This window comes from Symphalangus syndactylus, chromosome X (assembly GCF_028878055.3).
Source record: "Symphalangus syndactylus isolate Jambi chromosome X, NHGRI_mSymSyn1-v2.1_pri, whole genome shotgun sequence".
In the NCBI taxonomy this organism is placed as follows: domain Eukaryota; kingdom Metazoa; phylum Chordata; class Mammalia; order Primates; family Hylobatidae; genus Symphalangus; species Symphalangus syndactylus.
The window spans coordinates 105,044,299-105,259,028 of record NC_072447.2 but is presented as its reverse complement, the minus strand read 5'-3'; the positions used below and the strand labels follow the sequence as shown (position 1 = coordinate 105,259,028).

General features: G+C 40.9%; 4 protein-coding genes across 6 annotated transcripts; 2 read left to right on the top strand and 2 right to left on the bottom strand.

Annotated features, from left to right (window-relative positions):
* Nucleotides 1–43,232: 43,232 nt before the first annotated feature.
* On the top strand, nucleotides 43,233–107,173 carry SYTL4 (synaptotagmin like 4). Its single transcript, XM_063635082.1, has 21 exons — nucleotides 43,233–43,356; nucleotides 43,857–43,944; nucleotides 45,057–45,142; nucleotides 68,675–68,752; nucleotides 70,667–70,759; nucleotides 71,740–71,919; nucleotides 72,174–72,389; nucleotides 72,518–72,627; nucleotides 72,848–72,950; nucleotides 89,877–89,978; nucleotides 90,447–90,522; nucleotides 90,904–90,994; nucleotides 91,107–91,210; nucleotides 92,854–92,949; nucleotides 94,153–94,331; nucleotides 94,617–94,719; nucleotides 95,246–95,407; nucleotides 100,371–100,479; nucleotides 102,291–102,390; nucleotides 103,107–103,315; nucleotides 105,522–107,173. Exons 6-21 carry the CDS (start codon nucleotides 71,810–71,812, stop codon nucleotides 105,668–105,670), a joined length of 2,019 nt encoding a protein of 672 aa, XP_063491152.1. The 5' UTR covers nucleotides 43,233–43,356; nucleotides 43,857–43,944; nucleotides 45,057–45,142; nucleotides 68,675–68,752; nucleotides 70,667–70,759; nucleotides 71,740–71,809; the 3' UTR covers nucleotides 105,671–107,173.
* Nucleotides 107,174–107,223: 50 nt separating this feature from the next.
* Nucleotides 107,224–138,185, bottom strand: SRPX2 (sushi repeat containing protein X-linked 2). Its single transcript, XM_055268312.2, has 11 exons — nucleotides 137,869–138,185; nucleotides 135,979–136,190; nucleotides 131,227–131,307; nucleotides 119,550–119,741; nucleotides 116,969–117,145; nucleotides 116,552–116,678; nucleotides 116,264–116,385; nucleotides 114,687–114,866; nucleotides 114,230–114,363; nucleotides 112,281–112,402; nucleotides 107,224–110,842 (listed from the first exon to the last, which is right to left on the bottom strand). Exons 2-11 carry the CDS (start codon nucleotides 136,058–136,060, stop codon nucleotides 110,662–110,664), a joined length of 1,398 nt encoding a protein of 465 aa, XP_055124287.1. The 5' UTR covers nucleotides 136,061–136,190; nucleotides 137,869–138,185; the 3' UTR covers nucleotides 107,224–110,661.
* A 4,052-nt stretch (nucleotides 138,186–142,237) lies between these two features.
* On the top strand, nucleotides 142,238–153,230 carry TSPAN6 (tetraspanin 6). Of its 3 annotated transcripts, none has more exons than XM_055268313.2 (9): nucleotides 142,238–142,302; nucleotides 145,140–145,452; nucleotides 146,496–146,684; nucleotides 146,988–147,062; nucleotides 148,221–148,319; nucleotides 148,710–148,844; nucleotides 149,668–149,751; nucleotides 151,395–151,502; nucleotides 152,269–153,230. In XM_055268313.2, the coding sequence occupies exons 3-8, from the start codon at nucleotides 146,673–146,675 to the stop codon at nucleotides 151,461–151,463; spliced, it is 474 nt and encodes a 157-aa protein (XP_055124288.1). In that variant the 5' UTR covers nucleotides 142,238–142,302; nucleotides 145,140–145,452; nucleotides 146,496–146,672; the 3' UTR covers nucleotides 151,464–151,502; nucleotides 152,269–153,230. The 3 variants fall into 3 exon arrangements, with proteins under 3 accessions (XP_055124288.1, XP_055124290.1, XP_063491165.1); XM_055268315.2 differs by having other exon boundaries at nucleotides 145,140–145,637; XM_063635095.1 differs by lacking the exon at nucleotides 151,395–151,502 and having other exon boundaries at nucleotides 145,140–145,637.
* Nucleotides 153,231–182,134: 28,904 nt separating this feature from the next.
* Nucleotides 182,135–197,143, bottom strand: TNMD (tenomodulin). Its single transcript, XM_055268277.1, has 7 exons — nucleotides 197,013–197,143; nucleotides 196,717–196,848; nucleotides 188,076–188,216; nucleotides 187,749–187,850; nucleotides 184,377–184,530; nucleotides 182,839–183,005; nucleotides 182,135–182,512 (listed from the first exon to the last, which is right to left on the bottom strand). The coding sequence occupies exons 1-7, from the start codon at nucleotides 197,058–197,060 to the stop codon at nucleotides 182,303–182,305; spliced, it is 954 nt and encodes a 317-aa protein (XP_055124252.1). The 5' UTR covers nucleotides 197,061–197,143; the 3' UTR covers nucleotides 182,135–182,302.
* Between the last annotated feature and the right edge of the window lie 17,587 nt (nucleotides 197,144–214,730).

Sequence of the window (214,730 nt, the reverse complement as noted above, 5' to 3'; positions counted from 1 at the left end):
GCTCAAATGATCCTCCCACTTCAGCCTTTCAAGTAGCTGGGACCACAGGTGTGTGCCATCATGCCCAGCTAATTTTTATTTTATTTATTTATTTTTAACTTTAAAAATTTTATATTTTTCATTTCCATAGGCTTTTGGGGAACAGGTGCTATTTGGTTACATGAGTAAGTTCTTTAGTGGTGATTTGTGAGATTTTGGTGTACCCATTTTACCTGAGCAGTATACACTGAACCCAATTGTAGCCTTTTATCCCTCACCCCCTTCTCACCCTTTTCCCCTGAGTCCCCAAAGTCCACTGTATCATTCTTCTGGCTTTGCATCCTCACAGCTTAGCTCCCACTTATGAGTGAGAACATACAATGTTTGGTTTTCCATTGTTGAGTTGCTTCACTTAGAATAATAGTCTGCAATCCCATCCAGGTTGCTGTGAATGCTATTAGTTCATTCCTTTTTATGGCTGAGTAGTATTCCATCATATATATGTATATATGTGTGTATATATATATAGTGTGTGTATATATATATATATATATATATACACACACACACACCACAATTTCTTTATCCACTTGTTGATCGATGGGCATTTGACGGCCAGCTAATTAAAAAAAATGCTTTTAGAGATGGGATCTTACTGTGTTGCCCAGGCTGGAGTGCAGTGGCTATTCAGAGGCATGATCGTAGTGTACTATAGCCTTGAACTCCTGGGGTCAAGTGATCCTCCTGTCTCAGCCTCCCAAGTAGCTAGAATTATAGGCGTGCACCACTGTGCCTGGCTGTATAAGATGTTTTATGTAAACCTCAGGGTAACCACAAAGCAAAATCCTACAATAGAAATACAAAAGAGAAAAAGAAAAGGCCCAAGGTATACCACTACAGAAAGCCATCGAACAACTAAGAAAGAAAGCAAAAGAAAAGGAAGGGAGCAAAAGATCTGTAAAACAACTAGAAATATCCAGAATCTATAGGGAATTTAAATCAACAAGCAAAAAGCAAATAACGTCATTGAAAAGTGGGAAGAGGACGTGAACAGACACTTCTCAAAAGAAGACATACAAGTGACCCACAAACAAGAAAAATGCTCATCATCTCTAATCATCAGAGAAATGCAAGTCAAAACCACAAGGAAATACCATCTCACACCAGTAAGAATGGCTTTTGTTAAAAAGTAAACAACAAAAACAGATATTGGTGAGGCTGCAGCAAAAAGGGGACACCTGTATATGGCTGGTGGAAATGTAAAAATTAGTCCAGGCACTGTGGAGAACAGTTTGGAGATTTCTCAAAGAACTGAGAGTTGAACTACCATTCGACCCAGCAATCCCATTACTGAGTATACACCCAAACGAAAATAAATTGTTCTACCAAGATGACACATGCATCCATATGTTCATCACAGTGCTATTCATAGTAGCAAAAACATGGAATCAACCCAGGTACCCATCAACAGTGGACTGGATAAAGAAAATGTGGTATGCATACACCATGGAATACTATGCAGCCATAAGGAAAAATGAAATCATGTCCTTTGCAGCAACGTGGATGCAGCTGGAGGCCATTATCCTAAGGGAACTAATGCAGAAACAGAAAACCATACACTGCATGTTCTCACTTATAAGTGGGAGGTAAACATCAGGTACTCATGGTCATAAAGATGGCAACAAAACTAGTGACTACTAGCAGGTGGAGGAGGGGAAAGGGCTGAAAAACTACCTATTGGGTACTATGCTCACTACCTGGGTGATAGGTTCAGTCATACCCCAAACCTCAGCATCATGCAATATACCTTTGTAACAAATATGTCCATGTACCCCTGACTCTAAAAAGTTGAAAAAAAAAACCTCTAGAAAACAATGAACAAAATGGCAAGAGTAAGTTCATACCTATCAATAATAATCTTGAATGCATATGAATTAAATTCTTCAATTAAAAGACATACAATGACTGGATGATAAAAAACAAGACCCATATATATGTGGCCAATAAGAGGCTCACCTCATATGTAAGGACACACATAGACTGAAAGTGAAGGGATGAAAAGAGGATACTTCCTGCAAATGTAAATTAAAAGAGAGCAGGAGTAGCTATATTTATATCAGATAAAACAGACTTTAAGTCAAAAACAGCAAAAAGAGACAAAGTCATCATATGACGATAAATAGGTCAATTCAGCAAGAGTATATAACAATTGTAAATATATATGGACCTAACACCTGAACACCCAAGTATGTGTAGCAAATATTGATGGATCTAAAGGTAGAGATAGACTACAATATAATAATACTAGGGGACTTTTAACAGACCACTTTCAGCAATGGACAGATTGTCCAGACAGAAACATCAGCAAAAAAATCAGAGCTAAACTACACTCTAGACCAGGTGGACCTAACTGACATTTACAGAGCATTTCATCAAACAACTTCAGAATACACATTCTTGTCATCAGCACATAGAATATTCTTCAGGTTGGACCATATGGGCTAGGTCACAAAACAACTCTCAAAAAATTTTAAACATTGAAATCATATCAATTATCCTTTCTGACCATAGTAGAATAAAACTAGGAATCAATAAGAAGAGGAACTTTGGAAACTGTACAAATACATGGAAATTACGCATGCCTTTGGACAACCAATGGCTAAAGGGAGAAATTAAGAAGAAAAGTTTAAAATTTCTTGAAAGAAATGAAAATGGAAACCCACCATACCAAACCTATGGGATACAGAAAAAGCAGTACTAAGAAGGAAGTTTGTAGCAATATATGCCTATGTCAAAAAAGTAGATTTCAAATAAACAACCTAATGATGCACTTCAAGGAACTAGAAAAACAAGAACAAACCAAACCCCAAATTAGTAGAAGGAAATGAATAAGAAATGTCAGAGCAGAAATAAACAAAATAGAGACTAGAAAAACAATACAGAAGATCAAGAAAACAAAAGGTTGGTTTTATGAAAAGATAAAATTTAAAAAAAACTAATAGTTAAACTAAGAAAGAAAAAGAGAGGACCCAAATAAATAAAATCAGAAACAAAAAAGAAGACATTACAAGTGATAAAACGGAAATATGAATTATCATTAGAGAATATTATGAACAACAATACACTAACAAATTGGAAAACCTAGAGAAAATGGATTAATTCCTGGTCACATATAACCCACCAAGGTTGAAAAAATAGAAAACATGAACAGGCTGATAACAAGTAATTAGATTGAATCAGTAATACAAAGTCTCCTAATAAAGAAAAGTCTAGGACTGGATGGCTTCACTGCTGAGTTATACCAAAGTTTTAAAGAAGAACCAACATCATTTATCCTCAAACTATTCCAAACAATGGAAGAGGAAGGAATTCTTTCTACTCATTCTACAGAGCCAGCATTACTCTGATACCAAAACCAGACAAGGACACAACAACAAAAAAAGAAAACTACACGCAAATAGCCCTGATGAACATAGATGAGAAATCCTCAACAAAATGCTAGTAAACCACATTCCACAGCACATCAAAAAGATTATACAACACGATCAAGCAGAATTTATCCCAGGAATGGAAGGCTGGTTGAACATATGCAAATCAATAAATGTGATATATCAACAGAGTGAAGGACAAAAACCATGTAATCATCTCAACACATGCAGAAAAACATTTAATAAAATTCAACATCTCTTCATGGTAAAAACTATCAAATTAGATATAGAAAGAAACATACCTCAAAACAATAAAGTCCATATATGATGAACCCACAGCTAACATCAAACTGAATAAGGAAAATTTGAAAGCCTTTTTTTTCTAAGATCTGGGAAAAGACAAGGAAGCCTACTTTCACCACTTTTATTCAACGTAGTGCTGGAAGTCTTAGCCAGAGCAATTAGGCAGAAGAAAGAAATAAAGGGCATCCAAATTGGAAAGGAGGAAGTCAAATTGTCCCTGTCTGCAGATGACACGATCTTATATTTTGAAAACCCCAGACTCCTCCAAAACACTCTTAGAACCGATAAACGAATTCAGTAGGATTCAAAATATCTCAAATAATATATAAAATATCTCAAAATAGTAAGAGCTATTTATGACAAACCCACAGCCAATATCATACTGAATGGGCAACAGCTGGAAGCATTCCCTTTGATAACTGGCAGAAGACAAGGATGCCCTCTCTCACCACTCCTATTTAACGTAGTATTTGAAGTTCTGACCAGGGCAATCAGGCAAGAGAGAGAAATAAAGGATATTCAAATAGGAAGAGAGGAAGTCAAATTGTCTCTGTTTGCAGATGACATGATTGTGTACTTAGAAAACCCCATCATCTCAGCCCCAAAACTCCTTAAGCTAATAAGCAACTTCAGCAAATTCTCAAGATACAAGATTGATGTCAAAGATCACAAGCATTCCTGTACACCAATAATAGACAAGCAGAGAGCCAAATCATGAGTGAATTCCCATTCACGATTGCTACAAAGAGAATAAAATACCTAGGAATACAACTTACAGGGAACATGAAGGACCTCTTCAAGGAGAACTACAAACCGTTGCTCAAGGAAATAAGAGAGGACACAAACAAATGGAAAAACATTCCATGGTCATGGGTAGGAAGAATAAATATCGTAAAAATGGCCACACTGCCCAAAGTAATTTATAGATTCAATGCTATTCTCATCAAGCTACCATTGACTTTCTTCACAGAATTAGAAAAAATTACTTTAAATTTCATATGGAACCAAAAAAGAGCCCGTATCGCAAAGACAAGCAAAAAGAACAAAGCTGGAGGCATCACGCTACCTGACTTCAAACTATAATACAAGGGTACAGTAACCACAACAGCATGGTAGTGGTACCAAAATAGATATATAGCCCAATGGAACAGAACAGAGGCCTCAGAAATAACACCACACAGGCCAGGTGCGGTGGCTCACACCTGTAATCCCAGCACTTTGGGAGGCCAAGGCGGGCAGATCACGAGGTCAGGAGATCGAGACCATGGTGAAACCCCGTCTCTACTAAAAATACAAAAAATTAGCTGGGCGTAGTGGCGGGCGCCTGTAGTCCCAGCTACTCGGAAGGCTGAGGCAGGAGAATGGCGTGAACCCGGGAGGTGGAGCTTGTAGTGAGCCGAGATTGCGCCACTGCACTCCAGCCTGGGCGACAGAGCAAGACTCTGTCTCAAAAAAAAAAAAGAAAAAAGAAAGAAATAACACCACACATCTACAACCATCTGATCTTTGACAAACCTGACAAAAACAAGCAATGGGGAAAGGATTCCCTATTTAATAAATGGTGCTGGGAAAACTGGCTAGTCATGTGCTGAAAACAAACTGGACCCCTTCCTTACACCTTATACAAAAATTAACTCAAGGTGGATTAAAGACTTAAATGTAAAACCCAAAACCATAAAAACCCTAGAAAAAAACGTAGGCAATACCATTCAGGACATAGGCATGGGCAAAAACTTCATGACTAAAACACCAAAAGCAATGGCAACAAAAGCCAAAATTGACAAATGGAATCTAACTAACGAGCTTCTGCACAGCAAAAGAAACTATCATCAGAGTGAACGGGCAACCTACAGAATGGGAGAAAATATTTGCAATCTTTCCATCTGACAAAGGTCTAATATCCAGAATCTACAAGGAACTTAAACAAATTTACAAGAAAAAAAAACCAAACAACCCCATCAAAAAGTGGGCAAAGGATATGAACAGACACTTCTCAAAAGAAGACATTTATGTGACCAACAAACATATAAAAAATGCTCGTCATCGCTGGTTATTAGAGAAATGCAAATGAAAACCACAGTGAGATACCATCTCATGCCAGTTAGAATGGCAATTATTAAAAAGTCAGGAAACAACAGATGCTAGAGAGGATGTGGAGAAATAACGCTTTTACACGATTGGTAGGAGTGTAAATTAGTTCAACAATTGTGGAAGAAAGTGTGGTGATTCCTCAAGGATCTAGAACCAGAAATACCATTTGACCCAGCAGTCCCATTACTGGGTGTATACCCAAAGGATTAGAAATCATTCTACTATAAAGACACATGCACACGTATGTTTATTGCAGCACTATTTACAATAGCAAAGACTTGGAACCAACCCAAATGCCCATCAATGATAGACTGGATAAAGAAAATGTGGCACATATACACCATAGAATACTATGCAGCCATAAAAAAAGAATGAGTTCATGTCCTTTGCAGGGACTTGGATGAAGCTGGAAACCATCATTGTCAGCAAACTAACACAGGAACAGAAAACCAAACACCGCATGCTCTCACTCATAAGTGGGAGTTGAACAACGAGAACACATGGACACAGGGAGGGGAACATCACACACTGGGGCCTGTCGGGGGGTGGGGGTCAAGGGGAGGGATAGCATTAGGACAAATACTTAATGCATGTCGGACTTAAAACCTAGATGACTGTTGATGGGTGCAGCAAGCCACTATGGCACATGTATAGCTATGTAACCTGCACGTTCTGCACATGTATCTCAGAACTTAAAATAATAAATAAGTAAATAAATAAGTTTCTGCATCACAGGCTAGTGTGAAGCCAACGAAATTGAAGTGTGGTAACAAAGAAAACATGACATTCACTTGCCAGAGTCCTTTCTTCCAAAATAGCGGGCGCGATTGGGAAAGAACTCCCAACTCCCTGAGTTGGGAAAGTCTCCCTGAGTAAGGAAAGAAGAATGGAAAATATATCCAACATTCTAACTTTTCTGGAGTGGGGGCGGTGGCTTCCCATGGGACTAGTTTCTGTCTTGCTAAAGCTAAAGAGGTGCCAGGTTGGGGGCTGCTGAGAAAAAGAGTTAAATGTGCACCAGAGTGCATTATCACAGATAGACACTAGGCGGCGCTCCAGTGCTATGTCTTATTAAACCACCAGAGAGGCTGCAGTACTACAGATAGACACCAGGTGGGGCTCCTGAGTAGAAGCCAGTAAAGTTCAATTGGGAGCTTAACATACAAAAGCCCAGACAGGAAGGATCCTTAGAAAGCTTTACATGTCTCCAGAACTCTAGTTGATCTAATTGGAGAAAGTCCTCCCTGTATGAAACCAGACTCCAAAGACTGCAAGAGGTGGCTGTTTCGTGAATGCTGAAGTCCCAACAGATGGTACAAAGAAACAAGGAAACATGACCCAACAAAAGAACAAGTTAATATTCAGAAACTGTCCCTAAAGAAGTAGAGATAAGTGAATTACCAGAGGAAGAATTTAAAAATAACCACCATAAGGATGCTCAATGTGAATTAAAAGAGAGTACAGACAAGCAACTAAATAAAATCAGGAAAATGAACAAAATGAGAATATCAACAGATATAAAAACCATGAAGAAGAACCAAACAGAAATTCTGAAACTGAAGAATACAATAACTGAATTGAAAACCTCACTATAGAAGCCCAACAGCAGATTTGACCAGATAGAACAAATCAGTGAACTTGAAGACAGGAAATTGAAATTATCTAGGCAGAGGAGCCAAAAGAAAAAAAGAATGAATAATACTGAACAGAGCCTAAAGGACTTATGGGACACTCTCTAGTGTAACAATATATGCATTATGGGAGTCCTTGAGGGGGAAAAAAAAAAGAGGAAGGAGCAGGGAATTTGAAGAACTATTTGAAGAACTAATGGCTAAAAACTTCCCATATCAGAGGAGAGAAAGACATACATATTCAAGAAGCTCCAAGAAATTCAACTAGGATAAATATAAAGAGACCTATACTGAGGCACATTATAATCAAACTATAAAAAGTCACAGACAAAGAGAGAATCTTGTAAGCAGCAAAAGAAAAACAACTTGTCATTTAAAAGTGTGCTTCTAATAGATCGTCAACAGATTTTTCAGCAGAAACCTTGCAGGATAGAACCGACGTATTCAAAATTCTGAAATAAAAAACTGCTACTCAATAATATTATATCTGGCAAAACTGTCCTTCAAAAATGGAGGCAAAATGGAGAGTTTCTGAGATAAACAAAAGCTGAGGGAGTTAATCACACTAGACCTGTCCTATAAGAAATGCTGAAGAAAGTCTGTCAAGTTGAAGAAAAAAGACAATAAACAGCAATGTGAAACCATATGAAAATATAAAATTCCTTGGTAAAGGTTAATGTATAGATAAATGTAGAATCCTGTAGATAGTATTTTAATATAGGTACATAAATCACTTTAAAAATCTTATCTAGCATTTAAAAACAAGAGCAGAAACAGTAATTTTAAATCTATGTTAATGGTATGCAATATTAAAGAGATATTTTGTGTCATGAAATTAAGTTGTTATAAGTTCAAAATAGATTGTTATAACTTTAAGCTGTTTTATGTAATTACAATGGCAACCACAAAGAAAATACCGATAGAGATCAGAGGAGGGAGGTGGAGCAAAATGGAAGAATACAAGGCTCCACCAATCATCCCCCCTGCAAGTACACCAGTTTAACAACTATCTACACAAAAAAAGCACCTTCATAAGAACCAAATATCAGATGTGCACTCACAGTACCTGGTTTTAACTTCATTTGCTGAAAGAGGCACTGAAGAGATAGGAGAAACAGTCTTGAATTGACAATGCCACTCCTCCGCCAAGCCCTGGCAGCAGCTGTGTGGTGCAGAGAGCATCTCTGGGTGCTGGGGGAGGAAGAACACAGCAATTGTGAGGCTTTGAACTCAGTGCTGTCCTTTTGGAGCAGAAAGGAAAACCAGACCAAACTCAGCTTGATGTGTGCCCACAGAGGGAGCATTTAAACCAGCCCTAGCCAGAGGGTAATTTCTGATCCCAGCAGTTGGAACTTTAGTCTCCACAAGCCTCACCACTGTGGGCTAAAGTGCTCTGGGTCTCTAAATAATCTTGAAAGGCAGTCTAGGCGTCAAGGACTATAACTCCTAGGAAAGCCCTAGTGCTTAACTGGGGCCAGAGACAGTGGACTGCAGGGGAGCATGCAACCTGCTGAGACACCAGTCAGGGTGGCTGAAGGAGTACTGGTATCACTCCTCTCCTAACCTGAGGCTGGTCAGCTTGTGGCTCCAAAAGAGACCCCTTCCTTCCACTTGAGGAGAGGAAAGGGAAGAGTAGGGAAGACTTTGTCTTGCATCTTGGGTACCAGCTCAGCCACAGCAGGATATGGCATGACTCAGAGCCATGAGGCCCTCTTTTCAGATTCTAGCTCCTGGATAACATTTCTAGACATATGCTGGGCCAGAAGGGAACTCACTGCCTTAAAGGGAAGGACCCACTCCTGGCAGGCTTCATCACCTGCTAACTGAAGAGCTCTTGGGCCCTGAATGACCAGCAACAATACCCAGGTACTACATTGAGGGCCTTTGGTGAGACTCTGAGACCTGCTGGCTTCAGGTGAGACTCAGCACATTCCCAGCTGTGATGGCTATGGGATGGAGACTGCTCTTTGAGACTCCTTCTTGAGAAAAGCAGAGGAAAAGTAAAGGGGACTTTGTCTCACACCTTAGGTACCAGCTCAGCCACAGGGGAATAGAGCACCAAGTGGACTCTTAGGGTCCCTGATCCCAGGACTTGGCTCTTGGATGGGATTTCTGGACCTGCCCTGGGCCACAGGGGAGCCCACTGCCCTGAAGGGTGAGTCCAAGGCCAAGCAGCATTCACCACAAGCTGACTGAAGAGCCCTTTGGCCTTAAGTGAACATCAGTGGTAGTCTGGCAATACTCCCCATGGTGGCCATGGGGTAGGAATCTCTGCCTTTGGAAAGGGGAGGGAAGAGTAGAAAGGATTGCATCTTGTGGTTTGAGTGCCAGCGTAGCCCAGTATGGTAGAACACCAAATAGATGTCTATGGTTTTTCATTCTAGTCCCTGACTCCCAGACAGTACCTCTGGATGTGCCCGGGGCCTGGGGGAACTCATGGCCCTGAAAAGAAGGACACAGGCCTGGCTGGCTTTGCCACCTGCTGATTGTAGAGCCATAGGGCCTTGAGCAAACATAGGTGGTAACCAGAGAGTGGATATAGCAGGCCTTGGGTGAGACCCAGTGCTGTGCTGGCTTCAGGTCTGACCCAATGCAGTCATAGTAGTAGTGGCCACAGGAGTGCTTGTGTCACTCAACCTCCAGCTTCAGGTGGCTCAGGACAGAGAGAGAGAGAGATTGTTTGTTTGGGAGAAAGTAAGGGAAGAGAACAAGAGTCTCTGCCTGGTAATCCAGAGAATTCTCCCAGATCTTGTCCAAGACCATCAAGGTAGTACCTTTAAGAGTCTGCAAGAACTACAGTGTTATTGAGCTTGGGGTGCCCCCTAAAGTAGATAAAGCTTAGATCGCAACACCCAAGTCCTTTTGAATATCTGAAAATCTGTCCAAGAAGGATGGGTACAAACAAGCCTAAACTGTGAAGACTATAATAAATACCTAACTCTTTAATGCCCAAACCTAAAAGTACAAAATTCACTGATAACAGTAAGTACACAGAAAAACAGTAGAATATTACAACCCTGTAACTGTGATGTGTAAACCACTCTTGTTTTTTTTTTTTTTTTTTTGAGACGGAGTCTTGCTCTTTCGCCCAGGCCAGAGTGCAGTGGTGCAATCTCGGCTCACTGCAAGCTCCGCCCCCCAGGTTCACGCCATTCTCCTGCCTCAGCCTCCCAAGTAGCTGGGACTACAGGCGCCTGCCACCATGCCCGGCTAATTTTTTGTATTTTTTTTTAGTAGAGACAGGGTTTCACCATGTTAACCAGGATGGTCTCGATCTCCTGACCTCGTGATCCGCCTGCCTCGGCTTCCCAAGGTGCTGGGATTACAGGTGTGAGCCACCGTGCCCGGCCTTAAACTAGTCTTATCTTTTTTATTTTTATTTTTGAGATGGAGTCTTGCTCTGTCGCTCAAGCTGGAATGCAGTGGCATAATCTCGGCTCACTGCAACCTCCGCTGCAACGCGCAAGCCCAAGCTGGCAGTTCTTGTTGCCTCTGACCTTAGTGGTGTGGAGATCCTGCAGAAGCCAGGCCCTTCACCTCAGAGTTAAACACATACCTGGCTCAGGAGTCGAAGGAGTTGAAGGAGGACCTAGGGGAAGGTGGAGCAGTTGTAGGCCCAGATGTGCTCCACACAAAAAAGGTGAGCCAGCAGATAAGCAGCAAATGTGTGAGCTGCAAAACGGCTATTGCTTCACTTCCATCCTCCAAATCTCTCACAGGAATCTTTTGTGGCCCACCCTAACAAGAAGCATAGAGAAAAGGGAATTCTGGAAAATGCAGTTCAGCCTAACTTGTTGGCAAATATTAAAGCCACCAGAGATACATAACATGAATCTAATCATGAAGAAATATTAGAATAATCTAAATTCAGGGACAGTCTCCAAAATAACTGTAATCTTCACAAGTTCCAAGATTATAAAAGTTAAGGAAAGACTGAGGAAACATTCCAGACTAAAGGGGACTAAAGATACATTACAACTTAATGCAACCTATAATTCTGTCTTGAATCCTTTTACTCTGATGGGCAATTGTCACAACTTGAATGGGGTCTGAGGATTAGATGGTAATAATGTAGCAGTGTTAATTTCCTGATACTGATGGTTGACTTGTGATTATATGGGAGAATGTCCTTGTTTGTCAGAAATACACACTTAAATATCTGAGGAAATACACACTTAAGTATTTAGGGGCAAATGAACAGCAGGTTGGCAATTTATTCTAAAAAGATTCCAGAAAAAAATGTCATTTGTATTTACCACTTTTCCATAAGTTTTCTGTATACTTGTAATTGCTTCAAAATAAAAAAAATTAATAAAAATATGCATTGGTAAGTGGAGCAACTGCATCCTTGATAAGCTCAATGGTGGCTATATTCTAAAGGCCAGAAATGGCCGGGCGCGGTGGCTCATGCTTGTAATCCCAGCACTTTGGGAGGCCGAGGCGGGTGGATCACGAGGTCAGGAGATCGAGACCACGGTGAAACCCCGTCTCTACTAAAAATACAAAAAAATTAGCCGGGCGTGGTGGCGGGCGCCTGTAGTCCCAGCTACTCGGAGAGGCTGAGGCAGGAGAATGGCGTGAACCCGGGAGGCGGACCTTGCAGTGAGCCTAGATCGCGCCACTGCACTCCAGCCTGGGAGACAGAGCGAGACTCCATCTCAAAAAAAAAAAAAAAAAAATAAAGGCCAGAAATAATGGTGAGGGATACTGCAATACAATTAGGTCCCCTGACCTCAAATAGAAACAATGGGATCCCAAAGTGTTAAAGGTCAGGTGGACAAGATAGGGACCATTATCACAGTAGCACACAGGAACAGAATGGTAATCTGAATGTTTTGACCCACAAGAATCTGTGGCAATGGCTAATTGATCACCAGGTAACTAGAAATAGAATAGATAATCAGCTTACTAAAGTGCTGTTTGACATATGGTGATGGTTAATTTTAGGTGTCAACTTGACTGGATTAAAGGATACCCAGATAGCTGGTAGAGCATTATTTCTGGATTTGTCTGTGAGGATGTTTCACTAAGAGATTGACATTTGAATCAGTGGACTGAATAAAGAAGATCTGTCCTTACCCAATATGGGGAGGTATCATCCAATCATCTGAGGACCCAGATAGAACAACAACAACAACAAACAGAGAAAATGTGAACTTGCTCTCTCTCTCTCTTCCGGAGCTGGGACGCCCATCTTCTTTTGCCCTTGAACATCAGAAATCCAGATTCTCTGGTCTTAGGACTCTTGCATTTGTACCACTGGTTACCTGTGTTCTCGGACTTTTGGCCTCAGACTGAGAGTTACATTGGCTCCCCTGGTCCTCAAACCTTCAGACTTGGACTAAGCCAAACTGCCAGCTTCCCTGGTTCTCCAGCTTACAGGCAGCATATTGTGGGACTTCTCAGTCTCCGTAATAATATGAGCCAATTCTCCTATTAAATCTCCTCTCCTCTTTATCTATCTATCTATCTATCATCTATCTATCTATCTATCTCTCTCTCTATCTATCTATCTATCGTCTATCTATCTATATCTAATCTATCCATCCGTTCTATTGGTTTGGTTTCTTTGGAGAATCTGACTAATACAGATTTTGATACCAAGAGTGGTTCTAGAGGAAGAGAATTTTAAGGATGAGTCTCCTGAATTGGTTTTGGGAATTGGCTCTTTAATCCGATTAGACTTAAAAATGCTAAAAACTCTATTTCCAATAGTACAGAAAGCACTGATAGCCCATGGCATGAACTGTTTATAGAGATAAGCGAAATGTCTGCATTGGATACACCTAATTAACCACTTATAAAAGGGCAAATAACTTAGTGACTCTGTATATGATACTTTCAAACATTTGTGGAAAACTAAGGAATATAATGATACTGGTTGGTTGCTCCTAATGTCACTGGACAAAGTGATGAAAGAAAAGGATGAGCTCAGAGATTCAAATTCTAGGCTCAAGCATTGCATACATGACCTTAGAGTTTCTAGGTATATCCTGAGGGAGAATCTTATGTCCTGTAGCCACAGGGATAAAATTGCTAGAAACCAAACACAAATTTTCATTATATAATTGGCTGAATTACAATAAAAGTTGAGCTCCCAGTCTTGCAGAGTATTTACTGTTAAAGTCAGAGCATTGATTGGGAAAGAATGGGATCCTGTAAGTTTGGATGTGGATGTGTGGAAAGACTCTGATGAAGTTGGAGACATTGAACTCCTAAATTTGGATAAGTCTTTTATGCCAGTGGAAGTTGCTTCTTCACCGCTAGCAGCAGTGGCATCCCAACCCCGACCCACAGCAGCATCTGCCTTTCCACCTCTGTCTGAGGGGATTAACTTTGCATTGCCTGAGAAAATGGTAATGGCATTCCCTAAGGCAGTTGTCAAGCAAGACAATTCAGATTTTTCTCAGGACCTATCCACCACCCCTCTTTGCTTCTAGACTTATAACTAGACTGAAGCCCCAGCAGGCCCCTAAAGGTGAGGTACAAAGTGTGACCCATGAGGAGGTGCACTGCATTCCAAAAGAACCACTTGACAATCTTCCAATTTATACAAGAAGAAATCTGGGGACATGCGTTGGAATAGATATTGAAGGTTTGGTATAGTATCGGAAGGAACATACAGTTGGATCAGGCTGTATTTGTTGATATTAACTTACTAAGCAGAGAGCCTTCATTTAATGTTGCAACTCAGGGAGTTAGGGCTCTAACAGTTTGGGTGTTTAGCTGAAAGATGGATCAAAAGATGACTCATGGTGGGTAAGTTGGAGATGCCTATTATCTCTTGATTTAACATACAGGAAGAACTTGAGAGGCTTAAGGAGATTGGAATGTAATTAGGGAAGATTTGCCATTTAAGACCTACTCACCCACTTTGGGAGAGTTCAGAAGACATAACCTTCGCCAATACTTTAAGAAATAGATTTCCAAGTGGAGCCCCAACATTCTTGAAAAGCTCCATGATTGCTCTTCTCTGTAGGCCAGACCTTGCTGTAGGAACCACAGTCACTCAACTGGTAAAATTAAATGCTGTGGGAGTAACTGGATCCCAGGGTAGCATGGGTCAAGTGGCAGCACTCAACTGCCAAAGGCATGGTGAGCATAGTTATGATGAACAGCAGAGTCAGAGCAACCATCAGAATACTCTGACTTGTATAGACTACAGCATTGGCCAATTAATCATGGTGTTCTTAGAAGTGAAATAGATGGGAAGCCTACTACATTCTTTTTTAAAATTATTTTTATTATTATTACTATTTCAATAGTTTTTGGAGAACAGGTGGTGTTTGGTTACATGGATAAGTTCTTTAGGTGAGATTTCTGAGATTTTGGTGCACCCATCACCTGAGCAGTGTACACTGCCCCCAATGTGTAGTCTTGTATCCCTTACCTCCCACTTTCTCCCCCAAGTTTCCAGAGTCCATTATATCATTTTATTTATTTATTTATTTTTGAGACAGAGTCTCGCTCTGTCACCCAGGCTGGATTGCAGTGGTACAGTCTTGGCTCACTGCAACCTCCACCTCCCGGGTTCAAGCAATTCTCCTGCCTCAGCCTCCCAAGCAGCTGGGATTACAGGCACGTGCCACCACTCCTGGCTAATTTTTCTATTTTTAGTAGACATGGTGTTTCACCATGTTGGCCAGGCTGATCTTGAACTCCTGACCTCAAGTCATCTGCCTGCTTCACCCTCCCAAAGTGGTGGGATTACAGTTGTGAGCCACCATGCCTGGCCCATTATATCATTCTTATGCCTTTGCATTCCCACAGCTTAGCTCCCACTTGTGAGAACATATGATCTTTGATTTTGCATTCCTGAGTTACTTGACTTAGAATAATCGTCTCCAACTCCAACCAGGTTGCTGCAAATGCCATTATTTCATTCCTTTTTATGGCTGAGTAGTATTCCATGGTATATATATCACATTTTCTTTATTCACTGGTTGGTTGATGGGCATTTGGGCTGGTGCCATATTTTTGCAATTGTGAATTGTTCTGCTGTAAACATGCATGTGCAAGTGTTGTTTTTTTTTTTCATATAATGAATTCTTTTCCTCTACCCAGAGGAAAAGTGAGATTGCTGGATTGAATGGTAGTTCTACTTTTAGTTCTTTAAGTAATCTCCATAGTGTTTTCCATAGTGGTTGTACTAGTTTACATTCCCACCAGCAGTGTAAAAGTTTTCCCTTTTTACCATATCTACATCAACATCTTTTTTTTTTTTTTTTTAAATTATGGCCATTCTTGCAGGAGTAAAGTGGTATTGAATTGTGGTTTTGATTTGAATTTATCTGATAATTAGTGATATTGAGCATTTTTTCACATATTTGTTGGCCATTTGTATATCCTCTTTTGAGAATTGTCTATTCATGTCCTTAGCCCAGTTTTTGATGGGATTATTTGTTTTTTTCTTGCTGATTTGTTTGAGTCCCTTGTAGATTCTGGACATTAATCCTTTGTCTAATGGATGCATAGTTTGTGAATATTTTCTCCCACTCTGTGGGATATCTGTTTACTTTGCTGATTATTTCTTTTGCTGTGAAGTAGCCTTTTTTAGTTTAACTAAGTCCCATCTATTTATCTTTGCTTTTGTTGTGTTTGCTTTGGGGTTCTTGGTCATGAAGTATTTGCCTAAGCCAATGTCTAGAAAGATTTTTTTTGATGTTATTTTCTAGAATTTGTATGGTTTCAGGTCTTAGATTTAAGTCTTTGATCCATCTTGAGTTGAGTTTTGTATACGGTGATAGATGAGAATCCATTTTTATTCTTCTACATGTGGCTTGCCCATTATCTCAGAACCATTTGTTGAATGTGGGGTGTCCTTTCCTCACTTTATGTTTTTGTTTGCTTCGTCAAAGATCAGTTGGCTGTTAAGTATTTGGCTTTATTTCTGGGTTCTCTATTCTGTTCCATTGGTCTAAGTGCCTGTTTTTATACCAGTAACATGCTGTTTTGGTAACTATAGCCTTATAGTATAGTTTTAAGTTGGGTAATGTGATCCCTCCAGATTTATTCTTTTTGTTTACTCTTGCTTTGGCTATGCGGGCTCTTTTTTGTTCCATATGAATTTTATGATATTTTTTCTGGTTCTGTGAAGAATGATGATGGTATTTTGATGGGAATTCCAATGAATTTATAAATTGCTTTTGGCAGTAAGGTCATTTTCACAATATTGATTCTACCCATCCATAAGCATGTGTTTCCATTCATTTGTGTCACCTGTGATCTCTTTCAGCAGTGTTTTCTTTTCTTTTTTCTTTTTTTTTCTTTTCTTTTTTTTTTTTTTTTTTTTTTGAGACAGAGTCTCACTCTGTCACCCAGGCTGGAGTGCAGTGGCGCAATCTCGGCTCACTGCAAGCTGCACCTCCCGGGTTCACGCCATTTTCCTGCCTCAGCCTCCTGAGTAGCTGGGACTACAGGTGCCCACCACCATGCCTGGCTAATTTTTTGTATTTTTAGTAGAGAGGGGGTTTCACCGTGTTAGCTAGGATAGTCTCAATCTCCTGACCACGTGATCCATCTGCCTCGGCCTCCCAAAGTGCTGGGATTACAGGTGTAAGCCACCACGCCTGGCCTAGTATTTTCTAGTTTTCCTTGTAAAGATCTTTAACCCCTTTGGTTAGGTATATTACTACGTTTTGTTTTGTTTTGTTTTGTTTTCATAGCTGTTGTAAAATGGGTTGAGTTCTTGATTTGATTCTCAGCTTGGTTGCTGTTGGTGTGTAGCAGTGCTACTGATTTGTGTACATTGATTTTATATCCTGAAACTTTACTGAATTTATTTATCAGATCTAGGAATTTTTGGATGAGTCTTTAGGGTTTTCAAGATATACAATCAGCATCAACAAACAGTGACAGTTTGACTTCCTCTTTACCAGTTTGAATGCCCTTTATTTCTTTCTCATGTCTTATTGATCTGGCTAGGGCTTCCAGTAATATGTTGAATAGAAGTGGTGAAAGTGGCCATCCTTGTCTTGTTCCAGTTGTCAGGGAGAATGCTTTTAACTTTTCCCCGTTCAGTATAATGTTGGCTGTTGGTTTGTCATAGATGGTTTTTATTACCTTAAGGTATGTCCCTTCTATGCCAATTTTGCTGAGGGTTTTAGTCACAAAGGGATACTGGATTTTGTCAAAGGTTTTTTCTGCATCTATTGAGATGATCATATGATTTTTGTTTTTACTTCTGTTTATGTGGTGTATCACATTTATTGACTTGTGTATGTTAAACCAACCCTTGTATGAAACCCACTTGATCATGGTGTATTATCTTTTTGATATATTGTCGAATTCAGTTAGCTAATATTTTGTTGAGGATTTTTGCATTTATGTTCATCAAGGATATTGGTATGGAATTTTCTTTTTTTATTATGTCTTTTCCTGGTTTTGGTATTAGGGTAATACTGGGGTAGCCTACTAAATTTTTACTTAATCTGTGTGAGCAGAAAACTTCCAGGTCAAATCAATAAAAGTCTAACCCAAATCATAAAAACAGAGAATCATGGTCCCTCAATCAATTCTCAGACTTGAGCCAGTTTACAAACCCAGAATCCCTTGAATGAAGGGGAGGCTGGGTCTCCTCAAGGAAAAACCCTGGTACACTACTGAAAATATATATGGTTAATCTTTGTCCCAGCCTTCTCCAAGGGGATCTGTGGCCTTTTACTGGGGTAGCTGTGCATTGAGGGGAAAAATCAGATATTTCAGGGAGTACTTGTTCTAAACTGACATTGATTCCAGGAGACCCAAAACATCACTATGGCCCTACACTCAGAGTAGGGGCTTATGGAGGTCAGGTTACCAATGGAATTTTAGCTTAAGTCCAACTGACAGTGGTTCAATGGGACCCCAAATGCATCCTGCAGTTATTTCCCCAGTTCCAAGGTGCATAATTGGAATTGACATACTTAGCAGCTGGCAGAATTCCCACAATGGTTCCCTTACTATGGAGAGTGGGCTATTACGGTGGGAAAGGCGAAATGGAAGCCATTAGAGCCATTCTACTCAGGAGAATAGTAAATCAAAAGCAATACTTCATTTCTGGAGGGATTGCAGAAATTAGTGCCACCATCAAGTACTTGAAAGATGCAAAGGTGGTGATTCCTACCACATCCCTATTCAATTCTCCTATTTGGCCTGTGTAGAAGACAGATAGATCTTGGAGAATGAAGTGGATTATTGTAAGCTTAATCAAGTGGTGACTCCAATTGCAGCTGCTGTACCAGATGTGGTTTCATTGCTTGAGCAAATTAACACAGCTCTTGGTACCTGATATGCAGCTATTGATCTGGCAAATGCCTTTTTCTGCATCCCTATCCATAAGGCCCATCAGAAATAGTTTGCTTTCAGCTGAAAAGGCCAGTAATACACCTTCACTGTTCTGCCTGTGAAGGCTTATATCAGCCCTGTAGCCCTATGTCATAACTTAGTTTGTAGATATCTTGGTCAGTTGACAGAGGAAGAGAAGACTTGGGCCTGGTTTAGATAGTTCTTCATGATATGAAGGCACCACCAGAAAGTGGACAGCTACAGCACTACAGCCCCTTTCTGGGACATCCCTAAAGAACGATCGTGAAGGGAAATCCTCCTCGTGGACAGAACACCAAGTAGTACACCTGGCTTTTCAGTTTGCTTGAAAGGAGAAAGAAGCAGACATGTAATTATAGACCAATTCATGGAATGTGGCCAGTGGATTGGCTACATGGTCAGGGACTTGGAAGGAACATGATTCGGAAATTGATGACAAAGAAATATGGGGAAGAGGTATGTGGATGGACATCTGAACTAGCAAAAACTGTGAAGATATTTGTGCCTCCAGCTGCATCCATGTTGCTGCAAACCATACAATTTTGTTCTTTTTGATGGCTATGTAGTATGGAATGGCCTTTTGAAGACACAGTTACAGTAGCAAGTAGATGACAGTACTTTGCAGGGCTGGGCAAGGTTCTTTGGAAGGCTGTTTCTGCTCTTAATCAGCGTCTAATATATGGTACTGTATCTCCCATAGTTATGATGCACAGGTCCAGGAATCAAGAGGTGGACATAGGAATGACACCACTTACCATTACCTGTAGTGACCCACAAACAAGCAACATTTTTGCTTCTTGTTCCTGTGACTTTATGCTCTGCTGTCCTGGAGGTCTTAGTTCCAGAGGGAGAAATGCTTCCACCAGGAGATATAACAATGATTCCACTGAATTGGAAGTTAAAACTGCCACCTGGCCACTTTGGGCTCCTCATAACTCTGAGTCAACAGGCTAAGAAGAGAGTTATGGTGTTAGCTGGGGTGACTGATCCTGACTACCAAGGGGAAATTGGATTAGTTCTCTACAAAGGAGGTAAGAAAGAGTATGTTTAGAATACAAGGGATCCCTTAAGGCATCTCTTAGTATTAACATGCCTTCTGGCTAAGGTTAATGGGAAACTGCAACAACCCAACTCAGGCAGGAGTACAAATGACCCACACCCTTCAGAAATAAATGTTTGGGTCACCATGCCAATTAAAGAACCACAACCAGCTAAGGTGCTTTTTGAAGGCAAAGGGAATATAGAATGGGAGTAGAACATAGTTATAAATACCAGCTACGACCACAAGACCAGTTACAGCAACACGGATTATGATTGTCATGAGTATTTCCTCCCTATTTTGTTAAGAATACATTTGCGGCTATATATACACATGCAGATGGTCCCCAACTTATGATGTTTGACAGTGATGTGAAAGCAATATGCAGTTAGTAGAAACTGTACTTCAAATTTTGAATTTTAATCTTTTTCCAGGCTAGCGATATGCAGTATAGTACTCTTCTGCGATGCTGGACTATGGCAGCTCCCAGTCAGCCATGAGATCACGAGGGTAAGCAACCAATATTTTGCAGTGGACTGTGCTGACAACATTACTTGGATATTGTGTTTTGTGTTTTCACATCTTATTGTGTCTATAAAATGCCCAATTGTGTACAATATTCAACACTTTATTATAAAGTAGGCTTTGTGTTACATGATTTTGCCCAACTATAGGCTAGTGTAAGTGTTCTGAGCACATTTAAAGTAGGCTAGGCTAAGCTATGATTTTGCTAAATTCAGTGTATTAAATGTATTTTTGGCCCATGATATTTTCAATGTACAATGGGTTTATCGGGGTGTAAACCCATGGTAAGTCAAGCAGTATCTGTACCAGTATGGACTCATAGTTCCTTATTTTATTCAATAACTTGTTACTATCATTAATCTGATCCTCAAATTGTCACTAATTTGGCCAATGGGAGTCACTTTAAGCTGATTTATATGTTCTTTTGACATGCCTTCAGTCATTCTTGAGTACTTCCTTGCTTTCTAGCTCAAAAGGGTGTTCCAGGCTCATCTTATCAATTTCTGTCCCAGCTCTGTAATCAGTCATTTCTCCAAGGACCTCTGGCTTCTTTTAGCCAAGAATGGTATTTAGAAACTGAGATCTGGGTGCTAAGTGTGATTGTTGCTACTGGGATGTCATTAATCCCAGGCCATCTCAGCAGATAGAGCTAGGACATATATATATATATACACATATATATATACGTATATATATATGTATATATACATATATATATGCGTATATATATATGTGTATATATATATGTGTATATATATGTATATATATACGTGTATATATGTGTATATATATGTATATATATACGTGTATATATATGTATATATATACGTGTATATATGTGTGTATATATGTGTATATATATGTATATATGTGTGTGTATATATGTATATATGTGTGTATATATGTATATATGTGTATATATGTGTATATATGTATATATGTGTATATATGTGTGTATATATGTGTATATATGTGTGTATATATGTGTATATATGTGTATATGTGTATATATGTGTGTATATATGTGTATATATGTATATATGTGTATATATGTGTATATATATGTATATATGTGTATATATGTATATATGTGTATATATGTGTGTATACATATGTATATGTGTGTATATGTGTGTATATGTGTATATATGTGTGTATATACACATATACACACATATACACACATATACATATGTATACACACATATATACACATATATATGTGTGTGTGTGTATCCAGCTGTCTATCTAAATATGTATATATACATACAAACATTTACATCTATCTATCTATCTATCTATATTTTTATTTTTTTGAGACAAAGTCTGGCTCTGTCACCCAGGCTGGAGTGCAGTGGCGCCATCTCGGCTCACTGCAAGCTCCACCTCCCTGGTTCACTCCATTCTCCTGCCTCAGCCTCCTGAGTAATTGGGACTACAGGTGCTTGCCACCACGCCCAGCTAATTTTTTGTATTTTTAGTAGAGATGGGGTTTCACCGTGTTGGCCAGGATGGTCTCGATCTCCTGACCTCATAATCTGCCTGCCTCAGCCTCCCAAAGTGCTGGGATTACAGGCGTGAGCCACCACGCCTGGTCTACATCTATATTTTTATATTTAAAATGACAAATTCTAATTGGACCTCCAATTCCAATCGGATACCATAAGGTTTATTTTATTTTTTTCCCTTACCATATTGGTAACTCCCTTCTCTGACAGTGAGAAACATGACTTCAGTTATCCTTAATGATTTTATTAGGCCCCTCCCCTTATGTAGTTAATCTATGTCTTTACCACCCCTTCACCTATGAAGATATCTCCTAACCCCACTTTGGCTTTGACACCTGATTGCCAGGCCACTCCTCAGCATGGATGCCTTCCTCACCCTTCTTGGCTACTGATGTGCCATACCAGGATACTGTTTTTGGTGAGGATTCTCATTCTGTCCCACTCAGTCTGTGATGTTATACACTGCCCATCCCCACCCCACCTCACCTCCACTGTGTGGATATCCTCGACTGCACTGTGGATTTTGATACCCCACGCCAGGCATCTTTCTCCAGGGATGCCCTCCTCACCCTGCTCTTCTCAGGCTCTGACCCTTCGATGCCAGGCTGCCCCTCTTCCCACATGGATGTTTTTCTTACACTGTTTGGGCTCTTGATGCCCCACACCAGAGAGCCTCTTCCTGGAGACATTCTCCTCACTCTGCTTGGATAAAACTCCCCAGTCTAGACTGGTCCTTCACCTGCATGGAAGCCTTCCTCTCATCCCACCTGGGCTCTTAGACCCTGCACCAGGAAGTCTCTCCCCTTCATGGATACCCTTCTCACTCTCCTTGGACTCTGTCACCCCATCCCAGGTCTTACCCTTGCATGTATGCTTTCCTCACCCTGCTCAGGTTCTGACACCCTGCTTTAGGCTGCCACCTCATTTCACTGAGGTACTCTTCACCTGGCACAGGATCTGTTGCCCTGTATGAGTCTGCCTGCCTTCATAGACACCCTTCTCATTCCACTTGGGCTCTGATACTGCATGCCAGGTTGCATCTCTGTGTGAATGCCTTCCTCACTCTGCTCAGCGCTGACTTTGCATGCTGGGTTGTGCTCCAGTATGGACACTCTTTTAACCTCACTTAGGCTTTGAAATACCCTGTTCCAGGCAGGGAACATCATACCCTGGGGACTGTTGGGGGGTGGGTGGCAGGGGGAGGGATAGCATTAGGATAAATACCTAATGTAAATGGCGAGTTAATGGGTGCAGCAAACCAACATGGCACATGTATACCTATGTAACAAACCTGCATGTTGTTTACATGTACCCTAGAACTTAAAGTATAATAAATAAAGAGAGAGAGAAAAAAAGAAATACCCTGTTCCATTCTTGAAGGATGACTTCCTCACTCTGCTTGGGCTTTGATTCCCCACACCAGGCATTCCCCTTTAATCCATGTGGATGCTTTCCTCACCATCTTCAGACTCTAAAGCCACCTCTTCTTAGGGATGTCCTTCTCCCTCTGCTCTGGCTGTGACTCCTCATGCTGGACTGTCCAGTAGTGTGGACACTCTCCTAATCCTTCTTGACTGCTATACCCCCAAGCCAGGCGACCCCTCTTCACGAAGTTCCTCTTTTCCCTGTTTGGGCTTCGCCACTCCATTCAGGCTGTTCCTATGTGTGATGCCCTCCATACGTGCATGGGTGTCCTCATACTCTGCTTAAGCTCCATCTCCATAACCCTATACCACAACTTTCTACTCTACTCAGACTTAACATTCTGCCTTCAGATGCCTCCATTGCTCTGCCTCCACCAAATGGCTTTCAGACTAAATTTCCCAGGAATGAGAGGAAAGAGGAAAGACATTGATGCCTTTTTCTAAATGCCTTGGTGAAGGAAGTGTCCTCTGTGTGTTTCCAGGAGGGATGCCTAGGGGGGTAGCTAAACAGTTTGTACATAGATCCGTTTCATTATATCCATTACCCTGAATCTTTGGACTCCGTATTCCATAGGACATCAGAGAAGTTCAGTCATTTTAACTTCAATAACTGTAGGCCATCACTGGGTCCAGGTTTTAATTAGCCAATTTAACATACCATTACAACATACCCTAGTGCTTGAACTTTAAATTTTGAGTTCTGGATGAATACACCTGTGCTGAAGAATTCACCTCTATCAAGTCTTATATTTCTTCCTCCTTGGTCTCACTCATTCCCCTAGAACTCACTTCTGAACATGCTTCCTGTGCTCCAGTCAATACAGACTGGTGAGGTCTTAGGACTCTTTTGGGATAAAAGCTCTCTCTCTTGGGCCAGGCCTTATTCTTTTGTAATTCATGCCATTGTTGGGTCTAACTCTCCATATGGACTTGAAGCAGATAGAGTGTGGATCCAGAAAAGGCTCAACACTAGCTTGCCTGGTAACTGCCCTAGGGGTGTTTATTTAAGATTTTATGCTGAGGAGGGCTGATTCCCTGTGTGTAGGGGGAGGGAGATGAGGGAATTCATTCCCCATTTCAGCAATTGGGTACTGTAACAGCTATGCATATTTTATGTTAATCAACTATTTCTTTTTCTCACTCCCCTCTTCTTGCTTCCTTGATGAACAGTCTGATGGTGGCTAATATTATAATTTAGGTTCCAGATAGGAATGTAATTAAATCAACACCACCTCATGATGATACAGTAGCTCATAGAATTTTGTGTCTCCTCTGTATTATAGATGAGAGTTCTTCCTTTGAACAAAGGACAAGAATGGCTCCTGAGTGACAAAAGGGGTACACAGTCTGTATAATAAAGTGTTGGGAAAATAGGATACCCTCATGCAAAAGAATGAAAATGGACCCTTATCTTACACTATGCACAAAAATCAACTCAAAATGGATTAAAGAATTAAACATAAAACCCGAAACTGTACAACTCCTAAAAGAAAATACAGAGAAAAAGGTTTTTTGACGTTCATCTTGGCAATGATTTCTTGACAAGACACCAAGGACACAGACAACAAAAGCAAAAATAAACAAGTGGGACTACATCAAACTAAAAAGCTTCTGCACAGCAAAGGAAACAAGCAGGAGTGAAAAGGCAACCTACAAAAAGGAGGAAAATATTTGCCAACCATACATCTGATAAAGGGTTAATATCTAAAATATATAAGGGACTCATACAACTCAATAGCAAAAACCACCTGATTAAAAAATGGGTAAAGGAACTAAATAGACGTTTATTAAAGAAAGACATACAAATGGCCAACTGATATAATGAAAAGGTGCTCAATATCACCAATCATCAGAGAAATGCAAATCAAAACCACAATGAGCTATCACCTCACACCTGTTAGGATGGCTATTATAAAAAAAAAAGATAATGTATTGCTGGGTGCAGTGGCTCACACCTGTAATCCCAGCACTTTGGGAGGCTGAGCCAGACGAATCACTTGAGGTCAGGAGTTCAAGAACAGCCTGGCCAACATGGTGAAACCCCATCTCTACAAAAATACAAAAATTAGCTGGTCGTGGTGACACATGCCTGTAGTCCCAGCTACTCGTGAGGCTGAGGTGGGAGAATCTCTTGAACCTGGGAGGCAGAGGTTGCAGTGAGCCGAGATTGTGCCACTGCACTCCAGCCTGGGCAAGAGAGGGAGACTCTATCTCAAAACAAAACAAAACAAAACAAAAACAAACAAAACAAAAACGAGTGTTGGTGAGGATGTAGAGAAAAGGGAACCCTTGAACACTGTTAATGGAAATGTAAATTGGTACAGATACTATAGAAAATAGTATGAAATTTCCTTAAAAATTAAAAACAACTACCAGATGATCCAGAAATCCCACTTCTGGGTATATAGCCAAAAGAACTGAAATCAGGATCTGGAAGGGATCTGCACTCCCATGTTCATTGCATTGCAGCATTATTCACAATAGACAAGACACGGAAGCAACCTAAATGTCTGTGGATGGACAAATGAATAAAGAAAACGTGGTATAGTGGTCTCTCCCTCATCTTCAGGAGATAACTTTACAAGACCCCCGGTGGATCCCTGAAACTGTAGATAGTACCAAACCCTATATATGCTATGTTTTTTCCTATACATACATACCCATGATAAAGTTTAACTTATAAATTAGGCACAATAAGAGATTAACAACAATAACTAATAATAAATAAAAAATTATAATAATATACTGTAATAAAAGTCATGTGACTGTGGTCTCTCTCGAAAAATATCTTATTGTACTGTACTCATGTGGCAGCAGTTTCTTCATTGGCAGACACAGCCTCTCCAGTAATTTCTATATTTTCAGTCCAAACCTATTCCTGAATCTGTATAACTATCCCTTACTTACAGTAAATGGCTTGCTCATTTCAGGGGATTTCTTGCTAAGTCTTTGTATAGACTCAATGCTTTCTGGAGCAATACATTGCTGCCAGTCAGAATATGTTTCCTTTTTCTTTTCTTTTTTTCTTTTTTTTTTTTTTTTTTTGAGGCAGAGTCTCCCTTTGTCTCCCAGGCTGGAGTGCAGTGGCGTGATCTTGGCTCACTGCAACCTCTGCCTCCTGGTTCAAGCGATTCTTCTGCCTCAGCCTCCTGAGTAACTGGGATTACAGACGCCCGCCACTATGCCCAGCTAATTTTTGTATTTTTAGTAGAGTTTGGGTTTCACCATGTTGCCCAGGCTGGTATCGAACTCCTGAGCTCAGGTGATCCGCCCGCCTAGGCCTCCCAAAGTGCTGGGATTACAGGCGTGAGCCACTGTGCCTGGCCAGAACATGTTTCTATTGATGTCTTCCACCCACAAATTTGATGCCTTTTCCACCTTAGCTAAGCACTTAACATGCACTGTGGCCATCACTTTTACAGTCTGAGGTGCAACAGCAAAACTAGCACGAATTTCTTTTTCCTTCTTCACAGTTTTGTGGATAGAAGTTTCATTCTTACTATAGATGTTAGCAACCTTAGCATATGATTTTTTTTCTTTATTAAGTCAGGAACTTTCACCTTTTCACTTAAAGCAAATACTTTACAACTTCTCTTTGGCATATCTGAATTGCCAGCACCCCTATTCTTGTGCTTTGGGGCCATTATTAAGCAAAACAAGGGTTCCTTTAACACAAGCACTGTGATACTGCCACTGTTGATCTAATAACCTAGATGGCTCCTAAGTGACTCATGGGCAGGGAGCATATACAGCGTGGATACACTGGACAAAGAGATGATTCATATCCAGGGTGGGACTGAGTGGGACAGTGTGAGATCTTATCATACTACTATGAATGACACAAAACGTGAAACTTATGAATTGTTTATTTCTGAAAATTTCCATTTAATATTCGAGGACCACAGTTGACCAGGGATAACTGAAACTGTGGAAAGTAAAACCACAGATAAGGGGGGACTACTGCATATACATAAAATGGAATATTATTCAGCCTTTAAAAAGAGTGGGATTCTACCACTTGTAACACATGGATGAACCTGGAGGACATTATACTAAGTAAAATAGTCTAGATACAGAAGGACAAATACCACATGATACCACTAATGTGGAATCTAAAATAGTCAAACTCATAGAGGCAGAGAGTAGAATAGTGGTTGTCGGAGGCTAGGGAGAGGAGGAAATGGGAAGGTATTAGGAAATGGAAAGGCTTTAGTTATGCAAGATGAATAAGTCCGAGACATTTCCTGTGCAGCATGGTGCCTACAGTTAAAAATACTGTATTATATACTTAAAAATTTGCTAAGAGAGTAGATTTTATGTTGTGTTCTTATAAAAAATAATAAATGAAGAGAGCAGGAGGGAACTTTTGGAGATGATGGATGTGTTTATGACATAGATTGTGGTTATTTTTTCAGGTGTGTATACTTTTCTCCAAACTCTTCAAGTTGTAGACATTAAATATGTATAATTTTTTATGTCAATTATTCCTCAATAAAGTGGTTTTTCAAATAAAAAGAGTAGACTGCTAGATGGTCTTCATCTCCTACCTTCATCCATTTTTCACTCTTCCTAGTCCCTCTTTATGTCTTAGGAGGTTTACTCCTATGGACTGCATCTTCTTGGTTCCTTTGCCTTGGCTTGCATTGGATTTGGTAAAGGGGTAAAAATAATAGAAGATCAGAGAGTGAAGGAGAGAGGCGACAGGGATATTTCTTCCCTACTGTCTCTGCTGTGCACTGCATCCCTGGAAGTAGCTTCGTTCTTAAACAACTAGAGCACCCACTGGCCAACTCCTCCTCCATAGACTCAGCACTTACTGGGCTCTGGTAACTTTGTTTCTTCGCTTATCCCTTGGCTGTAGGGGTGGTAACAGATTCCCACTCAAACCTCACTATCCCTTGTTTCTTCTGTAACAAGGTCTATAACCCTGACCACTTCCTATAGTTTTTCACAAATTCTCTTCATTTGAGCCATTTGGAGTGAATTATTTTTCTGCTGAGGCCCCGCTGATAACATATGTTCATATCTTCATCCTTTGCCTTATCTCCATGATTTTAAAGAAAAATAATGCTGGAAGTGAAACTCCCCACTTGGGTGTTTTTCTGTACACTTTCAGGGCTGTTCTACAGTGCTTGGAGATAGAGCACTAGGGAAATACAAATGATTCATCTGCGAAGCTTGCCTTTTTAAAAGAAGAAAATTGAAAAACCTACACAAATAATACATGATCAAAACAGAAAATTTAGGAAACCACAAAGAGGAAAACAAAAATTTTCAGTAATCCCACTCCACAGAAATAATCACTGTTAACATTTTGACGGATATCTTTTTTAAACTATGCATATTGAACTTGTATGCTTCTTTTAAAAACACACAGTTCCTGAGGCAGTGCCAGCTTGAATTCTTGGGCTTTTGGAATTACCATAACTGCCCCATCTGTGGTAGTGTGGACAAAGCAGGAGCAATTGAAGAAAAGAGAAACACCGTGGAGGAGGAAACAGACCTGGGGAGGTTTCACAGATCAGTCCCTTTCTGGACTGTCATAATTGATGCACTGGATGGACCTCACCCACACAAAGTCCTGCTACACTGGGTTGGGCTTGTGTGCTCTCTAGGAGGGGCGCCTTCTCCAGTTCTCACACTCAGAGGAATCTATGCCAGAAGCATGAGTAAATAAGTCACAGTTGCACAGCTGGCTGCCCTGCACAAATCTCCTTTGGAATACATGGAAACCTCTAGAGCCTGAGGCAGTTCAGAGAGAGAAGTAAAGAACCAATTAATTCTCCACCAGCCCTGAAAAGGTTAATCCCAAATTGACTGTGGAATACAAATGTGTCCCCACAGGGCAGAATCTAATCTTATTTTGGGTAATAACTTCAATCCTCTGAATTCGAGCTCGTTTGCTAGATGCCAAGGTCATTTTGTTTTCCTTCAGAATCCGAAGAGCCAAAAATCCCTGTTATTTGATTCCTGTGTCTCCTCAAAAGAAATGACACTATTATGTACGTGTAGAACATCTTGTCCTCTGTATTTGCTTTTCCACTGCCCAGTGTTATGCTGACCCCAAATAACCAACTCTTTTGTCATGATGTTTATAAATTAGGCTGGGAAAATAGCCTCCAGAGAGAAGGAATTTGTACAGGCAGAGACATACAGAGTGGAGGCTACTCTATGCTGGCTGATTTGGTGTCAATGCATAGTCTTTCTTCCTAGAGGCCTCCCGTATTATTATTTACTTCACTACCTCACAGCAACTGAAGCATCAACTGTCTACCAGTTCCCCTTTCTGGACAGTTAGCAGTAGCAACAGAAGGATGGGATTTGGACACTATTCTTCTTGCTCGTTCTTTCTATTATTTTTCAAGCCCATGGTTTTCACTTTTAAAACATCCTGTTTGTGAGTCTGCTTTTTTGAAGATCTAACAAAAGAGATAACAATGTGAAAAATTTGTCAAAGAACAATCATAGGACTTGGAGCACAGAGGAACCCAATCTTCTTATTTTTTTAAAGAAAATACTAATTTTCACTTTAACTCTGCTTGTCAAATACTTTTCTTTTGGAAATCTTGTTGTACCTTTTCAGTTCATGCTGAGGTGAGGTAGTTGTACATTTACTGAGCTTCAAATAGAAAGGTATCTGGGCAGGGTGAACTCTCAATAAACTTGTTTGTTTGCTTAAAATGAGTGCCAGGACTTGACAAATTTGCAGAAGCTCCCTAGTAACTGCCTTCACATCTGATTGCAGTTTATTTGTGTCAAGCCTCATTCTTACATACCTTTGGATACACAGTAAGAACAATTTTAAGATTGTCAAGTAAGAATGCAAGAAGAATTATAAAGAAAATTTTAGGAAAAGGAAGCAGGGATTAAACCCAGATGAAGCGATTTGCAGATAGCTCCTCCTTGTAAGTCTGAAGAGAGAAATTTTGAGCTGCATTATGAAAAATGGAACGGTAACAGCAAGGTAATGGAGATGTGACTTCAAGATCCTTAAAGACGAAGCTTGTGATATTAGAGTAGATATAAGCATAGTGGGTGGAAAGGCTATTAATGCACATTATAGCATGCAATGTTCTGCTTATATGCTGCATCAGCCCAAACGGCCCTTTGCATTGAGGCAGCTGTTGACAATTGAGTAATTGAGGCATTATAAGACATGTACACTCCTATTACAATGACCACCATTCCTGTGAAGCATTGTGAACGGTGCTAGAGCAGTGTTTGATGGTATTCCTAATAACAACAGAAAAGTTGCACAGCCCATGTTTTTCTCTGAATCTGGCTAATGCAATAGTTACTCCTTGTAAGGGAAAAATAGTTTAGTAGTGCTGTAACTGGTTAAAGTAGAAGAATTCCTGTGATTGTCTTCTGGAGCATTGAGACCATGTCCCACTTCACAGAATGGGGGAAAAGGATTATTGAGAAGCAACCCAAAAGGATAGAGGGTGTGGCAGTACTTTGGGAAAGAGAAAAGAAGACTGAATCCTAGGGGCCTTTGGCTAGGGAGTCTTGGCCTGAAAAGGGACCCTGAAGTTGCATATTAGAAAGGCCTATATGTGGCCGGGTGTGGTGGTTCACACCTGTAATCCCAGCACTTTGGGAGGCTGAGGCGGGTGGATCACGAGGTCAGGAATTCGAGACCAGCCTGGCCAACATGGTGAAACCCCGTCTCTATGAAAAATACAAAAATGAGCCAGGCTTGGTGGCTGGCGCCTGTAATCTCAGCTATTCCGGAGGCTGAGGCAGATGAATTGCTTGAACCCGGGAGGAGGAGTTTGCAGTGAGCCGAGATCGTGCCACTGCACTCTAGCTTGGGCGACAGAGTGAGACTCCATCTCAAAAAAAAAAAGGCCTATATGTTGGATATATCATATTTATCATAGTATATTATTATCATAATAAAATATAATTTTGCAAATGAGAAACCAAGGAATAGTGAGATAATTGCCACAGTTATTTTTTCAAAAAAAAAATGAACAAGTTCACATCTTCTGATTCTCAGCCCAGGCAAGATCCTATTGAACTACAGTGCCCCTAGATGGAAATATACCAAAGGGAGATGCGTCCTACTCAAGTGAGGAGACTCAGACGAAGGGTTAACTGGACTTGGAGTGAATGCCAAACTGCTTTTTTTTTTTTTTTTTTTAAGTTTGACAGCACAAACAAAATGTTGCAAGCATTAGAAAACATTTTAATTTTTTTATGCGTTGAACACTGAATCATCCTGACGTGGTATAATAGAAAGACACTGGATTTAAGCCCCTGTTTCTTCATTTAACATTAATGTGTTACCTAACTTATCTGAGCCAGTTTTCTTATCTGTAAAGTGGAGATAATAATACTGCCTAATTTATAGTGCTAGTGTGATGATTAAAAGAGATGATGCATTATAGAAACAGCTCAACAAATAATTATTTTCCTCTTTTTCCACTTGTATAGGAGTTTGTCTAGTGTGCTTAGCTTGAGTCAAAAAAGTGGCTTTCAAGTGTTCTCTGAATTTAAAGTCCCATCTTACAAATGACCCATCTCTCTGTAAGTGAATGAAGTGAATGTTTTCCCAAATATGGGTTTTAGCATATGTGCAAATGTGTTTTGCTCATCAGCAAGACCAAATGAAACCCCAGGCCACAAGAATTTTATCTTTATGACTCCTTTTTCCTCTTGTCATTATCTTGGACTCCAGAATGCAGGACTGAATTTCACAGGAAATGCTGTAATTCAGCACAAGAGAAACAAGACTGAAAAGTACACCACAGCTAAGGGGCAAGGTTTCTTAGCCTCAGAACTACTGAGCTTGGGGCTGGACACTTCTTTGTTGTGGGAAGCTGTCCTGTGCATTATAAGATGTTTAATAGCATCCTGGGCCTCCACCCACTAGATGCCAGTAGCACTTCTCTTTTTGGTTGTGACAACCAAAAATGTCCCCTGGGCAGGGGGAAGCAATATTGTTTTTGGTTGAGAATAAACCCTAGGAGAAATAAATCAGCTAGTTGTTTGGCATACAAACACCCTATAGGGGTAGATAAATTGAATCTTTAGGAGTGACTAGGAATTCAAAGTGCAAGGGGGAGTGAAGGAAAGAAGAGTCTGGGCAGAAGAACAGTTTGGATTTTAAAAGAGAACCTATTCATATGCAGGCCTTATGAATACAGAGGTTAATAAGACATAGATCTTGATCTCGAAGAGCTCACATTTTAGTGGTAAAGGCAACCACTTGAAAAGACAATGCAAATACTGTGTAGTGAGTACTATGTCAGAAATATATAAAGAGTGTTATGGAACAATGGGAGCATAGGGGAGGGACACCCACACTAGCGGGGTACAGGAGAGGCTTTCCAGAAGAGATCATATCTGAGTCAAAGGATAAGTAAGGCTTAGCCTGGAGAAGATAAAAGGAGGATGGAAGAGCCATGAGAGAACTTGGTGTTTGGAGGAAAATGAAAATCATTTAGGTTGCCTAGAAACAGAATGGTCAAGACAAAGAGTGGTAGAATAGAAGCTTGTAAGGCAGACAGGGAGCGGATCATGAAAGTCTTTCAAAGCCATGTGTAAGAGTCAGTTTTGAGAACCACCGAGAGCCATTGAGTTTCTCCATGATCCTATTTATTTGGATTTGGGGAAGACTACTTTGGCAGTGGTGTGGAAAATAGACTGGAATTAGGGTAACCAGTCAGGAGGCTGTTTGTGTAGTTCAGGTGAGAGATGATTATGGCCTGAGTTAAAGCAGTGACAGTAGGAAAGAATTTAAAATCTACTTAGGTGATGAGAACAACAGGATCTAGGGACTAGTTAGGTGTAGGGACGGTTTCTGTTTTGTGCTACTAGGTAGATGGTAGTGCTATTCACTGGGATAGAAAACACTGGGGACAGAAAAGATTTGTAAGGAAGATGAAGTTTAAGTTTGGAAAAGTTGAATTTGAGGTGGTTGTGATCATTAAGGTGAGGATGGCTGGTAGCCATTAAACATACGAGTCTGAAGATCAGGAGAAAATGTAGGGTAGAGATACAAGATTGAGAGTCAGCAGGGGGAAATTGAAGTCATTGGGATAGTTACCCTACTTCCAATCTATTTTCCATACCACTGCCAAAGTAGTCTTCCCCAAATCCAAATCGGATCACGGAGAAACTCAATGGCTCTCGGTGGTTCTCAAAATTGAGTCTTATACATACATGACTTAGAAAGACTTTCATGATCTGCTCCCTGTCTATCTTACAAGCTTCTATTCTAAGATCATCCAAGGAGAATGAGTATACTGAAGAGAGATGAGGACCAAAGACATTCCCATTGCTTGCTTCTGTACTTTGTTAGTGTCACCTCTTTTGAGAGGCTTTGCTTGACTAACATATATAAAATATTACTCTATTCCTTTACTCCGATTTTTTGGGTAACGTTTCACTATCCCATATTATGTTATGTATTTAACCCACTTGCTTTTTGGTTACTCTCAGATATTTACAATAGTTTAATTTATAGACACTTAAAAGTTCAGTCAAATCAAAGCTTCCATCTCACATCCAGTTTAAAACTTCTCCTCCAGTCCCCAACCTCCAGTGCAGCTTGACTGGCAATCCCACAGATCTCTAGTGAGAAAAGAGACTTGGTCTGTTCTTTCATTCTTGTTACTCTACCTCCTCCCCTACTCCTTCTACTACTTCTGTCTCCTCCAGGGCTTAGGGGTGGGGTGGGTAGGGAGAGGGGAGTCTTAAAGGGACAGTGAGAAGCTGAATTGACTGGTGCTGGTGTAATCTGGCTATGAATATCCTTTGTGATGTAGATGCCCAAATATTGCCTTTTCTTGTAGTGTGCTTTCATAGTTTATTCAGGGACCTTCTACCTCCTCTTCCTGCTAGCAGGGATCTCTTCCCTACACTATTACCTGATAGGAACAATGTACCATCTAACCGTCTTCCCCCTTGGCTGTTGCCCCCACAACTTTCTATTCATGGGATCCTCATTTTTATGCAGGAGTTGCCAGCTATGCTCAAAAGAAACTACCTGGTCCACAGCAAACATGGTCCCTTGGAAGTCTAGATCTCTTTCTTTGCTCTGCCATTATGAGCAATTTAAACCAGGCTTCTGCCTTCGGATTTTAGGTAAAAGTCAAGTATAAGTTTCCATCTTTTCATAGCACTAGAGGACATATGCGAGGTTCTCTCATGAACTCATCCTGTTTCAGTAGCAACAAAGGCTAAAATTTCTGTAGTGCAGCAAGCCTCCAGCCTGGGGGTGAGATGCCAGTCTCTCTTCAAAAGGTTTAATTAGGATCTTTTTTTGCTTGGCTCGAGCAGGGGAACCATAGTGCTTTCCACTCCAATGAGTTCCCTTCAAAAAATCCTCTTTGTTGCTTCAATTAATCTCTAGAATTATCTGATAATAATTCTGGAGTTGAGTGGTGGGGATTAGTAATTGAAATACCAGTTTGGTTACCTCTTAGCAAGTCCTGTGGGAATCTGTCTAACACCCCTCTTTAGAATGTATGACTACCCCTAGTATGTATGTCTTTAACTTTGAAGCCTCAGTCAAAACTTTGGGAAACAACAGAAGAAGTCCCATTTAACATCCTTTTCCAAATATATGTAGCAATACACACATAACCCCATATACTTACAAATATATGTCTTGTGTGTATATGTATTATATACACATACACATGAATATGATATATTTATTTATTTATTGCTGAGAGACAACACAGAGTACTAGTTAAGACTATGGAATCTGAAGCCATACTGTCTGGCTTCAAATACTGAGTTAACCATTTGACCTCTCTGTGACTTAATTTCCTTATCTGTAAAATGGGTGTAATAATAGTATCTGCATCATAGGATTTTTGTGAGGACTAAATGTGTGTGTGTGTGTGTGTGTGTGCATGTGTGCATGTGCGTGCATGTGTTCGTGTATCTTAGATTAGTACCTTAGGATAGTAGTAAGTGCTATATGCATTTGCTATTAGTGCTATTATTTTTCTCTGACTTAGAATATAAGTTCTGTGTGTGCAAGACTTTACTGCTATACTTCTAACTCCTAAAAAACAGTGCATATAACAGGCACTAGTAAATGTTAGTGACCTCAGATTTTTCCTGAATAAATTAGTATGACATTTAAGCCTTGCAGTGTTAAGATATTGGCAGAAAAAGTGGAGTCCAAAAATATTAGGAAAGACAGTCAGAGAGACAGGAGAACAAGGAGGTCATGATGTCCAGAAACCACAGGAGAGGAGATTGTAATAAGGCAGGCATGGGCAATGGTGTCAAATATTGCTAGAGGATGAAAGGAAAATAAAACTAAAAAATTGTCATTGCATTGTCTAACAAGCAGCCCCAATTTTTGCTTTCATATCCTGGTAAATATTGGCTTTCTTTCCCTGAAAGATGCTTTTATTAAAATGAATTACGGACCAGAATAAATCTTTGAAAATAGGCCTTAAAAGTTTTCAGCCCTGAATTACCAACCTCCAAAGAACAAACCAGTCCCGCACGTACTTGGCCTTAACCATAAAGGACACATCCTCAATACAACTTAGTACATTTCCCCCTGACTTGGACTCTCCTCTTGAATCAAACCATAAAACCTGCTGTTTATGTCTACATACAACTCCATGAGACTTCCCCTCCTAAGAATGTCCTTCTCCTTTCCTCCTACTCACCTCTCTTTTCAAAAGTATAAATAAGCTGTATAAAGAACTCCTATAACACAACAACAAAAAGACAACCTAATTAAAAATGGACAAGGGTTCTGAATAGACATTTCTTCAAAGAAGGTATACTACTAATGGTTAACAAGTACATGAAAAGATGCTCAAAAGTATTAGTTATTAGGAAAATGCTAATCAAAACCACAATGGGATACCAATTTCCACCCACAGGGATGTCTGTAATCAAAAAGACTGATAATAACAAGTGCTATTGAGAATGTGGAGACATTGGAACCCTCACGTATTGCTGATGGGAATGTAAAATGGTGCAGTCACTTTGGAAAGCAGTCTGGTGATCCCTCAAAAGGTTAAACACAGAGTTACTATGTGATCTGCAATTCCAATCCTAGGTAGATACACAAGCATTTTGAAAACACATGATTACAAAAACCTCATGCATGAATGTTTATGGTAGCATTATCTGTAGTAGCCAAAACATGGAAAAATCTCAATTGTCCATCAACTTTTGAGTGGATGAACAAAATGTGGTATATCCACATAGTGGAATATTATTTAGTCACAAAAGGATGAAAAATTATTTGAGTGATGTCACCAAAATGATGGAGTAGGAAATCTCAGGGCTCCTCAAATGGCTACTATTAGCTACTGGATAAAGTTCAAATTCTTTAACATGACTCACAAGGCCTCCGTTGTTCTAGTACCTACCTACCTGTTATGGGTTGAATTGTGTACCCCCAAATTCATCTGCTGAACTTCTAATCCCCAGTACCTAATAATGTATGCTAATTTGGAAATAAGGTCATAGCATATGTAATTAGTTAAGATGAGGTCATTAAGATGGACCCTAATCCGACATGATTGGTATCCTCATAAGAAGGGGAAATTTGGACACAGAGACACATATACAAGAAGAATACCATGTGAAGATCAGGGCAGAGATTGGGATGATGCTTCTACAAGCCAAGAAATACCAGAGATTTCCAGCACAGCACCAGTAGCTAGGAGAGAGGCATGAAACAGATTTTCCTCACATCCCTTAGAAGCAACCAACCCTGCAGATAGCTTGATCTCAGATTTCTAGCCTCCAGAACTGTGAGAAAACAAGTTTCTGTTATTTAACCCACTCAGTTTTTGGTACTTTCTTATAAACAACTTCCTTTCAGCCTCATCTATCATCACTTTTTCCTTTAACCTTATGCTCCAGCAACTTCTTTGCACTCCCTTTGCACATATCCAGTATTTCTAGCCTTTCTGTTTTTGCTTATGCTCTTCTTCTACCTGGAATGCCTTTCTACCTTTTTGGTCTAGCTAATTCCTACTCATCCTTTAAGATTCAGAGAAGCAATTTCTTCTTCCAGGAACCCTTCACTGACCACTCCCCAATCAGGCTGATGTAAATGGCCTTCTGAGGCATTCTCCCATATCCTGAGCATCTCCCCAGCTTTGCACTTTCCACACTGTATTGTAAATTTATGTTTTTAGTTTGCCTGCCTTCCCCTACCCCATTCTGTGAACTCCCAGAGGAAACAGTCACCAAAACCCCAGTGCCTAAGTAGCACAGTATATTTATATTTCAATGAATGGCCTTTTTTCCCCAGTGTTTGTTCATCTATTTTCTCATAGTACCTATTAAAGTGCTTCACATGTAGTGGGTACTCAGTACATCTTGACCAGTGGTTCTCAACTGGGGACATTGGTCAATATCTGGAGACATTGTTGGTTGTCGCAAATTGGAAAGTGATCTAGTGGACAGAGGCATTTAGTGGATGGAGGTCAGACACATTGCTAAACATCTTGCAGTGCACAGGATAGCACCATCCTCCCACCCCAATAAATATCCATTCCAAAATATCAATAGTGTAGAGATTGAGAAACCTCGATCTTGACTGAATGAGAGATTTGAATTTACTTTTTACACTTTATACTTACTGTAGACGACTGGTGTACTACATTTGCTGTGTTAGGAAGCCTGTTTTTTTTTTTTTAATTTTGATTTTTACAAAAGTAAACTCAACATGAAATGAAAAGGGAGTGTCCTGGCAACCAGAATTAAAACTTTGGCAATTAAAGGGTACCTGATCAATGGCAAAACAGATATATAAATTGCAATCTTGTTATGCCCTGGAATGCTCTATAGCAGTGAAAATAAATTTATCCCTATCAACAGGGATAAATCTCGTAAGAATAATATTGAGTGAGGAAAGCAAATTGCAGAAGTTACATACAGAAAGATAATATTTCTGTAAAGTACTACATATTGTTTAGAGATAAACACATATTTAGTAAATGTGTGTAGACATACAAGGAATTTCATGGTATCCTGTCACCTGGGGCTGAGGAAAATCTCCATCTTTTTAGGTTTGCACTGGTCAGAACTTGCTCAGTGTGGCAAAATCAGATTTCATGGAAATAATCAAGACCAAATCTGAGATTGTGAAAGCCTTAGGATGGAGGAAGACACAGAGAGTTTCGATTGTTTTGGTAATGCCTTACTTCATAAGCTGGGTAGTGCGCATGTCCTTGTTATATTATTCTCTATATGTTTATATATTTTTGAAATACTTGAAACTGTTTCAAAAGAGTAATTGCTCAATACTGAGGTATCCTGTCACCTGGGGCTGAGGAAAATCTTCATCTTTCAAAGTTTGCACTGGTCCAAACTCTCTCAATGTGGAGAAATTGACTCACTGAATTCAATCATTCACAATGGGTCAGGAGATCATATACTATACATGAGGTGGTAATCCATACATTCCTGTTTACATTTTTGCCAGGATAGTGCCTGGGTTTGCTCTCATTAGACCTCTCTCAATGTTTAGTATAAGAATTTGAACTTGTGGCAGACGAGGAGGATAAAACAGAAATGGGCAACAGTTTGCAAAGCACAGAATATATGTAAACAGGCCACTGACTAACTTTGCTTGGGTTCATTATTTATGTTTGTCTCTCTGTGCATTTGAAGCTGGTCAGTGAGACTGCCTTAGAAAAGAGGGGTCAAATCCTCACATCCTCTTTAGTGAGGGGTACCTTGGACAGTGAGAAAGTGCACACATATAAAGAAGTAAAGCTTAAAATTTTGCTGAGGAAAAAGGGAGTTGGACAAAATGTTTCCAAAGTTACTTCTGGCTGAAAGTGTTTCCAGCTCCCGCCAAGCACCATCTGCAAAGAAGGAGCAGAGAAGTGCCTGGTCTGAGTTCCCACAGGCCAGATTTGGGGGGCAGAACACATTCAAACTCCAAGGCTGAGTAGAGGGCTCTGGAGGGAGAGCTGAATTAGCACAGCTAGACAGAACAAAAGGATTTCCAGTTTTTTTGTTTGTTTGTTTAATTTTGCTTTAAGTTCTGGGATACATGTGCAGAACGTGCAGGTTTACATGTGCCATGGTGTTTTGCTGCACCTATCAATCCATCATCTAGGCTAAGGATTTCCTTTTCAAAGTGGCCTCACACTTCAGGGTGGGGCGGTGTATTGAAGGGCTAAAGCATAAAAAAAAACAAAAAACAAAAAAAACTCTGGGTGGAGCCTGGGAGATGGATTTTTACTGTTTTGTCTGCTAGAATTAAATTTTTTTTTTAGCTTTTGAAGATTTTTCAAGAAGATTTAAAAAATATTATCAAAGCCATACATGCTCATTAAAAGAAAGTTGAAAAAGACAGAAAGGTAGGAGCAAAACTAAAAATTTGTTTAGTTCCATCACCTAGAGACACCCACTATCTATCTATCTATCTATCTATCTATCTATCTATCTATCTATCTATCTATCTATCTTTTTTTTTTTTTCAGACAGAGTCTTGCTCTGTCACCCAGGCTGGAGTGCAGTGGCGCAATCTTGGCTCACTGCAAGCTCTGCCTCCCAGGTTCACGCCATCCTCCTGCCTCAGCCTCCCGAATAGCTGGGACTACAGGCGTCCACCACCACGCCCGGCTAATTTTTTGTATTTTTAGTAGAGACAGGGTTTCACCGTGTTAGCCCGGATGGTCTCGATCTCCTGACCTCGTGATCCGCCCGCCTCAGCCTCCCAAAGTGCTGGGATTACAGGCATGAGCCACCACCCACTATCAATATTTTAATAAAAATTCTTGCATACAGGTATACCTTGGAGATATTGTGGGTTTGGTTCTAGACCACCACAATAAAGCAAGTTGCATACATTTTTCAGTTTCCCAGTAATATAAAAGTTATGTTTATACTATACCACAGTCTATTAAGTGTGAAATAGCATTATGTCTAAAAAACCAATGACCTTAATTGAAAAATACTTTAGGCCAGGCACAGTGGCTCATGCCTGTAATCCCAGCACTTTTGGGAGGCCAAGGCAAGAGGATCACTTAAGCTCAGGAGTTAGAAACCAGCCTGGGCAACATAGTGAGGCCTGTCTCTAATAAAATACTTTTAAAAATATATAGCTGGACATGGTGGTGTGTGCCTATAGTCTCAGCAACTCGGAGGCTGAGGTGGGAGTATCGCTCGAGCCCAGGAGATAGAGTCTACAGTGTGCTACAATTGTGCCACCGCCCTCCAGCGTGGTGACAGAGCGAGACCTTGTCTCAAAAAAAGAAAAACTTTATTGTTAAAAAATGCAAATGATCCTGTGAGCCTTCAGTGAGTTGTAATCTTTTTGCTGGTGGGAGGTCTCGCCTTGATGTTGATGGCTGCTGACTGATCAGGGTGATGGTTCCTGAAGGTTGGGGTGGCTGTAGCAATTTCTTAAAATAAGACAACAATGAAGATTGCTGTATTGATTGACTCTTCCTTTCACAAAAGATTTCTCTGTAGCATGCGATGCTGTTTGATTCCATTTTACACACAGTAGAACTTCTTCCAAAATTAGAGTCAATCCTCTCAAACCCTGCTGCTGCTTTATCAACTAAGTTTATGTGACATTCTAAATCCTTTTATTTATTTTATTTTTTTTCTTGCGACGGAGTCTCACTCTGTCACCCAGGCTGGAGTGCAGTGGCGCCATCTCGGCTCACTGCAAGTTCCGCCTCCTTGGTTCACTCCATTCTCCTGCCTCAGCCTCCAGAGTAGCTGGGACTACAGGCACCGGCCACCATGTCTGCTAATGTTTTGCATTTTTAGTAGAGACGGGGTTTCACCGTATTAGCCAGGATGGTCTCAATCTCCTGACCTCGTGATCTGCCCGCCTCGGCCTCCCAAATTGCTGGGATTACAGGCGTGAGCCACCGCGCCTGGCCTCTAAATCCTTTGCTGTTGTTTCAACAGCGTTCACATCATCTTCACCAGGAGTAGATTCCATCTCAAGAAATCACTTTCTTTGTTCACACAGGAATCAACTCCTTGGTCAGTCAAGTTTTATCATGAGATTGCAGCAATTCAGTTACATCTCTGGGTTCCACTTTTTTTTTTTTTTTTTTTTTTTTTTTGAGACGGGGTCTCACTCTGTAGCCCAGGCTGGAGTGCTGTGGCACGATCTCGGCTCACTGCAAGCTCCACCTCCCGGGTTCATGCCATTCTCCTGCCTCAGCCTCCTGAGTAGCTGGGACCACAGGCTCCCGCCACCATGCCTGGCTAATTTTTTTTATATTTTTAGTAGAGACGGGGTTTCACCATGTTAGCCAGGATGGTCTTGATCTCCTGACCTCGTGATCCGCCCACCTCGGCCTCCCAAAGTGCTAGGATTACAGGCGTGAGCCACTGTGCTTGGCCTCTGGGTTCAACTTCTAATTCTAGTTCTCCTGCTATTTCTACCACATGTGTAGTGACTTCCTCCACTGAAGTCTTGAACCCTTCAAAGTCATCCATGAGGGTTGGAATCAACTTCTTCCAAACTCCTGCTAATGTTGATATTTGGCCCTTCTCCGTTGAATCATGAATGTTCTTAATGGCATCTAGAATGGTGAATCCATTGCCTTGAGTGGCATGTTGTCATTTACTGATATAGGAAATCCTGGAGGAGGAACAAATTTAAGAGAAAAGATGGTAGGTTTAACTTTGGATGTGTTGAATTTGAGGTGTCTGCAGGACATTCAAGTGGAGATGTCAAGAAAACAGAACTCAATAAAGCAGTCTGGGTAGAGTTATAGAATTAGAGTTGTGACCATATATATGGTAATTAAAGCCAAGTGAGTGAAAAAGATTATTTGGGGAGGGAGTATATGTATCCTAGCCCTGAGAATGTCTGACTTTCAGAGGTCAGATAGCAGAAGAGTGGCCTACAAAGGTCACTGAGGAGAGGGCAAAGGAGTAGGAGGAAAAGCAAAAGAGTAAAATGTCATAGATGCCATAGAAAGTTTCAAGGACGAGGAAATGGTTAACGGTGTTAAATGTAGGGGAGAAGTCAAGCAAAATAAGGACCAAAAATACCTTACTTATTTATGGATTTATTGACACTGAGGGTCATTGTTTGTGTATCTCATTGAGAAGTTTCAGTGGGGGAAGGAAGCCAGACTGCTGAGAGCTAAGAAATGAATGAGAAGTAAGGGAATAAAAATTGCAATTTCACCTGTAAAGTACATTTTCAATACATTTGCCCATAAAGAGGACCTGAAGAGGGACCTACTGTGTAGGGAGGATCTTTTTTTAAGATGGTAGATACTTGAGCATGTTTAATTGCTGATGTGAAATGAGGGGTAGAGGGATGGGAGAGGGAGGGAGAGGAATCTGCAATTACTGGGTAGGTATAAACATTTTAAAGTCTATTGATACATATTGCTACATGCTTTCTAAAAGGGTTTTTAACCAACATATGCTCCTATCAGCAATTAAGAGAGCTTGTTTGGTGGCTACTTTGTCATCATTAAGTGTTATTAAAAAAATAAAAAAACAAAACTCTTTGCCAAAGAATCTCATTATTGTTCTAATTTGGTTTTCTTTGATTACTAGTGAGTTGGATATTTTAACCAGTTGTGTCCTTGAGTGTGTATGTGTGAATTTAGTCTACGCTTTTGCCCAAAACATTTCTATTTTAGACAGACATTTATTTGCCATAAAAGGCCACAAGTCAAAGGATCAGAATGGTATCATATTTTATTTACTCAAATTAGATAGTTCATACTCCTTTATCTTCTTAGAAGTGTGAGACAATTTGACAACTTTTGACTCAGCTGAACGAAAGAGGCAGGTGATTTCACCATCTAAGAGAGTGACCAACAGATGGAAGTAAGGGGGTGGGGAGGCACGTCTAGTGTTAGACCCCTATCCTCAGTCCCCAGGCTCCCATTCCTAACCTGGAAGGACATTCCTCTTGTGTCTCAAGGCTTTGGGTCCCAGAGCTCCCTTTCGGGCTGAGTGGCCCCCTACTAAGGAGCCCAGGGCGCTGTGCGGCCCCTTTAAGAGTCCAGCTCCTCCCCGCTCCAGGGAAAGTTGCAGCTTTTTCCGCCTCCCGGGAGGGTGAGAAGGGCTGGCTGCCGGAGCTGGGTTGGGATCTTCCCGGAGCCGGAGACCTTCCCTCGAAACCGGCACTGGGACGTCTCGCTCTCTGGAGGCACCTGTTGCAGGTGACAGGTAGGTCAGCAGCCAGCGGCCGCCCCCTCGCCCTCGGTCCGGGGCTCCTTCTGGACCCCCAGCTCCTTTTCGCTGCTGAAGCGCCCCCCACCCCCACCTCGGGGTCGTGCGTCTTCCCTACCCGCTCTCTGCTCCCCCAGTTTTTCCTTCTCCCTAGCTGACCACGTCTCCCCTCTCCCCGTCCGCCTATCCCGACCGCACCCCCCCAGGCTTGGACTCCCGTCTGCTTGGGCGGTCCTTCCCGGCCACTTTTCCTCCTCCAGGGCTTCTTCTGGCCCCTTCCCTGACCCACCCAGCACTAATGCGGGCTGTGCCCCTCTGGGAGCCGCCTCCCCTCTCCTCTCCGGCTCCCCTCGCGGGGAGTGCCCGGGCTTTTCCCGCCAGCCCGAGCTGGTGCCCCTCCCGAGAGCTGGCCCTGGGGGCGGGGGCGGGGCCGAGCTCCTAGCGGGAACTGCGCCTTCCAAGGCGTCCAGTCACCTTTTCGTGGGTTCCTCTCTCAGCGCTCGGCCGTCGAGCGGGGTCGCTAACCCGCACTCTCTTCGGACCTCCGACGTCGCGGCTTCTCTGGCGTTGGCCACTCAGTCACAGGTAAAGGCTGGAGGCTGGTTGGCTGGAGTCCTGCCTCAGTGGGCTCCCTCTGCGCTTGGGGCTGGGGACCTGGCTGTGTGCTGTGGAGCTGCTTTATATTGCCGCTCTTCAGGCAGGCTGTGAGAGATCTGGTACTGGAGGAGGGTCCCAGAGATCTCAGAAGGGGCACTGAATGCTTTTGTCTCCTGTGTTGGTTTGTAATGGGGCAGAAAAAGGTGTTCCTGCAACCCTTAACATTGAATGAGGTGGGATTTGGGGTGGTGAAATCATTTGGTTAGAATTCTGGTGGCTTGAAAAGTGGTGAGTTTCTAATCAAGCTTTTCTTCCCCCAGTACCCTGCTTCTTCAGGATTAGAGGACGTAAAATTCCAGAGTACTGTGCTTGGCAGGGTTGACCCTAGACCTTGTATATTTGTGGCAAAAATGAATCTTCTGTACATCCTGGACCTCCTATATTTAACTGGCTTATTTTCTGCTCTTTAAGTTCCCCACCCCCACCTCTCATAAATCTATTAATATTGAGGTATTAATGACTTAAGACTTTTGTCGCTGTGGGAACAATGTTTAACGCAGAGACGTGGCCTTGATGAAGTTTTCTGCGTTTTTGGTTGTTTGGTTTTTAGCACCCTAGTAGAAGAGCACCATCAACTTGGCTTGTGAGGCTCTTTTTGGGCAGGGGATGAACATTTCTGGTAACAATTTCAGGTGTCTCACTCTTGGTCAGAGCAGTGAAATGGAGCTGGAGGCCTGTTCTGGGGTAACTGATCTGTGAGTATATGTAGCATTCCGGCTCTCTGAGCTTGTTAGGTTCTGGTTGTTAGGCTCCATTGAACCAGACACTGTGATAAGTTCTTTACATAAAAATGCAATCCTCACAATAACTCTATACAGTAGGTGCTACAGTTAATAACCATATTATGATGAAAAAGAGACTGAGAAGTTAAGTACCTTGCCCTCAAAATCTCGGAGGCAGAGCTTGTGTTCCTATCCTGTCACACCACCTCTATTGTCTTAGATGTTGGGAACACTGAATAGCTCATGGATGAGGACTAAGTGATTAAAAAATTTCCTTCCAAGCCCAAGTATATGTTTTGCTCCTTGATTCCACCTTAGATGCACTGCCGAGACTATGGACTCCTTACCTTACTGATGTCTTACCCACTTCATTTCCGACATGGGCCAGTTGCCATGTTACCACTGTAAGTACACATCCCTGAGTGTACTTAGATGAATGAAATCTCCCGGGTTCTCAGCTCTGTGGTAATTGTCCTGAAATTAGGGGAGGGTAACCCTGCTTCTAGGGATGTGTGCCTGACTCAACTTCTTCCTCTCCTGCTGGCTAGGGGAGAAATGAGGGAGTGGTAAGTGATATGGATTTCCTGACGGCCATACTAGAGAGCCTGAGGGTGATCGTGTGCTAGTTTTGTCATGGGATGGATGGAGTACCATAGACAAGGATAGGAAGAAAATGTCCTCCCTATTCCCATCTCTGGGACTTTGCTCAAACTGTTCCTTTTTTTCTTCCTAAAAAGCTAACTTTCCTCCCCCATTCCCCCTCCCCTGACATTAATTCCTATCCATCCCTCAAGATTGAGTTCTGAAGTCACCTCCTTTGGAACGGACTTACTGAACACATACTTCTTCCCCCAAGCAGAATTGCCAGTTATCCTGTGTCCTAAAGCACTTTGTTTACACCTCAGTAAAGCCCTTAACACTGCTTAGTTGTTTTTCCACCTGGAAGGCTGTAAGTTCTCTAAGGGCAAGGTCTGGATCTCGGAGCTCTCTTTGTCTTAAATATAAGATATTGGCAAATATTTGTGCCAGTAACCGGACGTACCATGCCATTCCTTCAAGGGGCTGAGGTGTAGTGATAGTGGGGTTGAGGTACAGAAGACACCTTCCTGAGGTACTTGAAATACCACAGCTAGGAGTTTGCCTTGACCACCCTATTTAAACGTGTAATCCCTTCCCTGAACATTCCATATGCCCTTTCCCTACCTTATTACATTGTTCTTGCTTATTGTCTGCCCTCCCACTCCCTCACCCACCATAACATAAACACCCTGTGGGCAGGGATTGCTGTCTGTTGTATTCACCGGTAGACTCTTGGACCCAGAACAGTCCTTGGTACATCATAGGTGCATAGTAATATTTGTTAACGAATGAATGGCATTGCCATTCTAGGAATTTGGCGCTCTTGGAGTTAGGCACCCCTGGACCTGAAACTAAGCCTACCCAGTTTGTCGCCCTACAGGTGTAAGTTTGCCCCAGGCCCAAAACTCAGCTTTACTTCTGCTGATTTTTGCTTTGAGATTGCTTTGCATTCCTGATGCCAACTTTGACCTAGGTGGAAGTACTTCTTCTCTCTTACTTTTTTTTTTTTTTTTTTTTTTTGAGACAGAGACTTGCTCTGTCGCCCAGGCTGGAGTACTGTGGCGCGATCTCGGCTCACGGCAAGCTCTGCCTCCCGGGTTCATGCCATTCTCCTGCCTCAGCCTCCTGAGTAGCTGGGACTACAGGCACCCGCTACCATGCCTGGCTAATTTTTTGTGTTTTTAGTAGAGACGGGGTTTCACCGTGTTAGCCAGGATGGTCTCGATCTGCTGACCTCATGATCTGTTCTCCTCGGCCTCCCAAAGTGCTGGGATTACAGGCGTGAGCCACCGCTCCTGGTCTCTCTCTCTTATTTTTTAAAAGTATGCGTCTCTGGGTGGAAATCTCTAAAGTTTAAAAGTGGAAATTTAAAAATGTTGTGCTTCTTGTTGGTAGGAAGGGGAGCTGCACTGGGAGGAAGGGGTGTGGATTGTCAGATGTCTTGAGGCCTTTCAGACTTTTCGCAAGATCAGTAAGAGGCTGGAGAAAGTTACTGTGCAATGGGGAAGTGAACAGCTCAAAAGAATAACGGATGGCACAAATTAGGCTTCTGGTTTCAAGTTACCCATAGCCTTTTAGATATGAGGTGGTTATTGGATTATGGAACTTTATGGAAAAGCCGTAGCTGAGTGCTATTTGTGTTGTACTTAACTAGTTTTCTACCAGGATGACTGTGCAGTCTGAAGAAACCACCGTGTAACATAAAAGAAAAAAGTGCTATTCTGTTTAAAAGTGTTTTGAAATGTTCAGAAAGGAAGAGGCCAGAATCTCTTAGAAGACAGACTTGGAAGGAGTTGGGCCCTTCATAAGGTGGTAAATATGTGATTCTCATCATTTAACATGTGTTAACTTATTTGAGACTCAAATTTGTACAAAAAACTGACCAGCTTCTTTTTCTACTAAATTTGTCTCCCCAGCCTTTGAACATTGCAGTGACCCAGGGCTCAGTCCCTGGACTTTTCTCCACCTAAAATCTTCACAGAGGCTCTCATCCAGCCGCATGGCTTTGAAGAACATCTGTCTAGACAGTCGTCACTCCCAAATTTATGTTTGTGACCCAGGCCTTTCTTCTAAGCTGCAGCCTCATATATCCAATGACCTATTTGACATCTCTGCTTGCCTATCAGATAGACCTCTCCAATGTAACGTGGCCAAAACGGCACTCCCGATTGCCCTTGTATTCCCACCCTCTTCCCTCAGCACTCCCTGTCTCAGTAAAATGTCACCATCATCCATTCAGTTGCTCAAACCAAGAACCTAATATCAACCTTGATTCTTCTTTTTCTCTCACTGCTCTCCACCCAATTTAATTCATGAGGGAATCCTGCTGACCTGATCTTCAGACTGTATCATGTATTCTGCCACACGTCTCCATCTCCTCTGCCTGTCACCCTAGTCCAAGCCACCACATGTCTGCCATAAACATTCTTGCATAATGCTCGAGGATATATATACACAAGTATTTTTGTGGGATAGCTTTCTAATAGGAGAATTGTTAGGTCAAAGGATATATACATTAAACAATTTAAATAGGCATCACCAGAGTGACATTCGAGAGGGTTTACCCTTTCACCATGGCGAGTGGTTTTCCTCCTGCCCTTGCTGAGGATGGATGATGCTTTTAATTTTTTCCAATCTGATAGGTGAAAAATAGTATCTAACTGATTTAACTTGGCATTTCTCTGATCACTAGCGTGGCTGAGCATCTTTTCGTTTGTGCTACTATTTGTATTTTTCCGAGACTTGCTCCTTTATATCCTTTGCACATTTATCTTTTGGGTTATATATTTGATTTGTTTGTAAGAACAATGTATTTATTAGTTATATTTACCCATTGCCTATTATATAGTGCAAGTTTTTTTTCTCGCTAGTCTGTCATATGTCATAACTTTGTTCATGATGCGTACCCCTCTCGTAATCAGATAAAACCCACTATAAAACATTTAAAAAACACGTTCATTAGATTTGGCAATTAGGAGGCCAAAGACAACATCAGTGCAGCAGGAGGAGAGAAGGCAGATCGTAGAGGGTTGGGCAGTGAGGACTGAGAAGGACTGATAAAAAATATGGTAGATACACGTGGACATGGAGAGTGGGATGATAGACAATGGAGACTCAAAAGGGTGAGGGGTGGGAGAAGGGTAGATGATGAGAAATTTCTTAATGGGTACAATGTATGTTATTCAGGTTATAGATACCCTAAAGTCTCTGACTTAACCACTGCATATGTAACAAAATTGCATGTGTACCCCATAAATTTATATAATTAAAAAATGTAGTATATACATTGAAGAAGCTTGGCTATGATGGGAAGGAGAGAATGTTCCTTATAGACAGTAAGGCACAGGGGATAAAAAAGATGTTTTATTTAATCTTGTTTTACTTTAAATATAAGAGATAGATGAGCCCATTTATGTGCAGATGGCATACAGCTTGATGATGCAAGGTCGCTGAGAAAGTCAGAGGGTGGGAGTGCCAGAGTGAAAGGGGGGAAAAGACTAGCCTTAGAGAAAAAGTGGTGGCTCTTCCATTGAAACAAGAGGACACACCAATCCTCTTGGTAAAAACTATGGAGAAGGAAGGAGCTGTGGAGGGACAGGATTTTGAGAGACCCCCTCCGCCCCCAACAAGAGAGTGAAAGGTTGACCAAAGAGTAAAGAGGGGAAGAACGGTAAAGTGTTGGAATAGCATTTGAGAGAGACGAAAAGAGGAGTTCTTTAGGGGCATATCATCCAGGTTATGTATGTGTATTTCAAAATATGCTGTACACCATAAATATGTACAATTTTTGTCAAGTATACCTCCATAAAACTGGAAAAAATTTTTAAAATGGCTTCGGTAACTTGAGTTTGTCTCTGCCTCAAGTCGCAGAACCCTGTATCCATTCTGTCCGGCAGCACTCATCAGACCAGGAACAGAGTGTGGACAATCTAGTATGGGGGATTTTTTCCGGGTGGCCGTGACAGAAATAGGGAGAGGCCTGGAGATTGGATGGCCCTGGCAGAAGAATAGTTGAAATGATGGACCACTGTGGCTTTCATATTCATATCTGTGACTATCTAAACCGAACTTGACCTTGAGTAATTTTTAAGAAGTAGAAAATTTCCATGGCATCTACACTGCTTCTTGTTTGTAGCTCTATCAATTCAGGCATCAGAATACCATTAGTATCAGTGTCTTTAAACTCATCAGAAAGCATGATTTGATTTACTGAGGGCCTACGTTGTGCCATGCTCTGTGTTGATTTACTGAGGATTTACATTGCACCAACTGAGAGCCTACAGTCAGGATCCTACAATGTAGATTTGTCCATCTATCCATCCATCAACCCAGCTAGATGCTTGAGGTATGGCTGAGAAGAAGGTAGACAATGGCCATTTTTCTCCTGGAACTTATTTCGGCAGGGGAAGTGTATATTAAATATTGTATCACGTAATTTTTAAATTACAATTGTGATAAGTTCTGTGAAGTTCAGTTTTCTTAGAAATCAGATTGTCACATTGCTTTTTAACAGGTCTTACTAATTTACATTTGCCCACAAAATATGAGAATATCTCTTAAATCCTTTTTAAAAATTGAAAATTGTCTTTCTGAAATTTTGCTGAATTAATAAGCAAACAAAAAAATCTTTATTGCCAGTAAGAGTGAAACTTTTTCTTTTTGATGTCTATTGGCCATGTGATTTTTCCACTTTAAGAATTATCTGTTCACGCTGTCTGTCTATTGGATACTTCTTCTTGTTTTTAATAGATCTCTCATTCCATGTTCAAAACCATTAGCTACACTTCTCTCCTTTCTCTCTTAGCCCTGGTGACCTTAAAATATTTTCCCCTAGTCTCTATGGCCATTCCCTTTTGATCTCCTGTGAAATTTTTTTCTTACCTAGAAGTGTTGCTGTGCTTAGGGATGGGACTACATTTTTATTACTTGACCCAATAAAAGGTAACATATAAATCTTCTGTTCCTGCTTATCCCACTCTCTAGAGGTAACAATGTTAAGATTGTATTTCTTTCTAGACATTTTTCCGTTCATCCATGATCCAATCTGTCTAAAATGTAAATGAATACAAATGGAATCATAATATATATGATTTGCAATTTTTTTTACTTAATATGCTTTCAGTGTCAGTATATATAGAACTATAGTACCCTCTTCTTTTTAACAAAGGCACAATATTCCCTAATATGTGTGTACCATAACTAGTCAGTTTCCTATTGATGGATGTTTATGTTCTTTTTTGTTTTGCTCTTTCAAATATTGAGCATCCTCAGAATATATATTTGTGAATTTACTTGAATATCAGCAGAATAAGTTTCTCAAGATGAAATGGCTATGTTAAAAATATGGTCAGTGGTACTAAAGATCCAGAGAAATCTAGGAAGACCAAGAACTGTCTATTGGATTTAGGAAGTTCTTGGTGACCTTAGAGCAATTTCAGAGAACTGTGAGGCAGAAAGCTAAACTATGGTGGGTTGAGAAATGATTGGGGAGATGAGGAAGTGGAGGCAGTGATTATGTACAATTCCTTAGAGAAATCTGTCTGGCTTTGAAGAGCAGAGAAAGGGTAGTAGCAAGGAAGGAGTTGAGATTGAGGACCTGTTATTTATTTATTTATTTATTTATTTATTTATTTATTTATTTATTTATTTAGGAATGACTTGAGTTTCTTTAAAGGCTGGTGGGAAGGAGGGACTAATTAATAGAGCAAAATCCTTGGAGGGCAAAGTCCTTATGCCAGATGGGAGGGGATCCAGATTGAGGTAGAGGATTATCCTCAATAGGCATAGATGAAAGTAGATTCATAGATTTGGCAGCAGGAACTTGTCTGATGGTATTTCTATTTCTCTATGATGTAGTAGTTAAGGCCAACCTCTTAGAGCAGGGGTTAAGATGGGACAAGGTTTGAGTTAGATATTCGTGGTGTTTGAAGAAGGTTTGAAATAGTTATTGTGGAGAACAGGAGAGCAGCCTGGGGAAGCATAGTTGCAGTGCCAGGCAGGGTTAAGATGAGCTTGGTGACCAAGAATTCATATGGATAATAATCTACCAGAGTGTGATTTTTTTTTTCTCCAGTAGATCTCAGGAGTCCTTGTGCATGCATAAAGTATAACAGTTGGACTTAGAAGAGCTATGGTTTTTTAAATCAGATATTTGCAGTGAAATTATGCATTATTGAGGACATTGACAAGGGTGCAGTTGAAACAATAGAATTGGCTGGGTGCAGTGGCTCACACCAGTAATCCTAGCACTTTGGGAGGCTGAGGCGGGTGGATCACCTGAGGTCAGGAGATAGAGACCAGCATGGCCAACATAGTGAAACCCCATCTCTACTAAAAATACAAAAATTAGCCGGGCGTGGTGGCGCACACCTGTAATCCCAGCTACTCGGGAGGCTGAGGCAGGAGAATCGCTTGAACCCAGGAGGCAATGGTTGCATTGAGCCAAGATGACGCCACTGCACTCCAGCCAGAGTGACAGAGAAAAAGTCTCAGAAAAAAAAAGAGAAAGAAACAATAAAATTTAAATGTTATTGGGAAGGAAGTAAAGATGGGAAGGAGCTGAGGAGGTGAAAGCAGAAGGGTCTATGGAACACTGTCCCCACCCAAGAAATCTGAGAATAGGAATGGGGCTAGTTGGGGGGCTCATTGGCTGAATAGGCTAGAAGCACAGCAGGTTGTGGTCAGAGAGGGGGTGTTGAATCAGTGATATCAAAGGTGGAGAAGTCCTAGATGATAAGCTCTTGGGTGTGGCCGAATATGATATATGGTATTCTTGATGCCAGCTCATTCGTTCAACAAATATTTATTTTGTGCATATTATGATCCAGGCAGTGCTCTAGGCACCAAAGGTACAGAAATGAACAAAACAAAGTCCCTTCTCTCATACAGCTTACAATCTAGTGGGGGAGAATATTTTTATAAACTAAAAGAACATCCTTATTGATGTGCTGATACCTGTATGTGTAGCTTTATTTATAACTAATGATAATACTAGGATCAAATATTTACATATATGGGGGCTAAGAAGGTCCATCTAGGCATTTTGAGTATCTTGCTTTACCTCAAGTTATACTAACTGAATTATGAAAACTCATACCTCTTTTCTTTCCCCTTAGAACTTTTTAAGGTATTTTTACTTACTGTGTCAATATTGAAAATAAACAAATATATACAAATCTAATTTGAACATTTTATTGGTTTTAATTTTTTATACTTTATTTTTTTAAAACATTAGGATATTGCTTCAAGCTGTAGACCAGATGTTGATAATGCACGTACTAATCTTGCTCTAGGGATTTGATGTAATGTGTAAAGTAATTATGGTTAAGCAGTTTAGGAGGGAAAGAAGGCTTGTAATAAGTTAATATTTTACATTTATTTTTATATTATTCTCCAATTTATTATTTATACCTACCTTTTAATGTACGTATGCTCATGTATATATTTATTAATATATTTGAAAGAAATTAGCATTTATTTGGCATCTTATAGGCCTCAAGTAAAACTTTAAAATTACGTGCCATGTATGCAATTCAATTTAAATTAAACTACAGGTTATTTTTTATTGTTTTAAGGTTTCTGTGGCCATAGCCAGATCACAGCATCCCTAAAATTAAAAAGAAACCAAATGCATGAAATCACAGTTATGTGTGAGCATGGGCTGGATTAGTCATGAACCATGATGATTTCACATTTAAGGGGACTGTGTGGGTGATTTTTAGGTGACATGGTCTGCAAGAAATAATCAGATGCCAGCTAGAGTTCAGTTTAGAAATCCCCACCATCTGCGATCCTGGCAGGAGAAGAGGGTCTTCCCTGCGGGGGTGCTGCATTATCAAAGCTTGTTGACTAAGGAAAGATAATAGTGTTCTGCGTGGGAGGTGATGAGGCTTATTGAAAAATAACAATGTGTCAGCTCTCACTGGACTTAAAAATGTTTTATACATATAAATGACCTAGATTTTAAAACAGTCCACTCTTTTAGTTGGGGATTTTAGATTTTTTAAAAATCTAAAAAATGGGCTGTCAAGGAAGGGGCTTTTGGCAGAGAAGAGGGTAAACTGGCCATCCTACACCCATCAGCCTTATGAGGCTCTTGTGTCTGGCTCATGTTAGAGGAAGCTTCAAATGTAGATTTTGAAAGCTGGAAAGCTAAATGGGATTTGTCTTAATATATGTATTTTCCCTGTTGCCAAGTAGGGTGTTTGGACACATGGTCTTGTTTTTATAATATTTTAGAGTTACTTCTATGTACCACATTTATGGAAATCTGCCTTCTAGGATTGGTGGTGGGTTTAAGGCACCTTCTAGAGTTGCTGAGGAGCAGGGGAAAAATGTGTGGAATCATGAAAGACCACATTTCCACATATCCAAAACCATTCTGCAGGAGAAATGAATATATAGTATTAAGATATCTGACTTCCTTCTGGGACTTGTTTTAGAGTAGTATATATTAAGTGGGAGTTTACACAAACCATTTATGAACAGAATTTGTTGGGATTGAAAGGTAGCTATGTGGATTCCATCTGGAGGAAATTGTCCCCGCATATGATTCTAAGAGCTAACAAAAGAGGCATTTTAGTTACTACCACTGCCTTCTTCCACCCTGCTGCCCACCCCCACCCCCTGCCCCACCATTATGCACCTGACATCTTTTAGGATGGATGTCCTGGATGAGGGGAATGAGTTATTTTCTTGCGTATAATGTTGCTTTGAGCTAGAGTTGCTCTGGCCTGTTACACATATTGCAGGAGGAGGTCAGGGGTCTGGGAAAGTAAGCCAGACCGAGGGCCTCTCAAACATTGTTTGTTATTAGCTGAAGACTTTTAGAAACCCCACCTCAAGTTCCTGAGGTTGATGTCCCCTTTTCCAAAAATCACCATATAGAGCAATATTGCCAGAATATGAAGAGACAATATAATATAATGTAACGGTTAAGAGCTTGGACTCTGGAACCAGACGGCCTGGGTCCAAAAACCAGACTGTCATAGGGCATGTGACCTTGAGCAAGTTATTTGCTCAATCTGTGCCTCACTTTCCTCATTTGTAAAGTGGACATAATAATTTAGTACCTACCTCACAGTGATTGTGAGGACTAAATAAAGTGCTTAGAAAAGTGCACGGCACATAATAAACATTATAGAAGTGTTAACTATCATTATCATCATCTTCATCAGTTGGTGGATATCTTAAAAGGAGTGAAAACCGGCCAGGTGAGATGGCTAACGCCTATAATCCCAGCATGTTGGGAGGCCGAGATGGGCAGATCACGAGGTCAGGCATTTAAGACCAGCCTGGCCAACATGGTGAAACCCTGTCTCTACTAAAAATACAAAAATTAGCCAGGTGTGAAGGCACACACCTGTAATCCCAGCTACTGGGAGGCTGAGGCAGGAGAATCCCTTGAACCCAGGAGGCGGAGGTTGAGGTGAGCTGAGATGGCGCTGCCTAACTCCAGCCTGGGCAACAGAGTGAGACTCCATCTCACAAAAAAAAAAAAAAAAAAAGGAGTGAAAAGCACAAAATGCCTCAGCACATGCAAACTCTACTTTTGTAGAATCTATTTTGAAAAGGATCGTAGGGAGCCAAAACCTTACTGCAAAATCAGAATTTTGTAAAATTAAGAGCTAGTTGTAAATTTCTCATTGTTAGGGAAAAATACAGCTTTGCTCCCATACAACTTTTGAGAATGGACTCGTGAAGGCAGGCCCTAGGGGATTTTATGTGAGGCATAGATGTGCTCCATGGATGGACAGGTAGGGGTCTAGACCCCAGCTGACTCCTAGGAAGCCTCAGTTGCCCTTTGGTTTTGGAGCCTTGATACTGACTCTACCAGTTTGTCTCCACTCCTATTTTTCTTCTTTTTGATCCTATTTTTAAAATTTATGATATTTTTTGATGTTTTATGAATCTTTGTAAGTCACTTTAAATCCTGTCTGGAACAGTGTATAAATAAATATCCTTTAAACTGATCATATCTAATTACTAACATTTGCTTCATATTTATGCTTGTCAGCCTCCCTCCATGCAGAGAGGTACGGTGACCTTCCATCTAGGCAAGAATACTGATTAGATTTCTCAAATTTCATAGAAAGATGTCAAAACTGCCATATGCTCATATATTTTCCAAAGCATATGGTTAATAATAATTAAAACTAAACAGCTACCAATATTGGGTGCTTACTCTAGGCCAGGCACTATGCTATGCCTTTTACTCATGATGCATGCTTGAATCCTCACAGCCATAGGCAGGAGCTTTTATTATTAATCCTCATTTTTACAAATGGGGAAACAGACTCAAGGAGGTTAAATAACTTGCCCAAAGTTAATTCAGGGAAAAGGCAAAGCTGCGATTTTAACCCAGGCAGCTCAGATCCAGTGCTTTTAAGCATAATTCTATGCTATACTGTCCTTAATTAGAAATCTAGCACATCAGAACTCCAAGTCCCAGTAGAAGAGGCCGTACTTGTGTTACAGAACATTCACAGGTCCTGCAGATTTTCTCTCTGTGTTATGTCTTTAATATGCCCCTTTCTATCTCTAGTGCCACTGCCCTCTACTCTTGGCTCTTGTTATCTTTCCTCTGGATTTATGCCACAGCCTCCTCAAATCCATAGTCTGCAAAATTGTCAGTGTGCCCTAACAAGTCCTTGCTTTACCTAAAACTCTTCAGTGATTTCTGTTGTCGAAGGCTAATTAGCCGTGTTTTTGAGCATAGCATATGGAGCACCCGCCAGCCACACATGATGTGATTCCCCACCTGCCTCTTCTGCATTCTCCCTTACAATTTAAACCAACCAGCATCATTGTACTACTTGCTCATACCACGTTGCTTTATGCCTCCATGCTTTTGTAAATGCTACGCACTTTGCCTGGAAAGCCCTCGTTCTCCTGCTTATCCAGCTGAAACACATTAATTTACAATCAGTTCATGTGCTACTGCTGGATATTGTCTTTCTAATTCCCTTTCCCCAAGCTGAATTATGTGCCCTCCCTTGGTATTCTTATAATATCTCATGCATTTATTTCTTTGGTTACCATGTTTTGTTTTGTTTTTTAAGGATTATTTAAGTGTCTCTGTTACTAAACTGTGAACTCTGTGGGCATGGACTAGCTCTGTTCTTTTCTTCTTAGCCAGCTAGTGTACCGCTTAGCACATAGTTGGCCCTCCTAACTAGTGAACATTCTGTAACAGTGCAGAATACAGAGCTCTAGGACAGGGAAAGAAGTAGGATTTGGAAGGCCTGAAACTGTGCACACATTCAAAGATAATTACCAGGACAGCAGAAGGAGCTCTTGCAGAAAAATCTTTGGGGCCAGGTAATTTACATTATTTAACCCAAGAGCCAGAAAGGATGTGGGGAGATGGGAGCTGGGGTCTGAATCCAAAGGGAGCTTTGAAACTTCTAAGAAGCCAGACTTAGCAGCTTTATAAATTGAAACTTCCTTGAATTTGTCTGAGTAGCCTGGAATAGGTATCTAAGACAGATACATTTTAATAAGAATATTTATAGTTTTCTAGGAGAGACATCACCCTAAAATTGAAAGGGGCAGTTGATACAATAATGAACACAATGTCCCAAAGCAAATATTTTATTGACTGTAAGCAATGTTGTATGCTCATGCAAATGTTACCAGTAAGATGTTATCCATTGGTATTTTTGTGCATAGGTGGCTGGATCCAGACAAGGGGATTTTAGGAAGCCCTGCATTCCTGGAAGCTTTCTTTTCTACTTGAGTTTTTTTCTTTTTTCTTTTTTTTTTTAAGTTTTGCAGACCACCATATACTCTGGATTTGGTCTCATTTTTCCGTGCTCTAAAATCAACTTTTTTTTTTTTTGAGTTGGAGTTTTGCTCTTGTTGCTCAGGCTGGAGTGCAGTGGTGTGATCTCAGCTCACCGCAACCTCTGCCTCTCATGTTCAAGCGATTCTTCTGCCTCAGCCTTCCCGATTAGCTGGGATTACAGGCATGCACCACCATGCCGGGGTAATTTTGTATTTTTAGTAGAGACGGAGTTTCTCCATGTTGGTCAGGCTGGTCTTGAACTCCCAACCTCAGGTGATCAGCCCGCCTCGGCCTCCCAAAGTGCTGGGATTACAGACGTGAGCCACCGCTCCTGGCCAAATCAACTCTTTTACCTTTAGATTATCAAATAACTAGTCCCCCACCCATGGGTACTAGATTTTGCTACCTTTTAGGGCTATGCTTCACCCATGTTCTGGAAACCCACACAAATAATAGGTATTAGTTTTGACAGTACTTTAGCTTGATCTGCTTTAGATGCTGTCATTGCTTTTGTCACAATTAGTTAATAGAGTTCACTTTTTTTTTTTTTTTTTTTTTGAGAGAGAAAGAGAAAGGGTCTTACTCTGTCACCCAGGCTGGAGTACAGTGGACCAATCTTGGCTCATTGCAGCCTTGACCTCCCGGGCTCAGGTGATCCTCCCACCTCAGCCTTCCAAGTAGCTGGGATTACAGGTGCACACCACCACACCTGGCTAATTTGTGTGTGTGTGTGTGTGTGTCTGTGTGTGTGTGTGTGTAAAGATGGGGTTTCACTGTATAGTCCAGGCTGGTCTCAAACTCCTGGGCTCAAGAGATCCTCCCACCTCGGCTTCACAAATTGCTAGGATTACAGGCATGAGCCACCTCGCCTAGCCTAGAGTCCACTTTTGAATGTGTCTTATGACAGCAAAAATTCTTATTCATTATGCTGTACTACTTGCATAAGAGCAACTGCATACAATCATCAGAGTGATTTATTCTTTCCTAATTAACATACGTCATATCTCTATGCAAGCAGAATCATGAAAATATATGGCAATTTGTAGAATAGTTTCCCTTAACCAGCCTTTAAAGGACTTCCTAGCTTTTTTGATTACTCACCTTTATCACCCCAAATTTTTATCACTCCTAAAATAAGTATTTGTAAACTACATTATTAACCACTGTATTGGTCATATATTATAAAGCATGCACAGGCCAGGTGTGGTGTCTCACGCCTGTAATCCCAGCCCTTTGGGAGGCCGAGGCAGGAGGATCACTTGAGTCTAAGAGTTCGAGACCAGCCTGGGCAACATGGTGAAACCCCATCTCTACAAAAAATAAAAACAAAGTAGCCAGGTGTGGTGGCTTGTGCCTGCAATCCCAGCTACTGGGGAGGCTGAGGTGGGAGAATTATTTGAGTCCAGGAGGTCAGGGCTACACTGAGCTACGATTGTGCCGCTGCACTCCAGCTTGGGTGACAGAGTGAGACTCTGTCTCAAAGAAAAAGCACAAAAATAGAAATAAAGAAGGATGAGAGATTAAATGAACTTCTAAAAATTAATTCTAATAATTATTAATGGTACAATAACCTTTGCTGTCGTTTTGATGATACCAGTGACATTAAATGTGCTTCATTTAAACAAAATTTTGGTTTATGATACAGCTACTTGAACATCTGATTCTAACTTCTGTTTATTTTTATACTTGATTTTAATGACTGATGCCTCACAAAGTATATACATTTTAAAATAAAAGAAGTATATTGTTTGGATGCACTTACTGAATAATCATATTCATATTCATATTACAGTTCCAGGCACCAGTTATGCAAACATTTTATTGCTGTTCCTGAACCTGCTGTCTTTTACGTTTTTAACAAATTGAAAAGTTAAAAGGTGGAACATCTTTTAGATAACAAAACTGTATAGTAAGGGAAATATTTCAAACCTACTCTGTATTGTTTATTCTCTATTAAAAAAAACCTTGGCCGGGCACGGTGGCTCACGCCTGTAATCCCCGTACTTTGGGAGGCCGAGATGGGCAGATCACGAGATCAGGAGATTGAGACCATCTTGGCTAACACGGTGAAACCCTGTCTCTACTAGAAATACAAAAAATTAGCTGGGTGTGGTGGTGGGCGCCTGTAGTCCCAGCTACTGGGGAGGCTGAGGCAGGAGAATGGCGTGAACCCGGGAGGTGGAGCTTGCAGTGAGCCGAGATCGTGCCAGTGCACTCCAGCCTGAGCAACAGCAAGACTCCATCTCAAAAAAAAAACCTTGACATAAAATATTTTAGTGTTTCAATTAATTTAAAGGCTCCTAGTGTCTTGTAGGTATTCTGGGATTGGAAAACATGATTACAAGAAGAGAGTTTAGTTACATTTAATATTAAAATGTTTAAAAACATTTTATTGAACTACAATAGACAAATTATATATAAAGTATACAATTTGACAAATTTTGACATCTGTATATATCCATGAAACTATCACCAGAATCAAGATATTGAACATCTATCACCTCCAAAAGTTTCCTTGTGTCATGTTGTAATCCTTCCTTCTTGTCCCTGTGTGCTATTACCCTCCTCACCCCCTGTCAACTCCTGAAACCACTGATTCTGTTTTCTGACACTATGTATTTTCTAGAGTTTTATATAAATGAAATCATACAGTGTAATTTTTTTTGCCTGACTTATTTCAGTCAGCATAATTATTTTGAGATTCATTCATGTTGCTATGTGTATCAGTAGTTCATTCTTCTCTGTTGCTAAGTAGTATTCCACTGCATGGGTATACTACAATTTGTTTATCCATTTACCTCTTAGTGGGCATTTGGGCCGTTTCCAGATTTGGGCTATTACCAATAATGCTGTTAACATTTCCATGCAAATCTGTGTGGGCATATGCTTTTTTTTTTTCCCTTTTGAGGCAAAGTCTCGCTCTGTTGCCCAGGCTAGAGTGCAGTGGCGCAATCTTGGCTCACTGCAACCTCCACCTCCCAGGTTCAAGCGATTCTCCCGCCTCAGCCTCCCAAGTAACTGGGATTACAGGCATGCACCACCATACCCAGCTAATTTTTGTTTTTGTTTTCTTTTGAGACGGAGTTTCGCTCTTGTTGCCCAGGCTGGAGTGTAGTGGCATGATCTCGGCTCACTGCAACCACCACCTCCCTGGTTCAAGCTATTCTCCTGCCTCAGCCTCCCAAGTAGCTGGTATTACAGGTGCCTGCTGCCACACCCGGGTAATTTTTTGTATTTTTAGTAGACATGGGGTTTCACCATGTTGATCGTCTGGCTTCAAATTCCTGACCTCAAGCGATCCGCCCACCTTGGCCTCCCAAAGTGCTGGGATTATGGGTGTGAGCCACCACGTCCAGCCTACATATGCTTTTGCTTTTCTTGGATAAATACCAAAAGTGGAAAGCCTGAGTCATATGGGAGATATATGTTTAACTTTTTAAGAAACTACTAAGCTGTTTTCCAATATGGCTATACCATTTCACATTCCCACTGTAGTGTATGAGAGTTCCAGTTGCTTCAAATGCCGGCCAACATTTGGTGCATTTTAAATTTTGGTCATTCTAATAAGTGTGTAGTGATATCTCATTGTGGTTTTAGTTTGCATTTCCCTAATGATTAATGATGTTGATCATGTTTTCATGTGTTTATTTGCTATTTGTATATCTTCTTTGGTGATATGTTTATTCATATCTTTTGTCTATTTTTTAAATTTGTGTTTTTAAAAAATTGTAGAGTTCTGAGAGTTCTTTATATATGCTGTATATAAGTCCTTATCAGATACACTAGTTGCAAATATTTTCTTCCAGTATACTGCTTATCTTTTTATTTTCTAATAAAGCTCTTACAAAGCAGAGGTTTTAAATTTTGACGAAGCCTAATTTATCAAGTTCTGGATCACATTTTACGTGTCATGTCAGAAATGCCTGCTTTTTTTTTTTCATATGGGTATCTAGTTTTTCCAGCACTACTTGTTGAAAAGACTGCCATTTCTCCACTAAACTTCCCTTAACCTTTATTTAAAAAATCAAGTGACTGTAAACATGAGGGCTTATTTCCATACTCTCTATTCTGTTCGTTTGTCTATCTTCCTGCCCAGTACCACATTGACTTGATTACTGTGGATTTATAGTGTCTCTTGAAATCAGGTTAAGTTCCAGCTTTGTCCTACCATATGTTTTGAACCTCACAATATATCGTTTTTCCTTTAAACAGTCAATTATATTTTAAAAGAGATTTAAATAATAAGAAAAAAGTATTTTTACCTACATTGTTACCATTGCATGTGCTCTGTATTCCTTTTTATAGACCTTTATTTCTGTGCAGTACCATTTCCTTTCTGCTTCAAGGACTTCCTTTAACACTTTTTATTGTGCAGGTCTGCTGGTGATTAATTCTTTCAACTTTTGCATGTCTGAAAAAGTCTTTATTTCACTTCTGTTTTTGAATGATATCTTGCTGGGTGTAGAATTCTATCTAGGTTGATGTTTTTTTTTTTCTTTCAGTATTTTAGAGAGGTTGTTCTGTCTTTACACTTGCATTGATTCCAATGATAAATTTGCTTTTAACATTATCTTTGTTCATCTATATATACATATAATGTGTCCTTCCCCAAGACCCCAACCCCACCCCACCCCACCACTCTAGCTTCTTTTAAGATTTTCCCATTATTTCTGGTTTTAAGCAATTTATGGTGTGCCACGTGGTATATTTTTCTTTATGTTTCTGGTGCTTAATGTTCATAGAGCTTCTTGGATCTGTGAGTTTATAGTGTTCACCAAATTTGGGCCATTATTTTTGGTGACATCAATGACTTGTATAGAAGGTAGCTTGATGTTGTCCCACAGCTCATTAATTCCTTTTTCTTTTTTTCAATTTTTTTCTTTCTGTGTTCCATTTTGAATAATTTCTATTGCTATGCCTTCAAGTTCTTAACTCTTTTCTACTGTAATACCCAATTTGCTGTTAATTCCAACGAGTGTGGTTTTCATCTCAGACATTGTACCTTTTATCCGTAGGTTTGATTTGAGTCTTTTTACATCTTCCATGTCCCCTACCTAACTTTTTGAACATATAGAATGCAGTTATAATAATTGCTTTAATGACTTTGTTTACTAATTCTAACATTTGTGTCAGTTCTTGGTCTTTTTGATTGATTTTTCTCATTATTATGGATCATATTTTCTTGCTTTTTTGCATGCCTGTTAGTTTTTTACTGGGTACCAAATATTATGAATTTGACCTTGTTGAGTACTGCATATTTTTGTATTACTATAAATATACTTGAGCTCTGTTCTGGGATGCCCTTAGATTATTTGGATACAGAGTGACCCTTTCAGGTTTTGCTGTTTAGATTTGTTAGGCAGGACCAGAGCAGTGCATAATCTGGGCTATTTCCCACTACTGAGGCAAGACCCTTCTGAGTCCTTCAGCTAGTGTCCTGTGAATCATGAGGTTTTCCAATTTGGCTGGCAGAAACAGGCATTATTCTTAGCCCTGTGTGAGTGACAGGCATTGTTATTTTGAATCCTTTCAGGTAGTTCTTTCCCTGGCCTAGAGTAATTTCCTCACAGGCATACCATAGGCTAATCAGTCCTTTGCTAAATACTTGAGTGAAACCTTCTGCAGGCCTCTGAAGATCTCTCTCTCTTTCTGTGGAGCTCTCTCAGGTCCTCTGTCCTATGAACTCCAGCTACCTGTTTTTTTCCCAGACTCTCAGTTCTGTCTCCAGAACTCAGGGAGTTCACTAGGCTCTACCTGGGTTCTTCCTTTCTGTACCATTATCTGGAAATTCTCTTAAGACAGTAAGCTGGGAAAATCAAAGGGCTCACCTTATTTGTTTCCCATCTAAGAAATCATAGTCCTCATGTATTTGGTACATTTGTTGTTGTTGTTATTGTTTCAGGCAGGGTGGAAATTCATTCCACCTTGACATTTTATAATCCCCAATTATGACCAATTAAAATTTGTAGCCCAATTTAAATTCTCATCTTTCAAAAAAAGTGTAGACACCATCACATTTCTTGACATAGCTAAATCAGTTCTGAATACCCATGTTCAAAAGTATACAGAATCTGGCATGCAGCAGTATAAATCTCACATCAGTATAAAACTCATTAATCAGTTTCTGTGTAAAACATAGTATCATTTTAACAAGAGCAGTTTAATTCAGGCTTCTTGGTTAAACGAATGTATTTTGAAAGACTCTGGTTTACTTTTTCATGTTCAGTGAGGTATAAAATTGTCCATTGTCCTTAGCCTAAACAGCAAAATACTTTCATTATATCACTTTGGCAGGATATGATAATCCATTAGAATGTATTTGCAAAACTATCATATAATTACTACTTATAACTTTAGAGAATAATTTAATACCAGTTCAGCCTTTTGGCCCTTGGGCATGGGTCAATTTTTAAGAAAATCTTCTGTCATCTATAAGGCTGTCAGCATGGTTCCTCACTTCAAAAACAGTGGCCTGTGATTAGTGCATTAAAATTAATCACTATAAATTCATCAATGTACCCAAAAACTACTTGTACCCCAAAAGCTATTGAAATAAAAAAATTTAAATAACAATAACAATAGCCTGAAACTTTAACTGACCTCTAGACAGTTTAACTCACAATTCATCTGCATTCTTTAGAAGAAAATAAATGTCATTTTCTAAGACCCAGTTAAGTTTGAAAGCAGAAATGAACATATATAAACTGACACAAATAGGTAACACTTAGCATTCTTTGTGTTCTCATTACTTTAAGCACTTAACATATTTTAAAAACTCATTTAATCTTTATAAAAACAAGCCCCAAAGGATAGGTACAATTTTTATCTTCATTTTACGAGTGAGGAAATTGAGGTACTGAGAGGTTTAGTAACTTACCCAAGGTCACACAGCTAGTAAATGTGGAAGTTGGGATTCAAGTTCAGGCAGTCTGGCTCAATTCCAAGCTTTTTGTTTGTTTGTTTTATTGACACAGAGTCTCACTCTGTTGCCCAGGCTGGAGTGCAGTTGCACCATCTTGGCTCACTGCAACTTCCGCCTCCCAGGTTCAAGCCATTCTCTGCCTCAGTGTCCTGAGTATCTGAGACTACAGGTACAAGCCACCATGCCTGGCTAATTTTTTTTTTTTTGTATTTTTTGTAGAGACAGGGTTTCACCATATTGGCCAGGCTGGCCTCGAACTCCTGGCCTCAAGTGATCCACCCGCCTTAGCCTCCCAAAATGCTGGGATTGCAGATGTGAGCCACCCACCCAGCCCAGAGTCCAGGCTTTTAACCACAGCTCACACACTGCCTCAGGAAAACAAAAACATTTTTCTCTTAGCTCTATTACAGCTCTTCAATTTCCATGGGTTTAAGTTTAAACATGTAAACACAAATAGATTTCTGGGTAAAGACATTCACTAGACTTTTGTTGAACTCATACTGTGTGTCACACACTGTGCCAAGCTCCTGGGGCTGTGATATTCAGATATAGTACCTACCTTCAAAGAGGTTACATCTGGTAGATGTTTCTAGTTTGAGCATAAGAACCATATATTACCATCTTCACATTTATGTGTGGCCTGCATGCAACACAGCAAAATCTGTTGTGTTTGCTGTCCAGGGCAGGGACATTACGTGGTGTTTTCCTAATTCACATCAGTTTTCATTTTGGGAACACCAATGATTATTTTTAATCTGAGTACTATTCTTACAAGGAATTCTGTATTTTTAGTCATCTTTTTAATATTCTAGTCTCATGCCCAAGGTCATATAGCTAAAAATAGCAGAGCTAGGATTTGAACCCAAGTCTGTCTTTCACCACTATTTTCATTATTCTGTACTTCCTGTCAAGTTTTGCCTAGTTTTTCATTTTTAAAATTGGTCTTTAGAATTTGAAATAATTTGAGATAGCTCACCCATCCCCTTCTTGAAAACCAGTTGTGTTAGTGTTTATTTTCATTCATTGTTATTATTTCTCAATCATTAGGATTAGGATATAGACTGGATATAGCCAATTGGATATGGAATTCTACATATGTCCTTTAGATCAAGCTTATTGTGTTGTTCACCTTGTCTACATATTTACTAATTTTTCATCTGTTATACTATCAGTAATTGAGAGAGGTATGGTAACTTCCCATTTTTATGGTAGATTTAGTTTTTCCTTTGGTTTTTAAGTATTTGCATTAACATATTATCCTCATTTTTTAGCAATAAATATGTATAATTGCTAAGTAAGCCATCTTTTCTTTTTTTAAATTTTTTTATTATACTTTAAGTTCTGGGATACCAGAATGTGCAGGTTTGTTACATAAGTATACACGTGCCATGGTGGTTTGCTGCACCCATCAACCTGTCATCTACATTAGGTATTTCTCCTAATGCTATCCCTCCCCTAGCCCCCGACCCCTGACAGGCCCCAGTGTGTGATGTTCCCCTCCCTGTGTCCATGTGTTCTCATTATTCAACTCCCACTTACGAGAGAACATGCAGTGTTTGGTTTTCTATTCTTGTGTTAGTTTGCTGAGAATGATACAAACCACCTTTTCTAAAATATTTTTTTATGGGCATGGGTCCCACAAGGATGCTGTATTAAGATACTTTATCTGAGTCTTGACACCTCAGGACTAACACAGAACAAGTTGTCCATCTGAGCTCAGATTCTGACATTCATGATACCTGAGCTGTGGTCTTCTCAATAGATAATCTTGCCTTTTTGACTGTACACCTGGGACTGAATGTAATGAAGGGTCTTAAGTTTTCTTGGGCTTTGGTTTCTCTATTAAACCCTAGTAGCCATAAATTGAGAGTATTCGATTAGTCATAGCTTTTCTAACTTCACATCTGTCTGGTTTTCTTATTATAACTATATTTGTGCCTCCATTATTTTCCTGAGTTCTAGTTTTCAAAATATGATGTACTATTTACCATAAAAATATATCACTTGGTTTATTGCATATGAAAGCTGTATTTTTCTTTCATATTTTCCTTTTTGAATTTCTAGAGAACATTCTATGCCATAGTATGGGGAGTAGTGATGGTAGTGAGGTAGGAGGCAGGTTTTTTCTCTAAGATGTTAAGGATAGATTTAGTACGATTATGATATCTTCTTTGACATGTGGGTTATTTAGAAGTGTCTTTATAAATTTTCAAAAAGTGTTGCGATAAGAAATTGCCTTATTTTAAATTGATTTCTTATTTAATTTCCTCGAAGTCAGAGACTGGTCTGTATGGGAAGGATTTTTAAAAAAAAATTATGGAGACTTGCATTACAGCTTCGTACGTGGTCAGTTTTGGGGGTAAATATTCTATATGTGCTTGAAAATAATGTAATTTTCCAGTTGGATATAGAATTTTTTGTATTCCTATTAAATCAAGCTCATTTTGTTGTTCAACTTGTCTATATATTTACTAGTTTGTATTTGCTTGTACCATTCATAATTGCAACAACAAAGAGGTATATGTTAACCTCTGATTTTGATGGTTGATTTTTCAATTTCTCTCTCTTGTTCCTTTGTATATTTAGTGATGTTTTATTAGTGGATGCATGTTTATTATCTCTATGTAGTGATCTTATCTAACCTTTATAATGCTTTTATTGTCTTTTTTACTTTTAGATATTAATATAGCTACCTCAGCTTTCTTTTGGCTAGAATTTACCTGGTATATCTTTTCCCATCTTTTTACTTTCAATTTTCCCTTCAATTTATGTTTTAGATGTGTCTCTTATAAATGGCACATAACTGGATTTTTTCCTTTCATCTAGTCTGTTAATTCCTGTATTTCAAAGGGTGAATTTTGCTCATATATGAGTTTCACATTCATTGATATACTTGAACTTGTTTTTACCATTTTACCTTTTGTTTTCTCTTTGTGTCTCAGTTTTTTCTGCACTTACCTTTGTCTTCTTGCTTTTTAATTTTTGTTCTTAATTTGTTTTCTTCTCCTCATTACTGATTCCGCAAGATCCCATTGCAAACAAGCTGGCTGTTAACAGGGTTAGTGTTGGAAACAACAGCAACCTATGGTGGAAGGTGGAGCTTGGGGTGGGATGTGGCTTTTCTGAAAGGAGTCAGACTGGCAAGTGATGGGGAAGAGGAGGCAGGGAGCTGATGTTTGTAAGCTGATGGTCTTACAAAAATCTTTTTACAAGTATGAGAGAAGCATGTCTGATGGGACTGGAGGGAAGGGAAGTGGGAGTGTGAGATGAATGAAGGCTTAAATAGAACCCAAAGGGACTAGGTAAAGGAATCGAACAAGCATAAGTAACAGAATTTATGCGTGACAATGAAGGTTCAGCTGAGGTTGTAGACCAGGAATTATGTAGAACCTGGGTATGGGAGCAGACAAGGCAGGCTAGAGCATTAGCACAGGTTTGGGATTTTCATGGGCAGTTGTGGCAGAGGGATGAAGGTATATGGATATGGAAGGTACTGGTGAGAGTGGTTCAAATGTTGAGCCATCTGGAGTCCAGGATGGGTATAGGGGGATGATAGATCAGCAGAAGGCAAATGGACCAAGAGACAATGTGGGGCTCAAGAGACTGTGGTCTTGATAAGGTTGAAGAACAGATAGAGCAGGAGTGAGCTGTGGTTGGAAAGTGGGAATTCTTGAATTTACGATTTCAGAGGGGGCAGTTCTGGTTGGTCAGGTCCATAAATGAAAAAGAAAGGGCAGATGTACAACGTTGGTAGTTCCATTTTCTTAAGATACTATCTTTATTTCCTCAAGGATCTTCTTACTTCCCTGGATTTTGATATTACTTGGTCTCATTATTATGCCAATGTGCCTTTCTCATCACAATATTCTGCTGCCTCTCCACAAGCACCAGTTTTTTAATCTGGTATGGTTCTCATTTCTAGTGTGCCTGTGCTATCCTTGCTTTTTAGCTGACAGGTAACTGATAATACCTCTTTTATCCAGGAGCCACTGATTTTTTTGCGCAGTGTTTCAGCCGTAATCACACATATGGGAATTCATTTCCACAATGCTTTTGATTTGTCTGTTTAGTATTTTATAGTTGCTTTGGTTATAATTCTGCCTAGACTGAGCCTGTAGAGCACCAACTCTAGTATCAGATTGCCTGGGCTTGAATCCCTGCAATTTCACTTACTTGCTCTTTATTCTTGGGCAAGTTAGCCTAACCTCTCCTGAATCCTAATCTATACAATGGGGGTAATAATAGTCACTCATTGTTGGTCTTGTGGCAAGGATTAAATTAGTTAATATATGTAAGGTACTTGTTTGGCATATAGTCAATTCTCAATAAAAGATACTGTTGGGGTGACAATGACAGTGATTGCAATATTGGCAGCATATGCAAAATTATGTACCAGATATTACATTAAGTGCTAGGGCAGATACAGAGGAGAAGATTGAAAAAGTCCTTGTTTTCATGGAGGATATATATTCTCCTTGGGGATAAGAACTAAGAACATTTCCTCAAGACTGTCTAAGAAAGGGTGTGTGCAAGAGGCTTAATGTCTTATAGTTCAATAAAGACCAGGAAATATACAAGTTGAGGAAATATTGAGATTTCAGGAACCTGTATAGCTTTGCCATGTTGTTTATGTTCTCCACTGTTTTGTAGGAATTAGTAAAAAAAGAAAAATAAAAAATAAAAAAGTGAAAGAGGCGTGTTGTCTAGTTTCAAAGGAGAGGAGAGAAGGTAAGTGTGATTCTCATTTCCTTTTTCACTCTCTGTCTACCTTGGGCTCTTTGACTCCCATGACTACCAAGTGTATATTTTCAGATACATTTTTCTTTTCTTTTTTTTTTTTTTGAGACGGAGTCTCGCTCTGTCGCCCAGGCTGGAGTGCAGTGGCGCGATTTTGGCTCACTGCAAGCTCCGCCTCCTGGGTTCACGCCATTCTCCTGCCTCAGCCTCTCCGAGTAGCTGGGACTACAGGTGCCCGCCACCGCGCCTGGCTAATTTTTTTTGTATTTTTAGTAGAGACGGGGTTTCACCGTGGTCTCGATCTCCTGACCTCGTGATCCGCCCGCCTCGGCCTCCCAAAGTGCTGGGATTACAAGCGTGAGCCACCGCGCCCGGCCTCAGATACATTTTTCCTTCCTGAGGTCCAGCCCTGTGTCTCCAACTATTTCCTGGGCCCAGTTACCTGGATATCAAGTATGCAACACTAACTTAATAGGGTTAAAACAAAACTTTTTGCCTTACTTCCAAACCTGTTTCTTTCCTTACATCTTCTATTGCTATGAGGGCTGTCACTAGCCAGTCAGTTGTTTAATCTAGACTGTGAACTAGGCATCTTTGACTTCACCTTCTTCATCCTCTCTGCTCAGTCAGTCTCCCTATTCTGTCAATTCTACTTCTCAAACCTATTCTGTTTTTTCTTGCTGCCTAGCTCAGGCCTTTATCATTTTAGAAGATTCAGCAAGTATTTGTACTCCGAACATTGTGATTGGCCCTTTAACACACATTATTTAATTTTTTAAACAACGTTTGAGGTGGGTAGTTTTGTAGATGAGAAACCAAAGGGTCAGAAATAAAATGACTTCTGCTGGGCACGGTGGCTCTGTCTATAGGTCCAGCTACTTGGGAGGCTGAGGCAGGAGGATCGCTTGAGCCCAGGAATTTGAGTCCAGGCTGGGCAACATAGTGAAACTCTGTCTCTAAAAATGAAAAATAAAATGACTGGTCTAATTGTTTAGAGGCACAGTTAGTAAATCTAGATTGTCTTTTGCTGCAGTATTGTAATAATATCTCTGCCTCATTTGTATTGTTTTCTTTTTTGAGATATAAATGGAAGATATATGTAAAAACAAGTTAGAACTATATGAAGTAAAAAGTGAAAGTTGCCCCTTCCCAATTCTACTCCCCAGGGGAAACCAATGATAGTGGCTTTTGTTCTAGACCTTTCTCTTTGCATATACAAATATTTAGATAAATTCTTTATAAAAGATCATTTTTTATTGTCCTACAACTACTTTTTCACTCATGGCCATATGTTTATGTCAATACGTGTGTATCTACCACATTTTTAATGGCGACATAATGTTCCATTATGTGGACATATTATTTTGTTTAATGATTCCTCTGTTAAATAACTGTTTCTGTTCTTACAAATAATGTTGCAGTAATAGTCTTGTGCATATACTCTTGCTTGTGCATTTGTATGAATATTTCTATTAGGTAAATTCTTAGAAGTCATATTGCTTGGTTAAATATATGCCCATTTTAAATGTATGTACTACCAAATTGTCCTCTGATTTGTCCTCTAAATCAGTCTTTCATATTATAGCTAGAGTGATATGGCTGTAATATGTCTTTGTAAAATGAATTTCATCATGTGATTTCCCAGCATCAAAAAGCAACATCAGAGATGTTTGATGGATTTCTATTGTCTATGCAGTAAATTTTAAAATTAAAAAAAAATTTTTCCAGACAGGATCTTGCTCTGTTGCCCAGGCTAGAGTGGGCCACATGTGATGGCGTGATCTCAGCTCACTGTAGCCTCAACCTCACAGGCTCAAACAATCCTCCCACTTCAGCCTCCCGAGTAGCTGGGAATGCAGGCGTGTACTATCACGCCCAGCTAAGTTTTGATTTTTCTTTTTGTAGAGACTGAGTCGCCCTATGTTGCCCAGGCTGGTCTTGAACTCCTAGGTTCAAGCGATCCTCCTGCCTCAGCCTCCCAAAGTGCTGGGATTACAGGTGAGAGCCTCTATGCTGAGCCAAAATTCTTAAAATTTTAAAAAAGTTTTTAAGAGTTATGTAGTTTGGTCCCAAACTATCTTTCCTACCATTCTTCCCTACCAGGAAATTTGTCCTCTGATAAGGCAAAATTCACCTCTTCTGTGAAATTTACCGTGTATACTGCTCTTTCCTCTCTCTATGCAAGATAGAATGAGTTACTTTCTTCCCTAAGTTCTCATTGCACTTAATTTATAGTCCCTTATAATCCCTCTGATAGCACTTAATGCGTTGTACTGTATTTATGTGTGTCTGTCTCCCCTGCTACTCTGTGATTTTCGTAAGGGTAGGAACTGTGACTTACTCATCTTTGTATCCCCAGCAGTTTACACAATGCCTGTCAGCGTAGTGCTCAACAAGTGTTCATGAATTTGGGAAAGATATCCTGGAGGTAGTGCTAGACTGCTAGTATGATAAGAACTTTGGGAGATAGAGTAGGTGGTAGAAGTTTTGAAGCATAGCAGAAAGCTGACTGACTCCTGGGAGAATAGAAGCTGGTTAGGAATAGACAACTGGGCCTAAACTGGCAGGAGCCTTCATGTGCTTTTCTCCTTTACTACAGAGACCAGCTGCCTGGTTATTTGGGTTAATAGGCTTGAGATTTGAGAACATTTAAAGTATTAAAAATTGGATGATTGAGGACTCACTTGGAGAGGGAGATTGACTCAGCTGTTCTATGTTCTTTCCAGACTAAGATGCATATACTGAATAACCAATCCTTTTCCCAGAGTCACGAATAACTTTTTCTTTCTGAAAAATCAAGGACTCTTCATTTTCAGGGCATGTTTCGGGTGGGAGTAGGAAGAGTAAACAGGTCAGATACTTCTACTTTGTCTCTGTAGCTTGGCTCAAGGGGAAAGTAACCTATTGAAAGGGTTTAGGGCTGTGGGCCTATTCTTGAGTAAATCATCTGTGTGAAATTAGTTATTTTGTCATTTCAGGCAACTCTGGTAGCTCTCCTTGTCTGGTTGTTTTGAAGAAAGAAGAGTAGAAGAAAAAGTTGAATAAATCATGTCGGAGTTACTGGACCTTTCTTTTCTGTCTGAGGAGGAAAAGGATTTGATTCTCAGTGTTCTACAGCGAGATGAGGAGGTCCGGAAAGCAGATGAGAAAAGGATTAGGTAAGAGTTCCCCAAAACGCATAGGGTCCCAGGCCTTTGACCAATGATGTCTGGGCTTTTCCTTATGTCTCCCACCTGACTTTCATAGGAATTTGTATATGTGATGTTTACCACTACTTATTGGGTCACGTTGGGCTCTGAGTTTGTTGCTTCCACAGAACCAAATAGTCTTACTGTCTTTACCTCTCAACCCCTCTCTATCCAATCTATGCATATCCTGAATCCACTTACGCTTCTCTTTTGGGTCTTGGCAGGCGACTAAAGAATGAGTTACTGGAGATAAAAAGGAAAGGGGCCAAGAGGGGCAGCCAACACTACAGTGATCGGACCTGTGCCCGGTGCCAGGAGAGCCTGGGCCGTTTGAGTCCCAAAACCAATACTTGTCGGGGTTGTAATCACCTGGTGTGTCGGGACTGCCGCATACAGGAAAGCAATGGTACCTGGAGGTGCAAGGTGTGCGCCAAGGAAATGTGAGTGTCACCTATGGCTGAGTAGAGAGGGGATGAGGCCTTGGCTGTGGTGAGAATTTCTTTCCTCAGCCTTTATTAGACAAGAACCATTCTTTATCCATCTGTCATTTTCTTTTATTTCTTCCCAGAGAGTTGAAGAAAGCAACTGGGGACTGGTTTTATGACCAGAAAGTGAATCGCTTTGCTTACCGCACAGGTAGTGAGATAATCAGGATGTCCCTGCGCCACAAACCTGCAGGTACTGGACCTGTCTAGAGATGGTTCTTGGTATGGAATCCTAGTGTATTCTGACTGGTGGCATCTTAACTCCATGGGCTCAGCCAGTTAGTGGAGAATAGAAGATTGTATTGTCATCCCTTCTGCAAGCATGGTGTATTTCAGGGGATTTGCTATGAGGGTTGTTTCCTTTTTCCCCTACTCATAACCACCACCCTGGCATACTTTTCTTTGCCTTGAAGTGAGTAAAAGAGAGACAGTGGGACAGTCTCTCCTTCATCAGACACAGATGGGTGACATCTGGCCAGGAAGAAAGATCATTCAGGAGCGGCAGAAGGAGCCCAGGTAAGAATCAAGTAATTGTTTAAAGAAATGCTTACAATATCCCTTTAATTCTTTTACTATTCTTTTTACTTCTTCTGTTTATAAAATAATAGATGTTCATTATAGGAAAACTTGAAAAGTACAGAAAATAGTAAAGGAGGGAAAAAATCATTCCTAATCCCACTACTCATATGTAGACATTAACATTTTGGTATATTTACTTAGTTCTTTATTTTTTATAGTTTGCATTCGCTTTCTCAGGTTGAATAGTTTGTTCTTTATAAGAACAATTTGAAGACAAATAAAAATAACACATGCTCATTATTAAGCAACAAATCACCCACATTCCTACTACCCCAGTTTTCACATTATGTGAAAATTATTTCGTATATCTTCTATGTATATACATAACGGGTTGACTGGATGGATAAACTGAAAAATCTTTTTAATATTGGATCATAGTATAATAAATTAAAATCATCCTGTTGAATTTAACAGAATAAAACACTGAAATAAAATGAAAGAATAGCTAATCTTCAGACAAATTTTTTTTAAAGTAAAAGATATTAGTTGTTAACATTCCTCTAAGCTTAAGAAAAAATATTATGAAAGCCATTGAGCAGTTGGTCACTTTTTTAGTGGAGTTTTTTTGGTAACAGCCTTATCGAGATATAATTCACATGCTATACAATTTGCCCATTTTTGGTGTACAATGCAATAGTTTTTAGTATATTCACTGAGTTGTGCAACCATCCCCTGAATCAATTTTAGAAAATTTTCATCACCTCAAAAAGAAACCCTTTACCCTTTTAGCTGTCACCCTCCCTGATCCCTAAGCAATCACTGATCTACTTTCTGTCTCTCTATATTTGCCTATCCTGGATATTTCATGTAAATGGAATCATACAATATGTGGTCCTTTTTGACTTGCCTCTTTCACTTAACATTAACGTTTTCAAGGTTCATCCATGTCATAGCATGTATCAGAACTTCATTCCTTTTTATAGCCAAATAATACCCCATGATATGTATTTATCACATTTTATCTGTTCATCTGTTGAAGAACATTTGGGTTGTTTCTACTTTTTGGTTATTAAGAGTAATGCTGGGCCAGGTGCGGTGGCTCACGCCTGTAATCCCAGCACTTTGGGAGGCTGAGGCGGGTGGATCATGAGGTCAGGAGATCGAGACCATCCTGGCCAACATGGTGAAACCCCATCTCTACTAAAATACAAAAAAAAAAAAAACATTAGCCAAGTATGGTGGCATGCACCTGTAGTCCCAGCTACTCGGGAGGTTGAGGCAGGGGAATCACTTGAACCCGGGAGGCAGAGGTTGTAGAGAGCCGAGATCACACCATTGCACTCCAGCCTGGCAACAGAGTGAGACTCCGTCTCAAAAAAAAAAAAAAAAAAAAAGAGTAATGCTGCTATGAACATTCATTAAGAGTTTTGTGTGGATGTATGTTTTCTTTTCTCTTCTTTTCTTTTGAGACGGAGTTTTGTTCTTGCTGCCGAGGCTGGAGTGCCGTGGCGCCATCTCGGCTCACTGCAACCTTCGCCTCCCAGGTTCAAGCGATTTTCCTGCCGCAGCCTCTTGAGTAGCTGGGATTACAGACACGCGTCACCAAGCCCAGCTAATTTTCATATTTTTAGTAGAGACGGGGTTTCACCATGTTGGCCACGCTGGTCTTGAACTCCTGACTTCAAGTGATCCACCTGCCTTGGTCTCCCAAAATGTTGGGATTGCAGGTGTGAGTCACCATGCCTGGCCTGTTTTCATTTTTCTAAGGTAGATACTTTGGAGTTAGCCGTCATTTTAAAAATCTGCCTGTTTCAATATTTAACATTATCAGTGGACGCTTTGCTGTGAAAGAGGAAGCAGTTAGCTTTCTTACACTTCCCCCTGGTTATTTTCTTCTATCCCCACTATTTGTTACTCAAATTATTTTTCCTTTGTCAGGGTTTATGTTATTTACATTCTCTTATATAACCATAAATCATCTGTTTGTTTTATCTGTTTGTTTCCTTTTAGTTTTGTACTTAAAAGGATTGTATGCTTACAATCAGGCCTTATACCACAACTTCTCTATTTCTGATTTAGTTCTTGGTTTTCTGGATTTCATCATTGAGGAGTTCCTTCAAGAAGAGCTTGCAGGTGCTATATTTATTGTATTCTTACATGTTAAGAATGTCTGCCAGGTGCCTTTATACTTGAATGGTATCTTGGCTGGATATTATATTCTTGGGCCACATTTTCTTTCCCTCAGAATGTTGTAGACATTGTTCCATTGTCTTCTTCCATTGAATGTAACTGTGAAGAAGTCTGAGGACATCTTGGCCCTTGTAATTTTCTTTCTTATGGATGAGAGAGAGAGAAAGAGAGAGAGAGATTGGACTTGCCTGAAAATTTTCTTTTCTTTTTCTTGAAGTTTAGTAATTTAAGGGCCTGTAATCCCAGCACTTTGGGAGGCCGAGGCGGGTGGATCACAAGGTCAGGAGATCGAGACCATCCTGGCTAACACGGTGAAACCCCGTCTCTACTAAAAATACAAAAAAATTAGCCAGGCGTGGTGGTGGGTGCCTGTAGTCCCAGCTGCTGGGGAGGCTGAGGCAGGAGAATGGCGTGAACCTGGGAGGCGGAGCTTGCACTGAGCCGAGATCACGCCACTGCACTCCAGCCTGGGTGACAGAGCAAGACTCCATCTCAAAAAATAAAAAAAATTAAAAAAAAGAAGTTTAGTAATTTAACAAGGTTGTAACTCAATGGTGATCATTCTGTATCATTTTTCCCTATATGTGATATACCCTTGATGAGTTCTTTATTCATTGCTGGAAAATTTTTCTGTATCGTATCTCTGAACTCTTTTTCTTTCTGTTTTATTAGTTAAGTTCTCCACCTCAGAGATACTGGATTTTCTTATCCTCTATTTTTGTCATTTTCTTTTACTAGCGAATGGAATAGGAAAAATGGTGAAAGCGATTAACTGTGATTAGCCCAACCCATTCCTCCATGCTATTAATTTGGTTTTCAGTTTATTTACCTCCCCTCCCCCCTTTCCCCTCCCTTCCTTACTTTTTGCTGCTTCTAATTTAATTATTTGAGTAAATTATCTTATTTAGGTTTTGATTTGTTCTTTGCTCTAATCTTCTTTCTCTTATTTTGTTTTATCATCTTGTATTTGAATTCTTGCACTTTATTGAATTTATATTATTAGTTCCCCTGTAGTGTAAAGCACTCATATGAAACCTACTTGTTTTCCTAGGGTTAAATTCTTCTCCAGACTCGGTTCTTCGTCCATCTTGCAAATTGTTTTCATTTCTCTCCACTCCATGGCTATTTATATATCTGCGAGACTATTATTTCATTTTACTCAACTTTAATATGGGAAGTTTTGTCTGTATCTTTTGTTTCCTCTGATACAGTATATGTGAGTTCTTCTTCTCACCTTAACTTGAAACAATTTATCTTTTCCCCATTCTCAGCTATACTTTAGTTTAAGGACTGAATATTGCTTTTTATATTTCTTTCCTTGTAACCTGAAGGGGTAGGTGCAGAAGGTAACTTGGGGTCCTGAGTTTTGGTCTCATGAAATTCTCTTAAATGTCCTGGTTCAGGGCTTACCTGTCCCAGATCTGGGTTAATCCCCTAGCTCATACCAGTGCCCTGGGAGATGACATTTTGCATCAGTCTTGTCTGTCTTTGTTGAGGTTCTACAGTGGTACCTGGGGCTATAAATCTTGAGGACTTCTGTTTTTCTTGACTACTCACTCACTTAATCTGCAAGTTGCTACATTGGAAAGGATTAGTTAAGGAGCTTTGCTGAATTAAATCTTCTGTTTTCTTAGGCACGATTTTTGAAATCTGTGACTTGAGGCTTTATTTTTGACTCATTTGGTTGCGGCGGTGAATTTTTACCTTTTGTATGGTGTGTGTGTGTGTTTTTTTTTCCCTAACTTTCACTCACCCAAAGGGAAATGACTTTATCATGTTTCATATGATTGTTGAAAAACAGTATAGAAATGTATAAAGTAAGTCCTCCAGTAACCTCACTGCTTCTTCCCCAGATAATTATTGTTAATAGTTGTGAATAGTTTTGGCATATGGACTACCAAACTGTCTAAATATACATATATGGGTTGGGTTCCTAAGTTTTTACTTTCTTTTTTTTAAAGGATGATACTGTATACATGTTAAGTGAAAAAAAGTGAAAGAAAAAGAACTTTAAAAACTCAATAATACAGACAATCCCATAGAAAATGCACAAAAAATTTGAACAGACATTTCACCAAAGGCAATATAGAGATGTCAGATAAGCACATGAAAAGATGCTCAACATCTTTAGTCGTTAAATAAATTTGACCTAAAAATCACAATAAGATACTACTACATACCCATTAGAATGACTAAAATTAAAAAGACTGACCATGCCAATTCGAGGATGTAAAACAACTGGATTTAAAAAAAATTTTCTTTTCTACATTTCCTCCTTGCTATTATAAACAACTAGCATTCTTATACACTTCTGGTGGGAATGTACAATGGCATAGCTACTTTGAAAAGCAATTTGGGCGAGGCATTGCCTCACTCGGGAAGCGCAAGGGGTCAGGGAGTTCCTTTTCCTAGTCAAAGAAAGGGGAAACGGACGGCACCTGGAATATCGGGTCAGTCCCGTCCTAATACTGCGCTTTTCCAACGGGCCTGGAAAACGGCACACTGGGAGATTGTGTCCCGCACCTGGCTCGGAGGGTCCTATGCCCACAGAGTCTTGCTGATTGCTAGCACAGCAGTCTGAGATCACGCTGCAAGGCGGCAACGAGGCTGGGGGAGGGGCGCCCGCCATTGCCCAGGCTTGCTTAGGTAAACAAAGCAGCCAGGAAGCTCGAACTGGGTGGAGCCCACCACAGCTCAAGGAGGCCTGCCTGCCTCTGTAGGCTCCACCTCTGGGGGCAGGGCACAGACAACCAAAAACTCAGCGAGAACCTCCACAGCCTTAAATGTCCCTGTCTGACTGACAGCTTTGAAGAGAGTAGTGGTTCTCCCAGCACGCAGCTGGAGATCTGAGAACGGACAGACTGCCTCGTAAAGTGGGTCCCTCACCCCTGAGCAGCCTAACTGGGAGGCACCCCCCCAGTAGGGACAGACTGACACCTCATTCAACCGGGTACTCCTCTGAGACAAAACTTTCAGAGGAACTATCAGACAGCTGAATTTGTGGTCTCACGAAAATCCGCTGTTCTGCAGCCACCGGTGCTGACACCCAGCCAAACAGGGTCTGGAGTGGACCTCTAGTAAACTCCAACAGACCTGCAGCTGAGGGTCTTGTCTGGTAGAAGGAAAATTAACAAACAGAAAGGACATCCACACCAAAAACCCATCTGTACATCATCATCATCGAAGACAAAAAGTAGACAAAACCACAAAGATGGGGAAAAAACAGACCAAAAAAACTGGAAACTCTAAAAAACAGAGCACCTCTCCTCCTCCAAAGGAATGCAGTTCCTCACCAGCAACGGAACAAAGCTGGATGGAGGATGACTTTGATGAGTTGAGAGAAGAAGGCTTCAGACGATCAAACTACTCTGAGCTACGAGAGGAAATTCAAAACAATAGCAAAGAAGTTAAAAACTTTGAAAAAAAATTAGAAGAATGGATAACTAGAATAACCAATGGAGAGAAGGGCTTAAGGGAGATGATGGAGCTGAAAGCCAAGTTTCGAGAACTACGCGAAGAATGCAGAAGCCTCAGTAGCAGATGCGATCAACTGGAAGAAAGGGTATCGCTGATAGAAGATGAAATGAATGAAATGAAGAGAGAAGGGAAGCTTAGAGAAAAAAGAATAAAAAGAAATGAACAAAGCCTCCAAGAAATTTGGGACTATGTGAAAAGACCAAACCTACGTCTGATTGGTGTACCTGAAAATGATGGGGAGAATGGAACCAAGTTGGAAAACACTCTGCAAGATATTATCCAGGAGAACTTCCCCAATCTAGCAAGGCAGGCCAGCATTCAGATTCAGGAAATACAGAGAACGCCACAAAGATACTCCTCGAGAAGGGCAACTCCAAGACACATAATTGTCAGATTCACCAAAGTTGAAATGAAGGAAAAAATGTTAAGGGCAGCCAGAGAGAAAGGTCGGGTTACCCATAAAGGGAAGCCCATCAGACTAACAGCTGATCTCTCAGCAGAAACTCTACAAGCCAGAAGAGAGTGGGGGCCGATATTCAACATTCTTAAAGAAAAGAATTTTCAACCCAGAATTTCCTATCCCGCCAAACTAAGCTTCATAAGTGAAGGAGAAATAAAATACTTTACAGACAAGCAAACGCTGAGTGATTTTGTCACCACCAGGCCTGCCCTAAAAGAGCTCCTGAAGGAAGCACTAAACATGGAAAGGAACAACCGGTACCAGCCCCTGCAAAAACATGCCAAATCGTAAAGACCATCGAGGCTAGGAAGAAACTATAGCAACTAACGAGCAAAATAACCAACTAACATCATAATGACAGGATCAGATTCACACGTAACAATATTCACGTTAAATGTAAATGGGCTAAATGCTCCAATCAAAAGACACAGACTGGCAAACTGGATAAGGAGTCAGGACCCATCAGTGTGCTGTATTCAGGAAACCCATCTCACGTGCAGAGACACACATAGACTCAAAATAAAGGGATGGAGGAAGATCTATCAAGCAACTGGAAAACAAAAAAAGGCAGGGGTTGCAATCCTAGTCTCTGATAAAATAGACTTTAAACCAACAAAGATCAAAAGAGACAAAGAAGGCCATTACATAATGGTAAAGGCATCAATTCAACAAGAAGAGCTAACTATCCTAAATATATATGCACCCAACACAGGAGCACCCAGATTCATAAAGCAAGTCCTCAGTGACCTACAAAGGGACTTAAACTCCCACACAATAATAATGGGAGATTTTAACACCCCACTGTCAGCATTAGACAGATCAACAAGACAGAAAGTTAACAAGGATATCCAGGAATTGAACTCAGCTCTACATAAAGTGGACCTAATAGACATCTACAGAACTCTCCACCCCAAATCAACAGAATATACATTTTTTTCAGCACCACACCACACCTATTCCAAAATTGACCACATAGTTGGAAGTAAAGCTCTTCTCAGCAAATGTAAAAGAACAGAGATTATAACAAACTGTCTCTCAGACCACAGTGCAATCAAACTAGAACTCAGGATTAAGAAACTCAGTCAAAACCGCTCAACTACATGGAAACTGAACAACCTGCTCCTGAATGACTATTGGGTACATAATGAAATGAAGGCAGAAATAAAGATGTTCTTTGAAACCAACGAGAACAAAGACACAACATACCAGAATCTCTGGGACACGTTCAAAGCAGTGTGTAGAGGGAAATTTATAGCACTAAATGCCCACAAGAGAAAGCAGGAAAGATCCAAAATTGACACCCTAACATCACAATTAAAAGAACTAGAAAAGCAAGAGCAAACACATTCAAAAGCTAGCAGAAGGCTAGAAATAACTAAAATCAGAGTAGAACTGAAGGAAATAGAGACACAAAAAACCCTTCAAAAAATTAATGAATCCAGGAGCTGGTTTTTTGAAAAGATCAACAAAATTGATGGACCGCTAGCAAGACTAATAAAGAAGAAAAGAGAGAAGAATCAAATAGATGCAATAAAAAACGAAAAAGGGGATATCACTACCGATCCCACAGAAATACAATCTACCATCAGAGAATACTACAAACACCTCTATGCAAATAAACTAGAAAATCTAGAAGAAATGGATAAATTCCTCGACAAATACACCCTCCCAAGACTAAACCAGGAAGAAGTTGAATCTCTGAATAGACCAATAACAGGTTCTGAAATTGTGGCAATAATCAATAGCTTACCAACCAAAAAGAGTCCAGGACCTGATGGATTCACAGCTGAATTCTACCAGAGGTTCAAGGAGGAACTGGTACCATTCCTTCTGAAACTATTCCAATCGATAGAAAAAGAGGGAATCCTCCCTAACACATTTTATGAAGCCAGCATCGTCCTGATACCAAAACCTGGCAGAGACATAACCAAAAAAGAGAATTTCAGACCAATATCCTTGATGAACATTGATGCAAAAATCCTCAATAAAATACTGGCAAACCGAATCCAGCAGCACATCAAAAAGCTTATCCACCATGATCAAGTGGGCTTCATCCCTGGGATGCAAGGCTGGTTCAACATACGCAAATCAATAAATGTAATCCAGCATATAAACAGAACCAAAGACAAAAACCACATGATTATCTCAATAGACGCAGAAAAGGCCTTTGACAAAATTCAACAACCCTTCATGCTAAAAACTCTCAATAAATTAGGTATTGATGGGACGTATCTCAAAATAATAAGAGCTATCTACAACAAACCCACAGCCAATATCATACTGAATGGGCAAAAACTGGAAGCATTCCCTCTGAAAACTGGCACAAGACAGGGATGCCCTCTCTCACCGCTACTATTCAACATAGTGCTGGAAGCTCTGGCCAGAGCAATCAGGCAGGAGAAGGAAATAAAGGGTATTCAATTAGGAAAAGAGGAAGTCAAATTGTCCCTGTTTGCAGATGACATGATTGTATATCTAGAAAACCCCATTGTCTCAGCCCAAAATCTCCTTAAGCTGATTAGCAACTTCAGCAAAGTCTCAGGATACAAAATTAATGTACAAAAATCACAAGCATTCTTGTACACCAATAACAGACAAACAGAGAGCCAAATCATGAGTGAACTCCCATTCACAATTGCTTCAAAGAGAATAAAATACCTAGGAATCCAACTTACAAGGGATGTGAAGGACCTCTTCAAGGAGAACTACAAACCACTGCTCAATGAAATAAAAGAGGATACAAACAAATGGAAGAACATTCCATGCTCATGGGTTGGAAGAATCAATATCGTGAAAATGGCCATACTGCCCAAGGTAATTTATAGATTCAATGCCATCCCCATCAAGCTACCAATGACTTTCTTCACAGAATTGGAAAAAACTACTTTAAAGTTCATATGGAACCAAAAAAGAGCCCGCATCGCCAAGTCAATCCTAAGCCAAAAGAACAAAGCTGGAGGCATCACGCTACCTGACTTTAAACTATACTACAAGGCTACAGTAACCAAAACAGCATGGTACTGGTACCACAACAGAGACATAGATCAATGGAACAGAACAGAGCCCTCAGAAATGATGCCGCATAGCTACAACTATCTGATCTTTGACAAACCTGACAAAAACAAGCAATGGGGAAAGGATTCCCTATTTAATAAATGGTGCTGGGAAAACTGGCTAGCCATATGTAGAAAGCTGCAACTGGATCCCTTCCTTACACCTTATACAAAAATTAATTCAAGATGGATTAAAGACTTATATGTTAGACCTAAAACCATTAAAATCCTACAAGAAAACCTAGGCAATACCATTCAGGACATAGGCGTGGGCAAGGACTTCATGTCTAAAACACCAAAAGCAATGGCAACAAAAGCCAAAATCGACAAATGGGATCTCATTAAACTAAAGAGCTTCTGCACAGCAAAAGAAACTATCATCAGAGTGAACAGGCAACCTACACAATGGGAGAAAATTTTTGCAACCTACTCATCTGACAAAGGGCTAATATCCAGAATCTACAATGAACTCAAACAAATTTACAAGAAAAAAACAAACAACCCCATCAAAAAGTGGGCAGAGGACATGAACAGACACTTCTCAAAAGAAGACATTTATGCAGCCAAAAAACACATGAAGAAATGCTCCTCATCACTGGCCATCAGAGAAATGCAAATCAAAACCACAGTGAGATACCATCTCACACCAGTTAGAATGGCCATCATTAAAAAATCAGGAAACAACAGGTGCTGGAGAGGATGTGGAGAAATAGGAACACTTTTACACTGTTGGTGGGACTGTAAACTAGTTCAACCATTGTGGAAGTCAGTGTGGCGATTCCTCAGGGATCTAGAACTAGAAATACCATTTGACCCAGCCATCCCATTACTGGGTATATACCCAAAGGACTATAAATCATGCTGCTATAAAGACACATGCACACGTATGTTTATTGCGGCACTATTCACAATAGCAAAGAGTTGGAACCAACCCAAATGTCCAACAACGATAGACTGGATTAAGAAAATGTGGCACATATACACCATGGAATACTATGCAGCCATAAAAAATGATGAGTTCGTGTCCTTTGTAGGGACATGGATGAAACTGGAAACCATCATTCTCAGTAAACTATCGCAAGGACAAAAAACCAAACACCGCATGTTCTCACTCATAGGTGGGAATTGAACAATGAGAACTCATGGACACAGGAAGGGGAACATCACACTCCGGGGACTGTTGTGGGGTGGGGGGAGGGGGGAGGGACAGCATTAGGAGATACACCTAATGCTAAATGACGAGTTAATGGGTGCAGGAAATCAACATGGCACATGGATACATATGTAACAAACCTGCACATTGTGCACATGTACCCTAAAACCCTAAAGTATAATAAAAAAAAAAAAAGAATGGAACATATGATAAAAATAAAAAAATAAAAATAAATAAAAAAAAAAAAGAGGAGAGAGTACCATGGGCTAGCAGGTTCAGGAAAATCTTCCTGAAATAGGTAATATGTATGTTGAGTTTTTAAACATTAATAAGATTTGAATATGTGAAGAGATGGGAAAGAGGTTATTAAGATTTGGAGCAATAGGTAGCACAAAATATCTGCCCAAAATAGAAATCTCTATAAAATATTTAAAGTGTAGGGGAAATATCAACTTTGTTGGGATGATGACACAAACAAAAGCAGGTGCAGATGGAGAAACCAACATGCTATTCAAAAGTATAATATTTACGTTACTAGGTGAAAAGCCAATAGGATGTATTATGTGATCATTGAAAATTTCTCAGAATAAAAATATTTTAACAAAATTTGTGGTTAAGAAGATTAATGTGATGTTTACAATCTCTATTGATGGGAAGAAACATAATAGGAATAAAGTGTCTTCTTCACTGTTATTTAAAATAATTAGTTCATGCCATAAATATAAAAGGAAGGCCTCAAGAAAAAAAAACTGGAAGAAGCTGAAGACACTTTCTGCAGGGAAAGAATACAGCATCAAAAATAATAGAATTTTCAGATATACAGCAGCAATAAAATGTGATCCATTTAATTCTACATTTTCTAAATACTAACTGTGAGGCATCATATTAAGTATTATTTTAATTCTGTCCAAAAGATAGGTGAAAAGGAGAAAGTACATGTTAGTCAGAAGAAGAAATTGATATTAGGCTGTAAAGAATTATTAGGAATTATTTATTTTGAAGGTTTGTCTAAAGTAGGAGATAGAAGTCAATACTTGAGAATTTTGAGAATAGTTTTATTCAAGGTCAAAATATAGAGTTTAAAGAATTGATGGCCATGTCTTGCATTTTGCAGAGTGTGTTCTTTCAGAGCAAGGAGGAGAAACCAGTGAGAAAGATAAGCAACAAAGAGTAAAGCAAAAATAAGAATGTTGTATTTTCATACAGGAAAGATAGTTTATGAACTATGGAAATATAATACTGAAAAATCATTTTTAAGGACTTTGGAAAATGAAAGATTTGTATAATATGTGCATTTTTAAATTTTTCTTTTGGTTTGAATAGATTTTGTTGTGGTTTTTGTTTGGTTCTCAAGTATGTATTTTCCTTCTGTGAACTGTAGTCTTCAAAAGAAAGCTCAGATTCCTGTTCAAGATTTCTTCCAAACATTTTCTATCATGTTCTTATTTTAAAAAAATGAATGCTTTGCTGTTTAAGAAAAAAAAACGACAAAAAAAGCAAAAATAAAGAGTTTCTTTACCAAAAAAAAAAAAAAAGAAAAGCAATTTGGCAGTATTTTAAAAAGTTCATTGTGCACCTACCTTGTGATTAAGTCATTTCATTCCTGGGTACTTACTCAAGAGAAGGGAAAACGTATGTTTGTACAAAGACTTCTACGTGAATGTTCATAGCAGCTTTATTTGTAATAGCCCAACCCTGGAAATAACCCAAATGCCCATCAGCAGGTGAATGGATCAACTGATTTGTTTATACGATGGAATACTACTCAGCAATGGAAAGAAATGAACTATTGACACACGCAACAACATGAATGAATCTCAAAATAATCATGCTGAGTGACAGAAGCCAAGCAGTAAAGAGTACATACTGTATGGTTCTGTTTGTATAAAAATCTAGAAAATACAAACTAGAAAGCAGTGACAGAAAGCAGATCAACACTTACATGAAGGGCGGGAGGGATTAGAAAGGGGCAGGAAGAAACCTTTGGGAGTGAAAGATATGTTCATTAACTTAATTGTGATAGTTTCGCAGATGTCTACATTTGTCAAAATGTCACGTTGCACACTTGAACATGTGCAGATTATTTATGTCAGTTATTACTCAAAGCATAAAAGAAAAAAATTGTAGAAAGATACAGCATGAACATCTTTCTGTGTCAGCACCAAGGATCTGTTTCATTCTTTTGACATCTGTATGATGTTTCATTGTATATATGGACTGTGATTTTTATCTACACAGCCTTGGGTGGGTGACTCATCTGTTCCAGGTGATGAGGCCCCCTTTTTTCTTTGTGGATTAAGGATAAGAATGGCTTTTATTTGCTGAACCTGATTAACACATCTGACATCATCAGTCAGAATGTAATTTCTGAAACCTACTGCTTCTGGTTGTCTGTGATCTCTTGTCTCATTGGACCCAGAAGACTCTTATTTATTCTAAACATGAAAACAGATTAAGTGACCATAAATGATCTTTCCCATGAAATTATGGAGCCTCAGAGATAATTTAATTCAACCACCCTATTTTTGCAGAAAAGAAAGCAGGATAAGTGATTTACCTGAGATCATACAGATAGTTAGAGCCCAGGGCTCCCATCTCTTAGTCTATTTTTTACTGCACAGATGTCAAATAATTGCTTTTTTGCCCTTGGGTTGTTTGTATTAGCTCTGGATTGGTATGTATTAATCTTTAGGAAAAGCAAAAACCACTCTCCATGGGCCATTGTTAAAACTACCTCTCTGGAGGAATGGTTCTGCTTGGGTTTTTTTGGCGGCAGTGGGGGTGGGGACAAAAGGGGAAAAAGGACAATTCTAAAGTAAAAAATGAAATCAAGCCCCCCTGCTATGTCTTGTACTATACAGCTAATACATCTTTCAAGGAATGACCGACATTTCACCTCTTGCAAGTACTAGAATTTCAGCCTGGCTGTCTGTTTTCACAGAACTCTCAAACATCATGTGACAACTTGGAGAGTTTATTCTTTACTGGCTAAGACATTATAGATTTTGGTTAACTCATTCTTTGTGCATCTATTTGTTTGTTTGACAAATATCTATGAATGCCTCCTATGTGCCAGGCATTGTTTTAGACCCTGAGATACACTGGTGAATACAAGGCCTCTTGTTTGTGGGGCTTAGATTTCTGGGGTGGGAAATAAAAATAAGTAAATGTATGGTATATCAGATGTTGACAAGTGCTGTGGAGAAAATGAAGTAGACCAAAGGTATAGGGAGTGCCAGGAATGAATGTGTGTACATATACTGTTTTCTTTAGGATAGCCAGGGCAAGTCTTAACAGCAAGGTAACGTTTGAACAAAGATATGAAGCAAATGAGGGAGCAAACCCTTAGGGTATCTGGGGGAAGAGCATGTAGATAGAGAAAGAAGGAGGTATAAAGACGCTAGGGTGAGTTTTTGTTTGGCACTTTTGAGTAATCTGAAACTGAGTGAGCAAGGGAGGCTGAGGAAGGAGTTGAGGACAGAGATGGGATGAGAAGCATATCATGTTAAGACTTTGGTGGCACTTGTAAGCATTCTGTCTTTTACTCCAAGTAAGAAGGATGGCCGTGAGGGGCACAGCCTTATTTTGTCTTCTTTTTAAAAATGGAGGTAAAATTGACATAACATAAAATCATTTTACCAATTTTAAAGTATAAAGTTCTGTGATTGTTAGTACTTTCAGAATGTTGTGCAACCATCACCACGATCTAATTTCAGAACATTTTCACCATCCCAAATAGAAACCCGATAGCCATTAAGTAGTCACCTCCATTTACCCCAGCCCCTAATCTGCTTTCTGTCTTGATAGATTTGCCTAATCTAGACATTTCATATAAATGCAGTCATGCAATATGTGTCCTTTTGTGTTTGGCTTATTTCAATTAGCATAATGATTTCAAAGTTCATGTTGCAGCATGTATCAGAATTTCATTGTCTTATTGATGAATAATCCGTTATGTGAATATACCACATTTCGTTTGTCTAGTCATGCATTGATGGACATTTAGGGTGTTTTCACCTTTTGGCTATTAGGAATAATGCTGCTATGAACATTCATGTAACATTTTTGTGTGGACATATATTATTTAGTTCTGTTGGGTAGGTACCCAGGAGTGGAATTGCTGGGTCATATGATAGTTCTATGCCTGATTTACATTTTAAAAGCTCATTTTGGCTGTTGAGGGAAAGCCAAAGCCAAGGGAAGAAGCAGGATTAGTTAGGAGGCTACTGCAACCATCCAAGAGCTACGTGATGGTGGTTTGGACCAGAGTAATGGCAGTGGAGGCAGTGAGAATGGATCAGAGTCTAGGTATACATTGAAGAGGATTTGCTGACAGATTTGATTTGTATTGTGAGAAAAAGAGGAGTAACTGATGATTCTTAGCATTTTTGACTTGAGAAATGAAAGGGAATTGCCATTCGATGAGACAGAGCGAAGAGCAGTTTTGGGGGAAGATTAGGGCTTTGGTTTTGGGCTTACTGTGTTTGAGACATCCACGTGGAGACATTGAGTAGGCCATTGGAAAAACAAGTCTGGAGTTTGAGTAAGAGATAAATTTGAGGCCGGGCATGATGGCTCATGCCTGTAATCCCAACACTTTGGGAGGCTGAGGCGGATGGATCATCTGAGGTCAGGAGCTCAAGACCAGCCTGGCGGACATGGTGAAACCCTGTCTCTACTAAAAATACAAAAATTAGCCAGCCATGGTGGCACAAACCTGTAATCCCAGCTACTCAAGAGGCTGAGGCAGGAGATCGCTTGAACCCAGGAGGTGGAGGTTGTAGTGAGCTGAGATTGTGCCACTGCACTCCAGCCTGGGTGACAGAGACTCCATCTCAAAAAACATAAAAAAAAATAAAAATAAATATATTTCAGTTATTAGCTTATTGAGGATATTTAAAGCCATGAGACTAGATGAGATCATTTAGGGATAATTCTAGATAGAGAGGAGGAGCAGCCCAAGGAAGAAGTTTGGACATAATCTAAATATTAGAGGTCTACGGGAGGAGGAAGGACTAGCAAAGGAGACTGAGAAGCAGCAGCCAGTGATGTTGGAGGAGGAAACCAGGGGAGTGTGGTGTCCAGGGAGCCAAGGGAAGTTATTTGAGATATTTGAGGAAGAATGGATTTTTTTCCCCTTTTCCTGCTGCTCTCACTAATTCTTTGAGGTAAGGGGCTGAGGAATGGTATCCTTCCCTTGAAAGATGAGAACTGGTGTTTTGAATGCCCAGAGTCATCCTTCATTAAGGCAATTAAGCTAAAAAAAAAGAATTCTGGTCACCTGAATACTGTCTTCTAGACATACTGCTTATTTATGGATATATCTCAGTCCCACTGAGGGCATTTATTGAATAATTCAGTCAATAAAAATACTTGAGTGTGTACTCTATGCTAGTCTCTCTTCAAGGCACTGGGAACACATCAGTAAATAAGATATGTGGTCACTGATCTTATGGAACTTTGTCGAATGGAGGAGAAAGACATTAAATAATTTGTTTAAATTATTGGATCAGTTAAATAATTTGTTTAAAATACATACATAGTTACATATGTGGTGACTGTTACTAGGAAATCAGGATGCTATGGGAGCGCAGAGGAAGGTTACTAATCCAGACTTAGGGTGGGGGCGTGGCCAGAGAGATCTGGAGGAATTGACATATAAGGAGAGACCTGAAGCAGGAGTAGATTGAGGCAGGTGAAGAAAAGTGGCCATTGTGAAAAGAATATCTTAGGCAGATAAAAGAGGGAAGATGGAGAGCTTCAGGATATTCAGAGAAACAAAAATAACTTTGTCTTTCTAAAATATAAAACTTGAGGGAGGAGAAGGGGTGAAAAATGAGGCTGGAGAGGGTGAGCAGGGGGCCATATCATGAGGATTTCTTGCCATGCTAAGGAGTTTCAACTAAATCCCAACAGCAATGGGGAACCACTGAGGACTTTTAAAAGCACACTGAGGGCTGGGTGCAGTGGCTTACGCCTGTAATCCCAGCACTTTGGGAGGCCGAGGCAGGCGGATCACAAGGTCAGGAGATCGAGACCATCCTGGCTAACACAGTGAAACCCCGTCTCTACTAAAAATACAAAAAAATTAGCTGGGCGTGGTGGCAGGCACCTGTAGTCCCAGCTCCTGGGGAGGCTAAGGCAGAAGAATGGCGTGAACCCAGGAGGTGGAGCTTGCCGTGAGCCAAGATCGCGCCACTGCACTCCAACCTGGGAGACAGAGCGAGACTCCATCTCAAAAAAAAAAAAAAAAAGGTATACTCAGCTGGGCACCATGGTACATGCCTGTACTCAGCTGGTACACCATGGTACAGCTACTCAGAAGGCTGAGGCAGCAGGATTGCTTGAGCCTAGGAGTTAGAGACTGCTGTGCACTATGACGGCACCTGTGAATAGCCATAGTACTCCAGCCTGGGCAACATCATGAGACCCTATTTCTTAATTAATTAATGTATTATATGTTTAAAGTATACTCATATTTATTTTAGAAAGATCACTCAGGCTACGATTGTGAATGGAATGGAAAGAGGCCTGACTAGAGGCAGGAGAACGTGCTTCCTTTCAATATTGGCTCTTGGTTTTTATTCTAGTGTGCTATTTGAAGTGCCAAAGCTGAAAAGTGGAAAGAGTGCATTGGAAGCTGAGAGTGAGAGTCTGGATAGCTTCACAGCTGACTCGGATAGCACCTCCAGGTGGGGTTCCCCCATTTCCCTCATCTCCTCTCAACCCAAGTTGCGATTTTGTTCTGCAGCATCAGTGTTCCTGATTTCTGTCCTCAGGAAGTTGAACGAAGTATTTTCTCTGTCCTCACCAGAAGTCTTTTCAGTAGCACGTCTACTGATTTGGCTCTGAGCACAGCTTCCTGGAACATATTGGCATCTCTAGTCAATTCCCCCAGTACCTTGGAGTATTCTTCTTAGCCCAGTAGCAACTGATGCTGCTGTCCCTTAAGAATGAGGGTTTGAGTGTTTGTGTTTGTGCAGAGTTGCCTATCTGATCTTCTGCATGCCTTCCAGGTAAATCACATGCGAAGTGTACCTTCTGCATTTAGTTATTACGATGACCCAAGCCACTGGCTCTCCTTGCATAGAGCTTTGATCCCTGGGTAGAAGGGGAAGGGTAGGAGGTGACTTAGTTATAACTTCTGAATCTACCTCCAGGAGAGACTCTCTGGATAAATCTGGCCTTTTTCCAGAATGGAAGAAGATGTCTGCTCCCAAGTCTCAAGTAGAAAAGGTAAGCTTCAGGTTATTGAGCCACCTTCCTCTCCTCCCTTCCGTCCCTTTCTCCTTCACCTCCTGTCTCCCTCCCTCCCTCCCCCTCACTCTTCTCTTCCTCTTTCTTCCCTCCCTCCATTCTCTTAGGCAGAATTTAAATCAGGAATTTCAACTAAACAAATTTCAGTTCAGATTCACTTGGGAGCATTTTCTAAAGTTTTGGTTGAAATGTGTGAGAAAATAGGTTTTGTACTATTTCTAGGCATTTAATCTTTCCTTTAAGTTTGTCATAGTTTAGCGAAAATCTGAGCCTTATTCTTCTTAAGACTCTCCTTCCTTACTCACTCCTTCTACCTATCCATCTGTCCTTTTCCATTTTCTTGCCCTTGTTCCTTCCTAGGAAACTCAGCCTGGAGGTCAAAATGTGGTGTTTGTGGATGAGGGTGAGATGATATTTAAGAAGAACACCAGAAAAATCCTCAGGCCTTCAGGTAACTGGTTTCCCTTACTGGTCTTTCGGGACTGAAGTTCTGAGTACCCTTGATGGGCTCTTGGTATGGAGAATAGGTCTCTTTGATTTGGCTTTTTTGGTCTTCCCCTCAGAGTACACTAAATCTGTGATAGATCTTCGCCCAGAAGATGTGGGACATGAAAGTGGCTCCTTGGGAGACAGAAGCAAATCCGTCCCAGGCCTCAATGTGGACATGGTAGGTGCCTTTATATTTTACTTGGTCACTATATGAAATTTGGCTTATCTAGAGTTGGCTTTAGTACCTGATATTCTCAGTCAACCTATTTAATTCTTTAAGAAAAGGCAACATGAAACTTGATACCCCCAAGTTTCTAAAGTAAATCTGGTTCCTGATTTGCTTAAAGGAAAGGACTGCCTTTGCTATCTCTCTCTGTTTTTTTTTTTTTTTTTTTTTTTTGAGACAGAGTTTCACTCTTGTTTCTCAGGCTGGAGTGCAATGGCATGATCTCGGCTCACTGCAACCTCCGCCTCCCGGGTTCAAGCAATTCTCCTGCCTCAGCCTCCTGAGTAGCTGGGATTACAGGTGTGCACCACCATGCCCGGGTAATTTTTTATATTTTTAGTAGAGATGGGGTTTCACCATGTTGGCCAGGCTGGTCGCAAACTCCTGACCTCAGGTGATCCACCTGCCTCGGCCTCCCAATTTTTTTTTTTTAAGAGACAGCATCTCACTCTGTTGCCCAGACTGGAGTCTAGTGGCACAATTATAGCTCAGTGCCACCTTGAACTCCTGAGCTCAAGCTATCCTCCCACCTCAGCCTCCTGAGTAGCTGGGACTATAGGCATGAACCATGATACCCAGCTAATTTTTTTTTTTTTTTGAGAGATGGGAGTCTCACTATATTTCCTAGCCTGGTCTCGAACTCCTAGGCTCAAGTGATCCACCTGCCTCTGCCTCCCAAAGTGCTGGAATTATAGGCGTGAGCCACCACGCCTGGCCATCTCTTTTCTTTTCTTTTTTGTCTTTTTATTATACTTTAAGTTTTAGGGTACATGTGCACAACGTGCAGGTTAGTATACATATGTATACATGCGCCATGTTGGTGTGCTGCACCCATTAACTTGTCATTTAACATTAGGTATATCTCCTAATGCTATCCCTCCCCCCTCCCCCAACCCCACAATAGGCCCCGGTGTGTGATGTTCCCCTTCCTGTGTCCATGTGTTCTCATTGTTCAATTCCCACCTAATAAATTGCTGAATATATGGCTGGGGCTCAAATAAATACTTCTTTTGATTAAAATGTAAAGAGGGTTGGGGAAAGTCAAATGGAAAAGAGTTATAGCTTCTATGAAAAACATTAAATATTCTTATCTTGTTCTTTTGAGATATGAGAAGGATGGTTGGAATAGAGCTGGGAACCCTGAAATGGGAAGACATGTAAAAGGAAGGATATGAGGCCAGGCACGGTGGCTCGTGCCTGTAATCTCAGCACTTTGGGAGGCCAAGGCGGGCAGATCACCTGAGATTGGGAGTTCGAGACCAGCCTGGCCAACATGGGGAAACTCTGTCTCTACTAAAAATACAAAAATTAGCCGGGTGTGGTGGTGGGTGCCTGTAATCCCAGCTACTCTGGAGGCTGAAGCAGGAGAATTGCTTGAACCCAGGAGGCGGAGGTTGCGGTGAGCTGAGATCATGCCATTGCACTCCAGCCTGGGCAACAAAAGTGAGGCTCCATCTCAAAAAAAAAAAAAAAAAGAAGTATGTGTGCATACACATACACATGGCAACTTGGAGCTTTAAAGGAAAGATATCAGTCTTTGAAGTTAAAGAAAAGTCTTTCTTTTATTAGCTCTGAATCTATATTTATTGTTCCAGGAAGAGGAAGAAGAAGAAGAAGAAGACATTGACCACCTAGTGAAGTTACATCGCCAGAAGCTAGCCAGAAGCAGCATGCAAAGTGGCTCCTCCATGGTAAGTTCTATTAGATCTGTGGTTACCGGCATGTTGGGGTACTAGGAAGAAAAGAAGCACCTCCCTAGAGCAGACTCGGGACCTGGGGAAACCATCCTAGTCACTCTTTTCAGGTAAGTAAGATCATTTGTTTGTTCCTATCCTCAATTTAGACTATAGGTGCTTAGTGTACATCTAGGTGACTTCCTGAGCCCCCACCTGGAGATTATTACATTAGATAAGGCTTGGGACATTTTTCATCACAGCTTTGTGAACAATAACCTTAACTTATCCTCTAACGGGGTACCCAGGCTATGAAGTGAGCAAGATCAGATTTCTTCATCATGGCCCATTCCAAATTCTCAACATTAAAAGAAAGTGAGTGTCATGAGAGGGGCTCTGGCAGGGTTAAATGACATCAGGGTATGGTTAACAAGCAATAATACCAGTCAGGATAATGAAGTTAAAGGAACATTTAAGAATCAGGGCAGCACACCAACATGGCACATGTATGCATATGTAACAAACCTGCACATTGTGCACATGTACCCTAAAACTTAAAGTATAATAAAAAAAAAGAATCAGGGCCTTGTTCTGTCATAAGCATGAAGATTGATATTTAGGGAAATAGGAACAAGGGTGAACAGAATTTGTTCACACACACAGGAAGAGAATGTCAGCTCGCATGACCGATTACTACCAGAGAGGAAGGTGCCTTTTCACTTCTGGTAGGGTTTCCTCCCTCCCACTCACTCCCAGTTCTGGCCAAATCTCTTTTCTCTGTAGGCCCTGATAAGACATAAGGTGGATAAGAGAAACCCACAGATAATTAAGGCACCTTGTTTTAGTTAGTGACTAACCCCCTTCTAGCCGGTGTTTTAGTGTATATAACACATTCCCCAGATGGACTTGCCTGCACCTTGCTTCTGCTCCCTGCCCACCTCCTGGGGCAGGTGAAAATGAACACTAAAATTTGTAAAACGAGGAGAGGAAGAGAAGCTAAGAGGCTAGGTGAGCCATGAGCTGATTTATTCACCTGAACAATTTTGAGTGCTGGTAGTTCTCTCTTACCCTCTGGGTCAAGGAATGTCAGCAGCGCTGGCTTATTGCAGGGGCTTCTGAAACTTCTTTTCAGTGACTGTGGTTTTATCATGAGGGAAGATGTGAGCAATGCAGGTGGGGGAGTGTGCCTTCCCCAGATGTTCGTGGGTGCTTTATCTTCAGAGTACGATCGGCAGCATGATGAGCATCTACAGTGAAGCTGGTGATTTCGGGAACATCTTTGTGACTGGCAGGATTGCCTTTTCCCTGAAGTATGAGCAGCAAACCCAGAGTCTGGTTGTCCATGTGAAGGAGTGCCATCAGCTGGCCTATGCTGATGAAGCCAAGAAGCGCTCTAACCCGTGAGTGCTTCTGGAACCTGACTGATGCTCTGAGACCAGAGACCAGACCCCGGCATCTGTCCGGGCACTCTTGAACAGAGCTTATCCGTTTCTGGGGGAGCAGGGAGGTGTAATGTAGGAAAAGAACCAGGATTGGGAAAAAGCAAGAATGGCATGTCTAAGAGGGCTTGAGGTGACATTTTTGACATCACATGTCACCATGGCATATTTATATGGAGAGCAGGAAAGTGAAAAGCAGGCTTGAGAAAGACCAGCAAATTACTCAGTACTCTCTTTGGTTTCTAGATATGTGAAGACTTACCTTCTGCCTGACAAATCCCGCCAAGGAAAAAGAAAAACCAGCATCAAGCGGGACACCATTAATCCACTATATGATGAGACGCTCAGGGTAAGTATCTAGACCCCAAGAGTAGGAGAACTTGTTCTGTCTTGTGCCCTAAGCTGTAGCTATTCCTCTGCAACATGGCCAGGTGACACGGGCTTCAGTGGGCCATGTCTGTGTCTAGGATACATTGGGTATCTGTTCACATCCTGATCTCCCAGTGAAGAGAACAAAGGTGATCTGCCTTTCCTGGATTGTTGTGAAGTTGGAGATTCACATGGCCACAAATCTCATGTAAAAAAGACATTTGAGATAAGGAGTCTCCTTGGCAGTTCTTTTTGGACAATCTAGTGTTATCTCATCCACTTAAGAAAAAATGAATTTTCCAGGTCCTCCTATGGAATATGGTAGGTTTTTATAAAATGGGTTAAGTTGAGGCTTTGAGTGAGGAAACTCTAAGTGCTCAGGGAACGTAAAGTAATTTGGTATTCAGGACTAGTGACTTCAGGAATGGTTGCTCAGGTTTTGGAATAATCTTGTCTGAAGAATTACCCTTAACTAATCATCTTGGGCTTTTACTTTCCCTTCACAGTATGAGATCCCAGAATCTCTCCTGGCCCAGAGGACCCTGCAGTTCTCAGTTTGGCATCATGGCCGTTTTGGCAGAAACACTTTCCTTGGAGAGGCAGAGATCCAGATGGATTCCTGGAAGCTTGATAAGAAACTGGATCATTGCCTGCCTTTACATGGAAAGGTAGTCTGCTTTAACAACTCCTGCAGTTTGGATCTGAGGTAGAATTGTCTGCAGTAGCCTCTGCTGGTCTATGTTGGTAGCGTCTTTGAATGTAGTCTTCTCTGGAGTTCTAGTGCCCCCTGCTGGTGTTTCTGAGTTTGACAGCAATTTCAGAGGCATTTGTGTATCAAGTGTGAGTTCTGTGTAAACCTGGCGAAGTATGAAGCCATGGTTTTGCTTTGAAAAAATTTTCATATGTATACCAAACTTTGTCTCCTAACCTTCCAGAATCTGGGTGTATCCTAACATCCTAACTTGCACCTCTTCTCCGAGCTAACCTTCTATGTATATCCTAATCTGTACCCTTTTGCCAAGCCACTGCTTTACTTCCAAGTGGGAAGTAAAGCAATTCATGGAGCTCCAATTGCTATGCTCTTGGTTACAGAGGCCAGGGAAATATTGCTTTGGAGATGGCATCTTGGGCCAGAGTGTAGCAGTATGGCATAATCATGCCTGGGATCTGAGTGCAGACCTGTATTGGAATCCTGGTTCTGTCACTTGCCAACTAGATGAGTCACTTAACTTACAGAATAATGGAGGGAAATCATCTGGCTAAGAAGAAATAGTTAAAACAGAGGACTTATTCAGCAACTTCTTGATTATCAGAACTATACGATAACATGACAAAGTTCATCTTTAATTTTTTTTTACACTAGCGTTTTAAATGTGGGATGGTTTTACATGGTCCATAGACTATCTTTGGGAAGTTAGATGAGAAACTAGTCATGGTGGCTGCCTCTAGGAATGGAGACTGAGGTAGAAGGAATATTTAGTTTTCTCTATATCCCCTTTTTAAGCATTTGAACTTTTTACCATATTAAGAAAATTAAGCAAAAAAGGACTTATGTACACGATTCAAAATTAAAACAACGTAAAGTATATTAAAAGGAAAGTAGGTTCCATTCCTTAGAAATAACCAGTGTTAACACTACTTGTGTATCGTAGAAATTTTTTATGGCTAGGTGTGGTGGCTCACGCCTGTAATCCCAGCACATTGGGAGGCGGAGGCAGGCGGGATCACCTGAGGTCAGGAGTTCGAGACCAGCCTGACCAACATGGTGAAACCCCGTCTCTACTAAATACAAAAAAATTAGCTGGGCATGGTGGCGCAAGCCTGTAATCCCAGCTACTTGGGAGGCTGAGGCAGGAGAATCGCTTGAACCCATGAGGCGGAGGTTGCAGTGAGCCGAGATTGCGTCTTTGCACTCCAGCCTGGGCAAAAGAGTGAAACTCTGTCTCAAAAAAAAAAAAAAAGAAAGAAATTTTGTATTAAGCAGCACAGGTATGCCTCCATGTATTTATATGTATTTTTTTCTTTTTTTACACAAATGGGTTCACATGGACCTCATTGTACACATTTTTTGTTTCATTTATCATGGGCATCCTTTTGTGCCATCACTTACAGATCTATCTCATTTTAATTGCTGCTGCATAGTATTTTTTCATGTGCCTGTATTATAATTTATTTACCATTCCCACACTAATAGGCATTTAAGTTGTTTGAATTCTTTTTTGCTCTTAAAACTATGCTGTAATATATCTTGGTCTTCTTTTGTGAATGTAACTGTCAGAGAAATTCCTGTTGGTGGAATTGCTGAGTGAAAGGAAATATACATCCAATATTTTGATAGCTGTTGCCTTTGCAAAAAAAATAGTGACAACATTAAATTTGTCCCTTTAAATACTAATAAAAACAGGAATTTGTTCAATAGCACAGTAGGATGACTATAGTCAACAAAAATATGTGTATTTCAAAATAGCTAGAAGAGTTGAAATGTTTCCAGTGCAAAAAAATGATAAATGTTCAAAATGATGGATGTAACAAAATATCACATGTACCCCATAAATATATACAAATATTATATATCAATAAAAAGACAGGAAAGAAATTATTACCAAAGTGTAACATATTATTACAAATTTAGAATTTCTTAACCATTTGGCACCCAAGTCATTCTCTACAGTCAATATAATTATATTGGAAATGTCACTGTAAACCATCATGAACTACTGCCAATAAAACTGTTTTATATAAAGAGAAGAAACCACATTAACATGGAGGTCTTTGCTCTTTGTAAATATTTGGAGCCAGAATAAAAATGTGCTACTAAAACAAATATGCCAGTTTCTAGCTAATGCTAAACTCCAATTTTTAAGAGTCCACTGAAGTTCACAGAACTTTTCTAAAAAATAATTTTCTAGAAATTAATAAATTGTGTAGATATTTTATAAGCAACAGAAAGACCATTCCCATATTATATATCGATTTTAACTTCTACATTTGTTGTTTCTGGTTTTGTTTTTGTTTTTTGTTTTTTCCCTAGCAATCCATTTGCTCCTATTCAGTTTTCCCTTGCCTGCATCTACCTCCCGATTCTTTTGTCTCTCTCACATATATTAAACTGTGTGTTCTGGGTATGTGGTATGTTGATCCAAACCTATGGGGATTATGCCTTCCTAGCATTGGTAAGGACCCAAGTTAGAGGAACCCCAATTAACACAGGCAAGGCCAAGTGCAGTGACTCCTGCTTGTAATCCCAGCACTTTGGGAGGCTGAGGTGGGCGGATCACTTCAGCTCAGGAGTTCTGGACCAGCCTGGGCAGCATGGCAAAACCCTACCTCTACAAAAATTAGCTGGGTGTGGTGGTGTGCGCCTGTAGTCCCAGCTACTCGGGAGGCTGACGCTGGAGAATCACTTGAGCTTGGGAGGCAGAGGTTGCAGTGAGCTGAGATCGCGCCATTGCATTCTAGCCTGCCTGGGCTCTGGGAGTGAAACCCTGTCTCAAAAAAAAAAAACAAAAAACAGGCAGGTGAAAGGGCACCTCTAGTCTGCACCAGCTCATGCTCTGGATACTAAAGCACAAAGAACAAAGTCATGCCGAGACAGCCAATAGAGTGAAGCAGTTCTGCCAATCAAAGCCAAAGACAATAGGCCACCTGCTGCTCATCCCAGACATTCATTCGTTCACTCTTACATTCATTCAGTAAATATTTGTGGAGCACCTCCTATGTGCCAGATACTTTGCTAAGTGTTGGGCATACTAGGATGAACACAAATAGGCTTGATTTCTGTCTCTTGGCACTTTGACTGTAGTGGTAGAGACAGACATTGATCAAAGATAACTTAAATAAATGCAAAATTTATAATTGTGGCACATCCAAATTTGCGTAACAGAGTTACACCTAGCCCTCAAATCTTTGCAAGCCCTCCTTTTTTCTTTTTTTTGTGGGAAGGGACAGGGTCTGGCTCTGTCGCCCAGGCGGAGTGCGGTGGCACAATCTTGGCTCACTGCAACCTCCGCCTCCCAGGTTCAAGTGATTCTCATGCCTCAGCCTCCCAAGTAGCTGGTATTATAGGCCCACACCACCCCACCGGCTGATTTTTGTGTTTTTTGTAGAGACAAGGTTTTGCTACGTTGTCCAGGCTGGTCTCGAACTCCTGGACTCAAGCATTTGCCCACCTCAGCCTCCCAAAACGCTGGGATTACAAATGTGAGCCACTGCACCTGACTGAAAGCCCTCTTTTTTTTTCCCCCCGCAAACCCTCTTTTTAAAAATACCTTGTAAAAATACTTTGTATTTTTAAAAACCATAAAAATGATATATACTATTCTCATTAAAAAGACACTAAATGTTAATATAGAGTAAAAAAGGGAAAGTTGTCTTTCATTCCCCTATTCTGTTCCCCTCCCTAGAGGAAACGAGGATAAGTTTGTTCATATCCTGGGTTTTTCTATGCAGTGTAGTATAATGTTTAAAAGCATGGACTCTGGAACCAGTCTGTCTGAATTTGAATCCTAGCTCTGCCAATTACTAACTGTGTGACCTTGGGCAAGTTACTTAGCTTCTCTGTTCCTCTCTTCCATCAGTTGTAAAATGGGGATAGTAGTACCTATCTCATAGAGACAGTCATCAAACAAAATGATACACCTAAAGTACTTATAACAGTGCCTAGCCCAGGCCGGGCATGGTGGCTCACGCTTGTAATCCCAGCACTTTGGGAGGCCGAGGCGGGCGGATCATGAGGTCAGGAGATCGAGACCACGGTGAAACCCCGTCTCTACTAAAAAGTACAAAAAAATTAGCCGGGCATGGTGGCGGGCGCCTGTAGTCCCAGCTACTCAGAGAGGCTGAGGCAGGAGAATGGCGTGAACCTGGGAGGCGGAGCTTGCAGTGAGCAGAGATTGCGCCACTGCACTCCAGCCTGGGCGACAGAGCGAGACTCCGTCTCAAAAAAAATAAATAAATAAAAAATAAAATAAAAAAACAGTGCCTAGCACATAGTAAGGGCTAACATAAGTGATAATGGTAATCGTTATTTACATACATTTATATTCACATGTACAACTATGAATATATTTTAATATAAGTGGAACATTTTTCTGCATCTTGCTTTGTTGACTTAACCCTATGTCTTGGATATCTTTCCATGTCAGCATGTGTAGATTCACTGCATTCTTTTTTGAGGACTGCATGCCATATGCCATACAAGGACACTACAATTATTCATTTAACTCTTTCTATAGTGATTGACATTTAGGTTGTTTGCACTTTTTGTCTATTACTAACAATGCTGGTAGCAAGATTCTCTGTCATGCTGTCAGTCCTTCGTGAGTTTGTATGGCAACCTTGCTTGAAGATCTTTGAGAGTATTTGGAATCTAGTAACTGTGCCCCCAAAGTGGCATAATAGTGGGTATTGCAGAAGACTGTTTGTTGGTTCTGCCCTATTTCCTTCTAAAGAAACTGCCATAGAAACCTGTGGCTGCCATGGCCTAGGGACTGTGGATTATATTCATATGAAGAAGGATCCTCTTTTGCCTTGATGCTGTTCTTGGGGGGTAATTTTAGAATTTTCTCAGGGAGATGTCCCAACAATTCCTGAGAAGCCCAGCTTGACCTGTTGGGTTTCCCTGTGTTTCAGATCAGTGCTGAGTCCCCGACTGGCTTGCCATCACACAAAGGCGAGTTGGTGGTTTCATTGAAATACATCCCAGCCTCCAAACCCCCTGTTGGAGGTGACCGGAAAAAGAGTGAGTTTTCTTTGGGGTCCTGGATGTAGCTTAGTCTTCTGCACAGGATCTGTGCGAGGCCGGTGCTGGCTACTGGCTAGCACTGTTGGAGAGACCAAATTGGGATGCTCCCCGGATCTGCTAGGGAGATTCCTTTACTAAGGAAGCCTCTCTGCATTTTTTCAACCAGAAGGGAATGCCTTAGGGTTGGCATTCTTTTCTTTTTTTAGGCTATTAAATGGACTTGGTCCAGCTGTGTCAAGCTACTAAGAGGGCAGAAGAGAACAGAAACTTTGGGGCTGAGAAGGGTGGCTGGGAGAGGTGGTAAAGTATGAAGGACAGGAAGTTGAAAGCTGGGAAAGAGTAATTCAACATGGCAGCCACTGTGTTAGTGACTACGGTTGTGTAGATGAGTAAAACATATTTGCTTTCCCTTGAGGAGCTTAAGTTTTTGCAAGAAAGACAGTCATGTACTAAAAGGACACAGATATAGGAGTGGTGAATTATGTCTGGTTACGTTTGGGAGAGCTTTGAAGAAGTAACATTAAAACTGGAACTTAAAACTTTACCAGACAGAAAAGGAACAGGATGAGGAGAGAAGAGCATTTTCAGAAGAGGGGATAACATGTGCAAAAGTTTTAAAAAGGCATGGTAAATGTGAGGTTGTATGTGAGTGTGTCCCTTATTTTAGTGAGACTGGAGTTTTGGTACACTAGATGTGGGTGTGGGGCTGGAGTTGGACATGAGGTGGGAGCCTGACTGAAGAGGTCCTTGAACTTAAAGAGTTTCACTTGATCCCTTGGCAATGTGTAGCCTAAGTTCTTTGAAAAAATATACCTTTGGCAGAGTCACACCTAGAAGGTTTGGGGGAATCAATGAAATCCCCAGTGAGGGTATGTAGCATGACTAGAGAAGACAGGCAAGTATATACTTAACCAGAGAGATCAGCAACATTTTAAAGGATGAAGAGAGAAAGAAACACCAGTGAAGTAAAAGGTTATCAGGAGAGAGCTTCAAGAAGAAGGGGCGGGGGTTATCAACAGTATTGAAATACTACAGGGAGGTCAGACCGGATGAGGTCTGAGACGACATGGCCAATTGGCATTAGTTTGCATTTTCAGTGGATCAGTGAAAGCAGAAACCAGATTTCACTAGAAACTAGGCTGAGTGAATGGGCAAGGAAGTAGAGGTGGTAAGTGTGGACTTTTTTTTCCTCAGGATAATTGATGGTGAAAGAAAGTAGAGACATGGAGAATAGCTTGAAGAAGAGATAAGGTTAAAAGGAGCTTTTCTTTTAGAAGTACTTTTTCAAAGAGATGAGATTAGTATATATTTAGACTGAGGGGAAGGCACAAGTGGAGAAAGAGATATTTAAATTGGGAGGTGGGGATTGAAATTGATGATGCCTGATGAGTGCTGTGAAGCAGGGGTGGAATCAAGAACTCAGATGGAGGAGTTCCCTCTTTTTTAAATCATTGAACAAATATCAGGCAACTTTATGTCTCTAAGCCTCAATTTTCTCATGTACAAAATGAGGACAAAAATAGTGTGACTCTCCTAGGGTTGTTTTGATAATTAAATGCTTATTAACATGGTATCTGGCACATAGCCAGTTTTCAATAGGCATTTATTAATATTGTGGTTGTTATTAATACAGCGCCTATTGCTTACTGGCAGGCACTGTGCTAGGCACTGAGGAGACAGGACAGGCACGGTTCTGTTATGGAGCTCGCTGCCTTTAGGAGCAAGGAAAGAAAGTGCTGCATAAACAAAGCTCAAGATAAATCTAGAGGTGTAAGGGGCTCACTTGCTATGGCTAACATCCCTTACAGGCAAAGGTGGGGAAGGGGGAGAGCTCCAGGTGTGGATCAAAGAAGCCAAGAACTTGACGGCTGCCAAAGCAGGAGGGACTTCAGACAGCTTTGTCAAGGGGTGAGTCCGTAGACCAGCCCCAAACTAACCATTTTCAGAACAAGAGAGCTAAGAGAATAACCCAGTTTAACTTTCTCTGTGGATATTATCCAGTGTGTCTTACCACTCCAGGCAACCAAATTTGTTCCTGAAATTAGGTAATGGCAAAACCTCCACCACCTTTGCACTGGTCTGGGCTGTAGACTTGATAATCCAAAGAGGAGGGCTGTAGACAGGTTCTGACTTTTGTCTGACTCATGTTCTTAATTAATTCTGGGTGAAAATCTGTGTCTTCTGACTGTCTAGATTTTGGAACTCAGGACTTTGTTTCGCACAATTTTTAAGCTTTCCCCAAATTACAGATTACCCACTGACTTAATTTATCTAGAAATCATGTTTGGCTAAGCTTATAGATATTATTATTGGTTTTATTTAAAGAGATAAATTGTCTAGTAGAAACAGCCAAATATTTAAAACCCATTTTCAGTGGAGCACAGAATAGCCTCACTAATACTATTATATTCATTTTCTCTCTAGGTTAAAGGAATTGAATCAGGTGAATGATCTAGTAGAGGTAGTGGGAACTCTGCTTCAGCAGATTCAAGGAGGGGTGTGTGTAGTAGGATCTGGACGTGGGTTCATCTTCCTGGGCTAGGCCTGTGGTAGGGGAAAGGGGAATTTAGAGAGATAACTGTCCGCTTTGAGTAGGCTGTTGATTACTCCCCGCCCTCTGCCAGATACCTCCTTCCCATGAGGAACAAGGCCAGTAAACGTAAAACTCCTGTGATGAAGAAGACCCTGAATCCTCACTACAACCATACATTTGTCTACAATGGTGTGAGGCTGGAAGATCTACAACATATGTGCCTGGAACTGACTGTGTGGGACCGGGAGCCCCTGGCCAGCAATGACTTCCTGGGAGGGGTCAGGCTGGGTGTTGGCACTGGTGAGATCCCCTCCCCCATCCTCACTTGTTTGAAGGCTTCTTGTCTATTTTACTCCTATTACCACCCCCGCCTCCCAACACAAAGCTCCTCTGTGATGACTGTTGTCTTCTTTCCTTTCAGTTAACATTCAGCCAATACTTATTGAGTGCCTACTATGTGCCAGGACTAGGGGAAGGCTGAGCTCATGCATTGATATTTGCACAGATAAATGTGACCCTGATTGCCAGGAACTCCATAATCTTCCCACCAAAAAAAATCTACAAACCTACTTATATGTATGTACCTATACATTCCATCTTCCATGCTTTTAATAATGAAAGAAGGGTCATTGCTAGCAAAAGCCAACCTCTCTCCAAGTGCTCTGGGCCACCTCCCCCCACCCTTCTCGATGACCTCACTTCTATCATCTTCATCTCTCAGTTTCATCCTCCCTACCAGGGGCGAATACAGATATGCTCTGGTATTTCCAATCTTATGAAACAAAAACAAACCTTTCCTTGACTACACGTTCCCCTTCTAGTTTCTTAGAAAGAATTGTCTCCATTTCTCACCTCTCCTTCAGCTCTCCTTCACTGTGATCTGGCTTTTGTCCCACCACTCTGCTGAGCAGTTGCTCTTGCCAAAGTGTTGTTCTCATCTCACTAGAATTTTCAGCACTATTGAACATAGTAGATCACTCCTCTTCGCTTGAAAGACTGAACTTCTATTGACACTGCATTCTGATTCCCTTTTAAGTCACTGCTCACCCCTTAGTTTTCTTTGTAGGTGCTGCATTCTATACCCAAACTCTAAATGTTGGTGCTTGGCGGAGCTTAGTCTCAGATCCTATTCTTTGCCCTCTCCCTAGTCTCTGCACTTGTATATTAATATACTTATATATTAATAATCACACAGAACATTTAACATGAAGCATATAGACTGATGTTTTTACACATGAAAGCCAATTCATGTCAGTCCCCTGTTAAAACCCCTCAGTGGCTTTCTGTTGTGCTTAGAAAACAATCCAAAGTTCTTACCATGCCTACAGGCCCCTATGTAACCTGGGTCCTCTATTCCTTTCTGATCCGTCTCGTATCACTCTTCCCCTTGCTCACTGTGCTTCAACCACAATGACTTTCTGCTCTCCAAATATACCAAGCTCATTCCCACTTCAGAACCTTTGCAATTATTGTTTTCTCTGAATGGAAAGTCTGGTTCTTTCTTATCCTTCAGGTCTTGGCTCAAATGTCACCTTCTCAGAGAGTCCTCAGACCACTTCATCTGCACAGCAGTTCCTGAGTCAGGCACTACACATCATCCTGTTTATTTACATCATAATATTAATCTCACTATCTGAAATACTCTTACTGGTTTGCTTGTATATTTTCTGTCTTCTCTGTTCAAATGAAAGTTGCCTGAGGACAGAGACTTTTTCTGCTTTATTTACTAGTGTCTCTAGAGCCTAGAAGAGTACCTGGCACACAGTAGGCACTCAATAAATGTTTGCTGAATTAATGGATGAATATACAAGAGAATAGGAATGGGGCCACATACGATCCTCACTTCTGACCTGGAGTCTGCAGCTAGAGGAGAGGCGTTTAGCTTCAAAAGAAAAAAGTTGGCCGGGCGCGGTGGCTCACACCTGTAATCCCAGCACTTTGGAAGGCTGAGGCGGGTGGATCACGAGGTCAAGAGATCGAGACCATTCTGGCCAACATGGTGAAACCCCGTCTCTACTAAAAATACAAAAAAATTAGCTGGGTGTGGTGGCGCGGGCCTGTAGTCCCAGCTACTCCGGAGGCTGAGACAGGAGAATTGCTTAAATCCAGGAGGCAGAGGTTGCAGTGAGCCAAGATTGTGCCACTGCACTCCAGCCTGGCGACAGAGCGAGGCTCCGTCTCAAATTAATAATAATAATAAAAATGTTTAAGTACAGTTGGCAATAGCTCTGGCATGAGTTGTCAGGCACTAGAACTCTGTAACAGCCTCAGAATAAGAAGTCTCTAGTGACTGCATGCCATTTGGAGTCTGATTTCATCAACCCAGAGTCTCTTGACAGAGTCTCAGGAGTACAGGTGAGGGAGCACTTCCCAGACTGCTGTGGCCATTAGCCCATCTTCATAGGAAACTGTCTGTTATGGGGTGGCTAATCTTGCTGTACAACCCATCTTCCCTGGTGGGCTGAGAGTGGGCCCGTCTTTAGCCTCCTCTGGTGTTTCTCCTCAGGGATCAGTAATGGGGAAGTGGTGGACTGGATGGACTCGACTGGGGAAGAAGTGAGCCTGTGGCAGAAGATGCGACAGTACCCAGGGTCTTGGGCAGAAGGGACTCTGCAGCTCCGTTCCTCAATGGCCAAGCAGAAGCTGGGTTTATGAGTCCCTGTCCTCTTCTGCAGGTCCAGCCCTGGCGAGGGCAAGTCAGAGGAAGTGAAGAAATCAAGAGCAAAGATTTATAATTTAATGTGTGTGTGTGTGTGTGTGTGTGTACAAACGTGTTTTCTGCAAATCTCATTATGCTGGCTAGAGTGATGCAGACTTGTTCTCCCTTTTAAAGCAGTCTCAAGAAAAAGTATCTCTTCAAAATGTTTCTGTGTATAATCTAGTATATTTTCAGAGTCCATTTGTTCTTATGTCTGTATAAGGTTTACTTAAAAACAGCTTTTAAAACAACCTTTTATCTTCTGTCTTGCTATCATTGTTCCTACTTCCCTAGGAAGCCCTGGCTACCTTTGGCATTAGGACCAGTCTGGGTTTTAAGGCTCTGGGAAGCAGGGTTGGGTTAGTAAAGACAGGAATGTGGGGGAGAGGTGAGTAGTTCCTTCCTCTTTCTCCTCTCCAATTTATGCTTTTAACTTATTTTCTACCTTGATAAACTTCTGGAACTTGGCTTTTAAATTTAACTTTTCTAGTTTTTAAGCAGTTTCCACCTTGCTTTGGTCTAATGCTTTTCTTTGAAATGCTAACGGAATTCCCAAGCTTTTTCCAGTTCCAGATATCTTTACTAGACCTTTGGGGGACTCTTATAATGGAGCTGCTTTACAAAAGCACTTTAATTAGATAATGTATTTTGACTAAATCATGAGGATGCCCAGTGAGAGCTTCTAGCTGATCTCAGAGGACCAGAGTGACTGAGGGTAAAGTGTCTCACAGCCCATGCTGAATTTTCTGCATTTTAAACTGATACTGCAGTCATTGGAGAGAGAGCTCCTCATTTCTCGAATGAAAGATGAGATATATTCATCCTCATGTACCACACCTGTCTTAGTGTTTGCGTCTGGGGTGTGTTATCAAACAGAGCATGGTCTACATACCACTGTGTCAACCAGAAGAACCAAGTGTTATCTCAATTGGCCCAGTGTTTCTCCAGGCTGGGGACTGTTAAGGGCTCTAAGGGAATGTAGACAGAGTCTCCCTGTTATTCTGACTTCCTGCTTGATGAGCTTTCAGTTCCTGTTTTTGCTATTGTTTCCTAAATTTGACCTACATATTACATGGGTGTAGTGTGTTGAGGCTTTTCAAAGAAGGGTCTAGTGAGCTAAGTTTCATCTTCCGGTACTCATTGATCCAAACTGACCTTTCTATTCTCATAAGCATTTCTACCCAAAGTTGTGTGTGGAAGGAGTGTATAGCAGAGAGGAAATCCCTTTCAACAGAGTTAGCTGCTAATTAATTTCCTATAAGCACACTGGATTCAGGGCAGCTACAGTGGTTTCTATTGTATGTATGAACCGAATGGAGGAATGTTTTCAAAGATTGATTTGGTGTGGATTGCAATTGTAATGGAAGGCATAACTTGGGATCCCGGGCTGTAACTTGCTCTTTTGTTTCCCACCCCCTGACATGTACGTGTGCTTTAATAAAGCTTTCTCACTTGTCAAACGTTTGCGTTTGTTAGTTCTATAAATACTTTTGTCTCTGATGTCCTAACTCGCTGTTGCTTTTCCCCTGGCTTGAAGGATAAGAACCAAAGTGATAAATGCTCTTCCCTAACCATCCTATGCTGATTGAAGAAAATTCGCGTTTCTCTGCATTGCTGCCTGATACCTTAAATGCCTGATACCTTCGCTGAGCTTGATCCCTCGTCCTTTGTGTTTGGTATCTAAGGAGAGAACTGAGAAATCATCTTAAAAGTGATACCACTTTTCTATCTCATAACAAAGGAATTCTTCCTTTAGCTTTGTAGACCCTCCTATACTGGAGGAAGGAGAGAGATGTTCATATAGGAGGTGAGGGAAGACATTCCCTGCTATAAGCACTTCTTTCTGGATCCTTCAATTTCTCTGGGAGGTGGGGTCTTTTTCTTTTACTCCTCCTACCATTATGTAGTTTTGAGAGAAATAACCAGGTGCCAGAAATAAGGCTCTTGATTTCTAGGTATAACCCAAGCAATTCTTGACCTCTTGTGCAAAAGGGCATTAATATATAGCAAATGCTTTTTATGTGCAAGGCTTCATATACTATTTCTTTAATTTCTCCAACCACTTTATGAAGGAGGAAATCTTCCCTTTTTACAGATGAGGAAACTCAAGCCCACTGTCACATGACAGAGTTGGGCTTTGAACCAAAGTCTGACTCTACTGCACCATGAGGCCTCCTGTGAGAATGGTATATGTGTTATGGGTGAAGAGTCAAAGGAAGAGATGACTCATCTCTTCTAAAATATCTTAAATAAGTTCAATTTACAAAAAGTAGGACAATCAGAATGCTTTGGATATTACCTAGCCAACTTGGTGACTGTACTGCTTGTGAGTGAGTGTGAGTGTATGTGAGAGAGACAGAGAGAGACAGAGAAATAGGGGAGAGGGACAGGCAGGATAAGAGAGTGGGGCAGGGGGAAGAAGTGGGGGAGAGGTGGGCAGAGAGAGAGGTACAATATATACAGGGGTCGGGCTGGCCCTTTTGGGTCTGGCTGTGGGCCTTATTCTGCTGCTGTCTCTCCCCTACTTTAGGAGTTGGGATTTCTCAAATCCTCATCTTCAAAGGACTACGAAGGAGGTTACTGTAAAACTTTACCTAAAAAAGCAAGATTGACTTGCCTTGACTATTCAAAATGAAATTAAACAAAAGCTCCTCAGTTGCATATAAATGTTCCTTGAGCCAGGTCCAGGTGGAGCTCTGTTCAGGAGGTAGTAGGCCTCCTCTGTTTGGGCCTTTGACCTGCTAGCATGTCCTGGCTTGCCCCATTTGAAGTGTTAGCGATAAAGACAACGAAGGGCATTCATCTTGCCCAAGGTGCGGTCTTTGCCTTTGGAACCACAGACCTAGTCTGACCAGAAATTTCCCATATGAACTCATTGTATCTGCCTTCTGCTCATAACTTGCCTGCTGCCTCTCACAGTTCCCATATTTCCCTGGAGGGAAGAGGGAGAAGGGACCTTTTTGCTCCAACTTTGAGCATTTCCTCCATGTTCCATTCTACCCAGCAACTCCCTAATTTTTTATTTTGCATTTAAATGAGATTTCCACTAAAACCCCAGTGGAAGGAGATTCTCTCTGACTCACTGCTCCCCCAATTTGTTCTGGGCTCATGATTTATGTCCCATCACTCTGCTTTCAAGACTGAATTTTCTCAGGTTGAGAGCCTTTCATTTCCCTCTTTCCTCCTGAGCCCACTCTGAGCCTTGTGTCTGGGTAGGATTATAGAACATGGAAACTTTCTCCTTGCTTACAGCTTTCAGTTGTCTTTAAATGGAAAGTAGGAAAAGAAGTAGCGTCAGGATGGCATGTCTAAGAAGAACATTGCCTCTAGAGCCAGGCTGCTGGTGTTGAAATCCTGACTCTGCCACTTACTAGCTGTCTGATCTTAGGCAAATTACCTAATCTCACTCAGCTTCAATTTCCTCACCTGTAAAATGGGGTTAATAACAGTACCTACCTCATAGGGTTCTTGTGAAGACTTCAGAGTCAATCAGTAGAGTGTTTAGAACAGCACCTGGCACATAGTGCTTGAGCATTATGAGCTCTGCCTCCCCACCCAGCCTGCTTCCTTCTCCCCTCAAGTCATCCACTGATGATCCCCTGAGTAAAGCTGAAGGAGAGAGGCTGCTGAGTCTTAGCTATGACTCTGGGTTCCATGACTATGAAAGAAGGTTCTCAGCAGCAAGGGAGAGAACACTTTTCTTTCAGACACTGGCACACCATTGAGAGGGACTGCAGTCAGAGCAGGGATCTGTGTGTGGCTCCACCTCGAATTTTAGGCCTGGTAAGGGTTGATTTTGTGCTGATATAGCTCCCACCTGCTCTGTGCTCATCTCTCAAAAGGGGACAAGTATCTGAAGAAGTTAATACATGAGGCTGAGTCTGTTTTTCTTTTCTTTCCCTATGACCTGCAGTGGTGGTTTTGAAGTTTCCTAAGTAATAAGCTGGGGACTCCTCTGAGGAAGGGAGAGAATTGTTTGCCTTCTGCTACAGAAACGGGAGCCCTCAGGAAGAAGGGGTTCTTGCCCGTGAGCCAGCTGGAGGGCCCCAGAGAGCATTCTGCTCTGATTGGATACATCTTCCCAAGCTCTCTCCCACTGCAGGGTTTTCCTAACAGCAAAGCAATGGTTCAGATAACATTTGCTGCCCAATGCCCTAGAAGGGGAAATGACAAGTTCAAGAATGTTTTGGGCTGGGCGCGGTGGCTCATGCCTGTAATCCCAGCACTTTGGGAGGCCAAGGCGGGCGGATCACAAGGTCAGGAGATCGAGACCATCCTGGCTAACATGGTCAAAAGCTGTCTCTACTAAAAATACAGAACATTAGCCGGGTGTGGTGGCAGGCACCTGTAGTCCCAGCTACTCGGGAGGCTGAGGCAGGAGAATGACATGAACCTGGGAGACGGAGTTTGCAGTGAGCCGAGATCACGCCACTGCACTCCAGCCTGGGCAACAAAGCAAGACTCCGTCTCAAAAAAAAAAAAAAAAAAAAAAAAGGATGTTTTGTACCCTGCTACCCACCCCTCATCCTATAAGGAAAATCCAGCTACGCTTGCTTAAAGTGTAAGCTGGTTTCTGTTGTGCTCGTGCTGCCCTCTGCTGTCACCTCAGGGTAGAGGAACCAGTTAAAACAGCCAGTTTGTGAGTGAATTTAGGATTTACTTCTCTGAAAGACTTTGGAGAGCTGGGCAAGGGCCCGGGTTAGGAAAGGAAGAACTTCTACCCCCAACCCACTGCCCAAGGCCTGTCCTCAGTCCCTACCTAGCTTCTAGGGAAACTATTACACAGCCCTAAAAGGATGCCTGGAAACATTGTAGGATTTGGCAAACTCACCTACCTCAGAGTCCTGTCCCTAGAACTGTGGGAAACCATTTCCTCCTTTTATTAGGTCCCAGTTTCAGCTAACTAGAGGAGCTTTTCCCTTGACTTCAACCATGCCCTGGCTCAAGTTCACTCGCACATGTCCCTTTGCTCCCGACGCTGGGTCAGCTCCTGATTGCTCAGTAGGTAGTCATCAATGAATGTGAAGATTTCCTCAGGGGTGACAGGTTCCATGTAGCGGTCTCGGTCAATACCCTGCTTGTCAATCAACACCATGTTGAAGTAGGAGCGAGTGAGGCGCTGAAATTGCCTAGAGAGAGCAGCCCAGGGAGGTATGAGACCTTGTCTGGGCACCCATCCCCACAGGCTCTGCTACCCTCTGACTTTTTGCAGCTCCACTCATGGACTAATTCCTTCCCTACCTCATCCCTGGTCCCCATCCCCTCTACTTCCTGTCTCAAGTCTCTTTGTTTTTCTGTGTTCAGATTCTACTCTTGCTGCCCCTATGCATCTAGTTCTGCTAAGCTGTCCCTTCCTCACCTCAGCTGCAACAGCTTTGTTATTAACAGGCAGTGCTTTCATTGTAGGCCCCTTTAAGCAGGGCTATCACATATTGCTGTGCAGGCTGCACAGGGTGACTCCAGGGGCCACCCGCTGCAGAGACTATGCTGTGTATGCACATCATACATGGCAGCCCTTAGGTTGATAAATACCTTCTGGTTAACTCTTCCATCTGTAGCTGCAAGTCTGCAGTCTCCCTCTGAGTGTTTTCTAGTCTCTTCTCTAACTGGGACTGAATCTTTCTGTCCGCACTGAGACTGCGCTCTAGAGGCAGGTATAGTTTCTCTATTGTTTAGAGGCACTGCTCTAAAACAGAGCAGTGATGGCTTTATTGGCCCTGAATATATGTGAAGGCATTAGAAGGGTGATACCGGATAGATAATGAGAAAGACCCACTTCTTCCATCACCTGTCACCTCTAATGTTCTCTTCCCCAGGAGTTGATAGATATTACTCAGATTTCAGTGCTTAAAGATGCCTTTTGCGGCCAGGCATGGTGGCTCATGCCTGTAATCCCAGCAGGTTGGGAGGCAGAGGTGGGCAGATCACCTGAGGTCAGGAGTTTGAGACCAGCCTGGCCAATATGGCGAAACCTGTCTCTACTAAAAATACAAAAATTAGCTGGGCGTGGTGGTGCACACCTGTAATCCCAGCTACTCGGGAGGCTGAGGCAGAAGAATCACTTGAACCTGGGAGGTGGAGGTTTCAGTGAGCTGAAATTGTGCCATTGCACTCCAGCCTGGGTGACAAGAGAAAAACTCCGTCTCAAAAAAAAAAAAAAAAAAAAAAAAGATGCCTTTTCCTCCTTTGGAGACTGAAGGCAAAGAGATGAGGCCAGAAAACAAGAGCAGGGGCTTATCTGAGTCAAGTTTGGGTTTACTGTCTCAGCCCTGGCTGTGCTTCAGAGTCCCCTCAGGTGCCTTTGTAAAGGCACATTCCTAAGGTGGTTTAGGATAGGGCCTGCTCATCTGTATTTTAAGCCCTCATTTGATTTTGATGTTCTACCAAAGTAAAGAACTACTCTCTGGTCTTACCTAATGCATTCATAAGAGTTCAAACTCAAGAAGTGCCGCAAAAGAGTAGTGTCTGATGGTTTCCCATAGTCCGCTTTTGCCAGTGTCCTGCCTAGGGTTTCTCCCCCCGCCCCAGCCCCCCTCCCCCCATGTTTGGCAGCCTGCCAGCCAGGACCTGAGCTCCTCGATGATGTTGGCTGACAGCTGTTGCTCCCGGATGCGCCCCACCTCCTGAGGTGGCTGTCCCACCAGTTCAATGATGGTCACATGCCGCAAATCCAGTCCACAGGTGGATTGCTGGGAGGGAGACGGAACATTTTAGGCAACAGAGCTGTGAGTTCAAACCTAAGGCTACTTGGCTGATTCCTCCTGGGACCATATGAAGCAGTGTGGGAAAGGAGCCCCTTCTCCCCCAATGATCACACAATCACACTGTGGGGTCTATGACAACCTGTTCCCTCTGTCATTCCTGAAGTACTTGCCCCAATAGTGTTTCCTTCATTCTACTGAAACCAGTTACACGAAGTGGGGTAGAGAAGAGAAATTCAATGAGTAAATTGCAGGAACATAATCATTGTTTAGCTTTGTATAGGTTTTAAATTACATAAGTTCTTGATGAATAGCCAATGTGATATGATAATGGCTGTTGTTTATTGAATACACAAACCTAATGCTTTGTAGACATAATCTAATCCTCACAACACCCCTCACAAGCCAGGTGGTGACAATAACATGCTGAGCCAAGATTCAAACTGAGGACTGATGCCCCCTGCCCAAGCGTGTGCTCTTTACCAATAGGCTACCTGGCCAGGGCCTTCGCTCGGTCTCCAGGATTTCTCCAAAATTGTGCCCAGTGCTCTTTTCATTACCCCTTGTTACCTTCCTTGCACTGGGCAGCGCAGCTTGCAGTCCTACCCCAGATCTCTGTCCTGCCTTGTCTTGCGGGATCACCTACTAGCCAGTTACCAGGGTGAGGTTTAAAGAGGCCTTGAATACTCCCCCGCACCCCACCTCTGTTTCATCTTTGGGCTTCCCCTCTAGTCCTCACCCTCAGAGTCACTATGCTTGCTGACAGGTTCCTTTTCTTGTTCTTACTCCCTTGCTTCCAGCTGAACTGTTACTTTTGTCAGTCTTTTTGGATATCTGGATGAATAAGGCCCTCTTTTTGGTCTAGACCCTCCAGGGTTTTTTTTTTTTTTTTTGTAAAACTGCTTCCATCCTGGGCCTCTGAATATTCACCTGGCAACTTCTAAGATTCAATCTTTAGAAACCTCCCAAGTAGCTTTTTCTCCCACATGGGTATCCAGCCCCTTGCAGCTCCCCAGAGCTGCTTCTCTTAGTCTTGTCAGCACACCCTGAATTATCTCCAGTAACCTAGCCTGTTCTTTTATAAGTCCCCATAATCATATTTATTCTGTCCTATCAACCTCTCCCTACCAGTGGCTTTGGCTAGGTATCTCTTATGTTAAAAACTGCCATGCAACTCTCTCATTTTACTTTGAGATATCATAATACTTTTCCTTCTTTTCTGCTACTGGTAGTGGCTAAGAGCAGAGATTCTGCAGCCAGACTCCCTGTGTTCAATCCCAGCTCCACCACTTACTAGCTAGTGACCTTGGGCAAGTGACTTAATCTCTATGCATCAGTTTCCTCACACCTATTCAATGGGGATAACGATAGTATCTACCTCCAAAGGGTTGTTGTGAGAATTGGATGAATATGTGTAAAACCCATAGATCAGTACTGGATACCTACATAGCACTTACTGCATAAGCGTTTGTTAGTGCTGTTATTCCTTGAAAACACAAATGTACTTAATTCCTAACATTTACATTTGATCATGGCTGTCTTGCAAGTCTCTTCAGAGTGCTTTGCCACACTCCTTTCCCGTCTTTCACCCAGCCCCCTGCAAGTCACAGCCACCACTCCAGTGACTTTATTGCCTTTTCAGTAAAAACAGTTTTTTAAATGTGCTAAATATGTCTATGGTAAAACTGATCAAATGCTATCCACAAAAAGTTTCAGGAAGTAGGTAAGGTTTGTGCTGCAGAGAATAACTCTGATTTGGAAAAGGTAAGGGATAATTTACAGGAGCTAAGCCCTCTTTAGGGGAGTGGGCCTTACCTGTAGCATAGAGATCTGCATTTTATAATATCGGTTGGAAGGATCAGGAGCTGAGATGATGAGGAGTCGCTGTTTCTCATAGAATTGATCCAAGAGACCAGCAGCTGAGTTGACATTGACGTTAATCTTCATAGCTAGGGCAGAAGCAGGTGACCAGTCAGAGTATGGCTTTCTCCTCCATCCCAGCTTAGGTAACCTAACATCTTGAGGTGTTCCAGTCTTTCAGGTTACCTCTCTCTGGCTGTTTCTCCCATCCCTTGGGGGAAATCCTAAAAGAACACTTAGAGATTTTAAACCCTTCTTCTTGGGGTAGGAGTTGGCCTTTAAATTAGACACATCCCAGAACCCCCCTTTCCCACATCATATACTTGTTATTGGACCCCTGTGCCATGAGGAAGATCCTCCAAACTTCCCCTGATCACCACATCCACTTGCCCCATTCCCTGGTTTCACTCACGAGTACAGATTGGTGGTGAACCTGACCACTGGCGGCTGGACTGACAGACCCGGGAGGGTGTCCCCTGGCGATCATAACCGCCATCACAGTGGTATTCACAGGTGGCACCATAGTTGTCCCCCGCTGAGGTGCAGGTGAGGTAGCCATGCTGCGGAGGTTTCAGAGTTGGGCAGCGTCTCACTGTCAGGGAGGAGCTCAAGTTAGAAGTTATGGTGTTTCTTATAAGAAGGAAAGGCTAAGAGGGTGCCCGTGCTGGGCTTTCTAGACCAGAAGACTTAGGATGATCAGAAAAATGGCTTTTCTGTATTTCCACTGGCTGGGGACAGAGCTGGAATTTTCCTTTCTTAAGGAATTAAATCGGCCGGGCGCGGTGGCTCACGCTTGTAATCCCAGCACTTTGGGAGGCCGAGGCGGGTGGATCACGAGGTCAGGAGATCAAGACCACGATGAAACCCCGTCTCTACTAAAAATACAAAAAATTAGCCGGGCGTGGTGGCGGGCGCCTGTAGTCCCAGCTACTCGGAGAGGCTGAGGCAGGAGAATGGCGTGAACCTGGGAGGTGGAGCTTGCAGTGAGCCGAGATTGCGCCACTGCACTCCAGCCTGGGTGACAGAGCGAGACTCCGTCTCACAAAAAAAAAAAAAAGGAATTAAATCTGAAATGCAGACAAAGGTTTGTAAAGTCTGGAAACACAGGTGAATATACATGTTGTCATCAAAAGACTGACAATCTTTAAAAGAAAATATTACCATCTGTTTCCAGACTTTATGGACATGCTGTGTAAAGATGACTACCTTGCAGAATTCCTCTTAATAGCAGAAATAAGTTGGAGGAATCTTAAATGTTCATTGGTGGGAGAAGGGTTAAGCAAATTATGATATATTTTTAGAGTAGAATATTATGCTGTCATTAAAAATGTTTCTGACGAATTTTAAAAGAACATGGGAAAATTACTTTGTTAATGAAAAGTGAAAAGGATGATTTATGATTGGATATACAGTACAATCTCAACTATATATTTTTTAAAGTATGTATAGAAAAAAGACTGGAAGGAAAATACCAAAAAGTTAACAGCAGTTGCCTCTGGATGATGGGGTAATAGATTTTTCCCCTTTATATATTTCCTTATTTATCAAATGTTCAACAATAAGCATGAATAATCTTTATAATGAGAAAAGCAAAACAAAACAATACAACACAAAGCAAAGAGGAAGAATCAGGCAGCCAACACCACCAATTTTAGCAGAGGTGAATGACAGAATGAAGGCTGATTACATGTGATCATTTTGAAGTCTAAGAAAAGAAATGGATAAAGAATATCCTTGTGGATTTTATCTGGATTTAGGATAATGAGAGTCTTATTGATGAGAGTCTTGTTGGAGAGTCAAAATTTCAGAAACATGTGTATGCACGTGTAATGCTGGCTTCCTAAATAAGCCTGTTTGGTGAACTTGTTTTTCTCCTCTCCCAGTATAAATTAGGTGTGTCTCTTCCAGGCATAGAGAGGAGACACATGGGGTGGGTCAGGGTAGAGCAGGATTAATGAACAATATGGAAACTGAATAATTCTTTCTGACCTTGTACTTTCACAATGAACTTGCAGCTGGCCCGGTTGTAGGCTCGGTCATAGGCAGTGTAGCGAATCACATGCTCTCCTTCGGGAAAGTGAGAGCCAGGCTCAGGGCCCCGAAGTGTCACCCTGCATGGGACAGGGTGAAAGAAACACTGAGGAAAGAGACCCTTAGAATTGAAGTCTGAGGCACATCCCCACTGTCACCTTAGCCTGTGCAGTTTCAGTGTGACCAGCCTGAATGACTGAGAGAAGCCGAGGGAAGGCATAAGGGGCATCCATTATTCAGGCTCACCTGGTGATGGTACCATCAGCAGAATCTTTCACCAACGGTGGGTCCCAGTATACTCGAGCAGTCAATTTCTCTGGCTCTGCCATCTTCTCACGTGAGTGGGGACAGCGGATCTTGGGGGGATCTATGTCTGCCAAGATGAAAAATCAAGTGCTGACTCGTGGACCCCTTGCTTTCCCTGGAGGGAACCCTTTGAAGCAATGCCACACACCACTGGGTAGGTAAAAAGTTCAAGGTGCTCAAGGAAACGGGAAGGAAATGCAACTTCAGGGGAGAAGATCATTTTGTTTAGCAAATACCCAGGGTGCCACCCTCATAGCTAAGAGGAATGCCTTCTGTGGTGAGAATTCCACATCTTTTATCGATATAATGCTGGGGTGGCTCTTTGCACTAGAACAACTGGGAGCAACCAGCATTTACCTACACATACAGGCTCGCCTCCACTCCATCTCCCATCTTCCATGCAGATTCGGCTGCGATCACCTTCCAGGTGGTAGCCACTGGAACAGCTGTAGTCACAGCGAGAGTCAAGAAGGACTCCATTTGTGCAGGTGTAAGTGCCACTAGTGATGAATGGTAGTGCGTGGCATCTCATCTCTAAGAGAAAACCAAGTGGCAAGCTCAGTGGCTTGTGCGACTATCTGGAGGTGATGCCTGGGCATCTAGCACAGGGAGAAACATCAGAGAGAGCAGAAAATACAGAAACCCTACCTGAACTGCCCTTACATTTTTGTGCCTAACTGCCTTTTTCCCTAATTGTCTTTGTATTTTCATAAAGTATAGCAGCACCCTTGGGCAGGGGGGTGTCAAAAAAGTAAATTACTTGTCCAAGCATATAGACTTCAAAATCAGACCTAACACTGTACATTGTCAAAATCCATAGAATATACAACAAGAGTGGGCCTTAATATAAACTATGGAATTCAGGTGACAATGATGTATTAATTTATGTTCGTCAACTGTAAAAAATGTACCACTCTGGTGGGGGATGTTGACAACAGGGGAGGCTGTACATGTGTGGGTGCTGGGGATAAATGGGAAATATCTGTATCTTTCATTCAATTTTGCTGTGAACTTAAAACTTCTCTAAAAAATAGAATCTATTTTAGAGGGGGAAGTAAAACAACTTATCAGGAGTAAAAAAAAAAATCAGACCTGAGTTTGCATCCCAGTTCTACCTCTTACTAGCTCTGTAACTTTAAGAAGTTGCCTCATCTTTTTGAGTCTCAGTGTCTTCTTCAGTGAAATGTGGATAACTCATAGGATTGTTGTATAAATTAAAAGAGACAATGCATCTATCCTCTGGGCTCATTTAGGGCCTTAGCAACTGTTACTTTTTGTCTCTTATTCCTCAAATGCTAGATGCCCTTGAGCACGTTCAAAGCTTCTTTTCTCCTCCAGGCATACTCAATATAATTTTGGGGCTCCCGTAGGTACTGCTCAGCTGAGGCTCACTTACATGCTAACTTGGGCTGACTCTCTGTCTGGGCAAGAATACAAGTCAGACCAGTGCCTGGAGGGCCAGGTGTGGTATTTGGTAAAAGAGGAATCCGTGTGCCTTGGACACCACATGTGGCAGAGGTGGAGCCTGTCACCATGGATTAATTGTGAGTCTATGCTTGCCAAAGTATTGTTGGAGATACCTGATACTTGAGAGAAGGAGGCCATGTATTCCTTTAGGTTGTCTAACTTCTAATCCTGCCTAAGTTCAATTGTTGGAGCTTTGAATAAAGATCTGTATAAGCTATGTTCATTTTGTTGCTTGGTAAACCAGACTTAAAGATTATTGCATTTTCTGTTTTCCAGTGTCCCTTTGTAAAGACCTATGCAAAAATGACCTTTCTGAAATCAGGGCGAAGAGAAAAGATTTGTCTCTTCAGATGAATGTGTTTGCTTAGTATCATATGACAGGAAAAATGATAGATCCAAAGCATTTGCCCTTTTGTCTCTTATGAGGAAAGTCAAAGCTAGATTCAGTGCTCAAATGTAGTAATTGACTCATTGTAGGCACCTGGAAATATGTATGTCACCATTATTTTAATTGGTTTTATGTTCACTTGTACTTTACAGCTCTATATTTTTCAATTGTGTCAGACCGATTCAAATTCCTGTTGAAAATGATGGGGTCTAAGTCCTGAAACAATTTAATTCCAGTCACCAAGAGGGGTGTGGTGACTGCCTGCTTTCTGGCTATCAAGCTTCTCTTCTCTTCTACAGCGTCTTCTCTGACCAGCCCCATTTCTATATGAATGCTCAGCACTTCTGCATCCAGTTACATGACATTGATGTGCACACATTTGTGTTTCTATCCCATTCATCTATAAGCAGCCTGGGAGTACTTGAAGAATTAAGTAACACAGGAAGTGACCAATGCAGGGCTGTGCATACATGGGTGTCCTACAAATGGTGTTCTGCCATGGACATATGGACAGGAAAAGCTCAGCTGCTAAAAGGCTGTGGAACTTGAGTAAGAGGTAGAGATTTGGAAGCTGAAGGGGGAAATGATTGGGAATGTGTGTATATCAGCACTTTCACATTCTAGACTTAGGGATTTTTCTTCTGACTTTCAGAAGAAAATGAAGAATAGCAGATGTTTCACAGCTCCACTGCCAAAGTCTTCTAAGGCTACAGGCCAGGAAGTACAGCAGTTGACCACAAGTGGAAGAGTCTAAGACCACACATCCTTAGGAGCTCCAGAAGAAGATCTAGGTCCACAACAGACCTCAGGCCCAAGCCTTAGCTCTGGCTGTGCACTCCTGGGCTCCCCAAGACAGAAGAGCTGGTGGCTAGTTAAATGCTCATATTGCTTGGGCAGTAACCCAGAGAAACTGAACTCGAATGTTAGAATGGGGAAAGGCCCTGCTGGGGGGCTTATGGAATAGTCTCAATTTGTACTTGAGAGAAGGGCATATTAGTAACACCTCCAGGCATATACCCTCAGCAGCTGGCTGGCTGGCTTCTCTCGCATACATGCGTCAGCATATGCACACACACAACTTACGCCTGCAGTAGGCAGTTCCAGACCAACGACGGCTTGGCAGGCATTGCACCGACCTCCTTCCAATCAATCGAAAGCCCCGGTCACAGGAGAGCTCACAACGCGTGCCCAGGCTGCTGTGATAATTTCCTCCCCTCGGTGAGTAGCATGTGGCTTCTCCATCCTGGATATTTAATGTATAACACCATCGGGGGACTGTAGCAATAGAAGAAAGGCAAGCTAGAAGTACAGTAATCAAGACAGTGTGGTCTTGGTGAAAAGACAAATAAGTCAATGGAAAAAAAATAGAGAGCCCAGAAGTAAACTCACACAGGTGTGTCAAAATGATTTTTGACAAAAGTGCAAAAACAATTCAGTGGAAGAAAGATAGCCTTCAAACAAATGGTGCTGGAGCACTTGTACTTCCATATGCAAAAAAAAACCCCACCTCGACCTAAGTCTCACACCTTATACAAAAATTAACTCAAATGGGATCATGGACTTGAAAAAACAGGAGAAAGTCACTGGGATTTAGAGCTAAGCAAAGTGGTCTTAGGTATGACACCAACAGCATAATTAATAAAAGAAAAATTAAAATTTGTTTTTTTGAGATGAAGTCTCGCTCTCACCCAGGCTGGAGTGCAGTGGCGTAACCTCAGCTCACTGCAAGCTCCGCCTCCCACGTTCACGCCATTCTCCTGCCTCAGCCTCCTGAGTAGCTGGGACTACAGGCACCTGCCATCATACCCGGCTAAGTTTTTGTATTTCAGTAGAGACAGGGTTTCACCGTGTTAGCCAGGATGGTCTCGATCTCCTGACCTCGTGATCCTCCTGCCTCGGCCTCCCAAAGTGCTGGGATTACAGGCATGAGCCACTGCGCCCGGCCAGAAAAATTAAATTTTAATAAATAAATTAATGAATTAATAAATTGGACCTTGTCAAAATTAAAAATTGCTCTGTGAAAAGACGAAGTCATAAAAGGGACTAGTATTTAAAATATAGAAAGAACTCTCAAAACATTGAAAAAGCAAGCAATCCAGTTAGAACATGGACAAAAGATATAAACACACATGGCACTGAATAGGATATACCAATGGCAAATAAGCACATGAAAAGATGTTCAGCATCATTAATCATTTGGCAAATGCAAATTAAAATCATAATGAGATACTGCTTATATATCCATCAGAGAGGGTATCCTTACAAAAACTGGTAATACCCAGTGTTTGTGAAGATGGAGAGAAACTGGAATTCTCATATATGGCTGGTGGAAATGCAAAAATACAGCCACTTTGGAAAATATTTTGGCTATTTCTTATAAAGGTAACACCTACCTTCTTATAAAGAAAGGTACACTTACCATACGACTCTGCAATCCCACTTAAAGGTATTTATGCCAGTGAAATACAAACCTGTGTCCACACAAAATCCTGTACACGAGAGTTAAAAGTAGCTCTATTCATAATTGCCAAAAGCTGGAAACAACTCAAATCTCAAATGTCTTTCTTTCTTTCTTTCTTTTTTTTTTTGAGACGGAGTCTCCCTCTGTCACCAGGCTGGAGTGCAGTGGTGCGATCTCGGCTCACGGCAACCTCCGCCTCCCATGTTCAAGCTTGATTCTCCTGCCTCAGGCTCCTGAGTAGCTGGGACTACAGGCGCACGCCACCACACCCAGCTAATTTTTGTATTTAATTTTTGTATTTTTAGTAGAGACGAGGTTTCACCTTGTTGGCTAGAATGGTCTCCATCTCTTGACTTCTTAATCTGCCCACCTTGGCCTCCTAAAGTGCTGGGATCACAGGCATGAGCCACCACACCCAGCCTCAAATGTCTTTCTATGGGTGAATGACTAAACTAACTGTGATGTATTCATACAAAAGAATGAAGTGCTGATACATGCAACAACATAAATCAATCTCAAATTTATTTTGGGAAGCGAAAGAAGCCACACTTGAAAAACTACATACTGTAGAATTCCATTTATATAACAAAAATATAGGGACATAGGCAAAAATACAGTGACAGAGTACAGATCAGTGTTTGCCAGAGATTAGGGGTAGAGGTAGGGAATAACATCAAAGGGGAAGCACTGGGCAAGATTTTGAAGTGATGGAACTGTCTCATACTGTGGTGGAAGTTATGCGACCCTATGCATTTGTCGAAACCCACAGAACTGTACACCAAAAAGAGTGAGTTTTTCTGTATGTATGTTTAAAATAAAAATTTAAAGGATAATACAAAAATGTAAACTAGAGAGAGGAAGGGAATGTGACATCAAAGAAGGAAGAAGGCTTCTTAGGAATTAAAGTCCAATCCTAGTTCATTACTGAGACAAAAGGTTATAGGGCTGTTAAATTATAAAGGCATCATAAAGATGACTCACAGGCTATACAAAATAAATGACTCTTTAGTGGATTCAGAGTTTAAAGGGGCACATATAAACAAGCAGAGGGCCGCCTGCCCAAGGATGCACACAACACGGCATGGCACGGGTCTGTTAGCCTAGGGTTGGAAAGGCTAAAGCCCCATGTGAGTTGACTCAGTTCCCACATCCTAAGGGGGGGAAAAAAAAGCTTTGAAAAAAAAAAAAGAAGTAGATGAGACACCAAAGGAACAAAGAAAGTCTAGAGCCTCTTTCTGAGTGCAATTGGAGAATGAAGACAGATGACAGTGAGAAATCTTTTCTTCAGTAAACACTACTCTTGGGGCTTCCAGCATTACTTTTGAGCCTGTGGCAGTGACACATGGCTGCCATCTGGAGACACCATCTCCAAATTACAGAAAGTCTTTGAAGCACTACAGTTGCAGAGCTGTTGATTATAAGGCCACAACACATATCATAAAGACCTTATTTGGCAGGCTGGGACCTCAACAATCACTCCCATTCTATATCGCTCCCATAGTCTGTCAAGGAAAATACACATCAGATTGGAATCAGTAGAATAAGTAAGAATGGTAAAGGGAAATATAAAGGTCGGGCTAAATGCTGAGACAGTAGGAGAGGCCCCAACTATTGTAAGTAAGTTCAAATTTTCTGACCCAGAAAAAATCCTGGCACAAAGACAAAAACATTGAAAGGCTGGAGAAGAGCAAACACAATCTCAGTTTTCAAATAAGGAAGAAGTCTCTGGGAACTATAGCCTAGTGACACTGACAGCACTGATAGCATAGTGTTCTAGAATATTTAAACATAAGGCATGTGGCAGTTACCCAGAGAAATAGTGATCTCCAGGAACCCTCTGGAACAAGTAATTCCAGATTGACCTAATTTCCTGTTTGGGTAGGGTCACCAGACTGGTAGAGCAGGGGAAATGGTGGTTACACTATGTGGAAGTAAGTGAGGCATGTGACAATGCTTTTCATGTCATTGATGTGGATGAGATGCAATAGAGGAGAGGTGACAATATGGTTAAAAATTCATAAGTGGCTGAGCAACTGTACCCAAAGAATGCCCATGGGAAACTGAAACGAGGATGTGGTTAAAAGAAATCAAGAAGGCAATTCCATTTACAATAGCTACAAAGAAATCTGGAAATAACCAAAGAAGTGAAAACCTATACACTGAAAATTATAAAACGTTGATGAAAGAAAGAGGACACAAAAATAGATATCCCGTGTTCATGGATCAGAAGAATTAATATTGTTAAAATGACCATATTGCTCAAAGCAATCTACAGATTCAATGCACTTTCTATCAAAATACCAACATCATTTTTCACAGAAATATAAAAAGCAATCCTAAAATTCATATGGAACTAAAAAAGAGCCAGAATAGCCAAAGTAATCCCAAGCAAAAAGAACAAAGCTAGAGGCATCACATTACCTCACTTCAAAATATATTGTAAGGCTATAGTAACGAAAACAACATGGTATTAGTATAAAAATAGATATATAGATCCATGGAACAGAATAGTAAACCCAGAAATAAATTCATATATTTATAGCCAACTGATCTTTGACAAGGCCATCAAGAACATACACTGGGGAAAGGACACTCTCTTCAATAAATGGTGCTGAGAAAACTAGATAACCTTATACAGAATAACGAAATTGGACCCCCATCTCTCATATCCAAAAATTTACTCAAGGTGGAGTAAAAACTTAAATGTAAGACCCAGAAGTATAAAATTACTAGAAGAAAACATAGGGAAAACTCCTCAGGATATTGGTCTAGGCAACAATTTTATGGTTAAGACCTCAAAAGCACAGGAAACAAAAACAAAAATAGACCAGGAGGACTATATTAAATTAAAAAGCTCCTGCACAGCAAAACAACAACAAACAACCGAGTGAAGAGACAACATCTTGAATGGGAGAAAATATTTGCAAACTACTTATCCATCAGGGGACTAATAATGTCCAGTACATACAAGGAACTTGAACAACTCAACGGTAGAAAAACAAATAATTCCATTAAAATATTGGGCAAAGGGGCCAGGCTCAGTGGCTCATGCCTGTAATCCCAGCACTTTGGGGAGGCCTAGGTGGGTGGATTACAAGGTCAGGAGACTCCGTCTCCAAAACAAAAACTAAAACAAAAACAAAATATTGGGCAAAGGACACGAACAGATATTTCTCAAAAGAGGACACACAAATGGCCAACAGATATATGAAAATATGCTCAACATCACTAATCATCAGGGAAATGATGAGATATCCTCTCACCCCAGTTAAAATGGCTATTATTAAAAACGCCAGGCACAGTGGCTCATGCCTGTAATCCCAGGACTTTGGGAGGCCTCCGCAGGCGGATCATTTGAGGTCAGGAGTTTGAGACCAGCCTGGCCAACATGGTGAAATCCCTTCTCTACTAAAAATCTAAAAATTAGCTGGGCATGGTGGTGGGCGTCTGTAATCCCAGCAACTTGGGAGGCTGAGGCAGAAGAATTGCTTGAACCCAGGAAGTGGAGGTTGCAGTGAGCCGAGATCATGCCATGCCATTGCATTCCATCCTGGGGGACAGAGTGAGACTCTGTCTCAAAAAAAAAAAAAAAAAAAAAAAACAAAAAAAAAAAACATAAATAACAGATGCTGGCCAGGATGCAGAGAAAAGGGAACCATACATTGTTGATGAGAATGTAAATTAATATAACCACTGTGGAAAACAGTATGGAAATTTCTTAAAAAATGAAAACTAGCCAGGCGTGGTGGCTCACACCTGTAATCCCAGCACTTTGGAAGGTCAAGACAGGTGAATCACCTGAGGTCAGGAGTTCGAGACCAGCCTGGCCAACATTTTAGTAGAAGCCCCGTCTCTACTAAAAATACAAAAATTAGCTGGGCGTGGTGGTGGGTGCCTGTAATCCCAGCTACTGGGGAGGCTGAGGCAGGAGAATTGCTTGAACCCAGGAGGCAGAGGTTGCAGTGAGCCGAGATGGCGCCACTGCACTCCAGCCTGGGCAACAAGAATGAGGCTCCATCTCGAAGGAAGGGAGGAAGGAAGGAAGGAAGGAAGGAAGGAAGGAAGGAAGGAAGGAGAAGGAAGGAGAAGGAAGGAGAAGGAAGGAGAAGGAAGGAAGGAAGGAAGGAAGGAAGGAGAAGGAAGGAGAAGGAAGGAGAAGGAAGGAGAAGGAAGGAAGGAAGGAAGGAAGGAGAAGGAAGGAGAAGGAAGGAAGGAAGGAGAAGGAAGGAGAAGGAAGGAGAAGGAAGGAGAAGGAAGGAGAAGGAAGGAAGGAAGGAAGGAAAGGAAGGAAGCGAGGGAGGGAACTAGCACTACCATATGATTCAGCAGTCCCACTACTGCGTACCTATTTAAAGGAAAAGAAATCAATATATCAAAGGGATCTGCATTCATGTGTTTATCACAGCACTATTCACAATAGCAAAGATATGGAATCAACCTAAGTATCCATCAGTGGACTAATGGATAAATAAAATGTGGTACATATACATAATAGAATAGTATTTGGCCATAATAAAGAATGAAATCCTGTCATTTGCAGCAACATGGATAGAACTGGAAGACATTATGTTAAGCAAAATAAGCCAGGCACAGAAAGACAAATACTGTATGTTCTCACTTAATTGTGGGTGCTAAAAAGTTAATCTCATGAACATAGAGAATAGAATGATAGATACCAGAGACTGGGAGGGGTAAGTGGGTGGCAGCGGGGATGAAGAGAGGTTTGTTATGGATACAAATCTATAGTCAGAGGAAATAAATTCTAATGTTTGATAGCAGAATAGGGTGACTATACTTAGCAACAATGTTTTGTATATTTCAAAGTAAGTAGAAGAGAGGACTTGACACCAACGCATAAAAATAATAAATACTGAAGGTGATGGATACCGCAAATACCCTGACTTGATTACTCCACAGTCTATGCGTGTGACACTCAACATGTGCCCCATAAATATGTAAAGTATTATGTACCGATAAAAGAAAAAAGAATGTGGTTAAATACTGTATGGCTGGCTGGGCGTGGTGGCTCACCCCTGTAATCCCAGCACTTTGGGAGGCCGAGGCAGGCCGATCACCTGAGGTCAGGAGTTTGAGACCACCCTGTCCAACATGGTAAAACCCTGTCTACTAAAAATACAAAATTAGCCGGGTGTGGTGGTGTGCGCCTGTAATCCCAGCTACTTGGGAGGTGGAGGCAGGAGAATTGCTTGAACCTGGGAGGCAGAGGTTGACGTGAGCTAAGATTGCGCCATCGCACTCCAGCCTGGGCAACAAGAGCAAAACTTTGTCTTAAAAAACAGAAACAAAAACAAACAACTCCCCCGCCCCACCTAAAAAACCCGAAAAATACTGTATGGCAAAATTGTCTGGTAGGAAATGTGTAAGTCTTTATTGTGTATCTCCTGTGTTCTAGGCGCCATGCTACATGTTTTCCTTTTCACATATATCATCTTATACAGTTCTCCCAACAACCCTGTAAGGTATGCAGGTGTTTATCCCTCTTTCGCAGATGAGGAAGTAAATTGCCCAGGATCCCTAAGCAAGTAAGGGGTAGAGCTGAAATTTGAACCCAAGCTTTGTCTGCTCCAAACCCCATGTCCTATGTAATCGCAGTGTCTGCCATTGCAGATATAAAATAGGCTACTATTTTGAAGTAAACACTGACCTTGTTGAATAGCTAATATATCCACATGACTCAAAACCTCAAAAGCATAAAAAGTTACAAAGTAAAATGTCTTCCCCCAACCCCTGCTCCCATGCCCAGCCCGACTTAGTCCCCTCCCAAAGAACTACTTTTAATAGTTTCTTTGTGCCTATAAAGCAAATGTTGGTATAGCTTCTTATTTTTCCTTCCTTTTTAATACATAAAGTAGCATATTATGCCCACTCTTCCCTCCATTGCTTGTTTGGTAAACTTAACAGTGTATTTAGAGACCTTTCCATATCACTATATAGCAAGTGTGCAATTTATTTAAATGAAATAACATTTATAAAATACATAGCACAGTGACTGGCACATAATGGGTGTTTGTCCAGAGTCCAAGAGCTGGAAGGGGGAGAAGTGGAGGTTTGAACTCAGGCCCATTGTCTCTGCTTTCTGTAGCTATTCATCTATCTCTTTTTAGGGTGTATGCAGAAAATAAAGTACTGACAAGAGTTTTGAAAGGGACTTCTCTGTTGTCTTCTATTATCTTCAGATAACCCAGGCAGTGTGACCTGCTTGCTCAGGGATGAGGCAAGCTGCAAGGAAAGCAGCAGCCCTGCTGACTCCAAGCTAGGAGTTGGGATAAGGGAATGATAGAAAGTGCAAGATGAGTGAAAATGACAGCAAATGACACGCCAATTTGCTCTAAAATAATGATTTGGTTGTTCTTTTCTTTCTGGTCTTCTTTTTTAGAACAATGAGTTATATTTTTGATGAAAGAGATGGATTAAGCATGGCTTTAGAGTCAGACAGATCTGAGTTTAAATTCTCTGTGACTCTCTGAATCTAAAACTTCCCTGAGCTTAGTTTCCTGGTTGGTAAAATTGGGGGTGATAAACCTTTCCATAGGGCTGTTGTGAGAACCAAATGAAATTTCATGTGTAAAATATTCAACCTGGTGAATGATTTTCCCTAAGTCGGTGTCTGGGTTTGAGCCAGTGTCCCATCTTTCCTAAAGCAGCAACACGCTGTGATTCCCAGCATTCGTTTTGAGCATTGACTGAGACACACGACTGCCATCTGGAGACACCATCTCCAAATTACGGAAGGTTATTTAGCAGTACAGTTGCAGACCTATTGATTATAAGGTCACAAAGACTTTACCTGGGAGGCTGGGGCCTCAGGTTGTACTTTTCCTGGCCACTCTCTCCCCCTCATCATTGCTAACTTCACTCAATTCATTTTATGCCCTGAGACTAAGTCCTAAAAAGAGCTATGAGACACTAGACCTCCAAACCAAAGGCCCTTATGCAGCTTATATTTCTCTAAAGGGCTTTCTGCTCATTTAAGAAGAACCAGTGAAGAAGGTTAATGTTAATAATAGGGCTGCAGACTCCATGAAAGTACCTTCTGCATCTGTTGCTTTTTACTAGCCACCTCTCCAAACTATAGTCTCCCATAATCTGGCTTCTGCTCCCAGGACGCTAGTGGTCAGCATCTACTTTTTACCATGGCTCTGTGAGAGTAACACACATGATTCCTTAAATACAGTTAAATACAGCTAAAAACAGTTAAATACACAAATACAGTTAAAAACAGTTAAATACAGAAATACAGTTAAAAACAGTTAAATACAGTTAAATACACAAATACAGTTAAATACAGTCAAATACAGAAATATAGTTAAATACAGTTAAATACAGAACTATTTTCTTGAGGGTAATAAAAAGCAAACCAAAGAGGCAGTGCATAATGAAGGCCAAATGAGTGTGTCTAGACAGTAAACGTTTATTTCAGAAGAGGTACCTAATAAGTACTCAATAAATATTCGATGAAAGAATAAATGGGTGAGGGAAAGCTCAGTGTGGGCTAAAGCAGTTGGGAACACAATACTGAACACAGCCTGACCGAAGCACAGATTTCATGTGGGGAGAACAGGCAGGAAGTTGTCAGTCTGGGAAGCTAGACCAAGGCCAGATTCTGATTTAAAATGGTCATTGTGGGCCACTAGGTTTGGGGGAGGGGGAAACATGAGTCAGATAATCCAGTTAGAGGCAACTGTATTATCCATGTGTGAGGTCAAAGTTTTAATCCCATGGATTAATAAAGAAATGACAGGTCTTGGTGACCGATTGGCAGGAAGTGATGAGGAAAAGGGGGCTGTTAAAGGTGACAGGACCTATTAGAGGTGACATTGAGGTATTTTGAAGTCCGAGTAACTAAGAGAATGATGGTAGTGTTATCAGAAGTAGGAAGGTCAGTAGGTAGAACCTTTTTCAGGAGAGAGGAAATATTTTTGTTTTAGATATCTCCAAATGGAAGTGTGTAGCAGCAGTTGGAGATGTAGTCCACCAGCTCAGGAGACAGGTCAGGGTTGACCCAAGTTCAGATCCCAGTCTCATTCTCTCTATTGTCACCACCAGAGAGTCCACCTCCTTTCCCACTTTCAGCTCTGACCAGAATTGTGAAATGCCATGGAGCCCAAGGAAGGGGGATTAAGAAGAAAAAGGAAGGTGTTCACTGCTGCTGGAAAGACTGAGAGACAAGCTCAAGAAAGGGTCATGGGAATTGGTTCTCTCATGGGAGAGAACTTTTTTCTTCAAGAGATGTCATTTCAGGTTGTAGATTTGTGAGTGGGCGAGAAACAGACTGTAGAGAGTTTAGGAGTTAGTGGGTGCTGAGGGAGAGAGGCAGTAGGTATGGACCATTTGGCAGTGAGAAGAACATGAGTAGAAGGTAGCTACAAAGGAGCTCAGAGGAGCTCAAAGCTCTGATAATTTCTCAGTTGAAATTATTTTTCTTAAAGGTCACCATTTACTTCCTTCTTGCCAAATAAAATCTTTCCTTTACCCTCAATTTGATTTCTTTACAATATTTGACACAATTGATCTCTTACCCCTTCCTTTCCTTAAAACTCTCTTCTCCTGTGGCTTCTATGACAGGTACTGCCCAGATATCTTCCTACATGACTGACCACTAATTCTCTTTTTTTCCCCTTGCTGGTTCCTCTTCTCCTACAGATGTCTTCTAAAGCTCTGACCCTGGCCTTCTGCTCCCTCAGACAACCCATCTATCTAAGCTGATGACTCACACAACTTCATCCTTCCGCTGCCTGTAGGGCATCTTTACCAAACCAGTTTTCTTTTTTGACATTGTCTTTCTTAGAGGGGTCTTACAATTCTTCCAGGTGTACAGACTGAGTGCTTTCAGACATCAGTTTGTTTCTTAGCCTCTTGGTACATCAAGTCTGTACTAAGTCTTGTCATCTCTTTCTTTCAAACATTTATGGGGTTCATCTGTACCCTCCATTTCTTTGCCAGCACCATCAATCATCTCTAGCCAACATTACTGTAGCTGGTTCCTGGAGAGTCTCCCTGACTCAGACTTAACCACTGAACCCCTATTTCTGCATAGAATAATCAGGTTAATGTTCTAAAATGACAATTTACTGTGTCATGCCTCTGTGCAAAAACATGTGATGGGCTCCCTGTAGATCCTAGTACAACAGCTAAACTCTTCCGCATGGCTTGCAAAGCAAAGAAACAAAGAATCAGAAATAGAAGGGATATTAGATACCACCTGGCCTAACTTCCCTTTTAATGCAGGAATTACTCACTATGCAGCATTCATCACAGATAAGTTTCCTGCTTCTCATTAGTATTGTCCCTAGCTCATGGAGTCTTTCCTAATTTGGTCTCACTCTTTATATTTAACTTTTTTTTTTTTTTTTTTGAGACAGAGCCTTGCTTTGTCACCCAGGCTGGAGAGCAGTGGTGCCATCTCAGCTCTCGGCTCACTGCAACCTCCACCTCCCGGGTTCAAGCGATTCTCCTGCCTCAGCCACCCGAGTAGCTGGGATTATAGGCACGTGCCACAATGCCTGGCTAATTTTTTGTAGTTTTGTTAGAGATGAGGTTTCACCATATTTGCCAGGCTGGTCTCGAACTCCTGACCTCAAGTGATCCGCCTATCTTGGCCTCCCAAAGTGTTGGGTTTACAGGCATGAGCCACTGCACTTGGCCTATATTTAACTTTCTTTGATACTACTCCCTCCACATTCCATCTCCTCCAATCAGGCTGGTTTCTTCTTAGCTCCCTCCTCTACCAGGTTTGTTCTTACTTCCATATTTTTAGCCATCTGCTTTGCTGAATGCTCTCCCTTCCGCTTTCTAGTTCTTAAAATCCCACCTATCATTCTAAGCTTAGCCTAAATGTCATCTTTCATGACCCTTTTCCTGACTTCTTTTTCTTAAAACCTATTGCATTTACTGCTATGACATAGCTTCACACTTACTTGCCCTACATGTGCTAATTTTATACCCCCTCATCACCCCCAACAGAATATAAGGTACATGATGGGGACAAAACCCTATCTGAGACCTTGTATTACCCACAGGCTTACCTTGCATAGGATTAGGCATTGAGTAACTAGTCAATACTTAATGATTAATAATACATGGAGAACCTTCAGGCTGGAGAGGTGAGGTCACACAGTAAGTCAGTAACCAAGTTCATGATGAGAAATCACAGCCCTTGATTCCCTGTGCTACAGTTTTGGCACATGTGAGCCAAGCCTGATGGGGATGCTTCAGGGAAAGGCCTAGGTCTGAGGCCAGAAAAGAGCTTTTCTGGGCTTGAGAAGCAGGGTAGATTACCTCGGTAGTCCAGGGCAGGTGCCTGTGGGACCTCCTCTGCATACACTTCATTGTAGCTTTCATCCGGATAGTAGCCAGAACCTAGAATAAGGAAGACAATATTAAGATGGTGTCTTGATTTCTCACTCAAGTCCTTCCCAACCTTCCCCCTCTCATCCAACTTTGTCATTTCCTTAGGACATGGCATTCCATGGGTGGGGAGCCAGGTGGATATTTAGTGGGGGAAATCCTGCATTGTAAGGCAGCAGAACTATTGTGGGTGAATCTCAGCACCTCAGTTGCATAGAAGGCAGGCTCATGGTTGTGGTGGCCAGTTACTGCGAGCACTAGAAGACTCCATCTAAAAGAAAAAAATTGAACCTGACCATATATCAATCCTGTCAATCTGGACTATAAATGACCCATTTCCTTGAAGCAATACATGAGTCTTGGTAAGACACTGGGGACTAATCTCTGAGAATGGACTGTGGTCCCAGATAGGAGGAAAAAACAGAGCCTGTGTCTTCCCCCTAGTGACAGCCCTGCTCACAGTCCTCAAAGAGAAACAATTACTCAGGCTTCCACTAGCCCACAGGGCACAGGCCTTTTTGTCATCGGATTACCATTGCTGGGGGTGGCATGCCAAGGCTGAGAAGGATGACTTAAAAGGCAAGAGGAAATGAAAGCAGTTTTGTGAGCACTTTGCCCTGGTTTGGAGAACAGAGAAGGCAGAGTCCTTCGGCTAAATTTCCTGTTTCTCTAATCAGAAGGAACTTTAACAGGGAGCTGCTGAGCTAGAGAACATTCCTAATCTATCTCCATCCAGTTAAGTGGCCCAGACCCTAGTGGAGGCAGGTCTGCGGCTGTCTGGGAGACTAAACAGTATGTTCCACCAGACGGCAGGAAATCAGTCATGAATACGAACTAATTGGAAAACAACTTGGTCCTTTCCGGAGTGAAGTTTCCGGAAGCCCTCCTTCCAGCCTCCCTGAGCCCTAATGCACGCACAAGAATAGGGTAGCCAGCTGTTTTGGAGTCAAGAGACAATTCCCTATTTCCAGGAGAGGGTGTGCTTCCAGGACAGGGCTGGGTTTTAGTGCTGGAGCCCTTTGGCCTGTGTAAACAGTCAGGCCACAAGCTCGCCTCCTCCTCTTGGGAAGAGGCACAGGGCCCCCTGCACTAAAGGGCGGAGCAGAGGGCTAGATGATGAAGCTCTTCCATTCCCCACAGGCCCAGACTAGGGGTGGGGGAGGTGAGGTATTGGGAAACCAGTCCAACTTGGTGAACAAGGGAATGAATCAATTGAAAGTTTGCCTTATGAAATCATGTCCTCGTTGGTTTGCCCTCATTCCAGAGGAAAGAGTTCATTTTTTCTTTTTCCCTTTTTTCTTTTTTTCTGTTTTCCCATTTCAGTTCTTCTTCTGGCTTCCGTTGATTTCTTCTCAGGCCTCATCTCCCCTGCTCTCTTTTTTCCCATAGTGGGAGGTTTCTTTGGTTGGTGCGGGGGAGTAGGGGGGTCATGGAATTTTTGTCAGCTGTTTCAGTTCGGTATTAGCCTCAAAGCCTTATAGGTCCTGTAAACAGGAGGCCAGATGTGTGTGATTCCCTAAAGTATTAGGTCTCCCTGCTCTGGTTACAGAGCCAGCTTTTGAAGAAATGCTCAGCAGGGAGCAAAGGACTGTTTAACAGAAGAGAAAACAGGAGTGTCAGAGCCCTGTGGCTTGAGAACAGTAACAACAGCAAGAACAACTACGACAATGACTGCTAACATCTCTCAGCTCATATGCTGTGTTAAGCACATTACATATGTTAGCTCATTATGTCACCATAACATGTCAGCAGGGTAGGTACTACTAATGTGCTCCAATATAAAGCCGAAGAAATAGGCATGAGGAACCAAGGGAGTTGTCCAAGGTCTCCCAGCTAGTAAGCAGCAGAGTGGGCGTTCCAGCCCAGGTCTGCTTGACCCCCTAGATACCAAACTCAGACACTCCACTGAAGATGGTGATTAGGGGAGAGCTTTTGACAATGTCCAACTGGGGTAAAAGTCCAAAATCTCTTTTGCAATCCAGCTTTTTTACTGTGTGTGTGGGATCGAAGGCCACCAAGCATTTTACATCATTCCAGAATTACAGGGGATGTAGGAAAACTGTGGAGAAGACTCAGTAAGATAATTACAGTCTCCATCAGGGTGTGGAAGTAGCTGGACCAGTGCCAACTATGCTTTGTGTGGAGAAAGGGTTCAGACCACCTTGCCACTTTAAACCTTTCCATTTTCCCATTTCCCCTCTTTGCCTATCTTTGAGTATTTTTTTCTTTTTTGCAAATGGTGGAATACTAAGATGGGTATAAGAATGAAATTAAAGGGGAACATTCCCTACATTATTCTGTCGGCTTGTCCCTCTTCAGCCCTGGGGGAAGGACTTGGGGAGCATTCCTCAGTTCCTTTAGATCAATCAGTGCTTGGTTACTGTGTGGTCTGTTACTGGGTTCCTCCAACCTCCATAGTACAGTCAGGCCCTCTAAGCACTGCCCTTCACAAAAGTGTAGTTAGACATGTAATTGATAGTTAAAAGACTATTTTAAGATTCATATTAATCCTTGGCTTATGATGACAAATACAGTCTGACTTTCTGGGCTGCACAGATACACCAGCACACACTTTTAACCCATTCTTTGCTTTATTTATATTCTTAACTTTTCCCAGCCATTGCTGATTATTCCTGGACCCTTTTTCTGATTAGCCCTGGATCCACATTTGGCTGCTATTCTGTGCCATGCTCATTTGAAGACAAGGCTGTAGAAGTAAACAAAACAGTCCTGGATGCATAAAGAGTGCTCAATAAATATTTGCTGAAGGAATGAATGAACAAATGCATGAAGGCAAGCCCAACGGCTGAGCTAGCAGTGTAGGGGAAATGTCTCTCATCATGTGGCCTCCTAAGGATAGAAGAGGGAAGAATGAGTGGAATTGCAGGGCTAGCAGAGGCCTCACCAATCTGAGCTCCTCAGGAGTGGTGACTCGTGATTCACGTGGAAGTGGGGTGTTCCACCTTTGCAAATAGCCCTTTGAGAACCTCAACTGAATCTAACTTTTAAAAAACTGCTCTGTGCTCACGCCTCCAACAGCTCAGGCTTCTGTTTTGGGAAAGGTAAAGACCTTTGCATGCCATGAGGTTTCATACAGGTGTTCAGAATTGGGCTTCGAGCCATCTAATCTGCACTCCTTTAGTCCTGTGGTCTTTGGCTGGATTGTGGTCTCTGTAAATGAACTGAAGCTCGGGGAGGTTGGGGAGGACAGTTGCATATTTATCTCCTAGAGACTTGAGGAACCTTTAACCCCAAACAGGATATGCTCTGCCAAGGGCTTGACTTGAATTTTTTCATCTCAGTGTCAGTCCTTGTGCTTCACCCCCTACAAAGCCATGTTAAGCCAAAAAGGGGAAGAAGTTTGCATATTTGTTTGAAAGCTTGATGCAGCTGTTCCAGACAAACAGAGCTACTGCCAAAGGCCTCCACCAGGAGCTAAGGGCATGTGGAAAATTTTAGCTGCAGTGACTGTGGCTGTGATGGGAGCAGTTTGTTATTTACTCATCTCTGGATATTTTCCTAACCCCATTGGTTGGGCCTGTCTCCTTCCCCCACTCCTCCCCACGGGCCCCTGTGAGGGCAGACACTGCAGGCCACAGAATATTCTTAGTGCTTGGAATGCCAGCTGGGCCCCATATAAAACCTCTGTATGCCACTTCATTATCCTGCCCTCATCCCTTCCCCCTCCCCTTTCCCTCTTCTCACTGAGTTTGTTCTCCGGCTCTCCGGGTGAAGAGTGAAATATTCAGGAATCCAGAAATCTCCATCCCTTCTGAAGTAAAGAACAAATGAGGCCGGGCGCGGTGGCTCAAGCCTGTAATCCCAGCACTTTGGGAGGCCGAGGTGGGCGGATCACAAGGTCAGGAGATCGAGACCATCCTGGCTAACACGGTGAAACCCCGTCTCTACTAAAAATACAAAAAATTAGCCGGGCGTGGTGGCGGGCGCCTGTAGTCCCAGCTACTCAGGAGGCTGAGGCAGGAGAATGGCGTGAACCTGGGAGGTGGAGCTTGCAGTGAGCCGAGATCGCGCCACTGCACTCCAGCCTGGGGGACAGAGAAAGACTCCGTCTCAAAAAAAAAAAAAAAAAAAAGAACAAATGAGAAGAAACTGGGAAATTCCTGATTAAAAGGATGTGATCTGTATTGCCACTAACAGCTTTGGCATAAAAGGGCTATACAAATCTCATTTTATAAATAAGGTCAGAGAGGGTGGGAAGAAGTCTGATGGATTCTCGTTTCACTTGAATAGATTGCCTGCCCCCCTTATTTTTTCCAAATGAGGTATGTGGTCTAAGTCCATTTTTGTGGTCTTGACGAGGGTATTTGACTCATAAAAGAATTAATATTAATAAAGATTTGACTCATAAAGGATTTCATATTAGAAAATGGTTTTCAGGAAGCTAAGTGCACAAGCAGATGAGACAATGGCCTCAAAGGTGATGTCCAACCTTCTCATGTTTGTACTAGTGTGGCCTATTTCAAATAGCTCTTGTTAGGCTGCCTTAAAAGCCTCCTTGGTAGTCTGTTGCCATGTTTAACCATCTTTATTGTCCATTAAAGGACAATACTTCTCTGTATAGAAAATAAGTGTCTCCTTTTGTAGTCTAACTCTTCCTTCTCCAAGTCTTGGTCTAGGACCTACCCTTCCTGGAAATAATAGACAACAGCTCCTAGAACTTACCTGCATACCATGTTGGTGTCACTGCCGGAGTTAGAAAGAACAGCAGAGAGAGAGCTCCTCTTTGAGTTAGTTGACTGGCCATCCTTGAAAGGGAGGATTATGGAGACAAGAAAAGATGTATATGGCCTGAAGTACCAGGGCAAAGGAAAGTGACTTTCAGAAGTCAGCCATCAATTAACTTCCAAAAGTGAGGGGAAGCAGAAATATGGGATCTGTGAGGAAGAAGAGAGATTTTATAATTAATGAATGCCTTTTATATTATCTCCCTCATAAGGATCTTTCATGTTATAGAATAACAAGACTCTGTTTGTTATTTATGGTCCCTTTTCCTCCCAGGAGGAGGAGGATGTAAAACAACCAATCTTCATCTGGCTCTGGTGGGATCAGGTGCAAATGCTTCATGGTCCAAGTTATAGAGAGGGACATTGAAGTACTGAGACCAGGAAAAGGCCAACATGAGGTTACATAGAACCAGGAGGGAACCTGGTGACATAAAGGCTGCCATTAGATTTCATTCCTTCAACTAACATTTCCTAGCCACTAATCTGGGAAAGCGTTAGCATATGTGGTCTAAGAATTTGAACACTGAAGTTACACAGGTCTGGATGTGAATCCAATTCTGTCACCTATTAGCTATGGGGTCTTGGACAAATTTTTTAACTTCTCTAAGCCTCGGTCTCCTCATCTATAAAATGGGAATAATAATACTATCTACCTCGTGAATTGATTATTGTCTGTCATATAGGGAAGTAATTTATATATTAGACAATATTATTACCAACTTTATATTGCACAGAACTGAATGTTTCCCTTCTCTAGTCTCCCAGGCAGTAACTGTACTCTGACTCTGTTCTTAGCTTTGGGTTTTAAGGCTTGGTGGTTTGGTAGTGACTTCTGGCTTTCAAGTCCAGCCTAACCTTCTAGTTTTACCTTGCTGAGCCAGCAGGAAGTCGGCGAGGTAGAGGAGGACCTGCTGAGGTACATGAGGAGAGGGTGAACAAGCTCCAATTGCCCTCTCACTTCCTGCCCTGTCCTCACCCTAATGGGACGAGAGTTTTGTGGTTCCCAGTGGGCAAATACTTTGTAAATGACAGTATTAAAACTTGCTGCCCATTGGTATAAATTGGCCACTGGGCATTTCAGCAAGCACCCATTCACTCACATGCTTTCAATGAAATGCCATGCTCAGGGGAGGAGTCAGTCCTAGAAATAGAGAAACAAAAATGTGGTAGATTCTGGCCAGAGTCCCTAAGGGACATGCGAAGCCCAAGAAAGGGAAAAATGTATTTTCTAATTCATTGCTACTTGGCTTCAGATTTTGTCTAGAAAGTGACAGGGAAGCAGGACAGAGAAAAAGTGAGAGTAAATGATGGAGGCAAGAGAAGTAGAAAGATGTGGGAAGGAAGGAAAGAAAATCTGACAGAGCTGAAGGAAAGAGATAGATAAATGCAGAAAGAGGCAACGAAAGGAGCAGAAAGAGGAGATTAAAGAGAGATCCAGGAAAATGAACATTAGATGACTAATCACTGACCCCTCTCCCACATCTAGCCTCCATCCAATTCCTTTGTTCTGGAGCAGAGGCATTCCTTTTTCAGATCCCTGAACCTGTGACCTCGTACCTGCCCAGCTTCTCCCCAATCTCAGGCTTAATACTTGACTCACCAGAGTCAACCATCCCATCCCTCTGCTGTGGGCTGAGAAGTTGCTGGGAACATGTGTTTGCAGTCAGGTCACGGCACAAATGAAAAGCAGCATATGATCCAGCTTCATAAAAGAACTTCCCCCCGACCTCCACCCCCAGCCATGTTGCCCAAGTCCTGGGTCTCCTTGTCCCCTTCACAATTGTGAATTGGGGTAGTGGAGTGTGGAGGGATTAGTTGTAGATCTTACCTGTTTTATGGTATTTTGTGCCCTTTTTCTCTCTCCTCCTCTTTCTCCTTCCTCTCTGCTCCTCTCATCAATTGGAAAAAACCTTCTACTTTAACATTCCTAGAACGAGTGGCTCCTGGTCTGTCCCGGCCTCCGGGATTCTGTTAACACTGGCCAGATGTTACGACGTCCGCATCTGCCAAAAGTTTCCTTAAAGCTATATTATCCCCGAAGCTATAGTTATTCCTCTCTCAGAGAAGGGTTTTAGAAAGATGGGGGAGAAGGAGCACAGGGATTAGAGGAACTCAGTCCGTCTGCTGCAGAAGAGGGGAAAGTGTGAATGGCACTGGCTCCAAGCCTGTGAGTATAGTGATGACTAACACAGAGGCTGGCTTAAGCAGCCTCCAGAGATGTGTTGCACTGAAGAACACTTCTTTTTATGACTCAGCATGACATAAGAATTGAATGAAAAGGAATTTCATAAACACTCACAAACACCAGAGAGGGGAAGACTGTAGCTGACTTTGACATTCCCTAAGATTTCTCCTGTAATTCCTTAGACTCCCAACTCTGAACTATCTTGCAATCTATATGGTATCACGTCAGATACGCTGTGAAACTCTCATGCCAGTGACCTAACTTCTCTGGACTTCAGTTTCTGTTAAGATTATATTGTTTACAAAGCCTGCTTCATTTCCAATCCACCTGTGACAAATATGTATTGAGTATCTACCATGTGCTTAACAGTGTAATAGCTACGTAAAGAAGATGTGGCTGGGCGCGGTGACTCACGCCTGTAATCCCAGTACTTTGGGAGGCCGAGGTGGGCAGATCACGAGGTCAGGAGTTCGAGATCGGCCTGGCCAACATGATGAAACCCCGTCTCTACTAAATACAAAAAAAATTAGCCGGGCATGGTGGTGCACGCCTGTAATCCTAGCTACCCAGGAGGCTGAAGCAGAAGAATTGCTTGAACCCGGGAGGCAGAGGTTGCAGTGAGCTGAGATCACACCACTGCACTCCAGCCTGGGCGAGGGAGTGAGACTCCGTCTCAGAAGAAAGAAAAAAGAGAAGAAGACATGATCGTCATGGCCTTATTCATTCCATAAATTTATCAAGTATCTACCATGTCAACAGTGGTGGATATAGTGGTGAACAAGACAGACAAAATCCCAGGCATTGTAATCCGTAATTAATTCAACAAATACTTGTTGAGCATCCATTATGTGCCACACATGGTTCTAGGTACTTGAGAAACATCAGTGAACAAAACGGACAAAAACCCCTGTCCTCATGGAACAGAGGAGACATCAAACAAGCATGTTCTTAATTACAATTGTATGTGTTTAGGGAATCTTTATTGGTCATCTACTATAAGCTAAGCACTGCAGATACAGTGGTGAGCAAGTGATGTGTGATTCTTGATCTTATGGAGCGTACTCTCCAGCTCCCAGAGTTTATGTTTAGTAGGGGAGAGAAGAGGGCCACAATCAATTAGAAAACAATACAACTCCCTATGGTAATAGACTGCCAAAAGCTGTGTTACAGACTTTAAGGACGCTAGGAGGAAGTCAGAGGAGGGGGTCACCTGAGACGAGGTGGGCCTTGGTCTAGTCTCAGGCAAAGGAAATGCCATCAACAAGAGCTCACCTTTAGATCAGAGGAGGGAGAGGCTAACTGCTAAGAGGTTTCAGGGAGAGACAGAAAACAAAGTCGAATAAATAGAGTAGGGCCAGAAAATCAGATATAGGAGTTTATTTTAAACTCATGTATGAGAAAATAGTGAATATATTAAATGTGTGTGTCTGTGTGTTTGAGTATGTGAGAGTGTGTGTGTGTGTGTGAGAGAGAGAGAGAGAGGAATATGAGAGAGAGGGAACAAGCAAAGTAATACATTCTACCAGAGTTTTTTCTTTCTTTCTTTCTTTTTTTTTTTTTTTTTTTTTTGACGGAGTCTTGCACTGTCACCCAGGCTGGAGTGCAGTGGCACGATCTTGGCTCACTGCAACCTCCACCTCCCAGGTTCAAGCAATTCTCCTGCCTCAGCCTCCCAAGTAGCTGGGATTACAGGCATACGCCACCAAACCCGGCTAATTTTGTATTTTTAGCAGAGATGGGGTTTTGCCATGTTGGTCAGCTGGTCTTGAACTCCTGACCTCAGGTAATCCGCCCGTCTCGGCCTCCCAAAGTGCTGGGATTACATGTGTGAGCCACCAGGTCTGGCCGAGTTTTTTCTTTCTTAACTCCCCTTCTCTGGCTCCCTCCTGGCATAGTGTACAGTCTGAGTTCCTTAGCATTGCATACCATGTTCTTCACAAGCAAACTCCACCTATGTCCTTAGCCTAGTTTTAAGCATTCACCCCATGCCTCCTCATTCTGGACACACGCAGCCTCATGCTCTTCCTTGAGCTTCTTGTTCTTCCTTTCACACCCCGGAGCCTCTGCACAGACGTGTTCACTCTGCTCTATAGTCCCTTCCCTCCTTTCTTGGCTTGTTGGAACTCTACCCACCCTTGCTGCTAGGAAGCTTCCCCCAGCCCATCCCAGCCCAAGATGGTTAAATTTGCCTTCCTGTTCCATCACAGCACTTTGTACATATCTCAATTTTAGGACTTTTCACACTTATTGGCATTGTTCTTTACTTACCTCTGACTCCTACTAGACTATGAGTGCTTAGAGGGCAAGAACCTTATCCTAGTCTTCTTCATATCCCCAGCCATCCAACACAAAGCCTAGCACATGCCAGGGTGAAGATGCTGCGTAAGGCCTCAGTCCCACTGGAAGCTGGAAGGAGTGGGACAGAAGGGTTCCAGAGAGAGGTTAAAGAAGAAAGTGAAGGGGGAGAATATGGAAATCATAGGGAGATCAAAGTAAGGGGATATGTCAGAGGAGAGGGACAGCATTCTTGTGAAGCATTGGGATTAATAATATAAAGAGCTCACCCAAAACAAGTGAGGTTAATTATAATAACCCCAACGTTTCTGCAGCACGTACTCAGTGTGTAAAACACAACGTTAGATACTGTGAGGCTATAAAGTAAAATAAAACACCTCTCTCTATGGTTTGGTTGGGAAGATAAGACAAAGGTAGATAAGGAGACTGACAGCATCCAGGCATACTCAATTTCTTAAGTTTCTTAAAGTTCAGTACCATTTTCAACTTTAAGACTTTTAATATGAAGCCCCTCAGCAGTAAATAAGGTATTGTTTTACAAAATATTAGATATGGAAACTGACTTCCCTAGTTGAGATCTCAGGAAAGCTCAACAAGGCTAGACTAGAAACAACTTTCTTAGAAAACGGACATAGAATTGTCAATTTTAATACCATTTAAAAGTATTTATGGCTGGGCACGGTGGCTCACACCTGTAATCCCAGCACTTTGGGAGGCGGAGGCAGGCGAATCATGAGGTCAGGAGATCGAGACCATCCTGTCTAACACGGTGAAACCCCGTCTCTGCTAAAAATACAAAAAATTAGCTGGGCGTGGTATCAGGCACCTGTAGTCCCAGCTACTTGGGAAGCTGAGACCAGAGAATGGCATGAACCCGGGAGGTGGAGCTTGCAGTGAGCCGAGATCGCGCCACTGCACTCCAGCCTGGGCGACAGAGGGAGACTCCGTCTCAAAAAAAAAAAAAAAAAAAAAAAAGTATTTATCATGTCTATGTGTCCCAAACTGTATATTATGAGCTTTTTTGAAGAAGGTAAGATCAGGGATGGAAAGGGAGGAAAGGTTTCACAGAGCATCTGAAAGGAGTGGATGGAAAAAAAGGGAATAAAAATAGACAAAGAATAGAATTTCAGAGAAGGAGAATGGGAATGCACAAGAGACAATAGAAATAAAGAGACATTCCATTAGCGAAATGGATTTTTAAAACTGTACATATGAATTAACTGTTTAAATAATGAGGTATCTGATGGCTGTAACATAAAATATGAGATACTAAGAAAATAAGTAGGATGTGCCTTTAAATTCTATGATAGGCACTTAGCCAAAGGTAATTGAAGGGACGCTAGAAAAGGGATTAGCAAATGAAAATGGTAAAGTTATTATGTGAATAAGAGACAAGAGGTACTCTCAGCGATACAGTTTATTATTATTATTATTATTTTAGTGGTTCCTAAGAGAGAGAGTAGGAATGTCCCAAGACATTATCTAGGTACTCAATTTAATTTTTTCTGTTTTATTATAGTGTGATACTGGGATGGCTTAGACATTTAATTTTTTATTTAATTTCAACAATCAATCCTGAGTAATTACTATGTGGTTGCTCCCAGAGACCAGTTATGACCTCAGAGCAATCAGCTCAACAGGGATTGGCCGAGCAGAAAATGAACTCATCAATTGGGCATTATGTCCTAGGGTACTGAGGAGAGTATAAAAGGGGGCATAGGGGCCCTGCCACACTAGCTCTTCAGTAGTTTCTGAACATCTAGACGGTAGGACATGGAATAGGTAAGTAGAAATGCAAAGCAGATATTGCAGTAATTGACTAAAGGGCTGGGTTAATGGGAGTGAGTGTGTAGTTAAGACAGTTATGGTGTTAGAGAAAGAGGTGAGGGAGGAGGGGCTTTTTACTGAGTTGGGATTGAGCTGGATATTCAGTAGAAGCAGAAAGTATGAGTGAAGTTGAGGGTGAGCAGGGACTAGGGAACAGGAATTGTCTATTTGGGGGGTTGATCATACCGACCTGGTGTAGAGCAGAAAATTCACATTGGAAAAGCAGTAGGAAATCAGTTGAGATTGTATTGGCATGAGGGGCTTGGTAGGGATGGAGGGAGGTTGGAGGTGGCACAAGGGAGGTCTGACTTAACAGTGAGCCCTTGTTATGTCATTTCCCTTGCCTGATGTCTAGCAATGAAAAACATTTACACCTAATCTTGAAGGTTACAGGAAGTTAATTGGGAAGGGGGACTACTAAATGTTCCACGTAAAACAAGCAGTAACAATACTTAAAGTATTTTCCTTTTTTCCTACATTGTTGGCATCAAATTGTGTTTCTGTGCTCAGAAAGAGGGAGAAATTAAGAGGTTGAACAAGAAAAAGTACTGAACTCTCTGCCTTACCATTCTGGGGCAGGTAGGGTTACTTCCTAGGTGGTTGGGCTATTGGAGTGAAGGCGAAAGCCAAACTCAACCAAAAAACCCCAAGTGTAAGGCAGAATTGGGGCAATCATTGAGGTTCTTAAGCTTCAGAGGCTCCGAGGAGTCCTTGTTTTTGGTTAAATGTCTGTGCAACAGCAGTCTTTACTCAGGTTACCCTGGGCAGAGGCAGCTGGGTGTACAACAGCAGCTATGTTTCATCACAAAGTGGGCCCCATTTCTGATGAAAGACACAGAAGTTGCCCAGGTTTAGTCCTAGGCAGCTTACTTAGCCTCTTTCAACCTGTTTCTTCATCTGTAAAATGAAGGTGCTAGGTGTGTCAACCTCATAATAGGGTTCTTGTGACGTGTGCATATGAGGTAATGTGTATCAAGCTCTTAGCAATAGTGGTTGGTATATATATAGTCAATGCTCATTATCACAGTCATTATTAATACTTTAAAGAATACATTTATCTAATGGCCTAGGGAAATACTTCTTAAATTGCCTTAAATGGGATTAGACGCCCCTTTGGTCTGGGTTTGTACCCAGACCCAGGCCTAGGTTTGAACTAAATTGAATTTCTGGGTTTGGTGGCATTGTGGGGGTGGGGAGATGGAAGTGGGTGTAGCAAAGTAGGAGGCAATGGTGCAAGGTGTTGTAGCCATAGGAATATGAATTTCCATGTCAGCATTTGGTTTAATTTGGCACCAAGTGTTATTCAAACAAAGCAGCGTTGTGAGTGGTAGAGGAAGGGAGAGGAGGAAAGTCAACACATTCTTGGAAATAAGATGTGGCTTTTGCTTTGCTATTTTGTTTTTTCTTCAGCTACAGACATATTTCTTTGCTCTTGGGCTCACATTGTAAATCCCTTCCAGTACATAGTACAAATCTAAATTTCAGAGAAACTTCTCTTTAAGATGACAAGAAGTTATCAAGACTTCCCTTGATCCTTGTTTTTAGTATAAGAACTCTTCAGCTGGGGTCATTTAGCCTAGGGAGAAATCTTTGCATATACTTAGACACCCCCCTCCACCATGTTGAATATTTGCTATTTCCTAATGACTTTACCTCAAAGTGTTTGAAGGTGTATGTAGATGTATTATTTATCCATTCTCTCCATGTATTTGTGTATTAGGCCTTTCAAATTTTAGTAAAAATTTTAGTATAAAGCCTGGCAGTGCAATAATTAATTTTCCAATAGTTGCTGCCTTGCACCTCAGACGTCTGGCAAGATGTTATAGGAACTGGTCCTAGGTCAATATTCGAAGCACAGGGAAGCTCTGTGTGACCAAGTCAATGGAACTTTCCTGTGTTCTGGTCCTGAGGTGTATGTTTAAAGCAACGTTTCAAGCAGAAAAGTTTGGGTATTCATCTCTCCTCCACAAATGCAGGTCTTTTTGCAATGGCAATAAATAGCCACTTGTGATATTAAGCTTGTGTCAATGATGAAGGGTTGGATTGCATAGGGAACTGATATAGCCTTCTAACCCCATTCCTCTAGAGATAACACATACTCACTTAACACTCAGTCTCTGCCCTCAAAGAGCTGACGCTTTAGTTGAGAAATCAGACCCTAACACACCTCCTGTGCTGTAACAACATAGACCAATATGTTCACAATATATAACACTAGGTTTTAATCTCTCTGTAATCAGCTGGGTTTTGATGGGAAAAACCAGGTGGCTGGAATGTACAGTGCCTTTCTGTTTTAACATTTAAGAGGAGGTCACACTCACCAGGGATTTTCCATTGCACTCTCTCTTTTTAAGTTTACAGCGAATAGCTGAACTTACGTTTCACTATTATGTAAAAATACTTTCCTTCAACTTTCCAATTACTTAGGGGATGAAAGAGGAGAGGAATACTGGGGTTTTGCAAAGTCCTGCGGGAAATTCTAAAGTCATTATTATCTTTAATACCTAGCTTAGAAATTCAGCAAGTGGTGATTATTTTCCTCCATTCATATCTCCCCTTCCTAACCCATAAAACAATGTTCACAAATTGAAAAGCACACACGTGAGAAAAAAATCAGCCTAATTCCACCAGAGGTAAATTTCACTGTTCCTTTCAGTTTTTGTCTAAGCACACGTGACTGTATGTATTGCTTTGCAATCCGCTTTCTTTTTGCAAATATATTTCTTGTGGGTATTTTCCCGTGTATTTTCTTAGGTCGCTTTTAACCTCTTCATTCTTTTCCTTCTCTCTAGGGCACCGGGGGCCAGGGAGGCCCAATCTCAGAGCGCTGCGGGCTCTGCTGGTGATAGAAACAATATGGTGAAGTTATAAGGAGAGGGGAGGGGTGGGGGGCGGGAAAGATTCCTTAGGATAGAAAAAGAAACAATGAAGAAAGCTCCACTTGAAGACCTATGAAATTTCCGACGCTAGAACCTTTGTATATAGTTTTCGGTAACCTTCGGCAGGGGGCGCTCTGAAATTGTTGCCACTTTCCGGACAGCTTCCCGTACTTTACCCTCTGCAAAATTGTACAGTGTTTCCGGCCCTTCTCAGTTGTGGACGCTCGTAAGTTTTCGGCAGTTTCCGGGGAGACTCGGGGACTCCGCGTCTCGCTCTCTGTGTTCGGATCGCCCGGTGCGGTGGTGCAGGGTCTCGGGCTAGTCATGGCGTCCCCGTCTCGGAGACTGCAGACTAAACCAGTCATTACTTGTTTCAAGAGCGTCCTACTAATCTACACTTTTATTTTCTGGGTGAGAGACGAAGGCGCCTGGGGCTGGCAGGGGATCCCGGGCTTTTAGGTGTGGGGGGTGTGACCCTGAGCGGCGGGAGCTCAGGTCGGGAATGGTGTGGGGTTTGGGCGGCCATCGCGCCTGGGACCCCGACGCCGGCGACCAGTGACTGGGCCCCGAGCAAAGAGCTCAGGCATCTCGCCGGCTCTGGGGTCGGAGTGCGGGACGAAGGCAGCCGACAGGCTGAGCTGGGACCCAGACGTACCAGCGTTCGAGTTCGATACGGGAGGCGAGGTGGGGCCTTAAGCCCCCAGAGCACGCAGACGGTGACCCTGGACCTTTGCAGAGGCAAGCAAGGCTTGCCTGGCCCCTTTGAGGGCTCACTTGCATAATAGTGTCTTTCTTTTCACTGCTTCATAAGAGAGGAGTGTTTCGCAGGTAAGTATGGTATGCCTCCACTCCTGCCAGTCTATCCTTCGGCTTGGTTTTGTGTACCAGTCCTTTGTATCCTGTGCTCATCCCTAACTGGAGAGGACGGGGGAAGTTTCTGGAACTCATAAAATCACATTTTTTTCCCCTTCAAGGTTTTCTTCCTAAGGTTGGAGTAAGATAGTGAAGGAAGTTTTGATCCCTAGGGCAAATATGCCATGGGCTTGTGTTTACACACAAAAAGATGAATTTTAAGAATTTTGATAAGATACCTGGTCCACAGCCTGCTCTTGTGTGCAGATCCCCTCCTAACCCCTTCTACTCTTCCCCCTTGTCTGCCATATCCCAGCATATCACACCTATTGTGCCTTAAATACCTCATGCGTTGTGATTTGAAGGTGCTGCTGTACAGAGTGCGTAACTGTTTGTATTCTCTGAATTCCCATATAGATCACTGGCGTTATCCTTCTTGCAGTAGGCATTTGGGGCAAGGTGAGCCTGGAGAATTACTTTTCTCTTTTAAATGAGAAGGCCACCAATGTCCCCTTCGTGCTCATTGCTACTGGTACCGTCATTATTCTTTTGGGCACCTTTGGTTGTTTTGCTACCTGCCGAGCTTCTGCATGGATGCTAAAACTGGTGAGTCCTTGTTTTCGTTAGAATTGATTCTCGGTTGTAGAAAAGTTTTATATGTTATAGAATTCCTTTCTTGGAACTGGCCATGGCACTTTACAATTTTTCCTGTTCCTTATGAAAACTTATCAAGTAACAGTTCAGCTGCCAGTTTCCACTTTCAAAATAGACATATTGTTATTTTCCCTGTCCTTTTCAATGAAAACATGATGAACTAATGAGAAGACGACCATTATTTTTTCTTTGACTCCCTTTGCAACTGTGCTATATCTTATTTATGCTGACTTGGACTTTCTTTCTTATCTGCAGTATGCAATGTTTCTGACTCTCATTTTTTTGGTCGAACTGGTCGCTGCCATCGTAGGATTTGTTTTCAGACATGAGGTAAGCCTGAATTAGGGAAGCTTAACATGTTACATTTATCCTCTGAGAGATAAAAATGGATTTATTTAAGTAGAAGAGTCAGACCTCTGTATTTAAACCTGTAGCTGACAATAATGGCCTTCTTGTAAAAATTCTGGTCCACTTCTAATTTAAAAGAAAATTTAGAAAATTGTAAAGACTGATAGTCACCAGAAGAAAATTACTTACTTATATTCCCTGTCATTTTTGTGTGTGTAAATACCTATTAAAACGGAGATAGTACAATTTATAACTTTACTGATAGGAAAATATTCAAAGCACAAAATTGATAACCTTCTTATGCCTTGCATTTTGAAAAGATTGGATATACATAATGCAGATCATCAAAAGTTTAATATTGGGCCGGGTGCGGTGGCTCACGCCTGTAATCCCAACACTTTGGGAGGCCACGGTGGGCGGATCACGAGGTCAGGAGATCGAGACCATCCTGGCTAACACGGTGAAACTCTGTCTCTACTAAAAATACAAAAAAAAAAAAAAAGGAAAAAATTAGCCAGGCATGGTGGCGGGCGCCTGTAGTCCCAGCTACTCGGGAGGCTGAGGCAGGAGAATGGCATGAACCCGGGAGGTGGAGCTTGCAGTGAGCCGAGATCACGCCACTGCACTCCAGCCTGGGTGACAGAGCAAGACTCCATCTCAAAAAAAGAAGTTTAATATTGAATTAGAAAACAGGTACACTTGGGGTTGTTCAGATATCATTCGGTGAGTAGCAAAGGCCCATTAATGAGAGTTCTTATAAAGTGGTAGCACAGCCTCCCAAAGTAGGGTTTTGTAGCTTACAGATTCCATGGGCATCGAATTTGTACTCAGTTTAAAGTGGAGAAAAATAAGCAGGGTGCAGAATACAGCAATACTGCATTGCCACTCAGATAAATATATATTCCCACAGCACTTTGAACTTGTAGTGGTTCTCATCATATATTTTAATGTTTTGCTTAGTAGCCCCCTCAGCTAACCTATATCCCTTAGAGGACAGGATTGTACCATGGAAGTTAATTACCATACATGTTGCTGCTGTCAAAGATATGACCATTGGTCAGATTCGAGAACTTATTTGACCTGAAACCAGAAGAACTTTCTAGAGGATTTTCTTACTGACATTGTGTTTCTTTGCTATAGATTAAGAATAGCTTTAAGAATAATTATGAGAAGGCTTTGAAGCAGTATAACTCTACAGGAGATTATAGAAGCCATGCAGTAGACAAGATCCAAAATACGGTAAGTGGTAACCACTACCTAGAGGGGGAACACATTCCCTGTTGCCTCAGAGAAAAGAGTAGAGTCTGGCTACTAGATGTTATCCACTTGTAGGGGAAAGAAGTGTGACGTGTTTCATGTTCCTCACATGTGCACCTGTTCTCTTCCTTCCCCACTTCCATCATAGTCCAGGTACAGTTAGTACCAACTATAGCAGGAAAGTAAGGCCAATACAAAACTGTCATGCATGGTGCTAATCAAGGACCCAGTGCTCATCTCTTGAATCAATTCAGGAGAGAGATCATTGAGATTAGTAAATGTTTTGAGCACAAATTGCAATAGAGGATATTAGGTTAAATGTTTGACTACAAAGTTGTAATATAAACTAAATGCTTTTGTTGGGTTTTTCAGTTGCATTGTTGTGGTGTCACCAATTATAGAGATTGGACAGATACTAATTATTACTCAGAAAAAGGATTTCCTAAGAGTTGCTGTAAACTTGAAGATTGTACTCCACAGAGAGATGCAGACAAAGTAAACAATGAAGTAAGGTATCTTTTCAAACTTTCTATTTGACAATATTTGAAGACTTAACTGAATGCAAAATTGACCCAGTTTTTAATTTTTTTTTTGAGACAGAGTCTGGCTCTGTCGCCCAGGCTGGAGTGCAGTGGCGCAATCTCGGCTCACTGCAAGCTCCACCTCCCGGGTTCACGCCATTCTCCTGCCTCAGCCTCCCGAGTAGCTGGGACTACAGGTGCCCACCACCACGCCTGGCTAATTTTTTGTATTTTTTAGTAGAGACGGGGTTTCACCGTGTTAGCCAGGATGGTCTCAATCTTCTGACCTCGTGATCCGCCTGACTTGGCCTCCCAAAGTGCTGGGATTACGGGTGTGAGCCACTGCACCCGGCCAGTTTTTAATTTTTAAATATAAGCTGAGATAGACAGGGCGGGTAGGAATTGAGTTCAGACAGCCAGCAAGTAACACTTTTTTATTTATTATTTAGTATTTTTTTTAAAGACAGTGTCTCTCCTGTCACCCAGTCTGAAGTGCAGTGGTGTAATCATAGCTCACTGGAGCCTTGAACTCCTGGGTTCAAGTGAAGTAACACTTTTAAATATATAATCCAGAAGGTGGAAATAGTTGGGAGTATTTATTTGTTCTGTTGAGAACATATGGAAGACAGTAGATTTCAATAAAATGACAATCAAAGGCTATGATACATACATCTTTCTGCAGAGGTGTATGATCAAAGTATTTATTACCATAAATATATCTTTCTGCAGAGTTATGTTTCTTTATTACCATAAAGAAAAGCACAGACTGCTTGTGCTGTATTTAATCTTTGTTTTTTTCCTCCCATTAGGGTTGTTTTATAAAGGTGATGACCATTATAGAGTCAGAAATGGGAGTCGTTGCAGGAATTTCCTTTGGAGTTGCTTGCTTCCAAGTAAGTCTTTGTAGTTACTTAGGAAATATTTCATCCCTCTTGTAGGTGTAAGCTAGAAGATTTTCACTTTTTTTTTTTTTGAGATGGAGTCTTGCTTGGTTGCCCAGGCTGGAATGCAGTGGCGCCATCTCAGCTCCTTGCAACCTCCACTTCCTGGGTTCAAATGATTCTCCCACCTCAGCCTCCTGAATAGCTAGAATTACAGGTGTGCGCCACCATGCCTGGCTAATTTTTTTGTATTTTTAGTAGAGATGGGGTTTCACCATGTTGGCCAGACTGATCTCGAACACCTGACCTCAAGTGATCTGCCCTCGGCCTCCCAAAGTGCTGGGATTACAGGCTTGAGCCACTGCATGCAGCAAGATTTTCACTGTTAAGGCTTATAAGTTTTTGCTTCAGGGGACTGGATAGTGAGGACATTTTTAGGGAAGTCACATTTTCACAAAACTCTCAGTTACTGGTCACAGTATAAAAATACTTTATTTAGGAGAAATACCTAATGTAGATGATGGGTTGATGGGTGCAGCAAACCACCATGGCACGTGTATACCTATGTAACAAACCTGCACGTTCTGCACATGTATCCCAGGACTTAAAGTATAATTAAAAAAAAAGAAGAAAAAAAGTAAGATTTAGAATTAACTTGTAGCAGTACATATCTTTTGAAAGCAGTTAACTGTGGAAAGACTCAGTGCCCTCTTAGTTATGGCAACTTTCCAGTAACATAGTTCATGAAACAAAACATTAGATAGGAGCCTTGGTTCTCTCTGCGGTCAGTCAAGATTCTAAAATGTTATTAGGATCTTTTCTGGGCTGCAACTGCCTGATGAGTTGCATACCTATTAAAGTTCCAACCTATTAAAATTTAGATTAAAATTAGATGATGCCACCCCCACATTCATTATGCACCAGTTGTTTGGGGTTGATTCCACATTGTAGATCAAATTGTGTTTCCCAAGTTGTGTTTCCCACTGTAGCATGAAGTTTGTTTTGTGGCTCTGAACGATTTTTTTTTTATATTAAACACTGGAAATAAGACTAATTCAAGTTTAGTCTTAATATATTTTTTAAGTAGCAAGCAAAGCTATATCTAAATCTATGCTAATGCAGTAGCCACTAGCCACCTTTGAATTGTTATAAATTATTAAATAAAATTAAAACTTCAGTTTGCTGGAGATTTGAAATACTTAGTAGCCATGTGGCTGCTGCCTACTATATCGGACAGTACAGGGATTCTAGAACATTTTCATTATTGTAGCATTGCTCTGGATCTTTCCAGGAAAATCTGTACCCTCGTTGATGGAGATTTCACTTGTTAAGATACTTATTGAAAACCATGTCTTTGTTTTTTCTGGGAAATGAGAGTAAGAAAAGTTTCTCCAAAACTCCTGACTGAATTTTCCTTGAGTGACAGTTTGCTGGATTTTCCTTTGGTGAGAGTTGTGAAATTCTGGGTCATAGTGGCAGTAAAACTTCACTTACATTCTTTGAATGTGATCTAGATGCTGCAGAGTATTAAACATAACTCTAGAAAAACTCAAGGACGAAAATTACAAGCGAATTACAAGTGAGAGGAGAATATAGTCTGAGGTCTTCAAGCTCTTTTGTGTATGTATTTAATTTTGTTCCTATTTTATTTCTAGCTGATTGGAATCTTTCTCGCCTACTGCCTCTCTCGTGCCATAACAAATAACCAGTATGAGATAGTGTAACCCAATGTATCTGCGGGCCTATTCCTGTCTACCTTTAAGGTGCGTTCATTTTGGTCCTCAGCTCTGTTAGTGTTGATATTTATTCTAGCCTGTGTATGTGATGCATGGACTAAGTTTGCCAAGAACGTCTTGTCTAGTAGTATATTTAAATCTAGCTGGTGCTATGTAAGCCCTGTGTAGGCAGGTTAGGTCTCTATACACAGGGCATGGTCAGAAAGTAATGACTTAGCTGCAGCTTATCTATGCATGCTTTCTACAGTTATGCAACAGAAGACTCCCTGTGTGGGTTTATATATTTACATACACATGTCAGCCTAAAGATCATAAGTGGTCCCTTTTCTAACATGTTTTGGCCTAGAGAGAGGAGAAACAGAATCCCAATAATGACTTTATTTGTGAGGTTCCCTGGCAGGTGCACTCTGCTTCTCACCAATATTGACATTTTCCTTAGTCCTTTTCCTAGTTTTCATTTACCACAATCTTAATCAGTCGTTGAGAGTGTGGCTTTCTTGGTAGAAAGATGTTTTTGGTGGGCTATCGTTAAAACCGTAAACTCATCTGGTCTAATAAGGAACCAGATTTTGGGAAGATGTGTGTTTCAATGGCGTTAGTATTTGGTAAAATATTGTGAGAACTGTTGTTGGCTGAATTGATCCCTAGGGCACATTTTGCATTTTACTTGAGCCACTGACTAGGAACACATAGGAAGGTCTTCATTAGCAGGAATAGATTAGAATGTATGTAAGCAAATACAGATGTTGAAATTTGGGTAACAAGTACATTAACTTTTTTTCTTTAATTTTAGGACATTTAGAGTCCCCCCTCTGAATTAGAAAGTTGCCTGGCTGGAGAACTGACGACACTACTTACTGATAGACCAAAAAACTACACCAGTAGGTTGATTCAATCAAGATGTATGTAGACCTAAAACTACACCAATAGGCTGATTCAATCAAGATCTGTGCTCGCAATGGGCTGATTCAATCAAGATGTATGTTTGCTATGTTCTAAGTCCACCTTCTGTCCCATTCATGTTAGATCGTTGAAACCCTGTATCCTTCTGAAACACTGGAAGAGCTAGTAAATTGTAAATGAAGTAATACTGTGTTCCTCTTAACTGTTATTTTTCTTAGTAGGGGGCCTTTGGAAGGCACTGTGAATTTGCTATTTTGATGTAGTGTTACAAGATGGAAAATTGATTCCTCTGACTTTGCTATTGATGTGGTGTGATAGAAAATTGGCCTCTCTGAACTGGCTCCTTCCCAGTCAAGGTTATCTGGTTTGATTGTATAATTTGCACCAAGAAGTTAAAATGTTTTATGACTCTCTGTTCTGCTGACAGGCAGAGAGTCGCATTGTGTAATTTAATTTCAGTCAGTCAATAGATGGCATCCCTCATCAGGGTTGCCAGATGGTGATAACAGTCTAAGGCCTTGGGTCTAAGGCATCCAAGACTGAAAGGGACTACTGATGTTCTGTGATACATCAGGTTTCAGCACACAACTTACATTTCTTTGCCTCCAAATTGAGGCATTTATTCTGATGTTCATACTTTCCCTCTTATTTGAAAGTTTCTAATTATTAAATGGTGTCGGAATTATTGTATTTTCCTTAGGAATGCAGTGGAACTTATCTTCATTAAATTTAGCTGGTACCAGGTTGATATGGCTTGTCAATATTATGGTCAACTTTAAGTCTTAGTTTTCGTTTGTGCCTTTGATTAATAAGTATAACTCTTATACAATAAATACTGTTTTCCTCTAAAAAGACTGTGTTTAAATTAACTTGTAGAAAATCTGCTGGGATGGTTGTTGTTTTCCACTGAGAAAGCTAAGCCCTACATTTCTACTCAGAGTACTGTTTTTAGATGTGAAATATAAGCCTGCGGCCTTAACTCTGTATTAAAAAAATAATGTTTTTGTTTAAAAAAAACTTTTCCCATAGGTGCAGCAAACCACCATGGCACATGTATACCTATGTAACAAACTTGCATATTCTGCACATGTATCCCAGAACTTAATGTAAACAAAAAAAAATCTTAAAGTGCAAATATTAAAAAAAACTGTTCTCTGTAAAAAAAATTATATTCCATGTTATAAAGTAGCATATGATTAGTGTCTCCTAGAGATCAGACTTTTTTGATTGTATAGTTTGCATTAAAAAAGTTGTACAGGGAGGGATGTAACCTGTATCTTCAGGATAATAGAGAAATTAATAAGGAAAATAATAATTACTAAAATTTGAGTTGAAGTCAGGGAATTATTTCTTTGGTTTTGAGTCTCTTTATACATCCATTAGTAGAACCTGTGTAGTCTGATTGCCACAGTCCTTGAATTGATGGTAAGGGGGAGTCAGTTACAGTTAGAAGAAAACCTGGGCAAAAACTACTAGTTAAATAATCATGAATTTTGAGTATGTGTTTTAAAATGCTTGGAGTTATTGCAGAAAAAGGATATTCTCCATTAGAACATTTGATGTGTGACTTTTGACATAAGATAAGGTGATAAGAAAATTAAGTTGAAAAATAGTGACTCAAGTACAGCAAATCAGATTTTTGGCTACTGAAATTAAAGAAGCAAATATTTAAAGGATTATTAGCAATTTTCAAATACATATTTTTCACTGCAGTCATTTTGAAGAATGTTTTAAGGTTATATTTAGAGTTTTTAAAAAAGTTTTCCCTCAGCCAGGCATGGTGGCTCACATCTGTAATCCCAGCACTTTGAGAGGCTGAGGCGGGTGGATCACCTGAGGTCAGGAGTTCTAGACCAGCCTGGCCAACATGGTAAAACACCGTCTCTACTAAAAATGCAAAAATTAGCTGGATGTGGTGGCAAGCACCTGTAATCCCAGCTACTTGGGAGACTGAGGCAGGAGAATCACTTGAATCTGGGAGTCAGAGGTTGCAGTGAGCCGAGATCGCACTACTGCACTCCAGCCTGGGCAATAAGAGTGAACCTCCATCTCAAAAAAAAAAAGTTTTCCCTCATTATTAAAAAGGAAAAATTATAGAAAATTAAAATATAGAGTGTAGAAAGAGGAAAAACACCACACATCACTCTTCAGGTGGATTGGTTTGTTTATTTTTAAGATGGGTTTATTTTGGATAGCCAGTTAGAAAACGCCCTTATAGCTGATGTGTGCATGTGCATACTGAATTGTATACTTAATTCTGAAAGTAATGAGGAAACATTTCACCTGATGATAACTGGTACAAAGGAAAGTTCACGTGTCTTTAATAGTTTGCTAATTAGACTAGCTGGTTAGAAAGAGGGATCACCAGATTGGAGAGAGAGATCCAGTTTCCACTGTGGAGGCAGTAGGTCTGCTCATTTCCATGGTGACAATCCTAATGGCAGAGGGAGTGAGTTTCTCTTAGCAGCACAGGCTGGGGGTTTTGAGCTTTTAAGTTTTGTTTTATAGAAATCTGGAGAATTTTATGTTTTACTTCACTATATATCCATGTTAAAAATAATTCATTTTTGATGTCCCAAAATTGATGTGGGTTGCCTTATTTCCAGGCACCAGGTTGCTCACTGCAAGGTGACATTTTGAGAAGCAGAGATCTCTAGGTATATCTTAAGTGTGAAGAGCTTGTTAGATTTCCATGGCCTATTCCAGGTGGGTTGTCGGGTTTATGTTGTAAGCATCAAACTTTTGTGGAAATAAATACCTAATACAAGGTATAAATACCTTTTCTGGTTTTCCTCAGAGCTCACAAAAGAATCTTTGAGACTTGATGTTTTCAACCTCCTGTCAGAATCCAAGTTGGTGATGCACCCAAACAAACCTGTTAAAATATGAAACACAGGGCCGGGCGCGGTGGCTCACGCCTGTAATCCCAGCATTTTGGGAGGCTGAGGCAGGTGGATCACGAGGTCAGGAGATCGAGACCATCCTGGCTAATACGGTGAAACCCCGTCTCTACTAAAAATACAAAAACTTAGCCAGGTATGGTGGCGGGCGCCTGTAGTCCCAGCTACTCGGGAGGCTGAGGCAGGAGAATGGCATGAACCCAGGAGGCGGAGTTTTCAGCGAGCTGAGATCACACCACTGCACTCCCGACTGGGTGACAGAGCAAGACTCCCGTCTCAAAAAAATAAAATAAAATAAAATAAAATAACATAACATAAAATAAAATAAAAAAGAGACACAAAACAATATATGCATTTTCTCATGAAACAGTAAACTTTGGTTCCTTTGGACTATTCTGTGAGGGTTTTTGTTTGTGTTTGCAGGAAAAAAAATTAACCTAAGATATTAATGCCATTTCTGCTTTTCCTCACAGCATATATAAGATACTTTGAGATTTGATTTTTTTTTAAGTTTGCTACTTTGCTAGGTTGAAACTTTGTGATGTGGCAAACCAAACCTTACTAATTTAAAAAGGAAAACAAAAGGCTAATGTGTCAGAAATGAATATATAAACTGAAACAGCTATAAGGAAATAAGACTTTCATTTTTAAGTCATCGCTTTAAAACTTCACCTAGATTGCTTGTGAGAGAGAAGCCATTATGATTTAATTATGGTTTTTCTGTTAGGTACCCTGACCCCATGGAGCTCAGTAGCATCAGGCACTTGTAAGAACACAGTAAATGCTAATGGAATAAATGAATGAATTAGTGAGTCTAATTATAATGGTCCTTTAATGTTCTGTGTGAAATAAGATGATCTCAACATCTCATTCTATATAAGCCACCATTTATATAATAGAAACCACCTGCCCAGTCAGAAACCACTTAACCTCGGAAACCACAGCTAACTTCCTCCTGGTCAAATTGCTTTTTGCTGCTTCTCTTTCTTGAATTCTTTGTTGCATTTGGTACCACTAAAAATATTTTTCTTTTTTTGTTTTGACTGTGTAACATCCTGATTTTCTTCCCTTTTACTGCTCTTTCTAGTTTACTTTGTTGTTTGAATTTCCTCCTCCTTTTCAAGTGTGGCTGACCCCAAGGGCTTATATTTGGCTTTTTGCTCTTAGATTATGCTGACCTTACCTTGAGGAATTAAAGTACGTGATCATCAGGCCTAACCTCTTATTCTTGGGACATGCACTTTAGTTGTGTGTTGGTCATAGCAGCTTGCTTATATTTCTACCCCTCTCCAATACCTAAAAGTGTAGTAGCATTCCGAACACTTAAAAATTTTAAAATATTCCTCCTATAACATCTAGCACATGAAGAGTAAGTACTTATTTGACATTGACCTACCTGGCTCTTTAACCAGGGATGACATGGCTTATGGAAACTGGGGAAAATGGGTCAGCTGTTCTAACCACAAGCATTTATCAGGTGCACATCAGTTCTTTGGGATTGTCATGCTTCATCTGATGGTGTTCTCATTACCATATCCTCAAAATTTTCATTAAAAAAAATGAAGTGGTGAGTTGGTTGGGCTCTTGTTTCTTCCAGCCGAAGTTTCTCACCACTTTTTTTCTGGGAAAACACAAACCTATTAGCAATGTCCACAAAGCAAATCAAACTGACATGGCACTTGCCTGGATATAGACAATTCACCAATGGCTATATACAGCATATATAGCAGGGCAACCTAGGGTACAGCGTAAGAGATTCTGCACACATTTTCCTGTCCAGAAAGGCCATGTACTTCCTCAGCAGGAAAGTGGCAGATAAGGGCGGGCCCGGTGGCTCATGCCTGTAATCCCAGCACTTTGAGAGCCCAAGGCAGGCGGATCACCTGAGGTCGGGAGTTCAAGACTAGCCTGACCAACATGGAGAAACCCCATCTCTACTAAAAATACAAAATAAGCGGAGTGTGGTGGTGCGTGCCTGTAATCCCAGCTACTTGGGAGGCCGAGGCAGGAGAATTGCTTGAACCCGGGAGTCAGAGGTGGTGAGCCAAGATCACACCATTGCACCTCTAGCCTGGGCAACAAGAGCAAAACACCATCTGAAAAAAAAAAAAGTGGCATATAAGAGAAGATAGGCCATTTGAAAAGACCTATTTTCTCCCCTTCGGTTTCTTTTTTTCTTTCTTTCTTTTATGTGTGTGTGTGTGTGTGTGTGTGTGTGACAAAGTCTCTCTCTGTCGCCCAGGCTGGAGTGCAGTAGTCCGATGTTGGCTCACTGCAACCTCCGCCTCTCGGGTTCAAGTAATTCTCTCTGTCTCAGCCTCCTGAGTTGCTGGGATTACAGGCGCATGCCACCACGCCCAGCTAATTTATTGTATTTTTAGTAGCAATGGGGGTTTCGCCATGTTGGTCAGGCTGGTCTCTTACTCCTGACCACCTCAGCCTCCCCAAGTGCTGGGATTACAGGTGTGAACCACCGCACCTGACCTGTCCAAAAATCTTTTAATCAGTCCTTATTGAATATGAAATCTTTAAACAGAAAACCTTCATGAAATAATATCCTATTCTCAGGAACACTTTTACACTGTTGGTGGGACTGTAAACTAGTTCAACCATTGTGGAAGACAGTGTGGCAATTCCTCAAGGATCTAGAACTAGAAATACCATTTGACCCAGCCATCCCATTACTGGGTATATACCCAAAGGACTATAAATCATGCTGCTATAAAGACACATGCACACGTATGTTTATTGCAGCACTGTTCACAATAGCAAAGACTTGGAACCAACCCAAATGTCCAACAATGACAGACTGGATTAAGAAAATGTGGCACAAATACACCATGGAATACTATGCAGCCATAAAAAAGGATGAGTTCATGTCCTTTTAGGGACATAGATGAAGCTGGAAACCATCATTCCCAGCAAACTATCACAAGGACAGAAAACCAAACCTGCATGTTCTCACTCATAGGTGAGAATTGAATAATGAGAACACTTGGACACAGGGTGGGGAACATCACACACCGGGGCCTGTTGTGGGGTGCGGAGAGGGAGGAGGGAGAGCATTAGGAGATATACCTAATGTAAATGACGAGTTAACGGGTGCAGCACACCAACATGGTACATGTATACATATGTAACCTGCACATTGTGCACATGTACCCTAGAACTTAAAGTATAATAATAAAAAAAGAATATCCTATTCTCTCACAGTATGCCCTTTGTAGGGTGTTAGTATACAGTAAGTACATATTAAAAACAAACCAACCAAACTTGTTATTATTCCTCAGCTCCACAACATCATCGAACCAAGGGAATGATTACAAAGAGTTAATTGCAGTCTAAACATCAACTCTTTCCATTTTCTTTTAAGCATCTTGACAGTCTAATGCTTCCTAAAGTTTACAAACTATTATTTCCTGTTACTAAAGGCTCTCCACAACACTTAGTTGCTTTCATAACATAGTCCCATTTGAGTATCTTTAAATATTAAGTGAAACAAACAAGAATAAAAACACCCATGCTACACACTCACACATTGGGGCAGAATCACTCCTACCCTTTAGGCGCAAGTCCAAACTCCTGCTTTCGTTAAATGGGTTTGTTCGCACATGTGCACATGCATGCAGATAATCTATTCCCCTACAGAATAGAAGCAATTTCTGAAGCAGCCAGCCCCCCTTAGAGTGCCCCAGGGGATCCAGCGAGTTCAGAGCTGCACACTACAGTTCAGGACAGCCTTGAATCCAGCCCAATCACAGTCTTGCCCAAGCAGAGCGAGCAATACAGGCCCTTCTTTCATGAAGTTTTCCTTAGTCTCCTACCCGACCCTTCTTGGCCTCAGCCCCATCTTGGGACTCTGATACTGGCAAGACAAAATGTAGCAGAAAACATGTCATGGTAATTATTTGAGAACTTGGCCCGAAGACACACGTATCCCAAAGAACATGGAAACTGTAAAAATGTTCAGGGAAATTAAAAGTTTATAATGTAACAAAGCAAAGATAACCAATGTTTTGATTTAAAAATAGAAGTTTCTTATCTACAAAATGAATATATGAATTATTAGAAAATGTATAAAAAAATTCAGAGTTCAAAGAAGTATAATCAGTGAAAGTCTTGCTTTGCTGCCCACTCTCACTCCCACTCCCCAGAGAGGATCACTGATTAAAGTGCCTTATGATTCCTTCCACACATTGCCATATACATGTGTATCTGTACAGATTTTTCTTCCCAAAAATGGAAGCCATGGTTAAGATCACAGACTCTAGAGCCAGACTGGCTAGATTTGAGTTCCGTCTTTACCAATTACTGGTTGTGAGCTCTTTGGCAAGTCACCTAATCTATCTGTGCCTCAGTTTCCTCATTTATGAAAAGATAAATAATATTACTTGCTTCATAGGGCTGTTATAAGGATTAAATGAGTTGCTTATATGCCAGACACTTAAAACAGCGTTATGTAAGTGTCAATCTAATATTTAAAGGGTCTTTATTGAGATATATTTTACATATCATAAAATTCACCTTTTTTTTTTTTTGAGACAGAGTCGTACTGTGTCACCCAGGCTGGAGTGCAGTGGTGTGATCACGGCTCACTGCAGCCTCGACCTCCAAGGCTCAGGTGATCCTCGCACCTCACCCCTCCAGTAGCTGGAACTACAGGCACACGCCACCATGCCCGGCTAATTTTTTGTATTTTTAGTAGAGACGGGGTTTCACCGTGTTAGCCAGGATGGTCTCGAGAACTCACCCCTTTTAAGTGTGCAATTCAATGATTTTTAGTAACATTACTGAGTGGTACAACCATCACCATAAATGAGTTTTACAACATTTTCACTCTCCTAATAAAGATCCCTCTTGCTCATTTACAGTTAATCTCTGTTCCCACCCCCAACCCTAGGCAAGGATTAGTCTACTTTCCATTTCCAAAGATTTATCTTTTATAGAAATTTCATGTAAATGGAATCATACAATACGTGGTTTCTTTTGCCTGGCTTCTTTCACTTTACAAAATGTTTGTGAGGTTCATCCATGACATAGCATGTGTTAGTAGCCTGTGATTTTTATTGCTGAGTAGTATTCTATTATATCGCACTTTGTCCATTTGCCAGTTGATAGACATTCAGACTATTTCCAATATATGGCTACTACGAATAATGCTCCTGTGAACATTTCCATGCAAGTCTTTGTGTAGTCATATGTTTTAATTTTTCTTGGATAGACATCTAGGAATGAAATTGCTGGGTTGTATGGAAGTTATATGTTTGACATTTTGAGGAACTGCCAAACTGCTTTCAAAGTGGCTGTACCATTTTACAGTCCTATCAGCATTTCATGAGAGTTTTCATTCTTGCACATTCTCACTAACATTTGTTGTTGTTTGTTTTACTTTTCATTCTCGTTCTACCAGGTACAAAATGGTATTAATTGTGGTTTTAATTCGCATTTTCCTGATGACTGATGTTGAGCATGTTGTCATGTGCTTATTAACCATTTGTAGCTCTTCTTTGATGAAAAGTATGCTCGTAGCTTTTGTCCATTTTAAAATTGGGTTGTCTGCTTATTAAATTGCAAGAGTTCTTTCTGTATTCTAAATAGAAATCCTTTATTGCATATGTGTTTTGCAAATATTTTCTTCCAGTCTGTTGCTTGTCTTTTTGTTCTCTTAATAGTGTCATTTCGAAGTGCGAAAGTTTTGAATTTTCCTAAGGCTCAATTTATCATTTTTTTTCTTTGATGGATTGTGCTTTTGGTGTCATATCTAAGAAACCTTTACCTAACCTAAGGTCTTATAGATTTTATCCTATGTTTTCTTCTAAAAATCTTATTGTTTTTAGCTCTTACATTTAAGTCTACCGAAAAATTCAGAATAAATTTTCCTGTATGGTGTGAGATGAAGCTCTAATATAATCTTTTTCATGCACTGATCATATATCCTGTGGCTTTGGTGTACTTCTAATAGTTTTTGTTTTGTTTTGTGGATTCCTTAGGATTTTCAATATACGAGATTATGTCATATGCAAATAGAGTTACTGTACTTCTACCTTTTCAGTCTGGATGATTTATATTTCTTTTTCTGGCTTTATTCTCCTGATAGAACCTCCAGTACAATCTTCATTAAAAATGGTGAGCACAGATATGCTTGTCTTGTTCTTGATTTTAGGGGTAAGTTTTCAGTTTTTTACATTTAAGTCTGATTTTAGCTGTGGGTTTTTTTGTAAATACCTTTTTTTTTTTTGGAGATGGAGTCTCGCTCTGTCGCCCAGGCTGGAGTGCAGTGGTGCGATCTCGGCTCATGGCAAGCTCCGCCTCCCGGTTTCACGCCATTCTCCTGCGTCAGCCTCCCGAGTAGCTGGGATTACAGGCGCCCGCCACTGCGCCCGGCTAATTTTTTATATTTTTAGTAGAGACGGGGTTTCACCGTGTTAGCCAGGATGGTCTCTGTCTCCTGACCTTGTGATCCGCCCGCCTCGGCCTCCCAAAGTGCTGGGATTACAGGTGTGAGCCACCGTGTAAATACATTTTATCAGGTTTAGGAAGTTCCCTTTTACTCCTAGTTTGTTGAACATTTTTATCATAAAAAGGTATTGTACATTGTCAAAAGCTTTTCCTGTGTCTACTGAAATGATGATGTGGTTTTTGTCTTTTAAAATATTTTAATTGATCATTTTAGGTTTATGTTGATTGATTTTTATATGTTGACCCAACCTTGCATTCCCAGAATAAATCCCAACTGGTTATGATGTACAAATTTTTCTTTATATTGCTGGGTTTGGCTTGCTGATATTTTGTTGAGGGTTTTTGTGCATATATTTATAAGGGATATTGGTCTGTAGCTTTCTCATTATGTCTTTGTTTTAATTTGGCATCAGGGTAATATTTGCCTCATAGAATGAGTTGTGAAGTGTTTTCTCACATTCCAATTTCGGAAGATTTTATGAAGGATTTGTATTAATTCCTGTTTAAACTTTTGACAGCATTAACCAGTGAAGCCATCTGAGCCTATGTTTTTCTTTGTGGAAAGTTTATTGATTCCCAATTCAATCACTTGTCATAAAGCTATACAGATTTTGTATTTCTTTTTGAATTAGTTTTGGTAGTTTGTGTGTTATTCTAGTAATTTGTTCATTTCATGTAGATTATCTAATTCAATTCCATGCAATTGTCCATAGTATTCCTTTATAATGTTTTTATTTCTCTAAAGTTGGTAGTGATGCCTGCTCTTTCATTTATAGTTTTAGCAATTTGAAATCTTTGTTTCTTGGTCAGTCTAGCTAAAGGTTTATTAATTTTGTTGATCCTTTCAGAAAGTCAACTTGGATTTTGTTGATTTTTATTGTTTTTCTGTTTTCTAAGGTAATTAGTCTCACACTATTTTAAAAATCAGTATATTTATTAAAAGTGGTACTTATTCATCTTTCCTCATGTGTCCTTTTTACATTATACATGTTACATGTTCTGTTTGACATTCATCTGAAAAGTATAATTTATATTTGATATGTTTGACGATTTCATAATTGACGATAAGAATGCTTTCTTTTTTTCTCCTCAATTTTATTTTAAGTTCTGAGATACCTGTGCAGGATGTACAGGTTTGTTACATAGGTAAACGGGTGCCATGGTGATTTGCTGCACAGATCATCCCATCACCTAGGTATTAAGCCCAGCATCCGTTAACTATTCTTCCTGATGTTCTCCCTCCCTCCCCCAACCCCCCAACAAGCCCCAGTGTGTTGTTTCCCCCAATGTGTCAATGTGTTCTCATTGTTTAGCTCTCACTTATAAGTGAGAACATGCAGTGTTTGTTTTTCTGTTCCCACATTAGTTTGTCGAGGATAATGGCTTCCAGCTCCATCCGTGTCCCTGCAGAGGACATGATCTCATTATTATTATTATTATTATTATCATTATTTTGAGACAAAGTCTCACTCTGTTGCCAGACTGGAGTGCAGTGGTGCGATCTCGGCTCACTGCAACTTCTGCCTCCAAGGTTCAAACGATTCTCTTGCCTCAGCCTCCCGAGTGGCTGGGACTACAGGTGCGCACCACCACACCTGGCTAATTTTTGTATTTTTAGTAGAGATGGGGTTTCACCATGTTGGCCAGGATGGTCTCCATCTCCTGACCTCATGATCTGTCCACCTCAGCCTCCCAAAGTGCTGGGATTACAGGTGTGAGCCACTGCGCCCGGCCGATCTTGTTATTTTTTTATGGCTGCATAGTATTCCATGGTGTATATGTACCACATTTTCTTTATCTAGTCTGTCATTGATGGTCATTTAGGTTGATTCCATATCTTTGCTATTGTGAATAGTGCTGCAATGAACATATGCATGCATGTATCTTTATAATAGAATGATTTATATTCCTTTGGGTATATATCCAGTGATGACATTGCTGGGTCAAATTGTGTTTCTTTCTGTGGGTGTTTGAAGGAATCACCACACTGTCTTCCACAATGGTTGAACTAATTCATACTCCCACCAACAGCATAAAAGCATTCCTTTTTCTCTGCAGCTTCACCAGCCTCTGTCGTTTTTTTACTTTTTAATAATCGCCATTCTGACGGGTGTGAGATGGTATCTCATTGTGGTTTTGATTGGTTTTGATTCGCATTTCTCTAATGATCGGTGATGTTGAGCTTTTTTTTTTTTATGTGTTTGTTGACCCCATGTATGTCTTCTTTTGAGAAGTGTCTGTTCATGTCCTTTGCCCACTTTTTAATGGGTTTGTTTGTTTTTCTCTTGTAAATTTGTTTAAATTCCTTGTAGATACTGGATATTAGACGTTTGTCAGATGAATAGATTGCAAAAATGTTCTCCCATTCTGTAGGTTGTCAGTTTACTCTGATGATAGTTTCTTTTGCTGTGCAGAAGCTCTTTAATTTAATTAGATCCCGTTTTTCAATTTTTGCTTTGGTTGCAATTGCTTTTTGCATTTTCATCAATAAATCTTTGCCTGTGCCTATGTCCTCAATGGTATTGCCTAGATTTTCTCCTAGGGTTTTTATAATTATGAGTTTTACATTTAAGTCTTTAATTCAGCTTGGTCTTATTTCTGAGATCTCTGTTCTGTTCCATTGGTCCGTGTGTCTGTTTTTATACCAGCACTATGCTGTTTTGGTTACTGTAGCCTAGTAGTATAGCTTGAAGTCAGGTAGCGTGATGCCTCCAGATTTGTTCATTTTGCTTAGGATTGTCTTGGCTATATGGGCTCTTTTCTGGTTCCATATGAAATTTAAAGTAGTTTTTTCATAGACAGTATATAGTTGAATTGTGTTTGTTTTATCCACTCTGTCAATTTCTGTATTTTATTGGAGAGTTTACTCCATTTAAATGTAATGTAATTACTGATTTTAAAGAAAGGACTGGCATCTGCCATTTTTCTATTTGTTTTCTGTATGTCATACCATTTTTGTACCTCTGTTTTTCCATTACTTCCTTACTTTGTGACATATAGGCATATTCTAATGCCCTATTTTAATTAATTTGTCATTTCTATTACCATATATCCTTTGTGTTATTTTCTTAGTAGTTGCTCTGGGGATTACAATTATTATCTTAAAACAATCTAGGCTGGGCGGTGGCTCATGCCTGTAATCCCAGCACTTTGGGAGGCCGAGACGGGCAGATCACCTGAGGTCAGGAGTTCAAGACCAGCCAGGCCAACATGGCAAAACCCCGTCTCTACTGAAAATACAAAAATTAGCTGGGTGTGGTGGTGGGTGCCTGTAATCCCAGCTACTTGGGAAGCTGAGGCAGGGAGAATCGCTTGAACCCGGGAGGTGGAGGTTGCAGTGAGCTGAGATGGTGCCACTGCACTCTAGCCTGGCGACAGAGCAAAACTCCGTCTCAACAACAACAACAACAATAACAACAACAACAATAATAACAACAACAACAACAGCAAACCAATCTAGTTCAGATTAATAAAAATGTAATTTTAATAGTATACGGAATCATTTTCCAATATAGCTCCATTCCGTCTCTGTTTTTTTGTGCTATTATTGTCATAGAAATTATATATTTTATGTTATTAATCTATCAACACAATTTTATAATTATTTCTTTATGCAATTATATTTTAAATAAGGTAGGAGAAGACAAAAGCTATCAAACTACATTTATACTATCTTTTATGTTTACCTACATAGATACCTTTACAGGTACTATTTATTTCTTTGTGTGGATTTGAATTACTCTGTAGTTCTTTCATTTTAGACTGAAGGACTTATTTTAGTATTTCTTGTAGGTCAGATCTGCTAGTGAAAAATTCTTCCAGTTTTTGTTCATCTGGAGATGTGTTAATTCTCTTTCAGTTTTGAAGGATAGTTTTGCCAAATACAGAATTTTTAGTTGACAATTTTTTCCTTTTAGCACTTTGAGGATGCCATCCCAGTGCATTCTGTCCTCCATGAAGGCAAGAAGGCATTCTGTCCTTTTTGATGAGAAGTCCACTGTTAATCTCACTGAGAGATGAATTGCTTTTCTCTTGCTGCTTTAAAGAGTCTTTGTCTTTCAACAGTTTGGCTATGATGTGACTGGGTGTAGATATCCTTGTGTTGACCCTACTTGAAGTTTGTTGCACTTTAACTATGTAGAGCAAAGTGTTTCATAAAATTTGGGAAATTTCTGGCTATTATTTCTTCAAATATTCTTTCTATTTGTTTACATCTCCCTCTTCTCCTTCTGGGACTTACATTGTATGTCTATTGGTATGCTTGATGGTATACTACAGGTCTCCAAAGCACCGTTCTTTTTGCTTTCTATTACTCAGACTGAATTACCTAAATTAACCTATGTTTGGGTTCTCTGATTCTTTTTTTCTGCCAGCTCAAATCTGCTATTGAACAATTTTAGTGAATCTTTCATTGCAATTACTGTATTTTGCAACTCCATAATTTCTGTAATTTCTGTTTGCATCTTTTAAACCCTTTTTTTTTTGTGAGACGGAATTTTGCTCTGTCACCCAGACTGGAGTGCAGTGGCATGATCTTGGCTCACTGCAACCTCCGCCTCCCGGGTTCAAGCGATTCTCCTGCCTCAGCCTCCCAAGTAGCTGGGATTATAGGTGTGTGCCACCACACCTGGCTAATTTTTGTATTTTTAGTAGAGACGGGGTTTTACCATGTTGGCCAGGCCAGTCTCAAGTTCTTTAAAGCCCACTACAAACATTGCATTCCTTAGATCTTTCTTTTAAGTTTTTGGACAGACCCTGGCTTGCCCAAACTGGTATAATCACCTCAGGCAGTTGTGATGTTAAACAGTTGCAGCTGATTATTTTTGAGAACTGCACTAAAGCTAGGGCTTTTCTTGTCGAGCAAGCTGAGTCAGGTCACATATGAAAGCACTGTATGAATGGGGCTTTCCCAGAGAGATATGAGACAAGTCAAACAGTAATAATGCTGTGGGATAGAAGTTTTTTGAGGAGCTCCAAACCCAGTCTGCCCCCTCTAGTGGCAGTAAAGCTGCTGGGTTTTTTTGTTTTTGATTTTTTTGTTTGTTTTGTTTTTACAGCTCCTCTGGCTGTGAGTTGGCTGGTTTTCAAGGGAACTGTGGAGCTGGGAAGAGAAACATGAGAGTAGGCCAAGTTAAAAATGTAGTTTTCTTACATAGGTGCTGTGGTTTTTCTTGAATAAATGCTCCTCAGATTGCTTTAGACCTTTGGTTAATTTCCATATTTATAAAAAAAAAGTTGATTTTTATAATTTTGCCAGCATTTTCATTGATTTTATGGAGGAGTGGATTTACAGAGATCCTCACTCTGCCATTCCAGAAGTCTCACCTGGTTAGCTATTATTTTATTATACAAGCCGTTCCTTACCTTGGTTTTTCCTCATTTAAAAATGCCTCTTAAATTTTTTTTAATACCAGATCATGCAGATCTAATGTAGTGTTCCAGAGTAGGGACACAACATAATTTATTTAACCATGCCCTATTATTAGACCAAGTTTTTTTTGTATCATAATCCATGCAATTTAGGTTTTTTCCAATTTTTTTCATATCACAATCAATGCAATGAATACCCTTTAAATTATATTTTTATATATTAAAAGTATATATATTTAGATTAGATTCCCAATTGAAGAACAGCTGGTCAAAGAGTATATGCAGTTCTAATTTTGACTGATACTGCCAAATTGCCCTTAAGATAGCTACACTAATTACACTCCTCTTACTACTATATCAAAGTGTCTTTCTTTCTTTTTTTTTTTTTTTTTGAGACGGAGTCTTGCTCTGTCGCCCAGGCTGGAGTGCAGTGGCGCGATCTCGGCTCACTGCAAGCTCTGCCTTCCGGGTTCACGCCATTCTCCTGCCTCAGCCTCTCCGAGTAGCTGGGACTACAGGCGCCCGCCACCACGCCCGGCTAATTTTTTTTGTATTTTTAGTAGAGACGGGGTTTCACCATGGTCTCGATCTCCTGACCTCGTGATCCGCCCGCCTCGGCCTCCCAAAGTGCTGGGATTACAGGCTTGAGCCACCGCGCCCAGCCAGAGTGTCTTTCTTCACATACATTTACCAACACTGAAAATCTTCTTAATTTTTGCTAATTCAATAGTTCATAAAATAGTGCCTTATTCCATTAATTCACTTATTTACCTTAGGATAAGGATATCTATTTACCTTACACATGGTTTGAAAACTGCTTTGAATTGAGGGTTTGCTACAGCAAGAGGAGAGAAAAAAACGGTTTTAGATGTGGGGACCATCACAGAGCATACCCTGTTGCCAACATGGTTTTTCCAGTGGTTTGTAAAAACCAGCCTGGGGATAAAGGTATCAATCAATCCCTTTTATTACCATTGTTTCATGAATTTGGGTAACTTCATGCTCTCAAGATTCATGGCAATTGATGGAAGGATGAAGTTCTACACCTTGGGATTTGGCATGATGACTCAGGATATAAATGCAGCCCCCTCTTGCAAATTGCTCTGGGGCATTGATAAACCCTGGCTGGAACTTACAGTTGCTCACACACATTTTAGCTAGCTACTGCTAACATTTTTCTTTCATAGTTGCAACTAGAAAGAACTGCACATGCTTTGGGCTCATGAATTGTTTGTAGAGGGCAGGAGAAGGATACTATTGTGTCCAAGTTGCTTTAAAAATATTTTATGAGGGGGATATAGAGAAGAAAATAGTGATATTTAATGTGAGGTTTAAAAAGACAGGGAAGAAATTAAAGGTCTGCACTTGAAGGCCTAATATACCTAAATGCCAAGTAAAGTTCAGAGAGAGATTTATTATGACAACCGTAAAAAGAACACCTCTTTTGTCTAGGCTGACGTCTTCAATTGTGTTGTTTGTCTTTTGGGCACTAGCATGGTTTCCAAAAGCCATGACAAGTTTGTGTAATACACAGCTTGTTCTTTTGTATCTTTCATATATGGCCATTCCTAGGCTATAGATATTATGCTACTTAAACCAAGCCAGTATGTAAAGGGATTGAGTGGTGAGCATGCAAATATTGGGTGGGGAGGGCCAAATGGAGGATGAGTAGAGGTCTTACTACACTGCTGTAGGGTTGAAGAGGGAAAGCCATCTGAAGGGCCGCAGAAAATGAACAGACAAAAGACAGATTAACGGGAGAAAAGGGCATATAGAATTTCTTTAACATGCACGAGAGGGTGGGGAAATCACTGAAATGTGATTACCCAATAACCTATGAGGCCCGGAGGCGTATATACACTTCTTTATAAGGGAGGAGGAGATGGGGAACATAGGCAATTCTTTTGAGGGGTAGTAGATAATTATTAGGGAGAATGAATGAGCCTGGGAGACAGAAATTAACTTGTAAATGATTCTTTGGAATTTGAATGAGCCTGAGAAACAGACATTTTGTGAAAAAGTCTGTCCAGGTGTGGCTGTATTCCTCAGTCTTCTTTTCTGGGATAGATAATGAAATTTCAGGGAAGAAATAGAAGGCAATTATGTTCTTTTTTGCAGGTCCTGTCTTAATTCGGATGAAGGAATAAAGCCTCTTTTAGCATCTACTGACCTTCAAGGGCCTTTAATTTAAAATAATCAACACACCAGGGTGACATATTTCAAAGTGAAATTCCCTGGGCTCTTTCATTGCTGCCATCAACTCCTTGGTGACTTCAGAAAAGTTGCTTAATGTGTCAGTTTCCAAATCTAAGTGAGGCAATGAATTTGCAGGGAACACAGCGTTATAAAAGCATTGTAGCTGTTACCAGAAAGGGGTCCTGATCCAGACCCCAAGAGAGGGTTTTTGGAGCTTACACAAGAAAGAATTTGGGGCGAGTCCACAGAGTAAAGTGAAAGCAAGTTTATTAGAGAAGTAAAGAAACAAAAGAATGGCTACTCCATAAACAGAGCAGCAGCATGAACTGCTTGACTGACTATACCTCCTGTTGTTTCTTGATTATATGCTAAACAAGGGGTGGATTATACATGAGTTTTCCAGGGAAAGGGCAAGCAATTTCCTGAACTGAGTCCTCCCCTTTTTAGACTATATAAGGTAACTTCTGAACGTTGCCATGGCATTTGTAAACAGTCATGGTGCTGCTGGAAATGTCTCTTAGCATGCTAATGCGTTATAATTAATATATAATGAGCAATGAGGACGACGAGAGGTCACTTTTATTGCCATCTTGGTTTTGGTGGGTTTTGGCCGGCTTCTTCACTTCATCCTGTTTTATCAGCAGGATACCAGTCCTGCCGACCTCCTGTCTCATCTTGTGACAAAGACTACCTAACCTCCTGAGAATGCAGCCCTGTAGGTCTCAGTCTTATGTTACCCATCCCCTATTCAAGATGGAGTTATTCTGGTTTGAATGCCTCTGAAATAGTGGATATTGCTGTGATCACACACTATTCAGGGAAACGGAACTTGATCAAGTAAGCCACTGATAAAGGACTACATTTTAAAACCTTTTTTCTACTCAATAATTTTGTACCTCAGTGGGTAAAGTCAAAATATAATCACAAAGAAAAGAAGGCTTGTATTTTCCCTTTGAAATGTATATAGTTAATATAGAGAATGGTTAGGTACATGAGCTCTGGAGCAGACCTGCTTGCCTTCTATATCTTGGCTCTGCTACTTAACAGGGTGTGTAATCTTGGGCAATGTCTCCGTTTCTTTATCTGTAAAATAGGAATAATAATAATTCTACCTCATTCATAGGATTGCTATAAGGATTAAATTAATATAAGAAAAGCACTTAGTACTGGGCAAATAGTAAGCATTCAGTAAGTGTTAGCTTTTATTATTACTATTAATTAAAAATACTTTCCTTTACTCAGACACCAAACAGGAGTCAGTAAGACAGGTGGAGGCAGAGAGCGGGCATCAATGAGAGCAAGGAAACCAAAGGCTTTCCTCTAGTCCCACCAGAGAGATCATAGTTCTGAAGATGGTCTTGCTGACATACTAGTTTGTAATTATTCTGACCACACTATTAGGGTGTTACTGGAAAGGGGTCCTGATCTAGACCCCAAGAGAGTTCTTGGATCTCACACTATAAATAATTTGAGACCAGTCTGTCAGAGGAGTGTGAACCAGAGCAACTCCATCTTGAATAGGAGCTGGGTAAAATGAGGCTGAAACCTACTGGGCTGCATTCTAAGTCACAGGATGAGATAGGAGGTCAACACAAAATACAGGTCAGGAATTCCTTGTTGATAAAACAGGTTGCAGTAAAGGAGTCGACCAAAACCCACCAAAACCAAAATGGCGACGAGAGTGACCTCTGGTCGTCCTTACTGCTACACTACCACCAGCACCACGACAGTTTACAAATGCCATGGCAATGTCAGGAATCTATCCTATATGGTCTAATAAGGGGAGGCATGAATAATCCACCCCTTGTTTAACATATCATCAAGAATTAACCATAAAAATGGGCAACCAGCCACTCTTGGGGCTCCTCTGTCCATGGAGTAGCCATTCTTTTATTCCTTTACTTTCTTAATAAACTTGCTTTCACTTTGCACTGCAGACTCGCCCTGGATTCTTTCTTGCACAAGATCCAATAATCTTCTCTTGGGGTCTGGATTGGGACCCCTTTCCTGTAACAAATCCATAGAGTAAAGTGAAAGCAAGTTTAAGAAAGTAAAGGAATAAAGAATGGCTACTCCGTAGGCAGAGCAGCTTCAAGGGCTGCTGGTTGCCCATTTTTATGGTTATTTCATGATTATGTGCTAAACAAGAGGTGGATTATTCATGCCTCCCCTTTTAGGCCATATAGGGTAACTTCCTGACGTTGCCATGGCATTTGTAAACTGTCATGGCACTGGTGAGAGTGTAGCAGTGAGGAAGACCAGAGTTCACTCTCGTCGCCATCTTGGTGTTGGTGGGTTTTGGCTGGCTTCTTTACTGCAAACTGTTTTATCAGCAAGGTCTTCATGACTTGTATCTTGTGCCAACCACTTGTCTCATCCTGTGGCTAAGAATGCCTTAACTTATTGGGAATGCCCCCCAGCAGGTCTTAGCCTTATTTTACACAGTCCCTATTCAAGATGGAGTTCCTGTGGTTTAAGCACACCTGACAAGGGTGTTTTGCAAAATCTATCAATGTTATTCAAAATGTATTCCTTGGGCCACTTGCACGAGAATCACCAGAGGAGGGAGGAATTGATAAAATGCAAATTCCAGAGCTTCATCCCAAAGCTGCAGAATCAGAATTTCTGTACCTCAGATCTAAGTCTGTGTATTTTTCACAGGCAACCCAGGAGCTTCTGATAACAGACTAAAGTTTGAGAACCACTGGACCATTGTGTTTGGTCAGAACACATTAAGCAACTAGTAACACATTGACAATGATATCAAATGGTACTAGTATATGAATCTGTATTCACCTTGATCCTGGGGCTGCTCTGACTACACTTGCCTCTGCTCTCAGGCTAAAGAATAATCTTTTCTTGTAATTTTTGAACTCAGTTGGCAAGAAATCCTATTTCTGGGCACAGTAAACAATTTTTGAATTGCTATTTCGATAAGGTTTTCATAAAGTAAATTTTTGATGCTAGTTGTAGCTCTTGATTTTACCAGTAGAGAGCACAGTCAGTCTATTGATGTTAAGCTTTGTATAACAAAGAAGTCTGTGATGGTCTTTTTTCTCTTTAATATGGAAATCTTATCCTTCTGGTTGGATAATTAGAGACAAGGGCCACTTCTGTGTGGGGTAGGAATGTGACCCTCTGGGTGGGATTACTCATTTTTCAAAGATGACGTAGAATGAACCCCATCTAAAACTTCTATAACTGAAAAATATGGTCTCCTAGACATGTCACTCCATGAAATGAAATACAGCACTTCTTTCATGAGTAACCTGCACTCCAACTGAACACTTTGGAATAGGGTATGAAATGTACAGAAATGTGTAAGAAAAATTGTGAGATGTTGAATTACCCTATTTTTGAAAACAACGTGCTTTGGAATGTGGAATTAGACACATGGAGGGAAATACTTGCATGCCTGATAAAACATAGATTTCAATTTTCTGCAGTTTGAAGTTTTTTCTCAGCTCCAGCAGACTGCTTAATTATCATCTAAAAGGAAACTGGATGGGCAATACTTTGGAGGCTTTGGGGAAAAGCTAAAACATGGATTATCTTTCCCTTACCTTCCCTCAAGTCCCCAAAGTCAAAATATCTGCGACCATGATAATAATACCCTCAAATGAAGGAAAACTTTTCTCAGTGTTTTCTGTACAACTTCTCATAAGCTTAAAGTGAAGGACCAGTTGATTAATAAAATGTAGACACTGGGTAAAGAAGGTTTAGCATAAAAATAATTTGATTGACTATCAAGACAAATAAAATTTCTGTGAAGCAATCTCTCAGTACTTAAAGTGGGCTTCATTCTTAAGATGCCTAAATGTAATATTGGGTCAAAACACTGGGGAATGTTGGCTAATATTTATTGAGTGCTCAGAATGAATGTGTTGTAGGGAATCAGTTTGTGTTCGTTGGCCTGAAAACTGTGAACAAGTTTCAAACTAATATTTTTTTCTTTATTTTTTCTCTAGTGGCCTAAATTGTCATTGTAGTTTCTCTGAATATAAAAGTTTATGCTCTTGGGATTGGTCTATAAATTGGTTACAGCCTTTTATTATCTCCAAAGCCATATTCATTGCCATGACTGATGGGATCCAGTGATGGTGCAAAAAATCAAGATTTAGAAAAAGAAGTGTGGATTATTGGCTACTCAAAAGAAAAGGGAAATTTCCTTGGGTGACAGTAAAATAGAACTTGTTTTTACTGGCCTAAGATTCTCACATCTGCTCTGTGTATGATGTGTCATGAAATTTACTCTGCTCTGCTAGAGATATTTTGATTCCCCGTAATGTAAAACTTGAACTTTCTCTAGTCAATTTAAGTCTGTCAAATCAAAATCCCTTTGATGAATAATATTCATTTTATAAAGGTCTTACTCCAAAAACTAATGAGGATTTTTGAAAAGAAAAACCTGTCCTCATACTTTTCTTCAAAATGGTGCTCTATTTTGATTCAAGAGCAAGAGCTATAGTTATTAGAAAGATTTTTTTCTTTCCTTTTTCCAAACAGTCCTACATCTCCTAGTACCACTTTTCCCTCTTGGTTGGTAAAAATGAAAAACAAAAATCTTGCAAAAGATAATAAATGGAATTGTTTGCCTTGTGATATAATATCTTTGGGTATTATCTGCAGACTGTAGCAACTCCATAGCATTCTATCAGCCCAGAAGTGTGGGGTCTGTCTTCAGCAAAATTGTGATGTAAGCAAAATTGGTTTTGGCTCTCTCCCCACCCTCAGCCTTTTGACCTGCAGTGTCTTGACTTTACAGAGTCCTCTAGATGATTTCCTTTAACCTATCCTTTATTTATTTTTCAAGTAGGGTTTTTAGTTCTCTTTATTTATGCTCTCATTCTTCAGAGAAAATGTTCATCTCATCGATTGGTTTGTGATCATATGAGAATGGGCCTCAATTTGTTAATGTTTCATCACTTTCCGAGTAATATATTTACATTTAATGAGAATTTGAGAGACAGCAACTTAATACAAAAGGGATAACTTTTTAATAGTAGGGATCCTAGATCCTGTGACAAGTTACTAGATGTTGCCAAGATTGCCAATTACCTCCTCCAGCATGTCTTCTCGCCTTCTTCCTCAGTGACAGAATCTTGATTTCATTTGAAGTGATAATGTACCCAGAACAAAGAATGCTACCAGTCTCCTTTGAAGCTATGTTTGGCCATATGACTAAGTTCAGGCTTATGACGTGTAAGTGGAAGTCTCCCTAAAAGTTAGGGGGTGTGCTTTTGTGGTGTCCAGCTTCTTTCTGAAGCCAATCTAGAATGTAGACACGATGGCTGGAACTAGAGCTATCCTTGACCATGAGGTGACCTTGAGGATGAAAACTACATACTGAGGATAGAAGAACAGAAAGATAGGTACATGGGTCAGTTGACTGGACAACCTAGATTATCTACTTCTACTTTGTTTAAGTTACCTCATTTTAGGATTTCCTTTCATATGCAGCTGAACTTGATTTTAACAGTAAGACAAATATCTTTGGGAAATCAGGGCTTTTCAGATTTTTGAGTTGATATAACTGATAGGCTGATTCTGAGAAAACCATCACTGTTGGTTTTTGAGGGACAGAAGTTCTTGGTCTCTGAGAGCATATGAAGAATTCTTGTTCTCCTGAATCCTTCTGAAAAGAATTCTGTCTTACACTTTCTTAATTGTTTAAAAAGCACAGTTTTTTATCATGCCAAGTATTTTGTAAATGAATAGACAACAAAGAGGATAACCTATTTTCTATCTGTCCATGCCATGGTTTCTAGCAGGTTTCTGGGTTCTTCGTATCTTGTTGATCATATTAGTTTAACAGTTACCCTAGATTGACATGCCCTGGTAAGAAGAAACTCTCAAAAAGAGAAGTAGTTTGGAGGAACAGGAAATATAAAAAGGTCAACCACAAACCATTCTGATTTCAGCATGATATGATTTAGCATAACCCAAACATCGAAAGCTATTATTGGGAACATGGAAGATTTACATCACGGTGGCTCACCAGATACACAAGGCTGGAGCAATATTGCTTTGTAGAGACAAACCCCATCCTTAAGAACAAATTTCAGTGGACACAGTGAATTTGTGAGTTGATAGGCGACATGGATCCTTTGCAAAATAAACAAGCTCAAATCCTTGTATTTTATTTCTAAATAGTCGCATTGCTGCTTTTTTACTCTCTACTTCAGCAGCTCAACTATGGCTGGGGCCTGTACCCTAAATCCCTTGCCCTTGGCAGGTGTCTTGCTTTTGGCTCACTGGTGACTGATATGAGTGTGAGCCTGAATTGTGTTTTAGAAAGCAACATCTCCATAAGACCAGTAGAATTACTGCTGTCAGTGGAAAATTCAGAATGGCAAATGATAGCATCAGCGGAGAAGGATAAATATAAACAATATATTAATATCACTGTCAGGCAGAGATCATCTCAGAACTATGGAGATGCTGGGTTTTTTTGTTGTTGTTAGTTTGTTTTGGTTGAGGAATTTATTGTGGCTTGCTCTATTTCCTTTGGTTCATTCTGCCTCTCTCTTTCTTAACCCCCTTTAGCAAGGACAATAGGCCTGAGTGTGAAGTTAAGAGAATGGAAGAGAAGATAGACCATGGAATACCAATATCAAAGCAGTAAGTAGACAAGTGACTATCCAGTCATTGGGTTACAAATGCCAGAACTGAATATTGATCTAAATAAGTGATCAATGCAGTCATTAGGTAAGGAGCTTTCATGCAAATTGATTAAAGATAGTAGAGGAGACTTAGGAGCAGGACTTTGGAATGCCAGCGCCAGTATTTTTTGTGTATACATTTATACCTGTTTTTTAATATGGAAATACTTTTCTTTCTTGTTAGGGAACAGCATTCTGTCAGCAAAATTAAGCCCCAGAAGGAAAGCCAAATGAAATCATTTTTAAGGGTATAAATAAAATAGATCCACGCATTTCCTGACAGCCTGAATGAGAAGGTCCATATTTATCTCAGTAAGCTTTCAGTGTTAGACTCTAGGAGCCAAAGTGACAGTTTTGGACTCAGCCAGACAGTGAGCCTTATATATAAAGACTCAAAATAGATTTCCCTTGCCCCTATTCCTGCCAAAGAGCCATTTTAGGTGTGCAGGAAGGTGCTGAGCACACTAATGCATAGTGTCCTTATACTGAGTGGGAGCAATGGATGGCTTTGCCTTACCTGACTTTTCTTGATTGGAATTTAGATCCCCAAAGAATCTGAAAGGTAATATGGTATTTCTTGTGATTTCATGGCAGATGTGCTTTTTGGCATTTTTTCTGTTTTATGCATAGAATCATTGAAAATTGAGATGAAAATGCCAAATGTCTGCATTTATATAATGGAAATAATCGAGCTGTGGACAATCGTCTATGCTTTTGATCATTCTGGGATTAGACGAATTCCTTACACTTATGGAATTCAACTGTGTCAAAAGATGAGGAATAAAAAAATGAATTTAGGTAAAATGAGAACTTGTATCCTAAATTTGAACAGAACTCAAGGCCAACTTTTTGTAATAATATTCCGACTGGGCTTTGTAATTGTGCTCTTTTACAGCCTCTTCTTTTTCTTGGATCTTCTTCCCCGTCTTCCTTCTCATTGGCCTCAATTAAAAAACACACACACACAACATCTAAAGGCCACGTACATGCTTTAGATATGGTGCTGGGTTCTAGACAGAGCAAAATGGGAGAGGATATGGGCCCTTTTCTTTTAGAACTTACACGTTAAAATCATATGTAAGGAGTATGTGCATTGAGTGATACACAGTCAGCTCTCCATATCCGTGGATAAAAAGCATATGGAAAAACCACTGCAAAAAAATAATACAACAATAAGAAATAATGCAAATAAAAAAATACAATATAACAACTATTTGCATAGCATTTACATTGTGTTAGTTATTATAAATAGTAATCTACAGATGACTTAAAGTATAAGGAAGGATGTGTGTAGGTTATATACAAATACTACTTCATATTATATCAGGGACTTGAGCATTCGAGGACTTTGGTATCCATGGAAGTCTTGGAGTCAATCCCCCACAAATACCAAGGAACAACAGTATTAATTTATACAGGCGTAGAATGAAGTCGAGAGAATTTAGATTCCATGTTTGGGCAAGAGGAAAATGGGATTTGAAAAATCTCTTCAAATCAGAGAGAGACAAGTCTGTAAAGGAGATGGGATGACTGGACAAACAGAGCATGAAACTAAAATGCCTGAGAAAAGCAAGAGTGGTAGGTAGGGTAGTGGGAGGAGAGAAAAGAGATACAAGGTGGTAGTTTAAGGTGGTTTGAATCAGGATGTTTTGAATGCGACTTAGGCCTGATCCTTAATGTAGTAAGTAAGTAGCTATTGTAGACTCTCAGGAAAGGAAATGGCATCAATGAAATCTGTGAGTGAAAAACAAACTCTATCTATCAGCATTTTATGTTAGTTTCCATCTCCAACCTGGGAACTTCAGCAGGGAGGAAGTTGTAACAAATGATCTAAGAAATAATCCCGTGGGGAAGGTTTAGAAGAGAAAAGATTTGGCAACAAAAGATCTGGAGTGGGTGACAGGGATACATTATAATTACTGCAAGGTCTCTGGCTTGGGAGGTCAGAGTTACTTTGATGTTGCTCTTTGAGGAGGCTGGGCTTAGGGAAGGGTGTAGGGAAGAGAGGCAGCTCTAGCCTCAGTGGGGTGGATGCGAGGGAAGTGTAAGGCACGAAATAAGGAATCTCTACACAGGATTCACATGAGGGGTAAAAATTTGTGATGAGAGAGGTATTATACTTTTTCCTTTCCAACCTAGCCTGGGCCTAAATTGAAGTGACAGACGAGTGTGTTTGGATTTGTTTGTTTGTTGTGCTGTTCCCTTCCCCCTGCGCCCCCCCTTTCTAAGCATGTGATAATTTGAAACCTTCCTCCTCCTCCTCCTCTTGTTCTTCTTCTTCTTTCTTTCTTTCCTTTTTTTTTTTTCGCTCTGTTACCTGGGCTGGAATGCAGTGGCGCCATCTCGGCTCACTGCAACCTCTGCCTCCCGGGTTAAAGCAACTCTCCTGCCTCAGCCTCCTGAGTAGCTGGGATTACAGGCATGCACCACCACACCCGGCTAATTCTTTTTGTATTTTCAGTAGAGACAGGGTTTCACCATATTGGCCAGGCTGGTCTCAAACTCCTGACCTTGTGATCCGCCTGCCTTGGCCCCCCAAAGTGCTGGGATTATAGGCGTGAGCCACCGTGCCCAGCGTTGAATGTTTCTTTAAGCATGCCCTTGTATTTTTTTTTTTTTTTTAACTCATTCTGGCTCATTAAGAGGATCACAATTTCCCACTGTGAAATTATTTGGAGGTTGAGGTATCTCATTTGAGCAAGAAATGCCTCCTGAACTAAAAGAATGTGAGTAGGAACTCTGAGTCCTAAAATGTGATATGGAATCATCTATACTTCTTAGAGTGTGTGTCTGTGTGTGTGTGTGTGCACGCGCATGCACACATGCACACAGCATATACAACTGTAGTGAGTTGTGTATAAGTTCCTATGTTAGGGCTTATGTATTTTGGGTGTCTCATCTTTCTTTGGAAATAGGGAGTATATTTTCTACTTCATTTATATCCCTCATAGAGCATGGTATATATAATATACTATAGACTGCATAAATTTGAGTGTCTCAGGAATTTAAAACTATTGGCTGATCTACAGGGAAATGCAAATCAAAACCACAATGCGATACTACCTTACTCCTGCAAGTATGGCAGTAATGAAAACATCAAAAAACAGTAGATGTTGGCATGGATGTGGTGATCAGGGAACACTTCTACACTGCTGGTGGGAAAGTAAACTAGTACAGCCACTGTGGAAAACAGTGTGGAGATTCCTTAAAGAACTAAAAGTAGAACTACCATTTGATCCAGCAATCCCACTACTGGGTATCTACCCAGAGGAAAAGAAGTCATTATACGAAAGAGATACTTGCACACGCATATTTATAGCAGCACACTTCACAATTGCAAAATCGTGGAACCAACCCAAATGCCCATCAATCAACCAGTGGATAAAGAAACTGTTTACATATATATATGTATATATACACACATATATAGACACACATATGTATGCACACACATATATACACAGATATATACACACATATATACATACATATATACATATATATGCATATATACACACACACATATATATGATGGAATACTACTCAGTCATAAAAAGGAATGAATTAATGGCATTTGCAGTAACATGGATGAGATTGGAGACTATTATTCTTTCTTTCTTTATTTTTTTGAGATGGAGTCCGGCTCTGTTGCCCAGGCTGGAGTGCAGTGGTGCGATCTCAGCCTGCAAGCTCCACCTCCCAGGTTCACGCCATTCTCCTGCCTCAGCCTCCCGAGTGGCTGGGACCACAGGCGCCCGCCACCACGCCCGGCTAATTTTTTTGTATTTTTAGTAGAGATGGGGTTTCACCGTGTTAGCCAGGATGGTCTTGATCTCCTGACCTCGTGATCTGCCCGCCTCGGCCTCCCAAAAGTGCTGGCATTACAGGCTTAGCCATCGTGCCCGGCTGGAGACTATTATTCTAAGTGAAGTAACTCAAGAATGGAAAACCAAATGTTGCATGTTCTCACAGATACGTGGAAGCTAAGCTATGAGGATGCAAAGGCATAAGAATGATACAATGGGCCGGACGCGGTGGCTCATGCCTGTAATCCCAGCACTTTGAGAGGCCGAGGGGGGCGGAACACCTGAGGTCAGGAGATCGAGACCATCCTGACTAAGATGGTGAAACCCTGTCTCTACTAAAAATACAAAAAAAAAAAAAAAAAAAAAAATTAGCCAGGCGTGGTGGCAGGCACCTGTAGTCCCAGCTACTTGGGAGGCTGAGGCAGGAGAATGGCGTGAACTCGGGTGGCAGAGCTTGCAGTGAGCAGAGATCGCGCCACTGCACTCCAGCCTGGGCGACAAAGGGAGACTCCATCTCAAAAAAAAAAAAAAAGAAAATGACAGGATGGATTTTGGTGACTTGGGAGAAAGGGTTGGGGCGGGGGGGCGCCGAGGGATAAAAGACCACAAATAGGGTTCAGTGTATACTGCTTGGGTGATGGGTGCACCAAAATCTCACAAATCACCACTAAAGAACTTACTCATGTAACCAAATACCTCCTGTACCCCAATAACATATGGAAAAATAAATAAAAAATAGAAAAAATAAAATTATTGGCTTATCTAAAAAAGCAATGTTAAAAATGAGTAGTCTTATTAAAAAACAATGATAGAAACATCATAAAGTTCATATAACCTCAAAGTAAGTTCATATCTTTTACGTTTTTCTATTTCAACTATAAATTAATGCTTGTTATGATAATCGAAGTACTCTAAAATAATCAGATGTCTTCTAAATCATCAATTAAAAATATTTTCAGTAATGTGCATTGTTAGATATATTTTATTGTGTTCTCATTCTGTGAAAATTGGTAATCTAAGTATGGCATATATGCTAATTACCAATTAATGACTGGCTAATCGCAACTCAACCTTGGGCAAAGCCATTTTCCATGGATTTCCTCAACTCTTAAATGGGAGAAAATGACTCCTGGCCCACAGGCATCTTGGTGAAGAATTTATTTGAAAATATTTTTCTGATAGAAAGTTCCAGACCGACATTTTCATGACACAATAACTTTGAAGTTAAGCAATGAAGTATGCTACCTTCAGATGAAACTAGAAGAGGTGACAGATTGGTAGAGCATGAATTTTGAAACTGAAACTGGCTGGGACATCAAGGTTAATGTTACCCTTTAACCACTTCTTTTTCTTTCCCCTTTGCCCCCTTTTCCTTTCCCAAGCAAAGTTGGAGTGATTGGGAAGTAGGCCCTTACCTTTTCTTTCAGAAAGTGGTATACTGCTAGTTCCCTGTGATTTGGGAGGGAAAATCCCATTTGATTCCTCATCTCAATAATTTCCTATGATGCCTGTTTCTGTGAATGGTATTTATGGGTTCTTGTTTTTTAGACAATTGCCTTGGAAAGGTATCTAATCAAACACTGATATAAAGAGGAGCCAGATGTGAAGGCTATGGAATGTTGAATTTGTCCTTAGTTGAGTTTCTGTTTATAGGAGGAGAGCCTGAGACACTTTGCTAGTTTAGCTTTCTCCTTTGCTGAGTCTGCACATTTGGAATATTTTAGTGTTGGCCTGTTGTGACTCACTGCCTGTCCTGCAGCTTAATTGGTACTTAAGCAAGTTCACAATATGTCTTTCATATAATTAAACACTGGGGCTATGCACAAAAGGATATGTTTTTAATGCATCAGTTATGGAGACATTTTATCATCAGCCCCTTATTTCCACTATCTTAATACAGCAAAGCAAAATACGATATTTAGGTATCATTATGCTTTGCCCTTTTCTACTTCCAAACCTGTTGGATCCTCTCTGGAAAGGGAGTCTTATGACCTACAGTCAAACAAGGTAGGTCAGATAATTTCCTTATGGCCAGCTTTTACACAGAAAAAGCAGAGGAAAAATCAGAGTGATATTTTTAGGTTTAATGGCTGGCTTTGGAAAAAAGGGGTTCTGATTTCTATGACACGCCTTGAGGAAAAGGCATTCTAGCTTTTATGGCTAGCCTCAGGGGAAAATGGGACTGAGAGACTGGCAGGTAGGAGAAAGTCAGAGAAAAACTTTTGCTTCTGAGGCCTTCATTTTGGGGCATTGTTTTCTGAGCCTCAGCATAGTTATCTATGTTTGACGGGTCTGCTCCATTTCAGTTGCTGGGAATATTCTCAGCAAACACTTACCCAGTGTGTTCAGCAGCAATCAGGCTGTTGGTGATAATGTAGAAGTTTATTAGAACATGAAGAGAGGAATTACCTACAAGTAATTCTGGAGAGCTGGCTACCAGGGGCCAGATGCCTCATAGGTAGAAATTCATTGAATAGCATGCATTTATTATATGTTGCCAGCAGTTTAAGCATTTGAGCTCAAACCTCCTATTAGACCCTCCCCAGCATGCGGGCCACCCACCAGTTACAAGGCATGATGACACGACAGATGACTCGTCCTCCTTGGTAGCAGTATGGATATGGGTAGTAACCTAGTAAAGGTTCACAGACGCGGCGGCAGTAGCGGTTGCCTCGACGGCAGTAAATACAACAATAACCTCTCTCATCCAGCATGGGATCAAATTCTATTCCATTTTCAGTCTGAAAGAAGAAGAAGCCAGTGTTGGGGGTGGGAGAGGAAGGTTCACTAGCAAGAGTTCTCACCAAGCAGGGGAGAACTAGAAGACTGTATGGGTTGGGGGCTTGTGAGAAATTAAGCTCCTTAGCCTGATCATGGAGATATATCTACAGAGATGGAGATTGATTTTGAATGAGCCTCCTGGAGATTCCAAGTTTCTTAAACATTTTTTTTGTTGTTGTTAAAGCCATGATCATTCTCCTTCCAATGATTATGATCTGAGGGGTAGTAAGTTTTGTGAGGGCTCTTTTTTCCTCCTCTATCAAGAGTTTACATAAACATAACTCACATAGTCATTTATTGGAAGTTCTTCCTCACTTGCTTGTCGGGCGTGACGGGTCTTCTCCACCTTCACTTGAGGGACCACCCACTGTTCATTTTGTTCAATCCCTTTTTTTTCGTTGGCAGGAAAGTGAAGATCTTCTCCCTCCTCCTCAAAGTCTTGTAACTCAGAAACTAAGATAATAAATGCAAAGTTGTGATGCAACTGCTTTGCAAATGTTCCTGAAAGAAGTGCTTGGGAGAATAGCAGCTGGGGATAGAGATTTTCATTGTGTTTTCTAACTGGCATCATTTAGGCATGAACCACTTTTCCAAGCTCCTTCAGCTGATATTTTAGAGTAGTTTCCAAAACAAGCCTGATCATTTCTACATACACAAACTTCTTTGCTTCTTTGGCATCAAACATTTACTGCTTTGCCTTGATAGCATACTAAATTAAAAACGGAGGACAAGGGACTTCTGTATCTCCTACAATGATGATTTTACCCATGGTAGATGCTCAATAAATATTTCTTGGTTGCCTAAATTGATTTGACATCCTCTCTCCTCCCACTTCCCTTATGTTTCTTGTCTTAAATTTTTTTTAAACTTTCTGTTTAGAAATAATCTTAGATTTATGGAAGAGCTGCAGAAATAGTACAGAGTTCACATATTCTTCACCCGGTTTCCCCTAATGTTACCTTACATAACCATGGTACAATGATCAAAAATCAGAAGTTAGAATTGGTACAATGTTATTAACTAAACTACAGACTTTATTCAGATTTCAGATTTCTACTAATTTATTCAGATTTCTACTAATGTTCTTTTTCTGTTCCAGCATCCAGTCCAGGATACCACACTGCATTTAGTCACCTTTTTAATATCTCTAAAGAGTACCCACAGATGCTTACATTGGTGAGAATAACCTCTCTTGGGTAATAGAGTATTCTATGTTGTGCAGAATGAGGGAGGCCAAATTCCATGTTAGCTAAACAGACTAAGACATCCAGGGCCTTTACCTTCTCTATGGGCTGACTGGAAGTTGAGGGCTGGACTCTTGTACTCTGGACATCTAGCCCTCAACTATTTTTATAGTAATTCCTAAAACAGCGACAAAGAAATTTGTATTGCAGTGATTGTCCTATTTTCTAAGGAAAATGCCACCATTTGACATAGGGAATCCTTGTTGACAGCAGAGCATTGTTTTTTCCCTTCTCTATTCTTGGGTTGGACCCACAGTGGTTTGAGCAATAGTCTGGTATACCAACTGCAATGAATATAGATGTGCAAAGAAAGACAGATTAGTTTTTTTGCTATCACTAGTCACATTAGGGTGGTGTTACCTTTGCTGGGATATTTAAAAGCCTGTCAACATTAATTTATCTGATTTATAACTTGGCTGTGAAAAATTCCCTCCTCACTGGCAGTCAGCATATATAGACTCATCCAAGAAGATATAAACCGATCATTTGTTTTCCTGGAAATGTAGCCTCTAAATGCTGGGAACATTAACCTGTTACTGTCTTAGAAAATAGGAGGAGGATGAGGATAAGGATGTCATACCTGATATTAGAGTGGGATTGATCCAATACATGGTCACGTTATCACAAATCTCCAGAATTTTGGAATTTTTAAGAAAATCTCGGTTTTCAATAGGCTTTTCTGCTGGGACCCAAATCACTGACTGTTCAAAGAAAGTTGTGGTAATTTCTTCATTCTGAAAGAAGAAAGTAGCTTAGGGTAGGGATTGGCAGAGAAATTAATAGAACAAGTGAGACATTATGGGATGCTGGAAAACAATATATTTTGCGTGTGAGTAACAATTTTAATCTTAGGGCTGCTAGTGAACTAGCTCTGTGCCTTGCATTCAGTGGGTGCCCTTGGGGGAGTTAACAACTGATCCTTCCTCCCTCCTGGGTCTAACAGCAAGGCTGCTTACTAAAATAGGAGCCTTCTCTGTTACCATTTCACTCAAAGTCAGAAAGGCGCTTCATTATTTTCAGGGTGCCCTGAGTCTGTGTATGTTTTAACTTGAGCTTCTGGAACCCTAAGTGATTTACATTTGTTTTCTTTTTTATAAATACATTTTGTTAGCCTGCTTTATTTTAGGTTTGCATCTTGGGTGGCAAGCAGGATTTGACCTGAAGCTGAAAAAACTCCTATAATCCTTTTATGTTTTAAAGTCAAGTCTCCAGTTTATGACTTCACTGGCCTTCCTACTGTTGCATTCCTTTCATTGTAGATGCTTAGAGTTTATCTCACAGAGTGTTTTTCCTTTAAGCAGCTTTTTTTATATTGTGAAGGATGCCGCTTTCTCTTCAGTTTCTAGTATTGAGGTAATTGTGTTGTATACCTAGTTCTTACTAATTTCTCCCGGAATCATTTACAATTCTAAAGTCTTAGCACCTTTGTCCTTGAGTCTGTAACGACCTTGAGATGCATTGAAAGGAATTGTATAAAATGAGGTTGGTATGCTGACTAGCTTTGTTAGCAAAATCAGGGCTATTTATATACCTGTTCTGCATGTTTAAAATACACATGCCATGGATACAGTGTGGAGGGAAGTACAGAAGAAGGTTTTTGTCATTCAGGACCACAAATTTTTCTCATTAAAAAAAATCTGTGGTGTGAATATAAAAAACAAGATTTACTTGAAGGTACAGTATTCTTACTATCATGAAATGAGTATTTGCGTTATTTAAAATATTTGGTGAAATTAACTGAAGACTAAATTAGGGCCAAAATGAGACATTATAAGCCTTTGCCTTTATTTTTTATTTGTTCATTTATTTATTTTTTGACACTGAGTCCCGCTGTGTCACCCAGGCTGGAGTGCAGTGGCGTGAACTCGGCTTACTGAAACCTCCACCTCCCGGGTTCAAGCAATCCTCCCACCTCATCCTCTTCAGTAGCTGGGATTACAGGCACACGCCACCATGCCCGGCTAATTTTGTTTTGTTTTGTTTTGTTTTAGTAGAGATGGGTTTTCACCATGTTGGCCAGAGTGGTCTCGAACTCCTGACCTCCAGTGATCCCCCTCTTCAGCCTCCCAAAGGGCTGGGATTATAGGCGTGAGCCACCATGCCCCGCCTCCTTTGCCTTAATCTTTCCAAAAAAGAAATCTATTATATCACTTCAGATTCTCATTGCTGGCTGGCCTACTCAAATGCTTACATTATTTTCTGTGTGTAATCAGCATATGTTATTGTGTATAGTAGCTTTTTAATCCTATTGATTTTCCTTTTATCTTACCTTTGCCTTCTATAGTCATTCCTAATATCCTGAACGTTGATCTATTCCTCAGATGCGTCTAATTCATGCTTACTTTAAAAAAAAAGTCTCCAAACTTTGTCACTACCATAGACCTTGGGAGCAGAGCATCATCTTTGGGAGAACGTTCTTTGTTTTCTTGGAAATTCTAGTAACAAGGGTCTGTAACTTCTCTGGCCCCGAGGAGACCAGTAGCATGAAAGAGTAAAGTGGGAGCCAATGACAGCTCTAAGACGGGTAAGGGAAAGAAAAATAGTCCTCCCCACCCACCGCCCCCAAATAAAGAAAAAGGTAAAGGAAAAGATAAATGGGTTGGTGAGAATCAAGATGGAGGGAGCTGGGTGGGAGAAAAGTGAAAAAGAACAGGGAGAGAGAGAAAAAAGAAAGAGGTTTTTATAGTTTATAGAAAGATCACTCTGCCATGGCCGGGCGCGGTGGCTCACGCTTGTAATCCCAGCCCTTTGAGAGGCCTAGGCGGGCGGATCATGAGGTCAGGAGATCGAGACCATCCTGGCTATGGTGAAACCCCATCTCTACTAAAAATACAAAAAAAAAAAAAAAAAAAAAAAATTAGCCAGGCGTGGTGACGGGCGCCTGTAGTCCCAGCTACTCGGGAGACTGAAGCAGGAGAATGGCGTGAACCCGGGAGGCGGAGCATGCAGTGAGCGGAGATCACCCCACTGAACTCCAGCCTGGGCGACAGTGTGAGACTCTGTCTCCAAAAAAAAAAAAAAAAAGAAGAAGAAGAAGAAAGATCATTCTGCCATTGGCCCATTGCCGTAATTACACTTTAGATTTGCCAACTAAGCACTAAATCAAACCAAACCAATGTTTGTTTTTTCTTGCTATAGTGGGGATATGCTGTCACAATAGGACCTTAACTGAGGTCCCCCTTCTCCTCCCACTAATAAAACCATACTGTAATTATAGACAAAATATCAGGGAACAATAAAGAGCCTCAAGGGCCTTACAGATAGTTGTATTTAAGGCAATAACATCCATCTCCCATTAGGTTTTAAGGGGCCATTGGGTGATTGCACCAGCACCCTAGGTTGCCTTACTTTGGCCTAGCAGGGTGTTTTCAGAGAATTTGTATCCCATTGCAGTGTTCACCTTCTTTGCTTTTGCCTTTCCTACTGAGGTTAAATGTGAATTATTCCATTAGCAGCCCAGCATAAAATGGTAAGGTGAATGAACCACAATCTTTAAAATAGGTGAATACTGAAGTGTGACAAAAGTGGCAAGAACCGCAGGTGGCTTTGAAACTTTCTTTTTTAAAAACGCTTTATCTGAGGCAAGATTGATTTTGTTTCTCTGGCTCATCCCTCTTACTAGAAATTTTTGGTTTCAGAGAAAATCAACATAATGTTAATGGGCGCCCGGGTATAAAAGTATAGCATTGTACCTAAAATTATGCACTTGAGTTTTCTGAAAGGCCTAAGTTCAAGACCCCAATCTGCTACTCACTAGCTGTGTGACCTTGAGCAAGTCACTTTTTGGCTCTGAGTTCTAGTTTCCTGATCTGAAAATGATGATAATAATAGTACTTATCTATAAGGTTGTTGGAGAATCAAAGAAAAGTAAAGCATTTAGTACAATGTTTGGCACATAGCTAGCATCCAATAAATGATGTCTTTTGCCACCACAATTATTCTACTTACATACCTCATCTATTTCCTCTTCTGGTTCAGAAAATTCAGGAATCACTTTAATCTGAGTTTTGATAAAACATTTTTGAAGACCCACGAAGTAGATGCCAGTGTATCCCTATAAAACAGACAAAACAACAATAAAGCTTCCCAAAAGAGCCACTATTAGTAAATTCCATGATCTATTGGGGTCCCAGACTAGCAAAATTTGAATTCAAATGGAAAGCTAGAGGAGGCTAGCTTTCCATTTGAATTCAAATTTTAGATGGAGGCTATTTTTAACTTGACTCAACTGCTCTAATATTTTAAGTGGAAAGCCTTAGGGGGAAAACATCCAACTTACGTTTTTAAAGTCGTGTACTTCCAATGTTTCATCAGTGCCATTTCCGCTTCTGAATATTTCAGTTCTGGTCACAGGATCAATTTCCATGTAAATCTTCTTCTTCTCTCCATTGCTGTAGAAAGTGTGCTCCATGTCATAGGTCTGGGAGAACAGAGGAGAACAATATCCAAGATACTCAGTGTGTTCCTAAAGTGAGGTGCTTTTTGGCACTGGAGCTGATATGGGGATCCCTTCAGAGCTGGTATTTTGAATTCAAGCCAAGCTGCTGAGCTAATTACTAAGAATTCCAACAGTTTTCTTGGCAGCCTTGACTAAGCAGCAAATGATGGTTTGCAAACCAGCCTATAAAGTATTTTCCCCTTGTGTTAAGCTGAGGGATCACCTAAAACCTATGCTGCTTCTTTAAGCTACCACTTCCCTTTCCAAGTGCTAAGTAATCACGACCCACCGCCCCCACACTGCCCCGCCCCTCACCCATGAAATTCATTAGGGCTTAGAAAGAGATTTGAATACACTTAAAATGGTTAAGTGTTTTTTGTCTCCTTATCTATCCAGGGCTTTAATATTGCCACAACAGCCTTGAGTCTATTACTTTTAGAATCTGAAGACTTTCTCCTTGCCAATATTAGAGTCTTACCCTGCTCCGTTTGCTTCCTTTTGGCCCTTAAACTCCAGGAAACATTTATTGCCTTCCCTTAGCCTTCTCTTTATACGGCAACCAACCCCACCCAGTTTATTCCTGGGTTCTGTTTCCCAAGCCATATTCAGTTGTTTTCAAGTTCTGCAGATTTTTTTGTGTATATGGAATTAAGCCAACTGAGCCAAGTGTCCTTCATTAAGTAACGTGGATCCTCCCAAGAAGAAAGACTGCTCATCAGGTCTTTCTTGAGTGGCTAAAATAAAACCCCAGATTTTCTCCTGCACTCTAAAAGAGGCAATTGTATTTCTAAAGACCAAGAGGACCAGTCCCATATGGTACTGCAGTTTAGGAGTAAGCCCATAACATAATTTTAGGACATATTTGTAGGTAGAAGCAAATAAGCATAAAGGAATTTGTTATCTGTCACAAACCAGGCCTGACCTGATGATGCCTTTTGGAAGTCTATCTTATCTCTGTCATTAGGAGACCTTTGTTTATCGAGTTTCTCCATATTCATTTTTCCTTATGAAAAAAATTGGAAAACTAAAAGCCTGAAAAAGCAAGTCTTCTTCAGAGCCCACATTGCTTTCTAATGATACAGTTCCCAGTGGCAGCCTTATAGAGAACTTACACCAGGTTGGGTCGTTTTTTAGTCTCTGCTGATGCCATTGACTGAATGTTAGTTTAACCTGGTCAAATATTCACCAACTCAACTAGAGAAAAACAAATTGGAACCCTTTGTAGAAGCAAGTGTTACTTCAAGGGTGGCAAGTCTAATGTAGCTGCTGAAGACAAAAACAAGAGACAATGTCATTTACCTCTTGGTAGCCCTACAGTGCCTTGGACATGGCTGGAACCTAAGTGTTTGTTGAATAAGTTTTCCCCACCAATGGCACATCCTTATCTTCCTAAAGAGACATTTTTGAGTATCGGCAAGGTCTTTTTAAAAAACCATTTTAAAAATGAAAGAAAAAAAATACTTAGAACTCTCCAGCAACTACAGAGTTAACTCACGAAGTCTGGCCTGGTTTGTGATAGGTAGCAAATTCCTTTAGATTTGTATTTGCTTCTAGCAATAAATATGTCCTCAGTTCCAGCTCTGCAGCCAGCTTGAGAAGAGAAACTTCTACCTATGGCAACAAATTGAGCTCTCAGTCTGTCTGACCTAAGTAGAAGAGAGAGGCATCCACTTCAGACCCAGTCTTGTCAGCTCTCCCAACGGGGGAATTTAGAAATACTATCCATTTTTGAGACAAATGTTGATGCCACTAGCCACTGGGGGCTGGGGTGGGGTGTTTATTTCATCAGTAGCACTACTGATGGATTATTGTATGGAAAAATGAGGTTAGAGACTAGGGGATGCTGGAACACTGCCTACCTGGGCGAAAGAGAAAATACAGGCTGTATTTTCAATCACTGGTAGAAGACTATGGAACCTACTGGTGACATTTAGAATTTCAGTGTGCTTCTGTGGAATGAGTTTTCCTGCACTGTTGGCAATGCACTTTACTTGGACACCTTGCTAGATGAAAACTATTGGAAACTGCCAAGCTCAGCAGATCTTGATTATTTTCAACATTCCTGCAAAGAATTTTTTTGGTAGGGGAGAAGGGGTCCATTCTGATTGTGTTCATTAACCAACTTGTTGGCTTTATGTTAGTAATGATAAGTTACCAGAGTGGGAATAGAATGACTTCGTTTATGTGTGAATCCTTGGTAGGGGGTAGGAGTGGGGAGCTATATATTCACCCAGACAGAATTCCACTATCAAAGGTGTCCTTTTGGAACAGACTATTCTTCGTCTAGGAAGATGATGCTGGTGGCCCACTTTGGACTGTTTGGAGATGGGTATGAGCAAATCCAGACACACTGTCTCGCCTGGGTCCCTGTGGAGCACATTGCTTGGGTAATGGCTATGCAAGCTTCACTGGCCCATATGAAGACTGAGCTCATGCCTTTGGCATCACAAGTACTTTGCTCTCTACTAAGCTTCCTGGCTCAGGGGTTGAAGGTCTTTCTGGAGATGAAAGAATAAATGGCTTTGTCCTCTCCAGGAGCAAGCTAAGGCAGAGACAGGATGACTGGCCTGAAGAGAGGTGTGAGTGGGCTACAAGTAGCTCATCTCAGCTGCCTCTAACTCAGCTTTATTCCAGGGAGGATACAGCAAGGACAGAATATGATGAGGAGTACACCCCTGCCCAATTGACAAACAGAGAGAGTTAATTTTTGGTGCTTCTAGCTTTCCTTTTCTGCTCTATTTTCATATTCTGTTCATTCTATACCCTCATAGCTCTTCCCCTTTCTCTTCCCATTTCTGTCCCTTTGTCTCCTGTCTAGACATCTAGGAATCTCGTGGTGCTTCAGGTACCTTATGACAAAGAAGAAATCAATCTGACCCATGATTTCACACTTAGATATTAGTGATGAATATTTGTCTTTAAAAATTTGAGTGCAATACTTCACTCAGAGGAATGAAGTACTAATGGTGGATTTTATTACTTTATTACTTTGCCATTACTTTCAATGGCAAAAACCACAATTATTTTTGCACCAATCTAATAGGCAGAGTGGCACGAGGAATGGGAGATATTTGGGGGCAAGGGCATCTTTCCAGCACCACTCAAATGGGCTCTTACTCCACCCACACATAAGACTGGCCTTAACTATAAGAACCAGAACACTGGAATGGAACAAGGAAGCCAATGGAGTGGAATAGGAATCAGAAGTGAAATGAGACAGATATGTGGTTAAGTCCAGGCAGTGAGAGGCGTAAGACCATACTAACAAAACATGTAGAGGACACAACCCATTTTTCTTCCCTGCCCAGGAATTCTGTCTTCAGTCCAGTTAAATCCTCCATTCAGGCAGCAAATGAGCCCTAACATCCCTCTTTCACAGTTTTCCTTGTTTTCTTGCCTCTGTGGCAGTCCCTGAGATCAGAAAAGAAGGCTTTTTAGAAAAAGTAAAGCTATCTCAGACCTCAGTGTGATGGATCTGTTTTAGGGGTAAGAAGCTTTAGCCTGTCCTGACAGGGATTTGAGGACATTTGGCTTAGGTTTGTTTTTTGAAGCCTGTGATTAATCTAGCTGCTCTTCACTCCATCTTCATCCCTTACTGTCTGTTTATGAGGTACACTCTCCAAAGGTGAAATACATGCTCAGAATAGCTGGCTAGCAGGTGTTAGGCTGGAAGGGAAGAGAATGCACTGTGCCATGTTATTATTAACCTAACTTGGGGGAATTAAAGGGTCTCTGGGTATTTCTTTACCAACACAGAGCAGACAGATCATTCCTTATGCAAAGTTAGAGTTCTGCATCTTCAATCACCATTTGGCAATATGCAAAATATTGGCATAAGAAGCACAGACATTCTTTTTCAGCAAGAAAAAGCTACTTCTTTTATCTACAGACTTGAGCTGGCCAGTAAGTTTTTCTCCTACCCATTATCCCCATTCCTGATTCTTAAATGCGGCTGAAGAATAGTGGAAAGAATCTTCAGACTAGCCTCTAGTTCTAACCTTAACCCTGCCACTTACAAGCTGTGTGATTTTGGGCAAATCACTGAGTGTCTCTAGGGACTCAGTTCCTATTTTAATCCTTCACCTCTTTTCATCCGTAATGTTAGATAGTTAGCAAAGTCTGCCGAGATTTGCTCAGATCAACCTGTCAGGTTGATCATTGGACTACTCCTACTGCTACTATCTGTTGATCATCCAGGCTACTTCCTCTACAGCCCCAATTCTACTCTCAGCCACTCCAGAACAGCTGTCTTTGAAGGCCCAGGCTCTTCATCCTGGTGTCATATAAGTTGTTCAGCAAATGCTGCCTTAGGAGATTGAAGAGACTGACTAAGAAGAACATATCCATCACAGCCACAGCCTGGCTCCACATAATTGCTGGGAGCTGCCCGTAAGTAGCCCAGAATAAGAGCTGGCTCAGTGAGAGTTGTACAAGGGTGGGCTTGGGTCTCACAATGCTTTAGGAGGAAAACGAAGAGAGGTCTTTTTTTTTTTTTTTTAATGCCAACATGGCACCGTCTGGTAAAGCTCAGTCTCCCTGCCAAAAATATTCCAGCTACTCCTTCAACTTTTTCCTTGAGGGTATATTAATGTTTCTCTAGACCCACATTTCACCCACCAGACTGTGGTGTAGGAAAGCCCAGGGGACCTGGAGAGGAATGTTGTCTTCCTTGTGTGCCTAGAGAGGAGTGAAAAAAGTTAATATTGGGCTAATGCCCGATTGTGCGTGCCAAGAAATAGGCACGCACAAAAAGTTGCAATCAGACTCATCAAGAAAGTGCTTCTTCTGAGCAAAGGATTTTCAACCTAGAATGACAATGGGCTCACAACACTGGGGGAGACTGTTTTAATGATCACCTGCAACTGAGGTGTGGCAGGAGGGCAGAAAAATGCCCGCTTATCCCTACCACTCCTCATTGCTCTGGTAGTATGTAGAAGTTGAAGGAACATCCTCACAAATCTATTGATTACTGTGTGGTCCTGATGGCTTTCAAACAACCCTAAAGTCACCAGGCAGCTCCTATGTAAGGCAATAAGGACCATCTTTCATTTATTAAATGTATGATTCTTCTGCCTCGCTCCACAAAGGATTGGCAGGGATGGGCTACAAGGTCTGTGCTAAGTTTCTAAACTGTTGGTTTAAGGGCTAGGATTTTTCTGATTTGTTTTCTTCATGTTGGATTAATTAGCTGAGGAGTTGGCTTCTGACTGTTTCCAGTAAAATGTGTAATACAGGGGGCTTTAAGCAAGAATGTTTCTTTGGCGATTCTGCTTCAATGATCCCAGGGCAGTCACTGCCTAGAAGGGGAGCCTCATTATGATGCTTCTCAAAATTGTTGGGACTGAATAGGTCTCTTCTGCTTGTTTAAGAAAGCTGAATTCAGAGCTGGATGGACCTGGCTTTCATTTAGCTCAGGTGGCTCCTGTATGTGGCTGTGGGTCAGGCTCCTGGGACCTGTAAGAAAATGCAGCAGCTCACCCAGAGTTAGTTGTCCTAGTTTCACTTTATTTTGATTTCTTTCTCTCTCTGGTGTGTGTGTGTGTGTGTCTGTGCATGTGCACACCTGTGTGCACGCAGACCTGAGGTGTGTGAGGGGAGGAGGTCAAGCATGGCTTGTTCTCAATTTGGATATAGGAATCTGGATCTTTTGTACACACCAAAGTGGGAGTGAGGAGAAGGACTTACGGGCATGGAAATGTCAACACCAGATGTGGGATGTTAAATAAATACTGTTTATTATACACAGATGTTGAAAGACAAAATAAAAAGGAGGCGTGGTGGAGGCTAGGAGAGCAGACACTAAGAGCTTGGAGGAAATCCCAGGACAGCAAACGAATCACTGCCACCAATAAGCACAGTTGCATACACAGCTCTCTCTACCAAGGGCCACAGAGTCCCAACAAGTCTCACAGACTTGTTAAGGAAAGCCCAAAGAGCCTGGATTTTAATCTGCTAACTGTTGTTTCTTGCTAGGCCATACCATTAAGGGGACAGTCTTTAATTTGTGTAAGATGCCTGGATCCTTTTCCTATGCAACTCTTCCAAGACTAATCTGACTGCTAGTCTCTTCCCAGAATTTTTAAATCTGTTCTAAGGCAGGCTTATTGATAGTCTTAGCCACTGGAAACATAGACGGTCTCCTGAGCTCTTTGTCTGGGACTTGAAGGTAGTAGTGGACCAAGTAAAGCATCCACATTTCCAGCTGATTTCTTAGTTTTCAGTGAACCAAACCTGGTCTTGTGAAGGCCATGACTTAAATATCAAAGACAATGAATAATAACACCCCACTGGAATGGAAAACCAACAACATTTGTTCATGGTAGAGAAACTTGCCCTAGGGAACACCTGTTGTCTTTATCTGGATTGCTTCATAATAGCTTTGTTCATTTCTGAGAGTCCCTTAGCTGAAAATGACATCCCAAAATGGATTACTTCACAAGAGGTTTGATTTTTGATAAATTTTATTCAGCAGCATATCCCACCTCTTCTGTGCATGCACTGACCAAGTTTTACTTTTGGTTTGAGGTATCATAGGATTGCTTCTTATAATCATTAAAAACAGAACTAGAATGAGATGTAAAGGTGATATAATAGGAAAACAGAGGAGACCATGAACCTGCTAGTGAGTTTGACGCTTTGCAATAAAAAGGCAAGGTCTCCACCTAGTCGTTTACAGCTGCGCTGAGGCAAATAGCACTATAAGTTTATAAAAACACATATACTCGTTTGGAATAGCATTTGCAGTACCAACGACAACAATAAAACAAGAAAGGCCATTTGGCCCCTTATTTAGGCAAGCATCTAAGGGTGGTCAAAAGGACTAGCTATCCACCATGCCCAGTTAAGTACATTATGGCTGTGGAGAACGAAAGGATTTATGGCCCTTTAACTCATGTATAATTTTCAAGAAGATCCAAGGTTCAACTTGTGGGGTGACATATCACCTTGGGAATTAGCTTAAGTGGTACCAGAATTGTATTGGAATGCATTTTGGCTCTCTTATTAATTTGCTGTTTCCTTCCTGATCTCGATTGCTTTACCCACCCTGCCAGCCTGAACACAGGTGGCTTCTCTAGGAGGACATTTGAATGGTAAGTAGTTCAGAAGAAGGAGCAGTAAGGGGAGGAGGAGTAGGGGATAGGGCTAACTATAGGCATTGGGTGATGCCTGAAATCTTTTCTGGAACAAGGTATAAATAAAAAGGCAAACAAAGTAGGCTGGCTTGCTCTCCCTCCTACTTAAACCTGATAAGATATCCTTTGGGACTAAATGAAAGTGGGTATGACAGCAGAGGTGGAGAACCCAAGGGTGGTTATGCCTTATACCTCTGTTTTCTTTCAGACACTTAGCCAGCTTATTTTCTGCTTTCCTCCCTCTTCCTCTCTCTCCCCACTGACCCATATTATTTTTCTCTCTGCTCCTATTGCTCCTTTGGCTCCTAACGGTCCATGCCAACCCATTTTCTTGTATCATCCTCTTTCCTGGATTTGTGCTTTTTTCTCCCTACATCTGTTACCAAATAGAAATGAGCATCTTATGACAACAAATTAACAACAGTAATAACAATAACTTCAGCAGCAATCCACACACCAACAGAAAAACATGGCAAAGCCAGAAAACTATCTTCACAACTTGTAGTTTGTATATTTGTTGATTATCTTTCAAATGGAAATTGTGAGCATGAAGGGACTATGGTTTTATTTGGGACTATGGTTTTATTTATTTATTTTATATCTAAACTTTCCCATTGCATATGAGCCCAGGAGTAACAGTAACACTAAGGTACAGAAATATAAACTACAGTGGCTAGCCAAGCTTCGCCAAATGACCCCAGTATCAGAAGCTTTCTGAGTTATCTGTGATTAATGACTTGGTGTCGCATGCTTCTACCTTGTGGCATTACTATCTCAGTGGGACAGTGATGATTGCAGCTGGCAAGGAGCTGAAAAGCTCTAGTTTTTTTTTTAAGTCATAAATAAATGTGAAGTCAGGTATGAGAATTGCTCCTCCTGAAAAGCAGCTTGCTGCCTGTTCTCACTGCAGATGCATTAAGTCAGAAACATAATCCCTGAAAATCCTTTGCTGCCACTTTGGGTGGTTTCTCCTTATGTGGTGGTCTAATTACTTTTCCATCAGTTTCTGCCCAGACAATTGAAAGAAAGATTGAAAGTATTTTTTCTTAAAGTAAAAACTTTGCTCCTAGGAGGAGTCTTAACTCCTTAAATATAAACATTATAGAAGAATGGGTAATTCTACACCCTATCATTACTAACCAAAATACAGAAGATAAATTTTTTTCCCTTACCAAAATAATTAGGCAAATGAAGGAGAGAAAAATCTTGATTCAGTTTTTCAATACCACCAGAAAATAAACACAAAAGAGACTTAATGATTTTCATTTTCAGAATAATTTATATGCCTACTAATTAAATTCAATCAAACTCAGAACAGAAGCATCAGATTATGATGTGTATTTACTTACTTTTTTGGGTACCTCCGGCCAGAAGTGCTTGCTCCCCCAAAACAGGACAATTAGAGTTAGGGCCAGGATACCAAACACCAGTCCACAAATCTTAAGTGATTTACATATTTTCTTGGATTTAAAAGCTTCTGCCTAACCAAAGAACGGAGAGAATAAAACAATACACAATAAACCTCAATAAGCAAGCCATAATTCAAAGTCACCTTTGATTCCACTTTCTAATGTTCACTTTGCAATATGATAAATCTGTGAAACCATGCTTCTGCTCAAAAGGGAAAAAATATGAATCAACTTACATTTAGAATGTGACAGTCTTCACAATTCTCTGGAGGATTCTTTGCCATGGTCTCTCAGCACACAGTACTCTTTCCCTGCTTTGAGAGGACTGAGAGACCACTGCTGAGGTGGAGTTGCAAGTGAGTCGGCTAACAGATGCCAGAGGAGAAGCTGAATTTATATGGCTCAAATATGTCATACCAGAGCCTGAGGGAGCCCAGGGGACTCCTGTGCTGCGATTTGTTACATAGATATACCCATATATGTATATAACTTCTGTGCACAGAATTCCATCCAGAATGGCAAAGACAGAAGGTTATAATGAAAACTATTGTCCTGGGGGTTGGGTTGGAAGGGGACCAAGCCTAGGACACATTGAAATGATTTTTCACCATGAACTTAAAATATCAGTGGCAATACATGCTGCACACTCCAGAAATAAGCAAACAAAACAAAGAAGGGAATGAAGTCCTAATTTCGATTCCATTTTGTTCAACAAATATTTATTGCAGGGATATTAAATGTCAGGCACTGTGCTTGGTGTTTGAGATTCAGAAATGAATAAGATATTGCCTCCTTCACTAAGTTAAAGCTCTTTAAATGGTGCTATCAATATGTACTTAACTAATTATAATGAAAACAGGATAAAATAAAGACTAATTCTAAGCTCTCTCTCTTCATCTTCTCTCTCTGATTTTTCTCCTTTCTTGGGTCCTCTTCCTCAGTCTGCTTTTTAATGCTCACATGCCTTATGGTTCTCTTCTTGATGATCATCTCACCTTACACAGACTTCTTGGATGATATCATTCATTCCTACGGTTGAAAATATCACCTACATATCAATGATTTCCACATCTGTACCTGTAACCCAGTTCTATCTTTTAATTTCAAGGCCATTTGAACATCTCCACCTGGATATACCTCAGGAATCTCAAACTCAACATGTTCTATATCAAAATTTTCTTTCAACACCTTCTCCTAACCTACTTTCCCCCTCATATTCCCAATCTTAGTTGGTGGCTGTATTAGTTTGCTAGGGCTGCCATAACAAAATGCCACAGACTGAGTAGCTTAAATGGCAGGAATTTATATTCTTACTGCTCTGGAGGCTAGAAGTCCAAGATCAAGGGGTTATCAGGGTTGGCTTCTTCTGAGGCCTCTCTCCTTGGCTTGTAGATGACCATCTCCATATTCACATGACATTCTCCCTCTACGTATGCCTGTATCCTAATCTCCTTTTATTATAAGAACATCAGTTATATTGGATAAGGGCCCATCCATATGACTTCATTTAGCCTTAATTACCTCTTTAAAAACCGTATCACCAAATACAGTCAAATATAGAAATACTGAGGGTTAGGGCATCAACATATGAATTTTGAGGGGACATAACTCAGCTTATAATAGTGGAATTGTCACGCACCCAGTCTTTCAAACCAAAATCTGAGGTTTGTCTTTCAAACCAAAAATCTGAGGTTTTGTCTCTTTTTCACATTTCCTTTATGCAATCAATCGCTAGATCCTATCTGTTCCAATCAATCACTAGATCCTATCTATTCTAAATTTTTATATATTTGAAAGCTGTTCTTTCCTCCTGTGCTCACTGCTAACACCCCAGTTTAGTTTGTCATCCTTTCTGACAAATCTCACATCCATATCTTTTACCCAGGCTGTTCTCTTGGAGCTCCACACCCATATGTCCATCTAACCTGCTAGACATCTCCAATACCCAACAGACACCTCAAATTCCATAAGTCCCGAACTGAATTAGTTATCTCTCCTTTCAAACATGCTCTTTTTTTTTGGTATTACCTCTCTCACTAAATGACACAATAATCAGTCTCTAGAATGGAAACTTCCAGATGATCCTTGATTTCTTCCTGTCTTGTTCATCCCCACGGCTAATCAATTATTAAGTCCAGTTAATTCTGCCTCTGAATTAGCTCTGCAATCCTATTCTCTCCATTGTCAATCACCACTGTTTAAGTTGAGGTTCTCAGTTACTTTTACTATTGCAATAGAATTCTGTTTTCCTTGTCTCGCATGCATTGTCTTCAAGGTGATCTAAGACTCAAATTTGAGGATAATCTCTCCCTTGCTTAAAATCCTTTAGTATCTATTCATTGTCCATAAAATCCAAGCCACTTATTGTGACATAGTAGGCATTTAATGATCTGGACTTTGTCCAACTCTCTAGCCTTGATTTTGGACAATTTTTTTCTACAGCGATGGAGCCAACTGGGAGGTCGCAGCTGGGCAGGAAAATGGGGCATGTACATATGACTACCTCCACATCCTAATGTCTCAAGGAAAATAATTTTCTAATTGTTGGAGACATGATTGTGCATTAAACTGATTACATAAATTATGAAATATATCACGATTCTATATGTTCTACAATTCTTTGGTCAAGCTTAAAGAGCGAAAAAAGAAAAGCCACAAGAGCAGTCTCATGGAGAAACTTAAGTTTATTGGGTCAGATGGTTCCCCTCAGTGATGTTATTCACACTATGCCTCTGATGCCTGCCTCACACTGTACACCCTATTAATGAACATGCCCTACTTCTTCACACTGTAGGACATTTGCCCATGCTATACTCATTGCCTGGAGTTTTCTGCCTTCCCTTGTTTACCTGGAAAATTCCCATTTGGCTTTCGAAATGCTGCCTAGATGTTGTCATCCCCTGAAAGCCTTCCCTGGTCTCATCTCTTCCACTTCGTTAAGTTAATTACCCTTTCCCTTGCTCTACTTTTGTATCTTTCTCATACTTCAACCATTATGCTTTGTATGCTGTATTATAATTCTTTTTTATGTGTTCCTCTCCTGAATAGACTTTGAGATCTTTTAAAACGTGCCTTTCTTGTTAAAAGGATTGAATTAAACCAAGAGTCAAAGCAATATTCCATGGAAACATAGAGGGAAGAGTGATTAATTCTGATTCAGAAAAGCAGAAAAAATGGCACAAAGGACATGGCATTTCAATAGACTGTTCATTGATTAGCACGTATTTATTCAATGTCCCCTATGTGGCAGGCATTGTTATAGGAGCTAGATATATATTCAGTAGTAGACAAACACGGTTCCTCCTTTGTAGAGCTCAGAGTCTGGTTAGGTGGACAGACATTAAACTAAAAGGAAAAAAATCCTGTAAATAAAAGTACATAAATGATGATGATATATGCTAAGAGGGAAAAGTGCAGGTGCTATAAAGCACCTAATTTGGATTGAGCGGGATGGGTGAGGGAAATCTACACTGAGGAGTTGTCACTTAAGCTAAGACCTGAATAATGAGTAGAAGTTAGCTGGTAATGAGTGGGGAAAAGATTATTCCAGGCCAAAGGAGCAGCACATGGAAATATCCTGAAGCAAAAAAGGGGTTGAATTATTTAGAGAATAAAAGGAAAGTCGGTGTAGCTGTGATATAGTGAATGAGGAGGAGAGTTACTTGAGATAAGGCTGAAGAGGTAGGCAGGAGACATATTCAGAGTTGTATCTACTAGGACTGTTTTTGGCAGTATGTAATAGAAACCAAGTTATGGCAGTTTAACCAAATAAAGGGTTTATTTTTCTCACATAATGGGAGTCGCAAAGTCAGCAGTCCAGGGCTAGTTCAAGTACAAGGACCCAAGCTTCCATCTTTCTGTTCTGTGATCTTTTGAGCATGGCCTCCATCATCATGCTTCCAAGACGGCTGCTCCACCTCTAGGCAGGATAAAGGGGAGATAGCAAAGGGCAAAAGAACATGTGGCAGCTAAATTTGTCCCTTTCCATTAAGAAAGTAATAGTGTTCCTGGAAGCCCTGTCCTGTAGATTTTTGCTTATCTTATTGGCCAGAACTGGGTTGGATGACCACTCCTACTTATAGTGGGGTCTGGGGAGGTTTTATTTTCAACTGAGCTTGTTACTACTCTTAATGATATCTTTTTTTATATATATAGAAGGGGGAAACATATTGAGTAGGCAACTTATAATTTCTGCCACAAAGGTCATGTTGTGACCTTTGGTAAATGTTTGAAGTTTATTTATTTATTTAAAATTAGAAATGGGGTCTTGCGATTTTGTCCAGGCCGGACTTGGCCTAGACTCAAGTGATCCTCCTACTTCAGCCTATCAAGTTGCTGGCATTACAGGCATGTGCCCCTGTACTCAACTGAAGTTATTCTACGAACAATGGGAATTAATTGAAAAGTTCTAAGTAGAATTCCTTTTATGTTTATTAAAATCTCTCTGGCTGCTGTGAGAAGAATGAATTGTAAGGGGGCAAGAGTTTTAAAAGGTTGACCAGTTAGGAGGTAACTGAAAGAGATTATAGTGGCTTGGACTAGGAAGTGGTAGCAGAGATGGAAATAAGTAAACAGATTTGGGACATATTTTAGGTAAAGCATATACTTGGTGATAGATTGAATATATAGAGAATGAGAGAAAGGGAAGAACAAAAAATAACATAGATTCTGGTTTGTGCTTTTGGGTGGAGAGTGGCACCATTCACTGGGATTAGGAAGCACTGAGGAGGACCAGTCTGGGGTAAGTGATGAGCATCGTTTTGGACATGTTAAACTTGAATAGTCTATGAAGTATCCAACAGGAGTTGTCTAGTTGGCAGCTGGGCAAATGTGTCTGGAGCTTGGAAAACAGGTGCTTGAATGGAAATATAGATATGGGAGCCATTTGCCTTTGGATGGCATTCAAACCTATGGGAGTCTATGATATGGTCTAGGAAGAGAGTTCAGGACAAAAGGAGAAAAGAGCTCAAGACTGAGCCCCAGGGAATCTTCACAGTTATTTATTTTGAGACGTGCTTTCAGAATGGCTTTCATTTTATAAAAAAGATACACACTCATTATAAAAATAATGGAGAAATATAAAAATATAAAAAGAGAAAAAAATCCCTCCAAATCTGTACCAACCAAGAATAGCCATTATTGTGCCTCAATTTTCTTATCTGAAAAACAGGAGGATACAAACAGTACCTATAGGTTGTTATGATAACTTAATGAGGTAATCCATTTAAAGTGCTTATTTTGCCTGACATGGAGTCTTATGCCTGTAATCCCAACACTTTGGAAGGCTGAGGTGGGAGGATTGCTTGAACCTAGGAGTTTGAGACCAGCCTGCGTAACACAGGGGGACCTCTGTCTCTACAAATTTTTAAAATTAAGCAGGCATGGTGGCATGTGCCTGTGGTTCCAGCTACTTGGGAGGCTGAGTTGGGAGAATCACTTGAGCCCAGGAGGCTGAAGCTTCAGTGGGCCGTGATCACGCCAGTGGTCTCTAACCTGGGTGACAAAGTGAGACTCTGTCTCAAAATAAATAAATAAATAAATAAATAAATAAATAAATAAAGTGCTTACTTTGATAGTGAACACCTAATAACCAGTAGCTGTTTTAAGATTAATGAGCATTATTCTGGAAATCACTTTTATTATGTAGGATTAACAAATGGATAGGCAAATTTTAACACATTATTTATGTTTTAAGAATCACCGAATTGAACAAAGAAAATTAAATCAAAGTGTGAGTCAAGGAATTGGTAAACTTCTTCCCCCTCAAGGAATAGTAGTTTCTGAAAGACTATTTTAAAGTTAAGATCAAAGATTTAAAAAATATAAAGAGGTTGAAATCTTCATATTTTTGTCTCCAGGTCTCAATTTTTGATAGTGTTGACTGATTTTCTATGTAGTTGTTTATGGACATGTGCTCTGGAGATAGCCTGCCTGAGTTCAAGTCAGTTCTGCCACTTACCAGCTATGTGAAGGTGGGGAAATTATTTAATCTCTACATGCCTCAATTTGCTCTCTGGAAGGGAATTAAAATGTACCTACTTAAGAAAAAAAGTACCTACTGCATTGGATTGTGAGGAACGAATGAGTTAACACTTGTAAAATACTTGGCACAATGCATGGCACGTAGTAAACTGTCATAATAAATATGAGGAAATGTAACCCCTGCACTTCCCCTCTTATCTCCTGATTTCTGTTAGCTATATTATTATTTGTGCCTTCTCACAGTTTATAACATTTACATTCTGTTCTCCACTTAAAATTCTCTAAGTTGTTTGCTCTTGTGCCTAAATTAATTCAATACTTACCGCTAGTCCTTCTCTCAAAGCTTCTTTATTCCTGAGTTCTTTTTTTGGTACATATTTGATTGTCTAGATTTTATCATCTGCTAGTATTTTTAAAAAGAAGTACTCACATGTGTTGTATTTCTTGACCTTTTGCATGCTTGAAGATATCTGTCTGTTGAAGGGCAAAATGACAGGATATAAAATTGTTGGGTCACACTTTTGTTCCCTCAGGACTTGGTTGATATTGCTTCACTGTCTTTTGGCATCATGGGCTACACTGGTCCTTTAACCATGCCTTTCCCATTCATCCTTTGGCTGGCTGTATTGTATTGTAGAAATTCTAGCATTAGAAGTCAGGTGACAGAGAAAGAGGAGCTGGCCAGCTGGCCAGGGAAATGGAGTTCATTTGACAAAGAAGGCAGTGGTGAACTGTTGTCAAAAGCTTCTGCATGGTCAAAATCCTGTGAAAAGTAGGAATTGGGTGGAGGAAAACGTGAAAGAGCACTCTAGGCTGCAAGAATAACAGGAGCAAAGTCATACAGGTGTATAAGTATGTATTTGGGGTAGCACAGTGAGTAGTCTAGTGTGAGTGGAATATTGATCGCATGAGATAGATGAAGATATGTCAGACTGTGTTACTCAGATTACTTTCTTTTTCTCCAGGTTGCCTTGTTTCTTCCTTCTGCCTCTCCATCTAGCTTTTCATTTGGGTCTAATAAAATCTCTGAATTATCCTTCTTTTCTCCCTTCTTTACTGTCTTCTATATTTCTCCATTTTTTCCCCTTTGGAATAAAAGGAATAGGATTTTCATTAATGTTCTGTCTATAAATCAGTTAATAAATTCAATACATATTGAATATTGACTGGCAATATTGCAGTGCATAAGACAGTGTAGTGGGGAAGACATGTGAACCAACAATCACAACCTAATGTGAGGTAAGTGCTATCTTAGGGCAATACAGAGTGCTAGGGGACACAGAAGAGGGCACCTAACTCAGTTGCAAGGTTATAGGGAGAAGAAGGGTACTCAGGGAAGGCTTCTGAAAGAAAGTAATAAAGAAACCAAGACTTACAAGATGAGTAGCCAGGTGAAGGTGTCAGAGAGACAGTGTTCCAGTTAGAAAGAAAATCATGAACAAAACCTTGAAATGTGAAAGAGAATGAAATGTTTGAGCAACTGAAAGAATTTTAGTTTGGTAGGATTATTTAAATTTTTTCCATTACTAAAGAAGTATACCTTCACTGATAAATAATCTGTCAAAAGTAGAAAGTAAAAAAATCAGCATTGTTCTCCACCCCTCCAAGTTTCCAATATTAACCACTATTAACAGTTTAATGAGTATTATTTCATATTCTTTACTATTCTTATGAAAATACACGTGTGTGTGTGTGTGTGTGTGTGTGTAGTTTTCTTTACTAACTGGTTTTTATAAATATATTATTTTACAAAAACATTCTACTATGGTCTGAATGTTTATTTCCTCCCCAAATTCACATGTTGAAGTTCTAACTCCCAAAGTGATGGCATTAGGAGGTGGCACCTTGGGAGGTGATTAGGTCATAAGTGTGGTGCCCTCATGAATAGGATCAGTACCCTTATTAAACAAAAAAAAGATCTTAGAGAGACCCCATGACTCCCTTCCACCATGTAGGGACACAATAAGAAGGCATCGTCTATAAATCAGGAATTGAGTCCTCACTAGAAACCGAATCTGCTAGTTTCTTGCTCTAGGTCCTAGCCTCCAATAGGGTGATGTGAGAAAACATTTTAAATGGTCAATTTTCAAGGCACAATAAATCTAAGTACTGGCAGCCAGCCTGTGAATGTGACAAACTGTATGGCTCATGCACCTAGAAGGTCATGATAAGTGAACAGAATGTAGAGGAGGGGTCAGCCCATAAAAGGGAAGAAAGTTTTGTTATTGGGAAATTGAAACTTAAGCAGGGAAGGGGACCGGGGTATAACGTTATAAGGGGGATAATGAAACTTGGACAATGTCCAGGAAGATTGTAACCCCACAGTACTCGACCAGTGAAGAACTTGGGGAAGGACTTGCATGCTAGGAGATGAATTACCTGCTGTAACTGCCCTGAGTGTGCCTGCCTACCAGACACCCGATCTTGCAAGACTGCCATTAAAAGTCTCACTTCCACTGTTCTTCGTATCTCTGAGTCCATTCTTTGGGCTTGCATGGGTGAACGTGTGTTTCTCACAAACCTGGGGGCCTGTCTGGGATCTCTGTGCCTGTGTGGAGTGGGACCCCAGCCAACAGGGGAGACACGTCCCACCTGATTTAGGTGGCCTGCTCTGTCCAGGCATCCTGGCTCCCCACAAAGGCCATAGACAAACCTGAGACTGTTATTCAGGAGGCAGCGTAGGCGACACAGGGAATAAAGCAGGCACCGTGGCAACCAGGCAACCTCATGCACGAGTCAAGGTAGGAAAATTGGACTGTAAGTACTGCCTTGGTGGTTGGGCATTTTCGGAGGTTGAGTGTGTGTGACTGAGACGTATCCTGGATACAAAGCGAGTGTGGAGTCCCAATCCGTCATCCTGTTCTCCTGTGAGGGAGATGGTTGGAGATGGACAAAGCGATTCTCTGGGTGTGCAAGAAACCTCCAGTGTGGGGGCTGAGTACACAGAGAAAAGCTCAGATACAGAGACTGACCAAAAATGGGAAACAGAAATTCTAGGCCTAGGGGACAAAGAAAAGAGGGAGCCAAAGAGATTCCCTCTGACATTTCCCCGGATAGTCCTTTGGGAGAATGCTGCAGATTTGGAGGGATGACCCTCAAACCGGGGACAAGGAAAAGCGAAAGATAATAATGTATTGCTGTTTTATCTGGCCCAAAGACCCTATTCATAAGCCTTCCGTCTTTTGGCCTAAGTTTGGCTCAGATGAGGATTGAGTGTGCCAAGCTTTAATTCTCTATGTAAATGACAAAACCCCATAATCACAAGAAAAGATAGGTTACGTTCGCTGCTGGATCAAGGAATTAGCCCCCATGTTTTCCCTCAAAGAAGAAAAAGAGCCTAGTAAAAAGCCCTTGCCCTGCCGTCTCCACTAAAAATACAAAAAATTAGCCAGGTGTGGTGGCGGGTGTCTGTAGTCCCAGCTACTTGGGAGGCTGAGGCAGGAGAATGGCGTGAACCTGGGAGGCGGAGCTTGCAGTGAGCCGAGATTGTGCCACTGCACTCCAGCCTGGGCAACAGTGCGAGACTCCGTCTCAAAAAAAAAGTCCTTGCCCAGTGAAAAGCCCTGGGACCCCCTATTATGCTTGGCCCCTCCATGTGTCTCACAAAATAGGGGACAGAAAGATCAATGGGCAGCAGGAGGGTTAAAGGAAGAAAAACCTGCAGACCATGGAGGAGCTGTATCAACTGCTCCTTTAAATCCTTATCCAAATGAAAAAAAAAAAAAAAAGAATTAGAACAGTGTAAGAGGGATATTGAGAACTTCCCTATCCCTTCCACACAGTGGGCATCTAGCATGTTCCTTCTTAGGGAAGTTCCCATGGGACACGGACCAGATGGACCGATTCCTAGGTTCTTTCTTCCTTTTTTTTTTTTTTTTTTTAGACTGAGTCTTGCTCCGTCGCCCAGGTTAGAGTGCAGTGGTGTAATCTCAGCTCACCGCAACCTTCGCCTCCTGGGTTCAAGCGATTCTACTGCCTCAGCCTCCTGAGTAGCTGGGACTACAGGTGCCTGCTACCATGCCCGGCTAATATTTTTGTTTTGTATTTTTAGTAAAGGTGGGGTTTCACCATGTTGGCCAGGCTGGTCTTGAACTCCTGACCTCAAATGATCCACTCACCTCGGCCTCCCAAAGTGCTGGGATTATAGGCATGAACCACTGTGCCTGGCCTGGGACCCAGCTTTTATACCTGGGCTGAATTGATGTCTATCATAAATATCCTGTTCACAGGAGAAGAAAGGGGAATGATTAGGAGAGTGGCCATGACCATCTGGGAGAGGCAACACCCTCCCAGGCAAGAAGTCTTGCCAGCCGAACAAAAATTTCCAAATGTTGATCCCAAATGGGATAATAATGATCCCAGGGACCAGACCCAAATGCAAGACTTCGAGGAACTAATAATTAAAGGAATCAAAGAGTCCACTTCTAGGATACAAAATGTCTCAAAGGCACTCAAGATTCAACAAGAGAAAGAGGAAACTCCCTCTGCATTCCTGCAGATTCTCAGAGATCAGATGAACAAATACTCCAGATTAGATTCAGAGGACCCAGTAGGGCAAGGCCTTTTGAAAGTTAACTTTGTAAAAAGAGCTGGCCTAACATTACCAAAAAAACTACAAAAGATTAAAGGATGGAATAAGAAACCGATTGAAGAATTACTGAGGGAAGCTCAGGTCTTTGTAAGGAGAGAGGAAGAGAAACAGAAACAAAAAACGAAAATCATGGTTTCCACTGTGGAAGATGTAGTCAAAAAAAGGTTAGATCAAAATCCTCCTCAAAGGAGACAAGGGAGTGACAAATTTCGACACAGAGAAAAGAAGAGAAATGCAGGGAAAAGCTCCTAAGGCTATGAGTGGATGTTACAAGTGTGAAAAGCTAGGCATTTTAAGAGAAAATGTCCTGAATGGAAAAAAGAAGAAAAGGTGATCCCCCTCATGACTGTTGATCTTGAAGGTGGGACCCGAGGGAGAAGCAGCAACATTTTTGGTTGACACTGGGGTGGCTCGCTCCTGCCTAATTCACCAACCAAAGGGTACAGAACTCTCTACAGAAAAATTGACAGCATTAGGGTTAAAAGGGGGAGGGATTTCAGGTTCCAATATTAAAGAAAATGTTAATTAGATTAGGACCAGAAGAAATTGAGGGGTCACTCTTATATCTTCCTGAAGCAGGAACTAACTCCCTGGGTCAAGACCTGATTGTGAGATTGGGCTTAGGATTAGAAATAAAGGAAGGAAAAATAAAAGTAATAATGGGCCTCCTAACAGAGGAAGAGGAGAGAAAAATTAATCCCATTTTATGGGTTAGGGAAGGCACAGGGGAGGATTAAAAATCACACCCTTAGAGATTGAACTAAAACAACCAGGAGAAGTAGTTTTCAGAAAACAATATCCCATTTCTATTAAAGGGAGAAAAGGTCTCCAACCAGTAATAGAGGGATTAATTAAAGATGTACTATTAAAACCCTGCATGTCACCATACAATACTCCAATTCTCCCAGTCAAAAGGCCTGATGAGTCATATAAATTGGTGCAAGATCTAAGAGCTATAAATCAAATTGTCCAGACTCGCCACCCTGTAGTGCCTAACCCCTACACCCTCCTTAGTAAGATACTCTATGAACATAAGTGGTTCAGTGTGGTGGATCTAAAAGACGCATTATGGGTGTGTCCCCTAGACTTTATGAGTAGGGACCTCTTTGCCTTTAAATTGGAAAATCCTATAACTGGGAGAAAACAACAGTACTGCGGGACTGTGCTGCCACAAGTTTTCATGGAAGCCCCAAACTTATTTGGTCAAATCTTAGAAAAAGTCATGGAGGAATTCCAACCTTCCAGGGGAACCTAGTTGTTGCAACATGTAGATGATCTTTTAATTTCTGGGGAGGTATCAGAAACCACCATAAGCCTGCTTTAATTTCCTAGGAGAAAGGGGATTGTGAGTCTCTAAGAACAAATTGAAGTTTGTAGAAAAAGAAGTTAAATATTTAGGACACCTGATTAGTGAAGGGAAGCAAAGAATAAAGCCAGAGAAAATATCAGGAATAGTAGGTCTGCCTTTGCCTAAAACAAAGAGAGAAGTCCAAAAATGTTTAGGTTTAACTGGCTACTGTAGGTTATGGATTAACTCATATGCTCAAAAGACAAAGATTCTGTATCTCAAGTTACTAGAAGAAGAACCCAATCCCTTGCAATGGTCCCCAGAGGAAATTCAGGCAGTGAAAGAGCTAAAGCAGGACTTCATTACAGTCCCCATCCTGGCCCTTTCATCTTTAGAGAAACCATTCCATCTGTTTGTAACAGTAGACCAGGGCATGGCCCTTGGGGTGCTCACTCAAAACTGGGGAGGGAAGAGGCAACCTGTTGCTTTTTTCTCCAAGCTTCTCAATCCTATCTCTCGGGATGTCCAGAATGTGTGCAAGCAGTAGCTGCCACAGCCCTGCTGGTAGAAGAGAGCCAAGCACTGCATGTTCTCACTCATAAGTGGGAGTTGAACAATGAGAATACGTGGACACAGGGAGGGTAACATCACACACTGGGGCCTGTTTGGGGGTGGGGGGCTAGGGGAGGGATAACATTAGGAGAAATACCTAATGTAGGTGACGGGTTGATGGGTGCAGCAAACCACCATGGTATGTGTATACCTACATAACAAAACTGCACATTCTGCACATGTAACCCAGAACTTAAAGTATAATTAAAAAAAAAAAAAAGAGAAGAGAGTTGAAAGCTAACCTTTGGTGGGGCCCTAATAGTAAGCACGCCACACCAGGTCAGGAATATATTAAATCAAAAAGCCAGTAAATGGTTAACAGATTCTCAAATTCTAAAATATGAAGCCATATTACTAGAAAAAAATAATTTGGTCATAACAATAAATACTTGCCTGAATCTACCCAATTTCCTGTGGAAAAGAGAGGAGAAAAAAGAAACATCAGATCATAACTGCTTAAATATCATAAAATACCAAACCAAAGTTAAATCAGTCCTTAGGGAAGCTCCACTACATGATGGGATAAGGCTATTTGTGAAGGGGTCATCCCGAGTGATAAATGGCAAAAGACATAATTGTTATGCTGTCATTAATGGAAATAAACACTCCTTATGTAAGAAAGGTAGACTACCTAATGGCTGGTTGGCCCAAACCTGTAAATTATATGCTCTTAACCAGGCCCTAAAGCTCCTTAAAGGCCAAGAAGTCACTATATATATACTAATTCTAAATATGCCTATGGAGTGGTACACACTTTTAGAAAAATCTGGATAGAGTGGGGCCTAATAAATAGCAGGGGAAAATAATTGGTACATGGGGAACTGGTCAAACAGGTTTTAGAAAGCCTCCTCCTTCCAGCAGAGCTAGCCATAGTTCATGTAAATGTCATCAGAAGGGGAGCACTGTAGAAGCTGTAGGAAACAGGCTTGCAGATAAAGCTGCTAAGCAAGCCTCCCTGGAGAAAGAAATTAAATTATTTAGCCTGATCCCAGACATCCCTAAGGTAGTATTAAGGCCCCAGTTTACCAGAGAGGAGAAGGAAGAATTAGACAAGATAAAGGTCACTCAAACTAAAGATGGGAAATGGGTGCATCTTGATGGAAGAGAAATAATAAGTAAACTCTTCATGAGATAACTAATGTCTATATTATACAAAGGGAGTCATTGGGGGCCCCAGGCTCTGTGTAATGCAATACTTAGGAATTACGGGTGTATAAAGATTTATACCCTCACTAAACAAGTATGTGGAAGTTATGTAACTTGTCAAAGAATAAACAAAAAGGTGATTAGAAAACAGGCCATGGAAGGAAGACCTCCTGGACTAAGACCATTTCAAAGCATTCAAGTAGATTTCACAGAAATGCCCAAAGTAAAAAGACTGAAATATTTATTGGTGATCATAGATCACCTTTCCGGCTGGGTGAAGGCCTTTCCTTTCCAACAGTCACCCCTGGGAATGTGGTCAAAATAATATTAAAACAGATTGTACCTAGATTTAACCTGGTAAAAAATATTAATTTAAATAATGGGAGCCACTTTACCTCAAGGGTGTTAAGGGGAATTACGGAAGGTTTACAAATTAAATGGAATTATCACACCCGTTGGCATCCCCCTTCCTCTGGAAAGGTAGAAAGAATAAATCAAACTCTCAAAAAGCATATCACCAAATTAATCTTAGAAACTAAAATGCCTTGGACCAAATGTCTCCCAGTAGCATTCCTTAGGATTAGGACAGCCCCAAGAAAAGACTTGGGATTGTCCCCCTACGAGTTATTATATGGGCTCCCATATTTGGGCAGAGCTACAGATCTCCCTACTATGGAAATCAAGGATTATTATTTTTTATTTTTATTTTTTATTATTATTATTTTTTGAGATGGAGTCTCACTCTGCCACCCAGGCTGGAGTGCAGTGGTGCGATCTCGGCTCACTGCAAGCTCCGCCTCCTGGGTTCACACCATTCTCCTGCCTCAGCCTCCCAAGTAGTTGGAACTATAGGCATCTGCCACCACACCCGGCTAATTTTGTTTTTGTATTTTTAGTAGAGACGGGGTTTTACCATGTTAGCCAGGATGGTCTCAATCTCCTGACCTCGTGATCTGCCCGCCTCAGCCTCCCAAAGTGCTGGGATTGCAGGCGTGAGCCACCGTGCCCCGCCAACCCAAGGATTATTTCTTAAGAAATTATATACTGGCCATATCCTCCACCCTGTCATCCCTTAGGTTAAAAGAACTCTTGACTCAAACTCCGCCTGTTGAGTTCACAGTTCACCACTTCTGGCCTGGTGACTTGGTGCTAATTAAAACTTGAAAAGAAGGCAAGCTCCACCCAAGCCGGGAAGGTCCCTATCAAATGCTCCTGATCACTAAGACAGCCATGTGAACAGCTCACTATATTCCAGTCAAGGGACTAGTAAAAGAGACCCCAGAAGGGAGGAAAAAAGACCAGTGGAAAGTGCATGGGTCACCTGAGAAACCCTTAAAGTTAACTCTGAGAAAAATCTAAAAAAACAAAAAGCAAAACAAAAAAAACATGGGCTGGCCTCATTTTTGGAAGTTAATATGGTTGGGATGGGCTACTATACAAAGAGCAGAAGGTCAAAATGGAAACTGGCAGGGTACTCCTCCCTACCCATCAGGTGGTAATTAATGTAACCAAGATGGTAGCATCCCAAACCATAAAATTTAATGCCTGCCAGGTCTTACCTTGTGGAAATTTGGAAAATCAAAGACAGTTCTTACAGGTGGATAAATATCTTTGCCCTAAACCAGATACGGGTTACAGTAGGGCATCACTCTGCCCCAACTGGGATGATGTATGGTGGACTACCCAATTTCAGGGTTGGACAGTAAACATGGGGTGGGTAACTCCAAGCTGAAGACCCTTAAAGAATAAACTACATCTGTCCAAGGGCTCCCCGCCAAATAACTGCCAGAATTTAAAATGCAATCCTATACTCATCACCATTAACAAATCCAGCTGTTCTAAATCAAAAACCAAAAGTAGCATCTTGGGTATATGTGTTAGGGGCAAACACCACAGAGAAGGACCCCCTTGGGTGATTTGTTCTCAAACTAACCAAGAACCCAACCTGCCATTTGCCTAGGACTACTCCAACCCCAAACCCTAATAAAAACTTTAGTCCACCAAATAATGACCCTAAAAGAGTAAAAATAATTGAGGTAAAGCATTTAAGGCAAACCTTAGAAATTGAGACAGGGTACAAGAATGTAAGTGCCTGGGTCAAATGGGTCAAATTTTCAGTACAAGCCCTCAACAAGAGTAACTGCTACACATGTGCTGTGGGATGACCTCAGGCACAGGTGGTTCTTTTTCCCCTAGGATAGGATACCGAACTTGCAGGAATGCATTGCATGTTGGCTCTATACCAAGACAAAAATACATGGGGAAATGAGACTTGTAAGAGTCTGTCATTGCTCTTTCCCACAAGCAATCCCCTCGTTCTCTATAGGGAATATGAACCACTCCTCTTGCCTCTCTAGGCAGGGGGCAGAGTTCAATAAGCCCATAAGAGAACTCTCGACTTGTACCCACATCCTAAATATCACTGGTGAGTCAGGCAGTGGCAATTACTCAGCTCTCCATATACTCCGGGCTAATGTCTGGTGGTATTGTGGGAAAAGGAACCTCCATAACTTGTTACCATCCAATTGGACCGGGACTTGTGCTTTAGTCCAATTGGCCATTCCCTTCACCCTGGCATTCCATAAGACACTCAAAAATACATATGGTCACCAAAATTGGAGAGATTTGACAAATTCTTTTAATCCCAATATATATGTTAACTCAGTAGGAGTCCCTGGAGGTGGGGGAGTGCCTAATGAATTTAAGGCCTGAAACCAAATAGCTGCTGGATTTGAGTCAGCACTCTTCTGGTGGTCAGCTATTAATAAAAACGTGAATTAGATTAACTGCATCTATTATAATCAACAGAGATTCATCAGTTATACTTGGGATGCCCTCAAAGGGGTGGGTAAACAGTTAAATGCCACCAGCCAAATGGCCTGGGAAAACAGGCTTGCGCTGAACATAATACTAGCAGAAAAAGGCAGCGTATGTGTTATGCTAGGTGGGAAATGTTGCACTTTCCCAAAAATACTGCCCCAAAAGCTTTACATGGGCTGACAACTGTAGCCAACGAACTGACAGAAAATGCTGGAATTAGTGACTCATTTATGGGTTGGCTAGAAGGTTGGTTTAAAAAATTAAAAGACATGGTAGCCTCAATCCTTACATCTCTCATAATTGTGGCAGGAGTCTTTACAGCAGTGGGATGTTATATTATCCCTCGTATGAGGTGACTAGCGCAGAAATTAATTAAAACAGCTATTAATAAACAAATGTCCGTAACTTACCAGCAAAATAACCTTCTATTATTAGAAACCAAATTAAACTCACTTTCCTATGACGAAGAAAGTAAACAACTTCTAAAGTGATTCAAAAACAAAAAGGGTTTAGATGAAAATGAGACCAAACGAAGTAAATAGAAAAGAGGAGGGAATTTTAAATGGTCTATTTTCAAGGCATAATAACTCTAAGTACTGGCAGCCAGCCTGTGAATGTAACAAACTGTGCGGCTCATGCACCTAGAAGGTCACGATAAGTGAACAGAATGTAGAAGAGGGGTCAGCCCATAAAAGGGAAGAAATTTTCGTTATTGGGAAATTGAAACTAAAGTGGGGAAGGGGATGGGGTATAACCTTATAAAGGGGTAATGAAACTTAGGGGACGTCAGGGAAGATTGTAACCCCATAGTACTTGACCAATGAGGATCTGGGGGAGGGGCTTGCATGCTAGGAGATAAATTACCTGCTGTAACTGCCCCCAGTGTGCCTGCCTACCAGATATCCGATCTTGCAAGACCACCATTAAAAGTCTCGCTTCCACTGTTCTTCATATCTCTGAGTCCATTTTTTGGGTTTGGACGGGTGAATGTGTGTTTCTCATAGGTGAGAAATAAATTTCTGTTTTTTATAAGCCACTCAGTCTATGGCATTTTGTTATAGCAGCCAGAATGGACTAAGACACATTCATATGTTTGTTTGCTACTTGCTCTTTTCATTTATAAATATAGCACAGATGTCCTTCCTTGTTAGTATGAAAACTCATTTTTAGTAGCTGAATAATGGTCCATATACAATAGAATGTACTATAACTTATTTGGCCAGTTACCTATTGATGAACATTTAGGTTATATCTAGTTTTTTGAAATTATAATTATAAAGTTTGCTGCAATGAGCCCACTAGTACATTGTAAATATCTTTGTCCACTTCCACAAGCATTTCTGCAAGATTAAAACATCCTGCTAAGAATCTATCTTAAATTACCAAAACTTGATGACTTAAAACAACAGAAATTTATTATCTCCCAGTTCCTGAGGCTAGAAGTCCTAAATCAAGATGTTGACAAGGCTGTACCCCTTTTGAAGGCTCTAGAAAAGAATCTTTCCTTGCCTTTTC

Excerpts from the sequence above, each read along its gene's own strand:
- SYTL4 (XM_063635082.1), top strand. The coding sequence starts at position 71,810 with ATGTCGGAGTTACTGGACCTTTCTTTTCTGTCTGAGGAGGAAAAGGAT. Across the intron at positions 72,951-89,876 it reads GAGCGGCAGAAGGAGCCCAG|TGTGCTATTTGAAGTGCCAA; the intron begins GTAAGAATCAAG and ends TTTTTATTCTAG. Across the intron at positions 94,720-95,245 it reads TATATGATGAGACGCTCAGG|TATGAGATCCCAGAATCTCT; the intron begins GTAAGTATCTAG and ends TTCCCTTCACAG.
- SRPX2 (XM_055268312.2), bottom strand. The coding sequence starts at position 136,060 with ATGGCCAGTCAACTAACTCAAAGAGGAGCTCTCTCTCTGCTGTTCTTT. Across the intron at positions 114,867-116,263 it reads GTTCATTGTGAAAGTACAAG|TGAGACGCTGCCCAACTCTG; the intron begins GTCAGAAAGAAT and ends CCTCCCTGACAG. Across the intron at positions 110,843-112,280 it reads AACATCATCGAGGAGCTCAG|GCAATTTCAGCGCCTCACTC; the intron begins GTCCTGGCTGGC and ends TGCTCTCTCTAG.
- TSPAN6 (XM_055268315.2), top strand. The coding sequence starts at position 145,551 with ATGGCGTCCCCGTCTCGGAGACTGCAGACTAAACCAGTCATTACTTGT. Across the intron at positions 146,685-146,987 it reads CTGCATGGATGCTAAAACTG|TATGCAATGTTTCTGACTCT; the intron begins GTGAGTCCTTGT and ends TCTTATCTGCAG. Across the intron at positions 148,320-148,709 it reads TAGACAAGATCCAAAATACG|TTGCATTGTTGTGGTGTCAC; the intron begins GTAAGTGGTAAC and ends TGGGTTTTTCAG.
- TNMD (XM_055268277.1), bottom strand. The coding sequence starts at position 197,060 with ATGGCAAAGAATCCTCCAGAGAATTGTGAAGACTGTCACATTCTAAAT. Across the intron at positions 188,217-196,716 it reads GGCCGGAGGTACCCAAAAAA|ACCTATGACATGGAGCACAC; the intron begins GTAAGTAAATAC and ends CTGTTCTCCCAG. Across the intron at positions 182,513-182,838 it reads AACTTCCAATAAATGACTAT|ACTGAAAATGGAATAGAATT; the intron begins GTGAGTTATGTT and ends TTCTTCTTTCAG.